The 245,786-nt window shown below is 52.7% G+C and overlaps 3 protein-coding genes and 2 long non-coding RNA genes across 16 annotated transcripts; 4 read left to right on the plus strand and 1 right to left on the minus strand.

The window, feature by feature from the left end:
• The first annotated feature begins 29,758 nt into the window (after nucleotides 1-29,758).
• LOC103879032 lies at nucleotides 29,759-35,013 on the plus strand. The gene is made up of 2 exons (XR_639443.3): nucleotides 29,759-30,621; nucleotides 33,695-35,013. It is a non-coding gene; the product is annotated as an uncharacterized LOC103879032 (long non-coding RNA).
• A 16,382-nt stretch (nucleotides 35,014-51,395) lies between these two features.
• Nucleotides 51,396-149,469, minus strand: TBC1D16 (TBC1 domain family member 16). 9 transcript variants are annotated; one of them, XM_031657842.1, is made up of 13 exons: nucleotides 149,392-149,469; nucleotides 128,424-128,666; nucleotides 125,518-126,112; nucleotides 66,410-66,571; nucleotides 65,199-65,346; nucleotides 64,164-64,331; nucleotides 63,473-63,621; nucleotides 62,630-62,764; nucleotides 61,399-61,585; nucleotides 58,569-58,748; nucleotides 55,722-55,868; nucleotides 54,313-54,561; nucleotides 51,397-54,149 (listed from the first exon to the last, which is right to left on the minus strand). In XM_031657842.1, exons 2-12 carry the CDS (start codon nucleotides 128,602-128,604, stop codon nucleotides 54,313-54,315), a joined length of 2,301 nt encoding a protein of 766 aa, XP_031513702.1. In that variant the 5' UTR covers nucleotides 128,605-128,666; nucleotides 149,392-149,469; the 3' UTR covers nucleotides 51,397-54,149. The 9 variants fall into 9 exon arrangements, with proteins under 9 accessions (XP_031513703.1, XP_003913580.2, XP_031513701.1 ...); XM_031657843.1 differs by having other exon boundaries at nucleotides 51,396-54,561; nucleotides 64,164-64,328; XM_003913531.4 differs by having other exon boundaries at nucleotides 51,396-54,561.
• On the plus strand, nucleotides 57,798-63,621 carry LOC116271087. The gene is made up of 3 exons (XR_004179533.1): nucleotides 57,798-57,913; nucleotides 58,007-58,742; nucleotides 63,514-63,621. It is a non-coding gene; the product is annotated as an uncharacterized LOC116271087 (long non-coding RNA).
• A 121-nt stretch (nucleotides 149,470-149,590) lies between the features above and the next one.
• Nucleotides 149,591-211,170, plus strand: CCDC40 (coiled-coil domain containing 40). 3 transcript variants are annotated; one of them, XM_031657845.1, is made up of 21 exons: nucleotides 149,591-150,290; nucleotides 151,790-151,853; nucleotides 153,494-153,961; nucleotides 159,465-159,588; nucleotides 161,421-161,599; nucleotides 163,049-163,132; nucleotides 163,207-163,426; nucleotides 170,469-170,626; nucleotides 170,831-170,953; nucleotides 175,212-175,333; nucleotides 190,666-190,909; nucleotides 190,995-191,177; nucleotides 195,351-195,596; nucleotides 196,983-197,196; nucleotides 198,574-198,743; nucleotides 199,083-199,174; nucleotides 201,162-201,282; nucleotides 205,839-206,027; nucleotides 207,964-208,065; nucleotides 208,966-209,022; nucleotides 210,718-211,170. In XM_031657845.1, the coding sequence occupies exons 1-21, from the start codon at nucleotides 150,262-150,264 to the stop codon at nucleotides 210,964-210,966; spliced, it is 3,438 nt and encodes a 1,145-aa protein (XP_031513705.1). In that variant the 5' UTR covers nucleotides 149,591-150,261; the 3' UTR covers nucleotides 210,967-211,170. The 3 variants fall into 3 exon arrangements, with proteins under 3 accessions (XP_031513705.1, XP_003913581.2, XP_009189665.2); XM_003913532.5 differs by lacking the exon at nucleotides 208,966-209,022 and having other exon boundaries at nucleotides 207,964-208,122; XM_009191401.4 differs by lacking the exons at nucleotides 208,966-209,022; nucleotides 210,718-211,170 and adding an exon at nucleotides 209,041-209,926 and having other exon boundaries at nucleotides 207,964-208,140.
• A 1,523-nt stretch (nucleotides 211,171-212,693) lies between these two features.
• GAA (glucosidase alpha, acid) lies at nucleotides 212,694-231,929 on the plus strand. Of its 2 annotated transcripts, none has more exons than XM_009191404.3 (20): nucleotides 212,694-212,801; nucleotides 215,729-216,303; nucleotides 216,937-217,082; nucleotides 219,108-219,273; nucleotides 219,358-219,454; nucleotides 219,886-220,005; nucleotides 220,085-220,203; nucleotides 220,293-220,424; nucleotides 221,511-221,621; nucleotides 222,275-222,388; nucleotides 222,488-222,572; nucleotides 223,541-223,658; nucleotides 224,109-224,242; nucleotides 224,407-224,558; nucleotides 224,747-224,895; nucleotides 229,046-229,187; nucleotides 229,672-229,821; nucleotides 230,245-230,409; nucleotides 230,705-230,857; nucleotides 231,323-231,929. In XM_009191404.3, exons 2-20 carry the CDS (start codon nucleotides 215,758-215,760, stop codon nucleotides 231,380-231,382), a joined length of 2,859 nt encoding a protein of 952 aa, XP_009189668.2. In that variant the 5' UTR covers nucleotides 212,694-212,801; nucleotides 215,729-215,757; the 3' UTR covers nucleotides 231,383-231,929. The 2 variants fall into 2 exon arrangements, with proteins under 2 accessions (XP_009189668.2, XP_009189667.2); XM_009191403.3 differs by having other exon boundaries at nucleotides 212,757-213,066.
• The last annotated feature ends 13,857 nt before the right edge of the window (nucleotides 231,930-245,786 follow it).

Below are 245,786 nucleotides of genomic sequence, written 5' to 3' on the forward strand. Positions count from 1 at the left end.
TATTTATTTTTTGTAGAGGTGGGATCGCACTTGGTTGCCTAGCCTGGTCTCAAACTCCTGAGCTCAAGTGATCCACCCACCTCGGCCTCCCGAAGTGCTGGGATTACAAGCGTGAACCACCACGCCCAGCTGGGTGGACCAGGACTTTTAGCTGCAGGTTGCTTCACGAAACTTTGTTACACCCGCATCTCCGAAGCCACAAAAGACACTGTCCCAGCATCTCTCAGCTGACTCTCCTCTGGATATGAGGGCCCCTGCCCAGCCCCTCGGGGCTTCCCTCTGCTCCCCTCTCGCCCCTGCAGCTCTGCTTCTCTGGCCTGAGGCTGAGACTGGTGACCAGCCATCCTGCAGGCCTTTTTCACAGGCTGGTCCTGAAAGTGGGAGATTGATGGTGGTTATGTGACTATGACACGGCCCATGAAGATTCAGGGCGTAGGTGAGTGGCACTGTGATCATGGCTGTGGGTTTTCTCTGAGTCTCAGCCTGCCCCCTCTCTCTGTTTGCACCATCTGCCTCTGTCACACCCCGGGCTCTTCTGACTTGGCCGTGATAGATAAACGCCTCTGAGATGCCCTGTGGGGCTGATTCCGCTGTCAGCTTGACTGGAAGCTTCAGTGAGCTCTGAGCCTGTCCCTCTTCTGCTGAAAGGGAAACCCTGGGGTCTGGCCTTTAGTTAGAATATTGGGATGCCCAGCTGTGTCTGTGAGGGCATTTCTGGGGGAGATTGCTGTGTGGGTTGGGAGGCCAAGTGGCAAAGACCCACCCTCCATGTGCATGGGCACACCCAGTGGCCGGGGTCCCAGATGGAACAAGGAGGCAGAGAAAGCATGAATTCCAGCTCTCTCCCGAAGCCGGGTCACTTCTGTCCTGGATGCCAGGACTCCAGGCTCTCTGGGTTTTGAACTCCAGGACTCACACCCATGGCCTCATGCCTGGATTCTCAGGTCTTTGGCCTCAAACTGAGAGTGATGCCAGCAGCTTCCCTGGCTCTGAAGCCTTTGGACCAGGACTGAGTCACAGCCCGGCCTCCCTGGGTTTCCAGCTTGCAGACGGCCTGTCATGGAACTTGGCCTCCATAACTGAGTGAGCCAATTCCCTTCCGAACTCCCTTCTCGCCCCTCTCTCTCCCCGATATGGGTTCTGTCTTCCTGGAGAACTCTGACTGAAACAACTCCCTGGTGGGAGAAGCCCCGGCCCTTTGGGAGCCCCTGCCCCTGCTCCAGCTGGAGGTGGCTTGGAGCTGCTGCTCAGCAGGGGTCCAGGGACAGGGCTTCCCTTCATGCCCTTCCTGGGGCGGAGCCAAAGATTCCCATGACCCATTGCTACTACTGCTGCTGCCACTGTTACTACGAGCACTACTGCTGCCGCCACCACTGTTACTGTGAGCACTACTGCTGCTGCTACCAGCAGCATCACCACCAGTACTACTGTTACCATTATTACTAGGAGTACTATTGTGACCACCAGCATTGCTACCACTGTTATCACAAGTATTACTGCTACCACCAGCACCACCATCACAGCACTACCGCTACCACTGTTACTCCCATACTACTGCCACTAATTGTTAATTCTATACTACCGCCACCATCGTTACTCTCCCATACGCACTGCCACTGTACATTCTATACACGTACCGCTGCCACTGTTATCTCTGTATACGACCATGGCTAATTGTTACTCCCATACTACGCTACCACTGTTATCTCCATAATGACCGTCATACCACTGTTATTCGCTACTACGGCTACCACTGTTAATCTCCATACCTAATCACAATGCTCATACATTCTATACTGTCATACATCGTTAATATCTCTGTATACTATCGCTGCCACTGTTACTCCCATACTACTGCTACCACTGTTACTCCTATACTACTGCTACCAATGTTACTGTGAGTGCTGCTGTGACCACCGGCACTGCTACCGCTACTACCATGATCACTGCAAGTACTGCTGTTACCATCTGCACCACCACTCCCAGTGCTGCCGCTACCACCATTACTATGAGTACTACTGCCACCACAGCACCACCAGTACTGCTTCCATCAGCACTGCTATTCCTTCTTCTAAATTGAGGTGAAATTCACACAACAGAAAGTTAACCATTTAAAAGTGTACAACTCAGTGGCATTTAGACATTCACAGTGTCGTCAGACCCCTATCTCTATTTTTATTGTTGTCATTGTTTTGATTTTTGAGATAGAGTCTCACTCTGTTGCCCAGGCTTGAGTGCAGTGGCGTCATCTCTGCTCACTGTAACCTCTGCCTCCCGGGTGGAAGCGATTCTCCTGCCTCAGCCTCCCGAGTAGCTAGGATTACAGGCGTGTGCCACATGCCTAATTTTTTGTATTTTTGGTAGAGACAGGGTTTCGCCATGCTGTCCAGGCTGTTCTCAAACTCCTGACCTCAGGTGATCCACGTGCTTCAGCCTCCTAAGTGCTGGGATTACAAGCATGAGCCACCGTGCCCGGCCCCCTATCTCTAGTTCCAGAACATTTTCATCAACCCATGGAAATGGAAACCACGCACCCTCTAAGCAATCACTCCGCATCTCCCTGCTCCCCCAAGCTCCTGGCAGTGATGAGCCTGTTTCCTGTCCCTAGGGAGTGCCTGTTCCGGGCATTTCATGGAACTGGAATCACACAGGCACGTGCCTTCCGCATCTGGCTTCTGTCAGCACAGCGTCTTCCGCCTCATCCCTGCTGTGCACCCATCAGCATCATGCTCCTCTTTGTGGCTGAATGCTGTCCCCTGCACGGATAGACCACAGTTTGTTTGTTCGTCCATGGATGGAGACACGTGGCTTCCACCCCTTTCCCATTGTGGATAATGCTGCTGTGAACACATGCGTACTAGTATTCATTTGGGTCCCTGTTTTCAATTCCTTAGGCTCTATATCCACAAGGGGAATTGGTGGGTCTGTGGACATTCTACGGTAGCTGTTGGAAGAAGCCCTGTTGCTTCTTGGTGCTCCCTGCTGAGCATATCCAAAGGAACTTTCCAGGAAGGATCTGTGGGAGCCAGACTTCCTGAGACCTGGCCTGTGCCCCACTCCATCACAGCTGTCCTGGAAGCTGCTCCTCTCTCTCCCTGCCAAAACCTAGAGGACTCTTCTGTAAGAAAGTGGACGCCCTCGCCAGGGGATGCAAGGATGCAAAGCACAGTCTTGCATCAGCATTCCTAGGTCCCATCCCTGCCAAGATTCCCTTGCCCGTCACTAACAGGAAAGCAAACTGCACAGCACTGCTCAAGGGCTAGTTGTGTCCTGACCTCACTTTATTTGCAGAACTGGCCAAGTGCAAGTCCCTGTGGCATGGAGGAGGAAAGGGGGCTCAGGGAGGCAGAGCTCCTGCTCCAGGCTCAGAGGGAGTTAAGACAGAGCCTGGAGCCCTCACTCCGTGACCCCATGTCAGGGCTCCCTGCCTAAGGGTAAGGGACCCTGGGTGAGGTCCAGGTTCAGCAATCCCTGGCCAGCATAACTCTGGGCAGGGACCTTAGCCAGGGGGATTATGGGGGCCAGGATAGAGGAGGTACGGGGGCCTGGGCCAGCACAAGGGGAAAACCTAACTCTGGGGTGGGGAGGGAGGTCAGGGAAGGCTCCCCGGAGGAGGAGGTTCTGGGGGCCAAGTCCTAAGGATGCAAAGCAGATAGTCAGGAGGAAGGGGGCTGATGGAAGGAGGGTGATTCCAGCAGTCATAAAGCTTGGGTGAGGTGGGAGAGTAGGGCCAGCGATTGAAGATGAAACAGGTGAAACTGAGTGGACAGGAAGGGCCCTCCCAGGAAGGAGCTTGACCACCAGTGCAAATGTTTACATTTTATCTTGAAGGCCTTGGGAGGCCCTGGACAGCTCTGAGCAAGAGGAGCTGTGGGATGGGAGGTCTGATCCCATCTGGAAATCTTGTTCTGGATCAGAGGGGTGAGCTGAGGGAGGGACCCCACCACCCAGACCTCTGTCTTGCAGGGCTGGGGTGACTGTCAACAAGCTAACCAGTGAGACAGGCAGGAGCCCACACTCAGGGACTCGGGGTTCCCTGGAAGCCTCATCCACTCCCCATGTCACCCAAGCTTTCCTGCAAGCCTGGAACACCTCATTTCCCCAGACCCCTTCCTCCTGAAGGGACCGCATGTGCCCTTAAGCTCGTACACCAACTTTCCCACAAAGCAGAATCACATGGCATTCGGAACTTAGTGTACATGTGAAATGTAAAAGTCCTAAACTGCATCAGATGTCAGCTTTCACACGTGCAGCAATCATTTCTCTGCACCCCATCACCCAAGGACCAAATCTGACATTCAACTTGACAGGTGTGGAGACAGCTCACGACTGGGTTGTACCTGGCTCCCTGGGGACAGAACAGCAGTGGCTGCCAGGCTGCTGGTGGGCAGTTCAGGGCCAGGAGGTGTGCAGATCCCACCCACCTCCCTTCCAAGCCCTCACTAGGGATGTGGCCCCCTGGGCTTTATTCCTTCATTGCTTAAAAGTTGGTTGGCAGTTTGTTCTCAGCCTGGCTTTGAGTCTGGGGACCCCAGGACAGGTCTGGTCCCTGCTTTCCTGGAGTGAATGTGGCTTGGAAACAGCGGTAAAGATGCCCAGCACCAGGCAGGGACCTGTGGAGGACCCACAGGGGAGTGAGAGAGCCCTGCTCTGTCAGCCATGTCACCAGACAGGGCTATACAGGTTGCCTCAGCTCTTGAGACCTCAAGATGAAACATGGCATCTTCTAGAAGCATTCGTGACCAGGAAAGCTGGAGACTTTCCTGAGGGTCTCAGCCAACCCTTGTGGGGCTCCTTGGGGCCCCAGCCCTCAGAGGGCCCTGCTGGTGGAGGAGGGGCTAAGATCAGGAATTCTGTCTTTCTCCCAACTGGAGACCTTGACCAGAGGGGCACTGGAGAGTGAATTCTCCCCTTTCTCCTGCCCCGTGAGCATGACCCCGAATGGTTCTCTGTCCATTCTGGACCTCATCCTCTCCATCGTAAATGAGCACACTGGATCAGACCACAGAAGTTTTCCATAGCTCTGCCCTGCATTCTGTGACTCTAGACAAGCTAGACCATCACGGCTCCTCCCCCAGGACAGATGAGGAGCAGAAACAGCGGGTGTCTTTCTCTAGATCACACAACAGAGGGATACCTGAGTGGAGGACAGACAGAAGTTTCTGAGCCACCGCCTAAGGTTCCTACCGGCAGCAAACCAAGAGGTCTGGCAGGTGCAGGGCGGTGCATAAGAGAGTGTGCGGGTGCGGAGCAGTGCATGAGAGAGTGTGTGCGGGTGCAGGGTGGTGCATGAGAGAGTGTGTGCGGGTGCAGGGTGGTGCATGTATGCCTGCACATGGGCATGAGAGAGAGTGTGCACACGTGTGAGTGTGTGTTTGGGGGAGTGGGCTGAGACCACTCAAACCTCTCCCCAACCCCCAGCACTTTGTCCAAACAGTTCCAGACAGCCTGGGTAGGCTGGGGCATGATCTCTTTTTCTGGCCTCTTGACCTCCCATGGAGGCTGGGAGACCTCCCCTTCTCCTCACCACCAGGTATTTTTAGGCCATCTCCTTGCAGGCAAGATCCCCAGAGACCATGGTGCAGGCAAGTGTCTGCAGCTGTCACCTGGAAGGCTCCTTTCAGGCCAGCAGCGGTGGGGGCAGGGTGTGCCGAATGAAGCGGCCAGTGGTGCATCTAGACTTCAGTTTTCTCAGTGGCAAAATGGGGAGGATAAAATCAGTGGTTGGTTTCAGGTGACATGAACTGATGCATGGAGGGTGCTTGTCACAGATCCTGGCATTCAACAGAAGCTCGACAAACGTCAGCGTGGCCCCACGTCCCGGGTACATGTGCCCCCATGTCTGCCATAGGTGCTACAGTTCACAAAGTGCACTTGCAGACTTCCTTCCGTCTCATCCTCACAACTGCCCTGGGGGCAAAGGCAGCCCTTGTTAGCCTCCTCCTTTGTCTTTGTGCTCCACACCCTGCTTGGTTCCAGGAATCAGGAGAGGAATGTGGCTCCCCCAGCTCTTAGTTTGTCAATCCTGGCAGGAAGGTGACTGGAGTGGGAGAGGTCTGGGGGACCCTCTGCAAGGCTGGCCTGTCGATCTTCCTGGGCACAGTGGTGCAGAGCTCAGGGCGGGATTGGGTAGAAAGGGCTGGATTAACGAAGTCACAGGGAGCATGAAGAGCATGGAACACCCAGCTGGCGGCACACCACAGGCACTCAGTAAATTGCCATCACCATCACCACCACCGTCACCGTCACCACCACCGTCACCGTCACCACTACCACCACCATCGCTGTCACCACCACCACCACCGTCACCACCTTCCTCTTCATCACGTTGTTGTGGGCATCCCCCTCCTCACCAGCACCTCCATCATCATAATCGATCACCATCACGAGCCTTCCTCTCCTCTTCCTCATCCCCATCAGCAGCATCACCCTCATCAAAGTCATCATGGCCATCATCGTCACCACCGTCACTCTCATTATCATTCTGGGATTGGGAAGAGAGGAGAGAGTGGGCAGGATCTCATCCCTTTCCTGACATTTTGCCTGCCAATGTCAACCCAGAGTTGCATGGGGCCCGCAACCCCCATCTCCATGTTCATTCTAGTCTCCATACTACAGACCGCCTTCCAAACCTTGAACCCTTGAACCCTCTTATTCTTCCACCCCCAACACAGATGATGGGCTGCCCAAGGAGTAGAAGTCAAGGATGTCAATCTGAATGCTCTTCGGGGAACTCTGCTGGGGCATATTTCAGGTCTGACTCTTCACAGCCCATCAGTTCTATTTTGAGATTGATCCTCGTGGTGGCTGATCATTAACTTATCTGCTGCTTCCACAGTTATCAGCGAAGGACACAGTCCTGGCCCTGACCCATGCTCGTGGGCTCTGGAGAGACCCACAGGGTAGCAGATGGGGTACAGGATGTGAGTCATGAGATGAGGTGCACCCTTGTGAGGGGCGCCTAACCTGGATCTGACTTTGTTGTCATTGTTTTTTAGAAGATATTCCCTCCCTTCCTCCCTCTTTCTTCCTTCCATTCGAATTGAAATTGCTTTCGAATAGGTCATACAATCACTTGCTTCAAAATTCAGAATATGCCAAAGGTTTGAAGTCATCTTTCCATCCCTGTGCTGGGGCTGCCAGGGCCCGTGCAAAATGAAAACGTGGGCCCTTTGTTAAAAAATCACTAAGAGTCATTAGGAAAATGCAAATGAAAACTACAATCAGGGCCAAGCATGGTGGCTCATGCCTGTAATCTCAGCACTTTGGGAGGCTGAGGCAGGAGGATCTCTTGACTTCAGGAATTTGAGACCAGCCTGGGCAACATGGTGAGACTCCATCTCTCCAAAAAGTTTTAAAAATTAGCCAGGTATGGTGGCATGTACTTGTAGTCCCAGCTACTCAGGAGGCTGAGCTGGGAGGATCCCTTGAGCCCGAGTTCAAGGTTGCAGTGAGCAGTGACCATGCCACTGCCCACCAGCCTATGTGCCAGAACGAGAACCTGTCTCAAATAAAAGCAAAAACAAAAAACTGCAATTAGATACCACCTCAACCTGTTGAAACGACTAATATTAAAACAAAACAACAACAGAAAATATTACAAGTGTCAGATGGTGAGGACATGGAGAAGCTGGAACTCTCTTGCACTGGTGGTGGGAATAGCAAAATGGTGCAGCCGCTGTGGAAAACACGATGGTGGTTCCTCAAAAAATTAAAGATAGAATGATCATATGATCCAGCAATTTCACTTCTGGGAATCTACTTGCTGTGATGTCAGTGATGGGGTCCCTTCCAAAATTTATGGTGAAACTCAATCCCCAGTGCACCAATATTAAGAAGTGTGGCTTTTGGGAGGTGTTTCAGTCGTGAGGGCAGATCCTTCGTGAATGGGATTTGCATCATTATAAAAGGCCTGGAGGTGGAAGGCAGTGTTGTCTTGCCCTTCCACCTTCTGCCATGTGAGGACTCAGCAACAGGGCGCCGTTTTAAAGGCAGAGAGCAGGCAGACAGCGGTCCTCACCAGACACTAATGCCAGTGCTTGATCTTGTGCTTCCTAGCCTCCAAAACTCTAGGAAATACATGTGTGTTCTTTATAAATTACCCACTCTAAGGTATTTTGTTATAGCAGCACAAATGGACTAAGACAATATTCAAAAGAATTAAAAGCAGAGTCGTGTTTTTTGTTTGTTTGTTTGCTTTTTGAGACAAGGTCTCACTCTGTTGCCCAGGCTGGAGTGCAGTGGGGTGATTTAAGCTCATTGCAACCTCTGTCTCCCAGATTCAAGCAACTCTCATGCCTCAGCCTCCCGAGTAGCTGGGACTATAGGCACTCACCACCACACCTGGCTAGTTTTTGTATTTTAATAAAGGTAGGGTTTCACCATGATGCCCAGGCTGGTCTCACACTCCTGATCTCAAGTGATCCTCCTACACTGGCCTCCCAAAGTGCTGGGATTACGGGTGTGATCCACTTTGCCCTGGTTTTTTGTTTTTTTTTTTTGAGATAGGGTCTCACTCTGTCACCCAGTCTGGAGTGCAGTGGTGCTATCATAGCTGTCTGCAGCCTTGACCTCCTGGGCTCAGGTGATCCTCCCACCTCAGCCTCCCAAGCAGCTGGGACAACAGGTGTGCGCCACATACCTGGCTAATTTTTTTGGTATATTTTGTAGATGGGGTTTTGCCATGTTGCCCAGGCTGATCTCAAACTCCTGGACTCAAGCAATCTGTATGCCTCGGCTTCCCAAAGTGTTGGAATTAGAGCTACTCTGGCCAAAAGCAGAGTCTTAAAGAGATGTTTGTACACCCGTGTACATAGCACTATTCGTAGTAGCTAAAACATGGAAACAAGGCAAGTGTCCATGGACAGATCAATGGATTGGCAAATGCTCTTATCCAGACAGTGGAATATGATTCGGCTTCCAAGAGGAAGGAAAACCTGACAAATGCCACATCATGGATGAACCTCATGGATGTTCACATGCTAAGTGAAATAAGCCAGACACAAAGGAAATACTGTACAATACTTTTTCGAGGTACCTAGAATAATCAAGCTCATAGGGACAGAAAGTAGAAGGGAGAGTGCCAGGGGCTGGTGAGGGAGAATGAGAAGTCAGTGTTTCATGAAGACGGAGTTTCAGTTTTGGAAAGATTAAAAGAGTTCTGGGCCAGGCACGGTGACTCACGCCTGTAATCCCAGCACTTGGGGAGGAGGCTAAGTGGGTGGATCACGTGAGGTCCAGAGTTCGAGAGCCTGGCCAACATGGTGAAACCCTGTCTCTACTAAAAATACAAAATTAGCAGGGTGTGGTGGTGGGCTTCTGTCATCCCAGTTACTCGGGAGGCTGAGGCAGGAGAATGGCTTGAACCCAGGAGGTGGAGGTTGCCGTGAGCTGAGATCGCACCATTGCACTTTGCACTCCAGTCTGGGTCATAAGAGTGAAACTCTGTCTCCAAAAAAAAAAAAAAAATCTAGAGGTGTATGGGGGTGATGGTTGCACAACCATATGAATGTACTTAATGCCACTGAACTGCACACTTAAAAATGGTTAAAATAGTACATTTTAAGTTATGCATATTTTAACACAATAAAAAATTAGAAAAAAAAAATCAGGAATTTCAAGACAGTGACAGAAGAGCATTAAACCATGTACGGGACCCCTTGAAGCCAGGCCTTGTGGCTTTGCAGGTGTCATGCTCATGAAGCCGAACCTGTCTGTCCCTCACCACCTTGGGGCTTCTCCAGGAGCAGTCAGTACTGTCTCTTCTGTCCCTGTTCACAAATATCCCATGAATGTGCAATGACTGTGTGGATTTGTTTACTTTCCCTTTGTCCTGCTTACACAAACCAGGGCACGCAAACCTCTGTACCTGGCTGCTTCACCTTGTGTCCTTAAGCTTTGCTCCATCTCAGAGTAGAAAGTGTGTCCTCATTTCTCTGACAGCTCCCAAGTTGTCCATTGTAAGGAGATGTCACAGTTTATGAAACGGTACTACCACTGACGAACCTTTAGGTGGTTTCCTACTTTTGATAACACAAATGATGTGGCAGTGTTTGTAAGTGCACACTAGCTGCAGGTACACAATTTCTTAGTGTGCCGGCGCATCTAGGAAAAATTCCTAGACCTGGAATTGCTGAGTCAGAGTCAACTGAAAGAAGTTAGACTGGATATGGTGGCTCATGCCTATAATCCCAGCACTTTGGGAGGCCGAGGTGGTCAGATCACCTGAGTTCAGGAGTTTGAGAGCAACCTGGACAACATGGTGAAACCCAGTCTCTACTAAAAATACAAAAATTAGCTGGGTGTGGTGGCAGGGGCCTGTAGTCCCAGCTACTCAGGAGGCTGAAGCATGAAAATTGCTTGAACTTGGGAGGCAGAAGTGGCAGTGAGCCGAGATCACACCACTGCACTACTGCCTGGGAGACAGAGTGAGACCCGGTCTCAAAACAAACAAACAAACAGAAAAACACAAAACAAAAAAACGAAGTTAGGCTGCGTGTGATAGCTCATGCCTATAATCCCAGCACTTTGAGAGGCCAAGGTGAGAGGATTGTTTGAGCCCAGGAATTAGCGACCAGCCTGGGCAACATGGTGAAATCCTGTCTCTACAAAAATATATCTATATATATTAAATTAGCCAGGCATGGTGGTACATGCTTATAGTCCCAGCTACTGTGGAGGCTGAGGTGGGAGGATCGCTTGAGCCCAGGAAGTCGAGGCTGCTGTGATTTATGACTGTGTCACTACACTCCAGCCTGGGTGACAGAGACTCTGTCTCTAAAAAGATTTAAAAACAGAAGTTATACTAATTTACGTGCATGAGAAACATGTCTACCCACCAATGAAGTGTGTAATCAAAGTTTCTGATCCTTACCAAATAAATACCTGAAAAATTTGTATTTCAGAATAGTTTTAATTTTTATTTGTCTCATTAAGCGGAGTTGATGACACCAAAAGTGTGGGCAGCAAAAGAAAGAAATGGATAACTTGGACTTTATCAAAATGAAAACTTTTGTGGATCAAAGAACATTATCAAGAATGTGAAAAGACCACCCATAGGATGAGAGAAAATATTTGCAAATTATGTCTATTAGTCCGTTTTCACACTGTTTTAAATAACTACCTAAGACGGGGTAACTTATAAAGACAAGAGGTTTAATTGACTCACAGTTCTGCTTGGCTGGGGAGGCCTCAGGAAACTTACAATCATGGTGGAAGGCAAAGGGGAAGCGAGGCACGTCTTACATGGTGGCAGGAGAGAGACAGAGCAATCCAAGGGGGAGTGTTAACCACTTAAACCATTAGATTTTGTGAAAACTCACTCACTATCACGAGAACAGCACAGGGGAAACCACTCTCATGATCCAATCATCTCCCACGAGGTCCCTCCCTCGACACATGGAGATTACAATTTGAGATGAGATTTGGGTGGGGACACAGAGTCAACCCATATCATCATGTATCTGATAAGGGTCTAGTATCCAGAATTTATAAGGAACTATTACAATTTGACAACAAAAAGACAAGTCAATTAACAAATGGGCAAAGGACTTGAATAGACATTCTGCATAGAAGGCACACAAAGGGCCAGTAAACGTGAAAAGATGTCCTGCATCACAGTCATAGGTGAAATTTAAATCAAAACCTCGATGAGATGCCACCTCACGCCCACTAGGATGGCTATTATTTTTTTAAAAGGGAGAATAACAAGGGTTGGCAAAGGATGTGGAAAAATTGGAGCCCGTATAAATTGCTGGTGGGAATGTGAAATGGTGCAGCTGCTATGGAAATTTTTTTGGCGTTTCCTCAAAAAGTTAAACATAGAATTACCAGATGGCTCAGCAATTCCGCTCCTAGGTATATTCCCTAAAGCACTGAAGACAGGAACTTTGACAGATACGCACACATTCATAGCATCATTCTTCACAATGGCTAAAAGGTGAGGACAACCCAATGCCATCTATGGATAAATGGATAAACTGTGGTCTGTCCGTACAAAGGAATATTATTCAGCTATAAAAAGGAATGAAATTCTTCCACAACATGGCTGAAATGCAGAAAACATAACTGCGAAATAAACTAAACACAAAAGCCTACATTTCGTATGATTGTATTTATACAAAATTTCCTTTTGGGATGATGAAAATATTTTGGAACAAGACAGAGGTGATGTTTTCACAACAACTTGAAGGTACTTGACTTAATGTCTCTGAATTGTTCACTGTAAAATGATCAATTTTGCTAAGTCCATTTCACTTCAATTTTAAAAAGTGAAGTTGAGCATATTTTAATGTGTTCAAGAACCATATGTACTTCCTTGTCTTTGACCTGGTGATATCATTTGATCATTTTTCTATTGAGTTATTGATTTTTTAGAATTGATTTGTAATTCCATTTTTTAAAGACAGTGATCTTGTGTAATAGATTGCAAATCTTTTTCTCAGTTTTTAATTTTTTTTTTCTGAATTGGGTTATGGTGGATTTTGCTCTGAATATTAAAAAATAATACAGTAATTATAATCAAATTTATTATTATTTCTTTTACTGCACCTGGTTTTGGAGTAAGATTTGGAAAGATCATTTAAAAATTCTTCCACACTTTCTTGGAGCTCTCTCTAGGTTCTTAGATTTTTGAGCCGTCTGGAGTTTATTTGATGTCAGGTGCAAGGTTCGGATTCAGCTTTTTTTTTTTTTTGGATGGTGTCTGGGCTCTTCCATCACCGTTTATTATGTCATCATCCTTTCCTCTCTGGGTTGAGATCCCTCATGGGTCAGTTCCTGGGCACCAGATTCTGAGACTCCAAGGCTTTCCCAAAGTGCTGGGATTACAGGTGTGAGGCGCTGTACCCGACCTTCCTCTGCCCAATCATGCCTACCTCAGCCTCCACAGGTGTCACCACATCCTCTCAAGCTATGGCTGCTGTCTTCATGCATTTGCTCTAAAAACTGGGCATGGGAGTGAGAAGAGATGCTTTGCTGGATTCACCCCTCCCTCCCATTCTTCCCTTCCCCGCTAGGGAACAGCAGCCCTTTCTCCCCATGGACCAGGGTCAGCTGCCCCTGCCAGGATGGTGACTCCTTTTCTTGCTTGCTGGCTTCTTGGCACAGGAACCCGAAGTGCTCAATCAGCGGTCGTGACGCCAAGTGTAATGGGACCCGTGATGCAAATCCTGCTGGAAGGGTCCCGCTCTGGGAATCGGGTCTTGCAGACTCACCAAACCTAGAGTTGTGAGGTTGCAGTGGCACGATACTCTGCTCACTGCAGACCTCAGCCGTCCCAGTATATCGAGTGACTCCTCCTTCTGCCTCAGCGTCCTGAGTAGCTGGGATTACAGGCGCCTGCCACACTAGCCAGCTAATTTTTGTATTTTTTTTAAACTGGAGACAGGGTTTCACCATGTTGGCGAGGCTGGTCTCAAACTCCTGACCTCAGATGACCCACCCACCTCAGCTTCCCAAAGTGCTGGGATTACAGGTGTGAGCCACCGCACCCGGACTTGATGGACAATTTCTATCTCACAGTGGATCCTGCTGGGTCTACCTGACCTTCTGGCTTGGCAGGTCTGAATATGACCCTTAGTCTCAATGACAGGCAATTTCTAGTTGCCACCTGCCTGACTCTTGATGGTTGCAAGGGTAGCCAAGCATGTGCCATCTCCAGCAGTGCCCCAGAGCTTGTTCTTCATGAACTAGTATATAATTCTCTGCTGCAAACGGCATGGCCTTTCTCTAGTTGGGGCTTGTCATCAGCAATGCATGGCATCTTTTTTCCTGCACAACCTCTAGAACCATCAGGTCTGCAGAGTCAAGTGGCCTGGGTGGCAGAGCTGTCCCCACTGCAGAATCCCTTCCTGCTGTGGGTCCTCTCAAAGCTGGCTGCCTTTCATGGATTCTCAAGGACAGAACATGCTGCCTCCAGAATCCAAGTAATCTCCAAGGAGCCCTCCACGGTGGGAGCAGGTATTTGTCTACTTTTAATGTCTCAGCATGCCTTATACATCCAGACCCATACAAATCTTGTGGTCCTTTTTTTTTTTTTTTTTTTTAAGATGAAGTCTCACTCTGTCACCCAGGCTAGAGTGCAGTGGCGCAATCTCGGCTCACTACAACCTCTGCCTCCTGGGTTCAAGTGATTCTCCTGCCTCAGCCTCCTGAGTAGCTGGGATTACAGGCCCATGCCACCACACCCGGCTAATTTTTGTGTATTTAGTAGAGATGGGGTAATGCCATGTTGGCTAGGCTGATCTCAAACTCCTGACCTCGGGTGATCCGCCCGCCTTGGCCTCCCAACATGTTGGGATTACAGGCATGAGCCACCGCACCTGGTCCCTGATAGGCTTTATCTCCTGTCCCTAGAGTGCAGGTGTCTTACAAGGTTTTCCAAAGTACTCAAAGTACTAGCCGCTTCTTGCCCATCTTATCTGATTAATGTGATAGCATCGGTGTAGTGGACTTCCATGGTATTCTCCTGGAAGTCCAGGTCCCTTAGGTCTATATTATGACAGATGGAAGGAGAGTTAACAGAGCCCTGGGGCAACACAGTAAACGTTCACTGTTGTCCATTCCATGTGAACACAGCCTGCTTCTAGCCTCCTTTGTGATCAGGATGGAAAACAATGCACTTGCCAGGTCAATCGCCGCCAACCATGGACCTGGGCCCATGTCACTCTGCATTAGCCGAGGTGTCACATCTAGAAGAACAGCTGGCATTGGGGCTACCACTTAGTTGGGTTTGCAGTCTACTGTTCGCCTCCAGGATTTATTTTGCTCTTGAGAGAGTCCAGTCAGTTATCAAAGTCATGGTCCCCTGCCCAGTTTTCAGACCTATGACAATTCTCAGATCCAAAACCCATCAGTGATGGAGAGGCTAGGTTCCACATGCAACCCCATGAATAGTGTGTATGCTCATGACTTCTCCAGTTCTTCCCCAGGGACCTGTGGCCACTCAGGTTACCACCCATGGAGAAAGGGAACCATTCACACAATGTCTGGGTGTACAGGAGGACTGCAAGGCCTGCATCCTTGAGGTCTCTGAGGGTGGTGCAATCTCCGCTACTCCCCCAAGGATGCAATCCTTTTTCATATACACAGTCTTAGCTTGGGGGTGGTGGTGTATTAGATGACTATTGCTGCTGTAACATGACACCACACACTTGAAACAACATTGGCTTCAAACAACACAGATTTATTAATTTACAGTTCTGAAGCTCGGAAGCCCAAAATGAGTTTCACGGAGATAAAATCAAGGTATCAGCAGCGCTATGTTCTTTCCTGGAGGCTGTAGGCGAGACTCTGTTTTCTTGCCTTTCCTTCTAGAAGCCTCCTGCATGGCTCATGGTCCCTTCCTCCATCCTCCAAGCCAGCAACATTAGGCTGAGTCCTCCTCACACGACATCGCTCTGACTTCTTTTGTAGTCACACCTCCCTCTTACTCTTCTGCTTCCTTTTTTCAAGTCTAAAGACACTGTGATTATATTGGGCCCACCCAAATAACCCAGAACAACCTCCCCATCTCAAACTCAGCTGGTTAGCAACCTTCATTCCAACAGCAGCCTCCATTCCCCTTTCTGGGGATTTGAGTGCGGACTTCTTTGGAGGGCCATTATTCTGCTGCTATGCTCCGAATGTTTTTGTACCCCCCTCCCCAATTCATGTGTTGAAATCCTAACTCCCAAGGTGATGGTGTTAAGAGGTGGGGCCTTTGGAAGGAATGAGTGCCCTCATAAAACAGACGGAAGGGTGTTCATTCATCCTCTTCCTCCATGCAAAGACAATGAGAAACTGTCATCTATCAAGTAGGAACTAAGCCCTCAGCAGACCCTGAATCTGCCGGTGCCCTGATATTGGATTTCCAGTCACCAGAACTGTGAGTCATAGACTTCTGTTGTTTCTACACCACCCAGTTTATGGTATTCTGCTCCAGCACCCTGCACGGACTAACACTGCCTGCCACCCAGGGGTGCAGTGGCAAAGGCTTCCACCTGCTTTCCTCACTTTGACAGCTCTTACTGGGATGAATGGATGAGGGCAGAGGTTATGTTCACACCAACTTTACCTTCAGGGAGCAGGAAATGACCACCGGGTGGGTCCCCGGTGCCAGTGAGCCTGCTGCGAGCCGCTGGGGCAGGGTGATACTTATCACTCGGCCCTCACACTCTAACAGAAGGACCATGCTTACACTTTGAGTGCCCAAGTATCAACTCAGACACTGTGTGAATGGTCCCCTTTCTCCATGGGTGGTAGCCTAAGTCAGTGGCCCAGGTCCCCGGAGAAGGACTGAGGGAGCCATGACCGTACACACTATTCATGGGGTTGCATATGGAACCTGGCCTCTCCTTAGCCAATGGGTCTTGGATCTGAGAATTGCCATAGGTCTGAAAACTGGGCTGGGGACCGTGACTTTGATAAGTACCTGCCCTCTTCTCCTGCTTGTCCACTCTTGGCTCCGTGAAGCTGTATAAGTGGGGCAGCCCCCTTGCTGGCTGCCTGTCTATCACACCCCTTGGGACACTGTGTTCTTTGTGTGTTGGTTTTGTTTTGTTTGAAATTCCATCTCAAAAACAAAAACAACAACAACAACAAAAACTCCCGGGCTCAAGCCATTTTCCCACCACTCTGTCACCCAGGCTGGAGTGTAGTGGTGTGATCTCAGCTCACTGCAACCCCCGCCTCGTGGGTTCAAGCAATTCCCTGACTCAGCCTCCCAGGTAGCTGGGATTACAGGCTCCCACCACCATGCCCGGCTAATTTTTGTATTTTTAGTAGAGACAGGGTTTCACCATCTTGACCAGGCTGGTCTTGAACTCCTGACCTCAGGTGATCTACCCACCTTGGCCCCTCAAAGTGCTGGGATTATAGGCATGAGCCGCCGCACCCAGCCGGACACTGTGTTCTCTTTTCTTTTCTTTTCTCTTTTCCTTTCTTTCTTTCTTTCTTTTTCTTTCTTTTTTTTTTTTTTTTTTTGTTTTGAGACAGAGACTCGTTCTGTCACTCAGGCTAGAGTAAAGGGGCAAGATCTCGGCTCACTGCAGCCTCCGCCTCCCAGGTTCAAGTGATTCTCCTGCTTCAGCCTCCTGAGTAGCTGGGATTAGAGGCGTGCACCACCATCTTTTGACTAATTTTATATTTTAGTAAAACAGGGTTTCTGTGTGGCTGAGCTGGTCTTGAACTCCTGACCTCAGGCAGGTGATCTATCCATGGCCCTTCAAAGTGCTGGGATTACAGGCGCTTGAGCCTTGCCACCAGCCAGACACTGTGTTCTCTTTCTTTTTCTTTTTCTTTTTTTCTTTTCTTTTTTTTTTTTTTGAGACAGAGTCTCATTTCTGTCACTCAGGGCCTGGGTGCAGGGGCAGATCTCGGCTCACTGCAACCTCCGCCTCCAGGTTCAAGTGATTCTCCTGCTTCCAGCCTCCTGAGTAGCTGGGATTGGCGTGCACACCACCATGTATTTTGTATTTTTAGTAAAAACAGGGTTTCACCCTGTTGGCCAGGCTGGTCTTGAACTCCTGACCTCAGGTGATCTATCCACCTTGGCCCTTCAAAGTGCTGGGATTACAGGCATGAGCACCCAGCTGGACACTGTGTTCTCTTTTCTTTTCTTTTCTTTCTTTCTTTTTTTCTTTTTATTTCTTTCTTTCTTTTTTTTTTTTTTTTTTTTTTTTTTGGGGCGAGACTTCGTTCTCTCACTCAGGCTGGAGTGCAGGGGCAAGATCTCGGCTGACTGCAACCTCCGCCTCCCAGGTTCAAGTGATTCTCCTGCTTCAGCCTCCTGAGTAGCTGGGATTAGAGACGTGCACCACCACATGCAGCTAATTTTGTATTTTTAGTAAAAACAGGGTTTCACCTTGTTGGCCAGGCTGGTCTTGAACTCCTGACCTCAGGTGATCCACCCACCTCAGCCTCCCAAAGTGCTGGGATGACAGGCGTGAGCCACCGCGCCCGGCTGGGACATTGTGTTCTGTTAACCACACTCAGAGCTCTCTCTGGGTCAGCACCCCCACCACACTGCCAATCTGCCCTTGTTGCTGTTTATGGGAATTTGTAAGGTTGTCTCTGGGGGTCTACCATCCCCACTGGTGTGTGGGAGCCAGTGCTGTACCAGCACCTCCTACAGGCAGTCCTGCCCACAGATGGGCTTTCCAGTGTGTCTCCCCTCCCCACGTCCCTGGTTGCTTGGGTCTCCCATGGAACACAGGTGCTGAGTGCAGTGTCCAGCCTTTATGTGGAACGCCACTCCAGTGCCGCCACGTCTCTCAGTCTTTGGTCTCTTCCTCTGCCATCTGCCACAGTTGGTCTGGGAGTTTCGCTTTGCTCATTGTAGACAACTTTTTCTCCAAACAGGAAAAAGAGCCACTAATGGCACCGAAATAGGAGGCCTTTCTCTTTCTTCGCTCTGCAGAGTCTCTCTCTACTAAGTGCTTTTATTTGCTACTTAAGGCCACTCTAAGTAAAGAAAAATTAAAACTTTAAATTATTACATGCATTTCACTATTGGCCTTTATAAGGTGCAGTGACAGTTTTAATGGCAAATACAAGAGCATTTAACTCATGTGGAACCACTGAAATATCACGACCCCCGTTTCGTAGCTTGTTCACGGACACGTATTTCGTGTTTAGCAGCAGAGTGGAGACGCCACACAAACCGAACTCAGCTGCGTGTGTTTCACTTCTTGAGACGCACATTCTCCCAATACTCCCCGCCTCCAGCCTCCTGATGAGTAAGGAAGGGTTGAGAGGAAAAGAGCCGGAGCCGGCCCCGCCTTTCCCTGTCCTTCTATGCCATCACGTCAGCTTGAGTGCTTGGCTAATACAGGGAAGTGACACCAGTCAGGAAGGACTTCATGGGCTGTCTTGGCCATTCATGTTTCTTAAAATTCCATTGTGTTATTATTTCTGTGATTGAAGCAAGTTCTGGTTGGAACAGAAAGCGTGGGCATTTGGAACCACCTGGGTCCCCACGTCCTCAGCTGCAGACATGACATGTTCACCTTGTTCACTCTGAGTCTCACTGAACACCCACGGGCGTGGGTCTGCCGGGACACTGTGCTCATGGGGCTTTGCCAGTGGGATCTAGTAACAGGGCGCGTCCTGTGAGTATCCGCCCACACGTGTGCTCCACTACTCCAGAGACCACAGTTACAAAACACAAGCTCAAAGACAAAATCATCGTCATTATTATTATGTTGAGACAGGGTCTTGCTCTGTTGCCCAGGCTGGAGTGCAGCGGTGCCATCATGAATCACTGCAGCCTCAAATTCCCAGGCTTGGCCGGGTGCGGTGGCTCATGCCTGCGATCCCAGCACTTTGGGAGGTCAAGGTGGGTGGGTCACCTGAGGTCAGGAGTTTGAGATCAGCCTGGCCAACATGGCAAAACCCCGTCTCCACTAAAAATACAAAATAAATAAGTAAAAATTAGCCAGGCATGGTGGTGGACATCTATAATTCCAGCTACTTGGGAGTCTGAGGCAGGAGGAGTGCCCAGACGAAAGGTAGAGATTGCCAGTGAGCCAAAATGTACCATTGCCTCCAGCCACAGGCAGCAGAGTGAAACTCTGTCTCAAGAAAACAAACTACAGCAGCAACAGAAACTCCCAGGCTCTCTCAGCACTTGGGGAGGCCAAGGCAGGCGGATCACGAGGTCAGGAGATCGAGACCATCCTGGCCAACATGGTGAAACCCCATCTCTACTAAAAAATACAAAAAACTAGCCGGCCGGTTGTAGAAGCCTGTAGTCCCAACTACTGGAAGCTTCGAGCAAGGCTCAGGGCCCGGGCAGTGAGCTGAGATCGGCTCCTGCCTCCAACCCTGAAGCGGGAGCAGAAGCGAGGGCCTCCCTCAAAAAAAAGAATGCTCAAGCGTGGTGGCGAGCCTGTAGTCCCAGTTACTCGGGAGGCTGAGGCAGGAGAGTAAGTGAACCCAGGGCAGAGCTTTGCAGTGAGCACTTAATTGCGCCACTGCACTCCAGCCTGGGTGACAGAGCAAGACTCCGTCTCAAAAAAAAAAAAAAAAAAAAAAAACAACCTCCTAGGCTCAAGCCATTCTCCCATCTCAATCTTCTGAATAGCTGGGACTACAGGCACATGCCATCGTGCCTGGCTAATATTTTTTATTTTTTGTAAAGATGGGGTCTCACTGTATTGCCCAGGCTGGTCTTGAACTCCTGGGCTTAAGTGATCCTCCCACCTCAGCCTCCCAAGTGCTGGGAGTACAGACATGAGCCATTACACCCAACAAAGATAAAATTATTAAGAATTTTGAGCTGGCAGTGGCAGAGCATTAAGCCAAACATAGGGTCCTTCTGGGCTCGGGGCCCTGTGTGACCACAGCACTTGTATTCCTGCAAAATCAGCCCTGTTTATACACACGTACACCTATGTGTATACACACCATTGAAATGTTTTACAACTTTCTTTTATTTACTTAATAATATGTCCCAAAAAACATTCTATACAAGAATATGCCTTGCATATTACTTAAAAATATACTTAGTGCTTTTAAGAGAATGCATAACATTTCATTCAATGTATCAAAATTCATTTAGCCAATTTTCTTTTCAAAGACTCCCTTTTCCTCAATTTTTCCCTCTTACAAAACAATACTGCTTCAAATATCTTCGTGCACTTAAGCAAATGTTTCTGTCCCAATATTTCTCTGGGTGAAGTTTGTGGAAGTGGAGTTGCTGACTTAGAGTGTGTGAAGATTGTATGTTATAAGAGAAAACAACACATTATCAATTTATTCCTTCAGCCCCCACAATGCACACCTGTTTCCACATGCCTCCTCCGACATGTGCTATTATCAGAGTTTTAGATCTTTGCATCCGCAAAAATGCCTCATTGCTGTTTTTATTTTTGTTAAATCATCATTAAGATTGAGGATTTTATCATGTTTGTTGATTCATTTGTATTTCTTCTTTTGTAAACTATCTGTATTCTTTGAATGCTGTTCCATTGCTTTAAAAAAGAAACAGTAAACATTTAATGTTAGGATGGTTTTCGACCTGCAGACACGCGTTGCAGACAGTACAGAGTTCCCATGAACCAACACCATTTCCCCTCGCATTAATGCCTTTCATTCGCGTGGGAAATTTGTCACAATTAAAGAACCAGTGTTGATGTTAAAGTCAACACTTTCCCCGCGTTGCCCTGGTTTTTACCTATTTCCCTTTTTCTTTTCCCGGATCCCACATGACATGCAGTCTTCAGGTCTCCAGGCTCCTCTTGGCTGTGACAGTCCTCGGACTTGCCTTGTGTTTTTTGTTTTGTTTTGTTTTGTTTTGTTTGTTTTTGAGACGGAGTTTTGCTCTGTCGCCCAGGCTGGAGTGCAATGGTACAATCTCAGCTCACAGCAACTTTCAGCTCCCAAGTTCAAGCGATTCTCCTTACCTCAGGCTCCCGAGTAGCTGGGACTACAGGTGTGCACCACCACGCCCAACTTTTTTTTTTTTTTTTTGGTATTTTAGTAGAGACGGGGTTTCACCATATTGGCCAGGCTGGTCTTGAACTCCTGACTTCAAGTGATCCGCCCACCTCGGCCTCCCAAAGTGCTGGGATTACAGCTGTGAGCCACTGCGCCCAACCTGGTTAGGGGTTTTGCAGACCGTCCCTCTAATGGGATGTGTCTCGGTTTTTCTCTGGGGCCAGGAGCATGGCGGTGAAGTGTGCTTCTCACCTCACCCCATGCAGGGTCCGAGCTCTCACCGGCCATGCGGCTGTGATGTGGGCCCGGATCACCTGGCTGAGTGGGAGGTGTCAGGTTTTTCCACGGATAGGGTGCTCTTTCCTCCTTTTCATACCATCCTGCCACATTTTGGTTTCACGCTTATTTGATTCATGTATCAGAAAATAAGCCCTTGAAACCCTAAGGCAGAGCGGCTTTCCCTGGTCTGCCCGTGGCGCTGGGCATTTGGGCTCCTGGTCTTGGTGCTCGCGGCCTCAGCGCCCGCAGTGGCTGAGTTCTCATCATCTCTCCCAGCATTGCCCACTACCCAAGGCTCAGGGCGTTTGCCCGCGTAGGTGAGGGCCCTCAGTGCCCCGGCCCTGTGGCCCCTGGTTTCAACTTCAGCCTTGACAGCAGCCTTTGGCAGGGCCTGGCTATGAGTAAGGAAGGGCTGAGAGGAAAAGAGCCGGAGCTGGCCCCGCCTTTCCCCGTCCTTCTATGCCGTCACGTCAGCATGGGTGCTTGGCTAATACAGGGAAGTGACACAAGTCAGGAAGGACTTCATGGGATGCCTTGGCCATTCATGTTTCTTAGAATTCCATTGTGTTATTATTTCTGTGATGGCAGTTCCCAGGCCTGTCGTGAAATCCGGGTGTCCTGCTGGAACTTCAGACTCTACGTGGCCAAAATGAATGTTTTCCCCCTGCAGTCTTGACTCCTCCAACATCTGTTGATTGTCCCCAAACATTCCCAGAGTCTGCTCCGTCTTTTGCCAGCCTCTGTCTCTCTACCTGATGTACCATAAAGGCCTCCAGACCAGCCAGGCTGACCCACCGAGCTGACTTGGCCGGGTCTGAGGGCCCTTTGGGGAGTGGCTGTCCAGTGCTAACACAGACGGTTAGACACCCTACAACATGTGGCCCTCATCCTCCCAGCTTTCCTCCCATAAACGCTCGGCCACGGCTACAAGGGAGTTCTTTCTATAACTCAAATTCCTTCTCTTTTCTCTCCTGCCTGAGACTCCAAAGCACCTTCAGGATAAAATCCACCCCAGGGGGTTTAGGGGACTGTAAAAAGAAAAATACATGAATTAATGAAAAAACACAGCCATGTAATGGCACAAGAGGCCTTTCACCCTCCGCCTCGGGCCTCCGCCCTGCCCCGCCCCGTCCTGGTGCTTCAGAGACAGGTCTGCACCAAATGCTATGTCTTGGGGAAAAGGTGGCAAACAGGCTTGTGCAGGACAGACTACATCTTTATGTCTTTAGATCATTTTGCCTCTGAAATTGCATTAGTTTCCTGTGGTTGCCCTAACAAACTACCACAAACGAGGCGGCCTCAGCGACGGAAATCTACTGTCTCGCAGCTCTGGGGGCAGAAGCCCCAGGTCCAGGGCCCAGCAGGGCGGGCTCCTTCTGTGGCTCAGAGGGAGAGTCTGCTGTGGCCTCTCTCCTGTCTTCTCGGGGCTGCGGGCAACCTTGGTATGCCTCGACTTGTAGATGTGTGACTCCAGTCTCTTCCTCTGTCCTCTCCCTGTATGTGGCATTCTCTGTGTCCTCCCTCCTCTTACATGGTCACCACTGATGAGGTTTAGGGTCCACCCGAAATCCAGGATGGCCATGTCTCAAGATCCTTAACTAATTACTTCTGCAAAGACCTTATTTCCTCCTTTCCTGAGGTTCTGGGCGGACAGGAATTTGTGCAGACCACTAGGCAACCCAGTACAGGCATCCTGGAGGCTGCATATGCTGTTGGGGAAACTGAGGCAGGTGTCTGCATCTGTTCTCAGGATTGAGGGTGAGTGGGGTGGACCTGTGAGGTCCTGTTGCTTGCAGAGCTGGGGGTGCTCTGGGCAGCAGACTTACAGGGAGGCTCCTGGTTGGGGAGAATCAGTTCCGGATTCCTGTGCCGAGAACAGCATCAGGAGGCAGGACCCAGCAGAGGGTGGAGGCAGCTGCCACACAGTCCGTCCTGAGGAAGTGCATCCATCATCCTGCAGGAGCTCTGTAGACAGGAGGCCCCCAGCACTGCCCTGAGTTGGGGAAAGAGGGCGGGGCCTTCACATCGGCCTCAGTGGTCCTTGGAAGCCCCTGCCCTGAGAGGGGTGTGCCCTTGGCTGAGACCTCTCTTCCACCGAGGCAATCCCCCAAGGGGGCCCACGGCCGAGGGCCCCTTGATTTCCGATAATCAGTCCTTTATTCTGGAAGCGGAATCTGGTGTCTACCACCACGGGCCCTCAGGTGGATCTTTCTGTCTCTGAAACTCCCTGGTCCTTGCAGGCCTTGACTTGTCCAAGCAAGTCAGTGTGCCGACCCCTTGACCAGACAGGACACCCACCCTTGATCTGTGGCCACGCCCACACTGCCCCTTGGCCATGCTCATGCCACCCCATAACCATGCCCACCCTGGCTCACAGCCTCACCCTAACCCCGGCCAGGCCTCCAGTGTGGAACCTGACTGGGGACCCAACGAGGAGGCCAGTTTTCATGGAGAGGCTGCAGATTCTTCATCAGATTTGCCAAAGGATGTGTGGCAGGAGGGGTGGAAGCCACATCCACATTTGTGTTTTTGCCACGTATCTCTCGGGGTGCAAGAGGAAGTCAGGATGGACCTCCTGGCCTCTGACTCCCTGTGGGGCCAGGGCTAAGGGTGGCCACCCTTATGCTGGGTGGCCCCTTCGCCTTGTGTTGGAAAAGGCCCTGAGGGTGGGGGACCTTGTGGGGAACCGGCCCCACTTCCCCGTGCCCCCCAGGGCCCAGCAGGGGCCCCAGGTGTTGTCAGTGTACCCCCCAAGAGCAGAGTGCAGGCTGCTGGGGGCTCTGCCGGTGGCCCCAGGACATGCTCCCTCATCTCTCTCACCAGGCCAGCGTTATCATCCCATTTTGCAGGAGGGGAAGCCGAGGTCTGGGGAAACTGGAGTACCAGCCTGTTCCTTGGCTCGGAGGCTGCTCGGCTCAGACTGGCCTATCTGATGCTGGAGACAGGGGATCTTTCTGCTGGGCCCAGGGGCCTGAGGGAGCTGGCTGGGGAGCCCTCCCTGGGGACTGAGAGCATCCTCTGGGGGCTGTCCAAGCAGGGGGAGGTGGCAGCTGTGACTGCAAAACAAGTGGATACGTTTAGGAAGGAGGCAGGGAGGTGACTGGGAGCTTTTGCAAAGTGGACAAAGGTTTGGGGGCAAAATCCTTCAGATCCACGAGAAGGAGCTTAACATATCCTGGGTCATCAGGGATGTGTGTATAGATTCGGGGAGGAGGTTCAGCAACGAAGGGGTGGGCCCTGGGGACAGGTACCGTGTTGGGGTCGGAGCTATTACGATGGGCAGTGAGAATGATGATGGCTTTGATGACAGGAACGTCCAGAAGCACAGCAGCAGCTGTCACGTGTTAAGCACAGACTCCATCCCTGTACTTTGCATCTGTTCTTTGTTGGGCTGTGCCTTGCACTAACCCTGAGAGACCAGTATTTTTCACCCTCTCTGGCAGTGGAGGTGACCAAGGCCCAGAGAGGTGAGGTCACTTGCCTGAGGTCACACAGCTGGAAAGGGGCAGAGCTGGGATTTAAACCCTGGTCTCTGGTGTCTGTCACTCTCTCCAGTGGCTTCTCTGTGTTGAGGTGAGCCCACAGCCGGTCCACACTGTGAGCCTGTCATTGACCTGGCCCTCCCTGGCCAGTGCCTGCTGCTGGCTGCACCTGTGATCCCCAGGGCTCCCCTGGGTTCTGGAGGCAGCAGGGGCCACCAGGCTGCCCTTCCTCCCTGTCCAGCAGCCTGCAGCAGGGTAACGGAAGGGGAGGGATAATTGTGGCTATTTATTCATGGTCACATACCTGTCGCCTGCGTGGTTGGGGCCTGAGGAAGGGCTCCCCGACCAGCTGCACAGGGGCTGAGCAGACAGAGACGTCCGCCTTTGCATCCCCATCAGCTGGACTCAGCTCCCAATTTAGAGACTGACTCCCTTGATTGAGGGCCAGGGAGCTCCTAGAGCAGCCAGGCTGACCTCGGCCTCCTGTCCCCAAGCGCTGTGTCCAGGAGGCCTGACCCCAGACCCCTGGCGCACCCCACCTGCCTTCTGAAAACCTGCCACCTGGGCCCTGGACACCCCTTCTTTGCTCCCACCAGGGCTGAACTCACCCACAACGGCCTCCCCAAGCCCCCAAACCTGCTGTGTGGTCAGGTGGCCACCCCACTCTCAGGCCCCCCTCGCTCAGCCCCACTCCAGCCTTGGATGTCCTCTGTGGCCAGGAATAACCAAGTGACTCAGATGGTGCCTACAGCAATGACCCCACTCCCCAGGCACTTTCCCTTACAAGGCTGTGTGCACAGCCCAGAGGTGATAGGCGGGACCACTGCCCCGCTTCATTCATTCACTCATCCATCTATTCATTCACTCGTCCATCCATTCATTCATTCATTCACTCATTCATTCATCCATTCACTCATCCACTCATTCATTCATTCACTCAGCCATCCATTCATTCATTCACTCAGCCATCCATTCATTCACTCACTCATCCATCTATTCACTCATTCATTCATTCATCCACCATTTATTTATTGAGCCAGCTCCTTTGCAAAGCTGTGGGGCACAACCGGGAACAGGGAGGCAGCACTCCCTGCCCTGTGCTGCTTCTGTCCTAACAGCAGAGCTGGGCAGCCAGCAAAATGACCAGGTGGCAAAACACGGTGGACAGATCGGAGCTGGGGAGAGGCAGCACAGGGAGGGGCTGGGCGAGCAGGCCTGTGGGTGCGTGTGCATGTGTGTGTGCACATGTGTGTGCACCTGCTTGGGTGGGTGGTCAGGGTAGGCTGCCATGCAAGTGACCTTGGGGAAAAGCTGGGTGGGGTGGCGAGGCCAGGCACAAGCATGTCTGGAGGAACCGACTGTCAGGGAGAGGGTGGCAGCATGAAGCCACAGGTGGAAGTTGGGTCCAGGGCTTGCGGAGCAGCAGGAAGCTAGTGAGGAAGCAGGAGGGAGGCAGGAGAAGGAGGTGGGGCTAGGGGCTGGGGGACTGAGGGGCAGGTGGAGGAAGGGCTTGAAGCCCTTTGGAAGGCTCTGGATATAGCTGGGGGTGGAGGTGGAAAGCCAGGTGAGGACAGATGAGAGGGTGCAAGACAGGCAACGTCATGGCTCAGGGGCTGTGGTTTTGTTGGGGGCTCAGAGCGAGAGTCAGGCCAGGCCCCAGCCCCAGCCCCCTGCCCACCTCCTTCTTGGGCCAGCTCCACTTCCTGGCCCCTCCTGGAGGGTCAAGCGCAGCCTGGCCACTGTGCTGCTGGACGATGCTCCTGGGCCAGGCCAGGGCACGGGGGTGACCTCTCCTCGGGAATGAGGGAGGGGTGCTGCCCGCCCGCCTGCCTGTGCAGTAATTGCCTCGGCTCCTGCCTGCTTGCTTTGAGGGGAGCCGGCTGGAGCTCACAGCCAGAGGGGCCCGCAGGTCTCACCTGCCTGCCACGCCCGCTTTGGCCTCACCTGCCCGCCCCGCAGGCCCACAGCATTCCGGCCCCAGGGAGGGGCTGACTCCTGGCTGCTGGATGCCGCCGCAGCTGAGTCACAGGTCACCTTGGGCAGGGAGGAGCTGGTCCAGAGGCTGGGCTCTGGGATGGCAGTGTCACCCCAACTTTAGACGGATCCTGCCCCCTGGCTGTTCGCACATGCGGAATAAAACATTTTCTTGGTTCCTTTACTCAGACAAAGCCACTGTTAATGTTCGGTGTATTTCCTTCTAGTCTTTCTACTATATATGAGCACATATTTTTTTAAACAATGAAATCAGAATGTACATACCGATGAATACCTTCAGGAACCTTTCCCCATGAGACTTCAAATATTTAACAGCTTTATTGACATATAATTAACATACCATAAATTCTCCCATCGAAAGTACACAGTTAAATAGTTTTTAGTAAATTTCCCGTTGTGCAAGCATCACTGTAATCTAATTCTGGAACACTTTCATCTCCCCTCAAAGAAAACCTGTACCCATGAGAAGTTGCCTCCCATTCCCCTCCTGCCCCCGGCCCCTGGGCAAACCACAAATCTGCTTCCTATCTCTATGGATTGGCCCGTTCTAGACATTTCAAGTCAATGGACTCACAAAGGTCTCTTGGGCATTTTGAAGCCCTATATTAAATGGCCGTCGGTGAGCTGTGCTTGCACCATGCTTCCTGTTTTGGGCATGGCTCTGCTTTGGACGGGTCCTCACTGTGAGGCCTGAAGGAGGGGTTATAAATGGTGAGACAGAATTTGTATTCCCCTTCCCGGCCATGGTGCCCGCCAAGAAGAACACAGCCGCAAGCTCTTCCCCAAGGACAGGGACTCATCTCCTTTTCCCACAGGGGCGTCCCCAGCATCACCAGCGTTGGCTGTAAGGGGCTCCACAAACATCAGGGTGACACACACCTCAGGACTGTGGCCTCTCCAGCTGGCTTGGCCTTCCTGCGTGGTGCCGTGGCCCTGCCGATGTCAGGGTTGCATCAGGAACTCCTCTCCCCAATCCCAGCAAATGTGACCCGGGTGACCTTTCTGGTGGGAAACCATCATTCTCCCATGATGGAGATGATGGTTGGAAAGAGCCACCCAGGTGGGGTCACAAAGGTGAGCCATCCTCTGGGAAGGGGGAGTTACTGCCCAATCCAGAGAAAACCAAGGTGAACCTAGATAAGGCTGCAAGATACTGGGACAGCAGCGTCTGTGTGTCTTGTCAACCGATTCTAAAAGGCAGTTCCCAAAATATTCTCAGCCATGGTCAACCACTAAAGCCACTGTGGATTGATCCAAAATGCCAGCTGCCTAGGACTGTGCGGGAAGGGGGGTGTCTGTGGGAAGCGTGGGGCCTCAGGGAGCCTGTGTCCTTTCTCTCCTGTGCACAATGGCGGGGAGGTGCCACTTCTGGCTGCAGGCAGAGATGACTGCCTCTCCACTGGACACTGCTCAAGGTCCCTGGAAAGTCCCTTCCCTTGCAAAGGGCTTAGTGTGTCACCAACAGACCCTGGCAAGACATTGACCCAAATGTCCTCTATGTGTGCACATGCGTGTGTGTGCGTGTGTGTATGTGTGTGTGTGCATGTGTGTGCATGTGTGTGGGTGTGTGTGTATGTGTGCACGTGTGTGTGCATGTGTGCGCGTGTGTGTATGTGTGTGCGTGTGTATGTGTGCACGTGTGTGTACATGTGTGCACGTGTGTGTATGTGTGTGCACGTCTGTGTATGTGTGCACGTGTGTGCGCGCGCGTGTGTGAGTGTGTGTGTGCATGTACTGCACACCGAGCACCTGTCTGTGGATGGTGTACACACAAACACACCCGCCCTGCACAGACACAGAGGCAAGCCGCCATCCACACATCGAGTCACCTCCTCAGTGGAAGGCACAGTACAGCACCCTGGCATTTCGTTTTTCTAGTTTGGTTTTGTCCAAGCTGGCTTGTGAGGTGCAGGTGTCCTCCTGCATCCAGGGCAGGGCAAGGCGGTCTGTGGGTGTGGTGCTGTATGGGGGACAGATGAAGGCAGGAGCTTGCAGTGCACCCCACCACTGAGCACAGGATGAGGGCAAGGGGCTGTCCACCTTGCTGGACTCCCCGTGACTGCATCTGCCTGCTTGCTCTGGCCAGACCTCTCCACTACAGCATGATCCACCCCAATGCCCACCCGCACCCCTCTCCTTCAGGGCAGCTCAAGCCTCCACTTCCCCCTCCGGATGCCCACCCTCCCTGGCCTGTGCCACAGTGTGGACTCCTGACATCCTTCCCATCCTTATGGGGTGGTCGGCCTGTGCTGTCTCAGGTCCTGAGCAGCACCTCCCTTCCCAAGCCATGCAGCAGGGCCCAGCCCAGTGAGGCCGTGTGGTGAGGGGATGACCCATGGCCTCCATCAGGACAGGTGGGCTGTCCCTACAAGAGAGTTTTCCTTTTCCAGCAGTCTTGGGTGCCAGGGAGAGAGGCGGATGTGGGTAGTGGTGAGTACATGGGCTAGATCAGAGGGGGCTGGCTTCCCAGAAGGTGGGAGGGTCCCTTTTAAAGTCATAGAAAGTCACACACCTGCTTGAAATAACAGTAGCACTTCAGGTATCTGCTAACGGCAACACTTACTCCCAATCCCACAACGCTGTCAGAGGAATTTGCATTTTATCACGACAGGATTGAGATGCCTGAAAGTTGCTGAGCGAACCTCAGATGAATGAATAATCACAGGGGGTTACTTGGTTGACTTTCACGCAGTGTTTGTGGCCACAGGGTTCCTGAGGTTTTGCAGAACACCCAGGCAAGGATCTTGTTGTGGTGTCGATGGCTGCAGGCCACAGGCTGGGACCCCCTGTCACACAGGGCAAGAGACCTCCCGTGGCAGCCTGTGTTAGCCCCCCAGGCCAGGCCCGCAGGGAAAGGGGGCTAGGGATTCAAACTAATCTCGCAACATTCCCTGTCCTCGGCTCCAGCACTGGCTCCCAGGCCTCTGGCCGCTGCTGGCTGGGTCCCCTGTGGCAGGAGCTGGCCATCCTGGAGTTCAAGGCCCCTGAAGCACTGCCCACACCTGTTCTTCCTCCCCAGCGGCCTCTCCGCTGCAGGGGAAGTGAGACAGCCCAGCCCAGGCAAACAGGTCCAGCTGCAGCTGGCAGCCAGTCCCGAGAACACTGCCACTCGGCCCTCCCCGCTGACCTCTGCACACTCTCGCCCGGCACCCTGCCAGGCCTTATTCATGGGCTGGCAGTGCCAGGACCTCTCCTGGAGGCGGGGCAGAGTAGCAGCTTCTCAGCCCTGTGCCCAGCCCAGGCCGGCACCCTAGGCAGGCCCTGCTCCCTGATCCAGGAACCACCTCTCTACAGCTGGGAGTGAGCGGCCAGAGAGGGAGAGAGCCTTGTCCGGTGCTACCCGGCAAGCTAGTCACCAAGTGGGCAGAGGGAGGAGCAGCCCTCTCCGGGTGTCAAGCAGCCTGGGTCCCCAGTCCAGCTCTGCCTGTCCCTAGCAGTAAAGCCTCAGGTAAGTCACGGACCACTCAGCTTGTTTCCCTGTAAGGAAACGTCCCTTCTCCCTTGAAATACGTCCCTTCCTGTCCTCCTGGGGCCCTCGCAGGCAAACAGCCAGGAGGTTGGACTGAGCTGGGCTGGCGATGGTCACAACAGCTTTCTCTCCTGCACTGGCTCCAGTAAGTCTTGCTCAGATGTTGGTGGGGAGAGGAGGGTCGCCGAGGCCGGGAGGAGCCTGGGGGTTCTCCTGTCATCCTCCTGAGCCCCTTGAGTAGAAAGGGCACGCGAGGACCATCGAGGGTCCGAGGGGCATGGACGGGTGGGAGGGACTCACAGGGGTGGGTGGGAGAGGGAGCTTCCCAGCGCATCGTGGGGGTCCAAGCCCACCCTCCTCGCCCCCCTGCCCCACGAGGCTGTCTGGGTTGGGGATGCCCCAGGGGGGCCTTTGCGCAAACGTCTCCACTGGCAACAGCCAGTGGCGCTTGGCAACCCGGGGAGCCCTAAATGGGGCAGGGGTGCCCCGCGACTCAGCGAAACCCCTCCTGCAGCAGACAGGGGAGTGGTGCAGGTGGCAAAGGGAGAGCGCTCACCCACCCCAGAGCCAGCCGGGAAGCCCTTGCTGGAGCTGCTCTCCGGCACTGGGGCACCTGGGCAGCCATGTGTTGCCACCCAGGAAAGCAGGTGACCCAGGCTGCTCCCCAGGGTCCTGGCAAGCCCCTTCCCTTCTGGGACAATAGAGGTGGCAAGGCCTCCCTGGCCTTCTCCGGGCGCTGGTTGGGGAGCGAGGGCCTGCAGGTGTGAGGCATCTGTTGAGGCACAAACCAGAGTCTGGGCGGGGCTCGGCAAAATGCAGTGCCCATGGGTGGTGGGTGGCAGGGTCCTTTCAGGTGGGATCCAGGATGTCCAGTGACATCCAACTCTGGGCTGGTCCCTCTGGGGTCAGCTGGGGACTGAGGGCAGCAGCGGACATGCCTCTTCCTGGACCCTGGGAGCTGATGGCCCACAGAGCCCAGGCTAGGAGCTGCTGGCAGTCATTGTGATTAGGGACCCCCCCATGAAGTGCCTGCATTTTGGGGAGACATTAACCACCCTTGACACCAGCCTGATTTGGCGTTTAGTCACCACTCAAGGCCATACATTCCAACCGAAAAGTTACAAGCGTCCCCATCTTAACCCACTGGCACCAAACCCGGGAGTGGGGCCCATGAACTTGGCCAAGCAGCCTGTGCCAGGATCCTGGAAGAAAGGGGTCTGGGCAGCAGCAGGGGTGAAACATGGCTTAACTTCTCTCTTGGGACTGGGGCAGGCTTCCATGCAGCAACCCACCCTAGGCACCTGCAAACACGGGAACTTGACACACGCCCAGCCCCCAGAGAAGTCCGGGGAGGCCTTGCCGCCTCTATCGTCTCAGAAGGGAAGGGGCTTGCCAGGATCCTGGGGAGGAGCCTGGGTCTCCTGCCTTCCTGGGTGGCAGCATGTGGCCGCCCAGGTGCCCCAGCACCGGAGAGCAGCTCCAGCAAGGACTTCCCGGCTGGCTCTGCGGTGGGCGAGCGTTCCCCTTTGCCTTTACACACCTGGGCTTCTGTGGTTTCCCAAGGGCTCTGGTGAGGAAATGGGCTTAGGTGCTGACAGTGGGGTGCATAGGAGCGGGGGCATTTGGCCAGGGTGGCTGAGCCCCAGCACCATCGTTCCACACCCGGAAACCTTGCCTGTGATGCTTCTCTGTGGCTTCTTACCTGGAACCCTGGGGACACTCCCTTGCCCCAGTGCCTTCTCAATGCCGATGGTGACCCAGCCCGAGCTCCCCACCTGCCAAGGTCCGAGTTGAGCTCTCAGAACCCTTGGCCTTTCCACAGGGCCTCCGAGGGCCTCTGGTGGACCCCGTACCTGCTCTGCAGCGCCCCCTCCAGGCTTTTCCCACTCACTGGAGGCCCCAGCCTGGCTTCAGACGGACTTAGTGGGGCTTTACCACGTCCCAGTTGCGTGACCTTGAGCAGGTTCCTTGACTTCTCTGGGCCTCGGCTTTCTCACTCTGTAAAATGGGAACAAACAAGGCTTTGTGAGGATGAGTGTGGCTGTCATGCCTGTGACTGCTTATGTGATTCTCACTCCTGCCCCAGGTCCCCTCCAGCTCCTCCCTTTTGCGGTCCCGAGGTCTAGCCTAAGTCTCCCTTGCTTCTCTTGCAGGGTGTTTATTTCTCTTGGCTTCTTCCTCTCCGTATGCTCTCACTTGGTTTTATTTCATCTCCGTCCCTCTGCCTTCCCCTTTTCGCTATCGGTTTCCATTCTCTGCTGAAACCTCTGAGGAGGCCCTGCCCACCCCACTGCCCCTCGGCCCTCCCCACAGCACCTACCCTGCCCGGCTTCTCCGGGGCTTGCCCTCCTATAGCCCGGGAGTTGGGGCTGGGGGCGGCTGTGCTGACATCACTGGCGTTTATGCACTGCTCCTTGCCCAACGCAAATTTCATCCTCGTTCTCTCTGAATCAATTCACTTTTATTGCCTCAGCTGCTCAAAAGCAATTTTTCAAGAACAAAAAGGTCAGCACGTCCAAGACTAATCAATTCTCGGAGAGCTCCTGCAGCCGCCAGGGGAGCCGGGCACCGGCAGCCCCCCGCCCTTCCCGCCAGCACCCTCCCACCAGCCCCATCACTTTTATTGCTTCATGATGCCTGTCATTAGTGGTGTGTTTGAGACGCCCCACAGTGTTCTTACAACATAAAACCTGGCTGATTTGCAGGGGGTGGGGGCGGGCGCATTTATGGGCCCTTGCCGGCTCCGGACAGTAACAGCTGAGCTGATGGATCACCTGCCAGGGGAGTCAGCACAGGAGGCCTTCAGCCACTTGCTTAAAAGCAGAACCGGGGCTGTCTGCCTGCTCCCAGACCCACCCTTCTCCCCCTCAACTCCCCATCACTGTGGCCTTGGCATCGGCCAGCTGTTATGCCTTCCAGGAATTTGCCCTCAAGGCCTCCCTGGTCCCCACCACAGCCCTACCCTTCCCTGAGCACCCCCTCACCCCTCTGCCCTCCACGATGCCAGGCTCAGTCCCTCCAGCACTACAAGGTCTACATTGCCATTTCACAGATGGGGAAACTGAAGCCCAGCATCACAGAGGTAGGAAGGGGCAGACGTAGACCTGGAAGGATTCTGTGGCCTGTTCAAAGTTCCATGCATGAGCCGTGCTCTGTGGAGAGCCAGGTCTGCTGTTCCAGGCTTTGCTCTCCCAGGCCCCTGGCTGTCCACGTCCCACACCATCCTGACACCTGACACTCGGCACCCGTGTCAATAACAGCTACAACGCACCATGGCCTTGGGACACCGCACTCAGCGCTCTGCCTGGATGAGCCCTGTATCCCCGCGACAGCCCCACTGTGGACATTCTTATGTCCATTTTACAGATGACAAAACTGAGATGGGGGGAAATGCAGTGCTGTGCACAAGCCACACAGCTGGAAATGTGCGCTGGGGACTGGAATCCAGTTACCTGCTTTGGCTCTGTAATCCTCTTTTTATTTTTATTTAATTTATTTTTCTGAGATGGAGTGTCGTTCTGTCACACAGGTTGGAGTGCAGAGGCATGGTCTCGGCTCACTGCAACCTCCACCTCTTGGGTTCAACCCATTGTTGTGTCTCAGCCTCCCAAGAAACTGGGATTACAGGGGTGTGTCACTATGCCTGGCTAATTTTTTGTATTTTTAGTAGAGACGGGGTTTCACCATGTTGGTCAGGCTGGTCTCGGGCTCCTGACCTCAGGTGATCCGCCCGCCTCTGCCTCCCAAACTGCTGGGATTACAGGCATGAGCTGCTGCGCCCGGCCTTTTAATCCTCTTTTTAAAATACCTTAGGATATGAAATATCCGTAATAGGCACATCCATAGACACAGAACGCAGATCAGTGTTGCTAGGGGCTGTGGGGTGAAGAGGAGCTGCTGAATGAGTGGGTGTTTCCTCCTGGGGTGACCAGCATGTTCTGCGACTGCAGATGATGGCTGTGCCACCTTGTGAGTATACTAAATGCCACCCAGTGGTACATTTTAAACTGGCTGATTTTATGTTATGTGAACTTCCCTTCAATACATTATTTGAGGCTGGACATGGTGGCTCACTTCTGTTATCCCAGCACTTTGGAGGCTGAGATGGGTGGATCACCTGAGGTCAGGAGTTCGAGACCAGCCTGACCAACATGGTGAAATCCCATCTCTACTAAAAATACAAAAAATTAACCGGGCATGGTGGTGTGTGCCTGTAATTCCAGCTACTCAGGAGGCTGAGGACGGAGAATTGCTTGAATCCGGAAGACAGAAGTTGCAGAGAGCCAAGATCGTGTCATTGTACTCCTGCCTGGGCGACAGAGCAAGACTCTGCCTCAAAAAATAAATAAATAAATAAATAAATAAATAAATAAATAAATATTATTTGGGGAAAAAACAGCTTAGATATTTCTGCCACCTGTTTGGCAGGTGTCTGGGTGTCCCCACAGGCCATCTTCAGCTGCTCTCCTAATGCAGTCTGTGTGCTAGCAGGAGAGACGTCAAGACATCCTCTGCCCAGCAGGAGCGTCCATCGCCTCTCCCAGGAAGCCTTCCTGGCTGTCCCCACCTGCTCTGGAGGCTCCACCTCTCAAACACCATGTCCTCTCTGATGTCTGGGGCACAGGCTGTTCTTGGCCAGGCCACAGCCTCGTCATGCATGGCTCTGCCTGGTGGTTCACAGGCTCTGTCCACAACACCGGGGGACAGGTGCTCTTGGCTGTCCCAGGAGCCAGGACGAGACGTGCTCATGCATGTATTGCCAGCTTCTCCTGGGATCCTGGGTGCTTCCTCAGCCCTTGGCCTTCCCTTGGCCTGAGCTCCCCACCTCCCTGGCACCCAAGGCTGCTGGGAAAGGAAAGCCCTCTCGTTCTGAGTTGAGCTCTCAGAACCCTTGGCTTTTCTGCAGGGCCTCCAAAGGTGTCTGGTGGACCCTGTGCCTGCTCTGCAGTGCCCCCTCCAGGCCTTCTTGCATGGGACAGTGACAAGGAGCTTTGTCTCAGAGCGAGTCCAGCAGGGCCTCCATGGAGTGCAAGGTTGCCTGCCCTGCCGGTGAAAGAGCCAGCCTTGTCCTCTGTTTCCCAGACCCCCTGCCCAGTGGCCTCTGAATGTCCCCTGTGTGGGCCCCTCCCCAGCTGCCCCTCCTGGTCACCAAGACCCCAAGCTCTCGGAGGCCCCTGCTACCTGGGAAGATGACATTGGGGCAGGGGTCTCTTCTGATGTCTGTGTTTTGTCCTCTGGACCTTGGGGTGCCCCTGCCCCTGATAAGGGGTCTCAGAGCAGAAATAAAGCCTCAGACAGGTGAGCCTCCGTGGCACATGGCCCCTTGAGCCAGCCACGCGGCTGGGTTCAGCCCCTGCCAGGACACTGGCCAGACAGCTGACCAGGAGGCGGCCTTGACCAGTCCCCTTCCCTGCTCTGAGCTGGGATCGTGCTGGGAAGACTGAATGGGACAAAGCCGGTGAAAATGCCTGGAAGGCCGGGCGCGGTGGCTCAAGCCTGTAATCCCAGCACTTTGGGAGGCCAAGACGGGCGGATCACGAGGTCAGGAGATCGAGACCATCCTGGCAAACACGGTGAAACCCCGTCTCTATTAAATACAAAAAAACTAGCCGGGCGAGGTGGCGGGCGCCTGTAGTCCCAGCTACTTGGGAGGCTGAGGCCGGAGAATGGCGTGAACCCGGGAGGCGGAGCTTGCAGTGAGCTGAGATCCAGCCACTGCACTCCAGCCTGGGTGACAGAGCGAGACTCCGTCTAAAAAAAAAAAAAAAAAAAAAAAAAAGAAAATGCCTGGAAGGCAGTAAATGCCATTTTCTCTAAGCATATTTATTTCTTTAACAACAGTGACAGCCATTTGTGAGCCATCTCTCTGTCTTAGGCATGGCGCTACATGCCAGCGAAACCTGCCGCCATTGAATCCTGGCCAGCCAGTGAAGGAAGAGTTGGGCCTGGGAGGTGCCACTTTACAGACAAGGGCACCAAGGGGCAGGGTGGCAGGAGGCCCACCGGACGTTCACCACGAAGTGGCAGTCCCAGCGTCCACACCCGGCAGGCACCACGCTGGCCCGTGGCCTCCCTGCCCGCATGCCTGGCTTCCCGGCCTCAGAACTTGATCTGCTCCCTCTTCCGGACACTGGGGCTCCTGCCAAGTCCTGGGCTGGGCAGCAACTGCTGAACATTCTAAGAAATCCCTCCCAGGGTTTTCTCAGGAGCCGGGTGGGGCAGGAAGTCCCCAGGGGCTGAGGGGACTGTGGCAGCAGGTGGCACCCAGAGCAGTGCCCTCCTGGGGCCCAGGCTGTTGGGCCAGAGGCAGGACTGTGAGGCCTAGCGTAGGACCTCCCGCCAGTGGCCGGCACCTACTTGTGGGCTGGGGGTTCCCCCAGCAGGCCAGGCTCCCCACCTGACACACTCACAGACCTTGCACCTTGGAGAGCCAGTGTTCCCGGGCCACATAGCTATGCCGACCAGGCGCTGGGCCTGTCCTGGCTCTGGTGCCCCGGCCCCAGGTCCTGGCCACTGGCTCCACACAGCAGCAGGCGGCCTCCCGAGGACACGGTCTGACCGGCTGCTGCTACATCACACTCAGATGAGACCTGCTGCTGAGTCCTACCGGCCAGGCACGGGCAGGGAGTGAAAATTATCTACTGATTTTATTTCTTAATAACTGAACAAAAATAAACATTGGTGGTTTGACAAATAAGTACATATTTTCAAACCCAGCCAGTCCACGGGATGCTGTTTCCAGGTGCGTTATGCAGCATGACGCCGCTGAGTTACTCTGAGATGTCTCTTGGCTGTCTCGCGGGTTGTCTCCGGGTTCCCTCCCACTCCACCCTCCTTTGCCGCCCGCTCCCCAGCCCCTACTACCCTTTCATGCTTCTAAATTCAAGGGCCACACTGTCCCCTGAACAGACCACTCACCCACACTGTCCCCTGAACAGACCAATCACAATGAGATCCATTATAGTTCCAAAGATACCACAAAAAAAAAAAAATTAAAAAGGTGGGGGATGTCCAGGAACGCAGCCGCACCCTGGAGAGCAGTACAATCAGCTATTGTTGTGCTAGAAGTTTCTCTGTGATAAGAAGGGAATCTAGAAATGCCGTCTTCTGAACTGATTGCAAAACAGAATAAAAGTTCAAGGCCCCGAGATAGCCAAGCTGGCACCCTCTCCAGAGCAGCCCCAGGCCACACAGCTGGGCCTCCAGGCTGGCCAGCCCCTGTCCTTGTGTGCATCTGCACAGGGCTCCTTGGAAGGGGGCCTGGCTCCATGTCCCCCCACCCCTCCCCATCTGGGCCTTGGGCAGCTGAGCTGGCTTCCTGCACCAAGGGGACCCTCCAGCCTCCTTCCTGAAGCAACTGCCCTTCCCCGAGGGCCTCCTGGGCCAGGGCCTCCCGTGTTCTCTGCTTTAGTGATGTTGGTTCTCCCACAGACACTGCCTGCCCACCCCGCACAGAGGGCATGACTGTCCTTCCCTTGCACAAGCAGGGACACAGCGGCACAGAGACAGGGGCCGATGGCTAGGACCTGAACTCTGAGCTGTGGGCCCCAGGTTTTTCATCCGCTTAGGCCACTCCCCACTTCCCAGACATCCCCTGGGGTGTCCGGTTTGCAGGAAGGGCTACCACTGGCCTTGAGCTTCCAGTGTCATTTCCAGGCGCTGACGCGCGCATTGGCTCTGACTGCATCACTGGGACCCAGGCCAGGTTATGCTGGGGCCTGCGCGGCTCCCTCCCTGCGACATTCGGGGTCCTCCTCAAAGCCACCCCTCCCCCTGCATCTAGGTCTCCAGGCCCTGAGCTTGGCCAGTCTTTCCCTGGGACACCTGTCCTTGAGCTGTCATCCTGTCTTGATAGCAACCTAGAGGGTAGAAGGCAACGATGCTGGAGTGGGGCGAAGTGTAGAGACTCGGTCCTGACTTTGAGTGTGGACTCTGGGCCAGGCTCCCCCTGGTTTGAATCCAGTTGGTCTCTAAGCAGCTGTGTGACCTCAAGCAGGTGACTTAACCTCTCTGTGCCTTGGTTTCCTAATCTAAAAACTGGGGGTAATAATAGCCCCGTCCGACGTGGCCATCGTGAGGAATGGCTGAGAGTGCTTGGTAGGTGCTCACAAAGCCTGAGTGTCAGCCCAAGCACCTCGCTGTGTAGACTCAGCACTGCGGCCCAGAATCTCAGACCCCCGTTAGTCTGAATCGGGTACTCTTGCCATCCCGGGGCTCACTTTTCAGAACCAGCTGGCGAGTCTGCTCCTCCCTCCACCAGCACCAGCGGCCACCTGGGAGGCCTGGGCCAGGTTCCCGGTCCTTCCCGGCAGTGCCAGCCACTCACTGGGAGTCGGCGGCCGCTGGTGTCCCCAGGGCGGAAGGCATCAGATGCCGCAGCCACAGGCAAGAGGAACCCTGGACCTTGGAGCTTCCTGATGAGCTGCCCGTGGGGCTGTGGGGGCAGGGAGGGCACTGCCAGTCAAGCCCCTGCCACTTCCCAGTCTCCCACTGTAGGGTCCTCGTGCCCCTTCCCATGCCTGGTGGCTCCTGGCCAGCAGCCCCTGCCCTTCATGCGTCCTCAGGTCTGTCCCCAGGATGGAGGCCTTGGCCCAGCACCCCACCCCTGCCAGGGCTGTGAGACCCTCCTCCATGGGTTCCCTCACCCCTCCAGGGGCTCTGGGGACCCTTCTCCCCTGCTACCCCATTTCCCAGCGCAGGAAGGCCAACTCCACCACAGTCACTGTGCCCCAGGGCCTGTCCCTCAGCTGAAAATAAACCAAGGAAACATACAAAGCCTACCTGGGAGACCCTTGCTCGCTGCCTGGCCCCGGGTCATATCCAGCAGACACCGGGAAACGCTGCCGGGGGCGTCTGCTTCTAGGGCCCTGACCCCTAGGCCCAAGCAGTATACATAGGGGCTCAGGACCTGGGGCTACCTGGGGACAGGAGACCTGAGTGTCACAGCAGCCTCTGTGGGTGGGCAGGCCTGGGACTCCCTCCCTGACTGAGGCAGGCTGGACACAGGTTTGCAGCGACCGGAGGCTGCGGCCGGGCCTGGGCGATCTTCCCAGCCTGGCATGCCCATTCTCTCACCCCTCTGTGTTCATGGCCCCCAGCCAGGGCAGGGCCCTCTCCCCAGCCTCTGGTCCAGTTTGACTCTGAGTCACAGTCAGGTTGAGTGAGCATAGTACGTCCCCAAATTCCATGCCTCCATTTGCTCATTTGTGCAATGGTCCAGGGACTGCTGGCCCACAGGGTGCCATCAGGGCTGGAGAAGCAGCGGACAGAGACAGCTGGGCCAGTGCTGCCATCCCAACCCCTGGCCTTCAGCTCTCACATCTGCTGGGGGGCAGTCACCTGAGCCCTTGGCGGGTGAGGCCAGATGTGGGGCTTTGTGTGACTGGGGTTTGTGTGGGGCAGCGGCGATGGGGACACTCAAGTCAGATGCAGCTGTGTCCACTGAGCTGGAGGTCACCAAGTGGGGCTTACAATGCAGGGCAGACCCTAATCTCGAGGCCCGCATCGTGAGGGGCTCCAATGGGCTGGCCTACGGGAAGTACTTTCTTTTGGTTTGGTTTTGTTTTGTTTTTGAGATGGAGTCTCGCTCTGTCACCCAGGCTGGAGTGCAGTGGCGCGATCTCAGCTCACTGCAAGCTCTGCCTCCCGGGTTTACTCCATTCTCCTACCTCAGCCTCCCGAGTAGCTGGGACTACAGGTGCCCGCCACCATGCCCGGCTAATTTTTTGTATTTTTATTAGAGACTGAGTTTCAACATGTTAGCCAGGATGGTCTCAATTTCCTGACTTCGTGATCCGCCTGCCTCAGCCTCCCAAAGTGCTGGGATTACAGGAGTGAGCCACTGCGCCCAACCCACGGGAAGTACTTTCTGTGTTTGGCCCTTCATGCTTTGCCTCTGGTTCCTGAAATGGGCACTGGAGGTGGGCATAGTTATTGTCCACATTTCATAGGTGAGCAAAGCAAGGCTTAGAGAAGCTAAGTGACTTGTCCAAGGTCACATAGCAAGAAAGGGGCCTCAGTCAGAACTAAAGGGCCCGTGGTGCATAGGCAGAGGGTGCCATAGAGCTGCCAGGGCCTTCTCAAACCTGGCTGTGAGCAGAAACTTCTCCTGCCTCCCTGGGCCCACCATGGTGACGTGCGGAGTGCCTCCATGCGCCGAGATCTCTTATCAGCCCATCAGCACTTGTCACGGCCACTTTTATGGTCTGTGTACTCTCGTGTGTCTGTATTGGCGCGACGTTCCTTCATTCAGGCAGTATTTGCTAAGCATCCAGGAGGCCCCCATTTATTCATTTATCATCCAGCAAACACCACGAGGAGGCTGCCAGCTGGGGCCAGGCTGGGTGCGGGCTCCCGGGTTGGGGTGGGCATCACAGGGGCACTGCATGGCTAATGTGGGGAGGGTCGTGATGGGAAGGACCAGGGCATGCTAGGTGTGCACAGAGATGCTGGGGTGCAGGAGTGGGCGTCTCTCCAAGCACGTGGCCCTGAGGTTGAGGGCTGTGGGTGCACTAATGTGGGGGAGAGGCCAACTTCCTTTCACTGGAGCCCCCAAAGTTTCTGGCAGGGATAACCAGGTTCGTAGTGGCTGACACTAAGTACAGGGAGGTCACAGGACGTGCTGTGAAGCAGGAGTTCAGGGTTCAAGCCCAGGCCTTTCTCCTCATACTGAACACATGTCTCCTGGGGCCATGGGGAGCCCTTGATCCAAAGCCCTCCACAAGGGACGTCTCATGGTATGTGGGGACAGGCCTTTGCCATAGCAGCCCAGGCAAATGCCTTGGGGCCAGAGCCAGCCCTGCAGGGACTCTCCCTACACTATTCTTCACATACACCATGGAGGACAAGAGGAAGGGACACCCCTGGTCTGGCCATGTGGTGAACAGCTCCCTGTGCATTGACCCCCAGGGGTGCTGCGATCCAGGAGTGGCCACGAGACAAGGGGGAGGGAGGCAACTTCCCAATGGGGCAGCGGGCTGGTCCGGCAGGCTGGGTTACGGGGGGTCCTGGAAGAGGCTGTCCCGGCCCAGAAGCTGCCAGGCTTGGCCTGGGGCTGGCTCCTCTTCCAGGAAAGGTGTGAGGCCTCTTGTGGCTCAACACTTTGGAAAGTCAGCCAAGTTCTAAGCTTACAGGTGCATGAAGGTTCCATGTCTGTGGTTTCAAGAATATAAGAGTGGGGGTGGGAGGCCCTAGGAGGTGGTCCTGTGTGGGGGCAGCCACGTAGCCGGCGTGGGATGGTGAATAAGGTGGGGGATGCAGTAAGATGTGGGAGAAGTGAAGTTGGGGTGAGATGGGGAAGTGGGGGTGGGAGAGGAGGAAGGGGCTGGTGCTGGGAAGTTGGCCCTTATGGACCTGATCTGTCTGTGACACCTTCCGCTCCTGCCCCTCCATGTGGACAAGAACAAGTATTCCCTTCCCCAGCCTGCTCCCCCTGAAAAAAAATTCTCTTCCTATTTAGTATGCAACAGGTGCTCAACGTGTGCTTCTACCGCTCTTTGGGAAAGGAGAGGGCTAAGCAGGACACAGCCCCGGGCTCAGCACTGCCCTAGCCTCCCACCCTCACCTCCCAAGGCAAGGGCCGAACCCAGCAGTCTGGCTGGGGACCCTCACCAGCCTCCCCCACCACGGATACAGGTGGCACTTCTGGAGGCCCAGAGGGGGCAGACATGACGTCCAAGGTCACACAGTGAGTCCAGACCACATGGCCTGCTCCTCACGCCCTGGAGAAAGAAAGGGCAGCCCAAAGTGGGGAGGGTCGTGCCCCACCTGGAGTGGGCCTTGATGACCTTGACGTCCCCTTCCCACCTTGAGATATTTAACAATTCTTCCAGGGTTTCCCCAAGGAGGCCTATTCACACAGGCGGACCATCTGATGGAGCGCCCCTGGGGGGTATCTCCTGCAGCCTCCTGGGAGGGGTGTGGCACTGGACAGGGAGGTCCATTTACCCCACACAAGAAGGAAGAGCCGAGTAACCCACCCTGATGGGCAGTTCCTCCACTGGGGGTCGGCGCCAGGGTCTGGGCGAGGGGCTGGAGCCAGGCTGCGGGAGCACAGAGCCCAGGATCTGCGCCTGTCCGCCAGGCTGCCTGTCTCTCGTCTCCTCCTGCTCCAGCTTGGCCGAGCCAAGCTGCCAAAGGCCAAACAGCACCATGAACTCATAAGAGTGACCCAAATAATTTATCTTCTTTTCAAGAAAAACAGGCCCTGCAAGCCTGTGGGTCCCCAGGACAAGGGACCATCAGGCAGATAGACTGGACTTCGGTTGGGTTGGTGAGGACTCCGCCAGCAGCTCCCAGCCTGCTGGGCCCTGGCCCTGGTGGTCACCGCTGTGGCCTCCTGCACCCCCGCCCCGTAGGGAGCTGCAAGGAGCTCGCGGTGCTGCTGCTGTTCTGAGGCGGGAGCGTCTCCTGCCTTTGCTCGGGTTTTATAGAGAGCGAGTCGGCTGGACAGGGACAGACGGGGGCTGGCGGCTGAGGGTGAGGGTGGAGCCAGTGGTGCGGTGCCCCGGCTACAGGCAGGCTCCAGGGCTGGGCTGTGTGTCGCCTTGGGCAGAGTGGGTGGAAGGCTCAGAGGGGGCTGGGGCCGGGGCCTGGTGGGTCCTGCGTTGCCCTGGTTGGGGGAGGGATGGGTCACTGCAGGGAATTACAGCAAGTGGGAGGCGCCAGGACGTGGGGAGTTTCCTCTGACTTTTGGGACTGTCTGAGGCTCGGCCTGCTCTAGCACATTCTCCGGCCCCCTCCGTCACCGCCACCAGGTTATTACCTTGACCTGACGCACACCTGATGTGGCTGGATGACTGGGCCGGGGGGCTGCGGCCCCTTCTCGCACCCCTCCCCTCCCTTCCCTCCCCTCCCCCGTGCCCATTTCCAGCCCTCTCCCGTTTTACGCGCCTCCTTCCGCCTCCTTCCTTCCCTCTCCCTCCTTCCCTGACTTGGACAGACTCGGAGGCCAGGCGTGTGCCGGGCGGGATCGCGCGCCCGCTGGGGTGAAATCAAAAGAAAAGCTTTGTTAAAGCCCCTTCCGCGGAAAATGGGGTGGATGTGAGCGGCGCCGGCCTCTTCCTGCTGGAATGGGAATTAGCGGCGAGGATTATTTTGAGGACGCGGGGTCCCATTGTGCCCACACGCGCCTCCTCCTGCCTGGCTCCGCGGGGTTCGCGGCGCATGGACCCCGCCCCCAAGGCCTCAGGTGGGCCGGGGGCTCCGGGAGGCCGCCGCCGCCCTGCGTCCCAGGAGAGCAGTTCCCGGGGACAAGCCCGGGCTCTGCAGGAACCCCACAGCAGTTGTGCGTCTTGGAGTGGAAAACGCGGCGCCTTCATCAGGACCGCACGAAGGAGGGGGTGGGGAAGCGGGTCCAGCCTCACCGGGAGCCCGCCGGGATCTGGCAGGCAGTGGCAGAGGAGAGTCCCGCTTTCTATCTAAGCCTCCCTGTGCCAAGCAGGCCCGAACCCGACCTTTGGAACTTGCTTTCTAGAAAGGATAGCACCCCGGGGGTCCGTGCTGTGGGCGTGATAGTCTGTCAGGTAGGGGGGAGGGGAGGGGACACTCTGGGGAAGCCACAGGGGGTCTCTAGGTATCTCTGGGATGCTTTCTGGTGGGGTGTCTCCTCTAATGAAAACCATCTTGGGCCAGATTCTGAGGAGCTGGCAGCCCCCCAACACAAACAGACCTTGGTGTCCTGGATCAGCTTCAGGTGCCTGATGGGGTGGGAGGGTCGGTGCAGAGGCTCAGAGGCCAGGCCAGTTCTGTGAACCAGCAGCTGGATTTCAGACTCCGGGGTCCCCAACCCCTTGGGAGACACTGGGACCGTTTTGGGGCTGCCCTGAAGGCTCCAGAGGGTGGAGGGGAAGGGCACGGTGCTTTCGCTAACATTCTCACGTCCCCCGGGAGGAGCGGGTGGGTGGCCACCCTGAGGCCACTGCACGGGGGAGGGGACAGAGAGAGGTGGGGAGGGGACAGAGAGAGGTGGGGAGGGGGCAGAGAGAGGTGGGGAGGGGGCAGAGAGAGGTGGGGAGGGGGCAGAGAGAGGTGGGGAGGGGGAGGAGGGGAAGCTGCAGGCAGGAAGTGGGAGGCGACCAGCTCCCGCGGGGCAGGGAGAGGGGGTGCTGTCCCTGCTGTGGGCACCTAGAGTGACACCTGTGGGGGCAGCTCCTCATCTGACCTGCGCTAACCAGTAATCTGAAGCCAGCTCCTGGGACTCGTCCACCCCGAAAGACCCCATCCTCAACCCCATCAATAGCTCTGGTTGCATTTCCGGCAAAATCTGGAAGAGCTCAGTTCTTTGTCTCACCCTCCCAGGAAACAAGCAGTTCACCTCCCCTGGAATGTCCTCACCCCCTTGCCTGGGTCCCAACACCCTCCCCACCCCCCACCGCACTCCGTCTCAGGCTGGCTGCCTCTGACCCTAAAAGTCCAATTCCGTCTGTCTGCCTGGTTGGGGGGAACTCATCTGTGGCCCAGCCAGGCAGAAAGACAGAGAACCGGGCGGGGGGGGGTGGGGGGAAACTCCCATCTACATGAGTCAGGGTGCAGAACCTGGGGATTTATCGAACAACCAAGAGGGCGCCTGGGCTGTGAAGAAAGGCAGCACTTGCTCGGAGGAGACTGTTTCAGGAGCTAGACCCCACCCTGCTGGTGGGGTGGGTGGTGGCATTTCCCGGGGGCACCTGGGCTCTTGCCTGGTGGTCTGGGGTCCCTGGCACTTTATTTCTAAAGTTGTCCACATCAGCGGGAGGTGAGTGGAATAGACGGTGGAGGCCAGGTACCTGGAAACTGCTCCAGGGGCTGTGATTGGAGGGTGACCCAGGTGCCACCCACCTGCGATGTGGTCATGGTTGGTTTTATCTGAGCTGGTTGTTTGCTTGCAGAGAGGGAACCCACCCCTGCACCCACCCCCGCACCCACCCCTGCACCCACCCCCGCACCCACCCCTGCACTTGTGTAGTCCTCACGGGTCCTCTACATCCTGGGCTAGAGGGAGAGGCCCCTTGAGCAGCAGCTCTCGCAACAAAGAGGAAGGCCCCACCAAGGGCACGCACTCAGAACCCCAGAATTCTAGGAGGCAGAGTGGACGGCAGCAAGAGCTCAGTGGTCTAGAGTGGGTCTCCCGGTGCTCGCTCTGTGGCAGTGCCTCATGTGACCACTGGCGCGTTTGCCCAGTTCTCTGCACTGGAAAAGTGGAGAATGGCTAGATGGTGCCCTCTCCATTAATCTACAAACCTGGATGATATTTATTATCCTTCAGTCTTTATTTTAAACAAGGCTCCCGTCCTTTACCCTTCCAAAGTACTTTTAGACATTTGCCTTCTGCCCAGAATCCTCTGCCCGGTCCCCTGTAGCTAGTGTCCAGACACTGGTCACAGACCTCCACTGAGCCCGAATACAGCGAGACCTCCCATCTCAGAAGGACTTCTTGGCCCTTGCCCATTGCCATACTCGACTGTTAGATTTAAAAACTGCTAGACCATGTGCCAATTCACCATTGACTTGTAGCCACTAGGACCCTCAGTGTATTTTTCTGTTGTGTTTGTTCATGGCCAGGAATCAATGAACTTTGGGTAGACAATCAGTAGACCTTGGGTGTGGCCTTGGCGAAGGCTTCCCACTTTGTTGACTTGCATGTGCCCCTCTTTGCTGAGGGGGTTTTGAAGCAGCTTCTGCGTCGTGGGGAGCTGGCTGCTGTACCCAGCCTGTGGCCCTGTACCCCTTTTGCACCATCCTAATTTCAACATCCAGATGTCAATTCAGAAAATTATTATATCATTCTCTCCAATCACTCAAAACATAAAATCCTCTCTTTTGTCTCATGTTGAAGAGCTGATGGCATCGGACCTGTCAAATCGGGCCTATTTTCCTAGTCAGAGACTGAATGGCATATTTTCAAAGCACTTCATCTAAACTGCATGGCACATACCCCAGGAGCCCAAAGATCTGGTTGTTCTCCTGAGATGCAGAGAGGAGGCCCGCAGGTGGCAGAGGGGGGAAGAAGGAGGAGCCATCACTTCTGAAGCATGAGAATGTCAAAATCTAAGTTTTCCATGAGGTCAGCAGCAGGTGTCTCCTAGTCTGGAGAGGGCATGGAAGTGGCCACAGGTCTGGACCTCTCTGGGTGGATGTGAGGGAGAGTAGTCAAACTGGAGGAGGGGGCTGGCTTGAGATCTTCCTGTTCTATGTTGGGGGGGGATACTGAGGGTCCCCCTCACTGGGACGAGGAGGGGACAGACACAGGTGTGCCCGGGTACCTGAGTCCCAGCCAAAGTGGCAAAGCCAGACGTCCTGGGATTCCTTGGGTTTGGACAAAGGGCATCCCCATGACGATGAAGAACCAGGAGCGGACAGCCCCACGTCTTGCCTGGGGTCCCTTGTACCTCTGGCTCATGGCCTGTCCTGGGCACAGGGAGGAAGGGAGACACCCCTAATAACAACAGACTGCACTGGGCTATGGGGGATCACAATGGATTTCAGTTTGATGGAGAGAAAATAAGGTAAAGGACACTTGCTCACCTGAGTCTCTGGAGTAAGAGTCACACCTTGGAGAAGGAGGGCAGCCAAAGGCCACGCAGAAATTGGGGGTTCAAGGTTTGCCCAGCTGGCCCCAAAGCCGTGGGGGTCCACATGGCCTCACCCAGGGGCCAGCTCATTTGCTCATTTGAGGGTGTGCAGGGCACACGTGTGTCTGTCCCGGGAACCCAAGTAGCCCCAGTGCACTCCCGCCTTGCTTCCCTGGAGCGAGCCCACGGTGCCATGGTCCTTGTAGGATGAATGCATGAATGATGAGGACGAAGCCAGAACAGGGCTGCACACAGGATGCTCTCTCATGAACGAGGACCCCAAAGAAGCTCCCCTCTGGAGCCCGTGAGGCTGCTTGAGGTGTAAACACTGAGTCATGCCCACTGCCCAGCTGTGTGGCAAGAGCACTCCCTAGGCACTGAGCAGGCACTGCCAGCCCCGAGGGCTGTGGGACAACAGAGAGCTGGGCCCCTGAAGACAGTGGCCCACCAGGTGGCACCTGTGTCCCCTTGGCCGGTGTGGGTGACTACACAGTTGTCATTTACGGGGGAAGTAGGGCACAGCAGAGACGAACATGAGGATGATGCTGCCTGTCTGGGCCTACCCAGGGAACCAGCTGCCAGACAGATTGGAAGGGACCTTCCTGGTGGGACAGGTCCAGTTGGTGGCCTGAGGTGGAGTCGTGGTGGGCCTTGTCCCCCTGCAGGGCTGACCCGTGAGGGTGGGATCATCCTCCCTGAGGAGCTGCCCTGTCCAGTCCCATTGCCTTGGAGGTGGTGACACCAGGGGCCCCTGAGCCACCAGGCTCCCCCGTCTTCACTTGGCCACCATGGCTGCTGCAGAGTCCACGGTAAGAGCCAGGACGTGGCTTCCAGGCAGGATGGGGAAGCACCTCCCAGTCCCACATGGACAAAGATTTCTTTAAACGGAGCCACCAGCCATGCCTGGTAGTGGGTGCCCTCCCTAGGCAGGCAGTGCTGGCTCTGCTGTCTTTCCTGGGGGAAGCCCGCTGCGCTTCCTGGGGCCTGGCCCGTGATACCTGCCCAGCCAGCCTTAGGAGGGGCACCCCTGGGCTTGTGGAGAGGAGGTGATGAGGCACTCAGATGTCTAGGCCAAGGCCAGGTAGGTGGCAGGTGAGACAGGCCCTTCAGACATGAGACCCCAGTGATGCAGAAAAGAGTTACTCATGTTCCCCTCCAGCCTCCCGCCAGGCAAAAGGGGAAAAGACACACACGGAACCACAGAAAACAGCCGGGAACCCCAAAGGGTGCTTGATGAAGAGCTGGAGCTCCCCCCCACCCTCCATGCTCCCGGAGGACCAGAAGACCCGCTCTGGTCAACCGCCTTTGCCCATCCCTCCCCTGACCCCTGCTGCACCGTTCCAAGGGCTTGGTGGGGCAGCCTGAATGTTCCCTAACTCCCACTCCTAGCAAGGTCAAATTCACCTTGTTTGCCTCCTTAAAAATTCACAAATGCAAGACTGAGGCTTTTCCTGAAACCAGAGCCCTGGCAGCCAAGGTGCAATAAAATGCTGTTTGTGTTTCCAGGCACTGGGGCGGGAGCGAGGCTCCCAGTTGCTCAGTTAACCGGTCCTTTCCCGTGTGAGACCCCGCGAGCACTCGTCAATTCTCCCATCGCTGCCTGCTGGGGCCCGGGGTCCAGAGCTGCTCTTCCTCCTCGCAGCCCACCCTGCAGGCCTAGTGCTCTCCAACCACAGCCCAGAGGGCAAGGCCTGCTAGAGCGGGCGCTTGCTGAGTCCCTGGCCAGTCTCCCGGGACCCTCGGTCCCCACAGCCCCCATCCAGCTCTTTTACACCTTCCCCTCCTCCATCTCGGAACACGGGAGAAGCAGGGCACACTGGAGTCTGCAGGCTGCCCTTGGGCTGCCACGGGGCCCTCTTTGCCCAGCACAGAGCCTGCCGTGCTTCGAGCCAGCAAGTCCCACCGGACCTTCTAGAGGCACTGTACAGCGTGCATCTGTTTTCAGGACAGTTTTATTTGCTGTGGAATCCATGAGAGCCAGAAGCATTGTTGGGGCCGTGGCTAGCAGAGCTCATGGTGACCAGTCCTGGGCCTGACCAATGGGCGATTACATTTAAAAACCAAACCAAAACAAAACAAAATACCAAGAACAGATCACTTGCCATGGACATCAGTAATCTATTGGTAATGGTGGAAATTTCATGAAAATTTCCCCTAAACCATAAGAAAAACTGTCCTTCTTACCCCGAAAGTGCTAGAGGAAAGATGGTTGCATGACTCATCTCTCTTTGAACTTGAAATGCTACCTTCCTACCTGGAAACGCAACACAATATACTTAAAAGGCCAGAAGGCTGAAGGCTGTTTGCACTCCTGGCTCTGCTCAGGGACACCCCTTTCCCGGTTCTAATGTTCAGACCCGGGAGGCCAGAGTCTGCAGCCTGAGGGAGCTTCAAGGCCGAGGGGTAGGACCTGCAGGGCCCACACCACCCTTCTGGTGGAGAGCTTTGCACGTGCATTCACGCGCTCATGCCTGGCGGGATGGCTGAGGATGTGTCTCATGGCATGAGTGGGCAAAACGGGGTGCATTTTACAGAAGAGTCACGGAGAGGCTCGCCCTTGGTGGAGGACACACAGCTGGGTGGGTGTGTGGAAGGGAGTGCAGGTGTGCTGACTCCGAACCAGGGGAGAGCTCTCCGTCCTGAGCTCGCCGCCCCTCACGATGCACACGGCTGATGGCTGAGGTCAGCGGTCTCTTCCCTGAGTGCAGGTGTGGTCCCTGGGACTTCATAAACCATCCTCATGACAGTTTTACACTTAAGAGTCCCCACTGCGGTCCCAGGAGGTGGCCTGGGCAGGCAGGTATCGTTCGTTGTTCTCGTTACAGGCTGGAAACTGAGCCTGAAGGAGGCAGAAGGCCGCACACCCGGGGAGAGTCGCAGGCAGCAGGGGCCAGGCCCCTTCCACAGCACCGCCTCTCACCCCGGCCCCACCACCCCCGACCAGCCCCCAAGGGCATGCCTCTGGCTTCACGAACCTTCAGGGGAAATTAGCTTTCTAGTTTGGGGGCAGTTCCCTCTGACTGGAGACAGGGCAGAATGCTTTCAAACCCGGAATGGCCATGCAGCCTGGCTTAGGAACAGGGGACGAAGTGGATCCTGAGGCTCATTCCTCAGGGACTCCAAGAATGGGGCAGGCCCAGCTGGGCAGCCAGTCCTGGCCCCACTGACCTAGGCTGCACCCCTGCACGTGTGTGTGTGTGTGTGTGTGTGTGTGTGTGTGTGTGTGTGTTTCCCAGGGGACCTCTCCTCCTTCCTCTGAGGCAAAGTGCCTTGCAGGGGCCTCTGCAGAGCCTACAGGGAGGTGCTTCCTTCCCTCTGCCCAGCAAGCCGAGGGTGGAGCCCTGGCACCCCCAGCACCCCCGCAGGGGAAAGGAGAGGCTGCACAAGGAGCGCGATTTCCTTCCCCAGAGGGCATGGCATGAGCAGATTCCCATCATCAAGTGGCTGTGCCCCAGAGCTATTTCTGCCAAACAAGAAGCAGATGAGGGGGCTCGGGAGGGCGGACCTTACAGGAACGGAAGCACCACCCCACCCACTGTGGTCTACAGCCTGCACCCCATTTCCTGTTGCCACCCCACCTCTATTCCCAGTGGCCTCCAAAAGAGCTGGGAAACCTCTGCTAACCACTGCCCCTTAGCCCAAGGGGAGGCCTGTTCCAGAACCAGCATCTTCATCTTGTCCTGATGCCCTGCCCGCCCCTGCAAAGCTTGACTGGGCTGCTACGGAAAACTGAAAGGTCAGAGGGTGGAGGTCCTCTCCCTCCTGGACATGGAAACCTGCCCCCGCGCCCAACACTTTGGCTGGTCAGGAACAGTGGCTGCTCATGGAGCTGCCCCTCCCACCTTCAGACCCTCCTCCTCTGCAGGGGTGGGCTGGGGCCCTCCCTCCCTCCGTACTTGGTCCATGACTTGTGAGTTCTGAGTCCTAGGGGCTGAGACTTGAGTCAGAACCTTCTGGAGCAGAACACAATTCCCCTCTGCACCTGGTGAGGACACCAGGCTCCTCGCTTCCTCCCTAGATCTCTCTGAGCGCTCACCCGACCCCCCAACCCTGGCGGGACCTTCCAGAGCCGGCAAGCATCGAGCCTGACCACGCGGCCTCTTGGGTGCCAGCACGCCCACATCAAAGGTGCCCTCTCTTCCCAGAGGCCCTGAGCAACATCGGGTAACGCTGTCAGCACAGACATTAGCAGGAGGGCCGTAGCACGCGTCAACTTTTAAGTATGCGCACACACGTACGCCAGCCAATAACATTAAGTGTCATTTTAAAAAATGGGTTAAATAAGCAGCATTGCTGAGGATGGCCGTGCAGGGCTGATTATCCCCTATTTGCACGTTCTGGCGGTGGGAAGGCTAGAAGTCTAATGACTGAATTATCGCCCTAATGCCTCTCGCTGGCTGGGAATAATCCCGGGGCAACAGCTGCCGCAGGGTTTTTGGCTGGTTTCCTCTAATTGCATCCAGATTAAGGGAGTTGCGGAGGGGCGGGGCTTCTCCATCCCCCCGGAGCAGCGTCTCCTCCACCAAGCCCTGAACATCCAGGTCACGGCTTCCGAGGTCCTGGCAGGTGGGAGAGGTGCAGACCTCACTGGGGTCCCGGCCAGCCCATGGGGAGCGTGAGGTGCGAGCAGTGCATGGCGGGGGTGGTACTTGGTGCAGAGATGCAGCTGACTGGTCTGGGTCAGGTCTTGGGGAGCAGCAGGAGTGAGAAGCTGTAGGGCCAGGAGGCTCAGAAGGAATGCGTTCTACTAGCACCTTCCTAAGTGAGGGGAGCCCTGGACCTGCCTACCCTCTTCCTCCCTCCCAAACACAGCAGCTCAAAGGCACGAGGTATCTAGTGAAATGCTAGGATCAGGAACGCTGTTCTCCTGGAGAGGGTGAGTGGGGAAGGAGTGCTCCAAAGCAGGCATTATTAGGACACAGACTCTCCAGAGTCCCAGTTCTTCAGCTCTCCAAATTCTCAGCCTACTGCCACCCAACTGTGCAGAGGGGATGCTAAAGTGGCAGGTCCGTCCCCCACCCCTTAATGCTGAGCCCAGCCACGTGATTTGCTGTGGCCAAGGGGAGGGCTGCAAGTGCGGTGTCTGCCTAGGCTTGGAAAGGCACTTGCCGTCTCTCCCTCCTTGCCTTTGGCTCTGCCATGGCTGGCCTGTGGGAGGGATGCAAGAGACCACAGAGCAGGGCCAGGTCTGACCTCTGCACCATAAGCAGCCCCTGGGACTTAACAGCCCACTGGCCCTAAACAAGCAAGCTCAGCCTAGACCAGAAGAATCACCCCACCCCAAACTGCTGACTCCTGCTCTAGATCAGTGCTGATTGTTGCAGGCCACGGAGCGTTGGGGGATTTGTTACACAGTATTGCGGTGGCAATGGATATAACTGGTTTCTAGCGGAGGGTCAGGGCAGAAGTTCTAACCACCGCCCTAGCCCACAAAGGCAACCCTCACTTCGCAGAAGCAACGTGGATGAGAAGCCCACCCCACTCCCACTGCAGGACCCCCTACTGCTAGACAGAAATGGTCGGTACCCCAGGACGGGGGCACTGACTCCCCAAAAGGCTCTTGGGCAGACAGACCTGGGAACTTGGAAGTGCCTGCTGGAGGACCTGGGTTCATGGAGAAAAGAGAAGCCGAGGAGGAGGAGGAGTGGTGACCTCCTCTTTCCTGCTGAGAAACACTGCTTTGAAGTCGCATGGCCCAGCAGTGCCCACCCTCCAGGGAGAAAAGCTTCGAGTGGGAAGAAGCCCTCGGTCCCGGTCCCCATGATGGTTCTCAGCACATCAAGGGCTCTTCTCCCCAGAAGGACGCGATGGAGGATTTCAGGAGGGATTTGGTCTTCTTGCTGAAGGAGTGGCTTTCTGTGCAGATGGCTCGACACTTCTAAGCTGGCTGGGAGGGAACTCTCACAGCATAGATCCCACGCCCTTGTCTGTCCATCTCTAAATCCCAGGAGGAGCAACTGATAGACAATCTTTTAGAGTAGGGAAGAGTCTGTTGGGAAGACCTCACTCCCACATAGAAGGCAGAGAGCCCTGAGTGCTGACTCCTTCACTGGTCGCTCTCATGTCCGATCACCTGAGAAGCTGACTTACACATCTGAGTTCACAGGTCCTGCAGGAAAGTGGAAGAGTCTAACTACTTCCAGGTGTCCTTGTCTTGGTTGGTCAGCTAAGAGACTACTGTGTCCCTGGGACAAGGCAGATCATCGTCAGAGGACCTTGCAAACACAAACCCGCATGCATGCATGCACGCAGGGACACACGCACACATCAACCCACTCAAGCCCCAGCTGGTTGCTGTATTTGGTGGAGCTGACCTTAAACAACGCCAAGGAACCTCACGTAGAAGACCCCCAGCTAAGAAAAAGACATCGGATGCTTCTCCAACAGCCTGAGGCTCAGGCTCCTGGGCAGGGAGTTCCCTTCGTGTACCGGGAGGACGAAATGTTTAAATGGATGAACATTACAAGCCCCAGCTCCTCAAACCTGACTGCTCTTCCACCTCTCTATCCCCATATGGGTTGAGCTTTTTATCTTTTTCTTTTTCTTTTTTTTTTTTATGGCAGATGTCTTTCCATCAGCATCCCAGCTGTGGCTGGGGAAGCTTTGGGAAGTGTGTTTGGCTCACTCCGAGAGAACGAGGTCTCATGAGGAAGTGTGTCTGGCTTGCAAAGATGTCTCCGGCCCTGGACAGGACTCCGCTCTGTTCTGCAGCCCTCGATGCGGTGGGTGAGTGAGGCCTTCCTCTCCTGTCTCTGCTTTCCTCATTGCCTGGTGATGCTGTCTGGCTGCCCGTGAGGCTGGAGCAAATCCTGGGATGTGTTGAAATCCTCCAGGGCAGCCAGCAGGAGAGTCCAGCCAGCCTGCGTCTCAGGTGCGGTGGCCACGCGTTCCACTGCAGCGTTGCAGGAGCTGACTTTCCTCTGGGTGGCTGTAGCTGACTTCTGTCACTTCCGGACTCTAATTTTGTCGTTAGTATGAAAAGGTTCCTCTCAAGTTGCCCAAAAGCATTTTCCTTAGGTTTCTACCATCCCCTGTCCCCTTCATGCCCAGCCCCACCCCCTCCCGTGCCCGGGGCCTCTGGGGAGGTCCCCTCAACCCCTGTCCAGTGCCAGGGGCCGACCTATCTGCGGAAGCTGAAGCCGTCCTGCGGCGTCTTTGGGCCCTTCTTGCCTTCCCTCAGGGGCTTGGGGGAAGGCATCTCCACCGTGCCCCCATAGGGACAGCTCTCCGAGCCTGGATGGTGGCCGGTGCACTCCACCGCGGGCATATAGCCGCTGTCCCACATGCCTGTCCCGCACAGCTTACACAGATCGTGCAGGCTGCAGGGGATCCGGGGCAGGAGGCGGAACTGGTACAGCAAACTCCTCGCCTGCAGAGAGAGGACGGGGGGTGAGGAGGGGCCGGGGGACAGCCTGGCAGCCTAGGGTCCCCACGGGAGTGGCCAACAAAGAGCAACAGCAGCAACGGCCTGCACCTCGGGGGCTCACTGAGTCCTGGGCTGAGGGCTCTGCCTGCATCTCCCACCATCACTGGCACCACGGGCCCTGGGTCTTAGGTGGCTGCAGTGACAGGACCCACAAGGCGCTTGGGCTGTGCTCACAGGTCAGACCTACAGCCACCCAGAGGAAAGTCAGCTCCTGAAACGCTGCAGTGGAACGTGTGGCCACCGCACCTGAGACACAGGCTGGCTGGACTCTCCTGCTGGCTGCCCTGGAGGATTTCAACACGTCCCAGGATTTGCTCCAGCCTCACGGGCAGCCAGCTCAAGGTGAGGAAGGTCCCTGAAAGGGCTTCATCGGGAGGGTGAACAGGACCAACACCAGCCAGGGCCGGGCCGCGCCCAGCCAAGCCCACCTGTCCCTTCGGCAGCACCCCTCTCTTTCCCCCCGCACCTTGCTCTGCACCCCCCCCACCCCAGCAGCCTCTCACCTCCTGTAGCATCTGCGTCCTGTGCCAGGGGGCACCACTGACCTCAGGACGCCCCCTCACTGCCCTGAGGACAACCACAGAGCTAACGGGCAGCACCTCCAGGAGGAGTCTGGGAAGTGGGGGAGGGGCCGAAGCCCAAGGCCTCCAGTATTCTGGCTACCCTGCCCCTGGGTCCAGCCTCCTCCTCAGGGTTCCTAGCTCTGGGTTGTACCTGTCCTGTCCGTCAGCCCCGGGGAATCCGTTCCCTCCTCAGCCAGCAAGGGAGGCTCCTGTGTCAGGGCTGGCACCCCAGGACAGTGAGGGGACAGCCGAGGTGACACAGCCAGGCCAAGACAGGTGCTGACTGCGAGGCCTTGGCAAGGAGCCCCCAGTGCTACGGGTGGGGGCAGGGCACGTGCTGGGGGGCCATGGTGGGGATGGGGCTCTGGGGGCGGAGCCCACATCTGGGGCAGCCTCACCTTCCTGAGAATGAGCCGGTGGGGATGGGGCTCTGGGGGTGGGGCCCATGTCTGGGGCAGCATCACCTTCCTGAGAACTAACCGCTGGCACTGGGGCTCTGGGGGCAGGGTGGGGCGGGGCCCACGTCTGGGGCAGCCTCACCTTCCGGAGAACGAGCTCCCCGTTCATGTGCATGGCCAGATTTCCGAAGTGCAGGAGCATCTGGTCCGTGGCCAGCTGCTGCTCGATGACATCATCCCCGTAGATGGCCACGATGGCCACGCAGATGAAAAGGTGGAAGTAGTCGGTCTGGGGATGGGGGTAGAGTTCAGACACGGGCTCTGACTGAGCCCCAGGCCCTGCACTCAGGAGGAAACTGACTGCCAGGGTGCGAGCGAGGGCTCCAGGGCGAGGTGTCGGGGCTCACAGCCCAGCTCGGGGGCCGTGTGGCCCTGGGCGAGCTGCATCGCCTCTTCGGCCCTAAGTTTCCCCACCCGCACACGGGGTCCATCCCAGTACCCGCATGCCCAGGCTGCTGTGACATCCACAGGGGACGACGCTGAGCTCAGCCCCATGGGCTGCTGCTGCTCTCCTGGGGGGCAATGTGGGTGGTCTCTATGACGGGGGCGGGGGCAGGGGGGGGTGCCTTCCTCAGAAGGCCTGGCCTGCGCTTATGGGGAGGACTCATTTGTAACGGTCCTGAGCAACGGTGTGTGTGGAAGGCTGGGTCAGAACTCACTCCAGCGGCTCGTGGAATGTGCCTCTGGCAGCCAGCCACGGGTCAGCCTATCCTCCTGGCTCCAGGCCACACCCCCCAAATCATGCCCCAGAGACGACTCTAGGGTTTGCGGCTAGAAAAGTGGGAAGATCCTAACAGAGCGGGCACAGCAGCTCACCCATGGGGTGGCTGAAATGATTGCGCTGTCCTTGAGCCTCTTTTTGGGCGCCCTTTGAGGACTCCGCAGCCCTCCCTTTAAAGACTGCCCCACGGGGCCTGTCAGCAATGCGCTGTGCACAGCAGGAAGCCCACGCCAGGTCCTGACGGCTGCATCCTGTGTGCTCTCCGGCCTGGACGCCTCAAGGCACGCCACCTTTGATGCACACGCACTTCCGGAGGCACAGGAAGGACGGGGGCACTGGGAAGTCCATGTTTAGTCTCCTGACGTCGACCACACAAACCAGACAGAACGGTGTCCCCAGCCCAGGCTGAGCAGAGCACACCATGAGGGCAGAGGCTACAGGCAACTCCCACGCCCCAGCCTGCTCCTGGAGAGACCATGCACCAGGCTGCCCGGCTGCTTCCTCTGAACTAATCTGGGACGGTCTTGTTTTGGCTCTGACGGATCCTTTTGCAGCGATTTGAACTGTGGCTGGTGTGAGACACAGTGGAGGGGTTGCAGGAAGGTGGACGCCCAGCTTCTCTGGGAGAGGAATGTGGGAGAGGGAGAGGGAGGGCACGATCTCCACAGCCTGTACAGTATAGGCGGATTTCAGTTCCCAGGACAGGCAGGGCATAGGGCCGTCCAGCCCCACCACACGCTGGCAGCGGATGGATAGCATCAAAGGCCTTTTCTCACTCAGGGGTCACTGAACAGTTAAAGACCTCACCTGGCGGCAACCTTCCCATTCCACAGAGCTCACTCCCAGCTCACTGGCAGCCCACCCCCACCCCGTAAGACTACCAAATTGATCGAGGGATGGGACCGACTGTGGCTAAATCGAGCCCACAGTCTGAAAACAACAGAAACATGCTTTGTGGATTCCAACGAAACAGCAGCCAACAGAGATCCCACCTCACATGGGCCTCCCGCTGGAATTCCAACTAGATCTCATTACACTCGGGACATAGTAGGTGCCCGTGGGAAAGGGCCCTGTCTGCTGGGCCACGCCCTGAGTTCACATGTGACATCAGCCTGAACATAAAGGAATGAGGGCGGCAAATTTGCCACTGGGAAAACATGCAATGAGGCACGATTTTTTTCTCTGGGGGTGGTGGGAATGAAGCGTCTCAGACCATCCATGCCGTGTTTCCCTTTATTAATGCAGACCGTCCACCCTGCACGTCCACGTCCAGCAGGCTAAGCCAGGAAGGAAACCTAGACCCGGGCCAGGGCGAGCCAACGAATGCATGCAAAGGCGGCGTGTGGCACCGGCACTCCGTGGCTTCAGACTCTCTCTCATCAGACATCAGCCCCCTGCAGTGTGAGTGAGGACGGGAGACGCTGACGCAAATGTCTTCCAGCAGATGGGTGTTTACCTGCATCTTCAGGGTTCTCTGATGGAGGCTGCTGGAGCTGCCGTGGTGGATGGAGCCTGCTCCTGCAAAAGGGTCCAGCCCTCCTGGATGCGTCAATGTGAGTTTTTTTTTTTTTTTAAAAGGCTGATGGATTCAAAGAGACTTGCTTATCTTTTGACATCTCCAGCTTGTCCCTAATTTGGGCGTTAAGGCCATGTGACAGAGCCAGTGCTGTGCTCCAAGGGGAATTTGCTGAGAAGATGCTGGTGACGGTGGACGGAGAGAGGAGGTCGGTATCACTGATTGGAGCCCTCTGGAGGGGCCGACAGGGAAGTGGGAATCTCAGGCCCTTTCTCTGCACAGGAGGGTGACGGGTGAGTTGGCCCTCGTCCCTCGTGGCAGGGCGGTCCCGAGGGGGCAGGGCGGTGCTGGCTTACGCTCCTGGGTACCGGCATCCTGGGCTGCTGTGGTCTAGCGTAGGCCCCCGACAGTGTCACTCACACTGATTGGTTGTGACAGGAGGGAGCTCAGCCCCAGAAAGTGGTAATGAGTGCAGTCAGCGGGCAATTTGCATCGATTTCAGTGACTGGGGAGGCGAGCTGCAAGGTCTGAAGCCAGCCACGTGGGACGGGAAGGCGGTCACCATATGGGGGACTAATGTGTGGCTGTGGTTGGGGGGCGGCGAGGCGGCCAGGGGCAGCAGGCAGGGTGGCCACGGTGGTTCAGGGGCCATGGTCCCAACCTCCCCGGCCCTGGCCCCTGCCCTAGCTCACCTGGTAGTGGGCCCAGCAGGCTTCCCAGATCCGCAGCGCTTCAGCCTCGGGGAACTCCCGCTTGAAGCACAGCAGGAGCCAGCGGTGGCAGAAGAGCATCTGCAGGCCGTCCTCGCCCAGCGAGACCAGGTGCTGGTAGAAGCGCACGTGTGTCAGCCGCAGCAGCTCCCGAAGGTATAGCTGGGGGCGAGGCCAGCGTGGGTTAGTTAGCCCTAGTCCCATGCAAGCCTGTTGCCCAGGGAGCCCACTCCCACTGGGGCCCTTCCCCGGGCCACCCCAACCTGGAAAAGCACAGCCAGGGGCCTCTACCTGCTGCACATGCCTGCCCTCCAATGCTTTATTCCACCACTGGAATCGGTTCACACCTGCCTCTGCCAGTTCCTCCCAGATTTGACTGTTCCGGAGGCTGTGGCATGGCCCAGAGTGAGGCAGAGCATTGTTCCCTGGAGTGGCCGGATGCTGGGCAGCCGCTCCATGGCCAGGAAGGCTCCCCACTCTCAGTGGACACTTGGGGGCTGTTTCCCACATCCACCCCTCCTGGTGAGGTGAGCGGATCATCCAGGGAGCGCCCCCACCCCTCTTCAGCTATGCTCACCCAGATCTTTCATCTTCCAGAGCTGATTTAGGGCAGGAAGGGGACGTGTCTGAGCCCCAGGATGCTCGATTCCTGCCATTAAGGTCACCTCCCAGTGACGTGGAACAAGATTGGGGCTATTTCTGGCAGCACCCGGGCCCAGGCCACTGACTTCATCAATGTCGCTGGAAAATCAATCTCCAGCAGTCAATGAGTCACCCGGCCATGTGCTGCCATGAGCCGTCAGGGGCGAATGGCGTTGGACACTGTAACTGCCTCCCCAGGCAATGTGGACGCCTGACGTCACACTCACCCGTTGATGCAGAGTGAGCAGGCTCGGCTGGGGTCAGCTCCCGGCCCAGGTGGAGTTAGATCACAGCTGGGGGGATCCTGGGGCAGGGCTCAGGGCCACATGCCCCCTTCCCACACAGGTGGCCCATTGTTCCCACGGGAGACTGCGCTGAAGATGTGCGGCCAGCCGTCCGCCCTGTGGCCTGCAGCCGGGTCAAGCCCACCCATGTGGATGACCCCCTTGCAGACGCTCCACTCCCATCCCCTGTGCAGGTGCCTGCACCTCCCTGCTTGGGCTCCTTTGCCTTCAAATTCTCTCTGTTGGCTTCAACCCTCCCAGCCTGCCATCAATGACCCACTAATAGTCAGTCTACAGCAGTGGTCCCCAACCTTTTTGGCACTAGGAACCCGTTTCCTGGAAGACAATTTTTCCACAGACAAGGTAGTGTGAATGGTTTCGGGTTGAAACTGCTCCCCATCATATCATCAGGCATTAGATTCTCATAAGCATCGCACAGCCTAGATCCCTCACATGCGCAGTTCACAAAGGGTTCTCGGGTTCGAGCTTCTGTGGGAATCTAATGTGGCCGCTGATCGGACGGGAGGTGGAGCCCAGGCGGGGATGCTCGCTGGCCCGTCCTCCGCTCACTTCCTGCTGTGCGGCTGGTTCCTAACAGCCCACAGACCAGCGCCAGTCCCGGACCTGGGAGCGGGCATCCCATTCTATGAGACATGCTCAGTTGCCTGGGGGTGGGGACCCCCGTTCTGAGACATGCTCGGTGGCCTGGAGGTGGGGACCCCAGTTCTATAAGACACACTCTGTGTGCTGGGGCGGGGACCCCCATTCTGAGACACGCTCAGTGTGCTGGGGCGGGGACCCCCATTCTGAGACACGCTTTGTGGCCTGGGGGTGGGGATCCCCATTCTATGAGACACACACAGTGTGCTAGGGCGGGGACCCCCATTCTGAGACACGCTCTGTGGCCGCGCAGTGGGGACCCTCGTTCTATGAGACACACCCTGTGGCCCTGGCCTTCAAGGCCCTCCATCAGCTCCTCCCTCACTACTGGTCCAGGAAGACCGGGTCACTCAGTCCCACCACTAGGACTGCTCTGCTCAGCCCAGCCTTAGCGACACTCAGGGCCAGACCTCACACACCCTGGAGCTGTCCCTAGTGCAGAAGCCCTCTTGTCCTTATCACGGGCGCCTCCTGCAGTGTTCCCCAACACCCAGCGTCCTCTGCTCACAATGCCAGCTTCCTGGCCCAGCCGGGAGGGTGAATGTCTGGTGACTGCACCCGGCAGGTACTTGGTAGACATGGGTGATGCGTGCTGAGAACAGTGAGCAGGTGCCCTGGCTCGGTCCCACACACTGGCCCTCTGGTGCTGCCTTACCCAGCTGGGCTCAGCCCCACCACCGACATTCAGTGCTTCCTGGTCTACATAGGGCTGGTCCTTTTAAAGAGGCCTTGACGGGAGACGTGACAGCTGGGCACCCCAGGGAAGGGGTGGGGTGTGAGGACTGCCCCGGAGATCTCAGGGAGTTTCAGGAGCCCCTCCTCTTCCTGTCTGCACTCAGAAGCCCTGGCTGTGTTGACTTCTGCGGGGAGCAGCTTAGACACACCTGAGGACCCATCTCCTAAAGCTCAGAGGGGGCTGGGTGTGATGGTGCCTCCCCTTCCTTGCCAGCCAGGGAGCTTGGGCCAGGTTGTCACATGCAGGGGTGGGAGGCCACCAGGGTAGCCCACACAACACGGCCTCTGGACCTGCAGGGAGTCAGGGGGCCAGCCCCGGAGATCCAGGGCTAAGTCACCCATATCCCACAGGCAAGTCCTATCCTGGCGTTTTCGCTGCCCACTGACCTATATCAGCCAAGCCACGCGTCACCACGGCAACCCTGGCTACAAGGGGAGAGGCAGCATGGGCCCTCACATGCCCTCGGAGGTACCCATCCTCTGAGCCTCACCAGTTGTTTCTCCATGTCCTCGTCCCGAGGGGAGCTGACAAAGATGGTGTTCTGCATCAAACCCACAAAGCACCAGAAGGTGTCTGATTCATCCAGGACCTCGGCCAAGATGGGCGCCACCAGGTCCGACATCCCCTGGGAATAGCCGACGGCAGGGTTGTACACGGCATAGTTCAGTAAGATCCTCCTGGGAGACAGTGGAGACAGCAGTAAGTGGGGATGACCCTCACCACAGCACACTGCCCAGCCCACAGAACCCCGAGCTGGAGACCCTGCCTTCCCTCACTTGCCTTCATCTCAGTGGAAGGCAGCTCTGCCATCATTTCAGAGCCCAAGCTTAGGTTCCAGACACACAGACCCTTGCTTTGCAAAAGGTAATGGCCTGGCTGGGCATGGTGGCTCACGCCTATAATCCCAGCACTTTGGGAGGCCGAGGTGGGCAGATCACCTGAGGTCAGGAGTTCGACACTAGCCTGGCCAACATGGTGAAACCCTGTCTCTACTACAAATACAAAACTTAGCCAGGCATGATGGGGTGCACGCCTGTAATCTCAACTACTAGGGAAGCTGAGACAGAAGAATAGGTTGAACCCGGGAAGTGGAGGTTGCAGTGAGCCGAGATCACATCACTACACTCCAGTCTGGATAACAGAGCAAGACTCTGTCTCAAAAAAAAAAAAAAAAGAAAAAAAGTAATGGCCTGCTATTAGCTGCTGTCTAGGCCCAGAACCTTGAGAGCAGGGGTAAGGGGGAACATGGGTCTGATTTTCTGAAGGGTGGACTGCCTGTGACAAGGGGTGGGCTGGCAGGGACATTTCTGTGGGCTGCTAATTTTGTGCAATTATTTGCTAGGCTGCAGCAGAATGTCAGAGATGCCAGCCTCTGGCTCTGTGCGGCTGTATGACTGCAGGACCACCCACGGGGAGATGGAGGGGGTGCATGGGGAAGCTGGTCCATGGTTGGTGTGAGCCAAGCAAGGACAGGCTTGGTGGTGCCCAGGGGATAGAGGGGCTCTGCGGGCCCCACTGGCAGGGACCTGGGTGGCTTCCCTGGGATGCCACGGCTCTGAGATGCCAACCGAGGTAGCCCATGAGTAGCGTATCCTTCACTTCTGGGGCTTTGACGTATGAACCTGGAAGAGAGCCCCTGCAGAAAGTCGCTGGGGGCTCATCCATTTCCCAGGGCGGTCAGGTGAGACTTGCAGACTTGCAGGTGGCTGGGGAGGGAGTACCTCATGCTCTCCACGTTGGGATTGTCTTCCCCTCGGAAGAACTGGTTGTTCCGATCGGTCCGGACCACGTCTTTGTCCACAGTGAACTGCACATTGCGCCAGAATGCTCTGTGCTCCTCAGGGGTCATGGAGAGCCTGTGTGGAGCCAACCACCGAGTTGGGTCAGCGGGTGGCAGCCGGAGGCATCGTGTGGTGCACACATTCCAGGAAGCCATGCTTCCTCCCAACCCCCGTTCCCTGGACGGGAGCTGGGTGGCTGCTGCCAGCTGCAGACCCTCCCCGATGAGGCGGATGGGTGGCATGTATCCAAGGCTCTCCCTGATATTAACTCCGCCTCACAGGCTCCAGCGTCCCAGAGAAAAGAACAAGTTGCAGCCTAATGGGTAATGAGGTCTTGGCCCTGGCCCAGTGTTCTGGAGGGGAGCTGAGCACAGCCCAGTGGCTTCACCCAGTCCCAGCCTCCTGGAGAGAGAGCTGACCCCAGTTCTGGGTTAGCAGAGCCCAGGTGGGACAGAGTCTCCGGATGCCTTCACCCCTCCAGGCCCTGCTCCCAGCCCCAGCCTTCAGCTGTGGGACGTCAGCGCCTAGTTAAGTCTGTTGAACGAGAATTCTAAAACCTTGACATGTGAGCTAACGAGCCCCGCAGTTCCGAGGCCCGAGTGCTTGGTTTAATGACTGCACTTATCCCACCCTATCACTCACGTTCCTGGGAGACCCATTTCTGAAAGAAACTATGGGTCACGAAACATATTATCAATGCTGAATTGCACCTCAAATTGCCTTTTCAAATGACATTTTCCTCTGCGGCTCGGCGGGGTGGGCCGGGCTGGCCCCGGCGGTTACCTTTTCTGCTGGATCTCAGAGTACTCCTTTCGCTTCTGCAGCCGCAGCGCCTCCCGCTCCTCCGACGTGGACTCGTGGCTGTAATAGCGCAGCAGGAAGGGCCAGACCTCCCCCCGGATTGACACATCAATGCCGCCAAAGAAAATGGCCTGGAGGAAGCGGCAAAAGTTGGGGAGGGGATAAAACAGGGCAGCTCAAAGAACCCCCAAATCCCCAGAGATGTGTGTTTTGGTGGCTTTGGTGCGCCTGGATTCAGATCTCTGCAATTTGCACATATTTACAAGGGGAAAGCAGTGGTCTTCAATTCCCATACAGGACACAAACCCGGCTCATTTCAATGTCAATGCCCCCCCTGGGGTGGCGCTCAGATTAACGTGTCGTTCTCACGTCATGGCCTAATCCCTGGTTTTGGAAACGCTGCATTTCACTGCAAACCCTTCTATGCAGGCTGACACGGTATCCCCCCAAACCCTCGAGGGAGGTTTTTTTTGTTTTTTTTTTTTTCAACGCAGCAGCTTTGATTGCTTTATCGGAGTGTTCACAGAGAGCCTCACACAAGAAAACGGGGCTCTCCCAAGGAGGTGGCCCGTGGGTGCGGGCGGGCGGCCAGACCCTGGCCTCCTTCCCTCTTGCTCGTTCCCGGTTCCTGGCCGGCTCTCCACGGGGCCAGCGGGGAGGACTCAGACCTCACCTTCCGCAGCTTGTACTCCTCCTCCACCTGGCCCAGCTCGTTCAGGTGGTTGAGCCAGGCAGAGACGCCGAGCCTCTTGTACATGCTCTCCTCGGGGTGCGTCTCGGAGGACGGCAGCTTGGGGCGGCGGATGGAGAACTGCATGCATGTCTTATCGGGGGCAACCTGCTAAACGGGAGGAAAACTGGGCAAAGGTCAGGATCTCAGCCGTGCGGCTTCAGAGGCCGGCGGTGCTTTTCCCAGGATTAAAAGCCTCTCTCTCTTCTGAAAGGAGGGCAAGGGCCGTCCCTTGCATACAAACCCCTAAATGGCGAGTGTAATTAGGCGCAATTAAAATGAAAATACCTTCATCTTAAAATCGGTTTCCCTCTGCGGCTCTCTCCTCCCCGGCCCACTGTGCCGCCGCCCCCCACTCTCTCCAACCCCAGCCGCAAAAACGGAATTAATGCCTCGTTCGGCCTAACTTCCCTCCGCCGGGAGGGCCTGCAATGAATTACATGTGATTGGCCACATACAAAGGGATCGCTGTCCTGCGAGCAGGGAGCCAGCCTGTCAGATTGTCTCCGCGAGCAGTCACGAATCCAGGGCAAAACTGCAGCTGACATTTAATTCAAAAATCAAAGGTTGTTCAATGTAGGGGGAAAAAAAGCCATGCTACTGTAATAAGGGAAGCCAGCAGGAGGCTCTGTGGGAAGGAAGGGAATTTTAAAGTCAGCCCTGTTTCTAATAAGCACATACAGTATCTTAAACAGATAATTAAAGAGCTCTTATTACATTTGTACGCAGATTGAGCAAAATATGGCAGGAAGTCTTGTCAAAACACGATTTTTCAAGTGCAGGGCACTGACTTTACAGAAAGCCCTGGGCACAGGTTTCAAACCTGAAGTTGCTGCTCTGAAGGCTGAAAGCTACCGTGGGTCACACCCCGTAAGCCCCCGGGCCCCGGAACCCAACACGGGACCCAGGAGGGAGATGGGGCCCGTGGGGGGTGGGAAGTATCAACCGCGGGGCGTCTGGGGCGGTCTGCTGGGCTACCTGGTCTTTGAGCTGCATCTCGGTGCAGTATTTCCACTGCTGGAACACGTCAGACAGCTTGTCCAGGCCACCGTGGTGGAAGTGGAAGACTTTGTACTGGCTCTCTCGGCTGGCGACGACCAGCTGGCCGCTGGTGCAGGCCTCGTCGCTGAAGGGCCATTGGAGAGGGGAGAGGAAAGCCCGATGAATATGTAAACACGGGCGTTTTATTTCCAAGTATAATCAGAGGCCACTGTCGCCAACCTCAGGAGCAGGAAACAGTGGGTCCCGGTGGGGTTGGCTGCTGGCGGGAGGGGACAGAACTACACCGAACAAAAACCGTCACCCCCTTTGCTGAAGATGACAAAACTGCTCCTTTCTGGGGGGCCCTGGGGCTCCTCTCTGGAGACCTGCCAGAGCGACCTTCTCCCCACCACCACCTGCCCAGCTACATGGTCCCTGCAGTCCGGGAGACCTGGGTCCCAGTGCTGAGTGCCCTGGAATCCAGTTTTGAGCCCCGGTGGGCCATGTGCTAAGAGAACCTCCTGGGAACGGACCTCCTTCGTTGCGTGTGGGTGGAACTCTGGGAGAACCCTCCAGGGAAACTCACTAAACATCCGTCAGTGCTGTCAGCCCAACCCCGGCTGCCCTTAGATGAAAGGCTGGAATGTGGCTCTGGGTCTGGGAACCCCCCCAGCTTCTGGACACGCCGGCTTCTTCTAAGCCCGGGCCTCTTATTGGTGCTGTCTGCGGCTGGGCAGCCCTGACTATAAGGAGGAGGATCTGATGTGGGGAATGACTGCAGGAAACTAGGCATCGCCCACCCATCACGAAAGGAAGGGAGCCTCCATCCGGAAGGCTGCAGCCCGTCCCGCACAGGTGGCCGAGCTCCAGAGCATCTCTCGGGGATCACAGAGGCCTGCAGCTGCTACTCTCCGCCCTGGTTTGGTTTCTTCTCCCAAGCCAGAGTTGCAAGCAGTCGCTGGCTACCATCACGCTGAAGGTAGGGGAATGAGTTCGGTAGCTCACCTGGCCTGAGAACTGCCAGGGAGCCGCGGTGGGGAACCGCTGCCCGCAAGATCAGTGAGGGAGGAAGGCAGACGCTTGGGAAGACTCCATCCAGGGCCCTGCGTCCCCACGCCATGCACTGCACCGGCCACAAAGCACAGGCTGCCAGGGAAAGCAAGCACACACAGACCAACTCCCAGGAGGCGCCCAGAGATGCTTCCTACCTGAAGAAAAGGCGGAGGGAGCGCATGTGGCCCAGGTCCACGCGAAACACGCCACAGATCTGCTCTAGGGCGCACACCCGCTGCGGCTCGTCCCAGCGCGGGGTCTGCAGGAGGCCGTTGCTGTCCGGGAACCGCAGGCCGGTGTCGGAGCTGGATGGGGGGCTGGTGGAACAGGTCATGTGATGATGGCCACACATCACCCTGCCCACACCACCCAGAGGGGGACAGGGGGCATGGGGAAAGTCATTTAAACCTACGCAACAAGCTTAAACACACATACAGGCACGACTGAATATGCCCTGTAAACATCTGTGAATGAAGGCATGTATGAACCCCACTGCACAGTTCTACTTCCACTTGGATGGGAAAGCATTTTCATGATCAAATTCCATTCCACTTCAATAGAGGCAGTAAGTCGTCATCGTCCTGAGAGCCAAGATCACATTGACTGGGGTTCCTCGCTGGGTGACCTTGGCCAAGCCACCAAGCCTCTCTCAGCCTTCGTTTCCCCATAGGTAAAAGGAGGAGAATAACAAGGTTTGGTTTCCCTACAGCATGGGGCTGAGCTTTACTGAAAGTAGCTGTTTTGTGATGATTTTAGATAGCATGGGGCTTCCGCCGTGGTTTAAACCAGCTCATTGTTCTCCTGAAAAGTACTGGTTCAGTTTACGCTTTGGTTAGGAAACATTTGGGTTTTCAGTACTATTAATAACGTCATGAGCATTTATGAAAACACTGACTATGGGCCTGGCCCTGAGCTAATGCTTCTCAGGTGCTTTTATTGCATTTAATCTTCACAAAAATCCTCTGAAATGAATAGTGGTATTACCCCATTATAAAGAAGAGGCAACTGAAGCCCAGAGAGGTTAAGTAACTTGCCCAAGGTCACACAGCTGGCAAGTGGTGGAGCGGAGATTAGAACCCAAGCTTTGTGGCCCATGTTCTCACCAGCATATTGTGCAGCTGTCTGCAGTTCAGCAGGACAACCCCATTTATTCTGTTATTTTTTATGAGTTTGTTACATTCCAAATTGCTAAATATTTTATTATACGGATTCAGCCACATCACAGGTTAAATCCTGTCTCTTGAGATTTTTTCTTCTCTTTTTTCTTTTTTTTTTTTTTTTTTGAGACAGAGTCTCGCTCTGTCACCCAGGCTGGAGTGCAGTGGCGCAATCTCGGCTCACTTCAACCTCTGCTTTCCAGGTTCAAGTGATTCTCCTGCCTCAGCCTCCCGAGTAGCTGGGATTACAGGCGTCTGCCACCATAACTGGCTAATTTTATATTTTTAGTACAGACGGGGTTTCACCATGTTGACCAGGCTTGTCTTGACCGCCTGACATCAGGTGATCTGCCCACCTCGGCCTCCCAGAGTGCTGGGATTACAGGCGTGAGCCATCGTGCCCAACCCTCTCTTGAGATTTAATAGTAATGTTTAGCAAATGCCTGCTAAAATAAAACCAGAGTAAAGGCAAGACTCAGTTCTGGACCCCAACTGCAGCGTCCCACAGAGACTCAGCTGTATTCACTGCTCCTGCTTCCTGTTTGAGCTCAGAACATAAAGTGTTGGAGGCCATCAATCCAGAGGCACTTCCTCCTCCAAGAAGCACCAGGTCTAAGTAAATAAAGCTCCTTTGGAGGGTTCCAGCACAATCCCTCCCCACTTGGAACTTCAAAGAGAGAAACCTGACTGGCCTTTCTAGAACCCTCTACTGCGTCAGGCATAGCCCTGCGCCTGGCGAGTGGAAGGCGGCCTTTCTTCCTCACCTGCCTAAGGAAGTCAGCTGAACAGGCCCTCCCACTGCTGGGGTCCCTGGGCTCTCAAGGAAACGGAGTCAGGTAAAACCAGATCAGAGATGGGCACATGGGCCCATCACCCGAACTGCCGTGGCTGTGCCATGGACAGGCCCAGAAGGCCGAGGGCTCCCGAAATCTTCTCAAGCTGACCTCTGACCCTGTGGGAACTGTGCTTCGGAATCGTTGCTCACAACACAGGGCAGGTCTCGGGTCTGAGGCCCCACCGCACCCATGGGTGCCCCCTTTCATCATCTGCTCCCTGAACCGCGGGGCTGCTGTGGCTGGGAGAGCTGCTGCCCCGCGTGCTGCCCGCCGGCCTGACCCACCGGGTGGGGCCATTAGAGGGTGGTATCCTTCCCGGCCTCCTCCCCCAGCCTTCTTACCACACCCAACGGCAGAATCCCCTGAACCTGTGCGTCCCTCCCAGCACACTGTGTCCCCCTCACCGTACGGGGCAGGCCAAGGTTCCCAGAAACCAGAGAGAACACAGACTCGCTTTGGCAGTCACGGGTGGAAGGCCCTCTTCCCTGCTGCTGTGGCCAGAGAAGACTGGTCCCCTGGAGGGCCAGAGCCAATTTCAAATCAGACAAGAGTCCCGGACACAGGGGCCACCGCACACCTCTCCCAGCAACATGCCTCCGGGCAGAAGTTGGCTTAAACCCTCTCACAACCCCTTAGGGGCAAATTATTTGCACTAATTAATTGATTGATTCATTAATTCAAGACACTGTGCTTGGGACCTACAGCTGGGTTCCATAGGCTCCAACTAGAGCGAAGGTGATGGAGACCTCAGTTCGCTTTAATTGGGGTATGTCTGGCAGGTACCCTGTGTGGTCATGGAGGACGAGGTCTGGTGCCCCTCAAGGCTGCTGTGGAGTGGGGGTTGCATTGTGTCTCTTCATCTTCAGCTCCTGGCCCTGGCTTGGCACAGAACACACAGCCATTTAATAGTCATGCCTGAAGTGAAAATGTAAAGTGTCTGGGAATTTTGAAGTCATAGAAAAAAAATGTTTAAAGAAAATAAACTACAGGGAAAATGAAATACGTAAAGTGTTTTATTTTTGCTTATCTTTCTACACACGTAAAGCAATTTGGTTTTAAGAATATTCATATATGCTGCAAATAATTTAGCTTGTTCATAAAATTATGTGATGCATTAAAACCGACAGGATAGGTTTTGCAGGCAATAACTCCCAAGATGCTATTACGTTAAAAATATCTCATACATAAAACTAGAAGATGCTAAACTTTAAGAAATGTAGCAGTTCTTCATTTCTATCATTTTCTGAAGACCACCAAAATGTAAAAGCAATAATGAAAAAAAGTCAGCAATATCACTGGAAAACACAAAAACTGGGTTCTCTCTCCACCACAGTAAATTACGCCACGTCAGACACAGAGATAGAGATTTGAAATGGCCTCAAATTCTTCACAGCTCATCTTATCAAGGATAGCACCTGTCTCTCCACCCCTGAATCTAGGTGGGCCTTTTTTGACCAATAGTATGTAGCAAACATGATGTTAGGCGAGTTCTGGGGCCTGGGCAGCCCCTCACTCTCCCTCTTGGCACAGGCAAGACAGACAGACAAGAGTTCATGAGAGACACACGCAACTGGCAGTCAGCACCGGAGCCCCGACACCTGTCAACAGAGGCCACTCCAGACCCTCCACCCAACCAAGCCTCCTGGTGGCTACAGTGACCTGAGTGAACTCCAGGGAGCCCAGCAGACCAGCCTGTCCCAGCCCAGCCCAAACCAAAGCCCTGTGAGCAAAGAAGCGGTTTTTTGTTTGTTTGTTTTTTAAAGACAAGGTCTCTCTCTATGCCCCTGGCTGAAGTGCGGTGGCACAAACACAACTCACTGCAGCCTCAACCTCCCAGGCTCAAGCGATCCTCCAGCCTCAGCCTCCCAAGTAGCTGGGACTACCGGCACTCACCACCACACTCGGCTAATTTTTGTATTTTTTATAGAGACGGGGTTTTGCCATGTTGCCCAGGCTGGTCTCAAACTCCTGAGTTCAAGCAATCCGTCTGCCTTGGCCTCCCAAAGTGCTGGGACTACAGGTGTGAGCCCCGGCACCGGGCCTGGTGGTTGCTTTAAGTTGCTAAGTTTGAGGGTGATTTGTTCCACAGCAATAGATTACTGACACACGCAGGACAGGCCAGCTCTCAGAAAAAGCTCTCAGAAAAAGCGGGGGAGGAAGAAACCTTCAAACATACTGAGCTGTGGTTCTCAAGGTTAGAGACACCAGGGCCAGATTTTAGCATTATTTAAAATACCTAAACTGCTAACTTTCCTCTTGCTTTTCTTTGTCCTGAGCCTTTTGAGTTTGCTGAACAAAAAGTCGATGGGAACCCAGCTGTAGGTCCCAAGCACAGTGTCCTGAATTAATGAATCAATCAATTAATTAATGCAAATAATTTGCCCCTAAGGGGTTGTGAGAGGGTTTAAGCCAACTTCTGCCCGGAGGCACGTTGCTGGGGGAGGTGTGCGGTGGCCCCTGTATCTGGGACTCTTGCCTGGATAGAAATTGGCGCTGACCCTCCAGGGGACCAGCCTTCTCCGGCCACAGCAGCAGGGAGGGGGCCTTCCACCGGTGACTGCCAAAGCGAGTCTGTGTTCTGTCTGGTTTCTGGAAATTTTGGCGTGCCCCGTTCAGTGAGCGGGACACAGTATGCTGGGAGGGACTTGTAGGTATTGGAGGAGTGGGCAGGGTGTGCTTGGTGTGCTGGGTTGGGAGAGGAGGCTGTGATGGGAGAGGAGGCTGTGATGGGAGAGGAGGCTGGAAAGAATGACACCCTTTGGTGGTTCCCCATAATTGCCAAAACCTGGAAACCACCAAGATGTCCTTTGGTGGTGAATGGATAAATAAGTTTAAATAACTGTGGTACAGCCAGACGAGGGAATATATTACTCATCATTAAAAAGAAATGAGCTGTCGAGCTGTGAGACAACACGGAGGGAGCTTCGACGGATCTTACGAAGGGGTTTACTAAGCGAAGGGACCCAGTGTGACGAGGCTGCACCCTGTGGGATTTCAATTCTAGGACACTCTGGAAAAGGCAAAACCATGGAGACAGTGACAAGATCAGTGGTTGCCAGGAGCTGGTGGGGAGGTAGGAAGGTGAAGCACGGAGAACTTTTAGGGCAGTGACACACCGGTATGACACCAGAGTGGTCACGGTGACATGTGTCATTATACATTTGTCCAGACCCATAGGACGTACAAGATGGAGTGTGAATGTCGACATAAACTATGGACTCTGGGTGACAATGACGTATGGGCTTGTGAGTTGTAACACGAGTCCCACTCGGGTGGGGGAGGCTGTGCGTGTTGGGGGAGGGGGTGGATGAGAATTCTCTGTACTCTTCACTCAATTTTGCTGTGAATCTAAAACAGTTCCAAAAAATAAAATCTATTTGAAAAAAACCCCCAACAAAACAAAATGAATAGCCAAAGAAACTGGGACATACATATGATAAAGATTAACATCTTTAATATGCAAAAAAGTATTTAAATTAAAAAGAAAAATATAAATGCCCAACAGAAAACTGGCAAAAGGAAAATAAAAAATTTAGTACAGAATAAATACAAATAATGAATAAAATTTCCAGGCCCAGGGTAATGCAATAAATGGAAATATAAACAGGATAGCATGGTGGGGGGCTGGTTTATGAAATTGGAATCAATTAACAAATTATAAAATCTAGTGTGGTAAAGGATTTGGGGAAACAGACATTCTCGTTCAGCTCAGGGGGAGGAAGAATAGAAACTGACCAATTTTTTTTTTTTTTTCTGAGATGAAGTTTTTTGCTCTTGTTGCCCAGGCTGAAGTGCAATGGCACGATCTTGGTTCACTGCAAACTTCGCCTCACGGGTTCAAGCGATTCTCCTGCCTCAGTCTCCCAAGTAGCTGGGACTGCAGGCGCCTGCCCCCATGCCTGGCTAATTTTTGTATTTTTAGTAGAGATGGGGTTTTGCTGTGTTGGTCAGGCTCATCTGGAACTCCTGACCTTGTGATCCACCTGCCTCAGCCTCCCAAAGTGCTGGGATCACAGGTGTGAGCCACCATGCCCGGCCCTGACCAAATATTTCTGAATGGCAATTTGGAAACAAGATGCCAAAGGCTTAAAAATGCTGATCCATTTTGACTTGTCACTTTCATTTCTAGGAACAAATCCTAAGGAAATAGCCAGAGGTTCCCACAATAAAGGCATACATGCATAGATGCAGAAAAGCATTTGACAAAAATTGAATGTTCATTTATGACAAAACTGTCTACAAACTAGGAATGGAAGAGAAGCTCCTCAAACTGATAAAGGCACCCACGGATATTCCACCGTTAGCATCATACTTAATGGTGAAAGATGGAATTTTTTTCCCCAAGAGCAGGAACAAGGTAAGAATGCCTGCTCCCACCACTTCTAGTCCATGTTCTCACAGAGGCCCCGGCCTCTGCATCAGACAAGAAAAGGAAATACAATGCATAAAGACCGGAAAAGAAGGAATAAAACTGTCCCTGTTTTCAGCTGATACAACTGTTCACCTGAACAGCCTCCTGGAATTTAGAAAACAATCTTTAAAACTAATAACTGAATTTCACAAAATTGCAAGATAAAAAGTTAATAGAGAAAAATTAATTGTATTCTTAAACAGTAGCAATGCACAATTGGAACATGAAATAAATAAAACATTAAATTTACAGTAGCAAAAAAATCCCCATATGAAACCCTTAGGAATAAGCCTGACAAAAGACATTCAAGAACGTCATACTGAAAAACACAAAAATTGCTGAGATAAGTCAAATAGGATCTTAGGAAATGGAGAGAAGCACCATGTCCATGGAATAAAACAGTCAACATGGTTAAGACGACAATCTTGCCAGACTGACCTATAGATTCAACACAAGCCCAATCAAAATTCCAACAGGAAGTTTTACTAAAATTGATAAGCTGACCCCAAAATTTTGAGCTCGTATAACCGGAGCGACTATAAAAAAGAAGCACAAAGTTGGAGGATTCATCTGATTTTGAGACCTACATAGCTATCATCAAGACAGTTTGGTATTGGTGAAAAGATAACTATGGTGAAATAGGCAAATAATCAGTGGAACATAACAGAGTCCGAAAATATCAATTGATTATTTACAAAAGTGCAAAGACAATTCAGGGGAGAAGGATGGCTTTTCATCAAACAATACTGGATCAACAGGATATCTGCATGAAAAAAATTGACATCAACTCTTTTCTCCCATCACTCCCCCAAATTAACTTAAAACGGATCACAGACCTAGATGTGAAACCTAAAACAGGAAACTTCCAGAAGAATGTGTAAGAGAAAACCTGTGTAACCTTAGAATAGGCCCAGGTTTCTTAGATAGAACACAAAGAACACAAACTGTAAAGGAAATAATAAATTGGAAAATTAAAGACTTTTTTTTCATCAAAATACTCCATTAAAGGAAACAAAAATGCAAGTCACAGACTGGGAGAAAATATTCACAAAACATATAGTCAATAAAAAACTTGTATCCAGAGTATGTATAAGAAACTCTTAAAATACAACAGTATTGTTAGACAAAGGTTTCTTAGACCAGACACCAACATACGACCATAAGTGGAAAAAAAAAATTAATCTTCATTAAAATGAAAACCTTCTACTCTCTAAGAGATATTATTAAGAAAATAAAAAAGATAAGCCACAGACTGGGAAAAAGATATTTGCCAAATGCTTATATGATAAAGGGTTCATCATATAAATCCGTAATATGCTTTAAATCATCATTCTATACAGAATATAGAAAAGGTCCTCAAAACTTAGTAATAAGACAACACAATCCAAAAATGGGCAAAATATTTGAAAAGACATTTCACCAAAGAGGATATTCAGATGGCCAAAAAGCATATGAAAAGGTGCTCAACATCATTCATTATTAGAGAAACGCAAATAGAAACCTCAATGCAATCTAAAGGAACATGACGTGATCCGCCACGCATCTATTGGAATGACTGAAAAACAAATTAACGAGGCCGTGAGCAAGGCAGCTCAAGTTTGTAATCCCAGCACTTTGGGAAGCCGAGGCGGGCAGGTGACCTGAGCTCAGGTGTTCAAGACCAGCCTGGGCAACATGGTGAAATCCTGTTTCTGCTAAAAATACAAAAAATTAGCGGGCGTGGTGGCGCACCCCTGTAATCCCAGCTACTCTGGAGGCTGAGGCAGGAGAATCGCTTGAACCCCGGAGGCGAGGTTGCAGTGAGCCGACATCATGCCACTGCACTTCAGCCCGAGTGACAGAGTGAGACTCTCAAAAAAACCCCACAAAACAAAAAAACAAAAAAACAAAAAAAACCCAAAGGAATGAAACTGAACTGAGTGCTGGCCAGGAGGCGAGAGTAACGGAGCTCCCCTACCACGTGACGGGAAGTTAAATGATAGAACCTTTCTGGAAAACTGTTTGGCAGTGTCTTATAAAGTCAAACACACCCCTACCATATGACTCAGCAATCCCCCCCAGGTGTTTACCCAAAATACATGGAAAATGTTCACACGAAATCTGTGTGTGAATGTTTATAGCAGTTTTATTCATCATTGCAAAAAACAAGAAACAACACAAACGTCTTTCAACTGGTGAATGGCTAAACAATGGTACATCTGAACAAGGGAATACATATGCCTCAGCAATAAAAAGGAACAAACTGCTGCTATGCATGATGACATGGAGGCATCTCAGATGTATTAAGTGAAAGAAGCCAGACACAAAAAGCTACATGAGAAGATACCCAGCATCCTTTGTAGTCAGGGAAATGCAAATTAAAACTACAATGAGATACTCTTACTCACCTATTACAATGGCTACAGTGGACAAGACTGATTATAGCAAGTGTTGCTGAGGACATGGAGGAAGTGGAACTCTCACGAACTGCTGGTGGGAATGCAACATGGCACAATCACTTTAGGAAAACAGCTCAGCAATATCTTAAAAATTAAACACATGCCTGTTTCCAGTTATTCCATTCCCAAGTATTTACCAAGAGAAAAACGTTATGTCCACATGCAAAGACTTGCACATAAATGTTTGTAACAGCATTATCTAAAATAGCTAAGAACTGGCCGGGCACAGTGGCTCATGCCTGTAATCCCAGCACTTTGGGAGGCCAAGGCCAGTGGATCACCTGAGGTCCGGAGTTTGAGACCAGCGTGACCAACATGGTAAAATGCTATATCTACCAAAAATACAAAAAATTATCCAGGCCTGGTGGCAGGCACCTGTAATTCCAGCTACTCAGGAGGCTGAGGCAGGAGAATTGCTTGAACCCTGGAGGTGGAGGTTGAAGTGAGCCAAGATCACATGACTGCACTCCAGCCTAGGCAAGAAGAGTAAAACTCCATCTCAAAAAATTAAAATTAAAATTAAAATTAACAATAAAATAACAAAATAAAATAGCTAAGAACTGAAAACCACCCAGGGTTTATCAACAGCCAACGCAGTGATGAATTGTGGTCTGTACATACCATGGCATACTACTCAGCAGTAACACACAACAACGTTGACACAAGAAAAAATTATTACGCTGACTGAAAGAAGCAGGATGAAAAACAAGCATGTACTGTGTGATCCCATTTACGTAAAATTCTAGGAAAGGCAAACGAATCTAGAGTGATGCAAAGCAGATGTAACTTTTTTCCTTTTTCCTATTATTTTATTGTGTTAAAATATACCCATCATCAAATTTACCATCTCAACCTCTTTTATTTTTTGAGACAGAGTCGTCTCACTCTGTTGCCCAGGCTGGAGTGCAGTGGCAAGATCTCAGCTCACTGCAACCTCCGCCTCCTGGGCTCAAGCAATTCTCCTGCCTCAGCCTCCCAAGTAGCTGGGATTATAGGCATGCACCACCATGTCCAGCTAATTCTTGTATTTTTAGTAGAGATGGGGTTTCATCATGTTGGCCAGGCTGGTCTCGATCTCCCGACCTCAGGTGATCCACCCGCCTCAGCCATCCAAAGTGCTGGGACTACAGGCATGAGCCACCATGCCTGGTGCCATCTCAACCATTTTTTTAATGTACAGTTCAGTGGTATTAAATACATTTCTAACGTTGTGCAATGATCATCACTTTCCATTTCCAGAACTCTTTTCATCTTGTAAAACTAAAGCTCTATACCTATTAAACAGCAGCTTCCAGGCCAGACATGGTGGCTCACACCTGCAATCCCAGCACACTGGGAGGCTGAGGTGGGCGGGTCACTTGAGGTCAGGAGTTTGTGACCAGCCTGACCATTATGATGAAATCCCATCTCTACTAAAAATACAAAAATTCACGGTGGCTCATGCCTGTAATCCCAGCACTTTGAGAGGCTGAGAGGCAGGCAGATCACCTGAGGTCAGGAGTTCAAGACCAGCCTGACCAATATGATGAAACCCCATCTCTACTAAAAATACAGAAATTAGCCAGGTGTGGTGTCATGAGCCTGTAATCCCAGCTGCATGGGAGGCTGAGATAGAAGAATCGCTTGAACCCAGGAGGCAGAGTTTGTAGTGAGCCGAGATCGCACCATTGCACTCCAGCCTGGGCAACAAGAGCAAAATTCCGTCTCAAAAAAAAAAAAAAAAAAAAAAAAAAACCAGGCATGGTGGTGAGCGCCTGTAATCCCAGCTACTTGGGGAAGACTGAGGCAGGAGAAGTGCTTGAACCCAGGAGTTGGAGGTTGCCATGAGCCGAGATCATGCCACTGTACTGCAGCCTGGGTGAAAAAAAAAAAAAAAAGCCCATTAACTTCCCATTGCCGCCCTCACACGCCAAGCAACATCAACTGTCTGTCTCAGTGAATCTGACTACTCTTAGCACCTAATCTCAGTGAAATTATACAATATTGTCTTTTTGTGACTGGCTTATGTCACTTAGCACAATGCCCTCCGGGTTCATCCATGCTGTAGCGTGGGTCAGAATTGCCTTCCCTTTTTTTTTTCCTTTTTTTTTTTTTGAGATGGAGTCTCACTCTGTCACCCAGGCTGGAGTACAGTGGCGCAGTCTCGGCTCACTGCAATATCCACCTCCAGGGTTCACGCCATTCTGCCTCAGCCTCCCAAGTAGCTGGGACTACAGGCACCCACCACCACACCTGGCTAATTTTTTGTATTTTTAGTAGAGATGGGGTTTCACCGTGTTAGCCAGGTTGGTCTCGATCTCCTGACCTCATGATCCACCCGCCTCGGCCTTCCAAAGTGCCGGGATTACAGCCGTGAGTCACCGCACCTGGCCTCCTTCCCTTTTATGGCTGAATAATATTCCATTGCACGGATGGACCACATTTTGTTTATCGTTTCATCCACCAATTGATGGGTTGCTCCATGTTCTTGTTGTGAATAATGCTGTGAAGCCATGGTGACCAGATATCTGTGTCCCTGCTTTCAGTTCTTTCGGGTATATACCCAGAAATGGAATTGCTGGATGATATGGTCATTCTATTTTTAATTTTTTGAGGAACTGCCATGCTGTTTTCCACAGCAGCTGTACCGCCTGAGATTCCCGCCAGCAATGCACAGGGACTTCAATTTCTCCACATCCTCACCGACACTTGTTACTTTTTATTTTTTGATAGTAGCCATCCTTATGGGTGGGAGGTTGTATTCATTGGAGTTTTGATTTTGCATTTCCCTGATGATTAATGATATTGAGTACCTTCATGTGCTTACCGGGCATCTGTGCATCTTCTTTAGAGATACGTCTTTTCGAATCCTTTGACCATTTTTGAATTGGGTTGTTTGGGGTTTGATTTTGTTTGTTTGGTTGGTTGGTTGGTTGTTTTTTGTGTTTGTCTGTTTTGGAGACAGAGTCTTGCTCTGTCATCCAGGCTGGAGTACAGTGGCATGATCTCGGCTCAAGGCAACTTCTGCTTTCCAGGTTCAAGCTATTCTCCTGCCTCAGCCTCCCAAGTAGCTGGGATTACAGACGTACCCCACCGTGCCCAGCTAAGTTTTGTATATTTGGTAGGGACGGGGTTTCACCATGTTGGCCAGGCTGGTCTCGAACTCCTGACCTTAGGTGATTTTGCCTACCTCGACCTCCCAAAGTGCTGGGATTACAGACGTGGGCCACCATGTCCAGCCAGTTATTGTTTTTTTTTTTTTTTTTTATTGTTGTTGAGTTTTAGGAGTTCTCTACATATCCTGGACAATTATTCCTTATTAAACATATATGACCTGCAAATATTTTCCCACATTCTGTGGGTTGCCTTTATACTCTGCTGATACTATATTTTGATGCACACATTTTTAAATTTTTCATGAGGTCCAGTTTATTTTTTTTATTGCCTGTGCTATTGGTGTCATATCCAAGAAATCATTGCCAAATTGCAGATAAGACATTGGGAGACACGAAGAAACTTCTGGGGGTGATGGATCTGTTCATTATCTTGATTGTGACAATGGCTCCATGAGTGTATATTATATGTGTCCAAACTGATCAAATTGTGCACTTTAAACACGTGTGGTTGATTGTACAATTATACTTCAAGAAAGTTGTAAAAAAACCCACCAATATTCAACTCTCAGTACTATTGCTAAATTTTCAACCATAGGAGAATACTTCAATATATTGTGGCACATTCATATGATGCAACACCATTAAGCAATTATAAAATATTTAATAAAAGTATGTGATGACCAGAGACATCCTCACACTATTATGCTGAATGAAGAAAGGAGGATGCAAAACTATTTAAAAAATGCTATCAATACTGTTTTATATATAATATATATTGACAGGTATATCTATGCAAATGTAGGATTAGAAAATAATACTAAAACTATAATAATGATCATATCTAGATGGCATGTCTATAATATACTTTCATCGCATTAAAAGAATTTTCTAAAAGGCATAATGTATCATTTTGATAATCAGAAATCATAAATTAATTTTCTGTACTAATTTTTTTTTTTTTTTTAGGCGGAGTCTTGCTCTGTCACCCAGGCTGGAGTGCAGTGGCGTGATCTTGGTGGCTCACTGCAGCCTCTGCCTCCCAGGTTCAAGTGATTCTCCTGCCTCAGCCTCCCGAGTAATTGGGATTACAGACATGTGCCACCACGCCTGGCTAATTTTTTTGTAATTTTAGTAGAGACGGAGTTTCACCATGTTGGCCAGGCTGGTCTCAAACTCCTGACCTCAAATGACCCGCCTGCCTTGGCCTCCCAATGTGCTGGGATTACAAGTGTGAGCCACCGCGCCTGGCCTATACTAATTTTTTTAAAAAGAAGCCTGTGTGTCTTTTAATATCATATTTTAAAAAATAATAATTTAGAAAGGAAAAACATGAGACAAAATAACCAATTATCGTCATGGCTACCATTTATTGGAGCTTCCTGTGTGCCAGGAGCTCTCCTAATTGCTATGAAGACTTCCTTATGTAAACCTTGTGGGTGAGACAGCACTAACCCCATTTTATAGCTAAGGAGACCAAGGCCAGGAATCATGTCCTCAGGTTTCAGAATGGCCCACAGCAGGGCAGGATGGACAGTTAGGCGTGGCCGATGGGAAGCTCACGTTCCTGACTCTTTCGGCATATGCCTTCCAGAGACAGCGGTCATAACGACTGGAAAAGAAGACAACACGCTAAAACCAACATCTATGAAAGAATGTCTCTGCAACCATGTCCACTTCTCCCCTTCACCCCTGCTCCTGGCTCAGAAACTATCAACAGTCAGCTTTGTCTGCCAGTCAAACTCCCATCCATAGATGGGTACTGAGCCCGCCCCACACGTTGGCCTGGACGCCTCTTTCCTCATTTTCCCTAGTATGAGTTTCCTAGGGCGGCTGCAGGAGACACCACAGCTGCATGGCTTAAAGCAACACGAATGTGTTCTCTCATACTTCTGGACACCAGAAGCCTGAAGCCAAGGTGCCAGCAGGCCACATTCCCTCTGAAAGTCTAGGAGACTCCTCCCTTGAGTCTCCCCAGCTTCAGGCAGTTCCTGGCATCTGTGGCCTTCCGTGGCTTGCAGCTGTATCACTCCAGTCTCTGCTCCATCATCATGTGGCCTTCTTCCCTCCGTGTATGGGTCTACTGTGTCTCTGTTCTCTCTTCTTAGAAGGACACCACTCACTGGATTAGAGACCACCCTAATCCAGAATGACCTCATCTTGACTAATTGCAAAGACCCTATTTCCAAGTAACATTGCAATCTGCGTTTCCAGGTGGACATGAATTTGAGGGAACACTCTTCAATCCAGTGTGTCCCTTACCATGCCCCCACTAGATCACAGGCAAACATGACAGCTCACTTCCTTTCCATACCCCAGGACCTCCTCTCTCCAGGATTTGCTTACGTGGGTCCCTCTGCTCTGCCTCTCTCTTCTGATTCTTCCCACTCTCCAAGGCCCCGCTCAAACCCTACTTCCTCCAGGTGGCTTCCCTTCAATCCTCAGGGAAACCACTAAGCCAAGTGTCTGAGACATGCAGCAGGTCCAATATATGCTAATTTCCCTTTATCCCCTGGAAAATCCTTAGAAACTTATCAGTCTGTTTTTTTTTTTTTTTTTTTTTTTTTGAGATGGAGCTCTGTGGCCCAGGCTGGAGTGCAGTGGCCGGATCTCAGCTCACCGCAAGCTCCGCCTCCCGGGTTCACGCCATTCTCCTGCCTCAGCCTCCGGAGTAGCTGGGACTACAGGCGCCCGCCACCTCGCCCGGCTAGTTTTTTTTTTGTATTTTTTAGTAGAGACGGGGTTTCACCGGGTTAGCCAGGATGGTCTCCATCTCCTGACCTCGTGATCCGCCCGTCTCGGCCTCCGAAAGTGCTGGGATTACGGGCTTGAGCCACCGCGCCCGGCATCAGTCTTTTTTTTTTAATGTGTTTTGCTTTTGACTTTGTATAAAAGTCATTTGTTGAAACAAAAACCAGACAAAAACATTACAAGAAAATAAAACTTTAGATCCCTTTGAATAGACCCCAAAATCCTCAACAAAATACTAGCAAGCTGAACCCAACTACATGTAAGAAGAGTTACACCATGTGCACCATGACCAAGTGGGGCTCACCTCAGGAATGCATGACTGGTTCAACATATGAAAACAGATCGATGTAAGACACTAGATTAGTAAAATAAAAGACAGGAAACACAAGATCATCTCAAAAGATGCAGAAAGACATTTAACAAATCCAACAGCATTTCAAAATAAAAACATTCACTAAACTAAAAATGGAAAGGAACTTCCTCAGTCTAATAAATGGCATATATGAAAAACCAACAACTTAAAAAAAAAAAGCCCACAAATTTAATTGTGAAAGACTGAAAGCTTTCCCCCATATGACTGGGACCAAGACAAAGATATTCACTCTCACCACTTCTAGTCGACATTGTGCTGGAAGGCCTACCTGGGAAATTAGGCAAGATAAAGAAATAAAAGGCAAAAAGATTTGAAAAATAAAATCTTTAAAAGAAATAAAATTTTAAAAAGGAAAAGGAAGAAGATTGGAAAAAAAAGGAGTAAAACTATATTAACAGATGACATGATCTAGCATATAGAATATCATTAGGAGTCTACACACAAACACACATAGAAAACCCACTAAAACCAATAAAGTCAGTAAGGTTGCATTATATAAGATCAATGTCTAAAAATGAATTGTATTTGTATACACTGGCAATGAACAACACAAAAATAAAATTAATAAAACAATTATCTTCACAACACACATACACACACAAGTACAAGACTTGTGCACTTAGGACTATAAACATTGAAACAAATTAAAGACCTAAATAATTGGAAAGGCATCCCATGTTCATGGATTGGAAGACTTAATATTGCTGTGATGGCAATACTCTCCAAATTGATATGAAGATTCAACAATTCAACACAATTCCTATCAAAATCCCAAATGCCTTTTTTGCAGATATTGACAAGCGGATCCTAAAATTCATATGGAAATACAGGGGACCCAGAATAGCCAAAACAACACTGAAAAATTAGGATTCACACTTCCTAATTTCAAAACTTACTACAAAGCTACAGTAATCAATATGGTGTGATACAGGCATAAGGATAGACATACTGATCAATGGAATAGAATTGAGAGTCCAGAAATAAACCCACACATTTATGGTCAATTGTTTCCAATAAGCTTGGTAAAACAATTCAATTGATAAAAGAAAAATCTTTAAAAAAATTTTTTGAGACATTTTCTCACTCTGTCACTCAGGCTAGAGTGCAGTGGCGAGATCTCGGCTCACTACAACCTCTGCCTCCTGAGTTCAAGCGATTCTCATGCCTCAGCCACCTGAGTAGCTGGGATTACAGGTGTGTGCCACCACACCCAGCTAATTTTTGTATTTTTTGGTAGAGACAGGGTTTCACCATGTTGGCCAGGCTGGTCTCGAACTCCTGAGCTCAAGTGATCTGCCTGCTTCGGCCTCCCAAAGGGATTATAGCCATGCTGGGATTAGAGGCATGAGCTGCTGCACCCAACCGGGTGAAAGAATGGTCTTTTCAGCAAATGGCATGGAGATAACTGGATAGCCACATGCAAAGAATGAAGTCAGACCATAACCTCACACTGTCTACAACAATTAACTTAAAAGGGATCAAAGACGTAAGTGTAAGAGCTAGAATTATAAATCTCTTAGAAGAAAACATAGATACTTTGATATGACACCAAAAAGACAATCAACCAAAGAAAAAAATAGATAAATCTGACTTCATAAAAATTTAAAACTCAACAATATCAAGAGAGTGAAAATACAACTCATAGAATGGGAGGAAAATTGTTTTAAATCATATATCTGACAAGGGACTAGTACCCATATATTTTTAAAAAACACTTAAGATGTAAGAATAAAAAGACAAATGACTCAATTTAACAATGGGCAAAGAATTTAAATAGACATATCTCCAAATGAAGATATAAATGGCCAATAAGCACATGAAAAATTCTGCACATCATTATTCCCTGGAGAAATGCAAATCAAGGCTGAGCATGGTGGCTCACGCCAATAATCCCAGCACTTTGGGAGGCCAAGGTGGGTGGGTCACCTGAGGTTAGGAGTTCGAGACCAGCCTGGCCAACATGGTGAAACCCCATCTCTCTAAAAATACAAAAATGAGCCGGGCATGGTGGTGCACACCTGTAATCCCAGCTACTTGGGAGGCTGAGGCAGGAGAATCTCTTGAACCTGGGAGATGGAGGTTGCAGTGAGCCAAGACTGTGCCACTGCACTCCTGCCTGGGCAACAGAGCAAGAACCTGTCTCAAAACAAACAAACAAAAAGAAATGCAAGTCAAAAACAACGTTGAGGCCGGGCGCGGTGGCTCAAGCCTGTAATCCCAGCACTTTGGGAGGCCAAGGCGGGTGGATCACGAGGTCAGGAGATCGAGACTATCCTGGCTAACACGGTGAAACCCCGTCTCTACTAAAAATACAAAAAACTAGCCGGGCGTGGTGGCGGGCGCCTGTAGTCTCAGCTACTTGGGAGGCTGAGGCGGGAGAATGGCGTGAACCCGGGAGGCGGAGCTTGCAGTGAGCCGAGATCAGGCCACTGCACTCCAGCCTGGGAGCACAGCGAGACTCTGTCTCAAAAAAAAAAAAAAAAACAACGTTGAGATACCACTCCACACCCACTGGGATGGCTGCAATTAAAAAATGGGAAATACTAAGTGTTGGTGAGGAGCTCCTAAAGAAATATGAACCCTCATTCCATGCTGATGGGAAAATAAAATAGAGTAGCCAATTGTAGATAACAGTTTGGTAGGTCCTCAAAAATTAAACACAGTGTTAACATTTGACCAAGCAATTCCACTCATAGGCATATAGATAATAGAAAATAGGGCCGGGCATGGTGGCTCACACCTGTAATCCCAGCACTTTGGGAGGCCGAGGTAGGCGGATCACTTGAGGTCAGGAGTTTGAGACCAGCCTGCCCAACATGGTGAAACCCCATCTCTACTAAAAATATAAAAATTAGCCAGGTGTGGTGGTGCATGCCTGTAATCCCAGCTATTTGGGAGGCAGGAGAATCGCTTGAACCCAGGAGGTGGAGGTTGTAGTGAGCCAAGATCATACCCTTGCACTCCAGCCTGAGCAACAGAGCGAGACTCCATCACAAAAAAAAAAAAAAAAAAAAAAGAACAGAACAGAAAATAGTTGTCTATATAAAAATGTGTACACAAATGTTCACAGTAGCATTATTCATAATATCCAAAAAGAGAAAAATGTCCATCAACTGATGACTGGATAAACAAACCGTGGCATCCATACAGTGCAATACTGTTCAGCTATAAACAGTAATGAAGTACCGGCCCGTTACAATATGGACGAATCCTGAAAACACGATGCTAAGCGAAAGGAGCCAGTCACAAAAGGCCATATGTTCTATGATTCCATTTATATGAAATATCCAGAATAGGTAAATCCACAGAGACAGAAAGCAGGTTAGTGGTTGCCGGGGCTGAGGAAGGGAGAGCTGGGCTGTGGCTGCTAAGGAGTATGAGGTTTCTTTTTGGGGTGATGAAAATGTTCTGGAATCAGGTTGTGATTACACAGCTTCATGAATGTACTAACTGCCACTGCATTGTACACTTTAAAAGGGTGACTTACATGCTATGTGACTAAAAAGTCACTATGCACCTGCTCTCTCCCGTCTGATTTATCTTGTACATCTCCCACCAAAGGGTCTTGTACAAAGCATGGCCTGAGAAAATATTTGTTCTGCAATAAAAAGTTCTGGGTGTCCTCCCAGACCTCAACCTGCAGACAACGGGACAAGGTCCCCAACCATGAAGAGCTTCATTGTGGTGGGGAGCCAGGCAGCAAACGGTAAACGGGTCATGGGGTGCTCTAACGGAATGAACACAGGGTGAGAGGTGGAGGGGCTGGGCACGGCCACTCTACAGAGGTGGACTTGGGGGTCCTCAGTGAAGCCTGCAGGAAGGTGAAGAGCTAGCAGAGGGCCCAGGGGAAATGCATGCCTGTAATAAGCTAAGCACATCAGAGAAAGCACCAGTCCTTATACGAGTCCCAGTGCAAAAACAGCACCACCTTGGAAACGGAGATTCAGCCCGATGCAAAAACAGCGCCACGCTCTGGAAGCGGAGGTTCAGTTTGCTCCTCCATTGTTGAGTTTTATGTTCCTCCCAGTGTGAGAATGGAAGTGATCTCATATTGTAAATAATTTTACGTTAATATACACTCCCTGTATTTTTATTTTTTATTTATTTTTTTTGAGATGGAGTCTCTCTGTATTGCCCAGGCTGGAGTGCAGTGGCGCGATCTTGGCTCACTGCATCCTCCACCTCTCCAGTTCAACGCATTCTTGTGCCTCGGCCTCCTGAGTAACTGAGATTACAGGTGTGCACCACCAGGCCTGGCTAATTTTTGTACTTTTAGTAGAGACAGGGTTTCACCATGTTGGCCAGGCTGGTCTCAAACTCCTGGCCTCAGGTGATCCACCCACTTTAGCCTCCCAAAGTGCTGGGATTACAGGCATGAGCTACTATGCCTGGCCTACACTTCCAGTATTTTTTAAGTTGCTTAACATCTGCAAGTAGTAAATAAATTCACGCTGTGGTTAAAAATTTTAAAAAGACAAGCGTGCAGAATCAGCATTGGAAGCCCTGTCCCCCAAGTCATCCTGGTCAGCAGTTGAGTGACTCTTCTTCTAAAGTTCGTTCTGCGGGTTTACAGACACTTGAAGGTATCTTCCCATGTTGCCAGTAGACACCATTTTGGAATAATGGCTTGGGGCAATTAGAAAAGAAGGGTCTTTAATGTATTCTTCAACTTGACTCATAAAAGTAGAGTCAGTCACTCTTCTCTACAACAGTCAACGTCTCTCAAGGAAGACCTGAGGAAGCTGGTGCCCGACCCACCTGGAGACACGGACCTCATAGGAGGTGAGCTGAGGATGCGGTTCATTTTGACACCACTTCGGCTGTGAGATGCTGGGAGGTGTCAGACGGGAGCATCCCACGGGGTGGGGATTGGGGCTCTAGAAGGCTTCCTCGTGGAGTAGGTGGCATGGGGGCTGGCTGTGGGGGTCTTTGTGGGGAAGAAAGAGCCTGAGTGGGTGCAGGGACAAGGAAGGTCCACGGAGAACTGGCCGAAGTGCTCTGAAAATGGCCCTGGCATTGATTTTTAAAAAGGTTGCTCAAACGAACTGAAAGCAGGGACTGGAACAGATATGTGTACCCTGTGTTCACAGCAGCATCATTCATGATGGCCAGAGGCCGAAGCAGTCCAGTGTCCATCAATGGGTGAATGGAGAAAGACAATGTTGTCCCTGCATGCAATGGCAGGTTATTTAGCTATAAAAAGAAGGAAATTCTTTTTTTTTCCCCCTGAGATTGAGTCTTGCTTTGTCGCCCAGGCTGGAGTGCAATAGCGCAATCGTGGCTCACTGCAACCTCCGCCTCCTGGGTTCAAGCGATTCTCCTGCCTCAGCCTCCTGAGTAGCTGGGATTACAGGCGTGTACTACCACGCCTGGCTAATTTTTGTATTTTTAGTAGAGACAGGGTTTCACCATGTTGGCCACGCTGGTCTCAAACTCCTGACCTCGTGATCCACCCTCCTTGGCCTCCCAAAAAAGTGCTGGGATTGCAGGTGTGAGCCACCGCGCCCTGCTAAAAAGGAAGGAGATTCTGACACAGGCTACAGCGTGAATGACGCTTGATATTATGCTAAGTGAAAGAAGTCAGACACAGAAGGTCAAACCCTGCATGATTCCACTCCTATCGGGTCCCCAGAGCAGTCAAACTCAGGGACAGAAAGTAGAATGGAGGCTGCCAGGGGCTTGGGGGAGAGGAGATGGGGAGTTGTTCAACGGGAACAGAGTTTCAGTTTGGGAAGATGAAAAAGTTTCAGAGGTGGAGAGTGTGGTGATGGCTGCATAACAATGTGAATACACTTACTGCCACTCAACTGTGCACTTACAAATGGTGAAGGCTGGGTGCAGTGGCTCACGCCTGTAATTCTAGCACTTTGGGAGGCCAAGGTGGGCGGATTGCCTGAGCTTAGGAGTTCGAGACCAGCCTGGGCAACATGGTGAAATCCCATATCTACTAAAATACAAAAAATTAGCCAGGTATGGTGGTGCCTACCTGTAGTCCCAGCTGCTCAAGAGGCTGAAGTGGGAGAATCACTTGAACACAGGAGGCAGAGGTTGCAGTGAGCCAAGATCACCCCACTACATTCCAGCCTGGGCAACAGAGCGAGACTTCATCACAAAAAACAAAAATGGTTAAAATGGTAAATTTTATGTTATAGTGGCACCCCCTCACCCAAGAGGAGTACAACCCAATACCCTGGTTGGTGCCTGAACCCTTGGATAGTGCCAAACCCTATAAATACTATGTTTTTCCTATACATACACCTATGATAAAGCTTAATCTACAAACTAGGCACAGTAAGAGATGAACAATAATAATAATGAAATAAGTGGCCAGGCGCGGTGGCTCCTGCCTGTAATCCCAGCACTTTGGGAAGCTGAGATGGTTAGATCGCTTGAGCCCAGGAGTTCAAAACCAGCCTGGGTAACACAGAGAGACCCCATCTTTATAAAAAATTAAAACAAAACATTATCCAGGCATGGTGGTGCACTCCATCATTCCAGCTACTTGGGAGGCTGCAGTGAGCCATGATCGCACTACTGCACTCCAGCCTGGGCAAACAGAGCAAGACGCTATCTCAAACAAAAACAAAACCAAAACCCTCCCCAAAAACAATAAACTGTAATAAAAGTTCATTCTTACCATAGGTCTTAGCAACCTCAGCACAGAATTCTGTTCTTTCCTTATTCAGTTGAGAACTTCCGCCTTCTCGCTAAAAGGAAGTGCTTTACGGCTTCTCTTTGGCACATCCAAATTGTCAGTATCACTGCTCTTATGCTGTGGGGCCATTATTCAGTCAAATAAAGGTGACTTGAACACAAGCACTGAGATCCTAGGACAGCCGATCTGATCACCCAGACAGCCGTCAGGATGGAGAGGGAGGGTAGGAGACTTCATCACTCTACCAGAATGGCATGCAATTTAAAGCTCATGAATTGTTTATTTCTGGAATCTTCCCATTTAATTTTTTTTTTTTTTTTTGAGATGGAGTCTCATTCTGTTGCCCAGGCTGGAGTGTGGTGGTGCAATCTCGGTTCACTGCAACTTCTGCCTCCCAGGTTCAAGCGATTCTCCTTGCCTCAGCCTCCCAAGTAGCTGGGATTATAGACATGCCCCACCATGCCTGGCTAATTTTTGTCTTTTTAGTGAAGATGGGGTTTCACCATGTTGCCCAGGCTGGTCTCGAACTCCTGACCTCAGGTGATCCGCCCACCTTGGCCTCCCCAAGTGCTGGGATTACAGGTGTGAGCCACTGTGCCCAGCCCCATTTAATGCTTTTGGATCATGGTTGGCCGAGGATAACCGAAACTGCAAAAAGCAAAGCTGCAGTGAGGGGGGACTATATGTATTTTATTGCAACTAAAAAACAAAAAACAGGTGAATACCATAGAGTTTCTTGGCTTCCTCCACCCTAAAGCACATTCCCTTATCTTCCCTGGCTCTCCCAGGCTCTTCTCAGGCATGGCACCCACATGGTAGGGCTGGCTAACCCTGGGGACCCAGCAAGGGCTGCACCAACCCACAGGTGGGGCTGGCAGGCGGCTCGGTTCACACTCTGGTTTATCTTATGATGCTGAGGAGTTTGCGGAATAGGTTCAGAAACGTTGAAAGAGGGAGAAGCCTGGGCGCCTTGCTTTGAGAGTGGCTTTGTTGCTACCTCCTTGTCAGATTCCTGATTTGGTTTCAGTTCTTGCCTTTGACCTGGGGTTGGGGCCACCCCTGCAGCCACTGCGCCCTCTACAGGTGGGAAGGCCCGAGGAAGAAGCCCTCTGCTGGCCGGGCCGTCCCCACTGCCAGTGGCAGCGACTTGCAAGGCCACAAACACCTGGAACAATCCGCCGGGCTGCGTCCCTCCTCACCCTCCAGCAGGGCGTTGGATTTTGGGACACGGCGGGTTCTGTGTCCTTTTGTTTACTTTTTCCCTTCGCATTTGGTGAACTCCATGTCAGGAAAGCTAGTCTTTGGGGTCCAAGGAAGAGCAAAACAAACCCGATCTCCTGTAATCTACCTGGACTGGAACGCCCGGCTTTGTGCAGCCTCAGCTCTGGCCGACTGGAATTTCTGCCAAGTCCTATTCACACCCTTCGCCCCAGCTGGCTGTGAGGTTTCCTGGGAACCCTTGCCTCCTACGTAGCCTACTTAAAAGGCTGCTCAGAGCCAGCCAGGTGTTCTTTAAGCCCCTGTGAAGATTCCTTGATCAGTTACACAAAAAGCTTGCTCAAAAGAATGGGACCGGGAGCACCCGCAATGCCCTCTGGAGCCCCAACTCCTGATTTCAAAGGATCAACGAGTGACAGAGGGTTGGGGACTGGCGGGGGGTCGTGCATGAAGAGAGCCAGCACCCACAACAGGTCCACCCTGAAGCGAAAAGACAAATATCATTTTTCCTCCAGTCTGCAACAAACCATGCACAGCTTCGGGACCCCCAGCCAGCCCAAACCTGTCGCTGGCTGCCCACTAACTCTCCCTGCAGCCCTTCATACAATACGATTTCGGGCAACGCCTGTGTCCGCTTACACTTGCAGAGCATGAGCCCCACTTTGGAACGGACAGGGTCTGTGCAGAGACTGGGCAGAGCTCTGGGCTTCAGGATGGCAGCAGCAGCTCCGGCAGGCAGCTCTCCAGGCCATGACATGAGTACAGACCTTCCTACACCCTCACAGCTTCTGTAGCTTCCCAGGCAACAGAGCCAGTCAGGGCATGGGGACGCCAAGCAGCAGTGTCAGACTCGGCCATTTCCAAGTTCTGTCTTGTCCCGGCCAGGCAGAACAGGTGCACATCCAGGTCAACCTGTGACCTCAGCCTTACTAACTCTTGTCCAGGCAAACCTGGAAGCGAGATGGAATCAAATAAGAACCAGCCTACACTGGGCAGTGCTTACTCTAAAGGCTTATGCAATAGCCTTGCTCCTCTGTTGATACCCTACATGTTGATGCGGAGACTGAGGCTCGGAGAGGTCACTGCTCACACCGGCCCCTGCACTGTCCCAAGCTGTCTCTCTTGCAGCAAGGGAAAACGGCTCTTTAGCCTCTGTTACGTTTTAACCATAAGGCATTGTCTCACGCAGGGCTTTCAAATGTTGGCCGACAGACAAGAAGACCCCTGAACATTTGGGAAGAAGAGTTCTAGAGAGAAGAGGATTCAGGAAGGCTAGAGTCACAGCAGCGTGTGTGCACGTGTGTGTTTACACGCCTGAAACACGAATGACTGCGTTGGTCACATCTGTGGTGTGCCCACATCCTTCCCAACAAAGACAAGCCCAAGAGGGTGAGGGAAACACACCGTGCAAAGACCAGCTTAGGGGATTCTGGTGAATGTCCAGAGATCCAAAGAGCAAGACCCCCGCAGCTCCTGACTCAGCAGGGACGCTGGATGCGAACGGACCCTGATACCCTGGGCCCTGGGGTCTTCTCCAGGTCATTATCTAGAGGGTTTAAGTCCCCCGAGGCAGGGAACCAAAGGGAGCAGCAAGTCTGAGATTTTTCTGAAGCCTCTTCCGTTGACAGTGCCTTTCCATTCATCTGGAACAGACTCTGAAGGACTTCTCTCTACGGAATCCGAGCCCAGAGGCGGAGGCCGCTGCTCCATCCCAGCCTCTCCCATCGCAACCTCTCCTGCTTCACACAGCCCCGGTGAGGCCTGCCCTGCAGAAGGTGACAGGGAACACGGGATGGAGCAGTTTCTACCTGCCTGCTGAGCCACTCTGGTGACTTAAAAGTGTCAGGACCCCCTGCAGGAGGAACGGAGGAATAAAATCCAGCATTCAACCCAAGCATCTCTGCTGCCCATGAATTCATTTTCAGCGATCCGTCCGCCAGAATATCCTACTTTGCCAGGTCATTTCATGCCTTCTCCAACAAGGCGAGCCCCAGCCCCACGTCCAAAGCTTTCCTGAAGCCCCACGGCCTCTACCACCCTCAGTAAGTGAAGGGAAGATGCATGGAGCCCCGCCCCATCCCAGAGACGGCCCGGTGCACAGGGACGTGCAGGTCACACAGATTACAAGGCTGAGGAGGGGATGGGATGGGAAGGGGTCCGTGTGCAGCAGCAGCCTCCACCTCTGGTCTCTGACTCCAACGAGGTGGAGACCACCTTCCCCGACGCCTCATCCCTCCACCTGGCCCCTTCCCAGCATCTGCAACCCACTGCTGTGTCTTGGTCTCCCAGACAAGGGCGATGTCTCAGCCATCTCTGCAACCCTCGCCCCACAGGGCCTGGCACACAGGAGGACGGGGGTGATGGAGGAGTAGCTGTCTCTCTCTGCACCTTCCTTCCCCCACCTGTGAGACGGCGATGAGTCGGCTGGACACTACGATCTCTAGGAACCCCATTAGGCTCTAAAATCCTGGCCGTTTCTGAAATGCGCAGTAAGCTAACTGTTCCCAGCAAAACTGAAGCACGTCTGGCATAATTAGCATCACACACACATGTGCACATGGCGGTACTGGATCCATCCAGCCGCGAGGCTGGACTCTGCCAGCTTCCCGCTGACCACAGAGGCCGCCAGGCCCAGCTCTGGGGTCTGTTTGCAGAGCCCAGCCGGCTGTGCACGGGAGGGCGATCGATGCCGCTGCCAGGACGAAGAGGCAGAGCAATAAGCCCTCGGCGACTGTGGTGCCTTCTGCTGCCAGGGTGGGACTCCTAAGCTTTACAGAGGCCTGGATGCTGAGGGGGACAACGGGAAGCTGGATCTATTAGGCTCCAGCTGCCATTTCTGACATAAGTGGCAATGTTAAGTGATGGGCGCACAGCTGGCCGGATTCTGCCATCCCAACCCTAGAACCTGCCCATAGTTGTGGCCGAGCTCGCGAGCGCCGACATCCTGCATGCACCGAGACAGCCTGGCTTTTCCGGCCAGAGGGACTGGGAGCAGCAAGGCCGGAAAATGCAGGGCCAAGCGGGGCGGGGGATGAATCGCCGCTCCTCGCGGCGCGGGAGGTGCACTCCAGAGCCAGAGCTGCTGGGAACTGGGAAGGCAGGGTCTCTGCTCCAGCGATTAACTCTGCCGATCTGCCACACCACGTGAGCGCACTCAGGGCTAATTAGGGAAGGTGTAAATCACTGGGAGGAAGGGGGCAGGCACATCCTTCAGGTTGATTACCAGCACAGTTTAGGAAAAGATAACCAGGCCAGGCCTTTCTTCTGTTCCTTTGCCAGCGTGGGGGCGGGGTGGGGGCTGTGACAGGCTGGCAAGAATCCGCGGCAGGTAGGAGGAGAGAATGCACCAGGCCTTTGGATGCTGTTTCTGTTTTAATTTTTTCTTAGTCACATGGAGTGACCTTGTGGATTTCCCAGGGAAATTCAGAAAATGTTCGCCGAACAGATCTCACGGCTGTTACGAGTTTCTGAGCTTCCGTGGGTCCTGTGCATTTACGACTGGTGACGACTCAGACTCAGGGTGTGCACGTGACGCGATACTGGGCTTTTTCCATTTAGCGTGATTACACGGTGTTATTCATTACGGGCTGGAGACGCTGATGGCAGGAATCATTTGTTTTTCTTTTTCCCTTAAGGCATTTGCAAATATGCTTGGAGGCAAAGGGACGCTGGGTACATCTAATAAATAAAGCAAAATAATTAATAGCTCCAGCAGTCTGGAGACCACTCCCAGCTGCTCCTGAACCAGGCTTTTGAGAGCCAATTGTTCTGTTTTCATTCCCTCCCGACTCCGTCCTTGAAATACACGTTACTGGGAAGAAAACAGCCCAGAGATTTGTGTGAACCCAAAAAGAATGTTTAATTTTTTTGCGCCTAGATTTTATAGGCGTTTAACGTGGGCGACCAAATGAGATGATTCTAAACCAAAGTGCCCTCGTGGGCTCCATGCTCTCAGCCTGTCGATCAGCATCACACCTGGGAGATTCTGTACAGCCTAGGGAAAGGAGGAGCCACAGGAGCTGGGCCCTGGCAGGCCCACGGAGGCCACCTGGCGACGCCCGGAGCTGGGCAGGGAAGGCCAGAGCACACTCGCTCTGGGGAGGCACACGCATGCCCAGAGCACACCCACTCTGCGGACACACACCCACACCCAAAGCACACACGCTCCGGGGAGGCACATGCATGCCCTGGACCCCGGCAGAGGGATCGGGAGCTCGGGCATCCCCAGTGCCGCCAATCACGTGGCCCTCTCGAGGTGAAGCTGCGACACTGCATGGAAACCCAGGGGAGATGGGAGAGGCCAGAACCGGGAGGTGGGAGGACCACGTAGCTGCAAATGCACCTGGGCGTGAAGACGTTCCTGTGTTGTCTCTGCAGGACCAAACGGTCAATTAGTATCTAAACACTTCTAGGGGACAGAAAGACGCTCACGGTTCCTGTTGCAGGTCTGGGTTATTCGATGCCATAAAAAGGCACACGTCGACCTTCACCGTTTCCTGCAAACACGGCTGGAACGTCAGCCCAGAAAGGAATATAACTTGTCAGGCCCCGAATCCCACGGGTCTCACTAGGAGCAGGAAAGGACCCTGGTCTCCCTTCATACCCACCGAAAGCTCACCCTGACTACAGAACCGAGCAGAGGCTGAGGCCAGAGAATAACCAAGTAGCAAGGAGGGGAGGGGTCTTCACTGATCGGGGCCTTGCTATGGGTGGGCTCTGGCTTCTAGGTGGTGGGCTCTGTGGGCCAGAGCTTGGGGCGCAGGAGGCCAAGGTCCAGGTCCCAAACACATCCATTATGGCCAAACACAGGAAGCCCTCAGGCCTGCCCGACACGGCTCTGGGCACCGGTGCCTCCCCAGACCCTCTGGGCAGCCCATCCTGACACCTGGAGGAGCAGCTCACTGTGCCACGGAGGCCGGCCGTGAGGTTCATCGGGGCCTCCGTGCCTCCCAGCGTATCCCACTGCTCTGCTGAAACAGAATAATCACCACCCAGGCTGGTGGCTTCCCAACTTTTCTGTGACGTTCCCCTAGGCAATTTAAAAATGGAGTGAATACTAATAATAATTTGACTAAATTTAGGTGTTCCCCTCAGGCATCTGATTAAATTTCATGAACTCTTTTTCAGGCTTTCAGCCCACATTCCCCTTCTCTCTTGGCTTCACGGCGGGGCCTTCTTGACCACCATGTAGGGCCAGCGAATTCCGCCTAATAGGCTGGAGATTTCCTTCCTTCCCGGAGGAACGAGACACTAAGAAGAGGTTCCCAGGGGAGCACGCAGTGGGAGTCTGGGGTGCTACGTTGCGGGGTGGTGTAACCGGCGTTTGTCCAGAAAAAGACACAGAACCCACAGGCCCCAGAGAACCCTGAAGATCACCAGCCCCAGTCTGTTCCTCTCCCTAACCCGGACACCACGGCACAGAGAGGGTAGGGATTGGCGAAGAGACACAGCAGGTGGCAGGGACGGGGAACAGAAAGCCAGAACCTTCTAGATTCCGAACTGCTGGGCTTTGTGACATCCCACACAGCTTGGTCCTGCCTTTCAGCGCCCCCAGGGTTCACTCGAAACGCCTCCGCGCACCCCAACAGCAGAGACACGCAGGCCTGACTGGTGCTTCCCAAAAATCTTCTCGGACTCAGTGGCACACCTGGGACTGCCCAGATCTGTGTCCTGGTCCCCGTTACTGTCCCTGCAGGCTGAAAGGGGAGCCTGTGAGTTGACCCAGAGCTGACCGGGAGCTGCTGGGACCATGGCTAGGGGCTGTGGTGTGACCTGGGCCCCAGGAGGCCCTGAGGGAGCTGGTGGGTACTCTCCAGCACCCCGACCCCAAAGGGCAAACAGTCATGATACCAATCACCGACATCCTTTGACAGGACCTTGGCTACTCATTATATTCATTTCAATTCCATCCACAGGCTTGATACAGTAAAGCTGAATTCTGTATTTAGCCCCTTGTGGCAGCAGTGACAGAAAGACAGAACTTGTTTAGGCATCGTTTCCTCGCTCCCTCCTTAATCTCCACTCGGCTTTTTCCATCTCCTGGGCCTAGTTTCAGGGGAGCCAGCATCTTCCGCACCAACGCACTGCTTGGCCCGGCTCAGAGGATTTGACGCAAACCAGGACTGGGGCCCTGGCCGGCAGAAAATTCTTAGAGCAAAATGGCTGTTCCCCAGCAGCAAGTATGGTCTTAGACCCTCCATCTGCCCGGGCCCTGCTGGGAGAAGGCCTCGGGCCTCCACCTCCAGCAATCCTCTAATACCTCCTCAGAGCTTGCCGGGGAGAAGGGATGAAGACAGGGAGGCTCTGGGTGCCCCCGACGAGTTTAACCCCTTCCTTTTTTGGCACACACTTCACAAAAGAAGACACCAGGTGAACAAGCACACAGATATATTCAAGATCGTCGGTGATAAAGAAATGCGCATGCACATGATTTTTCAGCCATCCTCCAGCAACACTTCATTTTCCAAAGCGGGGAGGCCAAACCTCCAGAGCTAGGAGGGCTACAGTCAAAGCAGCACCTCCCACACCAGAGGCAAGGGACGCACCACCCCCGGAGCGGCTCCCTCGGCTCTTCTGTAATCTCAGCAAGAACGTGCTCACTGCACAAACGCTGAACCCGCCACAGGCACGAAGCAGACCCACATCCGTCCCTGCAGCGGCAGCCTCGGCTCAACCTCAATCCCACTCCTCCAAGGGCGCTCCAGGGAACAGCAGGGCGCGGCCCTCCTGGGCTTCCCTGTGTGCATATGCACACACACACATGCACACACGCATGCACAATGCACACACATGCACACACACGCACACACACATACACATGTATTAAGGCAAAAGTGAGATCGTGTTGTCGACATTGTGTTACGCCTGGATTTTTTCAGTTAGTGTATCCAGGGCCTATTGGTTTGCAGGGAGAAGCTGCACCTATTTTGGAGGGCCACTTTCACGTTTTCTTTAAACATTCCTTACAGATAAAGACTTGGGTTGTTTCCATTCTCATATTTCTGTGTTTTTTTTCTTTTTTTGAGACAGAGTCTAGCTCTGTCGCCCAGGCTGGAGTGCAATGGCGCGATCTCGGCTCTCCACAACCTCTGCCTCCCGGATTCAAGCAATTCTTCTGCCTCAGCCTCCCGAGTAGCCGGGATTACATGCACCCACCACGAGGCCCAGCTAATTTTGGATTTTTGGTAGAGAGAGGGTTTCACCATGTTGGCCAGGCTAGTCTTGAATTCCTGACCTCGTGATCCACCAGCCTCAGCCTGACAAAGTGCTGGGATTACAGACCTGAGCCACTGCGCCCTGCCTCATTTTTCTGTAAAGTCAGTAATATCACATTGAACTTCTTTGTGTTCATGTCTGCACACAATACACTGAACCTGTGTGTGCACGTGTGTACAGGTACCGTGCATCTCTTTAAACAGTCCCTGAGGCCAGGCACGGTGGCTCACGCCTGTAATCCCAGCACTTTGGGAGGCCAAGGCAGGTGGGTCACCTGAGGTCAGGACTTCGAGACTAGCCTGGCCAACATGGTGAAAATCCTTGTCTAATAAAAAATATATATATACAAAAATTAGCTGGGTGTAGTGGCCAGCGCCTGTAATCCCAGCTACTCGGGAGGCTGAGGCAAGAGAATCACTTGAGCCCTGGGGGCGGAGGTTGCAGTGAGCCAAGATTGGGTCACTGCACTCCAGCCTGGGCGACAGAGCAAGACTCCATCTCAAAAGGAAAAAAAAAAAAATCTCTGTAGACAAGAATTCGGACGTTACTCATTTCATTTTTTTTTTTGTAAAGTAAATAATATGACTTTTTTTTTTTTTTTTTTTTTTAGACGGAGTCTCGCTCTGTCACCCAGGCTGGAGTGCAGTGGCCGGATCTCAGCTCACTGCAAGCTCCGCCTCCCGGGTTTTTACGCCATTCTCCTGCCTCAGCCTCCCGAGTAGCTGGGACTACAGGCGCCCGCCACCTCGCCCGGCTAGTTTTTTGTATTTTTAGTAGAGACGGGGTTTCACCATGTTAGCCAGGATGGTCTCGATCTCCTGACCTTGTGATCCACCCGTCTCGGCCTCCCAAAGTGCTGGGATTACAGGCTTGAGCCACCGCGCCCGGCCCAAAGTAAATAATATGACATTGAACTTCTTTGTGCATGCATGTGTGTGTACACATAAACAATGAACCCGTGTGTCATCCATGTTTGTGTGCAATCCCTGTGCGTGTGCACACACATCCACCCTGAGCCCCTGTGTGCGGAGCTCCAAGCACAGACGTGTTCATCAAGGACAAGCGGGAAGCCAGGAGCAGCTCCACGTCCACGGAAGGGGCATGGGCAAGTGAAATGCTACGTCCCTCGCCAACAGGCTGCTGTGCAGGCGTGAAACCCGGTGGCCGTTCAGAAGACGTAGCGGCGCGGGAGGGGTTTACGGCAGGGCATGAATTGAGAATGGCAAGACAGACCACGGAATCCCGGGAGCTGTCGGCTGGCCCAACCCCAGGAAATGCAGTCAGTGTGTCTCAGGAGGTTGAGCGCGCATCGTAGGGCTCAGGAGGGGCTCCTATTCCTCTGCACCAAAGATGTGCACCAGAGCTGTCACGGTGACATTCACAGAGAAAAACCCAAACGAAACCACACGGTCATCAACAGGAGCGCGGACAACCTGGGAACAGCCATAGAGACAGTGCCCCCCCCCCCCCCCCGCCGGAGTGAGTACCTGCAGCACCTCGGGCACACAGAGCTGAGCCGCTGACGGCTACAAAGACAGGGACGCTTTCCTAGGGCTCAGAGCAAGGCAGAACGGAAGCGTGCGTTGTTGAGAAGTGCACATGCGTGCAAAGCCTGCCTTGCACGCAAGGAAGTACCACCCGCGGCATTCCAGAAGGTGGTTCCTCCTGCAGACTGAGGCACGGAACGACCAGACTGGGGAGGAAGGAGTGGAGTATTGGCCTCTTGGGAAGCTCTAGTTCAGACACGGAGGGCGCCAGGTCACGGGATTCATTTTGTGATTGTGTTTCATGGTTTACATGCTACAAATATTCTTCTGCATGTATCAAATACGACAACCTTAAATTTTTTTAAAAAATTTATTTAGAGACAGGGTCTCGCTCTGTCACCCATGCTGGAGTGCAGGGGTGTGATCTCGGCTCACTGCAGCCTTGACCTCCTGGGCTTATTCGATCCTTCCTCCTCAGCCTCCCGAGGAGCTGGGACTACAGGCAGGTACCTGGCTACTTTTTTGTATTTTTTATAGCGATGGCAGGGGGTCTCACTTGTTGCCCAGGCTGGCCTTGAACCCCTGGACTCAAGCCCATCCTCCCGCCTCAGCCTTCCGGGTAGCTGGGATCACAGGCATCTGCTAGCATGCCCAGCTAATTTTTCAATTTTTTTTTTGTAGAGACGGGGTCTCACGATGTTGCCCAGGCCTCAAGTGATCCTCCCACCTCAGTCTCCCGAAGCACTGGGATTACAGGTATGAACCACTGTGCCTGGCCTAAAATTTAAAAAAAAAAAAAAAAAAAATTTAAACCAAGAAAGTACATTTTATATATAGCCTGCCTGTCTACAACTCTGTAAAATAACTTAGGCATCGGAAGCAAAAATAAAAAATAAAAATAAACACAAGGCTGAAGGAAATACACCAAAAAGTTAACGATGGTAAGCTGGGCAGCAGGGAGCATGTGGTGGGGCTTCACGCCCTTCTTTTGTCTTTTCCCTCTCTCCCAGAATTTCCTTAGGAGCAGGTGCTACTTTTATGATGAAGGAAGGAACGAAGAAAGGAAGGAAGGAAGGGAGGGAGGGAGGGAGGGAGGGAGGGAAGAAAAGAGAAGAGAAGAGTAGAGAAGAGAAGAGAAGAGAAGAGAAGAGAAGAGAAGAGAAGAGAAGAGAAGAGAAAAGAGAAGAGAAGAAAAAAACGAAAGCCCTCCGAAACATGGAAAACAGTAAAGGCAAAAAAAAAATTTTTTTAAGAGCAAAACTCACCCTCCCCAAAACAAAAATAACCCCAAGCAATCCATCCACAGGACCAACGGGGAACTAAGACAAGTAGGTGAAAAGACCACACTGAAGTCGGACCTCAGGTCACAACAGAAACGGAAAGCAGCTCCTAAGGCCTCCCTCTGGCTCACCCCGCCCTGCCCCGCCCCGCCATCCTCCAGCCTCGGACACGGCCCTGCGATGGAGCTAGGGACTGCGTTTTGGGGGCTGCATTTTGGTGGTGACAGGGCATTTCCCAGGGCTGCTATAATGAAGGACCACAGATCAGAAGCCTGAAAACAACAGAAATGTACTGTCTAGCAGTTCTGGAGACCACGAATCTGAAGTCAAGGTGCTAGTCGGGCTGTGCCCCCTCCGAAGGCTCCAGAGGAGGGTCCTTCCTGCCTCTTCCAGCTGGAGGTGCTCGTCCTGGATCCTGGAAGCCCCCAAGCCTGCAGCAGTATCGCCCCCATCTCTGCCTCCATCTCCCTGCCCCTCCTGTGTCTGTGTGTCCGTCTGTGTCTTTTAAAGACATCCGTTGGATTTAGGGCCACCCTAATCCGGGACGACCTCATCTGGATCCTTCCCTGGATCCCATCAGCAAAGACCCTATTTCCAAATAAGGTCACATTCTGAGGTTCTGGGTGGCCATGAATTTGGTGGGGAAGGGAGTCACTACCCAGCCTACGGCCGACACAGTTCCCCAAAACTGAAGACGTGTTTACTCCCTTTTTTTGGACAGGGAAGCTCAGCCGTGGGTGCGAAGCAGGATTGCCCCTCCAAGGCCAGGCAGATCCTCGAGGAGCATCTCCCAGCTCAGTCTCAGCAGGCACCAGCCTGGCACACTTGGAGGGGGTGGCCCCCCAGGCCCTCAGACCGGCGCTGGGTCCAAGGGTTCCTGTCCGGTGGCAGCCATTCCACATTGATCTCCATTTGCTTTTCAAACATGCATTTCCCATAAACTGTGCTAAATGCCATTTAGTAGCTAATTAACTTTCTGTGTGAAGACCTCTCTAATTGCGCACGCCCCCCGCTCGGCTGGGTCCTCGGGGATGCCCAGCTGTCCTAGGGTATTTGTTCTGCTGGCTCCCACCTCGCAGCCACAACTTCAATCCCCACAACAAACTGTCAATCAAGGCTGCGGAGGTCAAAGGGGACCAAATTAGGAGCCCTCTACTACTACCAAACTCTCCTGGCGAAGCTTAATTTAAATAAGAAAGCAGAAAGGTTATGAAAAACCATTTTTCCCAACGAAACTCTTCCGCCAGGCGGCAGAAGGGGCACGGTCCTCTGCTCTTCAGAACGGCTGGTTTCTGCTTTGAAAGGTGCCGACTAGAATCTGTTTATATTTTGACGGCACTGGCATCTGCCATCCCTCAAACGGAGAGATAATCAGGAAATAAAAGCTTTTGATTAGCAGCTGCATGAATCACTGCAGCGCCAATTTCCTCGTGGTCCCAACGTATGGGAGGCAGGAGGCGGCGAGCGTGGGTGCTGGGGCCACCTCACCCACTTGGGGCAAAGCCATCTCTCACTTTATTCACTGGTCTTGGACTTGGGGCCCAAGGTCTACATCCCAAGGCCACGTTCACTTCATAAATGCAAGGTGACCTCTGAGCACCTCACAGACAGAAGTCCAAGCGGACGCAAATGTGCAGCGCTTCAAAGCAGAGTTCAAGAGTGGATTCCCCAGTGCAGCATCGTCAGTGCTGCCGTGGTGGGTAAGAGGCCGCAGGATATTTTCGGAGGACCCCTCCCTGCAGAGCAACCACATGAGGACTCCCTACCCCTGGACCTTCCATCAGAAAAGGCCAAAGAGAGACCACACAAGCCACCCCCTGCCGAAGCCTGGCCTTTGAAGGATGAATGGCAAGGCGTACGTCTGCCCCGACAGAGTGACCAGTACCCGCGGCGCCCGAGTTCTTTGCCTCTTATTAAAGGGCAGAGCCACCACGGTGGGTGAATGGGCTTCCTCTCGGAAACCAATATCCTGGTTGGGTTTTCCATTCCAAGGAAGATTCTATGCGCCCAGCCCTCCTCAGAGCCTCAGCCCGCAGCGGGAGATGACACCTCCGCTCAAGTTCTCGGGAAGGTGTGGGTGAACGAGAAGCCCGAGGCCAGGCTGGTGGGAGAGGGTGACGCACGGGAGGAGCTGGACTGCGGTCAGCTGTCCCCTTGCACCCTCCAGTCTCTGCTGCTGTTTACTCGGCTCCCTTCCCGGGACGGCCTTGTAGCAAGTCCATCTGGCATTCGTTTTGTTTCCACAGAGGGACCCTGTGAATTTTGAGGTGGGGCCAAAGAACCTCCCTTGAGAGCCACAAAAGATCAGGGCCAGGATGGGCCACGGGGCTGTGCCCAGTGTCACTGCCCAAGGCAGAACTGGACGCCCACCAGGGGCAGGAGACTGGATGGTCTCTCCAGGCCCTGATCCCAAACTCAACCATTGGAGAAAATTGTTCCAGAGCATCTTGGTCTGGGTGGGAGTGGGGAATAAGCATTTCTTCAAGAAATTTTTTAAAAAAATTTTTTTTCAGACTGGGTCTCGCTCCGTTACCCAGGCTAGAATGCTGTGGTGACATCACAGTTCACTGCAACCTCCATCTCTGCCTCCTGGGCTCAAGCGATCCTCCCACTTCAGCCTCCCCAGTAGCTGGGACCACAGGTGCACACCACCACGCCCAGCTAAATTTTGTATTTTTTATAGAGATGGGGTCTCGCTATGTTCTCCAGGCCGATCTTGAACTCCTGGGCTCAAGCGCTCCTTCTCCCGAGGCCTCCCAAAGTGCTAGGATTACAGGCATGAGCCACCACGCCTGACCTATTTTTAAACCAGAATAAACAGGTACAGAAGTTTGCCTGGTGACCAGGAGTCATTCCTCTTTCCGAGTGAAGGTGGGGTTGGGGGCAGGGAGTGTCCCCATGAAGGTAGCCCCTGGCTGGGCATTCTCCACTCCCAACCGCGGCCTCCCTCTGCAGGCAGAGCCCTGGGTGCTGCAGGGAGCCGGTTCTCAGGGAGAAGGGAATTAAGTCAGTACTGGGAAATTTGGGTTCCGCAGAGTTTAAGGGCTCCTACAAACAGCGGCTTACGGGCTGGTGAGGAATTTCCCTTCCTGAAGCTTTTAACGCAAACAGAGGAGTGCTGGGCGGGGGCGGGGCGCTGGGCGATGCAGAGGCTCAGAGAAACCCTCCCAGGCTCTCGGATTTTACGCCTGCAAGAGAGTTTGAGGGAAGAATCCTCAATGTGGGGAAATGAGGTTGCCCAGCAATTCTGAATGTGGTTTAAAAAAAAATTAGGCAGAGGAGAATGAGACGATATTAAATATTTCCTTCTGATTCAAACAAAATACTTCTAAGTTCTTCTCTGTGAAGCTGTGTGTGCATTTAGAAGGGAGAAGGGTTGATAGCACGCCCTGCCAGAAGCCGTTTTATTTGCTAGTTTGGATGTTTCCCCTGACGCCTACCTGGGAGGTGCTTGCCTGGCCACCAGCCAGGGCCGTGGCTCCTTGGCAAGTGGGCGTCTGCCGAGCCTTTGATGCGCTCCCCGAAGTCACAGAGCAAAACAACACACTGAACAAACACCACCACCCTGAAAAGTCGCCAGCCCATGGGCCTCTCCCTGGCTCCAGCTGTGGCTGATTTACCCAAACTGAAACATTTTCCTTTTGTCAACTGTAGAGAGCTATGAGTCAGGTCCAAGCGCCACTGGGCATGTGCCCAAGGGGCACAGGGGGCAGGAACCGGACGGAGGCGTCCCAATCATAAGATCACGGCTGAAAGTCAAACACACCCAGAGTCCACAGTCGACCACCTCCCCACTCAGCAAGCCAGGGTCCTGCTGAACCCACGTGCCTGCATTCTGCACCAAACAATTCTGTCAACACACACCAGCAACTTAACAAATCAACTCCAATGAAGGGGGAAAAAATTAACATTAAGGGCAAAAAGACTGTTTCTGGAGGGTTCTATGCACCAGATGTTGGTTCTTTAATCGGCAGTCAACCTCGAAGCAAAACTTAGGAGGCCCCTGCTTGTTTTATCAGTGAGAGCCACAGAAAATCAAAGTCCAATCCTGCTAAGCATGGCGCTGTGTAGCCTGGCCAGCCCCGTGGAAATCCTCAGCACAGACTTCTTCTGCCACCCTCCCCAACCCACACCTGCCCGCCAGCCCCAGGCCCTCCCTCAGGACCCAGCGCCCTCAGTCCTCCTGCCGAGGAAAAGCCTTTCGTCGGTAAAAGAGAAAAAGGCTTCTCTAAAGGAAGTTTCTTAACTTGAAAAAACACCATGATTAGGGAAACTCCTCCATCGTCCAAGACACAAACACAGACTCCCCAACACCTGTCAGTCCTTCTCAGGGCTCCATGTGGCCCAAAGGACACCCCAAATGTGGAGGACCACTCAAGACCCTCAAATACAGCAAGCACTGTGTGCCCCCTGAACAGGGATCCCCACATTAGATGAAAACAAAATTGGCCAGCACAGGGACAACTTTTGCCCACGAGTTAAGCACAGCAAAGTCTCCAAAGCCAGAATCCCTCCCAGGTCCTGTTCCAAAGCCAGAATCCCTCCCAGGTCCTGTCCGACGGGTTTTATCACTCGACACATCAAAGCCCCTTTCACTGGTGGTGGGTTCAGCAGAGTCCTGGGCTTCAAGCCTGTCCTGCTCTGACAGCCCCCGCACTGCGGCCTTGATTGGGCCCTTTTCCACTCCGTGCCTGCTTTGAGTAACAGGCTCCCACAAAAACACTGCGCTGGGGTATTTCCGGGATGAAAAGCCACGGTTCGCTTTGCCTGCCGTGGACAGAGTCACAAATACGAGTCATCGTTGCCTCTTCCCAACAGTCTGGCATGGCACACCGGCCTTGTGGAGCTCGGGATTGTTCTAGATACTGCTCATGTATTCTCCAGCAGCTCTGGCTGGTTCTGCCCAGACACCTGCCAACGCCAAAGGCCAAGAGGCCAAGACACCACAACCTTCATTCAAATACACAAACGCCCTCAAATACACAAACGTCCTCACTGGACAAGCAGAGCAGCCTCGGCACCGGCCCTCGCAAGTCCCACCAGAGAATGGTATTGAAAAGATGACTGGGGTCAAGGGGCGGGGAGAGGGGCCCACTGTATCCTCATGACCACTCTAGCACCAGCCTTCTGTAATGACCCCCTCTGGATTCCCAAAATCACCCTCCTGGGGTGGCCGGGGAGCTGCTGCCCATCCCCAGGGGCAGGCCTGTATGCAGTGTCCATGCCCAGAAACCTGCGCTCAGATTTCCCAGTTCCCAGAAGACAACAGGGAGAGTCTATTTTTCTAAGCTCAGTAGGTAAAGTGTTACTTCCTGATCTAATCTTGCCAGGCTCTGGAAGCTTCCGTCAAGGTTTTCCCACACTCCATGTCAGGTCTCTGACATGAACCAGCTTTCAGAGTCTAATGACTAGATTTGACTTTCAGCTGCTTGGACGGAGGCTTCAACTCGGCCTGAACAAGCCGTGTGGACAGCAGTCGTAGCTCTCACAAGGCGTGTGCGGTGATGGGTCTCGGGCGCCCAGCCAGCGAGGGGCCGGCTCCAGGTGGTGGGAGCCCACGCTCCCAAGCAGTGCTCCGGCCACAGCGCAGCACCTGCCCCATGTGAGTCTCCTGTTCTAACCCGGGCAGAGGTGAGCCTGGGCAGCCACCTCCAGCGTGATTTCCCAATGCTTGAAGTTCATGACCAATTGTTGGGGTGGGGACAACCTACACAGGCTTTACAGACCTAATCCAAGAAGTCAGTTCTCAAAAGGCTGGGAAAACGTGCACCAGTCTCACAGTGCCAGTCACCTTAAAAGATCTTAACTGATTTCTCCTTCTTTCTGTTCATTGTGGTAAAATGTCCGTAACATAAAATTCATCACCTTAACCGTTTTTAACGTAGAGTTCAGTGGCGTTATACCATTCCTATTTTTGTGCAACCATCACATCACCCATCTCCAGAACTCTCTTCTTCCCAAACGGAAGCTCTGTCCCCATGAAACGCCAGCTCCCCAACGTCCCCTCCCTCAGCCCCTGGCACCCCATTCTTTCCATCTCTGAGTCTGACAACTCCAGGGGCCACACACAAGTGGAATTGCACAGTTTTGACCCCTTGTGTCTGGCTTATTTCACTCGGCATAACGTCCTCAACTCATCCATGTTGTGGCGTGTGTCAGAACTGCCTTCCCGAAGCTGAACATTCCGCTGGGTGCGTGTGAAACGTGTGTGTGAACACACTGCATTTCTCTAGTCACCCGTCAGGAGGAACGTGGGCGCTTCCACTGTGGGCTACTGTGGACGGTGCTGCTGTGGGCAGGGGTGGACACGTATCTGTTTGAGCTCCTTCTCTTTATTTCTGACACTTCTATATGACCATGAATCATCTATGAAATAATTTTAACAAGCCAGAGGTTCACAGAGTAAATTCCAGACATGGCCGCCCTGGAGACCCAGCTGGGCTGTCCCAGGGGGTCCCTGCGTCCACCCCGGGAGAGCAGGAACGACACAAAGCAGGCTGCATGTGGCTGTGTCAGGCCTCCCACCCACCCCAACGGCCGGGTGTCTCTGCTTTGGGGCCGCAGGTCACACGTGTCTGGGTTCCGTGTGGTCTCAGGGGAGGCTGAGGCTGGTGCGAGGTGGAGTGGGGTGAGGTTGTGCTGGAAGCTCTCCACCTCTCCACCCGCCAGACATCCAGAGAAGAGGCAGAAAGTCAGCCAGGAAGACAGAAGGCTGCCAGAAGTGGACAGGATGCAGGAGCGGCATCTGGCTGACCCTGACCAAGGGGACCTGGCCCAAGTGAGTGTGCACCCCAGCCTGGCCCTCAGAACTGCTTGCAGGCACTTGCTAGTTAACATCCACGTGATTTAGGATTCACCAAAATCTGCTTGGAGGAGTTAGGGAGGCAAGAGGGAGGTCAGGTGGGGAGGGACGCAGGCAGTGCCGCCCTCCAAGCACAGGCAGGTGGGGGTGGGGCGGGAAGGCGGAGGGGAGGGGAGAGAAGAAGTAGGGGAGGGAAGGGGAGGGGAGGGGGAGGGCGGGGGGGGGTGCACTGCGGGCAACCCAGCCAGCCCTAGGCTGATCTGGGGGAAGCCTGCCATCTGCTGGGCACTGGGATCCCTCCCCGAGCAGAAGTGCCACCTCCACGCAGATGGAGTTTCCAAGGGGCGGTGCTGCCATCTTCACAGGGCCCCCCGGCAGCTGGCAGGGGTGGGGGGGCGAGGGGGGGCTGTGTTGGCCAAGCCCAATTCTGGGGTGGGAGAAAACGAGCAACACTCTGCAAAGGGCCGGGGGCCTAGGGCCCCCCCATCCTTGCCAGACCGCGATGCCCTGCGTCCAAGCCTGTCCCGGCCGTGGCCACCGGCTGGCCTGTGTGGGATGCCTGCCGGCAAGCACTTTCCCGCTCGTGGACCCTACAAAGACGCCTGTCTGCAGGCTCCCCTCATGCTGCGGGCACACAATGCATCCTTTCACCCGGGGTGGGTCTGGCGGAGGCGGCCCCTCCCCGGGGTGCCCCCCGCTGGGCTCCTGACCCCACACTCCACTGCTGTTCTTGGCCTTCGTAGACCCGTCCCTTTCAACCGCTGTCAGGAAACTGTGTGGACGAGGAATCCCTGTTGGTCGTGCTGAAGGCACACGCCTGAGACCCTCTCTCCACGTCTCCCAGAAGGGGAAACCGTGACCCACATCAAACTGTGGCCATTGTAAAGGTGAACGCAGGGAGCCTGGAGCTGGTGGGGGCCGGGGGTGGGGTAGCCTTACGCCCAATGTCACTTGACACCCGTCCCGGCAGCCCGCCAGGCTCGGAGAGAGACCGTAGCTACCAAAAATAATCCTCCCAGTGTTTAAATATTTACAGAAGCAAGACAGATCCTGATGCCTTTACAATCTACTGGAGTCTGCCCTAACCGCCAGTGCGAGGCTCCCAGAAGAGGCCGCAGCGACCACCTACCCAGTTTTCGGGGTCCCAGGTCGCCTCTCCTCTCCCTGTCCCCACCTGATATATATCGCAGGGCTCCTCCTCCAGTGACCACATATCAGCCACTAGCCTTCTCCCTCCTTCCAGAACATTCCCACTTCCAGCTCTTTGCTCTCACATCACCCAGCCCCAGCACCGACCTTCAGAGAGCTCGTTCTGCTCCAGAGCCCCTCGGGGAAAGCCTGCATTCTCTGCAGAGCCTGCACCTCATTTTGGAAACCAGGGAACAAAATGTAACAGAAGTAGCCTTTGTCAATGTAACCCACTGTCCATATAACCCCTGGGGCTGGTCTCAACCCCACTCCCCTCTTGGGGACACAAGAGTGAGGCGGTACAGTACCAGGCCAACACCAGTCCCAGCGGATGGCACAGACATGGGCACTGCTCTCAGGACCTGTCCAGATGCTACTTCTCATGACAGTCTATGGGGCAAGAAACACCAGCGCCAGCCGCATTGTGCAGAGGGGAAACTGAGGCAATGAGGGTCATAACCCACCAGCACACAGCCAGGCAGAGCTGGGGCGTGGCCAAGGACTTGGCTCCAGGGTCCCACAGTTAAAGACCATTTCTGCCGCCACCTGGGGGTAGTAAGGTCAGGGATATGCCCTAGGCCGCCTGCTTCCACCAGCCAGTCCCTTTCAAAGGGCGGAGGTTTCCACAAGTGTGGCTGAGTGTCTGTCTGTTCTTGACGGTCAGGGAAACCTTACTTTCAGGTTCCCAAAGCAGATTCCCTGAGGCCAGGAAGCACTTACATGGATGGGCACCAGGAGCCCTGTGTCCTCTGCCTTGCAGGTGTTTAGGGAACACTGTTTAGACTGGAAGAAAGAGCCACGTGAAAATGTCCTTTCTGTTTACTCTGCTGGGAAGGATACGAAGGCAAACAGAAGCAGCTACGGGAGTCTTTCGACCGCAAGACAAAAGGTCCTTTGCCCCTACTACCCGCAACTTTTAGGGAAGATTTCATCAGGGGTTGGGTTACATTGCAACAGCCAGGCGTGGGTCCCCAGAGGTACGGTGTGAGCTCCCCCACTCACCAGGAGACAGGCGCTGCCACGTCACTGCCTCTGGGCGCCCGTGACCTCATGCTCAGAGCTCTCAGAAGCTCACGTGGCCTGTGGGGCCGCTGCCAGGGCTGCTGATGCAAGAGCTGGGGCCCGGGGGCCTCTGGCTTCTGCTCCCAAGGGCAGCTCTGTGTATTCAGAGCAGCTCAGGCCCTCGAGAGCACCAGGAGCCCCCAGCCCCCGTGCAACCACCGGCCGGGGTTGCGTCAAGGCCTCCCGGAGCAGTTATCATGGTTTGTGAGCTGCGGTGGAAAAGGCTGACAAGTTTCATTTCCCTGGCCTTGGACAGCCCTCCTGACGCAGGACGCGCCCATCCCTGGGGAACACTGCCTCTCCAGGAGCCTGAACTTCCTACTTTTTGGTTCAGGAGGTTTGATGCACTTATTTCCTCCCTGTCCTGACAGTTTTACTAGAAAGGTCAGCTTTTTAAAGAGCTGTCAGTCCTTCGGAAGACAGTAAACAACAGCATGGTTTTAAGACAGCCCACCAGATCTGTCTTAAAGATCACCCACCACTGGCTCCACCGACATCTCTTTAGAATCCAGCTCCCTTGGGGGACACACCTGGCTGGTGACTTCTAGAATCCCAGCTCAGAGCCAGGGGGTGCTGGGTCTGCGAACCCCCCACGAGAGGCAATGAAACCCCTCCTCCTAGAGGTCGCCTAACCATCAAGGACAAAGGAAGAGGGAGTCCATGAGGAAGGGCTGGCCAGACAATGTTTTTTTGTTTTTGTTTTTTGAGACAGAGTCTCGCTCTCGTCCCCCAGGCTGGAGTGCCATGGCGTGATCTTGACTCACTGCAACCTCTGCCTCCCGGGTTCAAGCGATTCTCCTGCCTTAGCCTCCCGAGTAGCTGGGATTACAGGCGCCCGCCACCAAGCCCGGCTTGTAAATACACCGGTTGCAAATACACCCGGTTGTAAAAAACACCACGCCCATCTGTAAATACCCAGTTTGTAAAAATACCCAATACAAAATACCCATTTTGTAAAAATACAAAAATTTTATAAGGGCACCTTTCAAAGGGCGGAGGTTTCCACAAGTGTGGCTGAGTGTCTGTCTGTTTTAGAGACGGGGTTTTACCAGGTTGGCCAGGCTGGTCTCAAACCCCTGACCTCAGGTGATCCACCAGCCTCGGCCTCCCAAAGTGCTAGGATTACAGGCGTGAGCCACTGCGCCTGGCCGAGAATGTTTTTTCAAAAACGCAGGTCGCCAATCTGTGTAGACCCGTGCTGGCCAAAGCAGTGACCCCAAGCCACATGTGGCATCGCACTTGAGACGTGGTCTAGGTGTAAAGTACATGTGAAATTCCCAGGACGTGGTAAACAGAGAGAATGTAAAACACTTCCCATCGGCGGCCGTGTATACTCATCCCACATTGGAATGATACTATTTTGAACATGCTGGGTAATTTACAAAAATTTTCACCTTTTTTGTTTGTTTTCTTTTTGTGTTTTCACTTGTAAAAATGTAGCTATGGCTGGGCATGATGGCTCACAGCCTGTAATCCCAGCACTTTGGGAGGCCGAGGTGGGTGGATCACCTGAGGTCAGGAGTTCGAGACCAGCCTGGCCAACATGGCAAAACCCCATCTCTACTAAAAATACAAAAATTAGCTGAGCGTGGTGATACACTCCTGTAATTCCAGCTACTCCGGAGGCTGAGGTAGGAGAATTTCTTGAACCCGGGAAACGGAGGTTGCAGTGAGCTGAGATTGCACCACGGCACTCCAGTTTGGGTGACAAACTGAGACTCCATCTCAAAAAAAAAAAAAATCGTACCTGTAAGACCCACACAAATATGCCCAACGGATATTGGACAAAAGAGCAAAGCACCCCAGTGAAGGAAGAGCGGCCTCTTCAACAAACGACGCGGGAGTCATTGCGTATCCATAAGCAAAATAAAAAATAAACCTCAACCCCATAAAACTTTGAGGAAAATAACAGGAGAAAACCTTCAGGATTGGCCGGGCGCGGTGACTCAAGCCTGTAATCCCAGAACTTTGGGAGGCCAAGGCGGGCGGATCACCACGTCAGGAGATTGAGACCATCCTGGCTAACATGGTGAGACCCCGTCTCTACTAAAAAATAGAAAATATTGGCCGGACATGGTGGAGGACGCCTGTAGTCCCAGCTACTCAGGAGGCTGAGGCAGAAGGATGGCGTGAACCCGGGAGGTGGGGCTTGCAGTGAGCCAAGATGGCACCACTGCACTCCAGCCTGGGTGACAGAGCGAGACTCCGTCTGAAAAAAAAAAAAAGAAAAAAACCTTCAGGATATAGGACTAGGTCATGAGTTCTTGAGCTTGACATCAAAAGTGTGATTCATAAAAGGAACAATTGATAACCTGAACTTCATCAAAATTAAAGTCTTTTGCTTTGTGCAAGATCCTGTTAAGAGGATGAAGAAAAGAACTACCGACTGGGAGAAATACTTGCAATCCACGTATCTAGCAAAGGACTAGTTTCTAGAATGTATAATCAACTCTCAAAACAAACAAAAAATGGATTAGACTATGTCTCTTTGTCTCTTTGGGTACCTGTCTTCATTGCAATGAATCATTTGTATACATTGTTTTATTATAGCCACAAAAGAAATCATGTATTAATAGGAAGAAAAAAGCACGTTATTACCTGTCACTGGAACAAAATGATCACTTCTGGTTGCCACAGTAAATCATATTATGACTTTTTTCAAAATCCTCCAACCAAAGGTAGTCCCCATAAGCCTTTCAATTTATTAAGACATAAGCCTTCAATATTATTAAGACATAAGATGCTTAAGAGACAAAGAGATCTTCCACCAAAGAATCAGATACCTGGATGGCAAATAAACACACAAAAAGGTATTTGACATCATGAGCCATTAGGGAAATGCTGATTAAAACCACAATGAGATGTCACTATACACCCATGAGGATGCTTAAAATAAAATAGTGACAACCCCAAATACTGATGAGGATGTGGAGAAACAGGCACTCATACATTTCTGGTGGGAGTGTAAAATGGCACAGCCACTCTATGCAACAGTTTAGCAATTCCTTTAAAAATTAAGCATACAGGCCGGGCACAGTGGCTCACGCCTACAATCCCAGTATTTTGGGAGGCCAAGGCGGGAGGATTGCTTGAGCCCAGGAGTTTGAGACCAGCCTGAGCAACATGGCAAAAACCCTGTCTCTAATTTTACTACATTAAGAAACGTATTTACAAAAACTAATCACACAATCAATCCACATGTGACTCGGAAAGTGCCTTCGCGGGAATTTATCCTAGAGAAATGAAAACTTAGATTCCAACAAAACCCCACACGTGAATATTTCTGGTAGCTTTATTCACAATCTCCCCTGAATGGGAAGCCATGGCTCGTGTCCTTCAGTGGGTGAGCGCACAGACTGTGGGATGGCCACACCATGGCGTACTGCCACTCAGCAGTTAAAAGGAACAGGTTCTCGGCACGCATGACAGCTTGGATACAGCTTCACGGGATGATGCTGAACCAAAAAAAGTCCGTCTCAAAGCTGACATTGTGCAGGGTTCCACTTACATAAAATTCCTGTAGAGGAGTGGTTGCCCGAGGTTAGGGAGTTGGCGAACTCTATGCCAGGGCAGCGTGGAGGAACCCTGTGGTGGAGGAGTGCTTCAGCGTCTAGCTAGTGGTGGTAGTTGCGGGAAGCTACATGTGACCCAGTGGCACAGGATTCTATACACACAAGCACAGATGGGTGCCTGTAATACCCGTGAGACCTGTGGACTGTACCAACCTCAATTTCCTGGTTTGGAGAATGCACTACATTTCTATGCAGGATGTCACCACGGGGGGAAGTGGGCGAAAGGTGTATAGGGCCTCCCAGTACCAATTTTTTTTTTGAAACTTCCTGTAGTTATTTCAAAATAAAAACTTTTAAATGTGGCCAATAGAAAATTTTAAATCACAGAGGTGGCTCACATTACACTTCTATTGGGCATGGCTAGCCTAAACCGAGGGTCCACAAACCGTGGCCCGAGGGCCAAATTGAGGCTGCCCTCTGCCTCTGTATGGCCCATGAATGAAGACTTTTTAAAATGAATAGACTTTTTTAGAGCGATTTTAGGTTCACAGAAAAACTGAGCAGAGTACAGCAAGTTCCCCCTGAATGCACACACTTTCCTATACTATTTTATTTTATTTATTTTTTTTTGAGACGGAGTCTTGCTCTGTCCCCCAGGCTGGAGTGCAGTGGCGCGATCTCGGCTCACTGCAAGCTCCACCTCCCAGGTTCATGCCATTCTCCTGCCTCAGCCTCCTGAGTAGCTGGGATTACAGGCACCTGCCACCGCGCCCGGCTAATTTTTTGTATTTTTAGTAGAGACGGGGTTTCACCGTGTTAGCCAGGATGGTCTCAATCTCCTGACCTCGTGATCCGCCCGCCTTGGCCTCCCAAAGTGCTGGGATTACAGGCGTGAGCCACTGCGCCCGGCCACTTTCCCATACTATTAACGTCTTGCATTTGTGTGGTACATTTGCTATAACCGATGAGCCAATGTTGATACATTATCAGTAATAACTGATGTTCACAGCTTCTACTAGGGTTTACTCTTGAAGTGTACAGTCTATGGGGTTTCACAGACACTGTGGCAGGCGTCCACCACTGCAGCCTCAGACAGAAGAGTGTCGCCGCAGCCAGGCATGGTGGCTCATGCCTGTAATCCCAGCACTGTGGGAGGCCGAAGCGGGCGGATCACCTGAGGTCGGGAGTTCTATACCAGCCTGGCCAACATGGCGAAACCCCGTCGCTACCAAAAATACAAAAATTAGCCAGGTGTGGTGGCAGGTGCCTGTAATCCCACCTACTCAACAGGCTGAGGCAGGAGAATCGCTTGAACCCGGGAGGTAAAGGTTGCAGTGAGCTAAGGTGCGCCGTTGCACTCCAGTCTGGGTGACAAGAGCAAAACTCTGTCAAAAAAAAAAAAAAAAGAAGAAGAAGAAAAGAAAAAGAATAGTGTTGCTGCCCCTGGAATCCAGTATCTGCCCATTTATCTTTTTCTCCCCTTGAGCCCCCAGCAGCTGTTGATCTATTCACTGTCTTCCTAATTTTGCCTTTTCCAGAATGTCCTAGAGCTGAAATCATGCAGCTTGCAGGCTTTTCAGACTGGCTTCTTTTCTTTCTTTCTTTTTTTTGTTTTTTTGAGATGGGGTCTCACTTTGTCACCCGGTTTGGAGGGCAGTGGTGCCATCTAAGCTCACTGCAACCTCCGCCTACTGGGCTCAAGCAATCCTCCTGCCTCAGCCCCCCAAGTAGCTGGGACTATAGGTGTGAGCCACCATGCCCGGCTAATTTTTGTATTATTATTATTTTATTTTATTTTATTTTATTTTATTTTCTTAGAGACAAGGTTTCACCATGTTGCCCAGGCTGGTCTCCTGAGCTCAAGTGATCCACCCGCCTCGGCCTCCCACAGTGCTGGGATTACAGGTATAAGCCACCGCGCCCGGCCCAGGTTGGCTTCTTTCACACAGTGATGTACATCTCAGCACCCTCCACGTCTGCTTGAGGCTTGACAGCTCATTTCCTTTCATCGATAAACAATATTCCCTTGCAGGAATGTGCCACTGCTCCCTCACCCACCCACCACTGCAGAGCATCCTGACTGCTTCCACTGCACCTGTATGAATGAAGCGGTTACAAACACCTGTGTGCAGGTTTCCGTGTGAAGGATGGTTTGGAACATTTTTAAATGTTGAAAAAAATCCAGAGGAGAATATTTCACAACACATGAAAATTATGTGAAATTCCACTTTCAGTATCCTTAATAAAATGCGAATGGGGCCGGGCACGGTGGCTCACGCCTGTAATCCCAGCACTCTGGGAGGCCAAGGCGGGTGGATCACCTGAGGTCAGGAGTTTTGAGATCAGCCTGGCCAACATGGCGAAACCCCGTCTCTAGTAAAAATACAAAAATTAGCTGGGTGTGGTGTGTGGTTACTTGAACTCAGGCGGTGGAGGTTGCAGTAAGTCAAGATCACACCACTGTACTCCAGCCTGGGCAGCAGAGTGGATACTGTCTCGAAAAAAAAAAAGAATTTAATGGAACACAGCCATGCCAATTAACATACATTGTGTGGTGGCTTCCATGCTACAAGGGCAGAGTTGAAAAGCTGCAGCCAAGACCATTTGGCCCCCAAAGCAGAGAATACTTGCTGTCTGGCCCACCTGCCAACCCCGGAATAGATAATTACAATTCCCAACTTTGAAAAGCCAGGAAGAAAACCTACCCAAATGATAACGGCAACACCAGAGGGATCGAAGATCACAAACAAATATTTCCCTTCTGCCTTTCCCCCAAATTTCTTTCTTTTTTTTTTTTTTTTTTTTGAGACGGAGTCTCACTCTCTCGCCCAGGCTGAAGTGCAGTGGTGTGATCTCGGCTCACTGCAAGCTCCGCCTCCTGGGTTCAAGCGATTCTCCTGTCTCAGCCTCCTGAGTAGCTGGGACTACAGGCATCCATCACCACGCCCGGCTAATTTTTGTATTTTTTAGTAGAGACAGGGTTTCGCTGTGTTGGCCAGGCTGGTCTCGAAATCCTGACCTCAGGTGATCCACCCGCCGTGGGCCCTCAAAGTGTGGGGATTACGGGCGTGAACCACCGTGCCCGGCCACCCTCGAATTTCTAAAATGAGCACAATCTCTTTTGTCTCTTCTGAAGCCCGCTTCTACAGCGTCTTTGCTGGGGCTCCAGGGACTGTCCCCTGTCTAGGACTCCTGACCAGACTCACTCGCTCAGCTCTCAGGGTCAACGAGGCTGGGCCATGAGGAGCAACTGACACGACAGAAACGAGGGGTTGCTCAGGGCCGATTGTGTTTGGTTTTTCGCTTTTTATTTTTAACCAGAGTCACTGCTCAGCCATCACTTTGCATTGGAGGCTTGAGCTCTGCGTCACCCTTTCCTAAAATGGGGTGATGACCACACTGACATCAGGCTGTGTGTCTGGGATTCAGGTCAGCACCCATAGAGCATGTGTCGCGGTGAACAGTGCTCCCCCCAGATTCGTGTCCACATAGGAGCTCCCAATGTGACCTTATTCAGAAATAGGGTCTCGGCAGATGTCACCAAGCTAAGACGAGGTCACCCTGCATTCAGGTGGACCCTATCTAATGACTGGCATCCGTATGAGAAGAAGAGAGGGCACACAAAGGGACACACCCTGTCCATGTGGCAACAGAGGCAGAGGTCAGAACGATGTGGCCACAAGCCAAGGAATGCCTGCAGCCACCCAAATTGGAAGAGACCAGGAAGGACCCTCCCCTAGACCTTCCAGAGGGAGGCTGGCTCTGCAGACACCTTGATTTTGGACTTCTGGCCTCCAGGACTGTGAGAGAATAAATTTCTCTTGTTTCAAGAACCCAGTTTGTGGTCCTTGGTCACAGCAGCCTCAGGACACTGATACAAGCACATCCAACGGGGCTGGTAACTCAGTCAGACACACAGTGATGATGACTGTTTAATGCCCTGTACTGAGCCCTCTGCACAGAGCTTTACATGCACAGCCTTCCTGAACCCCCATAATGCCCCAACTTCACAGAGGAGTAAACTGAGGCACAGAGTAGTTCAGCATCATCCAAGGCCACCCCCTGGGGGTCCTGAGTGGGGCTTCGATTCACAGCTGGGCCTCTGACCCAAGCTTGCCCACTCACAGGCCTCGCCCAACCAAGCCTGCCAGCCCCTTCTCTGCCTAGACATCATGTGTGAGCCAAACAGCCACGCCAGAGTCGCACACCAGAGGGCTGGGCACGGTGGTGTCCCGGCCGAATTCTTTGGCAGCCCCTCCAAGCTCCCGGAGCTGAGGGGCAGCCAGGGAGGGGCCAGTGCTCAGCTGGGCGCCTGCTTGGCCTCTCCAACTGGCAGTGAGACTCCCGGGACGAGGCCATGTCCTGTGGCCATTTCTAGACTGACCGTGGCCACACGCCAGTCCACGGGGCTTGGACCAGCCAGCTGCCCTTCCTGTAACAGCTTCCCTCGGACCCCCGCCATTGGCCACCCTCTGGGCGCAGGCAGAGCAGCTGGTAGTGGCCACCTTGGCTTGGGCGGGGGGGAGTCTGGGGGAGGGAGGAACGCCACACAGAGCCTGCCAAGTGCTACAGAAACAAGACGAGATTAGTCTGAACGCCACACAGAACAGATTGCAGGGTGTCGGGCAATGGGATGTTTTAAAGAAATAAATCTCAGCTCCCGGTTACAGAAGCACAAACAAACCCAAACAACAGATCTTCAGGAGCTGCTGGCTTCCTGGCTGCCAGGCTGTGCTGGGGCCCGGGAGGGGTGGGCGGGGGTTCCTGGAGCATCCTCAGGGGGTGGCGGGCGCTCTCAGGGCATCCCTGGGCACCCTGGTTGGCCCACGACTGGGATCGGTGACTTGATCCTGAAATTTGGGAGGAATGGAGGATGCAGCCCTCCCAGCTCCTGGCCATCCCACCTCTGAGGTCTCTCTGGGACCCAGCTGTCCCTCCCCTGGGTAGCGGCAGCTCCTGGACATCTGTGTTGCACCCACCCCTGGTCCCCGCTGCTGCTGGAGTGGCCCCTAAGACATGCACGGCCCACCCTCCCCGCTCACTCCTTGCCCCCCTCCTTGCTGTCTCCTACCCTGGACCCTCTCACGTGCCCTTCTCTCCACCCCTGCCTCCCACTCCCTTCCTCGTCCCCCGCTTTGTGTCCCCCTCTCTCCTGCTCTGGGCTCTGATTTGCTGGGCAGCTGCTGCACCCCGGAACAGAGACGGGAAGGGAAAAGCGTCCTGATCCGTGTGCCACCTGATCCGTGTGCCACCGCTCACTTCTTTGCTCACCTCTAGGAGTTTCTCATCTGCCTCGGGCTCGCCTGGAGGGTTGGGCAGAAAAGGAATGGCAGGAAACGCAGAAGGGATCCAGGAGCAGACCTTTGCGAGGCCAGGGTGACACCCCCAGGGCCTTCCATGGGAGCTCCTGCAAGGATGCTTCCCAGCAATGGGTCCTGGCCCACCGAGCGCACTGATTCTAGTTTATTCTGAGACTGGACTCTTCCCCGAGAGCCTCATTTCTGTCCTCTGTGCTGTGTGGGAGGACAGGGGCCGTTACACCAACGATGAATGATAACGCCATTAATAATTCAGCCACTGCTACTGATACTCGATCGACAGGGAGCCTGTTCCTCCTAAAGGCAAAAAGCACTTAGATGCCGTTTATTTCTGCCTCGCATGCCCTGCGGGGTGGGCCGGCACCTGCCAGGGAAGCCATGTGAGGTGGGGAATAGCCACCCCTTGGGGTCTGCTGTCCAAGCACTGGTCGGCTCCTGGTGAACCCTTGTGCCATTGCCCCCATGACGGCGGCCACCCTGAGGGAGTAAAGGGGCCTTATCTTATCATCTTATCTTTCCCTCATTACTTTGTCAGAATTTTTAGGGCCTGTCCTGCTGGGAGGGTTGCTACGTTTCTAGGGTCCACCTTCCATCCTCCCAGGAACATTCCATCCAGTCCTGTGCTGTCGGGCACGGAAGCCTCCCGCTGTGACTATCAAACTTCACATTCATTGGAGATAAAGACAGACCAAAGTCCAGTTGCTTGGCCACATCTGCCGTGTTTCCAGGGCGTGGTGACCACACACAGTGGGGCGTAGGCACAGGACCGCGTGCACTGCAGGATGCTCTGCTGACAGCACCGGCCCAGGCACTGGGAGGGCCCTGCGAGGAAGCACGCGGGCACGGTGGCGCACGTAGGGAACAGCACGCGGCCGTGATGGGATCTCTCCAGAGAGAAAACTCAGGTCCCAGCAGGGTTACGGAGGAGAAAATCTTCTCTGCCTGCAGGTGGGCTGGGGTTTCAGCAGGAGAGAGGAGAACATTCCAGCTGCAGGGAGCAAGGTGGGAAGCGGCGATGCTTGGGGTGAGGTGTCCAGTTTGTGCGCAGGAAAGGGCAAGAGGAAAGAGGGAGGGCAGGGGGTCCCAGCAGGACCCCGGGGTGGGCAGCACATTGCTCCTGGCCCTTGCCCACCTGTGGCCGCACCAACCCGCCTGAACTAAGTCTGACCTGGCAGGAACTGTATGACAGAAACCACAGTAATAAGTGGCCAAACCCTGAGGCCAGGCCACCCAGCCCATCCCAACATCCAGACACCGTCTTGCCTAGACTGGCTGCCTCGAGAACGCATGCCGGGAATGACGAGAGGACCTGGGGAGAGAGAGAAGGAAACACTCACTTCCCCAGGGGGAGGCCCCGCTGGTGGCACGGGACCTAAGGTGGCAGGCCGGTGGCACTGGTGTCACTGGAAGGACCTCGGTGACCAGCTCGCCCTGGAGGCCTCTTCGTTAATTAGCAAGCATGAAGGGCAGTGGGAGATGCTAAGCCTGCCCAAATGTGCAGGGTTCTCCCTGTCTGTCTATTTTTATACATTGGTTTTCATCTTAAGCTTAATATAATCACAGAATAACATTTTTGAAAACAGAAATTTCTTTTTAAAAAAGTGCTCATAATCACACTAGGCTAACATATGGACACATCTTCCTCTCAACCTCTGCCATCCACTGCCGTGGCCACTGATCACAGGTGCTATTCCAGTTTATATTAATCAAGGCCAGGCACCTGGCTCATGCCTGTAATCCCAGCACTTTGGGAGGCCCAGGCAGGAGGGTCACTTGAGCCTAGGAGTTTGAGACCAGCCTGGGCAACACAGTGAGACTCTGTCTCTAAAAAATAAAATAAAATAAATGAACTGGGCCTGGTGGCGCACACCTGCAATCCCAGCTACTCGAGAGGCTGAGGTGGGAGGATCACTCGAGCCCGGGAGATCGAGGCTGCAGTGAGCTGTGATTGTGCTGCCGCCACTGTACGCCGGCCTGAGCCATAGAGTGAGGCTCTGTCTCTAAAAACGAAATTTAAAAACATTTTTAAATTAAAAACAATTTTATTAATCCGTATTATGCAAAATTAAAAATTCGGTTGCTCGGTTGCACTTGCACCATTTCAAGGGTTCAAGAGCTGCATGAAGCCAGCGGCTGCTGTGCAGGATGGTGCAGACCTGGGTTCTGTCTGTCCTGGCAGAAGCTCTGCTGGGCAGCCCTGCTGTGACAGCCTCATTCGCACCTCAGGCCTCTCCTGCCTCAGCCTCCCGAGTAGCTGGGACTACTACCCAGCTACTAGCCAGGATGGTCTCGATCTCCTGACCTCGTGATCCACCCGTCTCGGCCTCCCAAAGTGCTGGGATTACAGGCTTGAGCCACCGTGCCCGGCCGATTCACTGTAAATTGCTACTCTGCAACACAGCATGGACTATTTGACAGTCCTTGTCAATCCCACATCTTCTATCTGGCAGCACTGAGCTTCTGAACCTTTTATGGGTCACAGACCTTTTGGGAAGTCAGATGGTGCCCCCTCCTCATATGAAAAAAGTGGGGTAAGATTTCAGGGGCTTGTGAGCCCAGGTTTGGAAACTCCCTGATCCAATAGAGGGACCTTAGAGAGACCTTAGTCGATCCACCTCCTCTGCTGTTGGAGTCTTACGATCTGCCCCTTTTTCTTCACTGTAAGGAATACCACAATGAACATCTTCATGCAGATGCTTTTGTCTTTCTACTTTTTTTTTCTTTTGAGACAAGGTCTAGCTCTGTCACCCAGGCTGGAGTGCAGGGGTGCCATCTCGGCTCACTGCAACCTCTGCCTCCCAAGTTCAAGCAATTCTCTTGCTTCAGCTTCCCAAATAGCTGGGATTACAGGCACATGCCACCACGCTGAACTAATTTTTGTATTTTTAGTTGAGACGGGGTTTCACTATGTTGGCCACGCTGGCCTTGAACTCCCAACCTCAAGTGATCTGCCCGCCTTAGCCTCCCAAAGTGCTGGAATTACAGGCTTGAGCTACATGCTGGCCACTTTGGCCTTTCTATCTGTAATTTGGATTCTTTCTTAGGACGAGGTCCAGAAGAGACATTTTCACTTAGGGAGCAGAATCTGGTATTTATTTTGTTTTGTTTTGACAAGGTCTCACTCTGTCACCCAGGCTTGAGTGCACTGGTGCGATCACGGCTCACTGCAGCCTCCACCTCCCAGGCTCAAGCAGTCCTCCTGCCTCAGCCTCCGGAGTAGCTGGGACTAAAGGTGTGCACCACCACACCCAGCTAATTTTTTTTCTTTTTTGGTAGAGACGGGGTCTCTCTATGTTTCCCAGGCTTGTTTCAGTTCTTTATCCAGGTCATCAATGCACATCCCCAGGGCAGGGCCAGTGGACACGGTGCCGGCCCCATGGTGCCCCGTTTTTCCACACCCTCACCCAACTGGCCTTTTAGGCTGGAGGGTACCTTCCAGCACAGAAACCAAGGGCAGGATGACCAGTCGTGCCTGGTGGTCACCCTCCCCAGTACACCCCAGAGCCTTGCTTTCTGACACTGAGGAGGGTACAGGACCAAGACAGCCCAGGACTCACCCCCGGCTCGGGGAAGCCCAGGGTCTTGGGGTCTCAGTGCCAGGAGGCAGGACTTCACACTGGCACAGCAGCTCTCCTTATCAGCCCATCCCCCAAGTCAGCCTTGAATACTCACTTGGTCAAGGATTTCCAGGCCGTCGCTGCACTGGGGGCTGGGGGTTCCAAAGGAGACCCCTGGGTTTGGTAGGTGGGCTCACCCTCCAGGCCCCACCTGGCCATACTCTACAGGTAGCACACGAATGTGGGCAGCCCAGGGGACGCTTTTCTAACCCCTCCGCTCTTCTGTGAACTACTTGCCAAATAACCACGTACCTGGGGGACCCTCGCCCCGCGGTGGGCGGGGGCGTTGTCTATCCTGGCCAATCCCAGCCAGACACGCAGCCTGCACGTGCAGTTCTTCAGATCCACCACTAGAGGGGACCCTCGAGCCGGCCTACCTGCTCTGCCCTCCCGGGGGACTCAACCTCACAGTTAATTTTATTAATAGACGTCCCACCCCTCAGAGTGGCGAGGGGTGCACCCGAGTCCTCACCAACACCCCTGCGGAGTGGCCAGTCCTCTGGGGGCCTCAGCCCTGACGCCCCTCCCCACCCCAGAGCACCAGGCGCGCGCTCGCTCTCTCATTTGCGCTGTCTCGCTGTCTCTCTGTCTCTCTCTCTGTCTCTCTGTCTCTCTCTCTCTCTCTCTCTCTCTCTCTCTCTCTCTGAGCCCCTTCACAGCAGGGGTTCTCAACGCTGCCTACACTTCAGAAACCCCCAGGAAGTTCAAAACATTCCCATACCTGGGCTCCCACTCCAGTGATCCTGGTTTAATTGGTCTGGGTGCAGCCTGGGCATCAGGATTTGTAAAGCTGCCCAGGGCATTCTCACGGGCAACTGGGCTGGGGACGCCTTCTCTACAGCGTCTAGGACAATTAACCACCTTAGCCAAGATCTCCAGTCCCATCACACGAAGGCCCGGGGGATGGGGAGGGAGCAAGAAGCGCCACCTCTGCTTCCTGGGTCTACCACGCGGTGGAGGCCAGAAGCGCATAGGAGCAAGGGAAGACCAGGGAAATGCAGATTCCAGGGCTCACCCAGCCCCTTTCAGAATCCTTGTCTGCTTTTCTTTTCTTTTTTTTCCAGACAGGGTATCTCTCTGTCACCCAGGTTAGAGTGCAGTGGCGTGATCACAGCTCACTCCAGCCTCCACCTCCCAGGCTCCAGCCATCCTCCTGCCTCAGCCTCCTGAGTAGCTGGGACCATAGGCATGTACCACCATGCCCAGCTAATTTTTACGTATTTTGTATAGAGACGAGGTTTTGCCATTTTCCCCAGGCTGGTCTTGAACTCCTAGGCTCAAGCGATCCACCCACCTTGGCCTCCCAAAGTGCTGGGATTACAGGCATGAGTCACAGCGCCTGGCCTCCGTATCTACTTTTTTAAAATAAAAAGAAAGCTCCCAGCAATCTGTCTTGGAGACAGGCTGTTTTCACTCCAGCCTTGGACCGAAGCACACACTTCCGGAGGAGTGAGGAGAGTCCCATCCACATCCACCTCGTCTCGGCACAAAGCTGCACCTCGCCACGTTCAGCGGGCCCAGCCTGGACCGGGCTGACACAGGCCTGAGGAGTAAGCCGCACCAAGCCCGCGGCCACGTGGCCAAGAGGCATTTTCTGAGCCTTCATCAGGAGCAGGGCCAGGCTGCGGTAAGCACCCCCAGTCACGGTCTCTGGGTGGGGATAAGTCCCAGGCCAGGCTCGCTGACCCCATGCCCCAGGCTGGTACTCAACCCTCATGCCAACTCTGCCCTACAAGGGGATTCTTTTTTTTTTTTTTTTGAGACGGAGTCTCGCTCTGTTGCCCAGGCTGGAGTGCAGTGGCTGGATCTCGGCTCACTGCAAGTTCTGCCTCCCGGGTTTATGCCATTCTCCTGCCTCAGCCTCCTGAGTAGCTGGGACCACAGGCGCCCGCCACCTCGCTCGGCTAGTTTTTTTGTATTTTTTTAGTAGAGACAGGGTTTCACCGTGTTAGCCAGGATGGTCTCGATCTCCTGACCTTGTGATCCACCCGTCTCGGCCTCCCAAAGTGCTGGGATTACAGGCTTGAGCCACTGCGCCCAGCCTACAAGGGGGTTCTTAGCCCCATTTCACACCCATGAGGAATCTGTGTTTTGGACGTGGGAGGTAACGGCCACAAGATCACACACAACTCGGGTGATGCCAGGACTGGAAACAGATCTGTCGGGCCCCAAAATTTGCTCCTTCACCACCATCTTCCTCCCAGCAGTTGGGGACGGACAGGCGGACGGGGTATCTCAGTGGGGGCTCGAGTGTCAGAGCAGAGAAGGGGGCCATGGGGAGTGCCCTCCTCAGCCCAGGGTTGGGGGGAATACAGAAGCCTCCGCCAAAAGCTGACATGAAGGTGCCCCGCCCCAGGAGCTGAGTCTCAAACATACAAGCTGGCCGGTTAGGAGAGAGTGGGAGGAAGAAGCCCAGGCCGAGGGGATCCCTGGCCAAAGGCATGAGGCAGAGAGAGCCCCACGAGATCTAGAGGCGGAGAGGACGACGAACTTGGAGGTGTGCACAGTGCGGGGGCAGGGAGGGAGGTGGCATCGCTCAGCAGGGCCAGATGGTGGTGGGCCTTCGACCCCGAGTGAAGGAGATGACGCTTCATCCTGAAAATGATGGGAGGCCCCCGGCGGGTCCCAGGCAGAGGGGCAGCTTGGCTTCCAGAGTGAGTGCACAGCACCCCTGTCCGCTGCTCACTGATGTCAATACACCCCTACCCTCAGTTGTGACAAAAAAATGTCTCCTGGCATTGCCACACACCCCCTGGGGACAGACTCGGCCCTGGGTGAGAATCACTACTCTAGAAGAACCTGGAGGCACCTGGGCATCAGCGTTGTATAAAGGCTCCCCCCAGGAGCACCCCACATGCAGCCAGGTTGGAGAACCAGCAAGGCGGAGGGCAGGGAAAGGGGAACCGGGGTGCATTTACAATACCCCCAGAAAGTGAATATTACCAGCCTCATCTTACAAACAGGGAAACTGAGCCTCCAAGAAGAGAAAGAATTTCCCAGGTTCACACTTACCAGGGGTGCCAGGACTCAACCAGCACTCAACTCCCTAACTCCTAAACCTGAGCTCCCTACAAGATGGGGCTGATGGACAGAGAGCTGACTGGCCAGGTTCTGGTTGTGGTTCTGCCACGGAGTCCTCAGCCCCAAGACCGTGGGCCAACCCCACCACCTCTCTGGGACACAGCTGGGACCTTCCCCTTGCCTGGGCCCTGGGGATGCGGGGACATGGGGACCGCAGGTTCTGCTGCACTGTCGGCCTGGCACCACCAGGGGGAGCTCCGACTGAGTCCGGCCAGCGGGACCCAGGCCAGGACCAGCGTTCGGTCCCCATCCCCCACCACCTCCTCGGGTTCCCTGGCCCCTGACGCCACCCAGCTCAGCAAGCCTCCTGGGACCTGGAGTCCTCGGTCACGGCTCACGGCTTCCTTTTATCTGCACTCTCAAATAATTGAGATGAATGTTATCAGTTCACCCTGGGGCTCTAATGGACTGCATCTTATTGGAGGGATAAAATCAGGGAAGAACCTGTCCCACAGTCACCCCTGCTGAGGCCAGCAAAGCCTGTGTCCCTACGTCATGCCCTGCCACTCCCTGGCTTAATCAGCCTGGGGTGACCTTTTATGCTGCAGCCCTGGGGCAGACCCAGCTGGGTTCACATCCCAGCTTGGCCCGGGCACTGGCTGGGTGATGCCTGGCAAGTTGCTGACATTCTCTGAGCTTCCCTTTCCCCTTCGATAGCAGGGGATAATATGAGGGCCCACCTCACAGGGCGTGGGGCTGTGGAAAGCATACACGTGTACCATCCACAGCCCGTGGTGTCCAGCGCCCAGGCGAGGCCTGGACCACCCACGTCCAGCATGCGCCCAGCTCACACCACGAGCTCAACAGTTAATGACCTGCTTGCTGACTGATGTCAGTTCTTACTGTTGTCTGTGGTCACCATCATTATTTGCCTAGAAATCTAATGAGCATAAGGACCACGGCCAGGGCATAGGAAGGGGCTGTGGAAGTCGGATGCACGGCCCCTGTGCTGGCTCTGGGGCTTCGGGCCTATGCGACCACACTGGCACTCACCCCAAGGCCATGAGGACCCTCATGGCACCATGCAACCCTCCCCACTCAGGAAAGTCTCTTTGGGTTCCAAGGCCCAGGGAACCCCCCACAGGGCATGGGTCCAACTCTAGCTCCTGCAAGCGTGGCCACCAAGGAGTCCAGGTACTCCGGCTGGACTCCCCGGGGTGCAGAGCGGCTGCCGAGTCAGGTGAATATGGTCAACACTGCCCCGGGACTACGTTCCATACTTCACAGCTATGAGAAAGAGGGAGGCTAACACCTCCGGGGACCACAGGGGGCCAGGTCACGTGCCTGGTGGGCTGCAGGGCAGAGCGGGGAGCTGGGGACCAAGCGGAGCAGCACATCTGGGCTTAGGCCAGCCCTGCGCCTGAGCCTAATGATGCCACCGGGCCTCGCGAGCACTTGCTTGAGGACTGGCAATCTCCTGCCCCTCCGGCGATGGGAACAGAAGGGACAAGGACTCCTGGGGGCTTGGCCTTGGTCAGGGACCTGTCAGACCCGGCAGGGCCTATTTAGTCCTAGTAAGGCTCAAGGAGAGAGAAGAATGTGGATGCCCCGGCGCACCCTTCACAGTCCTCTCAGTGGAGTGGAAAGTGGGGACTCCCTGCTGAAGCCTTCACCTCGGGGAGGGGCTCCTGCCACAGCCACCGTCACAGGCAGGTCGGGCAGATGCCTCCAGCGCTCACCTAGCATCACAGGTGATGCAGGTGACTGCTTCCTGCCCAGGTCAGGCCTTGGGGGCCTCCCGAGAGCCCACACCCAGAACCAGGAACTCACCTGCTGTCGCTTTCCAGAAACACGGAGCCGCGGCTCTCGGCCAGTGCCGCGCTGATGGGCGAGAGGCAGAAGGGCGAGGAGAAGGCATCTGAGTCTGAGTCGAAGGAGCTGTCTCTGCTCACGCCCTCAGCTGACAGTTCCAAGGAGCCATCCTCCTCCCCGGCCTCGGGCCGCAGCTCCCGCCCCTCGTCGGTGACATCCTGCGGACTGACTGACAAGATCCCAGAGGGGCTGCGCGCAGGCTGCGAGGCTGGCTGGGCACCATCCACCCCCAAGCCCTGAGCCAGCTTCTCCTCGTCCTCCGGCGCAGGGCTGGCGAGCACGCCGTCCGGAATGCTCTGGGTCACCACCAGGATGTCCTCATCTTTTGGGGTCAGGGTGGGCCGCAGCTCCGTGGGGGAGGGCTGGTGGGAGGCTCCTGAGCTCCGGGTGCGCCGGCCACGAGGGCGGGGTGCCTTGCGAACGGGGGAGCTCTCGGGCGTGATGTAGCGTAGGGCCTCCTCGTCCTGCCTCTGGATGCGAGAGTTGGGGACCCACGCCAGGATAAGGGTGGCTCCCAGCATCTCATCCTTCTCCATGTACAAGCACAGGTAACCTGTGAGGAGCCAGGGGGACGGTGTGTTAGAGGCCAGGAGGCTGTGGATGAGGCCCTTGTGGCACCTTCGGCGAGCTGCTCGGAGAGGCCACCGCTCTTTAGTGAAGTGCCAGTCCGGCTTCAGATACAGCCTGGCCCTGAGCAAAAACACCAGGGGGAACTGGGGAGCTTGAAATGAATTCCAGCTACGCGTGTTTTCTAAGAACACACGTCCAGCAGATCCAGGGGGCACTGGTCCCCGAGCACCAGCTTGCCATGCACCTTTCTTTTTGGTTTTTGGGTTTGTTTTTTTCCTTTGAGACAGGGTCTCACTCTGTGCTTCAAGCTGGAGTGCAGTGGCACAATCTCAGCTCACTGCAACCTCCACCTCCCAGGCTCGAGCAATCCTCCCACCTCAGCCTCCCGAATAGCTGGGACTACAGGTGCACACCACCACACCCAGCTAATTTTCTTTTCTTTTTTTTTTTTTTTTAGAAATAAGGTTTCACTATGTTGCCCAAGCTAGTCTCAAACTCCTGAGCTCAAGTGAACCACCCACCTCAGCCTCCCAACGTGCTGGGATCGCAGGCGATGAGCCACCAGTTCAGGCTTGCCATGCACTTTTCCAAGTACCAGGGGCTCTCCCTGTGTTCAGAGCCCTGACCCTGGCCCCAGGGCTCACCTGCCTGAGGCCTCCCTGTCTGTGTGAGCCCAGCAGCCCAGGTGCCCAGCTTCATGGCTTTACAGCACTGTTAGGAGGGATGGAGGCTGGAGACTTCATTCTATTGCACAAAAAGAATTAATCCAAGCTGGGTGGTATTTGGACCTTTTCCAACCATGAGTGGCACTCATGGCATTTTTAAAATGCAGGTTGTTGGAGGAAGGGGCCACCTTTAGAGGTGAGCATTGGCGTCACAGACGGGGTTGCTGGGGACATGGAGAGGAGCAATTTCTCCTGGGCCAGAGCAAGTGGGTGAGTGCTCAGTTCTGGCAGAAGGTGGCATTTCCTAACACACCATCAAGCAGCTTTGGGATATCCCGATTCCTGGGCCTCCACCACCCAGTCTCCAGGTCTCCACAACTCAGACCCCTAGAATCTCCTAAGCACTGCTCCTGTTGCCAAGAGAAGCTGGGAAACGTGGGGAATGTCAGCCAGCTGTGCATTAGGGTAACATGAGCCTGAGGCTGAGAAGTGTTTCCACATCCTAGAAGCATGCAGCTTTGAGATCAGCAAGAGGGTCCGAGACAGCTGCTGCCCGGTCTCTCTCTCTCTAGAAGACCTCAGGCCAGGCGACCTCCGGGTCAAGGGGCCGCATCGCCCAGAACCTGCACCCCTTTCTAGGGCACTCCAGAGAAGCCCCTGCCCACACAGCCGCAGCCAACCAGCCAGTGGCTTTAAAGATACACTTATCAAGGCAGGGGGACAGAACACTCACTTTAAATGTTTCATTGGCATGATTTAAACTTTCGTCTTGTTTAAAAATGTATTCAGTATTCGACTGAAACATAATTTGTATAAAGTGCCCAGATCTCACTGTAATGTATAACTTTGTTTTTAAATAGAGATGAAGTCTAACTCTGTTGCCCAGGCTGGTCTCGAACTCCTGGGTTCAAGCAATCCTCCCACCTCAGCCTCCCAAAGTGCTGGGATTATAGGTGTGAACCACCGTGGCCAGACAATAACTTTACTATTTTGCCATCTGTCTGGGGCTTCTGTCTGTACTCTTGCCCAGGCCAAGCAAATGTTAGGGTGGGCGAGTGCAGGCCACAGCTAGGCTGCAAGGCCCTGAAATATCTTTTTAGCAGTCAGGGAAGGGGACGGCAACAGGAAGAAATGAGAAGAAAGAGTCCAGAGACTGCCCTGCAGCCCCACCTCCACCGCACACTGGCACTGTGCAGCCAAGAGTCCCTCAGCCTCTCTGAACACCAGCGTCCTTACCCACCTAAAAGGCCTGCTGGGGCCCTGGCCACGCCCATGAGGTGGTTGTGCAAATTAAATAAAGCAACAGATGAAAAAAGCAATGCATTTATTTGTCACAAGTCATTCACACAAATGACAAGGGGGCAGGCAGGCCTCAGGGATCACTAACCCATCTTTTTGTCCCTCCCTCTGGAAGCAGCAGGGCTGAGGGACTCACCCAGCCTGCCATGAGCCAGACTTAACACCCCCAGACCCTCCTTACGGGAGGACAGCTGCAGTTAGTTACATGTTCTGGAAAAGGAACCAAACGCACTTGTCTCTCTTACATGCTGTGGCCCAGGGCCTTGAGAGCCCTCACTCAGAAAATAACCTGGGCTCTGTGACCCTGGAGCCTCGCCTGCCCTGGCTCACCTGGGTGGTGCTCCCCCAGCCCCTGCAGCCCCTCCGGTGGGTGCACGCAGACATTGTTCTTGGAGTAGATGATCTCTCCATCCAGGACACAGGGGGACCCGCTGCCGCTGCTAGCAGGGGTGAGGGTCAGGAGGTCCGAGGCTTTGGAGGAGGCCCTGCGAAGGAGGCGGCCCAGAGACATTGCCGGGCAAGTGTTTCCATCCTCCGCACGCGTCAGCCCAGGCAGGGCTCGTCAAGACCTGCCTGGGGGAGGAAGAGAGAGGAGATGGTCAAGGTCGTGGACTTGCGTCCTGTCTCACAGCAGTACGTGTTGCCTCGGCACCCAGTGGGTACTGGTTAACCACAGGGGTGCATCCTGCTGGTGCCCAGCTCTATACGGGGTAGGCCACATTCTCCACCTGGGCCAGGCCACCCTGTCCATCGCAGGAGGCTGAGCAGCGTCCCTTGGCTCTGGATGCCACTAGCACCTCCCTTCCCAGTACGACAACCAGAACATCTCCAGGCTTTGCCAAATGTGCCTTGGAGGACAAAATCCCTCCCACGGAGAACCACTAAGCTACAGGAACCCCGTTCCCACCTCAGCAACTTCACAAAAACCTCCAGGCGTTCTCTTTTCCCAGTTTCCCACCTGCGTCAGCACAAGTGAGCCCTTCCAATTCATTAAAAAGAAATAGGCTGGGCGCGGTGGCTCAAGCCTGTAATCCCAGCACTTTGGGAGGCCGAGACGGGCGGATCACGAGGTCAGGAGATCGAGACCATCCTGGCTAACATGGTGAAACCCCGTCTCTACTAAAAAATACAAAAAACTAGCCGGGCGAGGTGGCGGGCAACTGTAGTCCCAGCTACTCGGGAGGCTGAGGCAGGAGAATGGCATAAACCCAGGAGGCGGAGCTTGCAGTGAGCTGAGATCCGGCCACTGCACTCCAGCCTGGGCCACAAAGCGAGACTCCGTCTCAAAAAAAAAAAAGAAATAAACAGGCCAGGTGCACTGGCTCACGCCTGTAATCCCAGCACTTTGGGAGGCTGAGGCAGGCAGATCACTTGAGGTAAGGGGTTCGAGACCAGCCTGGCCAACATGGCGAAATACCACATCTACCAAAAATACAAAAATTAGCCAGGTGCAGTGGCGGGTGCCTGTAGTCCCAGCTACTTGGAAGGCTGAGGCAGGAGAATCGCTTGAACCCAAGAGGCGGAGGTTGCAGTGAGCTGAGATCGCATCACTGCACTCCAGCCTGGGCCATAGAGCGAGACTCTGTCTCAAAAAAAAAGAAAGAAGGAAAATTTATAAACAAAAGGATTAGTATCCAGAATATATAAAGAACTCCTATAAATTCATGATGAAAAGGAGCAACATCTCAACAGAAAAAAATTGGTGCTCCATACAAGAGGAAAACCAAAGAACTGATAAATATGTAAAGAGATTCTCAGTTTCAAACAAAAATTCAACACCCAACAAACCGGTAAAAAGCAATTTTATGTCTAAAAATACTGAGGATGAGGGAAAGGGGAGCTGTCACCAGTCCTGTCTCCTCCAAGGCGGGAGCAACATGGCAGGATCTGGCACCACTGAGAAGGCCCAAAGCCCCCTGAAATTCCTCTATTAGGAAATACCTAAGGGTGGTTCCTCAAACTGCAATTTGCAGCCCTATTGTAGATCCTGAAATCAATTTAGTGGGTCAACACCAGCATAAGAAGAAAAAAAGAAAAAAAAAATAGAAAATGCCCTTGAACCCTGGCCATAGGTAGGCTCAGCACTGTGTCAGGGAACTTCTGCCCCATGAGGACACACCAGTGTGGGTAAGACAACCTGGGACATATGAAATGTATATATAATGTGTGCTGTGACCTAAAACATTTGATGACTCTGCCTGGAGAAACCCAAGGAGACACCTACTCAAATGCTTTGCAGCCAGTTTCTACCAAGAAAAACGAAACCACTGAACCTCTAGATAGCAGATAAGAACCAACTAGACATCGGTACACACATGGAGCTCACAAACACACACACCAAGCCACGGCAAGGAATGACCATGTCAGTGAAGAGGCAGGCACAGCCGGGCACAATGACTCATGCCTGTAATCTAAGTACTTTGGGAGGCCGAGGCAGGAGGATCGCCTGAGGTCAGGAGTTCGAGACCAGCCTGGTCAACATGGCAAAACCCCATCTTGACTAACAATACCAAAAAAATTAGCTGGGTGTGGTGGCACGAGCCTGTAATCCCAGCTACTCGGGAGGCTGAGGCAGGAGAATTCCTTGAGCCTGGGAGGTGGAGGTGCAGTGAGCTGGGATTGAGTCACCACACTCCAGCCTGGGCGACAGAGCGAGACTCCATCTCAAAAAAAAAAAAAAAAAGGCAAGCACAGAGTGACACTGCATCCTGGTCACTGATGGGAGATGTCCAGGACTTTGACCACGGCTGGGATGCATGTGGGCCAGCTTCACAAAAGTCTGCAGAGTTTGGGGGTCTGGGAGAGGACAGCCACAGAGGGGCTTCACCTTCATCTCTTTGAAGGAAAAAAAGGCTTGAAGCCAACATGATAAGAATTAGCAACTGGGAGTGAATAAACCAAATGTGGTACAATGGAATATTATTTGGCCTTAAAAAGAAAGGAAATTCTGACTGGGTGCCTGTAATCCCAGCACTTTGGGAGGCGGAGGTGGGCGGATCACCTGAGGTCAGAAGTTCGAGATCAACCTGGTCAACATAGCAAAAGCCCGCCTCTACTAAAAATACAAAAATTAGCCAGGTGTGGTGGCACACGCCTGTAGTCCCAGCTACATGGGAGGCTGAGGCAGGAGAATTGCTTAAACCCAGGAGGTGGAGGTTTCAGTGAGCCGAGATCACGCCACTGCACTCCAGCCTGGGTGACACAGCGAGACTCCATCTCAAAAAAAAAAAAAAGAATTAGCAACTGGGAGTGAATAAACCAAATGTGGTACAAGGGATGATTATTCTGCCTTGAAAAGAAAGTCTGACGCCTGCTACGGCATGGATGAACCCTGAAAACATTGCGCTAAGGTAAACAAACCAGTCACAAGAGACAAGTACTGCACGATTCTACTCGTGTGAGGTCCTTAGAGTAGTTAGGTTCGTAGAGACAGGAAGTGGAACGGTGGGTGCGAGGGGGTGAGGTGGGGGGAAAGGGGAGGTCATGTTTAAGGGGGACAGTGCTCCAGCTTGGGAGGATAAAAGCGTCCTGGAGATGGACAGTGGCAGCGGCTCTGTCCACTGACTACACTGAATGTACTCAATGCCACCGAACCTGATACTTAAAAATGGTTAAAGTGGTAAGTTTTACCTTGGATGTATTTTACCACAATAAAAAATTAAACATTATCAACTGGCGGAGGGTCTCCAGGTATATGATCTTGTTCTTTGAACTTTCTGCATTTTTTAAATTTCTCCAAAGATCCAGAGCTGGTTGAGGGTGGTCCCTAAATCACCTCCTTTTCACCCCCAGCACTTGGCGAGGCTCTGGGACAGAGGGTGGGTGGGTAGGGGGGGTCCCCGCTGGCTCAGCAGAACTGGCTCCCGCCCTGGCAGGAGGCAGGGGGCAGATGTCAGTGGTGATAGCCACCGTCCCAGGACCAGGCGGTCAGCGCTGTCTGCCTCTCTGCTTCCCCTCCTCTGACCCCCTCCGTGCTTCAGCCTCCCGCAACCCTGTTTGTGTATTTCCAGTTGTCTCCATGGCTGCTGACTTCTCAAGCACAATATTCCAAAGACGTTCCAGCCAGCCCAGGAGCGGCCTTCCCATTCCCGTGTCTTTCCTCTGACAGATCTATCACTCCCGTCTCCCCATCTCACAGATCCCAATGTCAACATCACTTCTGAAAATCACCAGTTCTGGGGGTGGGGACCCAGCTCAGATTCTCACCTCCTCAGCCTTAAGCCACGGACGCCCTCTGCCTGATCTCGACCATCTCCAGGGCCCTCATCCACTCGGCTCTCCCTAGCCCACCCCTTCTTAGGCCCCCTCAACATGTCTAATGAAGGCAGCAGAAGTCGACCCCTCGGTGCAGGGGTCAGCAAACTTGTTCTGCAAAAGGCCAGAGAGTAAACGCTTTGGACTCTCTGGGCCAGAGAGTCTCTGTGGTGACCACTCAACTCGGCCTTTGGAGTACAGGAGCAGCCACAGACAGTAAATGATGGGCATGACTGTGACAGTGAAGCTTTACTGATAGACACCCAAGCTTAAATTCTAGATCATTTTTCACATGTCCCAAAAAAAATTCTTTCCATTTTTTCAACCCCCTTAAAAAACGTAAAAACCAGCCGGGCGCAGTGGCTCACGCCTGTAATCTTGGCACTTTGGGAGGCCTAGGTGAGCGGATCACCTGAGGTCAGGAGTTTGACATCAGCCTGACCAACATGGAGAAACCCCGTCTCTACTAAAAATACAAAATTAAATCTGCACGTTATGCACATGTACCCTAGAACTTAAAGTATAATAATAATTTTTTTAAAAAGGCAAAAAAAAGAAAAGAATTTAAAAAAAATACAAAATTAATCAAGCATGGTGGCACATGCCTGTAATCCCAGCTACTCAGGAGGCTGAGGCGGGAGAATCGCTTGAATTCGGGGGGCGGAGGTTTTGGTGAGCCGAGATCGTACCACTGCCCACCAGGCTGGGTGACAGCGCAAGACGCCATCTCAAAAAAAAAAAAAAAAGTAAAAATCATCCTTAGCTCATAAGCTGCACAAAACAGGTGGAAGGCTGGCTTCGGCCTGTGGGTTGCAGATGGCAGTGCCCTGGCATAGACCATCTGAGCAAATCCGGGGGACTCTTCTCCACCTATCCAAACCAGCTCCCGGCCAACCTCTCCAGGAAGCCTTCTGGCCACTCCTGGCCTAAACACTTCATCCCACACAGTGACATATGACAACTAAGTGATGAAACTTTAAAAAAAAATCACACTGCAAACTACAAATCAAAAACCGTATTGTCCTTCCCAATAATCACGTGGAAAAGCTGTGTTCTTTCTAATGTTGTCTAGAATATTTTTAGAATTCAAGAACTCTTCAAGAATTGCAAGGTCAGTTAATAAGCCCTGCAAGAAAATTGTTCCCTGTCCTCTAGACCAGCCATGTCCAACAGAAACACTGCAGGAGCCACAGACACAATCTTAAATTTTCTGGTAGCCATAGATTTTTAACCAAAAAAAAAAAAGTGAAATTAATTTTAATAATTTTTAGCATAATACACCTAAAATATTATTATTTCAGCATGTAGTCAATATGAAAAGAATATTATTATTATTATTATTTTTGAGATGGAGTCTGTCACCCAGGCTGGAGTGCAGGAGCATGATCTTGCCTGCAAGCTCCTCTGGGTTCACGCCATTCTCCTGCCTCAGCCTCCTGAGTAGCTGGGACTACAGGTGCCCGCCACCACGCCTGGCTAATTTTTTTGTATTTTTAGTAGAGAGGGGGTTTCACCGTGTTAGCCAGGATGGTCTCGATCTCCTGACCTGATGATCCGCCCTTCGGCCTCCCAAAGTGCTGGGATTATAGGCGTGAGCCACCACGTCTGGCCTGAAAAAATTATTGAAATTCATATCTTTTTTTTTTTTAGAGACAGGTTGTCACCCAGGCTAGAGTGCAGTGGTGCGATCACAGCTCACTATATTCTCAAACTCCTGCGTTCAAGGAATCCTCCTGCCCAGTCTCCCAAGTAGCTTGGACTAAAGGCACATGCCACCATGTCCCAATAATTTTTTTATTTTTTGTAGAGATGAGGTTTCACTTCTTTGCCCAGGCTGGTCTTGAACTTCTGGCCTCAAGTGATCCTCCTGCCTCAGCCTTCCTAAGTGTTAGGATTACAAGCGTGAGCCACTGAGCCCGGCCTATTTTATGCCCTTAAAGTCTTCAAAGTCTGCTGGGCATTTTTGTACTTAAGCACATCAAAGTTTTGCCCAGCCACGTTTTGGGTGCTCCACAGCCCGCGCAGGTCCGCCAGCGACGAGGCCGCAGCGGGGCTGGAGCCCACCTCCTTCTATGTTTCAAACGGCGCTACTCAGTGTGACCGCCTCAGTCGCCAGAGCTGGCTGCACATAGCTCTCAGCTGCTTCTCCAAATCAAAATCCTCTTTAAGTGAAAATGTTTTGCCAGCCCTGAGGATAATCAAAAAAGTGTGCTAGAAGTTTTAAAGGAGATTCCAAATTGTAAAGTGTATTTGCTTTTTTGCAAGAGGCTATTTCATCAAAATCCAACCTAGTTCCCAACCTCTGGTCACCATCAAACTAGAAGTGGAGAATCCTTGACGCATTTTTTTCAACATTCTTTTAGTTATGAAACACACTCAGAAGTAAAAGGAAGAATACGTGTCCCTTAAATCACATAATCCTAAGACATCTGTGGGCCGGGCTCGGTGGCTCAAGCCTGTAATCCCAGCACTTTGGGAGGCCGAGACGGGCGGATCACGAGGTCAGGAGATCGAGACCATCCTGGCTAACACGGTGAAACCCCGCTCTACTGCAAAATACAAGAAAAATTAGCCGGGCGAGGTGGTGGGCCAGTCCCAGCTACTTGGGGAGGCTGAGGCAGGAGAATGGCGGAACCCGGGGCGGAGCTAGGTGAGCGATCAAGACTGCACTCCTGCCTGGGCACAGAGCAAGACTCCGCCTCAAAAAAAAAAAAAAAAAATCCTAAGACATCTGTGTATTCTCTGCTATATTTTGTGCCCTATAATGAATGAATGAATTAAAAACCCACTCCTTGGAATTATATCATGTCTTGCTTACAATTGGATCATAATTATATTTACCCAGGTGAAATATACTTATAACAAATTTTAGGGTTGAAGTACATCTCCTAAAATTCCTGTGTTGAGTCTTTTTTTTGAGATGGAGTCTCACAGTCGCCTTAGACTGGAGTGCAGTGGCACAATCTCAGCCCTCCCAAGCTGGTGCCCTAAACCCCAGTACCCAAGAATGAAGCTGTTTTTGAAGACAAAGGCCTTTTTTTTTTTTTTTTTTTGAGACGGGTCTCTCGCTTCTGTCGCCCAGGCTGGAGTGCAGCGATCAGATCTCAGCCTCACTGCAAGCTCCTCACCCCAGGTTCACACCATCTCCTTCTGCCTCAGCCTCCTGAGTAGCTGGGACTATGCATGCCTGCCACCCTCGCCGGGCTAGTTTTTGTATTTTTTAGTAGAGACGGGGTTTCACCGTGTTAGCCAGGATGGTCTCGGACCTCCCTGATCTCGTGGATCCTACTTCCATCTCGGGCCCCAAAGTGCTGGGATTACAGGGTTGAGCCACCGCGCCCGGCCTGAAGACAGTGTCTTTATAAAGGTAATCAAGTTACACTGAGGTCAATATGACTGGTGTCTGTATAAAAAGAGGAAGTTGGCGGCAGGTGCCTGTACACAAGGAGAGCGCCGTGTGAATACAATGAGCCACCTGCCAGCAAGGAGCAGGCCTGGAGCAGCCCCTCCCTCACAGCCTCCGAAGGAAGCAACTCTGCCCACACCTTGATCTTGGACTTCTTGCCTCCAGAGCCGTCAGAGAGAAGATTTCTATTGCTCAAGCCACCTGGACCCTGGTACTTTGTTAGGGCAGCCCTAGCAAACAAATATACCACATTATTAACACATTTAAAAAGCATAAGACCAGGTGTGGTGCCTCACACCTGTAATCCCAGTACTTTGGGAGGCCGAGGCGGGTGGATCACCCGAGGTTGGGAGTTCGACACCAGCCTGACCAACATGGAGAAACCCCATGTCTACTAAAAACACAAAATTAGCTGGGCGTGGTGGCGCACGCCTGTAATCCCAGCTACTTGGGAGGCTGAGGTGGATCACTTGGGCCCAGGACGTCGAGGCTGCATTGAGCCGTGATTGCACCACCGCACCCCACCCTGGGTGACAGATTATCTTTTATTTAATAGACATCGGTGTTCAGCTGTGAATTATCTGTTGGTGTGTTTTGCCAATTTTTCTGCTGGAGTGGTGAATTCTTATTATTTTTAATGCAGAGATTAAGCTGAGATGGAATTTTCATTGATATGTAAGAACTCTTTATAGAGCAAAGATCATTATCCCTTGCTATATTTGCTACATGTGTTTCTCCTAATTTGTTGTTTGCCTTTTATTTATATTATCTATTTTGACATATGGAGGTTTTAAACTTTTATGTAAATTGATGGTAACTTTTTCTTAGTGACTTCCTTTATTACTTTTATACTTAAGATAATCCTTTCCAAGCTAAAGATCCTTAAACATTGGTCTGTATTTTCTTCTATGTTCAATGAACTACTTTTAATGTTTCAGAAGCCGAATTCAAAGCATACATTTACCTGAAAGGGACTCAAATGTTAACTAAAGTATCGAGCAGTTCATTGAATGTTTATGTTGTTTTTATTGCTAGGTCCTGTTTTTATTGTTTACTCAGTTATCTGACAAAAACACTGAAATCTATGATAAATTAATAAAGCTGGGACTTATTTATTTAGAGACACAGTTTTGTTCTTGTTGCCCAGGATAGTGGAGTGCAGTGGTGCTATCTTGGCTTACTGCAACCTCTGCCTCCCAGGTTCAAGCAATTCTCCTGCCTCAGCCTCCCGAGTAGCTGGGATTATAGGTGCCCATCACCACGCCCAGCTAATTTTTGTATTTTTTTTAGTAGACACTGGGTTTCACCATGTTGGCCAGGCTGGTCTTGAACTCCTGACCTCAGGTGATCCACCTGCCTCAGCCGCCCAAGTGCTGGGATTACAGGCGTGAGCCACCACATCCAGCCCTGTTTCTATTTTTTGTGAGGCAGAGTCTCACTCTGTCACTCAGGCTGGAGTGCAATGGCATAATCTTGGCTCACTGCAACCTCCACCTCCCAGGTTCAAGCGATTCTCCTGCCTCAGCCTCCCATGTAGCTAGGATTACAGGCACCCGCCATCACACCCAGCTAATTTTTGTATTTTCAGTAGAGACAGGGTTTTGCCATGTTGGTCAGGCTGGTCTCAAACTCCTGACCTCAGCTGATCTGCCCACCTCAGCCTCCCAAAGTGCTGGGATTACAGGCGCCAGCCACCATGCCTGGCCGGGGACATTTATTACATAAAACTTTATGGACAATTTTAAGAGGTGCCTTGGCCATGACCCAGAGGCCTATGTGGTTTGGCCCACTTCATGGTCCACACCCTCTCAGCTGCCCCAACCCTGCACATGTGACAAACACGTGTGTGAGATCCGCGGTTCTCACACTATCCACACGCTCCGGTGAGGGTAACGGCTCATCACAGGCAAGGTTTAGCATGAAATGGACAAGTGGGGTCATTTTAACTTCCTCCCCCAGGCCACCCTCTCCACCCTGCTGAGAGCACCTGTAAGAAAATACATTTTCAGAAATTCAGCAGACGTCCCTTCCAAAGACCAAGCCCAGCAGCTCCCCTCCCCTTGATGAGCAGGCGGCCCTCCAGGGGAACTGCCAACAGGCTCCGGTGACAGCTGCTCGGAGGCTACCATGCGACAGTGCCTGGGCAGCCAAAGCCCTCTATGCCCTCCTTCCACCCCGCAGTCCCAGCATGAAGCCACGGTTCCCCATGAGTCCAGAGTAAGCTTGTCAGAGACAGGCCCACAGCCACTGCGGCCATTTCTTCCCCGAATCTCAATCCTGCTTTGTGTGGCCACGGCTTGAAGAGATGCTCAGTGACACTCACACCCAGGGGTCGTTCCGGGGATTCCTCACCTTGATGCAGGCCAGGAGCGAGAACCGCTGCTGGGCCCCCCACCCCAGCTCAGGGCATGGCTGGCGTGGCCCTGCTCCTCGGTGGCCGGCCTGGCCCCGCTGTGGGCTTCCGTCCCACCACCCCAGCCACAGTCACAGCCACAGTCACAGCGGGGTGTGTCAGGTCGACCTCATCTTCCACCTCCCAGGCCCAGCCGGTGCCTCCAGCCCTGGTGTGAATTTCCATTCGGGGTCCAAAATGCACCTTGGCAGGGCCCTCGTTCTGCAGCTCCACCAGCCAGAGAAGAGTCCTCCAGCCAGAGAAGAGAAAGCTGAGTTTAACCCGACCCTGTCAGAGGCGGGGAGCAAAGAGCTCCAGGAGACAGGGCTCCCAGGCCCCTGCAGGACGAGGCTGGAGGAACAAGCGCAGCAGCTAAGGACGCAGCCCTCGGCGAGTGCGGGCGGGGCCCAGTGCGGGCGGGGCCCAAATCCCTCGCCGGCCGCCCGCCGGCTAAGGAGAAGCGGCTTTTGGCTTTCCGCTACAAAGCACAGCTCTGGGCCAGAGGCCTCTGCCTGGCCCAACCCGCAGCCCTGGCCACAACCAGAGGCCCCACCTCAGGCCAGCCTGGCAGGGCTGCAGTGGGCGCGCTCCAGGGACCCCAGCCCCAAGGAGATCCCAAACTCATGCCTACTGCTCCCGTCCTGGAGGAGTCAGAGGCCGAGAAGCATGCACGTGTGGGCACCCACCACACACTACACACCATAGACACACACAACTACACACCACACACCATAGGCACACACACTACACACCATAGACACACACACCATACCACACACCCTCTGTTCTACCAGCTTTGCCTCTGTTCTCCGAGAGCCCCATTGTTGACCTGCCAGCCACTGCCTGGGCCCCACTCCTTCCCAGCTGTCTCCAGGATTAGGGAAGCCCCAGGTGGATCTAGGGCTGCAGGAGCCTCCCTACCCAGCACCCACGCTGGTCTGTCCTGGGTCCATAGACACAAGTCAGCCACCTGTCACTGGGCGGTAGGAAGTGCAGGTGCTGTGAGCTGGAGGAGGGGGCGCCTGGGCTCTGAGGGCTGAATGAGGGGCCTGGCAAATGCCCCTGGAGAGCCCTGGAGAGTCTTGCAGCAGCCTTGGTGCCTGGGCTTCAGGGCCTGCCTGCTGGGAGCACCCCTCTGCTGGGAGCACCCCCCTGCTGGGAGCACCCCCTCTGCTGGGAGCACCCCCCTGCTGGGAGCCCCCCCCCACCCCACCCCGTCCCAGGAGTACCTTCCCGCTAGAGTGCCAGGGAGACACTGCTGCCTAATGGCCAGGAGCTTGCCCAGGGCAGTGGCCTCTGGTCCACTTCTGTCCCTTGGTTGTGTCCCTAAGACCCAGGCCCTAGAGGCCTTAAGGACTCTCGATCCACGAGACAGGAAGCCCCACAGGGAAGCGGTGGTCTCCCGTCCCCATCTCATCACATACAGCACTCTGTGCCTTCTGCTCATTTTCCTGCAAACCTAAAACTGCTCTAAACAATAAAGTCCGCCACGCAGAAACTGCACACGGATGTTTAGAGCAGCTTTACTCATAACTGCCGACACTCGAAAGCAACCAAGATGTTTTCCAATAGGTGAATAAATAAACAAACTGTGATACACCTAAATAAAGGAGTATTATTCAACATTAAAAAGAAAGGGGCGGCCAGGCATCCTGGCTCACGCCGGTAATCCCAGCACTTTGGGAGGTCAAGGCGGGCGGATCACCTGAGGTCAGGAGTTCGAGACCATCCTGGTCAACATGGCAAAACCCCATCACTAATTAAAAAATACAAAAATTAGCCAGGCATGGTGGCGCACGCCTGTAATCCCAGCTACTCAGGAGGCTGAGGCATGAGAATCGTTTGAACCCAGGAGGTGGAGGCGGCAATGAGCCAAGATTATGCCACTGCACTCCAGCCTGGGTGACAGAGCAAGACTCTCTGCAAAACAAACCTCATCTTCTCGGGGAGGGGGGAATCTATTAGTTTAAAATAAAAAGAGGCTCGAGACCAGGAAGCTTGCATCCAAAGAGGCGTGGAGAAGGCGTGGACAAGGGTGGAGTTGTGTGGACCAACGCCGAGAACAGGCAGGCACTAGAGGCAGGCTGAACCGAGCAGAGTCAAAGAGAACATTTGGTTCCCGGACTGAGAACCCGGCTGCCAGCAGCCCAAGTTGTCTGGTGGGAGAGTTTCCTAATGTCCTTGAATCTGCAAGATGCAAGACTTTGAATGGCCCTTGTCCACAGCAGTGCGGAGTAGTTGATGCCCATGACCTTAGGGACCTGGAGTCCTGCGGGGTTGGAGGGGACCAAAGATAACCATTTGTCCTGGATGCCAGAAAGTCTGCCCCCATATGGAACTCAGAGCAAGGGGTCATCCAGGTTTTCTTCTGCGGGCCTGGGGCTCTTCCTAGGGGCCAGATGCCTTCTCCTGAGTACATGAACAGAGGCGGGGGCAGCCAGCAGAACTAAGACACAAAATGAGTGAACACTGGAAAGGGAGCTGAGACAGGCCTGCAGCAAAGAACAGACACCAGGCTTTTCCAGTCTCTAGGAAGGACTCAGAGTTCATCAAAATCAAAATAGCAATGCAAGATGCTCAAAGCACCTTGTGGCAATTATTACAAATTCCCTCCCCAAATCCTGAGACAGGAAGATGGATAGAGAAGCTAAAGTGGCTGGGCGTGGTGGCTCATGTCTGTAATCTTAACAGTTTTGGGAGTCCAAGGCAGGCGGATCGCCTGAGTCTAGGAGTTCAAGATCAGTTTGAGCAACTGCTGAAACCCTGTCTCTACAAAAAAAGCAAAAATTAGCTAAGCATCGTGGCATGTGCCTATAGTCCCAGCTACTCAGAAGGCTGAGGCGGGAGAACTGCTTGAGCCCAGGAGTTCAAGATCAGCCTGGGTGACATGGAGAAACCTCATGTCTACAAAAAACACTTTAAAAATTAGCCAGGCTTGGTGGCCTGTGCCTATAGTCTCAGCTACTCAGGAGGTTGAGGTGGGAGGTCAAGGCCGCAATGAGCTGTGATTGCGCCACTGCACTGCAGCCTGGGTAACAGAGCAAGACTCTGTCCCCCACCCCCAAAAAAGAGGCCAAGTGCAGTGGCTCATGCCTGTAATACCAGCACTTTGGGAGGCAGGCGGATCTCTTGAAGTCAGGAGTTTGAGACCAGCCTGGCCAACATGGCAAAACCCCGTCTCTACTAGAAATACAAAAATTAGCTGGGGGTGGTGGCACATGCCAGTAATCCCAGCTACTTGGGAGGCTGAGGCAGGAGAATCTCTCGAACCTGGAAGGCAGAGGTTGCAGTGAGCTGAGATCGCACCACTGCACTCCAGCCCGGGTGACACAGCAAGACTCCATCTCAAAAAAAAAAGAGAGAGAGAGAGAGAAGCAGCTAAGGGTAGATCCTTGACAATAAGAACCCCCATTCTCCTCAAATGTATCCACTTCACATTTGTGTTTTGGAATGGTGATGTCCTTGTCGATTTGTATTTTCAATTATAAGCTGCTGAGTGCATGACACCTCCGAGACGCTTCCTTTTATAATGTGCCTCCCAGAATGCCATCTTCGTTAAGGTTCCAAATGCCTTGTTTTTGTTGATGGAAAGGATAGCAATGCCAACTTGGCAGTTAGCACAAAGAATTCACAGATGGAGTGAAGCCAGGATCTACAACTTGCATCAGCTTGAGTGTACAAAAAAAAGAAAAAAGGAATAACCAGGCGCGGAAGCTCACGCCTATAATCCCAGCACTTCGGAAGGCCAGGGCAGGTGGATCACCTGAGGTCGGGAGTTCATGACCAGCCTGGCCAACATGGTGACATCCTATCTCTACTAGAAATACAAAAATCAGCCGAGCATGGTGGCACGTGCCTGTAATCCCTGTTGCTTGGGAGGCTGAGGCAGGAGAATTGCCTGAACCCAGGAGGTGGAGGTTGCAGTGAGCCGAGATGGCACCATTGCACTCCAGCCTGGGAGACACAGTGAGACTCTGTCTCAAAAAAAAAGAAAAAGAATGATTTTAGAAGGCAAAAAGTAAAAGCACCGATGCTGGTTCTGAACCATCGGATTGGGGCATGATGACCAGTTGATTTCTTTTCTTTTCTTTCTTTTTTTTTTTTTTTGTGAGACAGAGTCTCACTCTGTTGCCCAAGCTGGAGTGCAGCGGCGTGATCTAAGCTCACTGCAATCTCCGCCTCCCAGGTTCAAGCAATTCTCCTGCCTCAGCCTCCAGAGTAGCTGGAATTACAGGCTCCACCACACCCAGCTAACTTTTGTATTTGTTTTTTAGTACAGATGGGGTTTTACCACATGGGCCAGGATGGTTTCAATCTCCTGACCTTGTGATCCGCCCGCCTCAGCCTCCCAAAGTGCTGGGATTACACGCATGAGCCACCACATCCTGCTGACCAGTTGATTTCTGTGCTGCTCAAAGCCATTGATGACCAGTAGGTAGGGCCAGATTTCTGCAAAAATAGGCCATTGTATAATTCGAAAGGAAAGAACAACTTGGCCGTTCCTCAACAAAAATACACAGGCTTATAAAACAAAAAGCTGTGCAGAAACTCCTCCACCAGAGAGTCACTCTTTCCCAGAAACCTGCAACTCTTTAAGAATTAGAGCACCTTTGAGAAGCATGGAGTCTCAGCACCTGCAGCTGGCAGGGGTGTTAAACTGGCGATAAAGGTAGCTGAAGTCTGTTTCCAGGACGAGAGGGCTTTAAGGGGGCTGGAGTAGGGGGAGCTGCCTGCAAGGTAAAGATGTGGGAAACCCCCGAAGCCCCAAAGAGAGAGGGGAGGGCAGGGGAGGAGAGGGGCAGCAGATGTATTCTTCACAATGCTGTTGGGAACTGGCCGGGCTGCTGGGTTGGAGCTGACACAGGGCGCAGCTGCGGACCTGCTGTTAACCACACATGTTCCCTTCCCATCCCCTAGGAGCCACTTGGCCGCTGAAACTTGGCCTGGAGCAGCCAAAGATTTTGTGACTCACTGTGTGAGTGGTGGGGGTGGGTCTTCTCTAGCAAATATTTACAGGGCATGAGGTTAAGACACCTACTACCCAAAATTCATTGCCCAAGATTTGGTGACTTGTACCCTAGAAAAGAGAGTCCTCCTCAATGTAGAAAGTGGAAAAGTCACCAGAAAACTAGAAATGAGCAAACACAGATAAAGAAATGACACAACATTCTCCCCTCGTCTCCTTTTGAAAGCCCTCATTCCATGTGTATGAGCTTCCTACGGCTGCTGTGACAAATAACACAAACTTAGCAGCTACAGCAACACAAATGCATGACCTTACAGTCCTGGAGGTCTGAAATCTGGAATGGGTCTCACGGGGCTAAAACCGGGTATCAGCAGGGCTGGTTCCTCCTGGAGGCTCCAAGGGACCGTCCGCTTTCTTGCCTTTTCCAGCTTCTAGAGGTCACCCCCACTTCTTGCTCTCGACCCCTTCCTGCATCTTCAAGGCCGGCAGTGGCCAGTCAAGTCCTTCTCATACCTCATCTCTCCAACCCTGACTCTCCTGCCTGATCCCGCGAGTGCATCAGGCCCACCCAGATAACCCAGGATCATCCCCCATTTCAAGGTCAGCTGCGCAGCAACCTTAATTCCATCCCCAACTTGAATCCGTGGCCATGTAACCTGCCATATTTACAAATTCCCTGGACTAGGACATGGGCATCTCTGGGGGCCGTTCTTCTGCCAACCACACCAAGCCGAGGACACTGTAAGGAGCTGATTTCCAACTCGCAGGACGGCCTCTGACCTGCTCACCCACTGACGGTGAAACCTCCACGCAGAGCGACTACTCATTTAGCAGCAGGGTGAGGACCGAGGCCTAGAACCCAGGAGACGAGCACGCCTGGGCCCCAACGTCCCTGTCAGGGCAGCGAGAATGGACACAGGAGGGCTGCAGGTTCATGACTAGGACCTGCCCACAGAGGCTGCCTCCATCTAAGGCCTTGGTTTCCTGTCCTGGCCTAAAGGGCTCCACCAGTTCCCAAACAGGAAAACAAAAAGAACAGAGGTGCAAAAGTCTCCTCCAGATCCCTCCTGGAGGTAGCCTGGAGCCACTAGGAGAGAGGGATCACCCCAGCCTCTTCTCTTGCTCACTCGGTGCCGTGCACTGGCCTCAGGGCCACCTCGGGTCAGGGGCCAGGATGCAGCGGTCAGCAGGACAGACCCGGTCCTGGAAACCCATGGAGCTGGCAGAACCCACTCACTGGAGGGACACAGCCCATGCCCGCTAGTGACAGGCAGGGGCAGAGGCAGAGGCAGGTAGGGTGTGGGGCCACAGGACGCAGCCCACAGCCGATTATTCCTGTGGCTGTGTCACTGCCAGACTGTTCAGGAGCAAAATGCACTGAACCTGGTCACCTGCCACATGGCTGGCAGAAACTGGTTCATCTGCTTTGCCCTCAAAGCCCAAGCAACAAAGAACAGGGAGACGGCGACACCTTATTAAACACGAGCCAGACACACGCAAACAAGGATCGCGCTCCCCCCACTGCAAAACATCTGCTGCTGGCATGCCTTGGAGGCCGCAGCTCCCTCCACCTGCCCAGAGCCAGGCAGGCGCCCTACCCATCTTTCTGGGAACCCCTGGCTTTGCAGGTCAAAGGGCAATATGGAATCCTGTAGGCAGCCAGGATCAGGACCCAGTCCCTGCGCAACAGGGCTGGGGAAGGTAGCTCCTTCAGTCTCATCATGAGGATAATCCCGTGCGGGGCCACTACGACTTCTTGTCGCAGCTGTGCTGAACTTCAAGTTACAGGATTAACTCAGAAAATAAAGATACTGGCTGCACACAGAAGCCACATTCAGGATACACCCGGAAAGGCCAGGGCCCAAAGATGAGCCTCTGTGCAGAAGTGAGAACGGGACATCAAGTCGTACTTAAAATGAAGGAACTAGGGCTTAGGGCATTCACTGCAGTGCTGGGATCTTAGACCACAGGGCAAGAGGCCCCTTGAGAGGCTGTAACGGGGCAGGACCATCACCAAAACGGTGGTGAGGAAAACCTGGTGGCCTGTGTGGCTGTGACTCTTCTTTTGCAACCGTCCAGCGGTCACCCTGATTAGCATCTACTCCCTGGAAGACCCCAAAGCCTCTGCCTCCAAGGAGAGACCATCTGCCATTTATACACCCTCGATAGTAAATTTTAAAATCCCATTTCCCCCGCAAAGAGTCAAGGAAGTCAGGCCTGGGAGAAGAAACTCAACTCAGAGGTGAGCCTGGATCTGGGACCGAGGAAAGACTAAACCCAAAGGGTAAGGGAAGATGCAGACCCAGTCGGGAAATCGAAAACCGCGCAGAGTCTGGCTCAGGTACCCCCTACTTCTATGCCGTGCCTATAAACATGGAGCCTAAAGCTTCTCAGCATCTGTGAGTGAAGCAGTAGCGAATGCCTCGCCAAACGAAACTGCAATTGGGGGGACATATTAAAAACACCCAAAAGCATCACAACTGATCAAGAAAGCATTTAAGTTACAGAAAATAAAACTCAAAAGGCTGTCAAATGACATCTGTCAAGTACGCCCTTTCTCCCACTTCCTGAAGGTTAAAGATGAACTATATCAGACCACTGAATTCAGGCTCTCACTCAACATGCAAAAAGCAGCCCACAACTGAAGTGTGCCAGCCAGCATGGACGCGGGCTTGGCACCCGCAGTACGGTGGCTTCATAGTGCCCAATCCAGAAAGACCACGGAGAAAACACTGCCACATCTCAGCGTCTGCAGCCCATTCAGACAAGCAGACACATGTATTACCCTCTAACACCTGCACAAACTCACCACCCAAGGCTCAGCAGCAGAAGGGCAGCCCGTCCCAACTGGACAGTGGATTTGGATTCTTTCTCTTTTCTTTCTGTCATTCATGTGACACAAGCCACCATGGGCAGAAATCGAACTCAGTCTTACAGTGGCCCGATTTCTCTCATCCTTTGAGGATGGTTATGTAAGCTCCGAAGACAGAGTAAAGAACGTATTTCAAATCAGATGCCACCAGACAGCTCATAAAAGCAGATTTAGTAGAGATGCAAGACCAGGTGCTCAAAGGACAGCTAGGATAAAAACGCCAATAAAGCCAACAGGATAAAAAATACCGCCGCCGATGTGAATGGAAAAAGGCTTCCAACATCATTGCCCCATATTTTTGGGAAGGGTGCAAAGTTGCGCTCTCTCCTGTGCACTGGCCTCATTAACAGCAATATCATTCAAACGCAATACAAATGATGTACAATTCGATCATAAAATCATCCTCGGCCGCCGTCACCTTCACATCCCAGAGCCACCCGCCCCCGCCGCTTAACGCTGGATGAAACGAAGTAGCTAATCTTACAAGAGAATTTAGGCCTGTGACAAAAATCACGGTCCCTCAGCCAGGGAAGAAGGGGAGCTAAAATGTTCACAGGAGGTGGGGTGTTGCCAGGCAACCTGATCAGCTCTGCTCCCCATAGCATTCTGCAGGGACCCAGCCCCCCGCCAAGTTATAAAGATAAGAGTACACATATGCACAAAATAGTGAATCCTACATCTGCTTGGAATCGCTTTCCACCTGATGGACAACACGAAGTGGAGCGAGGAGTCAAAGCACAAAAACGAAATGTTTTGTGTTAAATGTTAAATATGGAAAATCCAAATAATGGTCATTAATAACGATGTTAAAATGTTACCATTTGAAATTGCTTACCACATCCTAAATGGTAACTTATGTGTCAGGAATTCAATATGCTTTCCATAATCCTTGCACCAAGTCTTTGAAGTAGGTAGAGTATAGATGGGGAAGTTAAGGCACTGAAGAATTAACTAAGTGCCAGAGGAGTTGGGGGTTTTGCTGTTGTTGTTTTTTGTTGTGGTTTGAGTTTTTTAGGTTTTTTTTTTCAGCGGAGTCTCACTCTGTCACCCAGGCTAGAATGCAGAGGCTGATCATGGCTCACTACAGCCTTGACCTCCCGGGCTCAAGCTATCCTCCCACCCTAGCCGCCCAAGTAGCTGGGACCATAGGTGCCCACCAGCACGCCCAGCTAATTTGTTCATTTTTTGTAGAGGTAGGGTCTCTCTAGGTTGCCCAACGTGGTCTTGAACTTCTGGGCTCAAGTGATTCTCCCAAAATACAGGGATTATAGGTGTGAGCTACCATGCCCAGTCCAGGATTTGTATTTGAAGCCAGCAGTTCATCTTTCTATGCCATGTTCTTAACCACTGCACCTTACTACCCAAAACTGTGGGCAGAGACCAGTGGGTAGGTTCCGCAAATTCAGTGCCTTTATCCTGAAGCCTGGGGGATGCTTTCCAGACTGAAGTGAACCGAGATTGGCAGTTAGTGGTAACATGGGATTAGTCCCACCTCCTTGCACTGTTATGAACCACTTGGCAGAACATTTGTATATGAATGGTAGGCACCCTCTGTAAGACAGAGGGCAAAGTGGTACAACGGTTTTCTGGAGCTAGGACGTCTTGGGCCTAAGGCCTAGTTCTGTCACTCCTAATTGCATGAACTTGAGGAAGTTACTTCTCTGAGCGTCAGCATTCCCATCTGTAAATAGGCATAACTGCAGTCCTGACTTCATGAGCTTGTTTTGTGGGTTAAGTGATTTCATACATGATAATTAGGAACTACTAACACAATCACCAAAATTGCTAGAGGATTAAATAATTCCACAGATAAAAACTTTTTTTTTTTTTTTTTTTGAGATGGAGTCTTGCTCTATCACCTGCACTGGGGTGCAGTGGCACATCTTGGCTCATTGCAACCTTCGCCTCCCGAGTTCAAGTGATTCACCTGTCTCAGCCTCCTGAGTAGCTGGGATTACAGGTTCACGCCACCACACCAGGCTAATTTTTGTATTTTTAGTAGAGATGGGGGTTTCACCATGCTGGCCAGGCTGGTCTCGAACTCCTGACTTCAGGTGATCCGCCCACCTTGTCCTCCCAAAGTGCTGGGATTACAGGCTGAGCCACCGCGCCCAGCCATGAAAACTTTCTTTAGCCATAGTCTCACTATAAACATGCCACTTATCAAAAAAATGCGCACAATAACCATACTCAGGATACAAACAACAGCCATTCATGAACTTTGTAGTTAATACTAAAAGTTACTCCTCACTTTATTCTTTATTTGCAAAAGCTTTCATGGTTCTTAAAAGTGTTTAGTATTCACCAATTTTACTGTTAACGTTTCTAATGAGAATTTTCTAAAACTGAGGCACAGATTTGAAAAAGTGCTCTGATCAATCGGTAACAGATTTGGAATGGAATTCCCAGGCGCCAGTCTTTGCGCCCACCCGCTGGCAACATGCTGCCTCACGTGAGCATCTTTAATACCTTTTTATTCCAGATAAAAGAATTAGGTGCCTTCTGGTAGAAAAGAAAGTAGACCTTTAGGATCAAGTCGCAGAGGCTGGCCAATCAGCCCAGCTTCTCATTTGAACTTGACCCAGACAGTAAAACAAACTTTACCATAAGGAAGGCGAGACTAACTTTTGTTATGTCTTTTCTATTCATTTTCTATTTCTGAATCGAATCTGAACTACTTTGTGGCCAACATACGACACCAGCTTCTGAGTGTGGGAATCACAGGATTTCAGGATTCAGCGGCTTCCGGCAGGATCCCCTAGATTATGTTTAGCAATCTTCAGTTTTTCCGGGTTTTTTTCCTTCCTTTCGTTCTTTCTTTTTCTTTTCTTTTCTTTCCTTTTTTTTTTTTTTTTTTTTTTTCCCAAAGGAAAGAACAAGGGAGCCCAGGCGGAACGGAAGTGAGTATCCCGACACGCGGATCTTAAACAACCCAGACCACTAAGCCCGACAGGCCAGGAAAGCTGAGCGCGCGCCGCTGGGGGGACGCACACTTTGGGGACTGTGTGGGCGCGCGCCGGCACCCCACAAGTTCCCATTCGTCTGCTCCGCCGATCCAGTCAGACAAAGACCGCAAGTTCCCCGGTCCACGGCTCCAGAAAGGCGGGGACCAGTCTCCCCGAATTAGGCCCATTCCGAGCCCGGGGCGCCCTCACTCGCCGCGGGGGAATGTCCCCGGGTGTCCCTGCGTGATCTGGGTCCTCCCGCAACGCTCCCGCTCCTGCTGGCGCCCTGCACCCCGAGGACAGCGACCGGACCCCGGCCCCTCCCCGGTCCGGCGGCTGCAGGCCCACGCGCCCCGCGCGCCCCACGCGTCCCCGCCCCAGCTCCGCCAAGGGGGCGCTGCTCGGTGCGCGGTGGACCCCTCGGACCCCGCCCCTGCGGCCCCGTCCGGGCCCCGATACCCACCCGGGTCCCGCTGCGGGGGCCGGATTCGCGCCGGCTCGGAGAGCCGCCACCGTCGCCTCCGCCGCTGCCGCCGCCAGTGAGGCGCGGCGGGGCGGGGACGCGCGGGGAGGCCCGGCCCCCGGCCCGCCCCCAGGCCCGCCCCCGGCCCGGCCCCTGCCTGCCCCGGCCGGGCTCCCCGCCTGCCTTCTGGTCCAGCCCTGGGCCCGAGCCTCTCGTACCCTGCTGGCCCTCCCTCAGGCCTCGCCGCGCCCCGGCCCCGGGGACTGTGCCCTGACCCGAGCCCCGCGTCCCCGAGGGAAAGGCAGGGCCCCTCGGACGCTCCGCGTGCGCGCAGGCCCTCCGCTGCCGCCCTCTGCAGGGAGATTTCTCCTATTTGGGGCTAGGAAGGGAAGACACGCTCCGGAAGCCCCCCGGACGTCCCTGCTTCCCAAGGAGTCTCCGTAGGACCCCTGGAGAGGGGCGCCGGATTCCCCCTAGGGCCGGAGATGGAAAAGCGCGCGCCATGCGAGGGGGCCCCTGCCTCCGGTGCCCCCAGCCCGCCTGCCACTCCCGGGCGCTTAGCAGTCCGGGGTCCCCAGGAGCCCGGCAGGTCCCTCCGGGACCTCGAGCCGCCCGCTGGGCACACGCCGACGCCGCTGTCGCTTTACAGAAACTGAGGGCAGTCGAGGGGCCACCTGAGCGCAGAGAGCGATAAAGGAAATGCATGGTCGGGCTCTAATTACAGTCTAAGGGATGACACGTCGAGATGGCGCGAGTCTCTGCGTGCGTGCAGATGGCACAAAGGCCGCGCCGCCCCCGGCGGCCCCCGCCCTCGCAGCGCGCCTGGTCCCGGCCCCGCCGGATGTTGACGGCGTCACTTAGCAACGGGAGATGGCGGAACCGGGCGGCGCGGCTGGCGGGTAAGCCGGGCCGAGGGGCAGCGGGTCTTGGAGCCGCCAGGCCGCGCTCTCCGGTCACCGCGCCAGGTGGCCCCCGCGTCGGCCCCTGCCTCGCCCCTTCGCCTCCACTCCCACTTCCTCTCGCCTGTATCCCTTCTCTCGCCATTTTGCTGGCCTTGCCCATCCACTGCGTTCAGGCTCCCCCGCCCCCCGCCAACCCTTCTCACTTCTTCCCTCCTGTCCCTTTGTCCTCTCTCAGCCTCCCTCTTTCCCCTACTCCAAGCGCGCGACTCCCTCTAAAACCCGGGACCGCTCGCTCTGCAGTCACCATGGCAACCACTCTGCGTGGCGGTCCCTGCGCGCAGTCCTCCTAAGAGCAGAGGGCTCTGCAGGGCGCGGGTCTGTGGGATGCCGCCCCTGACCTTGCGCCGGGGCCACTCGCTGTGGCCAGAGACTAGCCCGGCCCCGTGCCTCCCTCCTGCAAGGACAGATCCCCTCTCACAGGCTAGGGGGTGACCCGCGATGGGAGGGGTCCCTGCGGTTAGGCGGCTCCGCGATGGACCGCGGTCACCGTCCTGGGGCCTGGGTGGAAGCACTGAGCGCGCACAGGGAGGGCGGCTGGGTGAAGATCCCTGCCACCCGGCCTCTGCTCGCTTAGGCTCTGTTTGAAAGGGTAGAAACTATTGGAAAGATTTTGGCCTTTTTACCTTAGACACATCGGTGTTGTTTCTTTTTTTTAAGGTGGGTCTGTATGTACTGACATGGAAAGACTAAAGGTATTATTAATAAAACGATAGGCATAAATGTAAAAGGATAGGTATACTATGATCTCTAATTCAGGGTGTGTGTGTGTGTTTAAAGCATAGAAAAATGTTGAAAGAATGTAGTCCTAAATGTTACCAGTGATTATCTTGGGAAGGAAAGGGAAGATCACAGGGAACTGTCACTGTCTGTCTCGAACATATCTATATTCCTTTGACAGATAAAAATAGCTTGAATCTTTAATTTTTTAAAAAAAGCAATATATATGTGTGTATATATATACGTGTGTGTATATATATATGTGTGTATATATATACGTGTGTGTGTCTATATATATATATACCACGGCATTCTTGTGCTACATAAATCGTGGAGAAACTCAGAGTCCCTAGAACATTTACTCTGATCGCACTACTTTCTCTACTTTGTATTTGTTTTCCCCAGTTTTGTCCCAGACACGAGTTATATTTGAGGTGACTTTTCTGGGGTGATCTAATCCTGCTGTTCCTTCAATGTTTTAATAATTATATTTTTCATTCATTCATGGAGCTTTGCTTTTGTGGCACCTCTGCCACCTGACAGGCATGATATAGTGCTATGGTTCCTGACAAACAGTACAAAGTGCTGACAACAGCCTGGGGGTGGGGGAGCAGAGAAGTAACAAGTAAACAAACAGATGTGCACAATTCAGGAGGGGATAAGGGCCAAGAAAAAGAAAACTGTTGCTTGACACTGTTCAATTATTTCTCTAAAACCAGGTCTCATCCGGAAGATGGATTGGCTTCTGAGGGAGAGAAGGAAGGGAATAATGAAAGCCACATGGTAAAATTCCCTATGGGAAGTTATTCGGGGCTTATATTTACTAGGAATTAAAGAGAATCAGAGGCCGGGCACGGTGGCTCACGCCTGTAATCCCAACACTTTGGGAGGCCAAGGCAGGTGGATCACATGAGGTTAGGAGTTCGAGATGAGCCTGGCCAACATGGCAAAACCCTATCTCCACTAAAAATATAAAAATTAGCTAGGCGTGGTGGTGTGTGCCTGTAGTCCCAGCTACTTGGGAGGCTGAGGCAGGAGAATGGCTTGAACTCGGGAGGCAGAGGTTGCAGTGAGCCAAGATCACGCCATTGCATTCCAGCCTGGGTGACAAGAGTGAAACTCTGTCTCAAAAATAAATAAATAGACCGGGTGCAGTGACTGACGCCTGTAATTCCAGCACTTGGGGAGGCCGAGACAGGCAGATCACGAGGTCAAAAGATCGAGGCTATCCTGGCCAACATGGTGAAACCTGTCTCTACTAAAAATACAAAAATTAGCCGGGAGTGGTGATTCATGCCTGTAGTCCCAGCTACTCAGGAGGCTGAGGCAGGAGAATGGCTTGAACCTGGGAGATGGAGGTTGAAGTGAGCCAAGATTGTGCCACTGCACTCAGCCTGGCAACAGAGCGAGACTCCATCTCAAAAAATAAATTAATTAAATTAAAGTAAAAATAAATAAATAAATAAAGAGAATTTGGACTTGATAAGTATATTGTGTGATGACATTATCTTGCACCGGAACAAACTCAGTTCAGTTGAAGAGAGACTCATTTTCTTCCTACCCCATTCTAAAGTGTCAGTGATTAGTCAGGGATGCAAAGAATGTCCAACTTTGGGTTGCCCTGAGTTTTTCAGAACTCATTTCCTGTAATGAAGGATGCAAAAATGGTTATGAAAAGCAGAGAGGGCCGGGCATGGTGGCTCATGCCTGTAGTCCCAGCACTTTGGGAGGCTGAGGCAGATGGATCGCTTGAGGCCAGGAGTTCAAGACCAGCCTGGTCAACATGATGAAACCCCATCCCTACTAAAAATGGGAAAATTAACAGGGCATGGTGGTATACACCTGTAGTCCCAGCTACTCGGGAGGCTGAAGCAGGAGAATCGCTTGAACCCAGGAGATGGAAGTTGCAGTGAGCCGAGATCACGCCACTGCACTCCAGCCTGGGCAACAGAGTGAGACCTTGTCACAAAAGAAAAAATTAGAAAAGAAAGAACAGATAAACTGAAGCATGAAACATGATTTTTTTTTTTTTTTTCTTTTGAGACAGAGTCTCACTCTGTCTCTAGGCTAAAGTGCAATGGCACAATCTCGGCTCACTGCAACCTCCGCCTTCTGAGTTCAAGCAATTCTCCTGGCCCCAGCCTCCCGAGTAGCTGGGATCACAGGTGCGCACTACCACACCCAACTAATTTTTGTATTTTTAGTAGAGATGGGGTTTCACCATGTTGGTCAGGCTGGTCTTGATCTCCTGACCTCATGATCTGCCTGCCTTGGCCTCCCAAAGTGAAACATGATCTCTTACAGATGCTGAGAAGGGTATAAATGCAGTTTTCCCATTAGTATAATTTCACTATAAAGAATAAAACCTCACAAGGTCCTTTATACTTTGTTTCCTGATTTTTTTTCCTGCCACACCTTTACAGGCGTCACCGCCAGAGAAGGATGATGGCCAGAAAAGTGAAGAAGCTGTCAGTAGCACAGAGCATCCTGAAGAAGTCACAACCCACGCGGAAGCTGCAATTGAAGAAGGGGAGGTCGAGACAGAAGGGGAAGCTGCCGTGGAAGGGGAAACCACAGTGGAAGAGGAGACTGTGTCCTGTGGAGATGCTGAAAGCGAAGAGGAATATGACTATTCAGAAGCTTCATCCGCCGAAGGGCAGATCGGTGCTACAGATATGACTTACCCATATTTCAGTCCTCAGGAACTGCCTGGAGAGGAGGCACACGATAGTGCTAGTAGGGAAGCTGGTCTCGAAGGCTCCCACCGAGAGGCCACCGGTCCACCAGAATCCAGAGAAGGGAGGGTCACCTCCCCAGAGCCATCACACAGAGTCGTAGGCCCGTTGGAGCAAATGGGCCAGGTCACCTCTGGGCCAGCAGTAGGCAGATTGGTGAGTAGTCCTGACTTCTGTTTTGTGCCAGTGTCTCACGGCCTACAGGGTTTGTCACCCTATGTGAGGAACTTGGGGATACACTATAAATACAAACTGCAATCCCTGTTAGAAATTTCTTAGCAGGGCTGGGTGCTGTGGCTCATGCCTGTAATCCCAGCACTTTGGGAGGCGAAGGTGGGTGGATCACCTGAGGTCAGGAGTTCGAGACCAGCCTGGCCAACCTGGTGAAACCCTGTCTCTAGTAAATATGCAAAAATTAGCCAGGTGTGGTGGTGCACACCTGTAATCCCAGCTACTCAGAAGGCTGAGGTGGGAGAATTGCTTGAACCTGAGAGACGGAGGCTGCAGTGAGCCAAGATCGCACCATTGCACTCAGGCCTGGGCAAGAATGAGACCTTGTCTGGAAAAAAAAAAAAAAGTCTTAGCAAGCTTAGGTCTCAGGATTCACGGTCAAATGCTGAGAGATCCTGGACTCTGCTTCAGCGTTCCCAAGCCCAAGGCTGGAGGCCTCCATAGCCGCCATCCACCTAAGGGCATCCACGTTTCCAGGCTTCCAGAGCAGCATTGTCCAATACGGTCCATCAGTCACATGTGGCTACAGAGAGCTCTCCAAATGTGACTTGCAAGCTGGAGGAATGGAGCTTTTAACTGTTGGTAATTTCCATTTCAATAGCCACCTGTTGCCAGCAGCTGCCATAATGAATAGTGCAGTTCTAGATACTAACAATGAGACAATAGCTGCATTCTTATATTTTTTCATTAATTTTTTTTTTTCTTTTGAGACGGAGTCTCGCTCTGTCACCCAGGCTGGAGTGCAGTGGCGTGCTCACTGCAAGCTCCGCCTCCCGGGTTCACGCCATTTTCCCACCTCAGCCTCCCAAGCAGCTGGGATTACAGGCGCCCGCCACTGCGCCTGGCTAATTTTTTGTATTTTTAGTAGAGACAGGGTTTCACCGTGTTAGCCAGGATGGTCTCGATCTCCTGACCTCGTGATCCGCCCACCTCGGCCTCCCAAAGTGCTGGGATTACAGGCGTGAGCCACCGTGCCCGGCCCAATTTTCTTTAAACAATCACAAAGTTACAGAAAAAAATGAAATGCAGTAAAATGGATCTTTTATTTTCTTAAACATTGGAGAGTGAGTTGTGGATCTGATGCACCAAAGCCTTCAAATGCTTCTGTATGTGTTTCCCACAAACAGCTGTGGCACAACCTTCAACATCTGGAAATTGGGCCAGGCACGGTGGTGCATGCCTGTAATCCCAGCACTTTGGGAGGCCAAGGCGGGTGGATCATTTGAGGCCAGGAGTTCGATACCAGCCTGGGCAACATCCTAAATGATACCTGAGCATTCCTTGGAAATGGAGCAAGGCAATTTCTAGATTTTTTTTTTTTTTTTTTAGATGAAGTCTCGCTCTGTCACCCAGGCTGGAGTGCAGTGCATGATCTTGACTCACTGCAACCTCTCCTCTCGGGTTCAAGCAATTCTCCTGCCTCAGCCTCCTGAGTAGCTGGGACTGCAGGCACACACCATCACACCCGGCTAAAATTTGGTATTTTTAGTACAGATGGGGTTTCACCATGTTGGCCAGGCTGGTCTTGAACTCCTGACTTCAAATGATCCGCCTGCCTCAGCTTTCCAACGTGTTGGGATTACAGGCGTAAACCATCACTACTGGCCAGTATTTCACATTTTTGATGCCATTATAAATGGTTTGCAATTGTATGTTGCTAGCATGTAGAAATACAATTGGTTTTTGTATACTCACTTGATATTCTGCCATATTGCTAAAGTCCCTCACTTGTTAGACTAGCTTGTTTGTAGAATCCGTAGGCTTTTCCACAAAGATAATCATGTCATCTGAGAAAAAAGGCAGTTAACTTCTTCCTTTCCAATCCAGATGCCTTTTCTTTCTTTTTCTTGCTTGATTACATTGGCTAGAACCTCCAGCACCATGTTGAATAGAAGTGGTGAGAGCAGACCTCTTGTCTTGCCCTGATCTTACGGGAAAAGCATTCCGTCTTTGACTGTAAAGCGCCACGTTTGCTGTGGGTGTTGTAGATATCCTTTATCGGGTTAAGGAAGTTCCCTTGTATTCTCGGTTTGTTGAATGTTGGGTGGTTGTTTTTTTTTTTAATCATAAAAGGGTATTGGGTTTTGTCAAATCCTTTTCTGTGTCTGTTCAGAAGACTGTATTTTCCTTTTTAGTTAGTTAATTTGGTAGATTACATTGGTTGATTTTCAAATGTGCAGGCAACCCTGCACTCTAAGATAAACACAGGGAGCCACTTCAGAGCCATGTGAATGTCGGTTCCTCATTAAACTCTTGGTTTATTTATATTCTTACATCTGCATAGAGTCAGGCTCTCCATGTGATTCACTGGGTTATAACCTGTTACTGTCATTATGTATTTTGATGCTCAGTTTGGCCAATGAGAGCCTATTTAAACCAGCTTTTGTGTCGTCTGATGCACCTCCATCCTTCTTTGAGGACTTTCTTGCTTTCTGGCATAGACTGCCCAGTCTTAGAATCAGACATTTCTCCAGGAGCCCTGTTTCTGTTAGTGGAAAATAGAATTTAGAAGTTATGACTTGGGTGCTGGGGTCCTCATTGATGCTGGGGTGTCACTGTCCCCAGGCCCTCTCAGTGGCAGGAGATAGGACCTGTGTGCATGTACTGTCCACACTTCCCCCACATTTATGTATGTACCATGTACACAGATATTCGCTCACATCTATATTTATTGGAATACACCCCTGCCCCCAGCCTTGGCTCACAACAGCACCTCTAATGCCATCTCACCTCCACAAGGGGTCCCTCCCAGTTTTCTCCTCTTCCTTTTTTTTTTTTTTTTTTTTCAAAACGTAGTCTCGCCCAAGTAGCTGGGACTACAAGCACTCACCATCATGCCCAGCTAATTTTTGTATTTTTTGTACAGGGGGTTTCACCATGATACCCAGTCTGGTCTTGAACTCCTGGGCTCAACCAATCCTCCCGCCTCAACCTCCCAAAGTGCTGGGATTACAGGCATGAGCCACCACACCCGGCCTCCTCTTCCATATTTGTAGCTCCTTTCTCCAACAGGGAGAAGCCTGGCCCCATGATCCTTACTATATTCACCAATGTGATCAATCCCCCTAGATGTGACCTGTCTCCCACTTTCACTGCCTTGGCTGCCTCAACCCCCAGCATAGCTTAGGTTTCAGTTGTTCTGGAAGGGGAGATGGGAGCGTGGAAGGGAGGCAGGGAAAGAGGCTGCTTTATACTTCTGAGCACTGACTATGGGCTAGACACTGTTCTGTGTTGTCTTAGAATCCTGACAACCCTATGAGGTAGGAACTATGATTGTGCCCATTGTACAGATGAGGAAACTGAGAGGTGAAAGGTCATTGCATAGTCACCCAGCTGTTGTGGCAAATGGTGGCTCTTGCTTCAAAGCCACCGTTCTGAACCACAAGGCACCCATCCCTCCTACTCCCCCCCGCCAGGAAACCTGAAAGAGTTTCTAAAAGTCACTTTGGAGAATAGCATGCTTCGGTATTCAGTGAGCCCTAATTAAGTTTTATGATCACAAGTGACAAATATAAAACCAAAACCACTTTTAAAAGTTTATCAACAACAACAGGCTAGGCCTAGTAGCTCATGGCTATAATCCCAGCACTTTGGGAGGCTGAGGCAGGCGGATCACTTGAGACCAGGAGTTCAAGACCAGCCTGGCCAACATGGTGAAACCCCGTCTCTACTAAAAATGCAAAAATTAGCCAGGTGTGGTGGCGCATGCCTGTAATTCCAGCTACTCGGGAGGCTGAGGCAGGAGAATCGCTTGAACTCAGGAGGCGGAGTTTGCAGTGAACTGAGATCGCGCCACTGCACTCCAGCCTGGGCGACAGAGCGAGATGCCATCTCAAAACAACAACAACAACAACAACAACAACAACAAAAACCCTGGAAAACAGAGCTGGGGAAAGCCATTAAGGGGAGGGTTTCTCATAACAAAAACTATCAGAAAAGACTCTGCAAAACCCACAATGTTGCACAGAGGTCATCATAACCTTTCAAAACAAAAACAAAAACAAAAAAAACACTTCCACAAGGACAGCTGCCCAGCAACTGCCTGTGGAAACTTCCAGTGATGCCACCCTATTATCGATCCTTACAGCCAAGGAGAATTACCGCAAACAATTATGTCATCCTCCTCATTTTTCCTGTATTGACTTTCATCTTCCTTGACCTCCCTGAATACAAACATAATTTACTGTGGCACCTGTATTCCCACTGCAATGCCCTATCCCCAAATAAATACCAGTTTCCTTTACGGAACCTCTCTCTGTTTGTTATTTAGGAGGATACGTTGCTCAAAATTTAACGTAATTGTTAAAGTAATAGGAAATCACTTGGATATAAAGATCAGCATTTGACTTTTGCAAATGTTCAAAATGGAAAACATCCACCTCTCCCTTGCCCAGGGAATTCAGAAGTGGTTCCCCCAGCTCACACCTGTAATCCCAGCACTTTGGGAGGCCAAAGCGGAAAGGCTGAATGAGGCCAGGAGTTTGAGACCAGCTAGGGAACATAGCCAGACCCCACCTCTAAATAAAATATTAAAAAATTAGACCAGTGTGGTGGTGTGCACCTGTAGTCCCAGCTCTCTGGAGGCTAAGGAGGGAGGATCACTTGAGCCCAGAGGTTGGGGGTTGCAGTGAGCTATGATTGCAACACTGCACGTCAGCCTAGGTGGCAGAGTGAGACCCTTACTCAATAATAATAAAAATAATAATAATAAAGGAGTGGTTTCTGCCTGTCTGGATCTGTAGCTAAGTGTAAACACCCAGGCACGAGAATGCGTGGGTCATGGGATCTTTTGCTCCCACATGCTGAGCGCCTCAAGGACGGGAAACCACGATTCTGAGCACCCTCTTCATGAAAGCATGCGGGAAAGCCTCGGCTCCCAGCCAGGGTCTCCCAAGAGGACTGTTTGCTCTTCTCTCCTTTCAAACCAACCCCCTTTAGGGAAATTTCAATAAGAAAATGTCTTCCCTTCATAAAAACACCTGACTCGATTTTAACTTTATTTATTTATTTTTGAGAAGGGGTCTTGCTCTGTTGCCCAGGCTGTAGTGCAGTGCTGTGATCTCCACTCACTGCAACCTCCACCTCCAGGGTTCAAGTGATTCTTGTGCCTCAGCCTCCCAAGTAGCTGGGATTACAGGCATGCACCACCACACCTGGCTAATTTTTGCATTTTTAGCAGAGACGGGGTTTCACCATGTTACCCAGGCTGGTCTCGAACTCCTGACCTCAAGTGATTCACCTGCCTCAGCCTCCCAAAGTGCTAGGATTACAGGCATGAGCCACCGCGCCTGGCCAGGTTTTTTAAAAAACACGCAGGTGACTATATTTTGATTCTGACAACTTTCACAAATGTAATGAGTTAAAATTGAATAACTTCTCTGTGGCAGTTAATCCCTTGTTGACTTAGTTTGGGTTGTTCTTGCCACAGACAGGATCCACAGGGGAGCCCCAGGGGCAGGTGCTCCTGACAGGCGCATGGCACCGCTTCCGGCTGAGCCACTGGAGCAGCATCGAGTCCTCGGACCTGGAGGAGTTTGTCTCACAGGAGCCAGGTGCTGCCCACCCGCTAAGGTCATCCTGCTGTGGCGGCATTGAGCCACCTGCACGGGCCCTTCTGTGCAAGGGACGCCACTCGTTTGTCATCCGTTTGTTACCTGTTTCCTGAGTGGCTGTGAGCTGAAAGAGAAAAATCTTATTAACAGATATGGATAACATTTATTGGGTGTTTACTGTTTTATCTCATTTAATCCTAACAGTGACTGATGAAGTAGGAACCGTTCTGCATTTAACAGACAGTTCCCCTAAGGGCATTAAGGACTGGTTCGATTAAGTGACAGAATGCAGCCTTCGCTGAGATTCAGTGATGCCCAGCCCCATCTCCTGATGGCTATTTCTTGCTGCCTCCTGGTCTCAGAGCGAGGCATGCCGTGACAGAACCCCCAGGCCTGAATCTGTCTGCTGACTTTCAAAGACTTTCCAGAACCCCCGTCTTCTTATGTAGTCCCGGCATCCCAGTACTGTGGACATGGGAGGGCAGATCAGGAAGTTGCAAATTCCCTGTAGTACCAACCTGCAGCCAGTCCAAAACCTTGCATTACTTGCAAAGGACATGAAAACAGCACCTGTCTAAATTAGTGAAAAACAGGCTGGGCGCCGTGGCTCACGCCTGGAATCCCAGCACTTTGGGAGGCCAAGGCCGGTGGATCACCTGAGGTCAGGAGTTCAAGACCAGCCTGGCCAACATGGCGAAACCCCATCTCTACTAAAAAATACAAAAATTAGCCAGGCATGGTGGCAGGCGCCTGTAATCCCAGCTACTTAGGAGGCTGAGACAGGAGAATCACTTGAACCTGGGAGGCGGAGGTTGCAATGAGCCAAGATTGAGCCACTGCATTCCAGCCTGGGCAACAAGAGCGAGACTCTATCTCAAAAAAACAAAATAAAACATAATTAGCCAAGAGTAGTGGTGCATACCTGTCATTCCAGCTACTTGTCACTCCCGAGGGATTGAGGGAAGCTGAGGCAGAAGAACCACTTGAACCTGGGAGGCAGAGGTTGCAGTAAGCTGAGATCGCACCACTGCACTCCAGCCTGAGCGACAGAGCAAGACCCTGTCTCTAAATAAGTAAATAAATAAATAAATTAGTACAAAACAGAACAGGGATCCCTCCAACCTAGAATTATGTAAAGGCCAAAACTAGACCCTCATTTATTATTTCCTTTCTTTTACAGTCTTATCAGCTGTTTCACATTTTTTAAAAAATTCAAATCTAGGCTGGGCGCAGTGGCTCATGCCTGTAATCCCAGCACTTTGGGAGGCCGAGGCGGGTGGATCACAAGGTCAGGAGTTTGAGACCAGTCTGGCTAACATGGTGAAACCCCGTCTCTACTAAAAATACAAAAATTAGCTGGACATGGTGGCGGGTGCCTGTAGTCCCAGCTACTCAGGAGGCTGAGGCAGGAGAATCGCTTGAACCCGGGAGGCGGAGGTTGCAGTGAGCCGAGATCCCACCACTGCACTCCAGCCTGGGCGACAGAGTGAGACTCTTGTCTGGGAAAAAAAAAAAAAAAAAAAAAGCTATCTAATCCACTAGTTAAGTGGCCACCTTTCTATTCACTCTTTATGTGTAAAGAAGCCTCTCAAAAATCATTTCCTTCCTGCCTACCTTTAAAACGGGGCCCTTTCTCTGGGATGCGCTGAGTCAGTGAATAGAAGATGGGGTAAATGATGTTTCTGACCCACAGGCCGTTTGGATGCTTTTGCTGTCACCTTCCCATCGTGCTGCAGGAGGCACGACAGCAGCTGTGCCACTGACGCCCCGGAAGAGAATCACTGAGCCTTCTCTCCAGCAGCTCTGAAATGTGTCTCTGTCTCTCCCCACAGTGATCCCCTCAACGGCGCCTGATGCCCACCCCAGGGAAGGAGACCGGCCAGTCTTCCAGGACCAGATCCAGCAGCCCAGTTCCGAGGAAGAGGCCGTGGCAGAGAGCGTGGAGTCCGAGGGGAGTGACGAGGAAGGAGAAGATGAAGGGTCCCGACTGGTGGTTTTGGACCCAGACCACGTAAGGAAGCCTTCCCGGGTTGTTTTTTTTTTTTTTTTTTTTTTTTTGAGACGGAGTCTCGCTCTGTCGCCCAGGCCGGAGTGCAGTGGCCGGATCTCAGCTCACTGCAAGCTCCGCCTCCCGGGTTCACGCCATTCTCCGGCCTCAGCCTCCCGAGTAGCTGGGACTACAGGCGCCCGCCACCTCGCCCGGCTAGTTTTTTGTATTTCTTAATAGAGACGGGGTTTCACCATGTTAGCCAGGATGGTCTCGATCTCCTGACCTCGTGATCCGCCCGTCTCGGCCTCCCAAAGTGCTGGGATTACAGGCTTGAGCCACCGCGCCCGGCCGCCTTCCCGGGTTTTACTTTTGCCTACACCGATGGAGAATGACTCAGACCCCTTTCTCTGCCTGCACTGTGACCCACTCCTGACCCCACATGCGGTACTTGCATCTCGCCTGTTCACTGCACCATTTATGGGCACTGATTGACCTGCCTCTTCATAGGGTACTCTCTTCTAAGATTGGTACAGGTAAGGCCTGTGTTTCTCAACCCCTGCCCTGTGGGGCCGGGTCATTCTGTGCTGTGCCTTGTGTGGTGTTGAACGGCATCCCTGAGGTCCCCCCACTACATGCCAGGAGCATCCCCCCTTTGGTTGTGACCATCAAAAATGTCTCCAGGCCAGGCGTGGTAGCTCACGCCTGTAATCCCAGCACTTTGGGAGACCAAGGTGTATGGATCACCTGAGGTCAGGAGTTCAAGGCCAGCCTGGCCAACATGGTAAAACTCCGTCTCTACTAAAAATACAAAAAAAAAAAAAAAATTAGCTGGGCGTGGTGGTGAGCACCTGTAATCCCTGCTACTCAGGAGGCTGAGGCAGGAGAATCACTTGAACCCAGGAGGTGGAGGTTGCAGTGAGCCGAGATGGTACCACTGCACTTCAGCCTGGGCAACAAGAGCAAAACTCCATCTCAAAAAAAAAAAAAAAAAAAAATGTCTCTAGTCATTGCCAATGTTGGGGGTGTGGGGCCCATCTTGGGAGCCACTGCCTTGAGGGCAGCAATTGGATCGCAGCTCCCTGCCCTACCCACTGGCAAGGGAAAAAGGCAGATGTTGATTTCATTCACCCATCAGCAAAGCTGCAGAGCTCCAGGAGCTGCAGGAAGGAACTGGGGGCTGCAGGGGGAGGTTCTCCCCCCAGACCACTGCTCCGCCCACCCTCTGGCCCCAGCTCACCATCATTTTGCCAAAATATGCATTCAGTTCTGCAAGTGCCTGAGATGAGACCATGAGGTGCCTTTAATTTGTGGCTCCCAGAGTAAGAATCCCAAGCAGAAGCAGGGAGCACTCCACACGGAAGTCGCCTCTGGCCCACCAGAGGGAGACCTGTGGCCACCTGTGGCTGAGCCTTGGGTTGGGCAGGAGGGTAACCAGGAAGGTAACCGCCTGTGGTTTTTCCATTGTTCTAGCCCCTGATGGTGAGATTCCAGGCTGCCCTGAAGAACTACCTGAACCGACAGATCGAAAAGTTGAAGCTGGACCTCCAAGAGCTGGTATGTATCCGTCCAGTCTCCCACCCTGGCCGGATGCCTGCGTCCTGGTGACCCTGTTTCTCTCTCTGGTCCAGGTCGTGGCTACCAAGCAGAGCCGAGCCCAGCGCCAGGAGTTGGGGGTGAATCTCTATGAGGTGCAGCAGCACCTGGTACACCTGCAGAAACTGCTGGAGAAGAGTCACGACCGCCACTCAGTCGCCTCGAGCGAGCGCAGGCAGAAGGAGGAGGAGCTGCAGGGCGCCCGCGCACTCTACACCAAGACCTGCGCGGCCGCCAATGAGGAGCGCAAAAAGTGTAAGGCAACCCCGCGGCCCCACACGCCATCGGGTCCTGGAGGGGTTTCCCGGGGGTGTCCCCATGTACCATGGCCAGGCACCTAGAAAAGTAAGATGTGTGTGTCCTGGAAGGATTCCCACCCTTTTAAGGAGGGGAAGGCACATAAATCAAATGTCTTTTTGCTGTTATTTGAGATGGAGTCTTACTCTGTCACCCAGGCTGGAGTGTAATGGCGTGATCTTGGCTCACTACAACCTCCCCAATCCGGTATCAAGCCAGTCTCCTGGCTCAGCCTCCCAAGTAGCTGGGATTACAGACACCTGCCACCATGCATGGCTATTTTTTGTATTTTTAGTAGAGACAGGGTTTCACCATGTTGGCCAGGCTGGTCTCGAACTCCTGACCTCAGGTGATCCGCCTCCCTCAGCCTCCCAAAGTGCTGGGATTACGGGCATGAGACACTGCGCCCGGTCATACATATGTTAAATGGCACCTCTCAGAACAAAACAGCAAATGCTGAAGCTGCTAACAGCCAGGGTGTAGAGACTCAAAACTGGGAGAGACGGGTGGGCCACAGAGGTCCAAGGATAGGCAAGACCAGGAGGCGAGAGCAGACCAGGGGTGCTGGAGGGTTTCGACAGGTGCGAATGCAAGGGTGAGGCCAGGGCTGGCACAACAGTGAGACCATAGCCCAGGGCCCGACCACCGCAGGATGTGTGCGGCAGGTCACTGGGTAGCTTCGAATCAGATAAGACAGTGGGGGCTACGGCACATGCTATGCAACATTACCACTAAAGCAGTGTGCTTGCACAGAGCTGGTCATGTAGGTGACCGGGCACAGTGGCTTCCTCTTGTGGCTATGTAGTATTTCAGTCTTTATGCTTTTTGATGTTTTCAACGTTCTCAATCAACTCTGTATTACTCTTATCATGGGGAAATGGCCTACACAAACCTGGAAGAAAACAGAAGCGTGTGGCCATCCCAGCTGTTCTGGAAAGAAACATTTTAAACCCTGAGAAAAGTGGAAGAGGTTTCTGGAAATTTCAGAGTTAGGGTAAGTGGGCACTTATCAAGAACCTCTCTCCAGTTACCATCAAATGAACAGAAAGCACCAAAAGAAAAGAACGTGACATCCATGCTGAACTGAAAGAACTGCATCCTCCAGAAGTAACAGAATTTAGACCCTCCTGAAGGAGGATGCATGCCCCCACCTGCTCCCCACCCCTGCAGTGAGGCTGGAGCTGTGGAGCTGGGGTAGAGCACCCGCCGGCTGCCCTCTGCTCAGCGAGGCTGGAGCCGTGGAGCTGGGGTTGAGTGCCTGCCGGCTCCCCTCTGCTAGGGCTCAAAGTGTGGGTGGGATTCTGAAAAGATCTAAACACTCTGGTGGACTCTGTGCTTCCTGGAGATTAGGAAAGGGCTGGAGCTAAGGCTCTTCAACCTGGGAAGACCTGCCTCAAACAGCACCATCTCTGCCTTCTCAGAACTAAAGAATTTGGGCAGCGGTCCCGGCCCTAACTGGGGGTCAGCCACCACTGCGCAGTCCCTTAGGTGAGACGTGAGGTCTAGGCCCTGGAGAAAGCCCACGGTCACCTGCCTCATCTGGGAGGGAGACGGAGCCCATCAGTCACTGTATTAGGGTTCTCTAGAGGGACAGAACTAACAGGATAGATATATAGAGAAAGGGGAGTTTATTCAGTATTATCACAGATCAAGGTCTAATAATAGGGCCATCAGCAGGCTGGAGGGACGCAAAAGAGAGCCAGTCTGGAGTTCCAAAATGAAGAACCTGAGTCGATGTTCGGCAGCAGGAAGCTCTCCAGCACAGGAGAAAGATGCAGGGCTGGGAGGCTACACCAGTCTCTCATGCTTTCCACATTTTTTCTGCCTGTTTACTCTGTCTAGCTGCACTGGCAGCTGGTTAGGAGGGTGCCCTCTGCCTGCTTATACTCTAGCTGCGCTTGGCAGCTGGTTAGAGGGTGCCCTCTGCCTGCTTGTACTCTAGCTGCACTGGCAGCTGGTTAGAGGGTGCCCTCTGCCTGCTTATACTCTAGCTGCGCTGGCAGCTGGTTAGAGGGTGCCCACTCAGATGGAGGGTGGGTCTGCCTTTTCCCAGGCCACTGACTCAAATGTTAATCTCCTTCGGCAACACCCTCACAGACACACCCAGGATCAATACTTTGCATCCTTCAATCCAATCAAGTTGACACTCAGTATTGATTAGCCATCCCAGTCACTAAACCTTCACACCAAAATGTGAGTTACCAACTGGAGATCCCCAGACCTGAGAGGAGACTGAGCTGAACAGACAGGCAAACCCAGCCCTGATTCCAAAAACAGAGCGTGCAGAGGCACCAACTGGTAGTCTCATGAGATTTTAGAGGACGCTGTGTCTGTAAAGAGAACAAAGTGTTAGGAAAAGGGGTACGTGAAATTTAAAAATACATTCATCATCCCCCCAAAAGGCACTAGCTAGACAAATGAATGTGTTGAAAACTGAATTTCTTAACTAAAAAGCCAGTTTGAGGAATCTTCCCTGGAAATAGAGCAAAACCCAAAATGTTGGATATCTTGAGGAGGAGATGAAAGACATGGACAATAGATCAGGAAAATCAAACCAATGTCCATAAGAGAAAGATTTCAGGCGATGAGAGGCAATAGCCAATGACCAGGAGAACAGATGTGTGAGTTCAGGAAAGACGAATCTGCACATAGAAAGACTCGTGACAGGCCATGCAGCTGAAAGAGGAAATGAACCTCCCCGACATTGCTGGTGGGATTTCCAGATTCCACTGCAAAAGAAAAAATGCTGCAGGCTTCTAGGCGGGAAAACCCAGATGGCCTCTTGAGGCCGGGCCTGGGCTGCAGTGCAGTGGTGCGATCTCGGCTCACTGCAAGCTCCGCCTCCCGGGTTTACACCATTCTCCTGCCTCAGCCTCCCGAGTAGCTGGGACTACAGGCGCCGCCACCACGCCTGGCTAATTTTTTGTATTTTTAGTAGAGACGGGGTTTCACTGTGTTAGCCAGGATGGTCTCGATCTCCTGACCTCGTGATCCGCCCGTCTCGGCCTCCCAAAGTGCTGGGATTACAGGCTTGAGCCACCGCGCCCGGCCCTGGGCTGCGTTTTCATCAAGGTCTCCATCAGCTGCCCCTTGGAGGAGCCAGGGAGTGCTCAATACCACCAGGACCCATCCCAGCCCAGATTTCAGATTGATTTGTTCTGGGAAGGATGAGGCATTGTTTGTTTCTGGCTTTCTTTTTTACCCTTAGGCTTCCAGATGATGCTAACATGTGGCCAGGGCTGAGAATTGCAGAACTTAAATATAAATAGCAGGATGTCAATGCATACAGAATTCTTGTTTTGTTTTGTTTTGTTTTGTTTTGTTTTTTGAGATGGAGTCTCTCTCTGTCACCCAGGCTGGAGTGCAGTGGCGTGATCTCGGCTCACTGCAACCTCCGCCTCCCAGGTTCAAGCGATTCTCCTGCCTCAGCCTCCCAAGTAGCTGGGACTACAGGCACATGCCACCATGCCTGGCTAATGTTTGGTTTTTTGTAGATATGGGGCTTCACCATGTTGGTCAGGCTGGTCTTGAACTCCTGACCTTGTGATCTGCCCACCTCGGCCTCCCAGTGCATGCAGAATTCTAAGGGAGAAGGATTGTTAGCATTTGACCTGCATGTCAGTTATAGACTCTGGAAATTAACAACGGGAAGTCCACGCGTGAAGACTTCCAGTTGCAGCCAAATCTGCTCAGACAAAACCCATGACAGAGTTTATTTACATTTCCACAAACAGGCCTGAAAACAGACATTCTATTTGAGAAGCTCAAAGGAGGGAAATAAGCTGAAAAAAGTAGAAAAAGAAACCAATAAAGATCAAAAGCAGAAGCTGATGAAATAAATCGAAAATGAATTGACTTGATAAATAAAACTGCGTCTTTTTAATGACCAATAAACCTTACACACTGCTGGCTTGTCTGGCAATAAAAAGGAGATCATGCAAGTCACAACGTTGGGAATGAGGACAACTTGGGGGAGGGTTTTTTTTTGTTTTTGTTTTTAATTTCAAGAATGCTATGCATTGCACTAGTTACATCATGGAACAAATTGAAAATATCAAAAATCTGTTTTCCCTAAATACACCCATATTGGAAGATGTTATGGAAGCCTTCTAGTAACCTTCAAGGAACAAACATTTCCTGTGTTAGCAAAGCTCCAGGGGATGGAAGATTCCGGAAACTCCCCGCAGGCTGGTCCTGCGATGCTTAGTGAAAGCCTGGCTGCAAATGCTAACAGTATACAAACAGGAAACTGTAAAGTGGCCCCACGTATGAAGAGTGAAAATCCTGAACAAAACGTTAGCAAAATAAGTAGGATTTACTTCTGGAATTCACACAGGAATAATTCACAATTAGGAAATCTACTAATTTCATGCATTATATTTATAAATTAAAGGATGGAGGCAGGACGCGGAGGCTCATGGCTGTAATCCCAGCACTTTGGGAGGCCAAGGCGGGCAGATTACCTGAGGTCAGGAATTTAAGACCAGCCTGCCCGACATGGTGAAACCCTGTCTTTACTAACAATACAAAAAATTAGCCAGGTGTGGTGACAGGCGCCTGTAATCGCAGCTACTCGGTAGGTTGAGGCAGGAGAATTGTTTGAGCCCAGGAGACAGAGGTTGCAGTGAGCCGAGATTGTGCCACTGCACTCCAGCCTGGCCAACAAAAAAAGGCTTCCTGGGTGGGTGCCAGATGGGTATTTAATAAAACTCATCATCCATCCCAAAGTAGGATAGAATAAAAGTTCTAAGTATTTATCAGAAGCTAACAAGAAAATGTGATCCAGTGGAAAGACTAGACTTAAAGTCAGGAATGAGATGAGGCGGCCTGCTAGCACAGCAGTTACGCCAGACTGTTTTGGAGGCTCCAGCAACACAAAGAAAATGAGAGAAAGAAATGAGATATGGATCTGGGAATGAAATACTGAAACTCTCACTAATGAAAAAAAAAAGTCAGTAGAAACAGTAAGAAATCAATAAAGTAGCTGGATACCAGCTCTATAGTTTTCTTCTACACCAGTAATATAGTTAGGAATTACAACTTTTAAAAAAGCTCATTCATAATAGCTATAACAACTTTAAAACAAGTCCAGGAATAAGTCCAACAAGGAATAAGTGAGCCTATCTAAAGAAAAACAATACATTTTATGAAAGGTCATAAAACAGATTTAAATAAATGGAGTGCCCACGTTACCAGCTGGGAAGATGCGTGATATAAAAACGCCATTTCCCTCCAAATTAGCAATAAATCCATTGCAATTCCCGTTACCATCCATGGTGAGATGTTTTGGGTGAACCTAAATTTATTCAACATAATTATTTACTTATTTTGGAAAAGTAATGATTCAAAATGCAGGAGCTAGCTCTACAACGAAAAGAAAATTTTCCTCTCTTTGCCCCTTCTCCCACCCAGCCACCAGGGCCCTCCACAGAGGCAACGTAGGTTCTCGTGGATTCTTTTCGCTTTTGTTTTCTTCCAGACAGCATCTTGCTCTGTTGCCCAGGCTGGAGTGCAACGGCGCAGTAGCCTTGAACTCCCAGCCTTAAGTGATCCTCACACCTCAGCTTCCCAAATAGCTAGGACTATGCACGCGCAACCAGGTCTGGCTACTTCTCTCTCTCCCTCTCTCTCTCTCTCTCTCTCTCTCCCTATATATATACACACACACACACACACACACACACACACATATATGTATGCAGGCTGGTCTCTCTCTATATACATATACGTGTGTGTGTGTGTGTGTGTATATATATATATATATAGAGAGAGAGAGAGAGAGAGACACAGGGTCTTACTGTGTTGCCCAGGCTGGTCTGGAATTCCTGGGCTCAAAAAAAAAAAAAAAAAAAAGAAGCAAGTCCTCAAAGAGAACTTAAAGGAAATTTACTTTGAAATTTAGCTACTGCAAACTATATTAATGCACAGGTTGCATTTTTTTTTTTTTTTGAGAGAGAGTCTCACTTTGTCACCCAGGCTGTAGTGCAGTGGTGTGATCCTCCCGCCTCAGCCTCCTGAGTAGCTGGGATTACAGACGTGCACCACCATGCCCTGTTAATTTTTGTAATTTGAATAGAGACAGGATTTCACCATGTTGGCTAGGCTGGTCTTGAACTCCTGGCCTCAAGTGATTCGCCCACCTCAGCTTCTCAAAGTGCTGGGGTTACAGGCGTGAACCCCGCGCCCAGCCAAAATGGTTTTGCAAGTTTAAGCTGTATCCTTCGAGCACACCTGGCTCCAGGATGATACGCGTCCAGCAGTCTTTTGCCCTGTAATTCCGTTTTCTGTTTGGATCCAGCCGCTGAAAAGGAGTGCTCTGTGCGGTGGGTAAGCAAGTACTGACCCACATGTAGCTCCCTCAGTAAATTGGTACTGTAGCTTTAGAAATTCATCTCATGCAAGTTTTGTTAAAGGAATCAGTTCCTCGGGCCTTGGCGTCCTCTGAGAGCACTGACATAAATCTGTCACTTACTGGGATGGAAGGTGCTGCCTTTTCCAGCCTCGTCCCCTCTGCCCCGCGCTGCTGCCTGGCGGCGTCAGTGCAGGGGCGTCCGTGGAGCTCAGCCTGCCCTGGATGCGCTGGTCTCCTCCCAGGGGACTTAAGACTCCACCTAAGGTTGCCAGCCTTTCAGTGGTAAGAAATCTATCCAATCAACCCGAAGCCTTACCACCTGGCACCATTTCAACGTCTCTTTAGACTACCGGGAGGATCTCTGAGACTTGGTGGGGAATGGAACAGCTTGTTGCAATTTGTGGATGTAGATTCCGTATATTTTTGTCTCTTCCACGAGATTGTAAACTCTTTGCTGACGAAGTCTGGGTCTTGATAGTTTAAAAGCAGTTTCCCACTCTCACCCAAAAATGGCAGGAAGGGTGCCCAGGGCAGCTGTTCCCCGCCTCCTCCTAGGTCTCTGCATGGGGGACGCTGGGACAGCCTCCCCACACTCGTTCGCGCTCTCTCTCTCTCTCTCTGCCACCACCCCCCCCGCCCCACCTGCAGTGGCAGCTCTGCAGACTGAGATGGAGAACTTGGCCCTGCATCTCTTCTACATGCAGAACGTCGACCAGGATATGCGGGACGACATCCGTGTGATGAAGCAAGTGGTGAAGAAGGCCGAGACGGAGAGGATCCGGGCAGAAATCGAGAAGAAAAAGCAGGTATTCTGCAAACTTGACACGTTTAATGATCACCAGACCGTGGAGCTTCAAAAAGGGGCTCAGCTTTGTCTCCTGCCTGAAGGCTTCCGGCCGGAGGGGTGGTGGCCGGCCTGGGTGGCCTCAACTTGTATCAAGGGTTGGTGGAGAACAGGCCCTCAGCCACGGACACCTCCTGACGGGGCTGCTCCTCATCCTGTTTCCCAGGACCTGTATGTGGACCAGCTCACCACTCGAGCCCAGCAGCTGGAAGAAGACATTGCCCTGTTTGAGGCTCAGTACTTGGCCCAAGCTGAGGACACCCGGATTTTAAGGAAAGCAGTGAGTGAGGTAAGAGCAGTCCCTGCCGCGCTCAGTGTTTGACCCACCAGTGAGTGCTCATGCACGGGGTGCTGGTGGGTCTACTAGACTGCACCTGCCCGTCTGCTGGATGAGTGACCACAGCCAACTTACATCTCATTCGGTATCTGCAAACGTCGGGCCCTCCCCATGGCAGGGCCACAGTAGATGCCGACAGGTGGATGGCCCGGATTCCTAGTCCTTCCCTGGCTAGTGGGTGACAGAAGGCCTTGCAGGGTGCAGGTACTCTAGTCTCTTCATGACCGCCAAGGCCAGCTTGCTGGGGGGATGCTTGGCAAGTTCCTTAGCCTGCAGGGACCCCTTCCAGGGAGGACTGAAGTCTTTCTAACAATTTTCACCCACGTGGGCAGCCGGCCTTCCGGGTAGCGCCTACATCTCCGCACCATGTGGAGTAGGGAATGGAGGGGACAAAGTGGGTGGAAGCTGCTCCCTCTCAGCCCCAGATTCAGGTCTGTAGTGGCAGCACCAGAAACCAAAGTTACTGCAACTTAAAAAAAAATATGTGAGTCACCATCTGCGTTCACGGGTGTGGGAATGACACAGAGGAAACAATTAACTTTTTGTTTGTTTGTTTGTTTTTTGAGACAGAGTCTCACTCTGTCGCCCGGGCTGGAGTGCAGTGGTGCGATCTCAGCTCACTGCAACCTTTGCCTCCCGGGTTCAAGCAATTCTTCTGCCTCAGCCTCCAGAGTGGCTGGGACTACAGGTGCCCACCTCCACGCCTGGCTAATTTTTGTATTTTTAGTAGAAACAGGGTTTTGCCATATTGGCCAGGCTGGTCTCAAACTCCTGACCTCAGGTGATCCACCCACCTCAGCCTCCCAAAGAGCTGGGATTACAGGCATGAGCCACCGCGCCCAGCCGATGAAAGAGACGGAGAGGACTTGAAGGAACGGATGAGCACGCTGGGCTCCCAGGGGAAAGGGAGGGCCCAGGGCTAGGCGTTACTCATCACTGGTATCTCCAGCTGCAAATGCAGTTAAAGTAGAGCAGGTCCCAATCAGAATCCCAGGAACAAACAATCCCTTAATTAACCAAACAATTCTGGAGTTTTGTCTGAAAAATAAGTTAGGAAGGCTAGCCAAGAATGGTTTTGGAAAAGAAGATTCAAACGGGGCAAGCAACCATGCCACTCTGCTCAGGACCCAGGGGTCCCCAAGACAAGGGATTTTCCATGCTAAGCCCAGGGAGTCCTGGACACAGCAGGATGGCAGGTTACCCTAGCATCACCCCACCAAACACTGAAGTATACAGTAAAGCTCTGGCCAGGCAAGGTGGTGCACACCTGTAATCCCAGAACTTGGGGAGGCTGAGGCAGGAGGATGGCTTGAGCCCAGAAGTTCAAGACCAGACTGGGCAACATGGTGAGACCCTGTCTCTACAAAAAAAATAAAATAATAATAAAACATTAGCCCACCATGGTGGTGTGCACCTGTGGTCCCAGCTACTCAGGAGGCTGAGGCAGGAGGATTACTTGAGCCTGGGAGGTCAAAGCTACAGTGAACTATGATCATACCACTGCATTCCAGCCTGGGCTAAGGAGCAAGACCCTGTCTAAAATAAAACAAAACCACAAACTTCTAGAGGCTAAAATAACGTGTTACAAGATAGACAGGCAAAACATTGAAGCCTATGAGAGCCCCAAAGCAAGCCGGAGTTTATATAAAAACCTAGTAGATTATAAATTACCAGAGAACGAATGAATTATGCATCCAATGATGTCGGGACATTTGGTTAATCATTTGGGAAAAAATTAAATCTTTTCCTCATACCAGACACTAAAATAAATTCCAGATGGAATCAAGTATTTAAATGGGGGAAAATGTGCCAGACGAAAACAAATGAAAATATTTATATAATCCTGGGCTGGGGAGGCCTTTCGAAGCATAACACCAAAAGCAGGAACCTTAAAGGGAAAGACCAGGAGGGGCCGGGAGCGGTGGCCCACACCTGTAATCCCAGCACTGTGGGAGGCCGAGGTGGGCAGATCACCTGAGGTCAACAGTTCAAGACCAGCCTGGCCTACATGGCAAAACCCCATCTCTACTGAAAATTCAAAAATTAGCTGGGCGTGGTGGTACGTGCCTATAATCCCAGCACTTGGGAGGCTGAGACAGGAGAATCGCTTGAACCCAGGAGGCAGAGGTTGCAGTGAGCCGAGATCATGCCATTGCATTTCAGCCTGGATGACAGAGCCAGACTCCATCTCAAAAAAACAAAACAAAAAAGACTAGGAAGGCAATCACACCCTCAATAAAGGCCCCGCACAGTCTCGGTTTAAGGTGCATCCTGGCTGGATTTGGGTGCCCACCTGCTGCCTGGATCGGCTCCCACTGCCCAATGGCACGGAGCAGCCTCCTTTGTGAATAACTTACCCCAGTACAAAACTGTGACCCAGCAGTCCCACAACTGGGCATTTATCCAAAGGAAAGGGAGTCCGTGCATCCAAGAGACACCTGCACCCCATGGTCAGGCTGGTCTCAGACCCCTGACCTCAGGTGATCCGTCCGCCTCAGCCTCCCTAAGTGCTGGCATTACAGGCATGAGCCGCCGCACCCGGCCTAGTTAACAAGAATTTGTTGTACATTTTCAGATAGCTAGGAGAGAGGATTTTGAATGTTTCCAACTCAAAGAAATAACAATTGCTGGAGGTGATTGATATGCTAATTGCCCTGATTCAAGCAGTACACAAGTGGCGAAATATCACTCTGTACCCCAGAGAGAGAGCTGTAACATGTCAGCTACAATACAAGGAAATACTACAGACAAAAGGGAAGCCAGTCCCTGGATGTACACAATGTCCCTTCCTAGGCTGCTCAGTAATCCTAAGTAAGTGTCTGTGAGAGGAAAAACCAGTCCCCCTCATCGTGGTGTACTTAATTCACACCATTTTAGGTTATATCATAATGAATAGATGGTTCAGAAACCCTCACAACCCAGCGTGGTATCTCCAGGGCGATGGCCTCTCTCATGCCTGGCGCTGCCCTCGGCTCCCCTGTGATGTTCTAATGCACTGTGGCTTCAGTCATTGTCTACCAAGCTTGTCTGGGTGTCACGGCGTGCCGGCACTTCTGGGACTTGGCATTCCGCAGGATGCCCAGTTGGCTGACTCGGGCCGCCGGCTTGCTAAAGTCACAATGCTTTGCATTAGGGGATGACTCATCAAGAATCCCAAACACCACTCAAAATAAGACCACGATCCAGGCCGTGCTGGGCATGCAGGCCGCAACTCACTTGACCCGACAGCCCCGGGATGTAGGTGCCACTCTTGTACCTATATCACGGCTGGGGGCACTGAGGCACAGCGGGTGAGATTCAGCCCAGGCAGCTGTACCAGCCTTAACCTCTGTGCCCCGGGCATAAAGGAACTCCCCTTGCCCTTGGAGTAAATTCCTGAACCACCCACCTTGTTTTCAAGCCCCTTCCCTGCATGGGGCCAAGCCCTTACTGCAGGTGGTCCCTCCCCGCCCCCCACGATGCCCCTAGACTTCCAGCCTCCCTCAGCCTGCCTGACCTACCCACGCCTGACTGTCCAGTTGTGCCTCCTCATTCCCAGTCTAGGCAGCCCTGCTTCTCCTGGCTGGACGAGAGCATCCAGGTCTGGTCATTCTTGAGACAAACACCTCCTTCCATCGTGGGCTCCCTACAGGAAGTGGTGCTGGGCCCGTCCCATCCTGTAGGACCTCAGCCCGAATCAATGACACCACCAACCCCACAATGGTGTTTCACGGATGCTGGCCAGGATCCCCCTCCTCTTCTCCCTCCTCCCCTCCCTCCTCCCTCTCCCCACTGTCTCTCCCCTTCCCTCTTTCATCTTCCCCCTCCTCCCTCTTTCATTTTCCCCTCCTCCCTCTCCTCCCTCCTCCCTCCTTCATCTTCCCCCTCCTCCCTCTCCTCCCTCCTTCATCTTCCCCCTCCTCCCTCCCCCTTCCTCCCTCTCCTGCCTTCCCTCTCCCTCCTCCTTCCTCCCTCTCCTGCCTTCCCTCTCCCTCCTCATTCCCAAGCACTGAGCACCACAGTCCCTGAGCAAAGGCTCAAAGCAGGTGCGGGTTATCTTGAAAGCTACATTCAGGCTCATGTTTACCCCTCTGCAGATGCATGATCAAGGAAAGTACAGGTGATAGAAGGAAAAGAGGAAGATTTGGGAATGTGAGGCTCCAGTGTTCTTGGGCTTTACTCGCAAATGAAATGAGACAGCCGTTCCTGCCCTCTCCCCCGTTGGCTGCAGGCCTGCACAGAGATCGATGCCATCAGCATGGAGAAGAGGCGCATCCTGCAGCAGTGGGCCACCAGCCTGGTGGGCATGAAGCACCGTGACGAGGCGCACAGGGCAGTGCTGGAGGCATTCAGGTACTGCAGGGCCACAGGCGGCGAGGACACGCGGGAACCCCAGGGGTCCGTGGCAGGCCTGCCCCACGCGCCTCCTTCTGGGTCCACCGGATCTCTGGGACAGAGGGTGCACCTGGAGCCCCGGGTCCAGGCTTCCATCCGGAAAGCTCCCTCATTGTTTGATAAGATTTCAGCGATTCTTAAATCCTTTCCAACACTGCGGCACTGGGAGGGGCCAGGCTTTTCTGCTCAGATTTCCTGGCAGGATTAAGTAGAAACAGAGAGAGCAGGGTAAAGAGAAAGGTCTCTTTGGGAGGTAAAGGTGTCCCTTTGATTTGCAGTATCACCACCTGAGTGCGGAAACCCCATCCCATCTGATTGTTCTGCCTGAGGGCTGCATTCCAACTGAAATTCTGTTTTAATCTCCAGAGGAAGGGGAGGAAGAGGCCTCCTCCAGGCATCCCGTCACTTCTGGGGATGGATGCGTGGCTCGGGGCGGGGCGTTGGAGACACAGGTGCTGCCTTCATTCCTAAAACCACCCAGGGTGACCAGGTGTCGGGACCCAGAAGGCAAAAGCTGGGCACTGTGGTGGCACGTGGCTCACCCGCTGAGCTTTAACCTCACCTCCACCTTTCGTAGTTTCCACCCCTTGTGCCCAGCACAGAGCCTGGCATACAGCAAGCGCTCAAGAAAGGCTGGACCAAGGAATGAGGGACAGACTGGTCCCACAGCACCCACAGCCAGGTGGCCCGCAGCAGTCACACAACCAGGAGATGTGTTTCCTTTTGGGTCCTGTGACTAAAGAAACAAAAAGAAACCGTTTTGTTTTTAAAAGGTTTTAGACCAAAACATTTTCAAATGAATAATGCTGGATTAAACATACTCATTTCCGGCCAGGCATGGTGGCTCACACCTGTAATCCCAACACTTTGGGAGGCCAAGGCAGGTGGATCATGAGGCCAGGAGTTCAAGACCAGCCTGGCCAAGATAGTAAAACCCCGTCTCTACTAAAAATACAAAAATTAGCCAGGCATGGTGCGGGCGCCTACAATCCCAGCTACTCGGGAGGCTGAGGCAGAGAATTGCTTGAATTTAAAAAAAATTACATAGCACCCTGGTGAGCATAGCATTCCTGGACCTGGTTATCTACAGCAACACCACAATAACAAAGGCACGAACACCCTCGATGCCCCGGGCAGAAAGCTTCCCCATTGAAGTATCCCAGTGGAATGCCACGTGGTGGCAAGGCGGGAATGAGCGGTGTTTGTATTTTGACTTGGGAAGTGCTCCAGGACACGCTGTTAAGTGGAAAAAGCAATGAGGTGCAGAACAGTGTGTGTGGTGTGCTCCCACAGAGCACGAGAGGGAAGGAAGACTGGACGAACGTATACGCTTTCTTGCGATTGCACAGAAATTAGGGAGGGGATCCCAGAAAACCAGGAGCCTTTGCTTGTCGTGGGAGGGGGTGCTAGTGACTGCGGGCTGGGGAGGAGGAGACCTGATCGAATACGATTTTTACAATGTTTTGCAACCAAAAGGAAGCCATGTCTCTGAGGGCAATGAGGACGGTGTGCAGAGAGGATGCTGGTTAGTCTGGGATGCAGGGGAGAGCTGGACCACAGGAACATCTCGGAGGTGGCGCCTTCCCCTGGGGACACTGCGGAGTTCACAGGCCATGAGCCTTGGAGAGTCAGGCTAGGTGCTGGACGCTCAGAGAGAACCCAGCCTTGACTTTTCTCAAGGCCCGTGGCAGCTGAGCAGTGTAATTAACAGTCAGGTATTAAGTCCTAGCCTTGGGGCAGGAGGAAAAAGCCGCCCATGTGGACAGATGGCCAAGTCCTCTCGTCCCGGTGTGCTGGCAACCCCAGTGACACAGGGAGAGGGGCCCTTGCCCGGCCACAGCTGGCTCCGGTTCCTCTACCTGCATCTTTACAGGGGAAACCAGGCTTCAACCAAACATCGCCTGTATCAAACCACAGTGTTCCCTTTGGCTTTATATTGTTGACTCATGAGAGTGAAGGGAATGACTTTTTTTTTTTTTTTTTTTTTTTTTTTTTTTCCGAATTTTTCTTTTTTTCCCCCGGGTGGGGGGCGGGGGGGGGGTTGCGCCCCCCAAGCACCGCCCCCCCCACCGGTACCCGCTTCTCCTGCCTCAGCCTCGAGTAGCTGGGACTACAGGCAGCCCGCCACCACACCCCGCTAATTTTTTGTATTTTTAGTAGAGACGGGGTGTTTAGTGTTAGCCAGGATGGTCTCGATCTCCTGACCTGGTGATCTGCCTGCCTCAGTCTCCCAAAGTGCTGGGATTACAGGCATGAGCCACCATGCCTGGCCCTGGTACACTGTATTATCCATCAAGCCTGGAATGTCTGGGTCTAGCGGGTATTGCTAAGTAGGATTGTGACAGTCACACCCCCGGCAGCAGTGTTTCAAAGTCCCCTGACAGCTCAGCGTGTTGTCACACTTTAGGACTGTGCCAATCGGATCGATGAAAAAAATAGATATCTTGTTTTATAAAACATGCATGCACAGAATGTTGAGTGAATATTTTAACCAAATATGTACACGCACAAACACTTCACGAATGAGAGAGCCCCTGACTTCACCTGCAGCTCAGTGCACCAAGGCCCCGTGGAAGAGTGAGGCCCATCTTCTATTTATTTTATTTTTATTGTTTTTGCAATGGAGTCTCGCCCTGTCCCCCAGGCTGGAGTGCAGTGGTACCATCTTGGCTCACTGCAGCCTCTGCCTCCTAGGTTCAAGCGATTCTCCTGCCTCAGCCTCTAGAGTAGCTGGGATTACAGGCATGCACCGCCACGCCCAGCTAATTTTTGTATTTTTAGTAGAGAGGGGGTTTCACCATGTTGGCCAGGCTGGTCTTGAACTCCTGACCTCAGGTAATCCACCCGCCTTGGCCTCCCAAAGTGCTGGGATTATAGGAGAGAACCACTGCGCCCAGCCAATCTTTTAAAATTGCAGGCCGTGTAGGACATTGTGAGAAGTGTAAACAGTAATTGCAGAGATTTGCTGTTTGCACCCAGATAGATTTGAAGCAGCAACTTGGAGACAGGTTTAATAGGGGAGGGCCATTATTACAGAAATAAATTATTACATTGCTTAGGACTTCCAAGCTAGGAGTGCAGTGACTGAACTATACGTCAAATATTGACCTTGAGATGTTCAGATTTGTAGAGCATCTTAGAAAATGGTGACATTCCTGGCTGATGGTCAGGATGGTGCATACAGGACCAGTACCCTGGTGGCTGTCTGGGCATGTCTGGAGCCTTCACCCTGTAAGATCCCTGTGGGGCAGGACCCCCTGGCCCAGAAGCTCGGTTTTGCCATCAAACCGAGAAGGCACACTTGTCCTGGAGTTAGTTTACATGAATCGAGCTCACCAGAACCTGACGTGTAACTGAGAACAACAGCCCATTCATGTACATGATGAAATATAAACACCAAAGAGGCCGGGTGCGATGGCTCACGACTGTAATCCCAGCACTTTGGGAGGCCAAGGCGGGTGGATCACGAGGTCAGGAGATCGAGACCATCCTGACTAACACAGTGAAACCCCGTCTACTAAAAATATAAAAAATTAGCCAGGCGCGGTGGCGGGCACCTGTAGTCCCAGCTACTCGGGAGGCGGAGCTTGCAGTGAGCCAAGATAGCGCCAAAAAAAAAGGAATATAAACACCAAAGAACCAAATGCTGCACACTTGGACTAGTAGATTCTAATCTGTGGGGGAGGAGGACACAGGAATCGATGACGCAGACCCATGCTCAGGGACCCACCAGAGGGCAGAATGCTTGGGCCCCAGCCCTGCCTGCTTCCTGCCTCCTCCCCGAAGTTCATGGCCAGTCCAACCACATGGGCGGGAGGTGTCCCCCGAGCAACCCTCACCCTGACCTTGGCTGCTTTCTCCATTCCATTCCCCACCCCTCCTCCCTCCTGACGCACATGGCATTTTTTCAGATAAGTTAATACCTTTGATTAGGTTCCAGCCGAACCTCACCCTTTCTCTTTTCCCATGCCTTCGTGTCTCTCTTCATCTGATGTCGAGTCTACAACCTAATGCTCTGAAGACAGTCTGACTTCCCTGTCCTTGGTGGGGAGTTGCTGTGGTGGAGGAGGCAGTAACCGTAATCTTGCCCCCGTGTCTCATACACAAGCTGCAAGCTCAGCTCAGAAGCTGTGCTTGTCTTGGCTGCTTTTTTTTTTTTTTTTTTTCTGTCTTCCCTGTTTCTTCAGGGGTTTTGCACACGGTCATAAAAGTTCAGGAGAAACATGAAACGTGTTATTCTGTTTCCTGTTTACGTCAACCCAAGGAAGCTGAAGGGGCCGGGTGCGGTGGCTCACGCCTGTAATCCCAGCTCTTCGGGAGGCCAAGGCGGGTGGATCACAAGGTCAGGAGATCGAGACCATCCTGGCTAACACAGTGAAACCCCGTCTCTACTAAATATACAAAAAGTCATTCAGGTGTGGTGGCGGTCACCTGTAGTCCCAGCTACTCAGGAGGCTGAGGCAGGAGAATCGCTTGAACCCGGGAAGTGGAGGTGGCAGTGAGCCAAGATGGCACCACTGCACTCCAGCCTGGGCGACAGAGCGAGACTTTGTCTCAAAAAAATTAAAAAGAAGAAAGAAAACTGAGGGCTTGCCCTAATCTCCTAGACTTACTTTTCCCTCAATCCTGATGATGGCAGAGATGACTCCTCAAAGGCTCTTCCCCTTGGTGTGGAGTGCTGGAGCCTGCCCTAGGGAGGGAGGGCAGGATGGAGAAAGACTGAATGCAGAATTAGAGCCAGTCAACAAACAGGCAATTTCACGTTTCCTAAGTGACAGGCCCCAGGCTCAGCTCAGTCTGGTGTAGCCCGTCAAAGGGGACACTGTCCTTGCCCCCAGTTGATGGAGGAGAAAGGAGTGGAAGGCAGTGTGGGATGGGTTGGGTGTGGGCATTGCCACAGTGTCCCCAGCAGGCCTCCTTCTAGCCTGGGGATCTGGCAGGTGGGGCCCAGTCACCACCAACACCCCATATACCCAAGGACACTGGTGACCCAGCAGACCTGAGGCCACAGACCAAAGACAGAGTAACAACCCCCTTAGAAATGTGCCCCCATGGGCGGGCATAGTGGCTCCTGTCTGTAATCCCAGTGCTTTGGGAGACTGAGGCAAGAGAATCCCTTGAACCCAGGAGTTCAAGACCAGCCTGGGCAACATAGTAAGACCTTGTCTCTAAAATACAATATAAAAAATAGTCAGGTGTGGTGGTGTGCGCCTGTGGTCTCATCTACTTGAGAGGTAGAAGCAGGATGATCACTTGAGTTCAGGAATTTGAGGCTGCAGTGAACTGTGATTGCACTACTGCACTCCAGCCTGGGCAACAGAGCAAGACCCTGTCTCTCAAAATTTTTTTAATTAGCTGGGCATGATGGTGTGCACCTGTAGACCTGTAGTCCCAGCTACTCAGGAGGCTGGGTGGGAGGATTGCTTGAGCCCAGGAGGCCGAGGCTGCAGTGAGCCGAGATGGTGCCACTGCCCTCCAGCCTGGGCAACAGAGTCAGAACCTGTCTCAAAAACAAACAAACAAACAGAAATAAATGTCCCCAGACACAGGGACATGGGTGAGGCCCGTCAGGACTGCTGTGGTAGCTCACGGTGTCCCGTCCCTCCTTCCCACCGGGGAATGACCGCACTTGTGAGCACATCCCCTGTCCATCTGGGCCTGCCTGTGGGAGCTGGACACTGCCCTCCCCAGCAGCCAGAAGTCCTGAAGGAGCCCTGTGTGACCCTCGAGACCAGACCGGCCCCACCACACCAACCCTCCAAAGACCACGGCGGTCCACGGAATCCAACATGGGTCCCAAAGCTAGGTGAGTAACCACGAGGCGCCCACAGTCAGTCCCTTCCCATCACATATACAGGGAAATGGCTCACTTTCACTCTCAGAAAACAAAGCCTGGACTGTACTTAACTTGGGGGCAGATAACCTAATCAGAATTCACACGCCCTTGGGACTTGGAGCCAAAAACACCCGTCCTCTTACCTGCCTTTGTCCTATTTCCTGGCAGGAAATACAGGGGGCAGACAGGTCTTGGCCCGCAGCCGCCGCCCCTTTACCCCGAGATGTGAATCGGTCAGCCGCACTTCCTCGCAGCCTCCTCCCAGGCCCTCAGCTGTGGCCACGGCTGCCAGGCAGGCCAACCCGAGGACAAAAGCTGTGGGCAGCATCCTGGGAGAGAACCCGGGCTTGACCACAGGCTGCTGGACACCTCCTGCGTTCCCTCCTTCATCCTCAGAGGCCCAGGGCCCAACACCTGGGCCATATTCTAGATTCCATATGTTCTTTTTGTTTCATTTACAGACAGTCCCTGACTTAACGATTTTTGGACTTTACCATGGTATTAAAGCAACAGGCAGGCAACAGAAACTGGGCTTCGAGTCCCACACAACCTCCCTGGTTTTCAGCACGGTATTCAATAAATTACATGGATGCCCAAAACCTTTGTTATCACACAGGCTTTGTGTGAGATGATTTTGCCACCCGTAGGCTCATGGGAGTGTCCTGAGCACGTTTGAGGGAGGCTGGGCTGAGCCGGGGCACCTGGCAGGCAATCTGCAGGAAGTGCATTTTGGGTTTTTTGTTTGTTTGTTTGAGATGAAGTTTCACTCTTGTCCCCCAGGCCGGAGTGCAATGGCTCAATCTCAGCTCACTGCAACCTCCACCTCCTGGGTTCAGGCGACTCTCCTGCCTCAACCTCTCAGCTAGCTGGGATTACAGACATGCGCCACCACCATGCCCGGCTAATTTAGTATTTTTAACAGACACGGGGTTTCACCATGTTGGCCAGGCTGGTCTTGAACTCCTGACCTCAGGTGATCTGCCCCCTTGGCCTCTGAAAGTGCTGGGATTATAGGCATGAGCCACCGCACGCAGCCTGCATTTTGGACTTAGGATATTTTCAACTTACGACGGGTTTGCCGGGCTGCACCCCCACCGTAAGCTGACGAGAACCTGTACTTTCTATTGGTGCCTGCTAATCTACGGAGTTTTTAAAGTGCGATTTAAAAAAAAAAAAAAGTCCTTATCAAGGATAAGTGATTGCGTTACAGGACATTTGAAAATCAGAGAAAAGGATTTTAAATACCATCGTCTTTCTCCTTTTGTGACAAGGAGACTCGTTAGCATGTCCGCGCACTCTCAGGCACGCGTTTCCTCCCCCAGCCCCCCGCCGGCATGTTAGGAGTTCTGTCAAACAGTTTGTGAGTGTATCTTTTTAAATTAGACATCTTATTTTTATTGTCAAATTTAGATATTTATAAGGCCGCTCCTTCCTAAAAAAAGAAAATGAGTAACTTATTTACTTGAAGTCAGGATTACTGGGGATAATTTATGTACAAAATTGCATACCTCCAGCCCTGGCAACTGCTGTGCCGCCTTCTGTGCCTATAGCTCTGCCATTTCTAGAATGTCACATAAATGGAATCGCACAGTCTGTAGCTTTTCTTGTCTGGCTTCTTCCACTTGGCATCATGCTTTTGAGACCCACCCATGTTGCAAGATCAGTGTTCTGTTCCTATTTATTGTTGAATAGTATTCCCTTGCATGGATACATCAGATGTATTTGTCCATCCACCAACTGATGGACATTTGGCTTTTACCTTTGGAATACCATGAAGAAAGCTGCTGTGACTGTTCTGAACAGATCTTTGTGTGGATACCTGTTTCCGTTTCTCTTGGATAAATACAGGCGCATCTCGTTTCAATGTGTCTCACCTTCTCCTACTACGTGGAATTGCTTTTTTTTTTTTTTTTTTTTTTGAGACGGAGTTTCACTCTGTCGCCCAGGCTGGAGAGCACTGGGGTGACTGCAGCTCACTGCAACCCCTGCCTCCCTGGTTCAAGCGATTCTCCTGCCTCAGCCTCCCAAGTAGCTGGAACTACAGGCGCCTGCCACCACGCCCGGCTAATTTTTTGTATTTTTTAGTAGAGATGTGGTTTCACCGTGTCAGCCAGGGTGATCTTGATCTCCTGACCTTGTGATCCGCCCACCTTGGCCCCCCAAAGTGCTGGGATTACAGGAATCACATTTTTTACAAATTGAAGGTTGATGGCAGCTCCGTGTGGAGCAAGTCCGTCGGCACCATTTCTCCAGCGGCCTGTGCTCCGTTCCTGCCTCTGCACCACGTGTTGGTCGTTCTCATATTTCAGACTTTTTTGTTGTCATCGCCTGGTATGGTGATCTGTGATCAGTGACCTTTGACGTTAACTATTGTAATTGGTTTTCGGCAAAGCCACGGACTGCCCCCATTTAAGACAGCAAACTTAAGACATGTTGTGTGTGTACACCTCCATCTGCCGCCCGCCCAGGGTTAGTGGAACATGCAAAGCTCAGAGGGTGGAGGCAGGGGTGGTCGCTGCTGAGGCCAGATGCCCAGCTAATTTTTGTATTTTTAGTAGAGACGGGGTTTTGCCATGTTAGCCAGGCTGGTCTCGAACTCCTGACCTCAGATGATCTGCCCGCCTCGGCCTCCCAAAGTGCTGAGATTACAGGCGTGAGCCACCACGCCCAGCCCCAAAATATAACTTTTAATGGCAAAACCGCAATTACTTTTGCACCAACCTAATACCAACATTAACAGAAGTGATTGTAACCCCTGTGGATGACTTTGAGGGTTCAAGACTTCAATGCAGAAAGTCACTGCCAATGTGGTGGAAACAGCAAGAGCTAGAATGAGAAGTAGAGCTGAGATGGGATGGAATTGTTGCGTTCACATGATCAAACTTTAATGGATGAGGAGTTGCTTGTTATGAATGAGCAAAGAAAGCAGTTTCTTGACGTGGAATCTGCTCCTGTGAAGACGCCATGTGCATTGTTGAAATTAACAAAGAATTTAGAATATTCTGGGTGGGCATGGTGGCTCACGCCTGTAATCCCAGCACTTTGGGAGGCCAAGGCAGGTGGATCACGAGGTCAGGAGATCGAGACCATTCTAGCTAACACGGTGAAACCACGTCTCTACTAAAAACACACACAAAAAAATTAGCCGGGTGCGGTGGCGGGCACCTGTAGTCCCAGCTACGCAGGAGGCTGAGGCAGGAGAATAGCATGAACCCGGGAGGGGGAGCTTGCAGTGAGCCAAGATTGCAACACTGCACTCCAGCCTGGGCGACAGAGCGAGACTCCGTCTCAAAACACACACACACACACACACACACACACACAAAGAATTTAGAATATTCCATGAACTTGGTTGATAAAGCAGCAAAGGGTTTGACAGGATTGACTCCAATTTTGCAGGAAGGTCTTGCCTGGGTAAAATCCTATCAAACAGCATCACATACTACAGAGAAATCTGTCATAAAAGAGGAGTCAATCCATGTGGCAAACTTCATTGTTGTCTTATTTTAAGAAATTGCCAGCCGGGCGTGGTGGCTCAAGCCTGTAATCCCAGCACTTTGGGAGGCCGAGATGGGCGGATCACGAGGTCAGGAGATCGAGACCATCCTGGCTAACACAGTGAAACCCCGCGTCTCTACTAAAAAATACAAAAAACTAGCCGGGCGAGGTGGCGGGCGCCTGTAGTCCCAGCTACTCGGGGGGCTGAGGCAGGAGAATGGCGTAAACCTGGGAGGCGGAGCTTGCAGTGAGCCGAGATCCTGCCACTGCACTCCCGCCTGGGTGACAGAGCGAGACTCCGTCTCAAAAAAAAAAAAAAAAAGAAATTGCCGTCCAGGTGGGGTGACTCACACCTGTAATCCCAACACTTTGGGAGGCCCAAGGCAGGTGGATTACTTGAGCTCAGGAGTTGGAGACCAGCCTGGGCAACATGGTGAAACCTCATTTCTACAAAAAATACAAATATTAGCCAGGTGGGGTGGTGTGCACCTGTAGTCCCAGCTACTCGAAAAGCTGAGGGAGGAGGTGGCTTAAGCCCAGGAGGCTGAGGTTGCAGTGAGCCAAGATCATACCACTGCACTCCGGCCTGGGTGACAGAACCAGAGCCAGACCTTGTCTCAAAAAAAAAAAAAAAAAAAATTGCCACAGTCACCCCAGCCTTCAGCAACCACCACCCTAATCAGTCAGCAGCCAGCAACATCAATGCAAGACCCTCTACCAGCATACTTTATCAAGTATGACTTGATAAAGGCTCAGGTGATTGTTAGCATTTTTTAGCAATGAAGTTTTCTTTTTCTTTTTAAAAATGGAGTCTCGTTCTGTTACCTAGGCTGGAGTGCAGTGGTGTGATCTCAGCTCACTGCAACCTCTGCCTCTTGGGTTCAAGGGATTCTCCTACCTCAGCCTCCTCAGTAGCTGGGATTAGAGGTGCCCACCATGACACCTGGTTAATTTTTGTATTTTTAGTAGAAATGGGGTTTCACCATGTTGGCAGGCTGGTCTTGAACTCCTGACCTCAGGTAATCTGCCCACCTCAGCCTAAGTGCTGGGATTACAGGTGTGGGCCACCGCGCCCAGCCTGTATGCACCGGGGAACCAAAAACGATTGTGTGACTTGCTTTACTGTGATACTCGCTTAATTGTGGTGGCCTGCAACTGAACCCGCAGGATATCCAAGGTCGGCCTGTACCTAGAAGTGAGGTTCCAGCTCAACGTGCATTTTACTTTATAACAAGTGCTTGCAGGCCACAGTGGCTCACACCTGTAATCCCAGCACTTTGGGAGGCTGAGGCAGATCGCTTGAGCTCAAGAGTTTGAGACCAGTCTGGGCAGCATAGCAAAACCCCATCTCTACCAAAAATACAAAAAATTAGCCAGGTATGGTGGCACATGCCTGTAATCCCAGCTACTCAGGTGGCTGAGGCAGGAGAATTGCTTGAGCCTGGAAGTGGAGGTTGCAGTGAGCCAAGATTGCACCACTGCACTCCAGCCTGGGTGACAGAGCGAGACTCCGTCTCAAAAACAAACAAACAAGAAAACAACTGCTGCAATGTTTTCCCAAGTGACTCGTTCCAATTTGCATTTTCTCCAGCAGTTTATGAGAGTCCCAGTTGCTCCACATCCTCGCTAACATTTGATATTACCAGTCATCTAATTTTAGCCATGAAATATAGCCATTAGCAGATGTGTGGTGGCTGAGGCAGGAGAATGACGTGAACCCAGGAGGTGGAGCTTGCAGTGAGCCAAGATCGCGCCACTGCACTCCAGCCTGGGGGAAAGAGCAAGACTCCACCTCAAAAAAGAAAAGAAAAGAAAAGAATTCTGGCTGGGTGCGGTGGCTCAAGCCTGTAATCCCAGTACTTTGGGAGGCCGAGACAGGTGGATCACGAGGTCAGGAGATCGAGACCATCCTGGCTAACACGGTGAAACCCCGTCTCTACTAAAAAATATAAAAAACTAGCCGAGCGAGGTGGCAGGCACCTGTAGTTCCAGCTACTCGGGAGGCTGAGGCAGGAGAATGGCATGAACCCGAGAGGAGGAGCTTGCAGTGAGCTGAGATTCGGCCACTGCACTCCAGCCTGAGCGACAGAGCGAGACTCTGTCTCAAAAAAAAAAAAATAGGTCAGGGGCGGGAGGATTTGCCCCTAAGTCCTCCGCTTTGGGAGGCCGAGACGGGCGGATCACGAAGTCAGGAGATCGAGACCATCCTGGCTAACCTGGTGAAACCCCGTCTCTACTAAAAATATACAAAAAAAAAACTAGCCGGGTGAGGTGGCGGGCGCCTGTAGTCCCAGCTACTCGGGAGGCTGAGGCAGGAGAATGGCGTAAACCCGGGAGGCAGAGCTTGCAGTGAGCTGAGATCCGGCCACTGCACTCCAGCCTGGGCGACAGAGCGAGACTCCGTCTCAAAAAAAAACAACTCTCTAAGGGTCACGAAGATTTTCTCCCAAGTTTTCCGCTAAAGTTTTCTAGGTCTTGCATTTAGGCATCTGGTCCATTTCAAGTTCACTTTTGTTGTGGTATGAGTGGGGTCCAGGCGCAGGTTTTGTGTGTCTCTCTCTAGTCGTCCTAGCACCGCTTGTTGAAAAGATTGTCCTTTTCCTGTTGAAATCCTGTGACACCTTTGTCAAAGATCCGTTGATCGTGTGTGTGTGTGTGTGTGTGTGTGCGCGCGCGCGTGTGTCTGTGTGTCTGTTTCCGGACTCTCGATTCTGTTCCGTTGATCTTTTTGTCATTCTTTCACTAATACCACGTTGTCTTTCTAACTAGAGCTTTACGGAAAATCTTAAAATCAGATAGTCTGAGTCTTTGATGTTGTTTTACAAACTTATTTTGGTTACTCTAGGTCCTTTAGGTTTCCATTCTTTAAATGTTAAAACTTGCTTGTCAGTTTCTGGGGGAAAATGCCTTCTGGGATGTGACTGAAATTACATTGCGTCCATAGATCAGTTTGAGGAGCATTGAGGTCTTAATAATATTAAATCTTCTGCTTCACGGACATGGCAAATCTCTCCAGTATCTTCTTTTTTTTTTATTTTTGAGTCAGAGTCTTGCTCTATCACCTGGGCTGGAGTACAGCGGAACAATCTCAGCTCACTGCAACCTCTGCCTCCTGGGTTCAAGTGATTCTCATGCTTCAGTCTCCCAAGTAGCTGTGACCACAGGTGCACACCACCATGCCCGGCTAATTTTTTTTGTATTTTTAGTAGAAATGGGGTTTCACCATGTGGGCCAGGCTTCTTTTCTCTATTGATAGTGTCTTATCCTTTGAATAAGTGTTTATTTGAATATTCAAGAAGTATTTTCTTCTTGGACTAGAATAATACCTTCCATATTTTTCTCACATCTATCCCCAAGTCTTTCAATTCTCTTTTCCAAGCAACCTGTTACTGTTTCATAAAAGCCTTTCCAGATACATTTCATGCATAGGTATGCATTATTCTCAGGCGTTTCTCTCCACTTAAAAATCACCCGTGGCAGCTTGGTGTGTCCCGCTCTGTACCTCGGTTTTTCTTGTGCTGTGTCTTAGAGTCATTTCACATCAGAACACACAGAAATCGCCGTTGTTCTTTTCAGTTCTCTTCACACTGTGTTCTAAATGATGCCTGTGCCATAATTTAATCATCCTCATCGATCCGTAATGAGGCCCTTTCCTGTTTTTTGTCTTTTTCTGATGTCATCAGTGTATCAATACATATCCACACACATTAAACATAGATACTGGATGCCCAGGCGTGGTGGCTCATGCCTGTAATCCCAGCACTTAGGGAAGCCAAGGCAGGCAGATCACTTGAGGTCAGGAGTTCGAGACCAGCCTGGCCAATGGGGCTAAACCCTGTCTCTACTAAAAATACAAAAAAAAAATTAGGTTGGCATGGTGGCGCATGCCTGTGGTCCCAGCTACTCGAGTGGCTGAGGCATGAGAATCACTTGAACCCAGGAGGCAGAGGTTGCAGTGAGCCGAGATTGTGCCACTGTACTCCAGCGTGGGTGGCAGAGTGAGACTCTGTCTCAAAAAAAAAAAAAAAAAATAGATACTGGATGACTGGGCGCAGTGGCTCACGCCTGTAATTCCAACACTTTGGGAGGCCGAGGCAGGTGGATCACTTGAGGTCAGGAGCTCGAGACCAGCCTGGCCAACGTGGCAAAACCCCATCTCTACTAAAAATACAAAAATTAGCCAAGCATGGTGGCGCACACCATGTAATCCCAGCTACTTGGGTGGCTTGAGGCTGCAGTGAGCTGAGATCATGCCATTGCACTCCAGCCTGGGTGACAGAGTGAGACACCATCTCAAAAAAAAAAAAAGAGAGAGACAGAAAGGAATGTTTAAAGTACAGCAGAACATCTCAGAATAATAGGAAAACATGCCTCACATACAAACAAAAATTCAAATCCTCATGCTGAAGCGTGAGAATCACTTGAACCCAGGAGGCAGAGGTTGCAGTGAGCCAAGCTCGTGCCGCTGCACTCCAACAAATACAGGATTTGAATCTGTATTTTAGATCTGATTATCCGATATCTGTGTTTTAGAGCTTGATATTAATGACAGGTATCTCATCGCAGCATGCTAAGGGGAAAGGCAATAGAATTTGAAGCGCGCCCGCTGGTGTTCCCTCAGCCACACCATTTCCTGCAGACCTTGGGCTAGTGATTGGAATGCTCTGAGTCTCAGTGGCCACATCTGTAACGCTGGACTCTTTCCTTCCTAGGACTATTGTCATGGTTAAGGCAGATGGACAGATGAGAACCCCCAGCCCAGCTTCTGACCCATGTGTCGCTTTCCTTCTCCCCATAATCATAGTACAAAAGAGTTGTCAACGTGGACTTTCCATAGGTAATAGTTCTGTTCATCCATTTGAAAATAATAGTTGGCCGGGCGCGGTGGTTCACGCCTGTAATCCCAGCACTTTGGGAGGCCGAGGTGGGCGAATCATAAGGTCAGGAGATCAAGACCATCCTGGCTAGCACGGTGAAACCCCGTATCTACTAAAAATACAAAAAACTAGCCAGGCGTGGCGGCGGGCGCCTGTAGTCCCAGCTACTCAGGATGGTGAGGCAGGAGAATCACTTGAACCCGGGAGACAAAGCTTGCAGTGAGCAGAGATCACACCACTGCACTCCAGCCTGGGCGACAGAGCAAGACTCCATCTCAAAAAAAAAGAAAAAAGAAAAAAAGAAAATAATAGTCAAGATTTGGTTATTGGGTGCAAAATACAGTGAGGGAGAAGGAACGAGGCCCAGTGTTCAATAGCATGTCACAGTGACTACGGTTCACAGTAAGTTAGTGTATATTTCTGAATAGCTAGAGGAGAAGATTTGGAATGTTCTCCACACAAAGGAAGGATCACGTGTGAGGGGATAGATGGCCAGTTCCCCAGATTTGATGATGACATGCTGTATGCTTGCGTCAAAATATCACATGTACCTCTCAAATATGTGCCAATCTCTCCATGAAAATTTTTAATAGAAACATTTTTTAAAGATTTGGCTACTATTTAAAAAGTTGGTTTCCTGCTGGGTGCAGTAGCTCGCGCCTGTAATCCCAGCACTTTGGGAGGCCAAGGCAGGCACATTGCTTGAGCTCAGGAGTAGGAGACCAGCCTGGGCAACATGGTGAAACCCCGTCTCTACAAAAAGAGTTTAAAAATTAGCTGGGCGTGGTGGTGCACACCTGTAATCCCAGCCACTCAGGAGGCTGAGGCAGGAGAATCACTTGAACCCGGGAGGCGGAGGTTGCAGTGAACCGAGATCACACCACTGTACTCCAGCCTGGGTTACAGAGTAAGACTCTGTCTCAAAAGATAAATAAATAAATAAAAAAGAGTTGGCTTCCTAATTTATTTCTCTCTGCATTGAGTTCTACTTAGTGAGCTCCCTCGTGTGGGGCACAGCTCTGTGCACTGGCTCTCTGATGTCTCACACGTAACTGGCTCTTCCCCCTCCATTTCTGCAGAGAATGCCAGCATCAAGCCAGGTCCATCGACAGTGAGATTGAGGCCTATAAGAAATCCATCATGAAGGAGGAAGAAAAGAACGAGAAGCTGGCGAGCATCCTGAACCGGACAGAGACGGAAGTCAGACTGCTGCAGAAGCTCACCACCCAGTGCCTGACCAAGCAGGTGGCCCTGCAGAGCCAGTTCAACACTTACAGGCTCACCCTGCAGGACACAGAGGATGCCCTCAGCCAGGACCAGCTGGTGAGGCCGGGCCCGCCCCGAGGTCACGCCTGGCACACTGTGGTGCCTCTTCAGGCACATCCACCCTGTGGCTCCTCCTCTCCAGGAACAAATGATACTCACAGAGGAGTTGCAGGCCATCCGCCAAGCCATCCAGGGCGAGCTGGAGCTCAGGAGGAAGACAGACGCTGCCATCCGGGAGAAGCTGCAGGAGCACATGACCTCCAACAAGACCACCAAATACTTCAACCAGCTCATCCTGAAGCTGCAGAAGGAGAAGACCAACATGGTAGGCCCCTGCCCCAGGGTGGGGCTGTGCGAAGTCGCCTGCAGCCTGCGCATGTGAGGGCAAAGGCGTACTGGGGGCGGAGAAGGCGGAGTCAGTGTGAGCAGAGGGCCCTCGTGTGCTCACTCCTTTCCTGGTGTTCCGGTTGTAAGGGTGATACATTTTTACTGTAGAAAGCCTAGAAATAGGCCAGGCGCAGTGGCTCAGGCCTGTAATCCCAGCACTTTGGGAGGCCGAGGCGGGTGGATCACCTGAGGTCAGGAGTTCGAGACTGGCCTGGCCAACATGGCAAAACCCTGTCTCTGCCAAAAATACAAATAATTAGCTGGGTGCGGTGGTGGGCGCCTATAATCCCAGCTACTCGGGAGGCTGAGGCAGGAGAATCGCTTGAACCCGGGAGGCAGAGGTTGCAGTGAGCTGAGATCATGCCATTGTACATCAGCCTGGGTGACAGAGCGAGACTCCGTCTAAAAAAAAAGAAAAAGAAAAAGAAAGAAAACCTAGAAATACAGAAAGGCATAAAGAAGAAAATGAGACAGCTCTAGGCCCACCATCCAGAGGCAACTTTTTTTTTTTTTTAATTTGGTAAATTTCCTTCTGGAAATTTTTAATACAGAAATACATTTGCACCCACCCACAAACATACACATGTAGTCATTCTCACACACGCAAACACATTCACACACACGAACACACATGCAATTGCACATGACCCCACGCACACACAAGGAAACGCAAACTCACACATACACACACACCACACAAACTCCTACACACACACACACACACTCAAATTCCTACACCCACACATACACTCAAAATCCTACACACATACACACACTCAAAGTCCTACAAACATACACACTCAAACTCCTACAAACACACACACATATGCAAGCACACACCTTATGCAGCACTGGACTCAGGCCCATTTTCTTTTTCTTATTTATTTATGTATTTTATTTTTTGACACAGGGTCTCTGTCGCCTAGGTGGGAGTGCTGTGGCACAATCACAGCTCACTGCAGTCTCGAATCCCTGGGTTCAAGTGGCCCTGCCACCTTGGCCTCCCAAAGCCCTGGGATTCTGGGCCTGTGCCACTGTGCCCAGCCCCCAGCATCCATTTGTGATTAATATCACTGAGCTATGACACAGAGAATGGGAGTCAATGAATCTTTGCTACTTGTATAGCTTTTCATTTTGCTGTATTGACCATATTCAACATAACATTTCCTCATGCCACCAAATATTCTTCAAAACCTCAATTTTCATTTCTGTATAGCATCTTATCCTACAAATGTACATATTTTGTTTACTAAGTCTCTTGTTAGGCACTTCAGGCTGTTTCTCGTTTTTATTTTATCTTATTTTATTTTGTTGTTATTTGTTTATTTTTTTGAGATGGAGTTTCGCTCTTGTCACCCAGGCTGGAGTGCAGTGGTGCCATCCTGGCTCACGGCAACCTCCGCCTCCCGGGTTCAAGCAGTTCTTCTGCTCAGCCTCCCAAGTAGCTGGGATTACAGGCATGCGCCACCGTGCCCGGCTAATTTTTGCATTTTTAGTGGAGACGGGGTTTCACCATGTTGGCAAGGCTGCCCTCGAACTCCTGACCTTGTGATCCACCCGCCTCAGCCTCCCAAAGTGCTGGGATTACAGGTGTGAGCCACCACATGGCCAGCTGCCAGTCAAAGGCAGATTTCCCTGGGGGGCCCTGGGGTGTGACCTCAACATCCATTCCATGGCAGGGCACCCCCGATTGTGAGCTCACGTTCACTTCCCCTGGGATCTTGCTTTATCCTTTATCGCCTGTGGTAGGGGTGGAGGGGACTTGTGTCCTTAGAAAAAACAATTCCTTACTTGAATGGTTTTTTCTTTGCCTCTTCCTGAGGGGTAACCCTCCCCCACCGGCCTGAAGCAGGCCCCTTTGGAGGACCCCCCCAGAGGCCGCCACAGACCGCGCCATTTCCAGGACACATCCCGGCAGTGGGGCCTGTCCAACAGTCCCCATTTTAGTCTCTGAAGAGTGACGGATTCCTGATGCCAAGCTCTGCTGGTTTTGCCCTCCTGAGGATTGGGACAGGAGCTGGCCAGGCAGAGCTGAAGGGCGTGGTGGGTGTGAAGGAGCCTGTCCAGCCGTGCTGCTACACTGCCAAGTCCAGTTCCCAATCCCCAGGCCCCAGGCCCCAGAGCCCCAGAGCCCCAGAGCCCCAGGGCCCCAGCCGAGCCCCTTTCTGGGCAGCCCGATAGGTCATACCTGTACTGCTGCCAGTTTCCAGAAGAGGGCAGCAAAGAGTCTTGGACCAACAAATTCGTCTATTACGGCAATTTTCCAACGGATGCCAGTCCAGCTGTTGAAAATGGTACCTCACACCTGATTTTTGAACTGCTCAAAGCCCCATGGGCTGATAGAAGGTGCGGTGGGGAGGCATATCTGGGAGGAGGAGCAAAGTGTGGATGGGCGGGACCACCCGTCTGGAGCTGGCCGCCATGGGGTCCAGGCAGTTAATCCAGGAACGGTGTAGAGGCCTGGGGGGAGCCAGGGTGGGGTCCGCAGGGACCACAAACAGTCGGGAGTGGAGCAGGGGAGGCAGGCCTGGCTGTGACGGGGGAGGGACTGAAGGGGACTTGGAGCCACAGCCCCTGCAGGGCAGCTGGGGAGGAGGGAGGCAGGAGTCCTTGTGGGGCCCAGATCTCAGGGTGACCTTGGCAAAGGAGGAGGCTGCAAGCTGACATTGCCACACAACTCTGGATGCTGGAAGCTTCCACTCCAGGTAGGCAGGGTCTGGGTTCCACACTCTGGGAATGCTGGGTCTCCTGGGAAGTCACCTATGGTGGCCGGCAAGAGACATGGAGCCCACAGGCGTGGTGGGAGGAGAAGCTCAGATGGCCCTGAGGAGGCTGGGGTAGGCGGGACCCACAGACGTGAGAGAGTTGAGGCCTTGTGTGGCAGGAGCCGACGGGCAGGGGTGGTCAGGGCAGACACGTGGCCTGAGGCCACCTGTCAGAGCCACGCCCTGGGGAAGAGGACCCCGTCCCAGTGGTGACAGCAGCTCCCTATTCCCAGAGCAGCTCTGGCCGTACCATTGCAGCTGTGAGTGTCACTGCCTCACTCCTGATTCTCACAAACGTCCTCACAAACGTCCTCTCGATAAACCCCCCATTGCCAGAAGGGATCGAAAGGAATCTGTCTAATGCCTCCAAAGAGCCCACAGAGGAGGCCAGCACTGGCTGCTCAGACCTGCAGGACAGCAGGACGGGTCAGAACCCACAGAGGAACCAGTGTCCAACGATTGATTCTTGCTTCATAAACCATGCTCCAAATGTGACAGAGTGTAGCACAGCCGTTAAAACTTAGAGAACGTTGTCAGATTAAAAAGCAGGTTAGCACCCAGTGTGTAGGGTGTGATCCTATTTTTATTTTGGAGAGTTATATAGAAAAGCCTGGAAGGAAAAATGGATTCAGATGGGAATGGTAGCTAACTTGTGTCAGAATTGCAGGCAGTTGAATGTGTTATCCTCTATTCTGGCCTGTTTTTTCACATTTCCTCACAATGTGTGTGCTCCTATTTAAGAAGTGTGTTAGTAACACTGCTGTAAGGAAATACCTAAGACTGGGTAATTGATAAAGGAAAGAGGTTTAACTGACTCACCGTCCCACATGGCTGGCGAGGCCGCAGGAAACTTACAATCATGGCAGAAGGCGAAGCAGGCGCCTCCGTCACAAGGCAGCAGGAGAGAAAGAGTGTGTGACGGAGGAACCGTCAAACACACAAAACCATCAGATCTCGTGAGAACTCACTCGCTATCACAAGAACAGCATGGGGGTAATGGCCCCCATGACCCAGTCACCTCCCACAGGGCCCCTCCCTTGACACGTGGGATTACGGGGACACAATTCAAGATGAGAGGTGAGTGGGGACACAGCCAAACCACATCAATAAGAAAAGTGAATACCATGATCTCTCTTTTCTGTAAAAACCCAACATCTGGGTTCCAACAAGCAGGTTCCCTGCTGGGGCCTCGAGACGGCGGGAAATCCAGTCTCCTGCTCTCAGGACTGTGCGTTTGGAATTTCTCCAGAGGAACATCCCGACCGTCAGGGAACGGTGGATCGGTAAACTCGTCCCAGGCCTCTGGTGGGGGCAATATTCACAGGCATTTCCTTTCATCAATTCAGATGACACATCTTTCCAAAATCGACGGCAACATTGCCCAGACCACCCTGGACATCACACGCACCAGCAGCAGGCTGGACGCACACCGGAAGACGCTGCTGGAGCTGGACCAGGACGTGAAGAAAGTCAACGAGCTCATCACCAACAGCCAGAACGAGATCTCCCGACGCACAATCCTCATCGAGAGGAAGCAAGGGCTCATCAACTTCCTCAACAAGCAGCTGGAGCGGATGGTCTCCGAGCTGGGGGTGAGGTCCCGGGCAGGGAGACGCGGTCCCTGGCTGACTGTGGCACCTGGCAGGGCAGAGCTCCCTCAGGTCCCCCATGGTCAGACCTGAACTCCCGGAATGCACAGAACTGCCTCTTTCCCCACCCGCTTTACAGACAAAATGGCACGTGTGCCAAGTGCTCTGTCATATTTTTCTGCACAGGGCCAGAGAGCATTCAGGCTTTGTGGCCAGTTGGTCTCTCCCACAGTGACACAGCTCTGCCTCCATAGCGAGGAGTGTAGATAAAATGTAAAGGAATGGGCATGGCTGTGTCCAATCAGATGTTATTCAAGGCCACTGAAGTCTGAATTCCAAATAATTTTCACCCAGCATGAAATATTCTGCTGCTCTAAGAGAAGTGGCCTAATGCGTTTGAGGCCTGATGCCATATACGTCATCCAGGTCCCTGTACTCTCAAAGCCCCTTTGGATTCCAGATGCCATATACGTCATCCAGGTTCCTGTCCCTCTTTGAGGGACTCTCAAAGCCCCTTTGAGTTCCAGAGGCCCCACCCATCCTGCTGGTGCACCCACCATGGGGAAGCTAGAGGGGACTCTAGAGCCCCTTAGTCGTATTTCCTCCAGCGGTGTCTGTGGCTTGCAACCCTGCTGAGCGCTAACTTGAGCCCCTCAGCCTTCGTCCAGTTTCATGACCTCAGGGGTCCAGACCCTCTGCAGCCCACTCACAAAGACATTTGAGCCCAAGAAGGCTAATTTTGCTTTTTTTTTTTTTTGAGATGGAGTCTTGCTCTATTGCCCAGGCTGGAGTGCAGTGGCGCCATCTCACTCACTGCACCTCTGCCTCCTCAGTTCAAGCGATTCTTCTGCCTCAGCCTCCCAAGTAGCTGGGACCACAGGTGTGCACCAGCACACTCGGCTAATTTTTTTTTTTTTTTTTTTTTTTTTGAGACGGAGTCTCACTGTGTCTCCCAGGCTGGAGTGCAGTGGCGTGATCTCGGCTCACTGCAAGCTCCGCCTCCCGGGGTTCACGCCATTCTCCCGCCTCAGCCTCCCAAGTAGCTGAGACTACAGGCGCCCGCCACCACGCCCGGCTAGTTTTTTGTATTTTTAGTAGAGACGGGGTTTCACCATGTTAGCCAGGATAGTCTCGATCTCCTGACCTCGTGATCCACCCGCCTCGGCCTCCCAAAGTGCTGGGATTACAGGCTTGAGCCACCGCGCCCGGCCACACCCGGCTAATTTTTATATTTTGGGTAGAGACGGGGTTTCACCCTGTTGGCCAGGCTGGTCTTGAACTCCTGACCTAGGGTGACCCACCCACCTCAGCCTCCCAAAGTGCTGGGATTCCACGCATGAGTCACCACACCTGGCCCCAATTTTGCTTTTTGATGAATATCCCATCTAGGGGGAAGAAGTGGGGCCCCTGGAGCTTGAAATCAAAAGGCTGAGCAAGCTGATCGAAGAGCACAATGCCACAGCGGTCCAGGCCCAGGTGACCTGGCTGCGCCTGCAGCAGGAGATGGTCAAGGTGACACAGGAGCAGGAGGCACAGCTGGCCTCCCTGGACGCGTCCAAGAAGGAGCTCCACATCATGGAGCAGAAGAAACTACGAGTAGAAAGTAAGAGCCGCCATGCCCGTCCCTGCAGTGATGCTCAGACAAGCTCTGGGGCGGGGGCACCTCCCAGGGGAGGGACACTCAGTGGGGCACGTTGCTGGATTTGCACGCAGCCTTAAAAGCAAATAACAAACGCGCGTGCTCCCCATATTTTGTAAATGTGAACCACTGCCTGCCCAGCTGCCCAGTTCGCAGTCACGGCGGCAGAGTTGAGAAATGTCACGAAATGTCTCCAAGCTCACAGACTTCAGAGCTCTCCTCGAGAGAGAAGCGTAGAAGGTTATCATCCCCGCCAAGCCAGGGCACTCAGGTGGAAGCACTGGCACGGGAAGAGCCAGGGTCCTGCCAGGCGGGCTCCTGGTGCTGTCCCCGCATCACCTCCAGTTGGACTTAGAAAACCATTCCGCCAGGACTCCCCGACGCTTCTGAGGCCCAAGGGGCTGCCAAAGCGCCAGGGTGCCTGGAATGAGGGAGGCGGGCATCCTTCCTGGACCACTCTCCACCCACATGGCCACCTGCTGAGACGTCCCGGGTCCCGCCTGGTCTTGGGTCAGGGATCCATGCTGGTCAGGCCTGCAGCAAAGTCCCCATGGGAAATGCTGCCCAGACATATTGCGTGCCCTTCTCGGAGGTCCTGCTGCCTCTCGCTCTGCCCTTGGGTTGCCCAAACCCACCTTTTGGTGAGTAGCAAGTCCTAAAAGACACTATGGAGCTGTCAGCTGAATATCGGTGTCCCAAGGCAAGAGGTGCCGAAACACCATGCTGTGAGATGGGATCACCCACGGAAAGGGCAGAGAGAGGGGCTCACATGCCCATGCCCTGGGGCAGTCAGGGCACACCGTGGGGACAGCAGGAGGAGACAGAGAAGCCCTGTGAGGAGTGGCCAGCGGATGAACCAACTGTGGCCTCTCGTGCCCTCCACTCGTCTTAACATCAAGAAAGCTGTTGTTTTCTGCCCCTACCCCTGAGCTTGGCTGGGGCGGGGCAGGGGTCTAAGGGCCCCCCTCTCCTGGAGACTCACAGTGTCTGAGCATCAACCAGGTCCCCAGTCTCCACAGATCTGCACGTGTCCTGGGGGAGGGAGCCTGGCCCTCCCACACACCCCGCCCACACCTGCTGGCTGTCCCCACAGGTGGGTCCTCTCAGTTCCCTCGGAGGACCAGCCTTTGGGAGCTTAGCCGCCAAGAAGAGACCCCTCTCCTCTCCTCTGTCCTGGCAGGGGTGATATTCAGGCAGGAGCACTGGGAAGGACAAGAGGGAGGGGATGAAGGGAGCTACAGGGAGAGACAAACCCCGGGTCACCTCTCAGACGCCGCTGCCTGCAGGCGAGGACCCAGACCCTCCCGGGGTCTCTCCCCAAGTCTCTGTTCTCTGCCATAGGCAAGATTGAGCAGGAGAAGAAGGAGCAGAAGGAGATCGAGCACCACATGAAGGACCTGGACAACGACCTGAAGAAGCTCAACGTGCTGATGAATAAAAACCGGTGCAGCTCGGAGGAGCTGGAGCAGAACAACCGGGTGACGGAGAATGAATTCGTGCGCTCGCTGAAGGTCAGGCTGCGTCCACACGGTCCCGGGGCTCGGGACGATGGAGGGCGGGGGGACTCGGGGGCACGGTCCCTGCGGGGGGTGCTCTGCACCAGGACGTAACTTCCACACCCGTTCAAGATGCTTGTGGGGGGATTAGAAATCCAGCCTTCAGCCCTGCCCTCGGTGCTGGGACGGAGGGCACCAGCCCCGGCACCCACAATCCCGCCCTCGGTGCTGGGACGGAGGGCACCAGCCCCGGCATCCACAATCCCGCCCTCGGTGCTGGGACGGAGGGCACCAGCCCCGGCATCCACAATCCCATGGCCCTCCCCATAGCTGTCCCGCCCCTCCCCTGTGCAGGACTCTGAGAGGGAGACCATCAAGATGCAGGACAAGCTGAACCAGCTCAGCGAGGAGAAGGCGACCCTCCTCAATCAACTGGTGGAAGCAGAGTGAGTCACAGTCTCCAGCCACACATGGGTCATGAAGGTCACTGCACCTGCAGGCCTCTGTCCGTTGAAGACCATGTAGGAGGCCGGGTGTGGCAGCTCCCACCTATATCCCAGTGCTTTGGTGTTTGTGTGTGTGTGTGTGTGTGTGTGTGTGTGTGTGTGTGTGTGTGTGTGTTTTGTTTTGTTTTGTTTTTTCTTTTGGAGACAGTCTTGCTCTATCCCACAGGCTGGAGTGCAGTGGTGCGATCTCAGCTCACTGCAACCTCTGCCTCCCGGCTTCAAGTGATTCTCCTGCCTCAACCTCCTGAGTAGCTGAGATTACAGGTGCACGCCACCATGCCTGACTAATTTTTATATTTTTAGTAGAGACGGGTTTCACCACGTTGGCCAGGCTGGTCTTGAACTCCTGACCTCAGGTGATCCGCACGCCTCAGCCTCCCAAAGTGCTGGAATTACATGCGTGAGCCACCGTGCCCGGCGATCCCAGTGCTTTGGGATGCCAAGGCAGGAGGCTCCTTTGAGGCCAGAAGTTTAAGACAAGACTGGGCAACACAGTGAGACCCCATATCTACAGAAATGTTTTAAATTGGCCGGGCATGGTGGTGCATGCCTGTAGTCCCAACTACTCGGGAGGCTGAAGTGGGAGGATCACTTGAGCCCAGGAGGTCAAGGCTGCTAGGATTGCACCACCGCACTCCAGCCTGGGCAACAGAGCGAGACCCTGTCTCTAAAAGAAGAAAAAGACCACCTGGGCATGGGTCTGGAACCCACCCTAGTGGATCCCAGATTCCCCACAGAGCTCTGCCTGCCACCCTTGGCAGCAGCTCTTTTTTTTTTTTTTTTTTTTTTTTTTTTTTTTGAGACGGAGTCTCGCTCTGTCGCCCAAGCTGGAGTGCAGTGGCGCGATCCTGGCTCACTGCAAGCTCCGCCTCCTGGGTTCACGCCATTCTCCTGCCTCAGCCTCCCGAGTAGCTGGAACTACAGGCGCCCGCCACTGCGCCCGGCTTATTTTTTGTATTTTTAGTAGAGACGGGGTTTCACCATGGTCTCGATCTCCTGACCTTGTGATCCGCCCGCCTCGGCCTCCCAAAGTGCTGGGATTACAGGCGTGAGCCACCGCGCCCGGCGGCAGCAGCTCTTGAGCCAAATGAGTTACTGCTGGAAATTGAATGGCTTTCTTTGCGATAAAGATTTTAAATATCCATTATTTTATGGTGTCTGATTATTAAAGTACCACACAGCCAGCTCTAAACATTTTAAACTATACAATGCGTGCAACGTAGCCAGGGAAAATTGCATATAATTCCAACGCTCTTCACTTCCCAGAAAACCAATGTCTAGCTATATTCCTTTCTTGTTTTGCTCTGTTTTTTACACAAATGGGGTTGTTTCAGAAGTTCCCCTTTGAAGCACTTTAGTATTTTCATGGCCATCTTTCCCTGTCACACACATGGGCCCACATCTCCCTGTGGAAAGGGTGCGGAGCAGGCGTGGTATGGAGGCATCGTCCTTTTCTCAGTGTGCTCTGGAAGGGATAAATAGCACAGGGATTGCCTGTTCCTTGCGGTTTGATAGAATCCAGGCAAAAAACCACCTGGGACCAATGCTTTGGGGGGCTTGTATCTTTGGTGACATTTAAATAGCTTTTAGACTATTGGTGTATTCAGGCCTTTTACTTCTTAAGTCAGCTTCTATCAATTATACTGACTTTCTCAGCTCCTACAGTTATATATCCCTGTTCTCTCTCTCTCTCTCTTTCTTCCCCACCCCCATCTCCCTCTCTCCCCCTATATGCCAGAGGTTGGCAAGCGTTTACATAAGGAGCCCAACAGTGAATGTTTCAGGCTTTGAGAGGCTCACGCTTTCTGTCACAGCTGCTTGGCTCTGCCATGGCAGCTGAGAGCCTTGTAAAGCCTTAGAGTGTGAGCTCACCAAAGCATCAGAAGAAAACTCCTAATTTCTTACACTGCCTCTCCTACCTCTCAAGACACCAGATTATGCTTTGGGAGAAAAAAATCCAACTGGCAAAAGAGATGCGTTCTTCAGTGGATTCCGAGATCGGCCAGACGGAGATCCGGGCCATGAAGGGCGAGATCCACAGGATGAAGGTGAGGGGAGGAGAGCCGCGTGGCAGGGCCTGCTGGGTGCCAGCCCTTGGGCTCCAGAGACCTGGCCACACCAAGGCCCTCGGCTGCCCCGGGGCTCCGGTGGGAACCACATTGGCCACAGTGGCTGGTGGCAGCGGGTGAGATTTCCGGGGAGCGACCCACTCTAGCAGAGTGACCTGCACTCCAACGGAGCACTGGCAAAGTGCACGTCCCCCTTGACCCAGCTTTCACGGCATCTTGTTCTTGCTGTGCAGAAATACTGTGGACAATACCGCACACACACAAGCGTGTGCGTGTCATTTCACAAAACGCTGTTTTATTCCTACTCCATATAATCACAGCACTCTGGTATTTTTAAATGCCGGCTGTAACCCTCAAATTTCGTGACCCTCTAATGTATCCCACTGGGAGACAGAGTCTCACACCACAGAAAGGCTCAGTGAGCACCCCCCGTCTCATCCCTCACAGCCACATTTTCTCTTCACGGTCACAATTAGATTTCATTGCCTTTAAAAGGCTGGTAATTAAATTGCAAGTGATAATCAAGCTAAAGGTTCAGGGCCTTAAGGATAACAATAAGAGCAGTTCATAACATTAATGGGTCTCATTTTCACAATGCCATGCTAAATAAAAATTCCTCTGCTGAGTTATTTTCCAGATCAAGTGCATATGCTAATGAGACGTTGTGTTTAAAAATACCCAATTTAATTGACTTTTCACATTACAGAAGCCACGTGTGTTTGCTGGAGCAAGCCAAGTTCTCCCCCACAGAGCGGGGGGCAAAGAGAAGGTCCGGGCTGTTCCTCCCTGTCCCTCCTTTCCCGGCTCCCCTTCCTCAGCCAGGGCGACCGTGTCAGCCACTGCAGGGAAAAGGCCTCTCACCTTCTCAGATCTCACACAAATGCACAGGCAGGGCTTGCCTTGGCCCTACATGGATACTAACCCATTCTTTAACAGTTACAATATATATTATGGATATTTCACAATTTACGGATCCAGTCCCACGTTGGTGAAAATTCAGGTTGTTTCCAATTTGTTGTTGCCGTTATTGTTTTGTCCTAGACACAATGTGTGTTAGGGTTCTCCAAAGAAACAGAACCAGTAGACTACAGAGAGAGAGAGAGACACACACAGAGAGAGAGAGAGATTTATTATGAGAATTGGCTCTTATGATTATGGGGGCTGAGAAGTCCTAGGATCGGGCATCTAATCTGCAGACCCAGGAGAGCCCCTGATTCAGTCAAGTCTAAGGGCTGAGAAGGAAGCAATGGTGTCATCCCAGCCCGGTGTTCCCCCACCCCCGCCCCACCCCACCCCACCACCTTCTGCCTTTTTGTTCTACTGAGGCCCTCAACAGACGGTGATGTCACCCACCCTGACGAGGGGGATCTTTACTCTGTCCACTGGTTCAAATGCCCATCACTTCCAGGGACACCCTCACAGACCCACTCAAAACAGAAATCATGTTTTCCCAGCTATCCAGGCATCCCTCAGCCCAGTCAGGTTAACATAAAATCAGCCATGGCAGAGCATTATGATCACATCCTTCCTCACTGGTTCTTTTTTTTCCTCTTCGTCTTCTAGACTAGGTTCCCAAAGGTGAGATTCCTAAGTCAAAGGATGTATAAATTCTGACTGTAACAGCCTGACATTTTACTTGTCTAAAAAGCACATGGCGGCTGTCATACCTTCTCCTCAGTTCCGGTGTGATTTATCTTTTTTTTTTTTTTTTTTTTTTTGAGGTTTTTCAGTTGAGTGGAAGCTCACAGCTTACAGTATTCAGCCCTATGAGGATTTTCTGGGTTATTTTGTTTTGTCTGTTTGTTTTTTGTTTTGTTTTTGAGACAGACTCTCTGTCGCTCAGACTGAAGTGGTGTGATCTTGGCTCGCGGCAACCTCCGCCTCCCAGGTTCAAGCAATTCTCCTGCCTCAGCTGCCTGAGTAGCTGGGATTACAGGTGTGTGCCACCATGCCTGGCTAATTTTTTGTATTTTCAGTAGAGACGGGGTTTCACCATTTTGCCCAGGCTGGTCTCAAACTTCTGAGCTCAGGCAATCCACCTGCCTTGGCCTCCCAAAGTGCTGGGATTGCAGGAGTGAGCCACTGTGCCCGGCCAGCCCTACAAGTTTTGATAGAGACGTACAATCATGTAGCCATTGCCACATCATGATATATTTCCTCATCCTCGAATTCCCTCATGCCCTCTGTAGTCAGCTCACCGCACACCCCAGCCACCATGACAGCCACCAATCTGTCTCCATGCCTGTCGTTTTGGCTTTTGCAGAATGTCACATAAATGGGTCAAACAGGGTGAGACATATTGAGCCTGATTTTCCTTCCTTAGCCTCATGCATTTGAGATTCTTCTGTGTGGTGAAGTCTAATTACACAGTCTGTTCTCTTCTTTTAGAGACAGGGTTTCGCTCTATCACCTAGGCTGGAGTGCAGCGGTGTAATCATGGCTCACTGCAGCCTTGACCTCGTGGCCTCAAAGGATCCTCCTGCCTGGGCCTCCCAAAGTGCTGGGATTATGGGTGTGCACCACGGCACCCACCCCTCAGTCTGTTCTTCCATGAATCGTTTCAGTAGCTTATCTAAGGAGCCTTTGCCTAGCTGAAGGTCCCAAAGAGCTTCTCTTCTATTTTCTTCCAGAAGCTTCCTGCTTTTAGGTTTTACATTTAGGTCCATAATGTATTTTGAGTTAATTTTTGTGTATGGTACAAGCTGTGGATGGGGGTTAATTTTTTTTTGCATTTGGATGTTCACTTGAGCCAGCCCTGCTTGCTTACTGAAAAGACTGCCCTTCCTCCACTGAACTACCTCCCAGCCTTGTTGAAATCAGCTGACACATTTGTGTGAGTTCGTTTCTGGACTGTTTTGTTTTACTGATTCATGTTTCTGTCCCTTCACCAATGCCCTACTGTCTTGATTTCTGTAACTCTGTACTTATGAAATTCCTCTGACTTCCTTTTTTTTAAAATACAGAGCCTTGCTCTGTTGTCCAGACTGGAGTGCAGTGGTGCTCACATCTCAGCTCGCTGCAACTTCCGCCTCCCAGGTTCAAGCGATTCTCCTGCCTCAGCCTCCCGAGTAGCTGGGACTACAGGCATGAGCCACCACACCCAGCTAATTGTTTGTATTTTCAATAGAGATGGGGTTTCACCGTGTTGGCCAGGCTGGTCTCGAACTCCTGATCTCAGATGCTCCACCTGCCTCGGCCTCCCAAAGTGCTGGGATTACAGGCTTGAGCCACCGCACCTGGCCTGTTTTCTTATTTCTTAACATTTTTTAGGAGTTCCTCATATATTGGGTTATTAACCCCTGTCTTCAATACCTATGAAAATAGTGTCTCTGGCCTGTCATTGCCTTTGCCCTCTTGTTTAGGGGGTCTTTCGCCCCACAGACTTTTTAGTGTTTCTTCATGGCTCCAAGTCACTTTATGGTACACGTAAACCTGAGCAAGCTTGGTCTCCCTTCACCCTGCTGATCTTCGGGATTCTTGCCTGTTTTTTCTTTTAAATCAACTTTAGGCTTAACTTTGATAAGATAAAATGTCCTTATTTTAAACACAGAGTTTGGGCTGGGCGCGGTGGCTCACGCCTGTAATCCTAGCACTTTGGGAGGCCGAGGCAGGTGGATCACTTGAGGTCAGTTCAAAACCAGCCTAGGCACCATGGTGAAACCCTGTCTCTACTGAAAAATACAAAAAAAAAAAAAAAAAAGCTGGGCGTGGTGGCAGGTGCCTGTAATCCTAGCTACTTAGGAGGCTGAGGCAGGAGAACTGCTTGAACCTGGGAGGTGGAAGTTGCGGTTAAACAAGATCGTGCCACCGCACTCCAGCCTGGGCAACAGAGGGAGACTGCATCTCAAAAAAAAAAAATTTTTTTTTTAAAAAAAGGCTGGGTGCAGTGGCTTATGCCTGTGATCCCAGCTTTGGGAGGCCAAGGTGGGGAGATCACCAGGTCAAGAGATCCAGACCGTCCTGGCCAACATGGTGAAACCCCATCTCTACTAAAAATACAAAAATTAGCCAGGCGTGGTGGCAGGCACCTGTAATCCCAGCTACTCAGGAGGCTGAGGCAGAAGAATCACGTGAACCCAGGAGGCAGAGGTTGCAGTGAGCCAAGCCGCTCCACTGCTCTCCAGCCTGGTGCAGAGCAAGACTCTGTCTCAAAAATATTAAAAAATTTAAAAAAAAAAACGCAGTTTGGTGGGTTCTAACACACGCACACATCTACGTAGCCACTGACACCATCAAGACATAGAATTTTTTTTTTTTTTTTTTTTGCTTGGTTGCTTTTAGTTCTCATGCCTCCTTGGTCGCCTCAGGTCTCGGCCATTTCTCCGCCTTGCATTGTCTGCCTGTGGATTCCGGGTTCCCACCCAGGGCTGTGGCTTCCATGTCCCTTGTTCCTCCTGGCGGCACAGGCATCACTGTTTCCCCGCCGATCCCCGTACTTGTCACCTGAGGATGAGCGAGGCCAGCGCCCTGGCTGCTCTCTCTGAGGCTGCAGCTCGGGCCTGCCCCAGCCCCAGCCCCTCTGTCCTGTCTCCCAGGTCAGGCTTGGGCAGCTGCTGAAGCAGCAGGAGAAGATGATCCGCGCCATGGAGCTGGCGGTTGCCCGCAGAGAGACCGTCACCACCCAGGCTGAGGGGCAGCGCAAGATGGACAGGAAGGCGCTCACCCGCACCGAGTTCCACCACAAGCAGCTTGAGCTGCGCCGGAAAATCAGGGATGTTCGCAAGGTAGGGAGCAGCGGAAAGGAAGCTGGGTGCCTGCTTCTCCCTCTGGGACTCAAGGAACACTCCAGGAAGGCGTCCTGCTGGGTCCGGGGTGAGGATGCAGAGGCTGTCAGAGGGGGTGTGCTCAGCCCTGCTAACCTGCTGCTGGGTGCCGGGTCTGGGGTGAGGACGCAGAGGGCCGTCCCCAGTTCTGCTAACCTGCTGCCGGGTGCCGGGTCTGGGGTGAGGACGCAGAGGGCCGTCCCCAGTTCTGCTAACCTGCTGCCGGGTGCCAGGTCTGGGGTGAGGACGCAGAGAGGCCATCCCCAGTTCTGCTAACCTGCTGCCGGGTGCCGGGTCTGGGGTGAGGACCCAGAGGCTGTTAGAGGGGCCATGCTCAGCACTGCTAACCTCCTGCTGCCATGGGCCTGCCTCTGGGAGTTTGCAGAATGCCCACACCGGACAGAGATGCTCACAGCCAGAGACGGCCGTGTTTCATTCAGCCCCTCCCTGTATATCAGAGGTGGCATTGGGGAGGTAGAGAGTTCTGGGGAAGAGGCTGGCTCATGCTGGGGAGCCTGAGTGGGCACCGGGGACCAGCTAATGGGAGCGTGGCGGGCTCCCCAAGAGCCTGCATCCCGGTACACCAGGCCATGTCCACTGGGCCTGCGCTGGAAGGGCCCAGCTGGTGCTGTCCGGTGCTGACTACCTCAGCTGTCGCCAGCCAGGGGCTCTGCACTCACACTTCCCCGGTTGGCTCCATGGCCCCACTGACCCACTGTGTGACCTCAGAGCTTGTGGGCCTTGGCAGACCTGCAGGGCCTCGTCTGCTGGGGGGTCGGGGGCAGAGTTAAATGTGATGGCAACCACAGCCATGGGTGGGTAGGTGGCCTTGGGGACAGCTGACAGCATGGCTTGGAGCCACGCTGGACCATTCCTGACTGGGGCATACAGTCTGACCTCCCAGAGCCTTGGTTTACTGACCTGTGAAATGGGTGCCTACCGCTCAGAGTCACCCAGAGGGTTCCCTGGAGAGTGCTGAAGTCAGCCCTGTAGGGAAAGGCTAGCCAAAAACGACAGACATGCCTGGGCTGCTCATTTGGAAGTAACTGGAAGTTTCTGGAGAGAGGCGGAAGAGCGGCCTCTTCTCAGTCCTTGTCCGCCACATTGGCCATTCCTGATGTCCATCCCTCCCTCAGCTTCCTAGCCCAGCCCCTGACCACTCCTTGCTGCCCTGGGCACCACCTCAGTCCCTTGCCAGGACCCCCATGCCCACCTCTCACCCCCGTCTGCTCCAAGCAACACTCAAGTCCTCTAGTCCCAGGCCCTGCACCTCACACGACGCCATCACTGACGCACAAACAGGTTCTTGTCCTCACCCCTGCCATCCCCCCCACAAAGACCTTCCATGTCCCCAGCCAGCCCTGAGAGTCACTGTGTCTCCTCTATCATCCTCTGGACCATGTCAGCTGCCAAACGCTGCTGCCGGGCTTTCCTTTCTCTTAATTGTGCTGCTTTCCCGGAAGGCGGAATGAACACCACACAGATGGCGCCAGCCTTGCCTCCCCCTCAGCAGAGGCCCCCACCCTCCTCTTTCCCAGGCTCCCCAGCCCGCCTCTCGGCCCTTACAGCCTCAGCCCTGCCCTTGGCACACAGCTGCTGAACTGTGCCGGTCCCCTGCCCGGGGACAGACCCACTGCACGGGGAGCCCCAGAACCGCTCAGGCCCCCATATCTCGGCCACACCCGCCTTAAGGGAGCAGTGTGCAGCGTGGGCTGGCTGGGCCTGGCATCTCCCAGGCCTCACCTCTCCAGCCCACCCATTCCTGAAGGCGGCAGTTCCCATTCCTCTTTGTGAGCCTCCTCAGATGGAATGTGTAGAAGGTGCCTGGCAGGTCCTCTTCCCTATCTGCCAAGTAGCCGGGCTGCAGGGGCCCAGCGTGGTCCTGTGACTCTCCTAGGCCACTGAGGAGTGCACCAAAACCATCCTGGAACTGGAAGAAACCCAAAGAAATGTGAGCAGCTCCCTCCTAGAGAAGCAGGAAAAGCTGTCGGTGATACAGGCAGACTTCGACACACTTGAGGCCGACCTCACCCGGCTTGGGGCTCTCAAACGACAGGTAAACATGTCCCAGGAGGTCACTGGGGATGAAGGCCATGGAACGTGCCACTCGCACAGGGGTCCTGCCTCCCCTAAGTTCTGTCCTCTCTTGATCCCAGGCCAGTGATAGCACCACCGGCTGCTCACATGTTTGTGGTTTTGTGATTTGTTCAATTGACAAATGTTGATGGAGTATCTGTTACGGGCTGGGCTCACGTTCAATGTGCGAAGGTTGCAAAATAGAACACAAAAGACAAACATCCCTGCCCTCCTAGAGGTTACCTCCTGGGGCAGGAGGACAGATGATGAGCGAAATAATTTTAAAAGATACAGTGGGCTGGGCGCGGTGGCTCAGGCCTGTAATCCCAGCACTTTGGGAGGCCGAGGCGGGCAGATCACAAGGTCAGGAGATCGATACCATCCTGGCTAACACGTTGAAACCCCATCTCTACTAAAAAAAAAAAAAAAAAAAAAAACCACACAAAAATTAGCCGGGCAAGGTGGCGGGCGCCTGTAGTCCCAGCTACTGGGGAGGCTGAGGCAGGAGAATGGCGTGAACCCGGGAGGCGGAGCTTGCAGCGAGCTGAGATCGCGCCACTGCACTCCAGCCTGGGCGACAGAGCGAGACTCTGTCTCAAAAAAAAAAAAAAAAACAGTGTATTTGCATGATGGTACACGCCTGTGGTCCCAGCTACTCAGAAGGCTGAGGTGGGAGGATCGCTTGAGTCTGGGAGGTCGAGACTGCAGTGAGCCAAGGTTGCATCACTGCACTCCAACCTGGGTTTTGTGATTTGTTCAACTGACAAATGTTGATGGAGTATCTGTTACGGGCTGGGCTCGTAGTAAGCTGTCGGTGATACAGGCAGACTTCGACACACTTGAGGCCGACCTCACCCGGCTTGGGGCTCTCAAACGACAGGTAAACATGTCCCAGGAGGTCACTGGGGATGAAGGCCATGGAGATCCATGGAGATGAAGGCCAGAGGGAGATCCTGTCTCAAAAAAAAAGAAAGAAGAAAGAAGAAAAAGAAAAAGAAAAAAGGAAATGGTGTGTTAGGTGGTGGTAAATGCTTTGGAGGAAAATAAACCAGAGAAAGAAGCGTCAGGGGCATTGGGGTGAACTGAGGGATTGACAGTTTGAGTTAGGGTGATGCGGGGAAGCCCCGCGGAGCAGACACTAGAGTCCAGACCTGAAGGAGGGGACGGCCCACAAAACCCCGCCAGGCAGATGGGACAGCCCAGCCAAGGCAGGAGCCTGAGACTGCACAAGGGCTACCAGAGGCCAGTGGGGCAGGCTGGGGAGGTTAGGGTATGTAAGACCCAGGCAGAGGGCCGGCCCAGACTGTGTGCGGCCTTGGGGAGAGCACCATCATGACTTTGGACTTTTCTCTTGGGGAGGTGGGCACACAGAGGAGGGCGTCGGGGCTGAGAGGTGACTTGGGCTGTAGCGGGCTGCCCCGGCTCTGATGTTGCATGTGGATGAAGTGTGGATGCAGGGGGGCGTCTGCAGCTATTGCAGTGCTTCAGGGTGGCCCCTGTGGGGCTGGCGAGAAGCCATCAGACTCTGCATATGTGTGATGCCAACATCGCCCGGTGGGATTCCTGCTGGGTTTGCTGTGGTGTGAGCAGAGACTGGGGTGGAGAATGGCTCCAAGGTTCTGGCCTGGCCAACTGAGATGATGAGGGGAGCATGCCTGGCACTTGACCTGACACATGGCACATGTCAAGAAGGTTGCCTAAGCTGGGCACAGTGGCTCACGCCTGTAATCCCAGCACTTTGGGAGGCCGCAGAAGGTGGATCACTTGAGGTCAGGAGTTTGAGACCAGCCTGGCCAACATGGTGAAACCCTATCTCGACTAAAAATACAAAAATTAGCCAGGCATGGTGGCAGGCGCCTGTAATCTCAGCTACCCAAGCGTGGTGGCAGGTGCCTGTAATTCCAGCTAGTTGGGAGGCTGAGGCAGGTGAATCGCTTGAAGCCAGGAGCCAGAGGTTTCAGTGCGCCGAGATTGTGCCATTGCACTCCAGCCTAGGTGACAGAGCGAGATTGCCTCAAAAAAAAAAAAAAAAAAAAAAAAGGATGCCAGCTGGTCTCAGTGGCTTACACCTGTAATCCCAGCACTTTGGGAGGCTGAGGAAGGCAGATCATGAAGTCAGGAGATCGAGACCATCCTGGCTAACATGGTGAAACCCTGTCTCTACTAAAAAATAGAAAATATTAGCCGGTGGCGGGCGCCTGTAGTCCCAGCTACTCGGGAGGCTGAGGCAGGAGAATGGTGTGAACCTGGGAGGCGGAGCTTGCAGTGAGCCGAGATTGCACCACTGCACTCCAGCCTGGGCAATAGAGCAAGACTCTGTCTCAAAAAAATAAAAAATGAAAAAAAAAAATAATGCCTCCTAGATGACGATGATGGGTGACCCATAAAGGCACAGACCCAGTGCCTCTCAGTCTCTTCCCTGAGATCCAGGGGTGCAACGCCTTCATGCCATCCCTTTTCAGGCGTAGGTCTTGCCTCCTCTTCGGCATTTCCTGGAGTCTGAGTTTGTGGGGGGCCAGCAGGTGTCTGTCTTCCGGTTTGTATAGCCCTATACGGACTCTCTTTTCCTACCCAGAACCTTTCAGAGATCGTGGCCCTGCAGACGCGCCTTAAGCACCTGCAGGCCGTGAAGGAGGGGCGCTACGTGTTCCTGTTCCGCTCCAAGCAGTCCCTAGTGCTGGAGCGCCAGCGCCTGGACAAGCGGCTGGGTCTCATCGCCACCATCCTGGACCGCGTGCGGGACGAGTACCCCCAGTTCCAGGAGGCCCTGCACAAAATCAGCCAGACGATCGCCAACAAGCTCGAGTCACCGGGGCCCTCCTAGGGAGCAGCCTGGACCCCGCCTTGCAAGGCCTCCAGGAAGAGATCCGGAATTGTGTTTATTATGAGGGACTTGGAATCTTTTGTGTTCCTAAAAACCACAGGTACCCTCAGATGGGCATCGTTTAAGAGAAATATGCCAGCCCCACCCGTAGGAATCTTTTTAGCCACTCAGCAGTTTAATAAACCAAGTAAAATTCTAGCGTTTCCCATGGCATCCCAGTAAGCCTCCCATTGCAAAGACAGAGCCTGTGACTACAAACCCACACTCCCACACTGGGCTTACTCGTCCAGGTAACACTTTGCTTTGCAGCACTCCCAAATCTGCACGTGCCTCTCACAACACAGCACTGGCACAGGTCTGCAAGCTGCTGGGCTGAGCAGCGGTGGGGAAGTTAAGGCGGCTCCAGCCAACCTGGCCTGGGAGACTGCTTCTCCCCAGCACTTCCCTCTACTAGGTGCATCTGAAAACCCATAAACCACCTTCTTTTCCAGTTTTTCCCACCCCACCCCTTAGAAAGCTCAGGCCCCTTTTCCTGCCCCCACGTCCCCATTTGAGTTAAATTCAGATCCACAACTTGCAGGAGAAAGTCAGTGGCCCCAGACACACATAACAGGGTAAGCACTGAAATAAGAGCACGCTGGGGCATCCACACCAAGGGACTATGCCCCAGTCTGCCCACCTATCTCTTCTCCATCATTAACCAGCGCTCTTTCTCCCTGGACTTCCAAGTACCAATGACCTTGGGGCTTCTTTGCAGTTTAAAGGGAAAATGCTCTACAAAATAATTTCTCTTTCAAACGTATCAGTAGAAGAATAAAATCTTTTTTTCTGAATATCTAAGCCTTTCTGAGTAAGGCTTACTTATTCTAAAACATTGTAGAAATACAGAAACCACAACAGAGGTGGAATGGGGGGCTTTTTTTTTTTTTTTAAACAGCGTCTCGCTCTGTCTCCCAGGCTGGAGTGCAGTGGCGCCATCTCTGCTCACTGCAAGCTGGAAGCGGGGCTTTTAGTGCTCCTATGCCGCTAGCCAGGGACACCACCTCCGTGTTTTGGTGTGGCTCCTTTTGTATTTTTCTGCACATACATTTTATTAGGCAAGTTAAGGTTATAGCGTGTGTTTTTTGTATCTCACACCTAAAAATGTGTTCCTCTTAATGTAAGCATTTTCTCATTTTATGAAAAAATTCCCCCTGTGTCAGTTTTATGGGTTATCACAATGTTTTGATTATTTCTTTCTGGAATCAGTGTGAGTTATGGAGCACACTTAAGGACTTTCCAAATGTTGGCTGTTTCTAACTTGGCGCCGAGCGCCTTTGGCCGCCTTTCCGACGACGCCCTCGGGACGTGTTGGCAGGAGGAATCCCCGGGCGCAAGACGCGGCTGGGCGAGCCCCTTACAAAGCCCTACGAGCTGCTGGGACCCAGACTGGGGCAGTGGGGACCACGCCCCATCTCCGACCCCACGGGGACCGGGGACCGGGCCGGGACTGCGCCAGCGGGGGCCTCGCCCCATCTCTGACCCAAGAGGAACTGGCAGCGGGCAGCACGCGTAGGCCTCTCCCCGCGGGACGCCGAACGCGCAGCCAGACGCGATCCCGCGACCCCCTCCGAGAGCGAAGACGCGCCCAGGCCCGCTCTGCCCGAGCCCGCCACTGCTGAGGCGCACCGCAGACGCGCACCCTTGCCTCGGGCGCCTGCGCGGGAGGCCGCGTCACGTGACCCACCGCGGCCCCGCCCCGCGACGAGCGCCCGTCGGTCACGTGACCCGCCTCTGCGCGCCCCCGGGCGCGACCCCGGAGTCTCCGTGGGCTGCCGGGGCGCGCGTGCGCGGAGGTGAGCGGGGCCGGGGCTGCGGGGCCTCCCTGAGCGAGGGACGGTTGGGTAGGGCAGTCGGCTGCCCGCGCGGCCTCTCAGGTGGGAAAGCTGAGGTTGTCGCCGGGGCCGCGGGTGGAGGCCGGGGATGAGGCAGCAGGTGGGACAGTGATCTTGGTGACGCAAAGGACCCCGGACACCTCTAGGTTCTCCTCGTCCGCCCGTTGCTCAGCGAGGGAGGCTCTGCGCGGGCCGCAGCTGACGGGGAAACTGAGGCACGGAGCGGGTGAGACACCTGACGTCTGCCCCGCGCTGCCGGCGGTAACACCCCAGAAGCGGGTTTGAACCCGCCTAGCCGCGCCCCCAGCCTCTTTCCCTGAGCGGAGCTTGAGCCCCGGACCTCTATCTATTCCTCGCTGTCTTTATCTGAGTTCAGCTCAGAGTTGAACGGGGAGCCGCCCTCCTGTGTCGGGCTGGGGCTGAAGGCTGCGTCTTCCCGTTTCTAGGCTTTCCCCTTTTGATTGATGCAGTGCTCAGTCCTGGCGGGGACCGAGCCACCTCTCCCGCTCCTGCAGGACACACATGACTGGGTCTGAATCCCTGGGGAGTGAGGACACCGTGGTCTGAGTGAGGGCCCCCGGGGCCAGCTCTGAGATCTGAGTGTCTGAATCACAAAGACCCCCTTAGGCCAGGCCAGGGGTGACTGTCTCTGGTCTTTGTCCCTGGTTGCTGGCACACAGCACCTAAAACCCTTGGAAACCGAGTGATGAGAGAGCCTTTTGCTAATGAGGTGACTGATGACTGGGGACACCAGGTGGCTTCGTGATGAAAGCAGATGGCCAGAAAGACCAAGGCCTGATGACTAGTTGGAATGGAAAAGGGGTGAGGGGCTGGAGATTGAGTTAATCACCAGTGGCTTAGTCAACCATGCCTGCATAATGGAGCCCCAGAAAAACGCACAGGGATCAGAGGGCTTCCCTCCGGGTTGCTGAACACACCAACGCATTGGAGGGTGGTGCGAGCAGAGAGCACGGAATCAGTGCCCCCACCCCACACCAGGCCCCACGCATCTCTTCCATATAGCTGTCTTGAGTTTTAACCTTTGTAATAAACCAGCAAATGTAAGAAACGCACTTCCCTGAGTTCTGTGACCCTGAAGAGGGAGTCCTGGGAACCCCTGAGTTTATAACTAGTTGATCAAAAGTGCAAGTGACAACCTGGGGTTTGCCATTGGCCTCTGAAGTGAGGGCAGTCTTGTGGGACTCCGCCCTTAACCTGTGGAGTCTGCGCTGACTCCAAGTAGCGTCAGGATTGAATTGAATCGTAGGACAGCCAGCCATGTCCAGAAAGTTGCAGAATTGATGGGCGTGAGAAAAACCCTACACATGAGATGTCAGAAGTGTGGGTAAAATGTTTCACCCTCCAGCCCAGAGAGCCCTAATTTACCAGTGGCCCACGGTGGAACACCAAGTCCGGCCGGGGGCAGAGTGTTCCCAGCCCAGCCTTCTGTAACGTGACATGACAGGTCAGACTCCCTCGGGCCCTGAGTTCACTTCTTCCTGGTGTGTGACCAGCTCCCAGTACCGGAGAAAGTTTCACGGTCCTCTGCTCCAGGGAGCTTCCCTGGCCAGGGGCGGCATTCTGAAATCCTTCCCTGCCTCTGCTCCAAGGCCCGTTCCTCAGAGACACAGACCCCTCTGATGGCTGACTTTGGTTTGAGGACCTCCCTGCATTCCTCCCCCATGGCCTTGCTCCTAGGACACCTTCTTCCTCCTTCCCTTGGGGTCAGACTTGCATAGGTGCAGTGGCTCTCCCAGCCTTCCCCACTCGCTCCCCATGGTGTATTACACACGTCAAAGTACTCCCCTATTAAAATGCGTGCATATTGAATCGCATGTGGGTTCCCGCTGCTCCTGGGAGGAGCCAGACTAATAGAATGTTTGTCATAAGATGCTAATGTACAGACAAGCAAAACAAAGGGAGCTGGCGCTTGTTAATCTTACCAGCAGTCATGAACGCAAACCGCTGTATCTCATCTGCACGCGACATCCTTGTTGTCTGTATCTGAGGCTCCAGGTGCAGCCACTGTTACGAGACTGTTTCTCCCCCACGTGCCTCAGTGGCTGGGAAGGGTTCTGATCTGCAAAGTCGCCAGAGATTAAGTCCTGTCTCTTTTGTGGCTTTGCCACCCCTAGAGTGTCACCCTCAGCTGCAGTGCCCGGGATTCCCCACTGTGGTATATCCGTGCACCAGTCAATAGGAAAGAGAGCAGGGGAAGGTGTCGGGTCTCCCTAAGGACATATGAGTTGCCAGAATCACTTCCACTGACACCCAGTGGACCAGGCCACACCTTTATGCAGAACTGGGGCTCCCAGCCAGGCGTGGTGGCTCACCCCTGAAATCCCAGCACTTTGGAAGGCCGAGTGGCGGGTGGATCACTTGAGCTCAGGAGTTCGAGACCAGCCTGGGCAACATGGCGAAATCCCATCTCTACAAAAATACAAAAATATTAGCCGGGTACGGTGGTGTGTGCCTATAGTCCCAGCTACTCAGGAGGCTGAAGTGGGAGGATTGCTTGAGTCTAGGAGGTGGAGGTTGCAGTGAGCTGAGATCTCTCCACAGCACTCTGGCCCAGGCGACAGCTGTTTGGCCCGTTTCAAGTGTCCACCTGTCTTGCTGGTCTTCCTCTGGACATTCTAAGCGTGTTTGATTTGTAACATTTTAGCAGACAGTGCAAGTGCTCTGCACTCCCCTGCTGGAGTTTTCTTGCCCTTCCTTCTGGCCCTCTCCCCATTCGAGACAGCACTGCAGCACCCACCCTGGCCGCCTTACCCCACCTGCCTGAGTGCTGCAGTGCCAGCCACAGTTGATGTCTCAGAGCTGCTTTGAAAGCCCCGTGAGTGCCGGCCCTCCTGCCTACCTGCTGAACCAGCTTTCTTCTCCTGCAGGCCTCCAGGAGCTGTCCGGGTCGTCTACCATGGGAGTGAGGCACCCGCTCTGCTCCCGCCGGCTGCTGGCCGTCTGTGCCCTTGTGTCCTTGGCCACCGCTGCGCTCCTGGGACACATCCTGCTCCATGATTTCCTGCTGGTTCCCCGAGAGCTGAGTGGATCCTCCTCGGTCCTGGAGGAGACTCGCCCAGCTCGCCAGCAGGGAGCCAGCAGGCCAGGGCCCCAGAATGCCCAGGCACACCCCGGCTGTCCCAGAGCAGTGCCCACACAGTGCGACGTCCCCCCCAACAGCCGCTTCGACTGTGCCCCTGACAAGGCCATCACCCAGGAACAGTGCGAGGCCCGCGGCTGCTGCTACATCCCTGCAAAGCAGGGGCTGCGGAGAGCCCAGATGGGACAGCCCTGGTGCTTCTTCCCACCCAGCTACCCCAGCTACAAGCTGGAGAACCTGAGTGCCTCTGAAATGGGCTACACGGCCACCCTGACCCGTACCACCCCCACCTTCTTCCCCAAGGACATCCTGACCTTGCGGCTGGACGTGATGATGGAGACTGAGAACCGCCTCCACTTCACAGTAGGCAGGGCAGGGGCAGAGGCGGGGGCGGGGGCAGAGGCGGGGGCGGGGGCAGAGGGTGCATGTGGACAGCGACACACACGCACCTCACAAGGGTGGGGTGCATGTTGCACCACCGTGTGCTGGGCCCTTGCTGGGAGCAAAGGTGTGAGCAGACACGGCAGCGCCCTTCGGGGAGCGGTGGGGACACCACAGTGACAGGTGCTCCAGAAGGCAGGACTTGGGGCACATTCATCTTTGTGAAAAGCTGGATCAGGTAGAGTAGGGCTGCCAGAGGTTGCGAATGAAAACAGGATGCCCAGTAAACCCAAATTGCAGATACCCCAGGCATGACTTTGTTTTTTAGCATAAGAATGCAATATTTGGGATGTATTTATACTAGAAAAGCTGCTTTTGTTTATCTGAAATTCAGAGTTATCAGGTGTTCTGTATTTTACCTCCATCCTGGGGGACGCATCCTCCTCCTGGCTCTGCAGATGAGGAAGCTGAGGCTCAGAGAGGTTGAATGCACTGCCCATAGTCCCACACCCATGTGCGACTGCACCAGGACCTGACCCTGTCCTTGGGGTGTGGGTTCTTCTCTGGAGAGTAAGGGGGCTGTGGGGGACATCGATACACCCCTGTTTCTTGTAGATCAAAGATCCCGCTAACAGGCGCTACGAGGTGCCTTTGGAGACCCCGCGTGTCCCCAGCCGGGCACTGTCCCCACTCTACAGCGTGGAGTTCTCCGAGGAGCCCTTCGGGGTGATCGTGCGCCGGCAGCTGGACGGCCGCGTGCTGTGAGTTCTGGGCTCTGTGTCAGCACCCTGGTGGGGAGGGCGACGCGTGTTTCTCGAACGCGATGGGGAGGGTGACGCGTGTTTCTCGAACGCGATGGGGAGGGCGACGCGTGTTTCCCGCGCGATGGGGAGGGCGACGCGTGTTTCCCGAACGTGATGGGGAGGGCGACGTGTGGGCGACGCGTGTTTCCCGAACGTGATGGGGAGGGCGACGTGTGGGCGACGCGTGTTTCCCGAACGTGATGGGGAGGGCGATGTTTCTCACAGAGCGCTGCCTGGGTGTTTTACTCACGTAGGTCTAAATCCCACGTAAACACGTGCTCAGGACTGACCAAGTCCCTGCTTGTCATTTAACTCAGGAAAACGCTCAGGAACGACAGCGCTTGGATTTGCTTTTAACCTTAAGAGAAGTCGCCTTCGGAATCGTGTTTTTCTCGTTTTGCTCATTCATTTACTCAGTGTTCATGCGCTGACCCTGCGTGTGCTGGGTGGTTTGGATCCTGCTCCCGGGGATGGTCACACAATGGCTCCTCGTAAGTCCGTGCAGACATAGTGTCCAGGGGAGCAGCCACACAGAAAGCCTCTAAAGCCAGCTCTGCAGATGCTGCAGGTGAGGGAAGGCCCTTCTGAAAACCAGCTCTGCAGACTGCAGGCAGGAAGGCCCTTCTAGAAGCCAGCTCTGCAGACACGGGGCAGGGAAGGCCCTTCTAGAAGCCAGCTGTGCAGACACGGGGCAGAGATGTCCCCTGTGGAAGCCAGCTGTGCAGATGGTGGGGGCAGAGATGGCCCCTCTAGAAGCCTGCTGTGCAGACATGGGGGCAGGGATGGCTCTTCTAGAAGCCAGCTGTGCAGACACAGGGGACAGGGGTGGCCTCTCTGTAAGCCAGCTGTGCAGATGTTGGGGGCAGGGGTGGCCTCTCTGGAAGCCAGCTGCATAGATGGAGGGGCAGGGGTGGCCTCTCTGGAAGCCAGCTGTGCAGACGCAGGGGGAAGGGGGGCCACTCTGGAAGCCAGCTGTGCAGATGCAGGGCACAGGGGTGGTCTCTCTGCGGTGACCTCTGAGTAGAGAGACCCAAGAGAAGTTTGTCAAAGCATCTTATCAGGCTAGGTGTGGTGGTTCGTGTCTGCAGTTCCAGCACTTTGGGAGGCCAAGGTGGGAGGATCACTTGAGCCCAGGAATTCAAGACCAGCCTGGGCAACATAGCGAGACCCCATCTCTAAAAATAAAAATAAAAAATTAGCCAGGAGTTGTGGCACATGCCTGTGGTCCCAGCTACTCAGGAGGCTGAGGCAAGAGGATCCCTTGAGCCCAGCGTTCTACAAGGTTGCAGTGAGCCATGGTTTTGCCACCGCACTTCAGCCTTGGTGACAGACTGAGACCCCGTCTCAAAAAACAAACAACAGACAGGCATCTTGACAGATTCCGGCCGTCAAAGCAGTCAGCGTAGAGTCTTGCACAGGGGATGGTGGGTGTGGTGTGAGCACGTCCTGTGAAATTAGCTGTGATGTGTTAACAGAGGACACGGCTTCCTGTGGACGGGGCTTATCTGTGGCTTTCATTCCTTGGAGGTGCTGTTTGCCTTGCACTTGACCCCCAGCAAACCCCAGGGGTCCCTCTGGGGCATGGCTGGGCCTGGATCTGGGAGGACTTTGGCCACAAGCTCCTAGGCCTGGAAAGGTTCTGTTCAGCCCCTGCCTAGCCTTGCTTGGGGTCAGGGTTCATGGGACAGTTCTGGTGCCGGCTGGTTCCTGGAGGTCAGTCACTTGGGGGCCCATCGGGGTGGTGTGGGCCCAGCCAGGCAGTGCACCTCTTCTGATGTGCCCTGAGTGTTTATCATGCTGGTGCCAGGGTGCCAAGGGCTACAGGGCTTGGCACGGCCACCTGTCCCAGGGTCAATGTGCTGCAGGGCTGGCCAGGCCACTCCGCCCTCCCAGGGCACCAGGGCCTGGGGGTGCTCTCTGGGTGCTTTCGGGCTCGTCTGGCCCCTTGGGTGTGAGCAAGCCTGGCTGGCCTCTGTCCTGCAGGCTGAACACGACGGTGGCGCCCCTGTTCTTTGCGGACCAGTTCCTTCAGTTGTCCACCTCGCTGCCCTCGCAGTACATCACAGGACTCGCCGAGCACCTCAGTCCCCTGATGCTCAGCACCAGCTGGACCAGGATCACCCTGTGGAACCGGGACCTCGCGCCCACGGTACAGCAGTGGGCAGCAGGCAGCGGGCGGGGGCATAGAGCTGGGGAGCACAGGTGCTGAAGCGCTGTCTCCTGCATGTCCCAGCCCGGTGCGAACCTCTACGGGTCTCACCCTTTCTACCTGGCGCTGGAGGATGGCGGGTCGGCACATGGGGTGTTCCTGCTGAACAGCAATGCCATGGGTAAGCTGGCCACCGCCCAGCGCCTGGGCTGGGGTCTCCTCCATGCTGCCCGCCACCCAGTGCCCGGGCCGGGTCTTCTCCGTGCTGCCTGCCCTGGAGACTGGAGGTCCACATGAGGGGCCCTGGGCACAGTGCTGGGCCTCGTGTTTTCTGGGAAATGAGTCCCATGGGCTGATGCCTCTCCCAGCTCTGGCCTTCTGTGCTCCTAAGGAGGGTTCTGGGGTCCTGCCTGGAGGTGGGCTGGGGCCACGTATCTTTCCGTCCCGTGCCAGGTTCCTCCTGAGTCAGGCTTAACACGGCTTCCCCAGGCCACTCTGAGCCCCCCATGGGGAGAGAGCCTTGCTGTCCGCCTGTGGTTGGCCCATCTGTGGGGTGCAGAGCCCTTCAGGTGAAGAATCTGTCCCCAAACCCCAGAGCTGCTTCCCTTCCAGATGTGGTCCTGCAGCCGAGCCCTGCCCTTAGCTGGAGGTCGACAGGTGGGATCCTGGATGTGTACATCTTCCTGGGCCCAGAGCCCAAGAGCGTGGTGCGGCAGTACCTGGATGTTGTGGGTAGGTCCTGCTCCCTGGCCGCAGCCCCCACCCCGAGGCTGCCTCCCGCCTCACTCATGAAGTCGGTGTTGGCCTGCAGGATACCCGTTCATGCCACCATACTGGGGCCTGGGCTTCCACCTGTGCCGCTGGGGCTACTCCTCCACCGCCATCACCCGCCAGGTGGTGGAGAACATGACCAGGGCCCACTTCCCCCTGGTAAGCTGGGGTGGTGGCAGGGGAGGCGAGGGGCTGGCTGGGACGCGTCTCCTCAGGCCCCAGCAGACGGTCCCGTGTTGTGGCTGCAGGACGTCCAGTGGAATGACTTGGACTACATGGACTCCCGGAGGGACTTCACGTTCAACAAGGATGGCTTCCGGGACTTCCCAGCCATGGTGCAGGAGCTGCACCAGGGCGGCCGGCGCTACGTGATGATTGTGGTGTGTGCCCCCACGCTGTGGGTCTTTGGGAAGGGGGCCGCCCGGTGCCCAGTGGTGGCTCCTCTGTGTGGCATCATCCTCGTGCCTGTGTGGTCATCGAGGATGTTTTCTGAGGGTCTTTGTGATATCGAGGGAGTATCAAGTTGGCAGGCTTGGCCCCTGCTGTCCAGGGAGGTCGGGCTTGAGGGTCCCTGGAAACGGGTTCTGTCAGATGTAGGTTACGTGAACTGCCTTAAAGCGAAAGGCCAGAGGCACGATAAGCTGATGTCGCCTGGTCCTGGAAAGTGGAGGACCGGATGGACCTGGGTGCGGGTAACGCGGGAACTGTGGAAGCTCCGTGTGCCTTCTGCCTGTCCTTCAGGCCGGCTCTGAATCCCTGGAAAGGACGACGTGAGTGAGGGCAGCTTCCAGCTTCCGGCCCTCATGCTGGCACCACAGAGCGGAGACTTCTTCCCGTCAGCTCCCATAGAAAAGCCCAGGGCAGGACTCTTGAGTCAACAAGCACAAAGAGGTCCTTCCCTGAGCCAGTCCCACAGCCAGAAGGATGCAGTTTGTGGACTGGTCCAGCCCAAGTCCTGGTGCCCGGCATGATGGCCAGAGGAGGAGGTGGGCAGGGCGAGCTGAAAAGACCCAACCGCTCCTGCCGGGAAGGTCCGCTGCCGCAGAGGAAGCGCCGATGAGACGTGGGGCTGTGCTGACGCTGCCCGTCTCCAGCCCTGCCCTCTGCAGGCAGCAAACATTAGTAGTCCCTAGGAGCAGGAGTGGAAACACAGACTTCTTCTTTCTCACGTTTTTTTTAATTGTAAAAGAAAAGTGATTACTGTAGAACACTTGGGAAACTCTAGAGGTTTAAAGAAAAGGTAAAGCTTCCATTCCGGCATGCCCCTCATCAGCCAGCTGGTCCTGACTCCCCTGGCCCTGGCTCCTCTCCAGGCGGGCGTGTGCAGGTACACAGGCAGGCGTGCTGTACACACGCATGATGTCATCCCCTGCCTCGTCCTCTGACTGTCTCAGTTTCCCGTTTTCCCCGTGGCTGGCGCCAGGGCTCTGGGCCACCCTTACCTTAACGGGTTTCTCTCTTCCCAGGATCCTGCCATCAGCAGCTCGGGCCCTGCCGGGAGCTACAGACCCTACGACGAGGGTCTGCGGAGGGGAGTTTTCATCACCAATGAGACCGGCCAGCCACTGATCGGGAAGGTAGGCGAGGGTCCAGGGGACGGGTTGGAAAGCAGAGGCCTCCAGCCAGGAGGAGCCGGCAGCTGCTCAGGAAGAGGGTGGGATTTGAGGAGCCAGCACACCCAGTGGGAGAGTTGAGAGGAGGGGCCACAGTGGCCCATGACGATGGTGGCTCCTGCAAGGAATGCCCCCGTGAGTTCTTCCATCAGCAGGCCTTTGACTTCATGGGCAGCTGGGCCTGGCCCAGGCACAAGCTCTGCAGACCCTCAGTGAAGCCTCAGGGTCCTCCTTGTCCTCCCAGTCTGGGCAGGGCCCCCGCTGAGGGAGCAGCTAGGGAGGGTCTGGTGCGAATGTGAGATTCCCTGGCAGGGCTTATATGGCGCTGTCTCCACTGCCCTTCTCCCTGACGCTCTCTGGTTCTGAAGCCCAGCCCCAGGGTGTCGTGTTGGGGGTGGCCCCTTGTTTTCCCCAGGCTGAGGCCCCTTGGCCCCGCATCAGTTCCTTGTGTAGAAAGAGCTACTCGTTGACCCCCAGGGTGCAGGTCCCTCAGATTTACAAATGTGGGCATCCCGTAAGAGTGAGGCTGCCCCTCTGCTCGGGCTGAGGCTCGGTGGGGCTTCCGTGCAGGCCCTGGGTGGGGCCGGGTCTCCCCACTCCAGCCTCTCGTTGTCCAGGTGTGGCCTGGGTCCACTGCCTTCCCTGACTTCACCAACCCCGCAGCCCTGGCCTGGTGGGAGGACATGGTGGCTGAATTCCATGACCAGGTGCCCTTCGACGGCATGTGGATTGTAAGTGTGGCCCCTCCCGAGCATGCCCAAGGCCCCTGGGGACTACCCCACCCTCCTCACTCTGGGCAGAGTCACCCACCAGCAGAGCTTCTCTTGCAGGACATGAACGAGCCTTCCAACTTCATCAGGGGCTCTGAGGACGGCTGCCCCCACAATGAGCTGGAGGAGCCACCCTACGTGCCTGGTCAGCTCACCCCCCACCTACCCTGGGGACTTCATCAAACCAGAGACTCCCTTGTCTGGCCTGGGCGACTGAGCGCCCTCATCTCTGAGAAGCAGATGGGCCAGCCAGGAAAGGGGCGGGAGGGGAACCCCAGGAGAAAGGCTCAGGCAGGGAGACTCAGCCAAGCAGTGAGGACAGGGTGGGTGCAGAGGCCCAGGCCCTGCCGGAGGAAGCGCTGCTCGGGGTGCTTTGCCAGAGCACAGTGAGGCCGACTTGACTCAGGGCAGTCTCGATAGGCGCAGGGACCACGAAGTGGGGACCTACCCGTACGTGGGGAGAGGTCAGGCCCCACTCGAATGCAGCGCGGGCAAGTGGGTTTCTAGCCAGGGAGCAGGGTGGGGGTCAGAGGTGGGAATTACCAAGAGGAAGCATGGGGGTCAGGGGGATTCCGGCTAAACTGACCCAGCAAGATTCTTGCCGAAGACAGGCCGGGGTGACCAGACGTCCCCTGAGGGGTAGTGGAGGAATGGGGCTTCTTGCCAAACTGACTTAGCAGGAATGGCAGAAACTGTGTTTTACAAGGAAGTACACAGATGGGCCTGGGAGAAGGTTTGGGGGCCTGAGGCTGTAGCTTGGCCAAGCAAAGAATCAGTCAGAGGGTGGGGTTTGGAGCTTAGGTAAACAGGCAGGGGGATGCTTGGAACGGGCTAAGAGACGGTGGATGTGAAGTCTGGGGGTCTGCAGAGCCCAGCCCCCAGCACCCACCCGGCCTTGTCTTGGAAGCAGTGGAGATGGTGCAGGATGTGCCCCGGGTTCCCAGGGCAACACCAACCCCACAGGGGCATGGGGAGCGGCTGCAGGTGCACCTCCAGTGCCAGCCTGAAGAGGCAGCGACCTGCACAGGGGCTCCCGGGAGGTGGGGGGCAGGGAGGGCACCTTGGAGCCTGCCAGGAGGAAGCTCCCTGGAAACCAGCCCCTGCCTCTTCCAGGGGTGGTTGGGGGGACCCTCCAGGCGGCCACCATCTGTGCCTCCAGCCACCAGTTCCTCTCTACACACTACAACCTGCACAACCTCTACGGCCTGACTGAAGCCATCGCCTCCTACAGGTGAGGGCCCTGTCCCTCCCCATTGGGCTCTGCCCTCACAGCCTGTCCCATAAGGTCGGGGCCTCTGCAGGGCCTCAGGGAGGAGGAAAAGCAGAGGCCCAGACCACCCGGGGTCTGCTGGCAGCCTGAGTGCTGTCCCCACCCGCTGCCTGCACCCCAGCCTGAAGCTGGAGAGCTCCCTCCCACTTCACACCTGAAGCTTGGAGAGGAAGGACCCTGGATGCTGACAGGGAGTCTGCATCAGCGGGGACCTCATGACTCCTGTGAGGCTGGGGGGGTCCTGGACAGAGGCAGCTGTGCCCGTAGACGTGAGCAGTGGCCTCGCCGTCCTCCTCCCTAGCCTCTGCCTCATCACAGACAGCTCCTTGCTCCCAGCTCTGCCCTGCTGGTGACAGGGTTCCCGGGTGACCCTGCTCCACACAGCCCTCATGGTGTCCCCTACCCACCCAGGGCACTGGTGAAGGCTCGGGGGACACGCCCATTTGTGATCTCCCGCTCGACCTTTGCTGGCCACGGCCGATATGCCGGCCACTGGACGGGGGACGTGTGGAGCTCCTGGGAGCAGCTCACCGCCTCCGTGCCAGGTAAGCTCCTACCAGGAGGGTCTGCTCAGCGGAACAGAGCCGGGGACCTCTATGGGAGGCTTGCCTGGGCTCCCTGCCCACTCAGCAGGCAGGGCTCTGGGTCCCTTGGCCTGAGCTGGCTCTGCTGCAGCAGGCCGAGGCACAGCCTGACTCTGCCTTTCCAGAAATCCTGCAGTTTAACCTGCTGGGGGTGCCTCTGGTCGGGGCCGACGTCTGCGGCTTCCTGGGCAACACCTCAGAGGAGCTGTGTGTGCGCTGGACCCAGCTGGGGGCCTTCTACCCCTTTATGCGGAACCACAACGGCCTGCTCAATCTGGTAGGGTGGGGGTGGCGGCGTGGCAGGTGGGGGATGCCCCTGACCCCAGACTCTCCACTGGGAATCCCTCCCCCGCTGGAGAAGCACCCCATGCTGGGTGGTTAGGAAGTGCAAGTCTCCCGAGGCAGGGACTCCAGGGGACCGTGGCCCAGGACCCAAGGCCTCCTTTGCCCCCGCCTGCCCTGCAGCCCCAGGAGCCATACAGTTTCAGCGAGCCGGCCCAGCAGGCCATGAGGAAGGCCCTCACCCTGCGCTACGCACTCCTCCCCCACCTCTACACGCTGTTCCACCAGGCCCACGTCGCTGGGGAGACCGTGGCCCGGCCTCTCTTCCTGGAGTGAGTGACCTGGGCAGGGGCGTGGCCCATGTGTGCCCTGGGGGAGGGGCACGTGACACCCGGGCAGCCCTGTCCTGCTGCGGGCTGTGTTCCCCAGGACCCCGCAGGTTGCCACTGAGTGAGACAACATTTGGGCCTGGCTTAAGGGAGAAGGGCAGCAAGAAAACCCAGTAATATCCCCCAGACAGGCCTTAGTACACACGAGGAGTTCCTAACAACGGCCCCTCATGTCAGTGTTTGAGGGAGGATTCCCAGAGAGTAAGGTAATAGTTAACTATTTGCGGAAGTCAATTTATTTTTCTTGTGTACCATAGAAACATAAGTTCCAGATAAATTAAATAGTTGATGTCAAAAATCAAACTGTGGAGGCCAGGCGCGGTGGCTCACGCCTGTAATCCCAGCACTTTGGGAGGCTGAGGCAGGTGGATCACCTGAGGTCAAGAGTTCGAGGCCAGCCTGGCCAACATGGTGAAACCCCATCTCTACTAAAAATACAAAAATTAGCTGGGCGTGGTGGTGGGCGCCTGTAGTCCCTGCTACTCAGGAGTCTGAGGCAGGACCTGGGAGGAGGAGATTGCAGTAAGCCGAGATCGCGCCACTGCACTCCAGCCTGTGTAACTCTGTCTCAAAAAAAAAAAGAAATTAAGCTGTGAAAGACTCCACAGGAAAAGAGAAGTGAATGTGTGCCTCTGCTGTGGAGGCAGAGGGCTAAGTATCAAGGCAAAAAGAAAGGGAAAGGTTTCATTTAGGGGAAAAAAAAAAAAAGGTAAACTTTATTTGACCATAGCAGAAAAAAAAATGTAAATCTCTGAATATAAACACAAAAAGATTAAAACTGCTCTGAACATGGATTGTAACAGCAGAGAAGGCATCGTCAATAAAACGGCAAATAGCCAGTCTTCCTAATAGATAGAGAACTCGTATGTTGGTGAGACCAAGACTAAGAACCAAACTGGAGGAACACTATTTGCAAAACAGGAGATACGAATGGTATCCACACATTCTTCACCAGGAAATCCAAGAAACGCAATTTGTGTTTTAATGACTATTTTAATGACCTTGTCATTTCTTTCACTACACTATTTTTTTTATAGTGGTTGCCATAGGGATTACAATTAACATCTTAATTTTAGCCTCATCGGAACTGATGCCAGCTTGCTTTCAATAGTGTAAAAAAGCTTTGCTTTTATGTGGTTTCCATTGCCTCTCGTTCCTCTGTGCTGTTCCACGTCTGTACATACTGTCTGCCTTTTATATTTACCAATAGTTACCTTTACCCATGTTTTTATTTCTTTACGTGGCTTTGACTTCTTGTCTAACATCTTTCGTTTACACAGAGGGAACTCTTTTAGTATTTGTTGTAGGGCCACTCTGCTGGTGATGAATTCTCTCGGTTTTTGTTGACTTCAGAGTCTCTTAATTTCTCCTTCTCTTTTTTCTTGGGACAGAGTCTCTGTTGCCCAGGCTGGAGTGCAGTGGCACGATCTCGGCTCACTGCAAGCTCCACCTCCCGGGTTCACGCCATTCTCCTGCCTCAGCCTCCCAAGTAGCTGGGACTACAGGCGCCCGCCACCATGCCCGGCTAATTTTTTTGTATTTTCAGTAGAGACAGGGTTTCACCGTGTTAGCCAGGATGGTCTCTATCTCCTGACCTCATGATCCGCCCGCCTCAGCCTCCCAAAGTGCTGGGACTGCAGGCATGAGCCACCGCGCCCAGCCAATCTCTCCTTCATTCTTTGAAAGTTCTGCTCAACGTAAAGTTCTTGACTGGTGGTCATTTCTCTGAACACTGAACTTGTCAGTCCATGGCCTCCATGGTTTCTGCTGAGTAGCTTCTGTCTTGCCTCTTCCCAGATTCTCTGTCTTTGGCCTTTGAAGCTCCGATGGTGTGTTTAGGTGTAGATCTCTTTGACTTCATCTTGGAGTTTGTCGAGCTTCTTGGACATATGCATTAATGTTTTTCATCAAACTTGGGAGGTTTTTCAGCCATTATTTCATAAAATATTTTTTCTGCCCCTTTCTGTCTTCTACCTCTGGGTCTCCCGTTCCACACATTGGTATGCTTGACGGTGCCCAGGGGTCTCTGCAGCTCTGTTGACTCCTTCCTCGTTGTGTTTTCTTTCTGTTCTTCAGACTCCATAGTCTCGACTGCCCCGTCTTCAAGGTCACTGATTCTTTTTTCCGCCTGTTCTCATCTGCTGTTGAGCCCCTCTAGTGAACTTTTCGTTTCAGTTGCTCTCTTTTCAACTCCAGAATTTCTGTCTCATTCCTTTAAATTTCTCTTGTTAAGGACATTCCCTATCTGGTGAGTCATGTTCTCACACTTTCCTTTAGTTCTTTAACCGTGGTTTCTCTGAGCTCTTTGAACACATTTAAAGTAACTGACATAAAGTCTTTGTCTAGTAAGTCCAATGTCTGGGCTTCTTTAGGGACAGTTTTTATTAACTACTTTCCCCCCATCTGTGGGCCATACTTTCTTGTTTCTTTGCATGTCTCATACATTTTTGCTTCAGACTGGACATTTTCAATGCAGCCACTGTGGTCATCAGATTCCCCATCCCCCTCAGGCCGCGCTGCTGTTGCTGATTGTTTGGTGACTTTCTTGCGCTAATTCCATAAGGTCTGTGTTCTTTGTTGTGTGTGGCCACAAAAGTCTCTGCTTGACTAGCTTAGTGGACAGCTGATAATTGGACAGATACCCTTCACACGTGGCATCCGTGAGTCTCCCAGCCTTTGCCAGGTGGCTGGGGCGAGGTGGAGAGCATTTTCAGCACTTAACTAAGCTGAGGATTCTTGCTGTTCTTACAAAGATTCAGCCGTTTTCTTTTTTTTTTTTTTTTTTTTGAGACAGAGTCTCGCTCTGTCACCCAGGCTGGAGTGCAGTGGCCGAATCTCAGCTCACTGCAAGCTCCGCCTCCCAGGTTTACGCCATTCTCCTGCCTCAGCCTCCCGAGTAGCTGGGGCTACAGGCGCCCGCCACTTCGCCCAGCTAGTTTTTTGTATTTTTTAGTAGAGACAGGGTTTCACTGTGTTAGCCAGGATGGTCTCGATCTCCTGATCTCGTGATCCGCCCGCCTCGGCCTCCCAAAGTGCTGGGATTACAGGCTTGAGCCACCGCGCCCAGCCGCCGTTTTCTTAAATACACGCTCCCCAGATCACTGCAAGCCTGTGGTTAGTTTCTAGAGTCCTAAAAATGTCAATTCTGACCATTTTTGCCTATGTTTCTGTTTTTACAGAGAAAAGGATTTTCAGAGGTGTTTATTCCACCATTTTCACTGACATCACTCCAAGAAATGTAATTTGCAAGAAATATTTTGAAGCAGAAAGATACCATTTGTTTTGCCTCTGAATTAGAATACGTTAGAGGAAATGAGACTATCTCTTGCTGGCAAGAACACAGTGAACAGAATAGCAGGGTGGAATATACATTGGCACATTTGTGGAAAGCAGCAGTACATATCAGTCAGTATTTTTGAGACTCACATTGAATTGATGCATTAATTTTACAAATAGAAATAGGGCCTAAAGAAGTCACCTCAAAAGGCATGAAAGCTTCATGAATTGAGTATCTATGCAGGGATCATAGCTGAGTACTGGATGCTGCCTGCACGTCCGGGGGCCGGAAACAGGACGTGGGCAGAGCCGCATCACAGGGCAGGACGGTCTCCGTTAGGCAGAGACTCTTCCGCAGAGCTGCTTGCATGTGCACATTCATCTTTTTGTCAGATGTTAATTCAGGTTGCCTGTGGTTGTGGGATTGGGGGAATCTTTTCTCTTTGTTGATACTTTTTTGTACTTTCCAAATACTTGACCGATGAGCACGCACTGCCTTGGTCACTGGAGGATAAGTGAGCAAGCAAAGGGAGGCCAGTGCTGTGTCCATCCTGGTGCCTCAAGTACAAGCCCCTATTCCTGCCCTGAGCCCAGCTGCCAGAATGTCCTGGGAGACAGCCTCTCCCAGCTCCGGCATTGACTTCTGTCTGCTGCAATCATCCCTGCTTGTCTGACCTGAGTCCTCCAAGTCCTCCAGCTCCTTGAGCTCCAGAAAGCAGAATTCAGCCTCTCTTCCCGTGTCTCCCTGTGGGTGGGCATGAAAGCCAGCCCCATCCCATTCATCGCCCGTATGCCTGTGTGCCCGTCCCCCTTGCAGGTTCCCCAAGGACTCTAGCACCTGGACTGTGGACCACCAGCTCCTGTGGGGGGAGGCCCTGCTCATCACCCCAGTGCTGCAGGCCGGGAAGGCCGAAGTGACCGGCTACTTCCCCTCAGGCACATGGTACGACCTGGAGACGGTGAGTCTGGGGACCCTAAACCCCAGGGAGGCAGGAGACCAGAGTGGCCCTCCCACCTGCCCCCTCCACCCAGTTAGTGTGACCAGGTGGCGGAAAGAGGAGCATATGTGTTGAGTCCCGGCCGTGTGCTAGGCCCCAGCCCAGGTGGTCTGCACCCATCAGCCCCTCCACTCCTCACACCATCCCCATTTCCCAGATGAGCAGACTGAGACCCACTCGCAGAACCTCCCTGAGTCCCACGGCCGTCACAGGCTGTGCTGAACCGGCGTACCCAGGCCTCTCAGGCTCTGTCCCTACTCAGTGGTCAGGAGGGTCCCTACGGTGAGCCCTGAGTCTGCCCCTGAAGTCATAGCTCAGCCCGTCTGTGCCAGGCCTCCTAGGCCTCCATGTGGAGCCCCAGGAGACAGAGAGCCTGGTTCCTGAGGACAGCATGGGGGGCCTCGGCACGGCCCAGCATTCTTCTCAAAGTAGCATCTCCCTCCAGGTGCCAATAGAGGCCCTTGGCAGCCTCCCGCCCCCACCTGCAGCTCCCCGTGAGCCAGCCATCCACAGCGAGGGGCAGTGGGTGACGCTGCCAGCCCCCCTGGACACCATCAACGTCCACCTCCGGGCTGGGTACATCATCCCCCTGCAGGTACCTGATCCAGGTGGCTGTGGTGGGGGCGTGGACAGCACACTGCAGAGCCAGGGGAGGCACAGGGAGATGGTGGGGGAGAAACCCAGGCAGGACTTCGGAGGGGCCGCCACCGCCAGTGTAAGTTACCAAGGAGCCAGCCAGGCCAGTGAGGTGGGGAGGGCACAGCCCTGCAAAGGCATGGAGTATGGTCGGCAGGAGCTCAGTGGCTGCACGGTGGAGGTTCTGCTGGGCCCGGCCTCCAGCAGCCGTGGGATAGCACTTGAGGTGGGGAGGGTCTTGGGCCATCACCACAGGGTCTCAGCCCCTGCGGCCACAGGCTTTCCTGCAGATCCTAGTTCCTGGCAGCCTGGTGCTGTCCCAGCCTAGCATTCCCAGGCACCAGGGTGGGGATGATGACATCACGTGTCCTTCCCTTTCCAGGGCCCTGGCCTCACAACCACAGAGTCCCGCCAGCAGCCCATGGCCCTGGCTGTGGCCCTGACCAAGGGTGGGGAGGCCCGAGGGGAGCTGTTCTGGGACGATGGAGAGAGCCTGGAAGTGCTGGAGCGAGGGGCCTACACACAGGTCATATTCCTGGCCAGGAGTGTGAGTCCTGGGGCTGCTCAGGCTGGTGGGTAGGGGGCGGCCAGGGGTTGAGGAGGGGTGAGGAGAGCTGGGCTTGGGGGTCCCACAATGGCTGCCTGCCACTGGGGCATTCTGCCAGGTGGGCCGGGGTCCTAGAGTGAGCAGTGGGACCGTGCACTCTGCCCTTTCATCTACACAGAGGGAGGTCGTCCCCCTGAAGCCATCATGAGTCCCTGTTCTCATGGGTGTCCCTGCCCCAGCTGTCTACTGACACCTCCACATTCTCTGTCTTTTCATCTCTCTCTGCTCGGCCCAGAACACGGTCATGAATGAGCTGGTACATGTGACCAGCGAGGGGGCTGGCCTGCAGCTGCAGAAGGTGACCGTCCTGGGCGTGGCCACAGCGCCCCAGCAAGTCCTCTCCAACGGCGCCCCTGTCTCCAACTTCACCTACAGCCCCGACACCAAGGCAAGAGGGCCCAGAGGGGCACAGGGCTCCCGTCCCCCAGCCATGGTGCAGGGGGCAGAAGGTGCTGGGGGTCCTGGTGACCCGATGCCAGGAGCAGAGACGCTGGGACCTCCCAAGGGGGCGTTTGGGGAGGAGTGGGAAGGGTCAGGCCACACAGGCTGTGCCTTTCGTCCTCCTGTGTCTGCACGTGGGTGATGGGGCCACGATGGCGACCCTCGAGCCGTGTTGAAGCAGCACTGCGTTTCCGGTACGTGTTAGGGTGACCGCACTGAGAGCCAGGGTCCCGCTGTGCCTGCTGGGGAGGAACCGGGCGCAAAGGATCCTAGGGCTGGACGGAGCCACCTCCTGAGCACTGGGCCTGGCTGCTGCTGGGATCTCGGGGCCAGCTGGAGCGGCTTTCTGAGCGCTGGGGTCTCGCTGCGGCTGGGATCTCGTGCTGCTCCATTTGTGCTCTCTCTTTTCCAGGTCCTAGACATCCCTGTCTCGCTGTTGATGGGAGAGCAGTTTCTCATCAGCTGGTCTTAGCTGGGCGGAGTGTGTGAAGTCTCTCCGGAGGGTGACTGGTTCCCCAGGGCAGCAGAGCCTGTGTGTGGGCAGCAGCTATGTGTGGGCCTGGGGGTTGGATGCGTCACCTGGAACTAAGCACTGACCCGAGCTCCCACATCGCTCGTTTCTACCTCCTGGGCCGGGGCTCTGACCCCCAACATGTCTAGGAGAGGTTTCTCCCTCTATCGCGCCGTGGGCCGGGGCCCCGGAGGGCTGCTCTGCGTTAGTAAGATTGTCAGGTTTGCCCTCCTCACCTGTTGCCGGTGTGCGGGCAGCATTAGCCACCCCCCTCCATCTGTCCCCAGCACTGGAGAAAGGGGTGCTCGGATGGAGGTGTGGGATGTGCGCCTCAGTTCCTGCCTCGCGCCTGCTGCTCCACCCCAACACCACCACAGCCCGGCTGCCCAGAGGGCTGGATGCCTGCTGGTCCCCAAGCGAGCCCCGGAACTCAGGAAAATTCACAAGACTCGGGAGATTCTAAATCTGAAGTGCAATTATTTTTAATAAAAGGGGCATTTGGAATCAGCTTCTGCCGGTCTCTTTGGGATTCAGGGCAGGGAGCATGTGTCCAGGGGCCCTGGAACAGAGGCAGTTCCTTTGTCCTCAGCAGGCCCCCGAACATTCCCACGGAGGGTGCGCACCATCCTCTGTCTCAAGCCGGCATCCATTGCATCATGTCCCCATGTCATGAGGCCTGACGTCACCTCATATGCTGTCCCCATCTCACATCCCGTCACCTCACATCCCTGCATCACCTAAAGCCCCATGTCACCTTTGTGTCCCATCCCCCCATCTCACATCCCTACCTCATGTCCCCGTGTCACCTTCACATCCCATCTCACCTCCCCTCCCCATGTCCCCTCCTCTCCCCACGTCACCTCCACTCCCCTCCCCTCCCCACCTCACCTCCACTCCCCTCCCCTCCCCTCCTCACCTCTCCCCATTCATCCTCATACTCCTGCCTCCCCCATCTCTAAGGTGACTGGGGAATGTCCAGTGGGGCCTGGTGTCAGGCATGTGGTGGGAGATGTGGCCCCCAGGGCTGTGTAGACAACAGGAGCCTGGAAGGAAGGGGCCTTCCAACAGTGGGGCCTAAGACCTTAGGCAGAGGCCAGAAATCTGTCCCCAAGTGATGCAGTTAGAGAGGATTTCAGGCCCAGGTTCTCCCTGGCGAGCCCAAAGAAAGGGAAAGAAGTCCATTTTATTGAAATAACAATACCAGGAGAAATCACTGCCCTTAGCTAGTCAGACACTTCATTTTATCACTTAGAATTAGTGGGGCCAAAGAAGTGGTCAGCTTAGGCTGGGCGCAGTGGCTCACACCTGTAATCCCAGCACTTTGGGAGGTCAAGGCAGGCAGATCACTTGAGGTCAAGAGATCAAGACCAGCCTGGCCAACATGGTGAAACCTCATCTCTACTAAAAATACAAAAATTAAGGCCAGCCGCGGTGACTCAGGCCTGTAATCCCAGCACTTTGGGAGGTCAAGGCAGGTGGATCACGAGGTCAAGAGATCAGACCATCCTGGCCAACATGGTGAAACCCTGTCTCTACTGAAAATACAAAAATTAGCTGGGCATGGTGGTGCACACCTGTAGTCCCAGCTACTTGGACTCGGGAGACTAAGGCAGGAGAATTGCTTGAACCCAGGAGGCGGAGGTTGCACTGAGCCGAGATCGCGCCACTGCACTCTAGCCTGGTGACAGAGCGAGACTCTGTCTCAAAAAAAAAAAAAAAAAAAAAATTAGTCGGGCATGGTGGTGTGTGCCGGTAGTCCCAGCTACTCAGAAGGCTGATGCACAAGAATCAGTTGAACCCGGGAGACACAGGTTGCCGTGAGCCAAGATTGCACCACTACACTCCAGCCTGGGCGACAGAGTGAGACTCCATCTCAAAAAAAAAGGCCAGACATGGAAGCTCACGCCTGCAATCCCAGCACTCTGGGAGGCCAAGGCCTCCTGATCACGAGATCAGGAGTCTGAGACCAGCCTGACCAACATGGCAAAACCCCATCTCTACTAAAAATACAAAAATTAGCCGGGCGTGGTGGCGGGCACCTGTAATCTTAGCTACTCAGGAGGCTGAGGCAGGAGAATTGCTTGAATCCGGGAGGCGGAAGTTGCAGTGAGCTGAGATCGCGCCACTGCAGTCCAGCCTGGGCGACAGAGTGAGACTCCATCTCAAAAAAAAAAAAAAAAGGCCAGCCTCAAAGTCCTCTGCAGAGCGATGGATTACTTTTAACACCTTCCTGAAAACCAGGAGCAGACAGTGCGGTGACTTCCCTGGGGAGCAGCATGATGTTCCTGGGGGGCAGTGTGTCTACCTGGGTGACCAGTGCTGTTGTCTTCTGGGTCAGCTTTTATAGAAGCGGACACTGCCCTTCTGCCACGTCACAGGCCAGGGTCTGACCCCCACGTGCCACTTTTACCATCCAGATTGACATCACTAAGTCATCTCGCGCCCTAAAGTTCCTCTGTAAGGTGGATGTAGTAGTGATAATAACAGATGTTACTTCCTCCCCTCATCCTAGTCCCATGTGGGGTTAAGAAGCAGAGACATCTATCTTGAGGCCGGCAGCGTGCCTGGCCTCGGGGCTGAGGGCATCCTCCCCTAACACTCTGCCAGGCCCACCAGGTCTGCAGTTGACACCCAAGACGGTTAGGCAGGGTTGATGGAGAGTGGTGGCCTCGGCCAGCCTGGACCGGCCATCAGCGTCCTCACCTTCTGTGCCACCGCCCAGCCCGGCAGGGCCACTGTAGCCTCAGCCCCTTGTAGGATCTGACCCTTCCTTGGCTGCTATAACAAAATACCCGAGACTGGGTAATTTATAAACACAGAAATGGATTTCTCACAGGGCTGGAGGCTGGGAAGTCCAAGATGGAGGCAGGTTCTGTGTCTGGTGAGGGCTGCTCTCTGCATCATGAACGGCGCACTCTCCATCATCGTGGTGGAAGGCGAAGACAAGCTCCCTTGAGCACTGAATGCCACTGATGAGGATGGAGGACCCTCGGGACTCATCACCTCCCAACATAGCCCCACCTCTTTTTTTTGTTTGTTTGTTTTTTGAGACCGAGTTTCACTCTTGTCACCCAGGCTGTAGTGCAGTGGCGCAATCTTGGCTCACTGCAACCTCTGCCTCCCGGGTTCAAGTGATTCTCCTGCCTCAGCCTCCCGAGTAGCTAGGATTACAGGCATCTGCCACCACGCCTGGTTAATTGGATCTTTAGTTGTATTTGTATTTTAGTTTATTTGCATTTTTAATTGAGGTGGGATTTCACCATGTTGGCCAGGCTGGTTTTGAACTCCTGATCTCAGGTGATCCACCTGCCTCAGCCTCTCAAAATGCCAGGATTACAGGCATGAGGCACTATGTCAGGTCAGCCCCACCTCTTAAAAACCATGTCACTGAGGATTAGGTTTCAACATAGGAATTTGTGGGGGGACACAAACCTTCAGACCATAGGACAGGACTATCAGGAGTCCTGAGTGAGGATGATGGCATGGAGTGGGACATGCTCCCTGTGTGGGAAGGGACAGCGTCGGGGTGGGGAGAGGAGTTATTTCCATCCTCTGAGAGGCCAGGGGTCTCCTCATAGGCTGGTCCACATAGCACAGCCCATCACGTGAGACGCTGGCCTGGGGGCACCTCAAGGCAGCGGCCGAGATAGCTTCATCTCTTTTCTCACCAGTGCCTGGTACAGGCCCTGCCTCGGTGGGACCCTATTAAAGTTAGGTGAATTTTAAAGCAATAGGCCGGTGCGGCGGCTCACGCCTGTAATCCCAGCACTTTGGGAGGCCTGGGTGGGCGGATCACCTGAGGTTGGGAGTTCAAGACCAGCCTGACCAACATGGAGAAACCCCGTCTCTACTAAAAATACAAAATTAGCCAGGCGTGGTGGCGCATGCCTGTAATCCCAGCTACTCGGTAGGCTGAGACAGGAGAATCATTTGAACCCGGGAGGCGGAGGTTGTGGTGAGTCGAGATCGCGCCACTGCACTCTACCCTGGGCAACAGGAGCGAAAGTCGGCCTCAAATAAATAAATAAAAATAAAGCAATGTGGATGTGGACCCCAGGGAGCCTTGTAGTGGAGACATCCTAGTGCCTAGGGGCGTTCAAGCTGGCACCCCTCTGCCCTGGGAGAAGACATCCTGGGGGTCTTGTGGCTCAGCCCCCTCATATCTCTCCCAGCTCTGCCTCTAAAACAAGGCCTGCTGTGGGTGACGAAACGCTCTTGGCTGATGTACTGGGCAATGAGTCACTGCGTGTGGCTGGGCCAGCTTCACAGGTGTGACCCATGCAGGCCCACAGGCCCGGAGCTCAGCAGGCTGCAGCTGGGTTTGATGCTCCACAGTCACCATCTTGAAATCGTGAATAGCTTTTGAACAAGGGGCCCCACGGCCCTCCATTTTGTGAGAGACCCTCGGCAAATTCTGTGGCCGGTCCCGCAGCGGGTGGTGCGTTCTTTCCCGTCTACACTGTTATAGATTAATAGAAACACTTGCTTTCTTTCCTTGCCTGGTGGGGAATGGATCAGAAAGCCGGGGCTGATGATAGAAACCAGCAGAGAATCTTCAAGTGTAAGACATTAGCCAAAGGCCCAGCGTGGAGCCCACAGGTCCTTAGCGTTCTGAAGATGATGGCCTTCCCAGCCCACTCCAAGGACGAATCAGTGCTGTCTGGAGGCAGCCCCCAGGTGTGTCTCCACAACTGCGCAGCTTTCCTTGTTGCCAATCAATGACATCAATGATCCGTTACATGGCCTGCAGAGAAGCCCTCTGGCGGCCACTGTGGGGCCCTGTGGGTCTTATGCCTGCTCCTCCTCATCTGGTGAAGACTCAGAGAGGAGCTAGGACAAGGGATGGTGCCGCTATACCACCCCACCCCCACACCTGCCTGCAGAAGGCCACATGACCAGGATTATGGTGGGTGAGGGCCGGAGGGAAGGCCCAGGTGAGAGGGTGGAATGTGAACAGGCTGGTTATATACATGCCGGGGACAAGAGGGAAAAAAGCTCAGCATTAGCAGAGAAGACGGACTTCCGCGGTGGCACCTACAGCTGCTCCCTTGGCCTCATGAACAACCCGGGTGTGACGTCGGGAACCGGGAATGCAGGCAGCAGCGTGATTCCAGCTGCCTCACAAGGAAAACGGTCTGTGGGAAGAGCAGAGCCTCCGGGCTGGAAGCACAGTGAGAACCATGCGTGGAGCCGGACACTCGTCGTTCTTCCCCACGTGTGCTGGGAGCCCGCTCTGGGTCGGGCTCCGTTCCAGGACTTGGACGAAATGGCGACTGAAATAGACAGGCCTCCGGTCGGCGATACCCACATGAGAGAGTGTAATCCACGGACAATGCACCACACGTATTTAAAACGTGCAAATTGATCCGTTTTGACATACGAATGTCTGTGAACCAGCTCTACGATTTAGATGGTGACCACTCCATCATCCTCCAAGTTTCCCTCTTCTTTGGAATCCCCCACTTCAGTCTCCAGCCACCCACTGGCAACCACCGGTATGTTTTTTGTCAAAATATATTTCTTTGTATTTTATAGAATTTTATATAAAGGGAAAATTTTTTGTCACACTACTCCACATAATGTCTTTGAGATTTATCCATCAATAACTCATCCTTTTTAGTTGCTAAATCGTTTTCCATTGTATGCAAATGCCACCGTTTCTTTCTCTGTCCTTTATGGACATCAGAATTGTTTTTCATTTTTTTGTTTCTTTAAAGACAGAGTCTTGGCTAGGCGTGGTGCTCACGCCTGTAATCCCAGCACTTTGGGAGGCTGTGGCAGGCAGATCACCTGAGGTCAGGAGTTCAAGGCTAGTCTGGTGAACATGGGGAAACCCCATCTCTACTAAAAATACAAAAATTAGCTGGGCGTGATGGTGGGCACCTGTAATCCCAGCTACTTGGGAGGCTGAGGCAGGGGAATCACTTGAACCCAGGAGGCGGAGGTTGCAGTGAGCTGAGATCGTGCCACTGCACTCCAGCCTGGGCAATAGAACAAGGCTCCGTCTCAAAACAAACAAACAAACAAAAAACCAGGGTCTTGCTCTGTCACCCAGGCAGGAGTGCAGTGCCTCCATCGTAACTCACCACAGCCTCAACCTCATGGGTTTAAGCGATCCTCCCATCTCACCCTCCTGAGTAGCTGGGTCTAACAGGCATGCACTAACACAAGTGGCTAATTTTTAAGAATTTTTGTAGAGATGGTGTCTCACCGTGTTTCCCAGGCTGGTTTGGAATTCCTGGCCTCAAGTCATCCTCCTGCCTTGGCCTCTGAAAGTGCTGGGATTACAAATGTGGGCCATCACCCCCAGCCCCTTTCTGCAATTTTTGACTATTATGAATAGAGCTGCTATGAGCAGTCATGGACAAGTCTTTGACATTATTTTGTTTCTCTTGGCAAATAGCAAGGGTGATGTGGTCAGTTCGTACGGGAGGTAAACCATTCATTGTTTAAGAGGCTAACAAACTGTTTCCAAATCGCTGCACCATTCTGCATGCCTCCTGGCTGTGCAGCGGAGTTGGCAGGGGCTGCATATCCGGGCCAGTGTGGGCGTGGTCTATTTCCTTTTAACCATTCTGGTAACTCTGTATCTCATTGTGGCTCTTACACTCCCCTGATGACTACTGATGTTGAACATCTTTTCACCCACTTATCTGTCATCCATAAATCTTCTTTGGTAACGCTTCTGTTCGCATCTTTTGCTCATTGTCAAACGGGGTCATTCCTGATTCTAGAGCTACAACATGCGTCAGTTTTCTAGTGCTGCCATAACAAATGACCACAGTTCTAGGGAATTAAAATAACACAAATGTATTTCATCACAGTCCCATAGGTCAGACATTTGATACAAGGGTACTCTCTTGGCTGAAATCAGGGTGTCAGCAGGGCTGCCTTCCTTTCCAGAAGCTCCAGGGCAGAATTCGCCTCCTTCCTTGCCCACATGAGCTACTGGCAGAATTGTTTCATGCAGTTGTAGCACTGAGGTCTCTGCTTCCCTGCTGTCAGTCCTTCTCAGCCTACAGAGGCTTCCCCCATATCTTGGCTCATGCCGTCCTCAACCCCAGGAATGGGGGGCTTGAGTCCCTCTCATGCCTATCCTTCCTTCCATCACATCATTCTCTGACCAACCATAGCCAAAGAATAGTCTTGACTTTTAAGGGCTCATGGGATTAGATTGTGTCCACCTAGATAATCCAGGATCCCCCATCCAATATCTGCACTTACATCTGCAAAGTCCCTTTTGTCATGTAAAGTGACATATTCACAAGGTCCAGAGATTAGGACATGGCAATCTTTGAGGACAATTATTCCACCTACCACGTAAGGCTTCTTTATAAGGCCGGTATGGTGGCTTATGCCTGTAATCCCAACACTGGGAGACTGGGACAGGAGGAGCTCTTGAGCAGGAGTTAGAGAACAGCCTGGACAACACAGCAAGACCCCATCTCTACAAAAAATAAAAAATTAGTCTGGGCGCAGTGGTTCACGCCTGTAATCCCAGCACTTTGGGAGGCAGAGGCAGGCAGATCACCATAGCCAGGAGACATCCTGGCTAACACGGTGAAACCATGTCTCTACTAAAAATACAAAAAATTAGCTGGGCGTGGTGGTGGGCACCTGTAGTCCCAGCTACTCGGGAGGCTGGGGCAGAAGAATGGCGTGAACCTGGGAGGTGGAGCTTGCAGTGAGCTGAGATGGCGCCACTGCACTCCAGCCTGGGCCACAGAAGGAGACTCTGTCTCAAAATAAATAAGTAAATAAAATAAAAATATAAAATAAAAAATTAGATGCATGCAGTGGCACATGCCTGTGGTCCCAGTTACTAAGGAGGCTAAGGTGGGAGGATCCCTTGATCTCAGGAGGTCGAGGCTGCTGTGAGCTAAAATCATGGCCACTGCACTCCAGTGTGGGCGACAGAGGGGGACTATCTTAAAAAAAAACAAAAAATAAAAACAAAAAACAAACACACACACACACACACACCAAAAATCATTATGCTTTCCCCATAGAACTGCTGAAGTGCCTTTGTTGGAAATCCATTGACCATAAATGTGTAGTCTTTCTGAACTTTCTACTGTTTTCCCTGGATCTACAACAGGTCTATATTTATGACTATACCACACTGTCTTTGCTACTGTAGCTTAATAATATTTCTTGGTATCAGGAGTAGCTTGGTGCACTTTTCCAAAGTTGTTTTGGCTATGCTAGATCCTTTGTATTTTCATATAACTTTAAGAACTAGCTTGTCAATGTTTAGCCCTATCCCCACTCTCCCGAAAGAGGCTTCCTGGTATTTTGGTTGGAATTGTGTTGACTCTATACATGAACCTGGGGAGAACTGATGTCTTCATATCAACTCTTCCAATCTGCTCAGTGTCTCATTTATTTACATCTTTAATTTCTCACAGCAACGTTTGGCAGCTTTCAATCACAGAGCACGCTCATCTTTTGTCAAATGTACCTCCAAGTATTTCATGTATTTGATGGTACTGTACATGGTGGTGTTTTCCAAATTTCCCTTTCCAAATGTTCATTATTAGCATATAGAAATACAACTGACTCTTCTATATTGACTTTGTAGAATGCTACCTTGCCGAAACTCAATTATTAGTTCCAGTAGCTTTGTGGTAGATTTCTTAGGATTTTCTACATAAACATATAATCTGTGAAGAAAGACTTCTTCCTTTCCACCCTGGAGGCCTTTTCTTTCTCTTGCCTTATTGCACTGGCCAGAATCCACAGTGTAATACTGAACAGAAGGGAGAGGACACCTGTGCGTTGTTCCTGAGAGGGTTACTGAAAGCCCCAGTTACCACTGTGGATTTGTCTGTTTCCCCTTGCAGTTTTATCCGTTTTTGCTTCCTATATTTCCTGTATTTTGAAGCTCTGTTATTAGGTGCATAGGTATTTAGTATTGTTATATCCTTTTAATGAACTACCCCTTTATCATTATCAAATGACTCTCTTTGTCCCTTGCAATTTTCTTTGCTCTGAGATCTCCCTTGTCTAATATTAATAGAGCTGCTTCAGGTTTATTTTGATGTGTGCATTACCATGGCATATTTTTCTCCATCTTTTCACTTTTGTCTTTATATTTCTCATAAGCAGTAGTATATAGTTGTGTATGGCTTTATAATCCAGCCTAACAATATCTGTCTTTTAATTTTGCAGTAGGCAATTTGCTTTTTTCCCTTGCTCGTGCTTTTTGCTTTTTAAATGTAATTTTAGAGGAGGATGCATGAGATTCCTCATATTTGTGCTGAGATGTAATCCACATACCATAAAATTTACCATTTTGAAGTATGCAATTCAGTAGTTTTTAGTACACTTGTACAACCATCATGATTATCTAATTAATTTCAGAACATTGTAATCACCTTCAAAAGAAACCCTATACTCATTTTCAGTCACTCGTTTTTTCACCTATCCCCCTCCTCCCACCTCAAGCTCCTGGAAACCGCTGTGAATGGTTTCCTGCTAATGTCCCTATGGATCTACCTGTTCAGGACATTTCATATAAATGGAATCACACCATGCATGGCCTTTTGTGTCTGCCTTCTTCCACCTAGCATATTGTCAAGGTTCATCCAGGTTGTAGTGTGTCAGCACTTCATGCCTTTTTATTGCCAAGCAATATTGTGTGGATTCACCAGTTTTGCTTATGCATTCATCAGCTGATGAGCATCTGGCTTGTGTCCACTTTTTGGCTCTTATGAACAATGCTACGAACACATTAGGTTTATGTGTGCAGATTTTTTTTTTTTTTTTTTTTTAATTCTCTTCAGCATAGACCTAGGAGTAGAATTGCTAGGTCAACTCCTATGCTCAACATTTTGAGGAACTGCCAAGCTGTTTTCCATACAGGCTGTGCCCGTTTACAATCCCACTAGCAATGTATGGGGGTTCCAATTTCTCCACATTCTCCTCAACACTGCAGATCAGTATATTGTCTGTTTTCATATTGTTATAAAGAACTGCCCGAGCCTGAGTGCTTTAAAAAGGAAAGTTTAATTGACTCACAGTTCAGTGTGGCTGGGGAGACCTCAGGAAACTTACAATCACGGTGGAAGGCGAAGAGGAAGCAGGAATCTTTTTCACAAGGCGGCAAGAAGTGTCAAGTGAAGCGGGAAGGGCCCCTTATAAAACCATCAGATCTTGTGAGAACTCACTATCACAAGAATAGCATGGGGGAAATAGCTCCCATGATTCAGTTACCTCCACCTGGTCTCTCCCTTGACATGCAGGGACTGGGGGATTACAATTCAAGATGAGATTTGGGTGGAGACACAAAGCCTAACTATATCAATCAGTTTGGGAAAGTTATCTTAATACCATCTTCCAATCCCTGAACCTGGGATATTTATATATTTAGGTTTACAATGCCTTTCAACAAGCTATTAGTAGTTTTCAGTGGACAAGTATAGCCCTTCTTTTGTTAACTTTATTCCTACGTATGTCATTCTTTTTGATGCAATTATAAATGGAATTATTTTCCTAATTTCGTTTTCAGGTTGTTCAGATTGCTAGTGTACAGAAACACTGGCTTTCCTATGTTGAACAAATATCCTGCAACCTTGCTGACCTCATTTGTAAGTTCTGATAGGTGATTTTTTAAATGTGTAAATTCCTTAAGATTTTCTAGGTATAAATCATGTCATCTGTGACTAGAGAGTTTTGATTCTTCCTTTCCAATCTGGATGCCTTATTTCTTTTCTTGCTTAATTGTCCTGGCTCATAACTTCCAGTACAACGTTGGAATAGACGTGGCAAGAGCATTCTTGTTTTGTTCCCAACCTTAGTGGGTAATGCTGTGGTTTTTCATCAATGCTGTTTATCAGGTTGAAGCAGCCCCCTCCCATTCTTATTTTCTATCTTGAAAAGGTGCTGGATTTTGTCCAATGCTTTTTCTGTATCTGTAAATGATCATGTGGACTTTGTCCTTTATTCTATTGATAACTATGTCTATGTGAGACTCTGTGTACAAAAAAAAAATTGTGATAGTGATAATTCTATAAAAGTTTAGCAGGATTCACATGCCTTGGCTTTTCTTTGTTGAAAGTTTGATTACTGATTTAATCTTTTTTTTTTTTTTTTTTTTTTTTTTTTGAGACGGAATCTCGCTCTGTCGCCCAGGCTGGAGTGCGGTGGCGCGATCTCGGCTCACTGCAAGCTCCGCCTCCCAGGTTCCTGCCATTCCCCTGCCTCAGCCTTCAGAGTAGCTGGGACTACAGGCGCCCACCAACACGCCCAGCTAATTTTTTTGTATTTTTAGTAGAGACGGGGTTTCACCGTGGTCTCGATCTCCTGACCTTGTGATCCACCCGCCTCGACCTCCCAAAGTGCTGGGAGATTTAATCTTTTTACTTACTAGTCAGTCTGTTTGTCCTAGGAATTTCTCCATTTTATCAAAGTTAATCTGTTGGCATACAATTCATGGCACTGATACTCTGTATTCTGTAAGGTCATCTGTACCATCACCTCTTTCACTCTTGATTTTAGTTATTTGAACATTTTTTTTCTTGGACTTGCTAAAGATTTGTCAATTTTGTTGACCTTTTCAAAGAACGAACCATTGGTTTTATTGATTTTCTCTATTATTTTTCTATTCATTTATTTCTTCTCTCATCTTTATTATTTCCTTTCTTCTGCTTCCTTTGGGTTTAGCTTGCTTTTCTTTTAGTTTGAGGGGAGATAGACCATATGCAATAAATGTAATTATTGACATGGTTATTTTGAACCTACCATTTTGTTTTCTATTTGTCCATCTCATAAGTTCTCTCTTCCCTTTTCCTTCCTTTTCAGGATTCTTGGATTAAGTATTCCTTAGAACTCTATTTTGTCTCCTACGTTGGCTCTTTATTTGTTTCACATTTTTGTATTGCTTTAAAGGTTCATACCTAAAAATTGCTTAACACTTTTATATATGTTTTACATCTTTAATTCATCACAATCTGCCTTCAAGTAATAGTGTAAGAATCTTGACAGTATACTTCCATTACTCCTTTCTTCTGTGCTGTGCTATTTTCATCATACATTTTATGTCTGTGTATGTTATTTTAAACAATCTTACTACAAAGAAACATGCCAACAGCATCAACATTATCACTCTATTTCTATACTTTAGACATACAACAAAGGGTCAGGGCACTCTGGCTCTTGGTTAGAACCCTCTTTATGTGGTTTTCCTTTTAGGAAAATTGCCTGGCTTAAGACAAGGCACCCTACATATAGTTGTTGAATAAATTTCAACCATCAAAAAAAAATACAGAAAATACACTGTTAGGAGTGTAAACTGGCAGAAAATCTTTCTGGAACGTTAATTTGAAACATGGACCTTGATCACAAAAATCATTTCGAAAGATTATTCTGGCTGGGCACAGTGGCTCATGCCTATAATCCCAGCACTTTGGGAGACCAAGGCAGGAGGATCACATGAGGTCAGGAGTTCAAGATCAGCCTGGCCAACATGGTGAAACCCCGACTCTATTAAAAATACGAAAAATTAGCCAGGCGTGGTGGCAGGCGCCTGTAATCCCAGCTACTCAGGAGGCTGAGGCAGGAGAATCGCTTGAACCCGGGAGGTGGAGGTTGCAGTGAGCTGAGATTGCACCATTGTACTCCAGCCTGGGAATCAAGAGCAAAACTCCATCTCGAAAAAAAAAAAGATTATTCTAATGAATCTTCAACTGCTTCCAAAGGAGGCATGATATAGAGGATGGAAAAGTAGCTTTTTTTTTTTTTTTTAACATAGTGAAATATGTATGATACATTACTAAGCAAAAACCTGAGTTAATAATGGCAAAGTGGGTTACCATTTTTGCTTAAAAAGGTCTTCATATAAATGATAGATATACAAGATGAATTAAAATACTGGATGGACAGTCATCAAATTGTGAATTATATCTGGGTAGGAGGATTAAGGATGACTTTTTAAAATTATGCATTTCTATGTTTTGTTTTTTTTGCAGTGAGATTATACTTTTGGAATGAAGTGCATAACCCGGGGGAGGGGGGGGTTCATCTGGATTTGGCTGCTGGGACCTTGGGACGCCCCTCAGGATCTAGAGCCAGTTTTCCCTCCTGACCAGAGGCCCCATGATACCTACCTAGCAAGGCTCAGCAGATCCCTTGCCTGAACTTAATTCCATTTGGACTCTGGGAGGCTCCTGGCCCCAAACCACCCTGCCCAAGAACCTCCATGAGTTCTCTACCTCTCGTACCCTTCTCTTCCCAGCATCACTGTAAATGTTCCACCCCTTCCCGTACCACGCCCCCTTCCGTGAGCACCTGGCGTCCTTTCCTGGTGCAGGTAGGAGCAATGCTGAACTTCCTGGAGCAGTCCACATTCCAGACAGCTGCCTGCAGCAGAACCACACACCATCAAAGGGAAACAGCATTTTCATCACTGACTGCCGAAGGGCCAGGCTGCTCTCCACAAAGTCTGGAAACTTCGTCAACCTTTAGGATTGGTGGTTTTTAAATTTTGGATCATCACATACCATTTCTGATTTGTCAGCACAGTTTCACATTTTCATGAACATTTGTTCTGTATTTTTCCTTTTAGGATGACCTTTCCTAGATGGTGTGTGGGGTAGCTTAAGCTCCGCCCCTTTCTCCTGCCATCTCCTCCCCAAGGCACCAATGCTGCCTCCTCCACTGTAACACCGTGTGCTTATTCATCTACAATCATTCTTACTGGCAATGGAGGCCTTCCATCCTCTGCAGTGACTGTGTGGAAACCTGAGCCACTCCTCGTCTCTAACACAAGCCTGGCAGCAGCTCCTGATGAGACCAGGTGAGCCTCAGTGAGCTCAGGCGCTGGCAGATACGGACATTGAGGCTGGCACTGGCCAGTGCTGTGGTGGGCATCACTCTGCACTGCTGCTGAGCAAATGCCCTGAACACACCTGTTTTTTATTTTATTTATTTATTTTTTTTTGAGACGGAGTCTTGCTCTGTAGCCCGGGCTAGAGTGCAGTGGCCGGATCTCAGCTCACTGCAAGCTCCGCCTCCCGGGTTTGCGCCATTCTCCTGCCTCAGCCTCCTGAGTAGCTGGGACTACAGGCGCTCGCCACCTCGCCCGGCTAGTTTTTTGTATTTTTAGTAGAGACGGGGTTTCACCGTGTTAGCCAGGATGGTCTCGATCTCCTGACCTTGTGATCCGCCCGTCTCGGCCTCCCAAAGTGCTGGGATTACAGGCTTGAGCCACCGCGCCCGGCCTGCCCTGAACACACCTGTATCTGGTTCCTCCTTGCCAGGAACTCATTAAGCTGCCTGGGCCTGTAGTCTCGTGCTCCTCCCGCTCGGCCAGCAGTGCCACCTGGGAGCCTTGTTAACCGCAGGTTCTCACTCAGCAGGGCCAGCG

The sequence above is a fragment of the Papio anubis genome, chromosome 17 (genome assembly GCF_008728515.1).
Source record: "Papio anubis isolate 15944 chromosome 17, Panubis1.0, whole genome shotgun sequence".
Lineage (NCBI taxonomy): Eukaryota > Metazoa > Chordata > Mammalia > Primates > Cercopithecidae > Papio > Papio anubis.

What these genes read in the sequence shown, in the direction of transcription:
- CCDC40 (XM_003913532.5), top strand. Translation starts at nt 150,262, where the DNA reads ATGGCGGAACCGGGCGGCGCGGCTGGCGG. An exon ending in GGCCAGCAGTAGGCAGATTG is followed by an intron (nt 153,962 to 159,464) that starts GTGAGTAGTCCT and finishes TTCTTGCCACAG; the next exon opens with ACAGGATCCACAGGGGAGCC. An exon ending in AGCTGGACCTCCAAGAGCTG is followed by an intron (nt 163,133 to 163,206) that starts GTATGTATCCGT and finishes TCTCTGGTCCAG; the next exon opens with GTCGTGGCTACCAAGCAGAG.
- GAA (XM_009191404.3), top strand. Translation starts at nt 215,758, where the DNA reads ATGGGAGTGAGGCACCCGCTCTGCTCCCGCCGGCTGCTGGCCGTCTGT. An exon ending in GAAGCCATCGCCTCCTACAG is followed by an intron (nt 223,659 to 224,108) that starts GTGAGGGCCCTG and finishes CTACCCACCCAG; the next exon opens with GGCACTGGTGAAGGCTCGGG. An exon ending in GGTACATCATCCCCCTGCAG is followed by an intron (nt 229,822 to 230,244) that starts GTACCTGATCCA and finishes TTCCCTTTCCAG; the next exon opens with GGCCCTGGCCTCACAACCAC.
- TBC1D16 (XM_003913531.4), bottom strand. Translation starts at nt 128,604, where the DNA reads ATGTCTCTGGGCCGCCTCCTTCGCAGGGCCTCCTCCAAAGCCTCGGAC. An exon ending in AGATGCAGCTCAAAGACCAG is followed by an intron (nt 64,332 to 65,198) that starts GTAGCCCAGCAG and finishes CCTCCCGTTTAG; the next exon opens with CAGGTTGCCCCCGATAAGAC. An exon ending in TCTGAGATCCAGCAGAAAAG is followed by an intron (nt 62,765 to 63,472) that starts GTAACCGCCGGG and finishes GGCTCCACACAG; the next exon opens with GCTCTCCATGACCCCTGAGG.